The sequence below is a fragment of the Typopeltis vanoorti genome, chromosome 19, assembly GCF_054136105.1.
Source record: "Typopeltis vanoorti isolate ZY-2024b chromosome 19, IOZ_Tvanoo_1.0, whole genome shotgun sequence".
NCBI lineage: Eukaryota > Metazoa > Arthropoda > Arachnida > Uropygi > Thelyphonidae > Typopeltis > Typopeltis vanoorti.
Window position 1 is genome coordinate 595,348 of NC_143567.1, and position 288,358 is coordinate 883,705.

The 288,358-nt window shown below is 37.6% G+C and overlaps 2 protein-coding genes across 2 annotated transcripts; one reads left to right on the forward strand and one right to left on the reverse strand.

Annotated features, from left to right (window-relative positions):
• Nucleotides 1–1,615: 1,615 nt before the first annotated feature.
• On the forward strand, nucleotides 1,616–19,711 carry LOC150095809 (protein spaetzle 5-like). The gene is made up of 4 exons (XM_090409535.1): nucleotides 1,616–1,773; nucleotides 5,947–6,378; nucleotides 12,524–12,676; nucleotides 19,528–19,711. The coding sequence occupies exons 1-4, from the start codon at nucleotides 1,616–1,618 to the stop codon at nucleotides 19,709–19,711; spliced, it is 927 nt and encodes a 308-aa protein (XP_090265661.1).
• Nucleotides 19,712–58,065: 38,354 nt separating this feature from the next.
• LOC150095810 (synaptotagmin-15-like) lies at nucleotides 58,066–237,890 on the reverse strand. Its single transcript, XM_090409536.1, has 9 exons — nucleotides 237,576–237,890; nucleotides 110,638–110,821; nucleotides 100,482–100,624; nucleotides 89,842–90,055; nucleotides 79,142–79,235; nucleotides 69,108–69,278; nucleotides 67,858–67,978; nucleotides 63,975–64,157; nucleotides 58,066–58,190 (listed from the first exon to the last, which is right to left on the reverse strand). Exons 1-9 carry the CDS (start codon nucleotides 237,856–237,858, stop codon nucleotides 58,066–58,068), a joined length of 1,518 nt encoding a protein of 505 aa, XP_090265662.1. The 5' UTR covers nucleotides 237,859–237,890.
• Nucleotides 237,891–288,358: the final 50,468 nt, after the last annotated feature.

Below are 288,358 nucleotides of genomic sequence, written 5' to 3' on the forward strand. Positions count from 1 at the left end.
CTAGTACTGCAGCTCTCTTTCTTTCAATCCCTTTGAAAATATTTTATAATTACTTGGAAAGCCGCATATTTTGTTGTTGATGTTGTAGGGTTCTTGTATTAATGCTAGTCCTATATTTTTTCTATAGTTTAACCACGCTACTAATGGGACATGGAAAACTAAGATACTACTTACACAGATTCCATATCTTGGAATCGCCATCAAGCACGTGTAGGCATCGAGCGCTTTTCAACAAATTACTATCATTTGGACTGCCTTCATCTTTGTGTATATGGATGGCCAGTTTTCTCTCAGATAGATCCCTACATGTAATGGTGGATGATGGTCTCTGAGGATACACAGGACTCTGTCCTTTCACCTAACCTCTTCTAAATTTATATAAACGACCTGCTCTTACTGACTACGAACCCTATTCATAGTTTTTCTGATGATAGCACACTCCATCATCCTAGTCTTATGACAGGCCTTGCAGTGCCTAAACATCTCAAACTTCAAGATCATCTGTAATAAATACCCTGAACAATGATCTCCACAGTATTCTTGATTGGAGTAAAAGCAATGGTGAACATTGTTATCCCGAAAAAAGACCTCAGATCTTCTCCGCGTACTTTCGATACAGCTCAGCTCAACAGTCAAAACCAAATCTCTCTTCCTGGACTGACTCTTACTCCAAACCTTTCTTGTCACAGTCATATCATTTCTATAGCATCAACAGATTCCAAAACACTTAGCATCCTTTTCCGGTCAAGAAGGTATTTTTCTGCCGAACAGTCGCTTATAAATCCCAAATTCGACTAACATTGAAATATTCTTCTCATTTATAGGGTGGCGCACCTAAAACTTCCCTTAAAAATTCTTGATGCTATTCAGAAAAAGACAATCCGGTTGATAAATGATACTTACGGCCGTTCTTCAGCCGCTTTCCCATAAAAGATCAGTTTCTGCATTGTGTCTCTTATTTCTATTGCCATTGTTCATCAGAACTAGCATCCGTGTTATGCCTACTGTTTCTGCTAGATCTGCAGGAACTCATGCTGCGGCTTGCTCAACACTCTTTTACAGTCGAACTGCATGCTCACCGATTCTGCTACTGTCAGTCATCTTTCATTCCTTCTCTGTGGAACACTCTCCTTCATGAAGTATTTCCAAAAAACCACGTTCTTCAGCGGTTCAAGAAGAATATCAATAGATTACCTTATTCCTAACCCTGCCCTCATACGACATTCATTTGCTGTAGGCTCTTCTGCCTTTCTCGTGTGGGATAAACAGCATGCATGTTAGCATTTCTTTTTAACAGTAATTCATATATAAATATGAATACAGATAATGTGAATAAACATTAAATATGCAATATGTGCATTAAATATGTGAATATTTAATGCACATGTGTGTGTAAATATTCACATAAATATGTGAATTAGCATTAAATATTAATTAGGTATTAATAAGATGAATACATGCATAAATATCAGTATGTGTTTTTTAATAACTTTGAGTGTTCAATAAGCGTGAACAAAATATTCCCTTAACCAACTAAACGTTTTTCTGTAACTCTTTTCGGTAGGTTTGCTGCACACCGCTTTGGGTCCCAGCATTCCTGGTTTCCCTCTGTTGCATGGCTGTCCTGTCTGCTCCGTGGAGGGTATACCCGACCACCTATTACTATTCTGACTATTCTTACACACAACTGCCACCAAAGAGATTTCTTCCTGGACCTCAGTACTGTCCCGAAACTGGGAGGACAATTTGTAGGAATGTTGATTACTATCCGAGGTGAGTGTTTGTTACGGCGAAAAGAATGAAATTTCCATTTTACTTTGGGACATTTTTATTTCAGCAAGTAATCAACGTTGATTGTTAGTCGTATTATCAGCTTGTTATTAGCTCTCTTTGAGACTCATAGTTTGGAGACAGAGAGAGAGAGTCAGTCATCATTCGCTCGAAAATGCCCTTTATGTTGTTCATTCGGAAAGACCCTTGTCCAGACCTGTGCAAGAAAATTTCGTGAGAACATTTCAATGGCCGCTGGTGGTCTCTTATGGAGAGGGAAGGTAAAATACTTGAGTTTTCTTCCACAAAACAGAAAACAAGAACACTAGCAATCGACAGACACAGAATACACTGACTGTTGGTTTACATTCGTAATTCGTAGACCATAGACTGCTGCTAAGCTGGTGAGACTTGTTCGTCTGTTGCATTTGTTTAATTGCTACCAAGCAACACATTCATTTGTGTTGTTCAATAAAAAGCAGAGAACGGAATAAATCAGTAACAATCGGCTATGATTCACAATCAGTAACTACCAACTGCTCTGATTATGCATACCAATCTCCGTTAATGTTCATTAACTGGAGCAGATGTTTTGGTCCATTCCTCGTTTTGATCAAATAACAGCCACCGTTCTAAATACCTCATTTAGTTGAGATCAGTATTTCGATGCTTGATACTTATAAGTTCCTTTCTGTTCGGTGTGAATTGTTTGTGAATATTGCCAATTGGTACAAGCAGCCCTGTTATGTGTACGAATATTTCATCATTTTCTGTGATTGAATATCAAGCCGTTCAAGTTACTGATGATAAACGAGTGTTTATTCTGTTCAGAATTGAGTGCACGGTTTAATTCTCCTCGAACGTACTTTGTTACATCTACTGCAAGCCTTCTACGATGTTGGCCGAGGCATATATTTCCACCGGAATATACGGAATATTGATTTATAGAAGGAAGAACGCTTCTCAAATAAGGCACCTCTTGCCAACCTTCATCTCTTAATTCACTTTCATCACTCACATTCACTTAATAGAGGAAGAGAAGTAGATTGGTTTGAAAATGGCAAAGAGTAACGAAAAAAAGTTTCTTTGTTCGTCTTCTCCTTCGCGCACTTACTCCACGAAGTCGCATCGTTCAATTTATTTCGATCAAATGGAATTTAAATGTTTCTTTCGTTATTTGAAATGCTGTGAGGTAATCGGACTGAAATGAAGAGTTTGTTGCAAACACAGGCTATGGTTCGACCGCTTACAACCAAATTTAAGAAATAAGTAACATCTCAAACGTAAAGTCTCATTTGTTAAAAAAATAATTAAAATAATAAACGAAGTGGAATTTGGCTGCAATTCGAAGAGGCTACTCGTCAGGGTAAACGCTTTCTGCTATCGAACAATACCATAATTGCAACAATAGAGATATCACTAAGTGTTAAAAATAGTATTAAAAATAATAAACGTCTTGCTTCTTCAGCTATTATATTATATATATTATTCTTTATTTAATTTTGAGGCGCCACAAAGACATCTTACTTTCAGCTAGAAACAATATTCTAGAGTCAGTAGATATAACTGATTTGGTTCAAATATTAAGAGTTCAGACCACTGGAAACGTATCGAGAAAATATCATTGAACTCGAACATGGTGAACATGGAGACAATGGTCAGTTTCGTAGAAACGCCGCAAAGAAAAAAGCATTGCATTGTCCAGAATGCTCAGATACCTCTCAGAATTCAATGTTCGTGGCTCCACAAACAAAGGTCCTAAGCCAGACCAGAAATAAGCAGAACCACAACATCACATCACCACCTTCAAGTTTCATAGTTGGGGTCACGCATTCTGCTAAGACACGTTCACCAGATATCCTCCACCTCCTTCTGCATCCATTTGTCGAACATATATGTCTGCCCGGTTGAGGGTGTAGCGTGATTCATCGCTCCATACCACACGCTTCCACGACCCACCGTTACACACACACACACACACACACACACACACACACACTTTGCACCTAAAGACGACACTGTATGTTAGTTCGGGTAATGTGGGGCATGTATATTGATGCCCAACCATGGAAACCCATTTTGCGAGCGCCAGGGTTTTGAATGTTTTGTACAAGTTCATGTTCTGGTGGATGTGTGGAACTCTGCATTTAACGTGTCCGATATTATTCTTCGCAGCATCCTGCGGTCACGTTAGGTTAGTGTGGTAAGTCGTCCACTGTGACTGGCACTTGCAGTTGAATCCCTGTAGTTCCATCTCAGTATGGTATCACTGATTGTTGACCGGGATGGGTCTAATTTGTCAACAATTTGTCGAACACATGGGCCTGCAGCACACATCATACCACAACGTCTCTTTCGAACTCCGTCAGTTCCCTTCTCGGACACATCCATTTCATTCGGACACATTTGCACTGACTTGGGATCATCACTTTTTTTTTTAATTTATACCGGCTACAAACACGTCACTCGTGACATGTCATGATGCATCTTGCCCATGGTGTTGCCCGTTGACTTCTTTCGATGAGTGCACATCTTTTACAGCGAAGCGATCCTTTGGCGATTGTGGACAGTGAGGATCGAGAATCGCCATATGTATTCTATAACTATCCTGAAGTCGTGGATTAATCGTGATGATGGATGGATGAAGTCGTGATGGTGGATTAACCACATTACAAAAAAAAACGAAATGAATGGATTTTATTTTTCTCCACATTCGAAAATTTACCCGGCTTATTTTCACTTTTGACAGGCATGGTTCACTGAAAATTTAACTTGTTGAAAATCTGGAAGCTGTTTTCAGGAAAGCACAAAAATTTTTTTTTTAAAAATTGAAATGTGTAATATCATTTTCCAATGCTAAAAACGGTAAAACATACACACATTTCAACACGATCAAGCAAGTAACATGCAACATGAAACAAGCTCCAAGCTGCTTAACTACACTGCTCGGCAAATTTCACAGTACAAAATGTTTTTCATGAATATTTTATTTCTAACAGTATCTTCGAAGGCGAATATTTCACATAGTAATATTCTGGCATGTAAAATCCTAATATTCAAAAGAAATTGATCCACCACTCAACAGATTATTACACAATGCAATTACTCAAGCTTGTAAAAATACGAGTTACGACCACGCCACTTCTTTCCCTTTTTTGGTTGGCTCAGTGGATTAAACACATTCTAAGTTTATTCAAGATGACAAGTCATCAGCGTTTAAGCGCTTCATTCAGATGGCAGGCCGTTGCCGAACGTCGCGTTTCTTACTGCCAGTCGCAGGCGAAAGTAGCACATTGGCTTAATATGTCATGAAGTGTTTTCTCGGTATCCTATGGATGTACGTTCAGGAGAAGGAACCATTACAAGATGAGATAGCCATGATTGTCAACCAGAACAGACCAGATCTGGCACTGACATCAAAAGGGAACTCTACGCTGTCCTGTCACCAACTCTCTCTTGAGGTTGCTGCAGCCGCAGGGGAAAGTATTTCCAATCACTCTGCTAAGAAGGTTCAGTCATGTCCTCTACACAAGAAAGCCAGTGGTTTGTATCCTATTAAACAAAGACTTCCTTCTGTTAGCTAATTGATCGTTTTAGGCTTACATTCAGATTCTGGACGTTGTCTGATCCGAAAAGAACGAGAAATATGGTTCCCTCCAACATCCGAGAAAATACCACTTACGATGGAGTCAGTGTTCTCTTATGTGGAAAAATAATGATCAATGGCCGCGCTCCTTGCTTCATGTTTTTGATAAGTATACCGTAACTGCGCAGCGGTACCGAGAACAGATCTTTGAACTCTTTCAATAACTTTGTAGGGTTGTTATGCCACTGCAAATGGAACTTAAGTCTGCTCTGCAAGAATGGAATTTGTTTCCATAGAATCTTATAGACCTTATGACCTTATGGCCTGATCATGGAATCGAATCCGTGTTGATATAAACTTTCTTTTGCTTAAAATCACACGACGAATCAGTCCTAAGTGTGCAGATTACTCCTGAAGCATTGTACAGAGAGAGAGAGAAATAAAAGTTCATATTTGCATACGTCTTGTTTGTTAATTTGTTTCAAAGAAGTAGGTGTAACTAACATTGTGTTCCAAATGCTTCCCGAAATTTACTGTTGTTCAACTTGAGATTTTGAATACTGTACTAGGTGTTTCTTTTTTTTTTTCAGTGAACATATTCATTACGTTCTGAGGAGTTCCAAAGCTCATGGTTTCAATCTATCTTCTCTCTTTGTTGATGAGCGTCAGGGAGATGTAGAACCAAATATGGCAAAACTTCCTAACAGTCCTCCGCGACATCCTCACAATGGATATGGCCCACACGACATACCTTCGTCAAATATAGAATACTCCTCTCCATCCTACCGACCAGACTGGTATAAAGGTTCTGATGCCAACAACTGGGCCACCTGGTCATCAAATCACCAAAGCTGGCATCGAGTGACTGCATCATATGGACCTGTGGTGACTAAATCCACTGATCAAAACATGTGGAGAAATCTAAGAGGATCTTACAGGCAAAGAGATATTGGCAAAATTAATTACCAGACTCAACAAGACAGGTTCTCTCGTTATGATCCTGGCAATCATGAAAGAGGAAGGTAAGTGTTCAACGCATTTCATTTTCAATGCTCGAGTCTGGTGTACTGATGGTAATTGTACTCGGTAATTTTCTGCTCACTATGATTCTATATATTAATGTTACTCGGCTTTAAACACGTCACATTAGCATTCTTGTTTTGTTAATTTCAAAATTCTATGTAACACTTGTAACAATGTAACAAGCACCAAATCTGAAATGTATGATACACCAAATCTGAAAATTTTGATTCCGTTCACTTCGGTTGCTTGATGATTCCTCATGGACTCACTCCAATCTTTATCCTATGGATGTTCATCTGTGTTTTTGATCATTATGGTGAATAGTATCATGGATACTATTCTACTCAGTTGATATCCATTGTTCACCCAATTTCCCCTGTCTAACGCACGCTAGCTTTTAATATCAAATCCATCCACAAAAGATTGTACAGCTCTTGTACTAACGTTCTGCCGTGAGCAGAACAAAGGTTGAATAATCCAGGTAACCGTGCTCTAGAAAGCCATCATTTCTTAATCTCTTTAAGGCCTCCAGTAAGCAGGGTGATATTCTCAAAAAATATTTATCATTAAAATATTAAGCAGTGTTGTTATTATTATTATTATTATTGTTATTATTTTAAAAAACTCAGCTAACGCCTGTTAGGGAGTAGGTGAGAGCGTTTGGACGTTTAGAGCGTTTTAGCCCTGTCTAACTTTTGGAGACCGAGTGGACAGTTCGAACTCCACAACTACCCAATCAGAGATAGCTGGCCCAAGGCTATCACTAATTAAGTGGCACGCAGTGAAGAGACAGCTCACAAGTGCCGCCATCTCGTTGTACCTAACACTAACAGAATATTTTTCATGTCTGAAAATAGTGTGGGTTCTACGGTCGATATTCTTGAGTTTACGGGACGAAAATCCTGAGTTTCTGGGAGAAAAAAAAACGCTTGCCCGTGCCAGAGATCGACTAACTCGGGAACCGGTCGAGGAAAGGCTTAGAAAAAGTTCCACTAGTCGGCTACTAGAATCGAACTCGTGACGCTTTTCTTCTGGCGATTTAGTGCTGAGGAGTGTAAACACCACTTCCAAAGAGCTACACAGATATCTTCTTGGTGCTCTTCTTCTTCTTCTTCTTATTATTATTATTATTATTATTATTATTATTATTATTATTATTATTAAATATAGGGGGCGCTGTGTAGGCATACGAACGGTCGCACGGTGATATCGCTGCTCCAGTTTTTTATAGTTTTAAAGTGGTTCCAACTCCTGTTTTAAGTTGAAAGTGCTCCCAACTAACCCTACTTATCACGCCGAAGACAGTGATATAAAATTCAACGAGATCGGCTAAGAAGAAACCAAATTTTGAAGTGTTGAAAAGGGAACAGAGAGGACTGTGGTCAACAACCAGCGAAGAACAAAGGACGCCGCCATCTTTATAATCACGCCTCACTGCCTAAGGGAAGAAAGGTGAGTCATGAAGTGTATCAAATGCCTGGAGGAGTTATCGTCCAACGGAAATAATATAACTTGTACGAAATGCAGTAGGATTCTACACTTAAAATGTGCCAGCTTTTCAGAAACAACCGGGCAACATAAATATGAACCCGATGTAACACGTGAGGAATGGAACTGTGTAATCTGCATGAGGAACAAAGAAACGCACGTAAGTCAGCCACTTACGATGCAGCCGATTATACCGGAGGCAAAATCAGATGACGAACTGAACAGACAAAAAAACGCAGGTGAGTCCTATAATTTAAACTCTTTAAGTATACTAATAGAAAACGGTCTAGTGACTATAAAAGCCAGCTTAGTAGATCTTTGCAAGAACTCTTTAAGAAACAGAACGAACAAATAACAAAAAAATCTAGCGAATATGAAGATTTGGTAAAACATAATAATTTAGCAGTTATAGAAGTGTTGCAAACGGTAAAAGACATTAAAATGAACATTAATGCACTAAAAGACAGGCAACACAATTTGATGAAAGAGACATCCGAACTCCGTCAAGAACTTCATTCTCTAAAACTACAATACGAACGTTTAAATCAGCAACAACATAAAAAAGATCTTGTCATAAACGGTCTTCCTGAAACTGCACCTACAGAAAACCTCAGAGACGTGGTTTTAAAATTAGGCTATGTAATTGATATCCCTCTACAGCTTAACGACATTCAGACCGTAAATCGGATTCCTAGGAAGAGCAAAAACCAAGGCTTCCCACGACCTGCACCAGTCATAATTCGTCTTAAGAGCAAGTCCACAAGAGACAATCTCATAAAAGCCAGCAAGCAGAAAAAAACAGTTGCCAAGGACTTGAACGCACAGCAAGACAATATACCAATCTTCCTATCCGAATATTTAACACCATTCAACCAGAATCTGTTGTACCAAACAAGAAAAGCAAAAATGGAAAAAAATTACCAATTTTTGTGGACCAGAGATGCCAAGATATTCATAAGGAAGTCACAAACTTCAAAGCCGATACAAATTAAAAGCACAGAAGACATAGAAAGGCTGCCACTGTGAAGAAAAAAGCCTCCTAAATAGTTCAAAAAGAAGCCCATAATAAAAAAAGAACGTGAACCATCAAGACAGATGCAATAACACAGGATATATCGGCAATTTCACTTTGATCCGACCTTTCAGATCATTCATTTGACCTCCCAGAGATATGCCTATATCCAACATAGCAACCAAATCAATAACAAATATATGTATATATAACCATTATCACCCTCAGATGAGCTAATTACAAAGCTTCGAGGGCGCAATTGAGTTACATCCCAGTAGTATTATTTATCTAACATTATTCACTTAACATTCTGTAATGAATTGTGAACAGAAAATGTGATAGTAATACTTCAGTTATATATTTAAGTTTAAAATTATATATTTAATTTACAATTTAAATTTAAAAAATTATTATTATGTAAACTGCAACATAAGTAATATTGTTTAACTTGTGAGTCATTAATAATATACACGATTACTATGATTATTAATGGTAATAATACACACTTTTTACTCTTGTGTCAATGAGAAATCTGTAAATGATAATGATATTAAGAGTAATTATAATTCTTACTGAACCATTTTGCAAGAAAAAGATGCATTGTTGCCTAAATATTAGTATATTCATGTAATTATTTGAGAGATAATAAACTATAAAAAAAAAATTATTATTATTATTATTATTATCAACAGATCTCCACGGAGGAGACTCATCGTGGGAGGTCCCACTCTCGCATGCACAGATCATCGTAATTCGACTTAAATGCATTCACTCTCCCTGCACTCACTACACTCTCAGGCAATGCATTCCAATCACCCACCACTCTCCATGCATAAAATCTTTTCCTCACCCGCTTGCTCACAGCACCGTATATAGCTTCCGGAGATGTCATCTCGTTCTCCCCATCTCCAGATATTCGATGAAAAATCTCATCCATGATAATTTGGTAATTACCCCCCCCCCTCCCTTACCAACTTATACGTCTCGATCATTTGTCTTCCCTTCTTCCTTCTATCCACTAGGCTCTGTAACTCGCATTCTCTAAATCTATCCTCATATTATTCCACCTTGCAGAGACCAGAAACTAAGTCAATCTTCTCTGCGCCGTCTCCAACATCTCATCATCCTTGTGAAAACCTGGCGACCAAATCTGTGCATACATATTTGGTAGCCAGGTTTTCAGATGCATCCTGATCAAAGTCTTGTACAATGGAATCAAAACATCCTTACATGTTGGTCTCGGCATCATTCCCATAATCCGCCGTGTCGTCCTCGTAATTTTTGCAAAATGTCCAAGAAGTTTTCAAGTCTCTATCCACCACAACCCCCTAAATCCTCCACCTCCTCCAAAATATCCCCACCAATCCTATACTCTGCATCCCATCTTTGCTTTCCAAAATTTAAAACCTTACGCTTTGTAACATTAAACTGACATCTCCACACGTTGCCCATTCAAACAGTCTATTAATTCCTCAGCTACAACATCTGCTCTATTTCTCATAACTCTCCCTAACTTTGCATCGTTTGCATATCACCATTCAAGCCCTTCCAATGTTTGTTTACTTACCAGTTAAGCAACAATGGCACCGAAACAGACCCCTGGGTCATGTCACTGGTGACTTTTCTCTTCTGGGATATCACTCCCCCATACACAACCTGCTGATCCTCATTAGACAGCCAGTCTCCAATCCAACGCACTAATCTACTATCCAATCCCATCTATTCGAATTTAACTGCTACTTTGTCACGTGGTAATCTATCGAAAGCTTTTGCAAAATCTAAATATACTACTGTATATGCAGCAGCCTTGCCCAGTGTATTCATGTCAATGTTCATGTCATATAATACATGCCATTATTAGTAGTTCTATTAATAAAATTCATCCATCATTTAAAGGCTTAAATAATCGATGTCGGAGATGGAATTCTTATCCTCGACCTACTGATCGAACAGTGGAGGCGCTGTCCACTCGGCCAACCAAGTCAGAAAACATGGCATATTCTGTTATTTGAAGCCCAAAATCGCTGGTCAGCATCTCTTCATAGTCCGATTATTTTTCATTCTATCAACTTCTAGAACATCACTTTAATCTACTCCAAAACTAAAGCGTCCAGCTAATTAAAAAGACCATTAATATACTGCTCCCCCCCCTCTCTCTTTCTCTCTCTCTCTCTCTCTCTCTTTCTTTCTCTCTCCAACATGTAGATCTGTAGATTGCACACGGTGCCGATGTGCTATAAGTACTTCAACAAACACACAAAAAAAATAACAAAAAAAGTTTTGTAGAGTAGAATATCCGTAGATCAGTAGGCTTGCGCAAATCAAAATGATGACCATAAAAATAAGAAAAAAGTTTAATAGTGTAATTAAGATATTAGGCATCGTATTTCACTGTATATCGTTAATTTAAACAAAATTATCCGCCTTAGTAATATGATGTTACTGTTACACGATATAACAGTCTTGCTGATCAGAATATCATCCGATTTCAATAGCTGGAAAAAAATTAAAATTTTTCAATGGCTATTTAAAATGTGTGAATAGAGTGAAATCAAAAGTGAGAAGATACGTCTTGCGAATTTTATTTTCTAGACAAAAAAAAAAAAAATCAAATCGATTTCTATAGGTTATAGATTAAATTTCGTGAACAATCACAGAGAAACTTGAAAAGAAGGATGGAAAATATTTTTCGATTTCAAGTACAATCATTTTAACGGTAATATGAATATGCACTGATAATTCTGTGAAACTCGGAGATGCGAAAGCGGACGATGAGCAATGCTCGACGGCGTGCGCGCGTTTACTAAATTCTACACACGATATCATTTAAGATTGACAGTTGATATCCGAGGTGAAGAACAACATTACCTCGGATCATGATGAATTGCTTCCATCTATTAATATTGGGAGAATATTTTTTAAACGTAAAGATGATTTTTTATTATCATTCGCTTTTTCAAACCCTTGTTAATAAATCAGTCCACAAGTTTCAGCTAACTTCGGCTTCTTTGCCGTCGGGAAATTACTTTTAATCAATTTAAAAAAAGGAATCTCCGCTTCAATTTCTCAAATAGTGGGATGCATCTGAGCTGTAGGATCGGTAACGAGGGATTTGAAATTTAAGTTCTTGAGTTGTTTCGATAGTTTCATCTGCTGATAAGCTCCTCCTTTCCACGATGGAAAATATGGCAACAAACGACTGCGCTTACTGCAAAGTGGGTCTTGTGGAATTTCTTCTTTTCCACTTGCTGATTTCTCATTCTTCCAAATTTGAAATTGATTCTTCATCATAGCAAACAATATTTCCTTTATTTCATTCCTTTTTAAGTTTCCGGTTTTTGCATTTTCTTATTCCCGCACAGTTTTAATTTAAGATAAGATCTTGCACGTATGCTGATATGCTTGCATTACTTTTACACTCAAATTACCTTTCGTTTACTTTTTTTTTTTTGATTTTCTGTCGTGCCTCACTAGATCATTCTACTTATGTTTGTTAACAGTGTCATTCCTCGTGTACTCTTATTATTCTTACGGAATTTTTCTGTAACTTGGTGTATTTTTAAATGTTTTTATGCCCTAGATCACTGTATTGGCCTTGTAGGCGTACTTCAGGATATTACTAACCGATAAATAAATATGTGCAGGAGAAATGAGGACGAAGAACTTGCTTGTGCAGTCAGATCAACATTTGTCCTTCCAAAAGCTGGCCTCAGTGATAAGTCGCAGTGGAAGTTTATCGTGAACGTGCCAGAGAGAGACGAACGTTTTCACCAGGTCATTAGGGTCGACGTGTGTCGGTAAGTTTCTGAGAAATAACACTTCGTTATTTGTGTTTATTGATCATGATTTCATAGTTTTGTCGTTTCTATATTTTCATGCTAGTCATTTATTTATTTCTACGGCAGTCTTGAAAACGAACCGTTGCTCAGTCTGTAGTATACACGAGTGAACCATCTTGGATAGCGTTTTAGGAAATACACGCGAAGGGACAGATGGTTCAAACCACACCAGTTGAAAAAAAGGTTTAAATAGGGCGAAAATTATTCTTTGAGACTAAAGTTACGCCTTGATATTGGACTGCCTTATTGTCTTTAACCGTGTCACTGAATTGATGGAGTTTATTACTGCAAAGTTTTTTTTTTTCTTTTTTGGACTATCCCAGTCTTGAACGGCTATAAAGCTATGATACTTTTGGATCGTGAGTTAGCTAATGATCAGATAATGTCGTTCCCCCGCTCTCGAGATCAACCACAGTTACATTTACTTTCCAAGACTACTCCTATAATCCAGTAAACAGAAGGAACACTTCTGCATGGGTGTCGAGAATTTTAGAAAACTCTTATTTTAGAATGATGGTTGCATAGATTTAAGATTTGTTCTATGCTAATAGCTGTTAAGAAATAAATTAAACCCACCAACTAATGAAAATTTTTTGGCCGCAATGAAAAGGCGAAACATAATTTATCATCATCATTATTATTAAAATAATAATAATAATTTATTTCCTGAAGAGGGATTCGTCTTGACTCGAGATTTGAACTGAAGAAGTACTGTTTTTCGAGAAGCAAAGCAGAATTAACTTTTATTTTATAAAACACTCGATTTCCAATCCACTCAGATAGGAAGGTTATGCTATCAACAACGGATATTGCAGGATTTTTTTTTTTTATAGCGATGTATTGTTCAAATGTTGTTAGCAAAACTATGAGTTGGATCAATAAAGTGAAAAACGTTATTGCTCAGGGCATCCATATTCTTACACGAGCCATTTCAACTACAATGAATAAAATTATTTTCATGTGTGGATGGAGGAAGAGTGCAGACTCGGATTCGCACTTCATTCTTCATTCTATAAAAGAACTACGTTATGTGCGTCAACAACACTGACATGGACTAAATCTTTGTTTATTCAAGAACTATTCTGAAAACTAGACAATTAAAATGAAATAGGATTAGCTTGTATTATATTCTTAGATGCAAGAATAAAAGGACACTCCTGGCCTTGGTTAAACTGTATTCCATTCGAAGCACGAACTTAGCAATCACAGGTAAAATCCGTATAAAGTGCGTCCTCTTTAATACCATTGCAATGATTAACTCACCTTCCCGTGAAAAGCCCCCCCCCCCACAAAGAGGGGGGGGGGGCTTTTCACGGGAAGGTGAATTAACAAGTCTTATAACAAGAGAAGTTTTGTGGGTTTTTCCTGCTGGAAACTCTCGATTTTTGTCCTGCAAACAGGTAAATCAGCCAAAAAAAAAAAAAAACGACGCTGTTAACGGACCACTGGCCTGCCTCCATACTCTCAGTATGGAGATGATGAGATGATTGTGCTTGTAATTACAACCAACTCAAGCACAAATGAAGACAGCAGACTCTTACATACTGTTGAAAATAGTCGAAAATCCAATGCTGAGTGTTTTGAAGCTTCTGCCATTTACGTCACTTTTCTTTCTTTTTTCTTATGGTCCTTCTTTTTCTTTTCTAGAGCAAATGATTTTTTTGGGATTTTTTTTTATTTTCGCCATATTCCTTTTTCTTCTTTGATCAACTTGGGGATAAATCATGACTGCACTTATTTTTTTAGAATAAGAATTTAAATCACAAATTATCATTAATATTAACGTACTGAATGGAGAAGGAGTTCGCGCTGTCATCCTGATATTTTTATGACCCCCCCCCCCCCCAAAACCAGCCAATGACTGTAAATATATTGTACATGGGAACCGTGATTGGGTAAAAGGATTTGATAAACTGGAAATCCCGCTTTAGAGACCAAACGTGGAACTCTTTTCAAGCCATTTGATGCCTCCGTTGAATAAATTATCTCACAGCGCCGGGCATGAAAAGTGTCCACAAGCAAAAGCTATTTACAACCATACATGCATAGGATTCAAACGGCACGCTTTTAGGTGAAACACAGAAACGCTCTGCCAAACAGGCGGTTAATATGCCAGTTCTTTCGTTTGTCTGTTTTGCTATTATTTCAGTCTCTCCTTCGGCTTTCATGATTAATTACTTCTGGTGGTTTCTGTTTTCTCGACTGGAGAAAGGTCTTAATAAACCAATTTCATATACGTAATAGGTTCCTGGATATCAATCATATTTTTGTCTTATATAGCTGAAGCATCTCCAGAACAAAACAAAACAAATCTTCCAAAAACAGCTCTTCTTATCAGCTGTATGCATGCCAGTGTATATTTATTTATTCATTATTTCCAGACAGGTACCTTCTCAATGGGATTTAAGGATAATGTTATAGTACCAAATGACTGTTTACATTATTATTAGCTTCCTATCATCAGTTTTCTTCTAACTAATAAGTTATTTGTGATGAGATGATTTTCATCGTTCTGTGTGAGACCACCGTCCCGCCCACTGGAAGCTTCACGTGGCTTGAAAAGTGTCATCATATTCTATAGAGGATTTCGGGATTGTTACGCTACTCGCAGTCCTAACGGTCGATCAAGTGAACAGTCTATCCATTTTTCAACCAACAGGCTTTGGATGATTTGAATCTCATTGTAGACATGAACGTTAGTGAACGGCATTAGATTAACTGAATGTTATCGTCCGGCGTGAGACAGTGGAATACGACAGAACTCCTGAATCAAATCAAGTAAAAGAAAGAGTCCCTGGACCATTATAAACTAAAGAGAGATTTTAGAGGGTATAGCCTTATGGAAATGTCTATGGTTCCAGTGATGAAACCATAATTGGAACCATACACGTTAGTAAACCTCCAGAAGAAGACAGACAATTATATGATCAATTGTAGATCAACATTTTTAGGGGATGTTTTTTTTCATTCGTTTCTTTCCCGAGTTAGTCAAGCTTTGGCACAGGAAGCGGTTTTTTTTTATTCTCTCGAGGGAAACCCGAGGTAAAATCGACCTAAGCACTCACCCTATTTTTTTTTAGGAATATACGATTGATGCAGTTGTCTGGATGCCATCAAAAAATAAATACCGTTAGTCATGAACTCGACTATTGGTGGTAAGTAAAGGTAATGACTGGTACCTATCGATTTCCAAAAATTTAGTTTAGGCTAAAGAATTTAGTTAATCTGTTTGGCAATAAACAGAGACTTGATTGATGGATGTTGATAAATTATAAATGATCAACATCATTGTTGATAACTCAATGTTGATAAATTATAATTCATCAACATCAGTTGTTAGAAACATAAGAAATTTGCGCTGAAACTCCTTAACGCATAAGACTTATTAAAGCACGCTTTGAAAAAATTCTGTTTTCTTCTTTATTTTCGTGTTTTTTTGGGGGGTGGGGGAAATAGCCGTAGATACGCCGGAAACCATTTCAGAATCGTCTAACAAAGACAGTGATCGAATATGGAACTTGATCAAGTTACTTTGGGCCGATGATAAGTGAGTGGAGGAAGATGAAGCGTCAAAACAAGAAATGGGGACTTTCTGTATTTAACAGGAGACGTGGGATGAGCAAGAGCCAGTGAGGGGGAAACTATAATGAACGATATCAACAAAAATCGATGGATAATTCAGCGTTTATCTCCATAATTCAAGGTTACAAAAGACTTATGCGAAAAATGTATTTCATTGAAGCAACGAACTTTGATATTTTAATTTAAACAAATAATAAAAGCCCCTTGTGTCTGATGAATTATTCTGAACCCATAGTTAAGCGTCTTGATAGTCGCTCCACTGAAGAGGAAAAGTAAGCTATCAGGCCAGTGAAACCTTTATCCAATGCACTAATAAGAGTAGATAGAATATATAGACGCCCATGTGTTTTAAGTAGTGCAAGCTCGGGCAATTCGGGGATGCCGAGGATTGTATTCTCGTTAGCTCTCTAGTCAACTTATAATAATGTTGGATCCACTTTACCTATGTAACTTAATAAAGTATTCTGAAAATGTAACGTTCTAGTTCACTGGATAAAAGTAAATACTACCCCAATCCACAAAGTAAGGGCAAAAGGTTAATGAGGATATAGATGAGGAGATCTCAAGGCCGCACTGTAAAATTTTAGTAAAGTAGTACGTTATTGACGAATAGCCTACAGAGACAATGAGATGTCGTTAAAAAATGTGGAAATGATTTGCAACATGAATTTATCAATACATGTTGTTTGGCATACTTCGTTATTCGCTATGATTTTGTTATGAAGAAATTGAAAGCAGGAAGTAATTTGGACATCACATATTTGAACCTGAGAGAGAGAGTATTCAATATAATTGTATCACCTCGATTTCTAATTAGAGAAAGGTATTGATTGTGGGAATAAGAGGTAGAGTACAAAATTAGTAAAGAATATCTGATAGGATTTTTATAATTCGTGTGGTCCACTGGAATCGGTAATAGGTTCATTATCTGTCTTGATTTTTGTCAGAAATATTAATCACAGAATGACAGGTATAATGCCGAAATCTAATCCCACCTATACTTTTGGCATCAACCCGTACACGAAGCAACGGTTTGGTTTAAAAAAAGATGCCGGTCCAAGGATTCTTGCACGCCTTATGTCTTTTCTCCACTAAGGCTTTGCTATTTGACGAGAAGGTGTCGAATTAAGTGAAATACTGATTTCAAAATGACAGCGGGGGGAACAATGAGTATTCTTCGCAGCTCAAACGGGATTGGCTGAGCTGTCAGTAGTCAGGATGCACGGGCTTCTCATCGTTATGGTTCGTTCTTTAAATTTATTTTCTGATAATTAAAACGCAGGAAAAACGCGTAATTATTTTATAGCAAGCGGACGAAAAACGTTTGCTTTTGAAGCTGTACAAGCAAACTGCGTTGCTTCAAAAGCGATGGAGAGAACTTGCGAATGCCTTGATATTGCAAAATTTAAAAGAACCGAAATCGTTCTAATGTTCACCTTTTATTACTGATCTTGGTCGAACCGTTTACTGCACGTAAAACTCTTTTCTGTTGGGAAAACTCAAATACATGATTTAAGTTAAACTATTTGGTTTAAACTAAAAAATCTGCAAGTTCCACATCTCAGAAATTAAGACCTGGAATTCTTGCTTAAATACCATATAGTTGTGATACAAAGTTCTTATTTCTGTCGTTCTCTCGAAGTGACCTTTCCTTGGGCGATCTTTAGCTTCCAAAACTACCACCTTTCTGGTGAAACCCACAAGAGCCTTGTGTTTTCTCCGGTGATTCGGGCTGGAGTCATGTGCATACTAAACTTGCCCTTATATCCTGTGTACATTCTTGAGAGACACAACATTAAAAAGAAAATAGCGAGTCTCTATGCTTTCATGCATTTAAGAATGCGATAAACTTTGCCACGTCAAGATATGTTTGCAGTGCTGAGCGGCGTTTAATTTCTTGAATCAATAATCTTATATTAACTGGAAAATCTCGAGCGAAAGCAATGAACTGTAAATACAGAACTTCGTTAGCTGTTTACTGGACGATGCGGATGATAAATTTTCTTAACTACTTTGTCTCGCTCGAGTATTAATAAAAATAAATCTCCGAAAGATATGATTTCGAAAGTGAAGCAATATTCACAATATGTGTCATCCGATCGGCCATTGCATTTCATGTCGTTGACTTTTGCATTAATTATGTTTCAGGCTAAAAGTGTATTCCGGTCTGGTGTTCTTCCATAAGTTTTTAAAACAAAGAGATGCAAAAAGGCCTCTCCGTAAGGTCAGTTTAAAAAAGTTCATATCAATGACAAAAAAAATTTTTTTTCACTTATATCAATAAATATTTCTTCCGCTATTTATGATAAACAAAATAAGCATAAAATATCATTCTTACTGTAACCATACAGCTGTCAGTCTTGTGACGTTTGTAACCTTAAAATAATGTAAACATTAGCGTCTCAGACTTCTTTATTATTGTTGTTATTGTTCCAGTAATATTAGCCATCACTGTATTAAGAGCTTCTGGGGGAAAAGGGGGGTTTACAGGCATAGTTAATGTCCAACGGTTTGCACTGTGTAGGAAACGGTGAATATTTTGAGATTTTGCTTGTTTCTCATACTGATTCTTTGTCAAGCTTTTCGCCATAGACTAATCAATTATGCTATGAAATAAACTGATCTGTCGTAGTACTCATATTCTACTATTTTGTGTCCAACCAGTGAGAATCAGGATTCCTTTGATTTCGCCGCACCCCGGTACTCTTCTTAACAACGATTCTAAGGCTATTTAGAAGGGCAGCAGAAAGAAGAACGAACTTGTATGAACGCCTTTTTCCTATTAGAATTTCGTTTGAAGGTGTTTCGTGTTATTTACTTTGGCCCATGTTGCAGCTCTTTGAACAGGTGCTTGTAGTTTAGTCTATCAGAAAGATTATTTTGGATTTTTTGTAGAAGATGTTTTTTCCTCATCAGTTAGTTCTGTTTACTGTCTTAATGAAGAAATTTTATAGAATGAAAAATAAATTAAAAATAGAGTAGTCGAATAGAGGAATCGAATTTTGCCTATCTAGCCAAGCTTTATACACTCAGGCAGATTGTGTGTGTGTGTGTGTGTGTGTGTGTGTGTGTGTGTGTGTGTGTGTGTGTGTGTGTGTGTGTGTGTGTGTGTGTGTGTGTGTGTGTGTGTGTGTGTGTGTGTGCGCGCGCGCGCGCGCGCGCTTTAAAATATTAAATTTTCATATTCTGGGAGATTTCGAGTTCTCATTTGATGTTTTGTATTTCAGATCAGAAGGGCGACCATGTTCATCGCGACTGTCCCTGCCATTCGGTTTCGTTAGCAGCTGTCGTCAGAAGTATATAAAAAAGAAACTGGTATCCTTAAATTCGGACGGTCAAGGGACCGGAGAAGATAACTTCTTTGTACCTTCTTGCTGTGTTTGTGAAATCACTCGAACCTCCAACAAGTAATGAATCTCGCAAATCGTTCATCATTTCAGTGAGCTATACAGAACAATCATCTTGTATGTTTCAGTTTGTGTGAGCGCAATCTGTAAGTGTCTGGATATGTATATTCAGTTATGTGTAGACAAAGCATAACAACCTCTTCATAGAGAATGCAGCTGACCTATGCAGATGACCTGCCTAGATGGTGATGCCAAGATGTACCATCTAGACAGGATATGTATGTTTGGTAAAAACTGTATCCGAGGTCAGTACGTAAGATCAATTAACGTTTAACTGTAGGCGAAAGTATGTTATTGTGTTGCACAACTCATCTCGTCATTGTAATAGCGCCACCTCGTAGCATTTCGTGCAGAATGGAAAGCAAAGAAAGGGCAGACCTCAACTACGTCATGGTATTGAACTAAGTGCAATTGATAAGAAAATTTTTCGAAAATCATTTTAAAAGATTTATTTATTCCAGTGATTTTTATTCTAATGTTTACTTTTAATTGTTCCTGTTTTAATTCTTCTAGCTTCCTGATAATTATAATAATAAAGATAATTAATCACTCGATGAGTGATTAAATAGTGTCTATTATTTTAAAAACAGTGTTCGCTAGCTTCTGCTTTTAATGGTACTGTACGACCATAATCCCCTTAATAAGTAGCGGACTCGATAAAACATACAAAACCCTACACAGGTACCTAAATGCTCCCGGACTGTACGAAAGAGGGCGAACAAGATATTGCTTGCGGTTTGTTCTTCGACTGCAAATTTATACGCCCACTGCAGAAATATTTACTGCAGCTGGAAACTTAGTGTTGCCACTGAAAGTCTTCCTTGACGATAGCGTTCAGCACGAGCCGAAACATCTTCATATATCGGTCATCTGAGCTGAAGCTTTATGATGGAGGAAAAATTACGAATCATAGCGATCCAGGTCTGCCTTGTTCTTCGTCAAACATTCACGTGCTCTTTTCTGGTATGTTGGCGAACATCTTTCCGCAAAAGCCTAAAGATAAATCTTTAATATAATTTTTAACAGTTTAACTGAATGATTAATTCACAGTCAGAGAAAAGAGTCATCATGCTCTTCATGCTCCACAAAATATTGCCTGACTTACTTTCAATGCGATATTTGTGTACAGAAAAAAATGGCGGTTTGAAACATTTCAGTAGTGTCTGAAGGGAAAACGGAAACTTGATGTAAACAGCTCCATGTAACTTATCACCGTCTTTCCTTTCCTCGTACGTTCCTCTATCCATTTCCTCTATGCTGCTCTAAGAACACGAGCAGCAACTGGTGAGCATCCATGTATGGTTGGACTCCAAATGTATAGCACCAATTTCTCTTCTTTTCCCTCATTTCCTCTACCTTTGTTCTCTGAAACAGCTTTTCTCATTCACATTAATGCAGCTTTTCAAGAACTTTTTCAAGTCCTATATCTATCTCTATCTAGCCATCTATCTATTATATATATATATATATACGTGGGCTGTTCAATAAGTAATAAGACTAATTTTACTGTGGCGAAACCACTGATCACAATATTAATTTCTGTGGAATAAAGAAATATTGCTGTCTGTATTAACAAAAGAGGTTGATAGATGGCGTATACGGGCTGATGTGCCCGAGCGTCACGTGACTAAACGCAAGTGCTCATCGGCGCGCCTACGAGGTGCGACCAGTCTTCGAAATGGAAGCGTCCTTGGAACAGCGTTATGCGATTAAATTTTGTGTGCGTTTGCAAAAATCGGCATCGGGCACTTTTAACATGATACACGAAGCTTTCCACGATGAAGCAATGTCGAGGACAAGTGTTTTACGCTGGCATAAAACTTTTAAGGAAGGAAGGCAATATGTGGAAGATCTTGAACGTGAGGGAAGACCTTGAACGTCCATCACAGAGACAATGATCAACACAGCAGCGATTATCATCAAGCACGTCAAAAGGAAGCGGTCATTGCTGAAGAATGGCTTCTTATTGGCCAACGATAATGCAAGGCCACATATTGCTGGTTGTGTAGTGGACGTTTTGCAGAAGAACAACACAGATATCCTACCACACCCTCCATACAGTCCTGATCTCGCACCGTGCGATTTCTGGCTGTTTCCTCAGCTCAAGAAACCACTAAGAGGCCGCCATTTCGAAAGCAACAAAGCATGTGTAAAAGCTGCGGAGGCAGTTTTGAAAGAACTTTCAAAAAACGGACTCTCACATGTGTTTAATATATATATATATATATATATATATATATATATATATATATATATATATATATATATATTTATATATATATATATATATATATATATATATATATATTTATATATATATATATATTTATATATATATATATATTTATATATATATATATATTTATATATATATTCAAAAAACTTTAATGACTGTTACTGAGAGATAAAAAGTTGACATGGTTTATTTTAAAAGATACTACTAGTTAACAAGTTTCGTTGAATAGATCAACATCTTCATGTATCATAATCAAAGAAATATATAAAGAATTACAGAAACTTAAAGTTGTAATAACAGAACAAGTACAAAAAGACAGTAGCGTGTTTGAAAACAAGATGCGAGCTTGAGTTCCAAGCAAACTGGAATGTACAAGATTTTATTTGATTTTGGAAAGTCATACTATGGCCAGACTGCTAAATCTATCCTTCTACGTTTGGAAGAACATCGTAGAGATATCTCCTATAACAGGACTAGAGCCAGCGCTCTCTCTAGCCACGTTCTCTTTTTAGTTAACTCAGACGAAGGCCGCCAACACATTGTGAACTGGACTCAAACTTCTAACAACCACGTGTGCTATGATGAGCTCGAAAGAAAGATTGTCGAATCTAGAGAAATTTCTCTAGATTCGACAATCAATTCGGTGGAGACTAGGGTCCTATGGAGGCCACTCAAGTATGGTGACGTTCACGTTCATAAACCCGGAGTGGTTTGTGAACATGAACGTCACAGCAGCAGCCCTATGACATGGTGAAAGAGACAATGGTCAGTGTTTCGTAGAAGCGCTGCAAAGTTCAGTGCTTCTCTGCTATGTTATGTTAACCTCGTTTAATTTGGTGAAAATAACGGAAAAGATATGCGATGCCAAGCTTTTCCTTTTTTTTAGAACATTACACATGTTCTCATCACATGAATTAATACATTTCAAACAGTATCGTGGAGTTCATTAAAGCGTCGCAGACAACTTGAGAGGCATCTAACTTCAGTGCGAAGCAAAAGACGCTCAAATTCTTAATTTTCATGGCACAATTTCCAAAAAATACGGGTATTCAATGACTTGGCCTTTATTTTATTCACTGCTTTAATAATATTATCCAAAGCCTTATGTAGTCTACCGCTAAGACGTTTTGCAGCTAAGTGCTGCATTCCTCACAGAATGCAGCAAATTCTAAAGATATTTGGAACTGCTTCTTTTAAATGTGCTGTAAATCCTCGGTGACGACCAATCATAGCTGGTGCTCCATCACTTGCATACGCTTGATTGAATGCATCACTTGCATTCCTCTCACAAATATTATTGCATACGCAATAATATTTGTGAGAGGAATGGTTTTAGCATTAAAAAGTCTTTAACAACCTTAAAAACTGTAGAACTTTCATATCAATTTTCAGTTGTTAAACAAATAGACACTCTTCGACAATTTCTTCATTAGTATTTATATAACGCATGCAGGCCATTGACGAAGCTTCGTTCTCACGTGAAGTTGCCTCATTGAGGCGCAAAGAAAATTTTATGGTTTTTAATTCATTGCAAAGTTTTGTCAATGTCCTCTCTCATTTCGTCAATTCTTGTAGAGTAATTGACGATGTTATATTATTTTTACGTAAGATGAGCCAGTAAGATGAGAGTTTCGCACAGTATGTGGATTTCAACATTTGGCAATTAATTTTGAAAATTTATAAGACACAACAAGTCCCTTCTCTTGTTGGTTACTTTGGTTTGCAACCAACCGTTTAAGTCCAGGACGATATTTAAATTCAGTCTTTAATTCTCGAAAGTGCTCCACATCTTTTTTTTTTTTTTTGCTTTCTTTACTCATTTTAAATGGGCTATAGCACTACACAATATCGACGAAGTGCACCACACGATACGACAGGCTAGATGTAAACTGCAAACCAAGGTTGTCAGATAGACGTTAGGAAAAGTAGCAGATAAAGCTTATAAAAGTTGTGGATTCTGCTAAAAATAGCACAAATTAATTATTTTCTACGTAGAAAATTCAGAAGAAAAAGAAGCCTGGTTACTTAACTTTCAATGCAGAATTTCTAAAAAATAAGTAGCGAATAAATTTGAATAGTTTTGCCAGAGATACAATATTCTGAACAGTGTTGTCAAACATACAACGTAAATTGGGATGCTAGATTAAATACGGAATTTTTTGCTTTTATTATACTAGTAGTATTATAACGCTTACCTCCTCTTTCTCAGCGCCCCCTAATGCTTACCGCCCCCTCTCAGCGTTCACAGCACCCCAGGGAGGGGTGCTATTACCCAGGTTAAGAACCACTGCTCTAGGTCTTTTTATGGGCATAATATTGAGCATAATGCTTTAAGTTAGCTCTGATTCCTGAATGATAATATATTCATATCCTATATTTCATATGATATCATTTCGTTCATGTATGAAATTTCTAACCCAACTCCCAGATCCATAAGTTAAATTGGTTTGAATATTGCCATTTGAACATTAAGGGTAATTTTAAGTAATATTAACATAATGTTGAAAGGTTGTAAAACATAGCAGCGTGCGTTCCCTCAATATTGTTTCTTTATGCCACTCCGTCCTGTTTACAGCCCTGAACTACTTAAGGCCACAGGACTTGCTGACAACCTTAATAGTATCAAAAATCGCTTTCTTGTTGTACAAAAAAAAAAAAAAAAAAATGCCATCTTGAAACTATTTCCGATACTCCCTGGAATGAGTAGTTAATTTTGTATTTACTACCTCTTCTTCTTTCCCCCCATAAAAATCTAATGTCACGTGTTCTGATTCTTGGTAAATTTCTTCTCTCTCTCTCTCTCTCTCTCTCTCTCTCTCTCTCTCTCTCTCTCTCTCTCTCTCTCTCTCTCTCTCTCTCTCTGTCTGTCTTCTTCGAAGGTGGAGTAACGCTATTATATCTGCTGGATTTAGCTTTTCATACTGTTGTGTCATCTCTCTTTCTCTCACGTGTTTCGTGACTTTTGTGACACTGTAATCATTCTTGCAGAAAGCTGTCTCCCGGTGACACGCTGTCTTCTTCATCTCGGGTCGCATTTCATGGAGTCCTCTAATTGCGAGGACTAATGACCGTAAAACTCATTGGGCTACTTTCCAGTAGCCGAGTTCTCATCTGTCGATTTCTCGTTCCAAAGCTACAGCCGACTAGTGCAACGGAAAATTGCCTTCGCTGTGCCTCCAGCATGTAGCTTGCTAAAGAAGCTTCCGTTAATTCCTTCATTTTGGCAAATTTGTGGCAGTGCGATCTCCAATTTGTGCAGTCGTCGTAAAATATATTCAAACATATATGAAGCAGTTTTCTGAGAGGAACAGAAAAATGAGAAAATTTAATAATAAAAAAAAAACATAAACTAATGTAATTTTGATATTCGTATTTTATAATTAGTATTAATACATTAATAGACCTTAGTGTTATAAATATGTTGCTAACGAGCTGTTAATCTGAAGACAAGCTAGCCGGTCTAATACGATCGGATATTATCGTAGAAATGAAAAACCTTTTTCCTTAAAAAAAAGCAACCAAACCTCGTCGATAACATAACACAGTAGCTGATGATTTCCTTCCTTGTCTCAACATTATTTCGCTCAAGACAATATGTAAATGTACTTTTACATTGTCCAATGCGTAGCTTTATCGGGTATGCGATAGTCAAACTTTTAAGGTATTTTTTCCCTTGTTGTTGTTTTAGGGTATCCTACTCAATATAAACATTGCTACAAGTGGCGACCTCATGCAGAATTGCAGCTTCCTCTGCTGTAGCACCAACTTCCCCCATTCTTTAGACTTCGAATCGACAAGTTGTCTGATGTCATCTTGTAGAGGTGAGCATAAGGACGGGGGAGTGCTGTCGACTTTTCGTTGCAGTAGCGTGGAGAAGCAGTGTACGAAAATGGGGATTGAAATGAAATGCGAAAGTGGAAGGAAAGAAGGAAATAGCAACATAATACGATACTACATACATGAGGCTGTTGAAGCTACGCATCGGACAATGTATTCATCTACATATTGTACATCTACATATTGGCGTGGGTGAAATAATGCTGAAACAAGGAAGGAAATCATCAAGCTACTGGGTTATGTTATCCACGTGGTTTCCTTGCTTCTTTTTTTTTATCCGATCTCTAATCGCCATTAAAATATATGAGTTTCTGCATGGAATTGCATCTTCTTCTGCTATTACGCCAACGGCCCCTAGTCGGAAGAAAATGGCAACATAATACAGAATTATATTCGTAAAATAATTTTATGTATCTGAAATGATTTATACAATGACTTCATTGTATAAAATCATTTCAGATAGAAACGAATTAAACTGGAAACTCGGGTATTTTCGCGACACTGTTTGATGACACTTGTTACTGTGAGAAATCGTAGTCTTCCAGGACGAGATCGTTCCACTTTTGCATTTCATTTCAATCCCCATTTTCGTACACTCCTCGACGCTACTGCAACGAAAAGTTGACAGCAATCCCCAGTCCTTTTTATGCTCGCCTCTGCAAGATGACATCAGACAACTTGTCGATTCGAAGTCTAAAGACCTCGAATAACAGTTCTGCTCCTGCATGTGCCGGAGATGAGCTGCATTGGCGAATAATCTCTGCTTGGGATTTGTCTCAAGGGACATATTAAGTGGAGAGGAATTGTCTTGACATTTGCGATTCTAAATAGCGCATGAGGCGATTCTCTAATCACCATTAAAATTCATCTGTGAATGGAAACACTGCTAGTCTTTCTCTCTCTCTCTCTCTCTCTCCTCTTGCAGTACACGAAATATTGATTTGTTATTGGTGATAATTAAGTCAAAACACTCTATTCTAAAAAATTGATTATATTTAAGTTTAGTATCTCATGTATTGGCGATTTGCAATTGTGTTGATGCGGCCTTGACATCTTCCTTATTTTAAAATATCGATTGCATGTCTTTTAACTCCATGAATTGCATTATTAGCAGGATGGAGCTTAGCATATTCTATAACCCAATTTCATTTAAATGTGAAAGGTATATAAATGTGGTGCTATCTGAAGTATTTCAACTAAGACGAAATACATTCTTACCAGAATGCCAAGTGAAAGTGGAAGAAAAATGCACCCTTTTGTGTTAATAAGCAATTTTCTATAAGACGATGCTTCTCGTCTTCTACATGCGGAGTGGGCCTCTGACGAACCGAACCCAATTGAATTCCTGCAGAATAAACTAATTCTTTCTCCCAAGTTTCTTGTGTGGATCAGGAGTTGTTCTCTGATGAGTTTAACAATTTCGGCTATCTGACGTTCAGAGTGAGTTTGGTCTTTGACACCTCGGTATGAGGGTCATCAGTTTAAAAGCACTCATTCAAATCAAACTCTCTTTCAATCAACAATGAGTATCTAGAATTGTCATTCAACTAATGCACTTCGATCAAGTGTTGTTTTAATTATAACTAAAATATTGAATGTTTTAAGTTGATGATATTTAGAATATTTTTCTAAGTGTGTGTGTGTGCGCGCGCGCGCGCGCGCACGCACACACACAGACACACACACGAGTAGATTTATCGCTCTTTAAAGTAATTCTGGTGTTGTATCTAGGTCTTTCGTCTGTTCGTGATCGTTGCTCTGATTTTCTCTCACCACTTGTATCTTTGCAATTGCGCAAACTGAAATATCTCCTAGAGCTCGTAGATTAGCAAACGGATATCATCGATCGCCATCCCTTTGCTGCCGATCAAGTGGGAAACCTTCTAAAGAGCAAACTGGATGTGACTCAGGTGAGCTCATACGAAAGTACTACGCATGTCCTCCAGAGAACTCGTTTTTTTTAACCGCAAAACACGCCGACCGGCCAAAACATTCGTGCAGCAGACAAATACGAGGCCACATTGTGAAGATTGGATTAACCTTATTATCATTCAGTTCAATTCAAGGATGAAGGGAGCCCAAGTGAAGTCTTCTCAAATGATGACCTCGTGATTTCTCTGTGTACTATGGAAGCAATCTATAATTGTTAAAATCTATATCAATTTTAAAATGAACCCAAAGCAAAATCGTGGCACCAGGTGACAGCAGCAGTCCATCTCTCCGAACATTTGCTCGCGCGAATGATAGATACACCAAAAGCTCTGCTTGCTGTAACTTCCTTTGCTTACCTACTCGCGGTATGGTCTGCTCTAATATAGATTACATCGCAGTTTTAACAAACATATTTTCACTAGGATTAAGGGAACAAAAAACGCCAATTAGTTTTTCACACCGTTGTAGAAGAGTGGATAAAACGGTGAGCATTATATTTTCATTTCAGTTAACCATGGTGAAAGGTGATGATCACCTTTAGCGTGTAACGGACTTCTAAACATAATCCCCTTCTGAAGTCCTGTTAAGGGTAAAGTACTGAGAGTTCGTTTCTGTCGACATTGCTGTATTCTTTAATGACGAGTTCAGAAAGTCCAGCTTTAGCGAATTACGTTAGCACATTGATACCCTTCGTTTCCATGACAACGATTGTTGCATACCTCAGATGCTCTCGTTTAATTTGAGCAGCGTGAAGCTTCCTGTGATTGGACAATTTTAGTATGAAGTGACGAGTCATGGAAAACGCGTTCCAAATCCCACAGAAACGCCTGAACATTATTTAATATTTTCAGATCCCTTAAGTGCAACGTTGATGACGTTTTGGTGTTTTCTTCGTGCTTCTTCTGGATTCAAATGTGAATTCTTTCAGTAATGCCCGTAGCTGTGAGCATCAGACGTCACATTGACATTCTGTCCCTTCCCCTTATGCCCTAAGCTACGACTGTTCTACAGAAAGGACCGGATTGTTACCGTTCTACTTCAAGGTGGCATGCATTAAGGAAACGGGAGCACGAAGTTAACGTCTGCCAGCAGAGTTCAGCCATTGACCCTGTAGCCCACTTTTGATGACAGTTGGAAATAAATCAGCTGAGGCGACAGCATGTTTAGTCCAGTAGCTGCCATTTTGACAGAAGGAAAACGAAAATGCCTTTCTCTCTGTTTATCAACGTGTTGTGGAATGTATGTTCCGTAAAGCGGCTTCTGAAACGGAAGTAAAATATCGGCCATGATGTAATGAGTTTTTGCGAAACACTCACTCACGAATCCGAATAATTTTTGCAACATTGAATGAACTGGATGCATGAGCTGACGTGTGTTTCTTTCGCTGTCGAAACATAGCGTTTAGCAGGAGGTGACTTCATGCAAAAATAATCTCAATAGAATTCTGTTGAATTCTATTGAGATGCTGGGGATGGTTGATCATCAACCATAGGATGTTGGTCTAACCTGTGTCGATTGGATTTGCTTAAATCTGCTATGGTTGCTTTGCTCTTTTGGTGGACTTCGTAATGCGAAGACCTGTGGATGCGAAAATTCAGACAGGAAAAGAGAAGTTCCGCCGGTCTGTCTCATTGTTTAGACAGTCACCAATGGATAGCATGAGGTGACAACTATCAAAGACTGGATGGCATGAGTTCAGACCAATACAGTTTAAGAAAACGCCTTTGTGTGTGTGTGTGTGTGTGTGTGTGTGTGTGTGTGTGTGTGTGTGTGTGTGTGTGTGTGTGTGTGTGTGTGTGTGTGTGTGTGTGTGTGTGTGTGTGTGTGTGTGTGTGTGTGTGTGTGTGTGTGTGTGTGTGTGTGTGAAGTTAGTTTCTGTTAGACTGATGGAGGGAGTTTCTCCACTGTATGAAGAAATGTTTTTCCTGACTCTCTGCTTTCTTTTTTTTAATTTTTTTCTCCCTTACTATGAAGCCCTGATGCCTGGTGTAATGAACAGTGTTTAATATAATCCTTCACATATCCATCTGTTCAAAACAGCGAAAGAATATGGCTATTTATATATACCAGATAGAAATTTTTGAATTAAAACATTGGATTTTACATCGCAATCATTTATTTCTGTCGGATGTATTAAACGTTCACGATAGTGGAGAGGCTCGTTGACATTCAGCCATCATGAATCCTTTCCGATATCAGAGAAACAGTTCGGATCTCAGAATAGTTGAGTTAAGAATTAGAGCTGTTCTAGCAGTCGTCTAGCAGAGGAACCCTTTCAATTAACAATGTAATAACAGTCAATTTTTTCTCATTGTAACGACGCTGTCTCAACAGAACAGAATAAACCTTTTTGAAAGAGCGTATGCTGGAGTTCATATATGCTGGAGTTCATACATTAGGTAACTCAAAGGAATTATCTTAATAACAACTCAAAGGAGTTATTTTGTCCAAAGCTTGCTTAATAACAATTGAAAAGAAGTGAACTTTCTTTTACATACATCTCTTCTGAGAAGTTTGTTTAAGTAATGCTTTATTCTCAATAAGAAATATAATTACTTGTCCCTGCTTTCCAGTGCAGTCAGCTAGAACTTTTCTAGCTGAAAAGTTCTAGCTTAAAAGTTTCTAGCTTTTCTAGTGGGAAAAACACTGCTTCGAGGGACTCCCGATACACTCTCTGTCCACCGGCAGTAGAACAAGGTGTACCGTGACTCGTTTGACACAACTTTTTTCCAATCTTCCAACGTCCAGTGAGGATATTCCTCACACCACTGTAGACGAACGAATTTCCCGTTCTTCAAAGAAATCAGTGGTTTTCATATAAGCATGCGACTGTTAATACCGAACCTCTTGAATTTCCTGCAAAGAGTTCGGCGGGATTTGGGACAGCGTTCATTACATGCTTCGGTCAATTGCTACTTAGACGAGGTTGATCTCGTTCATGACAGACTGTGTTTTAGGACCATAGTTCGACAAGCAATTTATTCCCCCACTAATTAAACACCAAGGATATCTCACCCTGAGAAGCAAGTGAAATCTGCTGTTTTCGAAATCGTGGCTCCGGCCAGAGAGGCAAATCCGATGAGCTCTTCATCGAACTGCGAAAGATCTTTTGTTTTTCTCATTCTGATCACATGACCAAGTGTTTTGCATGTACGCTGCGTAAGTGACGGTCACGTACGTATAAAGGTTTCTAATTCAGTGGCCGGTATGCGTAATATTTAAAAGTTAAATAGCAAAATTGCAATAATTGTGATTTCGTGTTTTAATCAGGATTTTGAGAATTTTTTTCTTAATTTGAAGTTTTGCGCGATGGAAATCCATGATTTCATTTGATTCCGTTTTGCTGTAAATGAAAAGATTTCAAGGAATGCTGGGAAAATTTATCGATTAAAAGTGATTAAATTTCAAGGCGCATTGAAATAAGGTTATAATACTTTTATTATATGTGTAAATGTCGACGTCATCGATCCAATATGTGCATGATATCAATTCGTCTTCTTAGAGGAAAAACTCCTCTCCACGACTTTCTCCTTCAAAATAAGGAAAATTCCGCTGCGTTTAAAAAAAAAGCCATTTTGCAACAAACTTTTTAATGCGAATCCACTCCAGAATGGTTGAGTACCAAACGCAGACTATCGGGGTGAGATAATCCCCTTCTGTAGTAATCTCCCACTTCTAAGCTACAGAAGCGAGAGATTTTTTTATTTGCTTTTCTATGGCGCAAAGACATCGAGGATCACACTGCTCCGTGACCCAGGTCACATCAGTACATATGATAAGTGATTAGTGGGACAATCACAAACATCCATGCCCTTGGCGGAATTCGAACCCGCAGCTAATTGGCTGAGAGCGGATACGCTAACCACTCTGCCAACCAAGGCGGCAGAAATGAGAGAAGAGCGACGAGAGAGAGAGAGAGAGAGAGAGAACTGCATCAGTTACAGTGTCGCGGAATGTTTTCTGTAATTTTTTTTGCTCGAAAAAAATTAAAAGCTCTTCTATCGTAAGATGATCAACCCTTGATAGGAAAGGAGAAAGCCCGCATCATTTGAACTGATGAGACAAATTTTATCACCCTGTGTGAGGAAACTCCTCTGCTGCACTGGAGTCGTGTATAAAGAGTCACTAGAGTCATGAATAAATATTTTAGAGTGGAGATATTCTGAGGAGAATAATATTCCTGAATATGTCGAAAAGCTCAGACCCAGAACCCCTAATAACATTTGTAGTGACCAAGCCGTGTATTTTTAAACGTGGAAGTATTCATGAATTATCGTTAATTTTCACACATCGAAACCTTTCAACATTCGGGAAAGGGAATACCGCTGTTTATGACCGGTCATAAAGATTGCCTGCAAGCCGATTACAACAACGGGCGGCGTATCCTCTGTTCTCAAAACTGAAAGAAATAACGTCTGTGTTGCAAATGTTAGTGACCAATCAGCAAAGAAGTATGAAGAAAATTTTTCCAGTGAAATTGAAGATCAAGGTAGTCTGCATCCGGTTCTCAGATCTAGTAATACTGAATACTGTCTTCGCAAGTTCGTATTGTAGGGTGAAAGTTTCGAAACCGTAGTGTCGTGATTTTTTTAAAGTAATAGGCCTGCAGATTTAAATTTTAATATGAATAAGAGAAAAGGGACTTTGATTAATTTTGGTATTAAGAAATCTCTTATTTAATTTTGCTATTAAGAAATCTCAATCTTTTGAAGGTGTTTGTGACGCAACAGATAGTGAGTCATCCACCACCAGCCTATAAAGATCTCCAGGATGTACAAAAGGAGGGGAAAACTACCAGCACACAGGAGAAAATGTCTGCATTCACTCGTAAGTACTTATAGTATATATAAGTACTTACGATGACTATAAATTTTTGGTGATCAGAATGAGATATGTCAATGAAAATCAGCACAAATTAATTTGATATTTATGTTTAATTGAAGTTTAATTAATTACTAATTATTAATTAATTATTAATTATCAAGTGATTCTTAATTCTCAATTAATTATTAATTAATGATTAATGATAAATTATTAATTAATACTAAAAATCAGCTAAATTAACTATTAAAGATTTACAATTATGAAAAATAAATTTTAAAAAAATATGAACTGAATAAATGTTTTTTAAAAAATTGGGCCCGTCCATGATACTAATGTAATACGAGTTTACAACTTTTCGTGGGTTGTGAGTCATGAAATATTGTGAGCAAAAAACAGAACAGAACCATTAACGCTTTCCTAGTTAATACAAAACACTGAAGTACGTTAACTAACAGAATGCGTTTGCGGACATCCCAATCCCATCTGATCTTCGCTTGTGGCAACTGCCATAGTATTTTATGTTGCGCCCATACACAGGAGGTTGGTTAATCAATCTTCTTCTTCAGCTTCATTACCACTCAAGTAAGATCGCTGCAGCGGATCAACCTCTTCAACTTAGTTCTGTCCAACGCCATTTTCTCCTCTAGTCCGAGGTCTTGGAGGCCCCTCTCAAGCTGTCCAGCCGTCGTTGTTGAGGTGTGCCCTTATTTCTTTTGCCTGGTGGTTCATCTTCAGAACTTTCTTTCCCACATAGCTGGCCGCAAAATAACATGACCAAACCATGTCAGCCTTGATTCCTTAATCTTTCAAGATACTTGGGTTACCTTCTTTGTTCCCATGATCAGTGAGTTTTTGATCTTGTCCAATTACAATTGCAAGTTACACCACTTGCAAGTTTCAGCATTCTCATTTAAGCTACGACCATTCTGTTCTCCCATGTCTTAGTCATCTGACAGGTCTCACTGCTGTAGTTCTTACTACCATTTTGTAAATCTTTCCTTTTAACTTGCCAGACTCTTTCGAGAATTTTTCGTATCACACAAGATACCTGAAACCTTTTGCCAGTTTACCCACTCTGACTCTATCTTCCTATTGAGTTTTGAGTCCAGGTATCCAACACTTTGGACACATCCTAGATATGTGAACCTTGACACTCGTGGCATGCCTATACTTCACATTCCAGCTGCTTCATTGCAACATGTACTCTCTGTCTTATTTCTGATCGTTAAACCACTGTCTTCCAAAGCTTTCCTTCATTGTTCAAGTTCTGCTTCCTGCTCAGACTATTCAAATCACCACATCATCGGCAAACACCATGATTCAGACTGATTTAGTTATTGTCTCTGTGAACATATCCAAGCGCATTACAAATAAGAATGGGCTCAAAGCTGAGCCCATAATGTGACTCATGCGTTTAATTCCTCAGTAGTTGCTACAGGAACTGGATATCACCTTTTTTCTTATATATTCGAACCAGTATACTCTCTCTCTCTCTCTCTCTCTCTCTCTCTCTCTCTCTCTCTCTCTCTCTCTCCATTCCTCTGGCATTTTCTCAGTTTCAATAATTCTTTTAGAGGCATCCGTTAATAGAGTCACTCCCAGTTCACCTAGACATACTTTTATGGGGATGTTATCAGGTCCGACTGCCTTCTCGTTTTTCATCTTTCTCAGTGCTTTCCCCACTTCTGTTCTCGTTATGTTAAGAATTGGTCCCATGACCAGATCTCCTCCTTCCTTGTTTCATTCATTTATTTCTCAAAATACTCTCTCCGCCTATCTAACACATCGATGTACCGTTCATAAAGAACGGTACCATCTCTCCCTTAACGATCCTTTCTTGGTATTTCTTCCTTTCCACTCCTTTTGTCTAGATATCTGAGGGCCTTTTTGACACCTTTTTCATTATCCAGACTTTCGTACAGATTGGCTTCAGATCTTGCTACCTCTCTCTTTGCCTTTTTCTTTGCTTCTCGATATTCTATTCTGCTATTCTCGTCACCTACTCTGTCCCACTTCTGCTTGGCCATTTCTTTTCCCTAGTTCACTTTTGTACTCGTCGCTCCACCACCACGTTTCATTATCCGCCTTAAAATTTCGTGTTGTCTGGCCCAACATCTCTTTCCCAATATTACGGATGTTTTCCATTTTGTTTTTCCATTTTCCATCTCCAGTTGATTCATTTTCAACAGTCCTTTCTTGATGAACTGTTCTCTAAGATCGTTTTCTTCCAACTTCCACCATCTTGTTCTGATGATCTCTTACTTTCGTTTGACCCCCTACTGGATAAGATTGGCTACGGAATCCCGTAGTACGCTAGTACCGTGTATGGGAAGTGAGTACTTGAAATCGAATCTACATTAATTATGGGGATGCCACGGAAGATAAAATGAAAGTAAATGGAATCAGTAAATGGAAATGGATTTTTCTGGGCAAAATCATCGTAATGACTACACTTTTAACAGTTTGCATCACAAGTTACCATATTTTTCGGTAGATAACGCGCGCGTGATCTATACAAAAATGTCTAAATTCGTTAAAAATGAACATGCGCGGTATTAAAGTTATGAGAGGTAAATCAAAAGTAATAACAAAACTAAGGTATTACTTAACATTACTTAATATTTATTGAACATTACGCTATTCAAATCCAAAAAATTCTTCTTCAGACTCAATATTGAAAGAATCAATTGCGTTAAAAAGTTCGTTCGGTATTTCTTCAGCTTCATAATCATTGTCACCGGACACCACTGCATTCCCTTGTGCTTTAATGAAACCATTTCTAACACAGTTTCCACTTACAGCAGCCCAACTTTCTACAATCCACGTAACTATATCTTTATATGACATGCTTTTCATCTGCCCTGTTTTGCTATATTCATGGATGCCATTTATCATCCAGTCTTCCCACTTAACCCGCAAATTGTCTTTGAATGGTTTATTTACTGCAAGATCAAAGGGTTGGCGTTTTTTTGTTAAACCACCTGGAATGACGGACAATTTGGAATATTAAAACAATTATTTTAACTTCTGCTGTCTTGTGTGCCCTACACGAATCCAACATTAACAAAGATTTTGGGTTGAAAAATGCCATTTTTCCCTTTCGCCATACATTTTCCAGTTTGTTTCTGAGAGAAACACGTTTTCTCTCAGAAACAAACGAAATTTAGCTAATTTCGCTTCTCAGTCGCACGGGAAGTTTGTCCAACGCTAAACTTTTGTCCAACACTACTGGAGGAGTTCACACTTAAATTGTTTCTCTTCATAAATCCAAAAACCCAAGATGGGTAGGCCTTTAAATCCTTTATATTATCGTTTTGCGCAATTCTTTTCGATTCCTACAGCACACGGACAGTAGATATTCTCATACCTATAGCTCTTTCACTAACAACCCAATCAAGCATTTTTTTTTCTATGTTTGGCCACAAACACCCTCTAAACCTTATAGCACGTTTCATCGTATGTAAACATTTCAGGACTGTTTCAGCCTTTCGCCATTCACGAACACTACTTTCTCCAACAATGAGCAATCTACCAGCTTCACGATTCCCTTTTTCCTTTGCTACTTCTCTGAAGCTTGAACTGCGTTGTGTAGAATTTCTCTTCACTTGGTAACTTAGATCTACTGCAACTAATTACAAGAGAACGATTACTAGCAACGCACATGCGGAGGAATTCTTTTAAAGAATTCCTCCGTCCTCTGTCTGTGCTTCCTAACTCTACCGCTAGTTGACGCATGTGCGTTATCTATACATCAAAAGGAGTGATGAAAATGTTGGGGGGGGGGTGCGCGTTATACATTTGGTGCGCGTTATCTATTGAAAAATACGGTATTTTGCAGTTATCATGCGAATATTATTCTTTACAGTGGTTTTTATTATTCCATCAACTTTATTAGATGATCAACATTCAGAACAGTTCATTGTCTAACATGATCATGCTGTTGTACGTGTTCTATTATTCCCAGAAATTCTTTTAAATTTTCAAAATAAAAAAGCTGTTTTTTTTGTTTGTTTGTTCGTTTAGTTTTATGAATTTATATACAAAATTTTACACTTGATAATATGGATGAGCAACGACATGCGGATTACGTAAGCTGACATTAAAAATACCGTTTTTTTTCCCATTCACATCTTAAATAACAAAATAATTACCTTACAAGAGAATAACTAATTAGTTCTCACATGGACACTGACTATGACAAATAATGAGATATTTAATAAATAAAAAAATAACAAAAGACATTTGCATGGCATTCACAAGGTACGCAATATAGAGCGTACTTTGTATATAAATGTTGTGTACATGCAAGGCTGACCTTTCTACGTTGCAAAACGGGCAATTTCACCAAGATTTCTGAAAATTAACTTCCGTTTTTCTTAACACTAACTTCTTGAAAAGAAATATCTATGAACGTATTAAAATAAGTATTATAATACAATTGTATTATAATTATAATACAAATGTCTTCATAAATATTCTCAACGCCCTGACCAAAATATCCAAGGTTGGTCCTGTTATGTTACATACATAAAATACAATACATATTAAGCATGTACACACAGTGTGCCTATTAAGTGACGAGACAAAATTCGTATAAAAATAAAGGGCAACTACAGAAGTATTAGTCATTCATTTATTTTCAATACAATATCCCCTTAACAATCCCCTCAGTGCAACATTTATACATCGTTCGAACAAATTTTCAAAACGCCTCTGGCAGGCGTCTGAAGGTGGAGCATGGAACTCGGCGGCCACATTCTTCTGTATGACTTCCACTGAGTCAAACCGCCGTTCTCTGAATTTCGTATCTAATTTTGGGAAAAAAAGTGCACCGTAACAGATCCTTCGAATACTGAAGGTTTTCGAGCAAGATTCGGAAGCAGGAAGCTGTTTCACGTAAATTTAACACAAAATGAGCAAGAGCATTGCAGCACCAGCCAGCTGTTTCCTCCCCTCTCATTATTTTCATGAGCTGATTGGATTACACCAAGATAGTCTGTTAGCCGTTTGGCACTCCGGACCAAATTCCTTATGAAGAATTCACTGAATGTCGAAAGTGAGTTCTACAGTCGAACCTTTGGCTATATTGTTTTGTTTTCGGATTATATTTGAAGCACTCGATTCACCATTATTCACCGATTCTGTCTAAATTGGTACGATGTTGGTCAACCATTTCAAAGAAATTTTCCCAGCAAGCAACGCGAGCTCTCCCTGCTCATGAGTCATAGGCCGTTCTGATCGTGGAAAGTCCTTTACAGCAGTGCTTCCTAAACTTCTGGATGTCAGAAGTTTAGGAATGCCCCCTTTTGGAAAAATTAAAATATTTCATGGTCCCCCTCGAAAAAAATCGTAATATAGACATATATTATTATAATATTTATTGTATTTATATTCAATAAAAACATATGCAGCGAATATTGCAAAAATCAAATGCAAAAAATTTTTAGCATATTACATACACATTTGACATGGCACATTATCTCATATTTTTATATAGATGGATATATTGTTATTGTACATTTGCAGTACAAGCACATGAAACGTAAACCGATTAGTAATAAAGAAAGAATTAAAAACATAAAAGAAGTTTAATAACAATTTAATGTGATGGATGTGTTTCAATACTGCTACACAAAAAGTCAATATCAGGCGAAATATTTGAAGATGCAATTTCATTTCTGCTTTGAAATGAAACTTATATGAAGAAGCATATATTTACTAATATTCATTAAGCGCCGAGTACGCAGGAAGCAAAATTTGTGAACCCGTACCGATGTGTGATTTTTTTCCATTAAAATATAAAAAATAACAAAAAAGAAATAATAAATAATAAAAACTAAATGCATTTCTTTTATGATAAAAAAATCTACTTAGTCTTAAAACATGTTCAAATAATTTCAACGTTTGTTTTCATTATTTCACGGCCCCCCTCAACAAAACTTACGGCCCCCAAGGGAGCCGCGGCCCACAGTTTGGGAAGCGCTGCTTTATAGCGTCTCTATCATCTGGAAATTGTGAGAATGATTCAAAAACAAATTCCTGCATGTTATAGGCTGCCTTGCTCATATACCAGTTTAAGATTATTAAAGTTTTCTGAGGCGGATTTGCTCATTTTAAAATAAAATTTTATCACCATTCCATTTTTTTAGAATTTTTGGCAGGAGACATTAGCGCCGTCTCACTCGAACTGCGTCTACGCGAAGCTATCTCAAAGCACATGTACGCCCTGGAAATAGAACACTCTAACGGTTAAAACGATATACTACTCCCCTTACAGTACGCATAAAATGTCTGGTTGTTTAACTGGCACACTGCATATACTGTGTTTATATTTACAAATCATACAGCAGTTATTGATAAATACAAGATTTGTGTTCTCTGAAATCCTCTACGGGAATCGTGAAGTGATATTACAAAACCCTGTACTACTGAAATTAGTAATAACTTCACTGTGATGCTGCTAATTGCACTAAGATTGAAGCAGTTTTTTGATTAAAGCAGAATCCAGAATTGCGCCATTTCAGAAGGGAACTTTCTGAGAATGGTTGCGAGGCCTCTTTGTAATAGAAATGCTGCCTGAATGATTTTAATCAAAGATATCAGAAAAGATTAAAATCAGCGAAAGGAGATCAAAAAAATTATTTCGTACTCCTTGATTGCAATTTTCATAAATTATTACATCTGATTTGTTTTGCACTTGACACATCAAAATTCTGTACAGTTCTCATTACTGTTCATTGGTCGGGAATATTAGAGTATTTCTTAAAAATCTCGCTTTGAATGTGATCACAACTATTTTTTAGTTTTAAAAAGTTTTAAAATAAACTTCCATATTTTATTTTTTTCATACTCACCGTGACTGTGTTTTGTGCATTCGAATCTTATTTTAAAATCGCAATACAGTGGACAAATGAGGTCGCATCTCGATCCTGCAACCGCATGGTTCTTTATACTGTTATCGTTAATGAGTGAAGCCAGTTTTAAAATGTGGAACCCACAACTCTTCTGTGCATCGAGCTGCTTTTTCTCATTCACAAGAATAAAATGCATTATTTTAGACTAATATACAATATATATCTTTTATTTATTTTTATTTTGGTGTTTATGTATAATAATAATTTAAAATTATATCTTTTACAAAATTAAAATTTTGGTACATTAAATTGTTAAATGATTTTTATAAATATAATTTATAAATATAAATTATTTAAAAACTTTTAAACCATATGAATTAAAATGAAATAGCAGACTTCTAAGCAGGGAAAGAAACAATTTTGCCACCTTTCGTGAAACTCAGTTCTATCAAAGACAAATTTTCATAACCACGGAGATAAGAATGTCATAAACAGATAAGTATAGTCGATTGAAAATCAAAATATTCCCACTCACTTCTTTCAGCCATTGAAGGAAGAGGGAAAGTCATAAGACGAGAGAGAGAGAGAGAGAGAGAGAGAGAGACTGTCTTCAGAAGGCTTGAACTGATTTGCTATATTTCAGTAATCAGTGGTGCTTTTATTACATGATGCTCCACATTTTCGCCCTCATTAAGGGCGAAAATGTGGAGCATCATGTAAGAAAAATGTTCTGCAATATGTATTGTTATACTTATTGCAGAACATTTTACTGCTCCTGTTTTATTTTGTTTCGTTTAGTGAATTATTTTAAAGACATTTAATGCCTTTCGGAACATAATCTCAAGCGGTATACCTAGCAGGTGATGAAGCTCAGGAACTACTGAGAAGTTTTGATTCTTTGCGCCAGCTTCTCATTGTGTTGCAAGGTTTATTATTATTATTCGTTAGTCCTTGAAGAAAAAACACTCGAAAATACAAAATGCTTTTATTTTCACAATGAAGTTGTTAAATATAATAATATAAATATTTTACATAGCAATGACGAAACATTTGTAATCACCAAGTGCATTTGTTAGCAAGCAGCTAATAAGTGCAACTCGCAGTGCAATTCTATTTCAAGAGCATTTATGCAAATTACTTGCACAATGGTGTAAACTAACAATATGATTTTAATTAAATTTATGGAAAACAGTAAATAACAAACAGAAAACGGAATAAAAAATACAACCGAACTGATAAAATCCGGATGAGTTGCACTTGAAAGATTAAAATACGGGAAGAAATATTTATTTTATCGTAGTGAATTCTTCCGCCTTCTTTTTCTTAATCTAAGAAAAAAAAAAGGGGGGGGATAAAGCAGGTCCGGTCCATTTTAATTACATGAAAGGAATGATTTTTGCATAAGGGTATCACAGTAATTAAGATATTACCGATGACGATACCACCAGGAGTCCCGCTTATTAATTGTTATTAAAGTCAGTGAACGCCAACTCAGTTCACGAATCTTCGCTTGATTAATAATAAAAGATGCGCAGTAGAAGGCGGTTCCCAAGTTAACAGCATTTGAATCGAATGGTAAAGATTGCAAGCGCGTGCTTCGGAGTAATATCTCTGGAATTGCTGAAAAATCAATTCTCTTCTCAGGAATGAGATTTTATACAAAACGGACTGATAGGTTTTATTTTCGCTTTGATTAATTCCAAGTATAAAAATACCTGTAACCTCTTTGATAGGACATCTACACACATGGATGCAGCTTTCGGAAGAGATTTTAACTCATTTTCTCATTTTAACAATTCAACAGACTGTCTTTTCCATATCTTTGTTCAAAACTTTGCGATTAAGAATACTGTAAGCATTTTTAAATGAGTCCTTTGTAATAAATTGAAACCTCTTACTCTTTGCTTATTTATTACAATTTTAAACCGTTTTCTTCGGATGTGTGAGCAGTAGGCTTTCTTTTTGACAAACTGAGTTCGTCAAATTAGGCGACAGTTTCTTTGCAGAAAGCAAGCAATTTAAAAAAAAAAGGGTTATTTGAATAAGGAGGTACAAACAGAAAACAGGAAGTTTTCTGTTTGTACCTCCTTACATGAAGAGTTGTGAATGCGTGGAATGCATTACACGAGGAATAGAGAGTGTACCGATGCTGAATATGTTCGAAGAGTATGCGTTGTTGTCTGCAGAGAAAATGGCTTTTAGTAATAAGTCACGTGACGCCATGGCGCTTGATGACACTAATATAGAAATATCGTTATATTATACAGTTTGTCCATTTTTGTTAACAGAACACAAATTTTACTCTAAGTCTTCTGATTTCTGACCCTAATGAAAACCATCACAGGCCTTGCTGGTCGAGGACAGCGTCGAGGACAGCGTATTGGATTGTGGAGTAACAGGCTGACGATTCGAATTCCATCGAAACATAAATATCTTTAGGTGGAGATAAATTTCAATCTCCCGTGCCAACCTGCATTTTGGAGACAAAACAAAAAAAAATACTTTTAGGATAAGGAAATCGGATACACTAATCCTTAGGAAACCTACCACTAAGATTTAGATTTGCAACCTTCCAAGCTAACAAACAATAATCTGTAATTATAGCAAATCAGCTCCAAGTTCGCTTTCGGTTGAGTTCTATATGGCACTAACAATATCGAAAAAATAATGGAGAGAAGTCAATGGACGCTCCCCATAGGCCATGTAACGAGTCACGTGTTTGAAGCCAATATGAATTGGAGGATATGATGCTACCAAGTCAGTGCAACTGTATCCGGGTGAAATGGTTACGAGAAGGGAACTGGCCTGGCGGAGCTTGAAAGAGGCATTCTGATAAAATGCCATGTTCTGGACCTATCTTGTCAGCAAACTGTTGAAAAATTAGACCATTCCAGATCAACTGCAAGCCACTTGGACGACCCACCACACTCACTCACCAAACGTGACCGTAGGTGCTACGAACAATAATATGTGCAAACCGCCATTCGTCGGAGAATACGTTGAATGCGATGTTCCGGACATCGAGTGGAACATGAATCTACGCAAAAACATTCAGAACCGAAGCTCACAACATGGGGTTTCCATGGTAGGACATGCAGCGTCGTGTTCAGTGGTGCAAAGAGCGTATACCGTAGGACGTGGAAGCTTGGAAAGCTGTGTAATGGAGCGACGAATTACGCTGCACCTTCTACCGAGCAGAAGGACGGGTATGAGTGTGGCGGATGCCTGGTGAACATGTATTACCAGAATTACGTAATCCAAAGTATGAAATTCGAAGGTGACAGTGCGATGGTATGGTACTATTTCTCCTGGTATCCAGGAAATTCACCGAAAGCCATTCATCGAAAGACAGTTTATCGAACGACAATTTACCGAAAGGCATTTTATGAAAAAAAATAAATAATTATTTGAATAAACAATTAATCGAAAAAGCAATTAATCAAAAACCAACAATTCATCGAGAAATCAAAATTGATCGAAACTACAAATCATCGAATGAACAATTCGCAGAAAAATGAATTATAAAGCAGGTGAAGGGAATTATATTTATCAAAAAGAACTGCACTTTTTAATGGATTAACTTATGCAGTTAAAGCGTAGCATGATATCCCTTTTTGCAGGGTGGCCATAAAATAACTTTCCCTCTTTGGAGGCATCTGTAGCTAAAACCAATAAATGGAATGAGACCAAATTTTATCTTGAGACTTTTGAAGGCATGGGGAGATGATTTCGGCGAAAAAAAGATTTAGTACCAAAAGTCGCCGATAGGGGAAATTTTTGCGCAGGCGGAGCCGAAAACAAGCGGATAATTACATTAAAGGAAGATAAAATGGAATAATAACATTTTGACGGTGTAAGCGACAGCCGCGTCACTCATTCCATCTGGATGTGTAGTGGGTTACAATGATAATAATCATAATAATAATTAAACAAAAACAACAACTTGGGAGATACACAGAAATTAATGCAGTGATTCAACTCACGGGAAATAATGTTTAATTCATCAGAATCAAGGTCCCCTGGACATTGAATACACGATATTCAATGTATTGCTTTCCGTTCTCTGCCAGGTATAACTCCTAGTGATCCAGTTTCTTCAAACTTCTTAATCATAGCTCTCAGTGCTACAGCTGACATAGGACTTGTACGCAGGTTATGAAACCTTCTCAATTCCCGAAGGGCCGCTACGGCATTGCACTATTTAAGGTAAAATAACTTAACAAGTAAAACACGCTGAAGCAAGTTATTTCCGTTCTCTGCCAGGTATAACTCCTAGTGATCCAGTTTCTTCAAACTTCTTAATCATAGCTCTCAGTGCTACAGCTGACATAGGACTTGTACGCAGGTTATGAAACCTTCTCAATTCCCGAAGGGCCGCTACGGCATTGCACTATTTAAGGTAAAACAACTTAACAAATAAAGCACGCTGAAGCAAGAGTTAGGACGCATATTGAGCACAATTCGTCAGTCATTCAAATAACTGCCTGAACGTTCCCATTCCCTTTTTAAGTAGAATTGGTGGCGCTGCTGTCACGTACGCGCAGTAAAATTTCCATGATCCTTTTTACCTGCGTTTACTGCAAATAATATTTGACAATTTTCGGCTCCTCCAGCGTCAACATTTCCCCTATCGGAAACTTTTGGTACTAAATCGTTTTTTTCATGGAATTCATCTCCTTATGCCTTCGAAAGTCTCAATATAAAATGTGGTCTCGTTCCGTGTATTAGTTTTAGCTACAGATTCCTCCAAAGAAGTAAAGTTAAAATATGGCCACCCTGTATTTGGCATGTAGATGTGTGTGGCCATTTATATATATATATATGTGTGTGTGTGTGTGTGTGTGTGTGTGTGTGTGTGTGTGTGTGTGTGTGTGTGTGTGTGTGTGTGTGTGTGTGTGTGTGTGTGTACTGTATATATATATATATATATATATATATATATATATATATATATATATATATATATATATATATATATACATATTGCTTTCAATCTATATATGCGTTTCGTGTATTTTATGTGTTTTACACAATTTGGAAAAGATTATGTAAAAAAAGTCTTAATTATTATGATGAACATTCTCTTTATCCTCCTCTAACCTCAACCGAATGGTTGATGGGGTAGCAATACTGTTTTACTAGGGAATAATTAGAGAACAAGATGGTTTCCCAATGTTTTCCTTATTTCGATATCCGGTAAGTGTTTTATGTCTATGAGATATGTGTGTTCGTGGGGTCTGGTTTGAAATAGCAAAGTTTCTAGGAGTCAAAACTGTGCCATCTCCATATTAGACCGGATAAATCACATTCAGTTGAAGAGGACACAAAAATCTTTCGCTTCATGTACGAGATTCAAATTCAGGTGTTTCTAAATAAAGAGCTTCGTTTATAGCGACTGAACTACGGAGGCGCCATTTTTATTAGTAGTAATAGTAGTATTAGTATGTGACGTCCTCATGCACACAACAGTTATATGGTGTGTGTGTGTGTGTGTGTGTGTGTGTGCGCGTGCGCGCGCGCGCGGAAGTAAAATTCTTTTATTGTAGAAAAGGTTTTATAATAAAACCGTTCCAATTTTCAGTTGAACTATACGCAAAGAGACAACGTGTCGAAATTATGACTTCGTGGAATACGCGGAAATGTCAGAATTTGTAAAATGCACAAGGAGTCTGTGTGGTTCAGTTTTAGTTCCGACAGTATTAATTTTTATTAGAAATTTTGGTAAAGGAGTTTGGAAATGATATTAATAATTCTACTCTGGCAGAACGAAATTTAATGAACTTTTATAGTTATGATCTCTAATAAACGTTGTCGGTTTTGATTTCAATCTGATCATTGTTGTCGTGAAAAAATTAGCTTTTTTGTCTAGAGATAAATCACTATCTACACAGTGAAGTAACAGGTACGCTTACAGAATAACGTTGTAAAACACAACAAAATAATTATAACGTCTCCGTGACCACCTATATATGTTGTCTTTATCTTGGGTAACGTTAGGTATTCTTAAATTAATTTGTTTATTCGACGAATTGCTTTTTAGATGAACTGACATTCGGTAAACTATCTTTCGATTAGCGTTTTTCGATAAATTTTCATGGAACCATTTTTCCTGTTTTTTTGCCTCGGACCTCTGTTTGCGGTGCCACGAACATTGGCGTTTGTACGGAACTGACCACCGTCTCTTTCAACAAGACAATGCATCAAGTAATAAGGCTACTGCTGAACTGCATGGTTTGCTGAGCCCAGATCTCAACTCTATTGAACATCTGCGGGATAAACTGGAGCGTTAGGAAGTCAAGGGACGTCCAGGACCTCATTACGTGCCTACGTCCAATTTAGTTCAGGTCCTCATTGTGTCTACAGGAAGAATGGTCCAAAATTCCCATTAATCGTTATCTTATGCGTGTGGAAAGTATGCCCAGAGGGATTGCTGCAGTCATCGCAGCGAAAGGAGGTCTACAACTATTAAAGTGGGGCCCCATGGCTGTTTGTACGTCACACTGTGGTGACGTATGAATATAATACACACACATACACACACACACACACACACACATACATATATTTTAAAAAATAGATTTAATGACTAAAAACCTGTAATCTTTGTTTCTTTTTCTTTTCTATTCTAATAGGAGCTTCTTAAAGATTTTCATATCAAATCAAATCAAATCAAATGAATGAACCAGATGAACTACAAAAAGAAATAAATCACCTCACTCTTATCTTTAAACAAAATGAATACTCTGAAAAAACGATTAAGAAATTTCTTCTGGACCCTCCCAGGCAGTGCTCCACAGAAACTATTAATTTTAAAGGCAGCATCTCCATTCCATACATTAGCACAGTCTCTAAAAAATTAGCTAAAGTCCTTAAAAAATATAACATCAAGACGTTCTTCACCCCACTTCCTAAAATCTGTTCCCTAATCAGCCATCCAAAGCCTCCTCATCACAACCTAAAATATCCAGGTGTATATAAATTATGGTGCGATTGCAATATCCCTTATTTTGGACAAACTAACAAATCTATTGAACAACGTATAGAAGAGCATAAAAGAGACATCTCTTACAAAAGATCTCATGCAACTGCGTCCAGCCATGTTCTTTTTTCAAATAATCCTAATGATGATCAACAAAGCCACTCCGTTTGCTGGGATAGATCAGAAAATATCTTTCGCTGTGATGATGAGTTTGAGAGAAAAATTGTAGAATCAAGGGAAATCCTGCTGAACCCTGTCCACTTAAACAACAATTTGAGATATAACATCCCAGATAGCCATGCTGCAGTTATTCAATATTGGCTTTCACGTGAGCCTGCACGCACACTTGCAATAAACAATGGCACGCCTGTTAGAACAACTTGAAAATATACAACGTTTTTTATGTATCAATTATTATGTGTGGCAATTTTTACCTGTAATTTCCAGTTTGTTTTGATACTTCAATGTTTATTACTATTCTTGTCCTTTAAGAATACCTGAGGAAGGCTGTTATAAGCCGAAACTAGTCGTATTATTCTTATTAAAATCTTTATAAGTTATCTCGGTTTTTAGTCATTAAATCTATTTTTTAAAATGTATCACAACAACCGAGTAAAAGCCGATTATCATATATATATATATATATATATATATAAGAAAAATGGAATGTAGGTAGACCAACACACAGTGATGAAAATTCGAGTTATATCAATCACAATGTCTGTTTTCTAACCATGACCGTAGGAGGTTTTCCCCATCTGTTGGATTAGAGTATTAGTGTGGAGGGGGGGGGGGGTAGTTGTTGAAATAGATTTTTTTGTTTTTATTTCTTCAAAACAGAAACTGAAATAAGAATAAATTCATGTTGTCAAATGAAATTTCTGGGATTGGAAAAGAGAAGTTCCATACCAAGTAAGTATAATGAAATCGTTACGAAATTGGGAAGAGTGCGAGCATGTAATAAAATATAACTTACTTCAGAAGAAGCTCTCTTAGATAATCTCAACTAGAGAAAGCTTAATCAGGCTTTAAACCTAGAAGACGGCTTTTTTTTTTTTTTAGAAATTTCAGTTTTGCTTGCCACACAAAAGAGACCAACCAGCTTATGGATACACCCCTGTATAGATTTAGTAAATATATTTAGCACTGATGAAAACCCGGTTAGTTATTGGAAAAATAAAAGGAAATAGGCGTAGGTAGATAACCGTCAAATCACAGTGAAAAAAAACAGAGAGACCTCGGAGTCCTTCACGCTAACAGTAATTCAAGTCGTACTGTTAGAGCTGATTTTACAAACATTTAGAAAGAGAAAACCCCAACAAGACCGCTCACTTCTATGATCATAAGAAATTACAAATTTAAAGATCGTCATCTTGAAGTTGCCATCCTTGCCATAGCAACGCTCTGTTAGCGATGCCGTATTACGTATGCAATCTTAGCTATTGCACTGCGGATCAATCTTCAGCACTTGACAAGAAACGGAAGATCGATTTTTGCTTTCGCAGTTTTCAGCCTTTTGTAGAGAACACAGGGGGGAAATTAGAAAAAAAGATCACACAATTACATGTGTTCATTTCTCACAAGTTGAGGAGGTTATAACAGATCCTCATTCATGACTTTCGAGTATTAAGAGATACAGTGACAACTTGAAATGCACATCATGAGAATTACAAGTACAGTACGGAAAATAGATGGCGATTTTTCAGAGTTTTAGTATGTTAAACATGGAAAATTATTTTTGGAAAGTGACGATAGTCTATGGAAATCTTTAAGCAGCTCCTGTTAGAATAGAAAAGAAAAAGAAACGAAGATTACAGGTAAGAAATCACACTGTTTGCTGCACATTCTTTGAAGAGATATAACACTGAAACAAGAGCGGATTCAACCTTCCGTGCATAAGAAAATAAAATACGCATTTTCAAAAATGTATGTCAAATAAAACTTTCCAAGAATTGTGTAAGACAAAAATTATGTATAAACATTAATCAGTTCCTATCTGAATGTGCATCATCATAAGAGTTAAACTCTCTCTCTCTCTCTCTCTCTCTCTCTAATCACGGAAGGCTCATAACATGAATGAATGAGATTTTAAATCTTGTTTCCTTCAGAACAATCATCGGACTTTGGAAGCAGCAGGAATTCGCAGTCAGCTATCTCTGACTAGAATACGTTGCGCATGAAACGCTTTCACTGCCCCCAACAAGTAAATTAGATGGACAGACAGAAACGATGGAAATTGACTTTGTCGTTGACATTTCATATGCCGTGGTGCAATGTCGATTGGTTATCGAAAGGTATTCTACCACCCAGCTTGTTCTTGATGAAAACTGGTTTTCGAGCGTTCTCGTCATGCTGAACGCTATTTTATGCATTACGGTTACCACGAATGTCATCATGGTGAAAAAAGCATATCGAAAACTTGATTTAGAGTTTAGTATGAAAAGTCCAGCAAGCGGAAATAGATTACCTGCGTCACAAAATTTGCAGCTACACTGAAGATGAACTCAAATTTCAGCTTCCTCAAGGTACAAGCACTTTCCATTCCATCTCAAAGAGGTTTCTTACTTAGAATCTCTTTTTTGATCTTTGATAGCTAAAAATTTCTCCACATACTTACTTCGGATTAGCGACGTGTTTTTATTGAATTTTTTATGAAATTCCATTTTAATGGAAATCCAACAACGAGATATTGCCCATCTTATAGGACTGGCATCACGAATGGGCAGAAAGTTCGGGAGAGCGAAGAAACTCCGTAGCGTTGGATTTTGGAAACCTGTAAATCCACAAGAGGGACGATCATTCCTCAGAAGATTAGTAGAAAGAATTAATGAAGAGAAGAAAATTTTCATTTCTGAGTTTAGAGATGAACGGTGAAGGTGTGATGAATAACTGCCGCAAGTGGTTTAGATATTCAGAAGAGAATGGAGAATTACAGATGGCAAATCCGATGATCTGCAACCATGGAAATCTTTCAAGCAAGTGCAAACATCGGAAACTGAATGTCTGTGTGAAACAGAATGGAGCGAACTGGTGATGATGACTCGTTAACGAACCAAATTACTTTCTTCTGTAGCGAGTCAAGTATTTTAAGGGACGACTTTCCAAATGGGAGAAGAGTATTCAAACGCTGTACGGAATTTGTATTTGTAAATTAATAACTGTTCACAGGTAAAGTAACCAAGGCCTTCAGCAAAAGCGAAAAGTGATTTCTTGGAAATTACAAAGTGATACTTGTAATATAATCTAAAAAATATTAATGGTTAGAGTTATTCAAAGAAAAGAAACCTCATCTTATTCAGTGTTTTGAATGTTATCGAAAGCAAAGTTAAAAGTTGGATGAATGCACGAATAGTAACAAAACGGAGATAGAAAAATTAGGCAATGCCAAAATACAGTTCGGTTATTTCTTGAAAGTAGCAACTGAGTGGGAGCTTGACTCACGAAGTGTTAGTGTACAGTCTTCCAAATTGTAAACCCCTTTTCTCAGTTTAAAATTATAAAAGTAGAAACGTTTTTGTGTTTGGAAATAATCTTAGTGAGTCATTGGCCCTTGTTGTCGAAGCAGTGTCGATCTTAAATAAAGTAGACACCCACTTTAGTTGCGCTGCAGGACAAAAAGTATAAATAAAATAAAAAAGAAAAAAAAAGGTAAAAAAAAACCTTCACATGAATCTGCGAAACGGAAACTCTTGGACAGCCAATAAGACTATTCTGTGCGTGTTACCCTACACGCTGTACGGGACAGCGAATACATCAGTCAATGTGTGCGAATGGGCGGTTTAGCAGTGAAAAATATTTAGCATTTATAACAAAAAAAAAAAAAAAAAAAGAAAGAAAGAAATATGAAAATGCGGATCGGTCTAGTTCAGAGGCAAACAATCTTATATGTTACTTAATCTGCGAGCATGGATGTTTGGTGTTTTCTTTTAGGTGGGCGATGAATTTCATCGCTCGGCGTGATGCGACAATCGTTCCTCTATCTCGGAGTGTCCTGAAAAAGTTCCATGTTTTAGTGACCCGAACAGGGTTTCCAGATTATCTAATATTAGACTATATATATATTAGATTATTATATGGATGATAATATGGTAATGATAATATATATGGATAATGTTAACTTACATACAAAAAAAAAAAAATATATACAGGGTGTTCGGGATAAATTTGACAGTTTCGTAAGGAAAAAGAAAATCTTCTTTGTATCTATTAAATTTAATGAATTGACAAAAAAACATTACAGGCAGAGTTAATTACAATACTATCAACAAGATTTACTCAAAATAACCACCATTAGCATCGATCACAGCTTCAATTCTGCTTCGGAACCTCGAACAAGCTGATGCTACAGTCTCCCTGGGAAGGGCCGCAAAAACTGTTTTAATTTTATCCATTAACTGGGCTTTTGTATTACTGGAAGTGCGATTGGTGTCTTTTTCAACTTCGCCCCATACAAAATAATCCATGGGGTTAAGGTCTGGGGAGTTTGGAGGCCAAACATTTGGACTGGTGAAGTCGTAGAAATTTTCAGACAACCATTTTTGACTTTTCCCAGAGGTGTGGCAAGGGGCCGAATCCTGCTGCCATACATACGGCCTACCATTGGCTACCCTTGTTATCCAGGGCTTGACTACAGTTAGCAACTCCACGAACAAAGCCCGAATTCCAATGCCAGGGTTCTTCAACACCTGTTCCTGCAGATTTGCGAGGAATTCTGCTGTACGAACGCAATCAGATCGTCTGCTAGGGATCTTTCTTCTTGCTACATCCTCGTAGTCACCATTGCAAGTCTCTAGTTCATGCCTGATTGTTTTTACTGTATTCAGGGAGCATTGGGCAGCAGTCGTAATATCCTTATTTTGATGGCGGGCACGAATCATCATGATACAAGTTATTCTCTTCCATGATTCAGGTGGATTCCAGCTATCCATCCTTTCTGACATCTTGTAGATGAATGAAGAAGGGTCCAAACTTTTAAATGAAGAGAAGTGTGTGTTAATACATGTAACTTACGGGAAAATATAATTAATTATAAACATGTCAAATTTATCCCGAACACCCTGTATATATATATATATATTTGAAAAAAATAGATTTAATGACTCCAAGACCGAGATAACATATAAAGATTTTAATGATAAATACTACTAGTTTCGGCATATAGCAGCCTTCTTCAGGTATTTATAAAGGAAATTTATCCATAATTTCTTCAAAAACTTGAAGAAATTATGGATAATGTTAACTTACATGATTTTATCATTAACAGTGAAGCACAAGCCACACGAATACAAAACAAGAATAAATATACTCTTATCAAGTAATTCAATAATCTAATTAGTACACAAAACAGATCTGGTCATAGTGATGCCCGTATTAATCCTGAAAAGGTTGTAGTGAACAAATCTTCTCATATGTTAACTGATGCAGAAACGAATATTCTTAGCAAAGGTCTCAATTTTATTCCCTCATCAAAATTTATCCCTAAAGAATCTCTTCTTACAAAAATAGAAAAAGCAAGTTCACTCATTCCTAATCATTTGACGAAACTTCTTCGTATTGAATCGATTTTTATTATAAATAATGCCAAACCTCCAACAGATAATATTTCAGTGGCTGAAAGAAAAGCCCTAAAAAATCTAAAACAGAACAGTAACATTATTATTTTACCTGCAGATAAAGGCAACTCTACGGTCATCCTCAACTCTGAAGATTACCACAACAAAATGCTTCAATTACTTGGAGATTCAATTACTTGAAGATAGTTCAATATATTCAATTCTTCAGGAAGATCCTACAAGAGAATTACAAAACCGTACAAACAACTTGTTAAAGACTACGAGTGAACTTCCTCATAATATTCGCCTCTCATTACGCTCTCTACATCCTCTTATCCCACGCATCTATGGAGTTCCAAAAATTCATAAAGAAAACATCCCTCTTCGCCCAATTGTGGAAGGAATTGATTCACCTACATATAAACTTTCAAAATATTTAGCAAAGTACCTCAAGTGTTTCTCCAATAAATCTTCATCTTTCATCAAAAACACCACAGATTTTGTTTCTCATATTAAAGATATTCCCATCGATGAAAATGATATTCTAGCTAGTTTTGACATTATATCTTTATTTACTAACATTCCTACGGACGAGGTACTTACATTACTACAGGACAAATTATCCAAACAAATGTTCACTTTATTAAAGCATTGCATTCATTCTGGTTACTTCAGATATAAGGACTCCATTTACCAACAAAAACAAGGCCTGGCAATAGGCAACCCTTTGTCCCCAGTGCTAGCTAACATCTTCCTTGCAGACTTTGAAAAGAAAGCCATATCTTCCTTCTCATTTAAACCAAAAGTTTGGAAAAGATATGTTGATGATATATTCATTATTTGGAATCACGGGCACACATCTCTCACAGATTTTCATCGTCATCTAAACATCCAACATCCTAATATAAAATTTACTGCTGATATAGAAAATAATAACTCTTTACTTTTCTTGGATGTTATGCTTACACGATGCTCTGAAAGATTAAAAATCTCTGTGTACAGAAAACCTACGCATACCAATAGATATCTGCATAATCTTTCTCATCATTTTCCACCACAAAAACTTGGAATTATATCTACCTTAGGACACAGAGCAAGTTCTCTCTTAAATGAACAAGATGAACTACAAAAAGAAATGAATCACCTCACTCTTATTTTTAAACAAAATGGATACTCTGAAAAAACAATTAAGAAATTTCTTCTGAACCCTCCTAAGCAGTGCACAACAGAGACTATTAATTTTAAAGGTAGTATCTCCATTCCATACATTAGCACAGTCTCTAAGAAAATAGCTAAAGTCCTTAAAAAATATAATATCAGGACCTTCTTCACCACATTTCCAAAAATCCGCTCTCTAATCAGCCATCCAAAACCTACTCATCACAACCTTAAGTACCCTGGAGTATATAAATTGTGGTGTGATTGCAATATCTCATACTTTGGTCAAACTAACAAATCTATTGAACAACGCATAGAAGAGCATAAGAGAGACATCTCTTACAAAAGATCTCATGCAACTGCGTTATCCAGTCATGTTCTTTTTTCAAATAATCCTAATGATGACCAACAAAGCCACTCTGTATGCTGGAATAGATCAGAAAATATTTTTCGCTGTGAAGATGAGTTTGAAAGGAAAATCGTAGAATCAAGGGAAATCCTACTGAACCCGGTCCACTTAAACAACAATTTAAGTTATAACATCCCAGATAGCCATGCTGCAGTTATTCAATATTGGCGTTCACGTGAACCTGCACGCACAATTGCAACAAACAATGGCACGCCAGTTGGAACAACTTGAAAAAATACAACGTTTTTATGTATCGATTATGTGAGGCAATTTGTACCTGTAATTTCCAGTTTGTTTAAATAATTCAATGTTTATTAGTATTCCTTTCCTTTATAAATACCTGAAGAAGGCTGCTATATGCCGAAACTAGTAGTATTTATCATTACAATCTTTATATGTTATCTCGGTCTTGGAGTCATTAAATCTATTTTTTTCAAATGTATAACAACCGAGTAAAAGCTGATCTGATATATATATATATATATATATATATATATATATATATATATATATATATATATATATATATATATATATATATATATATATATATATATATACAGGGTGTTCGGGATAAATTTGACATATTTATAATTAATTATATTTTTCCGTAAGTTACATGTATTAACACACACTTCTCTTCATTTAAAAGTTTGGACCCTTCTTCATTCATATACAAGATGTCAGAAAGGATGGATAGCTGGAACCCACCTGAATCATGGAAGAGAATAACTTGTATCATGATGATTCGTGCCCGCCATCAAAATAAGGATATTACGACTGCTGCCCAATGCTCCCTGAATACAGTAAAAACAATCAGGCATGAACTAGAGACTTGCAATGGTGACTACGAGGATGTAGCAAGAAGAAAGATCCCTAGCAGACGATCTGATTGCGTTCGTACAGCAGAATTCCTCGCAAATCTGCAGGAACAGGTGTTGAAGAACCCTGGCATTGGAATTCGGGCTTTGTTCGTGGAGTTGCTAACTGTAGTCAAGCCCTGGATAACAAGGGTAGCCAATGGTAGGCCGTATGTATGGCAGCAGGATTCGGCCCCTTGCCACACCTCTGGGAAAAGTCAAAAATGTTTGTCTGAAAATTTCTACGACTTCACCAGTCCAAATGTTTGGCCTCCAAACTCCCCAGACCTTAACCCCATGGATTATTTTGTATGGGGCGCAGTTGAAAAAGACACCAATCGCACTTCCAGTAATACAAAAGCCCAGTTAATGGATAAAATTAAAACAGTTTTTGCGGCCCTTCCCAGGGAGACTGTAGCATCAGCTTGTTCGAGGTTCCGAAGCAGAATTGAAGCTGTGATCGATGCTAATGGTGGTTATTTTGAGTAAATCTTGTTGATAGTATTGTAATTAACTCTGCCTGTAATGTTTTTTTGTCAATTTAATAGATACAAAGAAGATTTTCTTTTTCCTTACGAAACTGTCAAATATATATATACACACTATATATATATATATATATATATATAGTGTGTGTGTGTGTGTGTGTGTGTGTGTGTGTGTGTGTGTGTGTGTGTGTGTGTGTGTGTGTGTGTGTGTGTGTGTGTGCGCGCGCGCGCGCGCGTACATAATAAGTTTAGTAGCGCTTGTTTGTAGGATTCCCATAAAAAAAGGAACTCTTGCTCATTGGATCAATGATTCGCCCTTGTAGTCAAAGCAATATTGATCTTAAATAAGTTAAATAAGAAAAAAAGGAAAAAAGCAATCAGATAAATCTACGAGAGGGAAACTTTTTAATTGGTCGGCACAATTTGCTTGGTGCACATCGTTTCATGGCTCATCCTCACCTCCATGCTGGAAGTGTCAGCTAGTGTCTGTTCGTAAAGTGGATTTCGTAACGAATCTTCCGGCATTAATGTTGAATTCTTCAGTTCTTGATCAGAAAACAAAAACGAGTCCGTTCCAAACGTAAAAAGTAAAATCATCCAATGGCAACAAGGGAAAACAAATGGAACTGTCAAGTGAATTGCTTACACATGTAATTCAACCTTTGAGCATTCAACCCTGCTCAAGCCCAAGTATCACTGAGATAAATCTTTCCTAAAACGTTCACATTGTAGTGGTAATGTCATCATTACGAAAGGGAGAGCATCATTTGACGTCCTTCCCCCCCCCCCCCTTGCTTGCTGGAAATATCGGCTAGTGTGCAGCATATACTTGGACTTCTGAAGTCATCATAAAATAGAGAAAGAGAGATCCTCTACTCCTGATCTCGCTTATGGATATTCTACTGATGAAATTTCCATATTAACACGTGAGTGAGAGAAAAAGATGTCGTTACTAGGGCTGTGAATGGACAAACGAAACCTTGTTGTGGTTACCGTGTCCACAACCCTTACATCATTAGTGCTGAATCAAAATTCACATCACCTCATTGAGGTTAAAACGCATAGCCGAGACAAGACAGCGACATAAAGATATTCTTGGCAGTTAAACTCCTATTTCTTTTTCACGCAATTTTTTCGCGATCCCGAATTATAACTTAGCACAGCAATTGCGAGCCTTATCATCCATACTTTTTTCTATTTTGAATAATTTCTCAAGGTGTTAATTCTACAGACCGGGTAGCTTCTCCAAAAAGTGAAGATGTGTTCATCTGACTTTTATAATCTGTTTTGTACCCTAATTTTAAAATAATTAACAGGTTTTCTTTTTGACATTTTTTATGGACAACCTTTTAATCCGAAAGGGATAAAGAAACAAAGTTAATCACAAAGGGATGTTTGGGCTTCGTGATTTTCATTAGGAGGTTTAATTTGATAATCCCCATAAGCATCTTTGCACGATAACATAAGGAACTCCGGCAACTTATCAAAGGCAGTTCTGAGTGAAGCAATATACTTGGACTTCTGAAGTCATCATAAAATAAATAAAGAGAGAGATCGTCTTCTCATGATCTCGCTTATGGATATTCCAGGTCGTTGACTTTGATTATTAGAACATTTATCGTCTTGCAGGATTTAGAAATAAATTTCAACGGAGGATACCGAGGAAGCCATATTTTTTGTCAAGTGTGAATGGATAAATTTAATTTTAAAAAAAATGTATCGTGTTGGATGTTAAAAAAGTGCACTGAGTGAATATTTCATTTCGTGGATATTTTATTGAGAATGGATTCTTCAGAGACGAATTTCTAGAATTATGTCATCTTGTCATTTCATTTAATTTCTCTTGGCTAATAATGCGTTTAAAGAACTTGTCGAAATGAATTAATAATACATTTTGATTCTTAAGACATTTTAATTTTTAAAACTCAACCGAACCGAATTTCATTTTAATTAAAATTGGTGAACGCGAACTTTATTGTGAAATTGCTAAATGCATTACGCGCAGATCGAGCTGTTAACACTTTTTCCGTCAGTCACGCCTTTAGATATTCAAAAGTTCAACTCTTGTGCTGATTGGAGGGCTTGCTTTTTTGTGGTCAAGTTCCATGCTGCTCTCCCGCGTTACATCTGGTATGCTGTGCTAATATTATGGGATTTCAGCTCCCAGGCTATTAATAAGTCAAACCTGTTATTTTAAACAACAAAAGGCTACTATTTGATAATGAAAATGCTCCGTTACTTTATTTTATTATTATTATTTTCCCCATCTCCTGGTTGTAGTGAATAGAACTCTGGACTTTCGTAGTCTCATTTCAGGCCGTTGCAGAGTGCGATAAGCGGAATTATTAGTTTAGGTGCATTTCACCGATGAATGATTTCGAAAAGTAAAATCGGTGGTAGTACTTGAAGTGTTTTATGGGGGTATTTGATTTATTTTTATCTGGGTCTATCTGGCTTACTTTAGTACTGTAGATGGTACTAAAAAGGTAGATAATCCGTAAACCCTGCTCTACAGACTTCACTCTTTCAAGCCACGTCAGGCCTGTAATAAGCGGATGATTGTCCTGCACCAGGAGAAGAAAACAGACCAAAGACGTCACACATGTCCACCAGGAGAGGATGAGAAAAGTTCGACACACACATCCTATTATTTAGATAGCAGAAACGCTTTACACTCAGCCAACCAGGCCAGTTACCGGTCACTTTACATCGAAATAGCACATCCTAACGGAGTATATTGTTTTATACCTAATCTTACTTATATTTTAGGTTCATGTTATATTTCCATTATAAATTTAGTCGAATCGATTAATGTATACCGGCCGTCCAAAATAATGAGTCGAGCATTCTTTTTTAAATTAGAAATGTTCTACAAAGAAATAACGTTTTTTTTTTTCTACTATTCTTGTTTTCCATCACTCGCGACTACTCACATTTCCGAAGAGGGAGAATTTCGGTGCAGTGTCTGCCGTTATTCGACAATTTGGGGATTAGAAAGGAAAGTAAACCACACGTTCACGTACTTACAAGACGCCACTAATATTTCATACCACCGGTACAGCTAAAAGAGTAAAACAGCGAGTTCTAGTTGCTATGTTAACAACTGCAGTGCTTTAACAGGAACTAGGGAACAAATAAATTACTTTCATTTGGTATGTATTGCGCAGAGTAAATATTTTCGTACAACAATCGCCGTCCACACCTTGTGAGCTACAGGGAAGTCGTGCAGTTACGTCAACTTGTGCCAGTGCCGTATCTGTTTATGACCAGCTGCCATGGATTCGTTCCAGTGATCAAGAGCCTTTCCTCGCACAAACATGTACGAACCCAAGACGATGCGGCCCAGAACTTTGTCTGCAATAAAAGAGAAAGACGATTATTTTTAAAAATCACCTCAAACATTATAATACAATTTATATAGTATAACAACACACGTTAGATGGCGTCGTTATAATATTTCTTTATTAGCAATAATATGTTATTTTTTATATCATTTGAATGTACTTGTAAAGTATTTTAAAAGTTCTTCTTACTAAAATAAGAATCTAGTCAGAGTCGTCTTCCCCCTTAATTTAAAAACGAAAGGCAGAGTGATTTTCTCTTTGCTTCGTTAGGTTTGAATGATGCATTTAGCTAATGTTTTTTTGTTTTTTTTTTGAAAAGTGAATGTTGAGAAGCCTCTCCCACAACAGGCTGAACCCCCACAGCGCACTGATACTGTGGCTGGGCTAATAGGGGGGCTTAGATGATCTGAAAACATTGCTCCTCAGACATGGACCCATTTCGAACCGCCAATAAGCAGAATGGTGATCGTATGCCGGGCGACATTCAATAAGCCTTCACGTCAAGATTCGCATCAACAGCCTGCTGTGTGGAGAGCGGAGACATTTCCACCAGACTGGCAAAGTTGCGAGTATTTCGAAAAAATTCCGCACAAATGACATGATTTGCCAGACATACATTTTGATTACGTACATGCATGAGACGATAAAGCAGCCTTATTTGTTTATTTATGGTTAATTTTTGAAACTCTGCTAGACACAAGTTGTGGGATGCTTGGCCCGTGATAGTATATAATACTTATATAATATAATATACTGTATATAATACGCGGTGTATATAATATACATAATATAATATGATATGCCGTGTGTAATACGCCGAAAGATGGATGACGTTTCCTTTCTAATCACAGCAGAGTCATTTAACAGCCAGAGTCATACTGCACATGTTAGTTAACATGTGCAGTATGACTCTGGCTGTTAAATTAATCTTCTTTTTTTATTTCTGTTTTCTTTAAGCAATTTTAAATACTTTGTAAGGACAATTTTGTCGAAATCGTGACCCCCAATAAGAAAAGATAATTGATGTGTTTGGATAATAAAATGCACCTTCGCATTTTAACACCAGGATAAACATCAGAATATTGAAAGCAGCTCTTCAAACGGCAGACCACTGGGCCAACTCTTTTCTTTCAAAGGGATTACTTAATGAAGAGCGTCACGGCGTTTAAGAGAGCCACTCAGGCTACAATAAAACCTTACAGGAAAGTTTATAAAGAATTTGAGGTGGGGAAAAGAAGAAACTAACGAAAGTTCCACTCTTCATTCTTCAAGAAAGTTCAATCCTCTTAGTCAGCAGCAGCACTTCGCCCGATAATCGGCTTAAATTCTTATATGGTACTTTACTATGTTAACACCGCACATTATACTTGGAAAAATAAGTGCACGAGAATCTCCGGTTGTAGGGAAGGGAGGACAGACGCACCTCTTAAATAAATGCACGATGGGCGACGCGCTCTGACGCATAAATAAAATGGCCGATGGAAAAATGCAATCTGCAAAACTGAGGAAAGTTCTTTTTTCCTTAGAGAGCGAAAATCTTTGTGTTTAAGAAGGTTTTGGTTTTAACTGCGAGTTGCCTTTAATGAAAAAATCATTTCCATTATTATTGTTAGTCTTAAAAAAGAAAACCATTTCGCTAGTATAAACGAGTGACTTTCTCGCAAACTGATTTATTTCGTTTATTAATGATGTCTTGTTCAAAACTCTCATTTTATTTTATAATATTGTAAAACCACACTTTAATTCCATGGGGATATTCCATCCTATATGAGAATAAAATACGATTTTCTTCATATTTTATTCCCATCTGTCTTATCGATGGTTACTCCTGTTCTTCCCACGTTCTTCAATAAGCTTCTTTTGCAAAGCAGAAATCTTGACGTGTCTTCACACTTCAAGCAACATCTCTATAAAGTTTAGTATTTATTATAAATTGAAAACTGAGCTTGGCGCGGTTGAAGATAGGGGAAAATTCATTAGATATACTAGGCAGCTGTCAATAAGGCTGAGTCACCAACCAAACGAGCAGCCGTGGAACAAGCGGCGACACTCCGACCAGAGTGAGGTGTTTGTGTGGCGACAACATTCCTATAAAATATCTCAAGCACCTTATAATGGCAACACAACATGGCGAATTGTGAGTCGCCATCAAAAAAAGCATCTGACCCTGACAGACGGCATCAGATTTATTAGCACCTACGGAACGTCTAGACCTAGTTAAGCAGAATGGCTTCCTGAATAGACGTACATGGACAAGGTGAAAATAGTAACCTCGTTGGCAATGCGACTGTGGTTGAAAAGGCAAACGGAAGATCCCAAATAGGATCACAGAAAATCACGTAGGATCCCAAATGTACGATGTCTTCCTAATATAGTAAAGTAGCCACCAGCCTGGCATGCCAAGGTGGCACCTTTGTGCACAGGGGAAAACGGAATGTGCATCCGCAATCAAGAAATTATTACGTGAACCACACCGACCTATGCCTCAACCTAACACCAGATCTGGAAACAATTTAATCAGTCTTAAGAAAATCTATAGTAAAAATATAGAATGTTCGTCGTCTCTTGTAGACGGAAAAATTAGATACATTCCAAAAGAAATGACCCTTCAAAGATTAAACATTTTAGACCTTGCAGAAAACTAGAGATGGTCATGACAGTTTGTGACCAAGATGAATAATACCATTTACATCCCTGGTCCGCAAGAATCTATCTATCTATCTATACTGGAATAGCCAAATGGCTGATTAGCCGCACTGCAAAAACTGTATTTGCTTTCCTTTTTATCAGTGACGCATTTATTACCTTAAGGATAAATGCAAGATGGCTACTGATCACATTTTGTCAGTTTTTTATGCCGCTACAGCTGTAAACGATGAGGACACCATTCACTCTACAATGAACTAAATATAACTTCAGATGAATACCAAATAAGAACATCATTACTCCAAGGAAACCTAAATGTCAAGATTGCATGTAGAAATGATGGCGAAAAAGTATGTTAGGTATGTGACTTAGTGTTAGAAATCAGAAAGGCAAAACGCTAATTGATTTTTCCATTGGGAATGAACCATCTATCACGAATACGTTTCCAACAACATAAGAGAAGGCCTGGAAGAGAGAGAGAAAGAGAGAGACATTTAGAAATCAAAGATGCTATATAATCATTAGAAACCGATGGAAGAGATGACCAAAAGCACAAAGACTTGTTCTGGAGTAGAACTGCGATCATATCAACAAAAGGTACAAACCTGTAAGCAGATATAATCTTACCAGAAGCTTATAAGAATAGAAGTGAAGAAAGATTCCATAAGATCTTACAATATATAGAAAATGCTATATCGCATGAATTATGGAACCAGGCCAAGATAATCCTGACTGAAACAGCAAATTGGTATATCCTGAAAGCGAGTAGAACAATGAATGACTTGATGCGATGCGACCAACCTCAAGAAAGAAATTAAATCCAATGAGATGATGACTATTAAAAACAGTAGAAATTATTTCAAAGAAATCAGTAAAGCAACAGAGAAATCTTGGAGGAAGAAGGATAAAGGAACCTACATCAATAAAAATGCGTGAAAAGATTGAGTCCCATGCAGGCAGTAATGAAACGAAGCTTCTCTTTTCAAAAATCATAGCAATTTCTAGGCAAAAAAACTACAAGAAAGATAAAGGTGATCACCTCCTAACCGAAAAAGAAAACTTTGGGAGAGATGTAAAGAATATGGTGAGGATTTCTACAAAAATGCAGAGATATTAGATAATGACTGTTTGACACAAACATGGGAAAAATAAAATCCTCCCTCAGAGAAGAGGTGGAACTGACTATCAAAAATATGAAAACCGGAAAGGGCAGGTAATGAACGAATTTTTACTGTAATGATAAAGTGCATGAACAGAGCAGCAATTGAAGCAATGCTGAGATTATGCAATCGAATTTGGGCGATTGGCCAATGAACTAGGTGAGGACAATTTTTATACCGATCCATAAAAAATGAAGCGCCAAGAAAGGTGAAATTGCTGAAGAATAGCACTGATCTCAAACTCAAATCACGCTCTATAGAAATAAAATCAAATCAAAGAAAGAATTAATAATCACTTAAAGGCTCATATCTCTTTAGAGACCAGATTTCAAATCTAAGACATTTCAGACATCAGAGAAACGAAGAGAATTCAATATCCCCTGCTAATTACGACTTAGCAAATTGGAAACTGATTTGAGAATAAATATCTAAGTTTAGCTCCCCCCCCCACACACACACACATCTTATCTAGTTAATGATTCAGCATTACAACGATAACTAAACTGCAGTAAGAAATGATAGCACGTCATCAGACTGGTTCTGTTTAGGGAAAGGAGTAAGGTAAGGTTATATAGTGGACCTTTCAATCTATGGTGAAGAGCTTATCAAGAGATCTCCGAATGACGGGAATAGAGGCATAATGATAGGCGGCTCAAGAATTAACAACTTAATATATGCTACGACATAGTACTAATACGAGAAAATGACATGAATGAACTCCTTGGAAGAGTAGAATAGCATAGCCATTCTGTAGCCTGGACATATATCAACAAGGAAGGACGAGCACATGGACCAACACTTCGTGCAGGGAAAGGTGCGAGGAGGGTAGAGAGGCGGGGCCCTTGGGAGATGGCTAGATCAAATTCCTGCTCTTACTGGACTGAGGTTGGAGGATGCACCGAGAATGATGAAAGGGAAACATGCCGAGAAGACTAAAATATTGGGTCATAAGACCTCGGCCATGGTGAGTTGGACTAAGAAGAAAATAGACAATTTGGAGATGAATGAGGTGAAAAATTAAGATTGTAGAAATGAAAAACAAAAGATAAAGGATGTTGATTTTCAATCTATTTTAGTAAATTTTAAATCAAAATCTTTCTAAAGATTTTGATTTCTACAAGAAGTTATACAACTTCTTGTCAGGTCCGAAAATTATTGTTGTAATGTGTGAGATCGTGGGATGTTCACGCATAGCAACAAGACAGCTGCAAAGATCTATTGTACACCAAAGTATGCGTTTTGCTTTCAAACCTATTATATCCTGTTTAATGATCTCACATCCTTTAGTTGTAGACCATTAATTCCACGATATTTCACTTCCTCATTCAAGGTATCAAATTGAAGAAAAGAAATGAAATAACTGGTTTTACAGCAAACAATTTTCAGTAAGATTTTTTATTTTTACGTAAATTTCATCAACGAAGGCGTTGTAAACCTATGGTACATTAGTATCAGTACAGCAGTGAGCTGTGGATTAGCTAATCTGGAAACCATGCTTTACAGACTAGGCGTGGAAATTTTTCTCAAGCCACTTCAAATCCTACAGTAATCACAGTGGCTACATCGCATCGGCCACTTAAAGATGTTCACAAACCTTCATGCCCATGGTGGAATTTGAACCTGCAGCCTGTTGGTTGGGACGCGAATATGCTAACCACTTAACCAAACAGGCCCATATGCGAGTTTATACTGCGATATTTTTCGTAAAGCCTTCATTCAGAAATATGTAAATATATTTTGCGGAGCAATGGTATGCATTAGCATTCCATTACATATTACTTTAATTTGGTATGTCCTCTGGTTCCTCATTTCCCTGTCTAACGAAGAAAAGCAAGTGTAGAAAATAAATATTATGTAATATCAGCACACAAAAATAGTTCATCTTTTTTTTGGGATGAAAAAATAAATTTTTTAACATTACTGATTTCAGGTTCTTTTAATCGCATTTGTTAAAACGTTGGAAGTCGTTGGAGAAATAAACTTTTTACCTTTCTGAACTCCTCCGGCTAAGGTCACCTGTAAAGTGACACTTGCAGAGTTCACTGACTTCTGCGGCAGACGGAAGTGGAAGGACTCGTTATACTTCGGTTCGGCAGCTTTTCTTGCGACCATCGTCTTCTTGGTCTTCACTACTTTGCTGTCCATCATGAAGGAAAGTTTAACGTAGGAATCTAAGCAAGTACGAAGAAGGGGAAAAAAACGAAATTATTTCGAAACACACAGTGGATCATTTTATACACGAAGGAAGCAAAAAAAAATCTCTTTGAGAAGCGTAACTTAGAAGACTTGCAGGTGGGGGAAGAAGTTTACTTTGATAAAGTTAAAAAACACTTTTCGACGGAAAATCAGTTTAAGTGTAGTAGGAAATGTTTCCTGGCAGAATATTTGCATCCACACTTCCCCATCCTTGATCAGGAATTCAGAGCTTTCTCATTTTAGGAGTTTAGGCCGGTCTCATGCAGTCGATAAGCCTTTGGTTCGAATTACGTCCAAAGACGTTAAAAAACTTCTGAAAAGTTCTTTAAGCTGAAAGACCGTTTCAGAACTGTTTCCCTCGCGGAAATTCTGATTTGCCTGTTCTGTAAACCGGTCAGAAGAACTCGCGATTTACGGCAGATGTCGGAGATAATTTTTATTGCCCTGTCATTTTTCAAATTAGTTTTATAAAAGTCACGCTGATTGGTTGTAACAGACCACAATTGTACGTAAAGGAGATTGCGATTTCTCCTGAAAAAACCGAGTTCTTAATTTTCAAGTATTTGGAAGAATCCTGCTGAAAAAACTCTGCCATAGTGAAAGTGGATTAGAAAAATCGTTTTTAATGCATTTTCGAAAGATGATTGAAATCAAGAGGATACCGTTTGCACTCATTCTTTTACATGTCAGAAATTTAGCGAGATTATACCCCACCTACGAATAAACCTTATTTTATTTACTCGGTCCATGGAACGCTTGCTGCAAAAACCAGAACACTTTGGTGAAGTACGTGCTTTGCAATCTAATTGTTTGAGACCATTTTCGCATTGAGAATTTCCGATAAGAATTGATTGTAATATTTCATTGCGCGCGATTCTCATTATGAGCACTTCTGCACGAGTCTCTCTCTCTCTCTCTCTCTCTCTCTCTCTCTCTCTCTCTCTCTCTCTCTCTCACTCTCTCTCGGCCTTCATTTTACGGCAAGTTTCGGTGCCTGTCAGTCGCGTTTCTCATACGAAGTGTGCCGTACAGGATCGATCCCAACTGCCCGAGATAACAGCAACACGACGTTGATTTGCTCTTTTGCTTGCATGATCCAAGACATAAAACTAAGTTCTTGGGTAACTTTTAGGGCTCGGCACGCCGAAGAGCTGAAGTGTTTCAGCTAATTGAGCGCTAACTTCGAAGTGCACCATTTTGTTTATGAAAGTTCTCTTACCGGGATTGCAGACCGAAAATGGCGTCAACCTCGCTGTAAATTACCGATGCCAACAATCTGTGCGTGGGGCACGTAGAAAGCACTAATGGAACGATCGAGAAACATACACGTCGACATTTCTGACGGCTTACGTATAAGCAGTAAATATAGGTTAGCTGTGCAGTGTTTGAGTAGAAGATATCACAGATTCTGTGCTTCTACTCCCCCCCCCTCCCAACACTGATGTATGAGATGTGCTCGACGAACTACGAAGAAACACACGAGTAACGCATTATCCCACTCAGAGGTTCGGAGACCTTAAATACAAGAATCAAGAGCAGTTAAAGGGATTCTGATCGTTTCTGAATCTAAACAGCAATAAGTAAGAAAGACTTCTTCGATCTACTCCTGAACAGACAGCAAAATTTTCACTTCTCCAGAACAAGCATTTCGATATTAATAAGTTGTCTGTGATGAATTTAATCGAGTAGGACCTCCTTCAGCTAGAATTATCACAGATCCCGGCAATATAACCAGTTCCTGGCAGTATTGCACGTGGTTGCAAGAGTAACGGGACATTTCCCTAGAGGTGGAGGGAAAGGTTCAAACCCTTCTTTCGAATTCCGTCTAGGACTAGAGAAACCTATAGAAATACCTTTCAATCTTAATTTATCCAGTACCACAGTAGTGGTAGGATTTTTGCTCTCCGGGCAAACAGAGAAACTGACCTAAACAGCACACAGTTAACCGGCGTGATGCACTTGACCTGTAAGTGTTTTGGCAGTTATTCTAGTAAAACAAAGTCGGATGCACAAACAGTGCTCAAGATGTCAGATTCAAAACATCTGGAATGCCATCTATCCAAAACAGTGGCAAAACCGCCATGGCGAGAAAATCATTCACAAAATTCCGGAATGATTAAGGCTATGACACCCGTATTACATGTGTTAAGCGCGTGCATTCCTCTAGAGGCTGTGTCTGTATCAAAAATCCAAGTTCCCGGCGGCAGAGTAAAAACTCTGTCCCCTCCATATGAGAAGTATAGTTTTAAAGACAAACTGTGAAGTTTGTTATGGTAATCCCATACGCGAGGAGGAGGTTGTTCAACCTTCTCGTGTGGAGGAATTGTCGATGCCAGTTCTTACGAACGGTGACCATGGAAATATTTGTTGCAAATGCAAATATTACAAACTAAAAGAGAGTGAATGTAAACGAGAGTGGACTGAATGAGTTAGAGTCGAGTCGTTAATAAATCTAATTACTCTATTTTGTACTTATTCAAGCACTTTTAGGGAGCTCTTCGGCATCTCCCCGGACCTCTTTTTTTTTTCAATGTGGCTCCCACCTACGAAAGATTTACTTATAAATTTATGGTACATTTAAGCATTTTGTTCTATTTTATTAAACTCTATTATATTTTTTGTATGTCTATTCATTTTTTCCTGTTCCATAAATCCTGCTCCAGAGACTAACCAGGGTACTTTCCAAGCCATTTCAGGTCTCTAATAAGCCTCCAATTTGATAGCTATTTAATGGGGTGGACCGAATTGCTATACATGGAGTTTTACATTGCAATATACTGCTTGTATGGGTGCAACTGCCCATGAAACCAAACTATCAAACTCCTGCCAATTCAAAGATAAACAGAGTAATCTACTCACAGGTGAAAACGAACTCCATAAACAATAATGCGTAACGCAAGACTCACCACCTTATCCTGTAATTATAGTTACGCTGATACTTGGATGATCACGAGCGCTTGAGGGCTGATTAGGACCGTTGATGTTGTTGATGATGAATACTTCCAAACCTCATCAGAAGAGCTAAATATATATATATATATATATATATTAAATTCAAACGCCCATGCTCGCATACTACAAGTATACATACTCTTTTAAACTTAATAAAACGGATTTCCCTCCTGCTTTCAATTTTCAGTCATTTGAGTTCTCTTATTGCTGCTTATTGCAATATTTGACCGACATTCTGAACCATCAGATCAGTCACAGTGATCCAGTAACTCAATTGGACTGTTCCAAATAAAATACTGCTCCTGAGGACAAACTAAGAGACAGGACAGAGTGTCGTGATTCAGAAACCCTCCAGTGTATAAATTATGAAGTAAAAGCCATCGAGTAGAATTCGCATTTTTCTTTTCAGAATCAACAATTTTTGAATATTTCTCACTTTTTAATGCTTTCAAAAGACAAAACCCGTTCCGAGTCTGTAAAACTTTCACTTTCTTATGAGCTCCAACCATGAGGAACTAGAGAAAGTCGTTTTATTCAAAGTGCAGAATTGTAATAATAATAATAATAATTTCTAAGCAACTTAAATCTGCTCAATTAGAAAATGTTTGATTTAATTTTCACGCTGATTCATTGCACGTGGGATAAAACTTTCTTTAACGTGCAACATATTTTCTGCTCGTAATAATTGTTAGTTTTTGTTGTTCTCTACAATATTACACTTACCAATAACGCTGCAACCTTCTGGAAGTCGTAAACCGCGAGCTTCGCAGACTGTTACTGTCAGTCGTTCCAGATTCTGGTTATAACACAGACTAATGAGCATCTCCCCAAGATTGGAAGGAATCTAGAAAGAAGATAATACACATCTGCTGTCAGACAGCTATTAAATCAATACACGCTTCATTAAACATAAAAATGCAGCGAAAGTACTAATTTCTTTTTTTATTCCTGGCGTGATTGCTTTTAATATTTTCGTACGAAATGCAACGCGTGCATCATCGTGTGTGTGTGTGTGTGTGTGTGTGTGTGTGTGTGTGTGTGTGTGTGTGTGTGTGTGTGTGTGTGTGTGAGAGAGAGAGAGAGAGAGAGAGAGAAAGCTGATATGAAGGGGTATCAGGAGCAGTTTTTATGGAGTCCAACAAATCAGTTAATACTGTTGAAACATCAAACACTGTTGGTATTCATATTCAGCGAGCAGCAGTTTGTGCTCTAAAGATCACTTTTCTTTTGTTTTTGCATTATGCAGCTGTTGAAATAAAATACCGGGCATGTGTGTGTGTGTGTGTGTGTGTGTGTGTGTGTGTGTGTGTGTGTGTGTGTGTGTGTGTGTGTGTGTGTGTGTGTGTGTGTGTGTGTGTGTGTGTGTGTGTGTGCGTACGTGTGTGCGTTCGTGTGTGTGTACTTGCGTGCTAGATTTTCACATCGGTGTCGTCCGTGGACAAATATTAAGAGAGCAAAACGTGTTGAATAGCTGGAGAGTCGTTGAAGCAGACTTGATGAGGAAGGCTACTTATTCTCTTTCATCACACAGAATAGCCATCCTCATCAAATCTGCTTGAACAGAATGAAAGAAAAAAAAAGATAGAGAAAGAAAGAGATTTGATAAGTTCGCGGATGGCGCGTGAATGGGCGTTGAATATCTACTGAATGTCCTATTACAGACGTAGAAGAAAGCGGAGGAATTCCCAAAGTTATCCCTGAATTTTAGGAGTTCCGCAATTGTCCAGTGATTCGCTTAAACATTGAGCCTCTTTCTTAATCGAGAGTTCTTCCCAAAAATTCTATTCCGTTTCCGACATCTATTATTGAAACAGACGCTTTTATGTGTTACATTTGCACGTTTTCAATGTTGGTTTGGTCAACGATGCAGTTATGTATTGCCTCTCTCAAAGCATTAACAGGATCTGTTTAATTATGTAAATTAAAGAAAAAGGAGACTGTAAAAATAATAAATTGAAATTGCATGAATTTACCTCGTCGCCATCCTTTTCCAAGTCTCTCCATAGGAGAACCGTTTCGTTGGATGTCGTGTCGAGTTCCTTGAGAGGGTACGTCACGTGTCCGATGATATTGTGCCTCTTTCCGCGATCGTTATCGTACATTGTGAACCTGAGGATTCTTTCTTCTAGAGTTCGGCTTGGAATCTAATTGGATGAAAAAGAACGATGAATGAATTTCATATCTGTAAACGATGCAAAATATGCCCAAGTTGACGCTCTAGTTCAAATTCCTGGTCCGGGTGTCGAGAAGAGGCGTTGGCACACGATTGATCACGAGATGCAAAGTTGCAAGAAAAATCAGTTTTTAAAGAAAATTAATTTAGATTGTTTGTTGTTATATTTTGAAAAAGGCAAAGTGAACGTAATAATCTATTACCAAAGCGATGATTGTTCCAACACACTGATGGCACTGGAAAGTGTTTTGCATATCCCCTATCCTCTGCAATCTATTAATTCCAGGTTTTTTTTTTTTTTTTTTTTGAGACATGAACCTAAGAACAAACTTTTACAGAGCTCGATTTGGAAACGAAAGTTTCTCGTTATTTCAGCCATGGTGTCTGTGATAATGGAAAACGCAATTTATAATTAATTTTAATTATTTAGACCAAGTAAAGTTTCATTTCGATACGATATCAGCTCTGTGTGCTAGAACGATATTTTTTTTTCACTTCTAAAAACACAATAAAATCATCACCAAGAGAAAGAATTTTTGAAAGTCACAAAAGCTTACAAAATCCTGCTCTTTAAAGTCCAAATTAAGGAGAACCGTCATCATAAAAAAGGAGTGCGGTGGAAGAATATTTCGTCACAAAATGGTACGTCTGTCCGGTCCGTGCAAACAGTGAAAGGAAGGCGTTTAAACTGCTGCAACGAAAAAAGAAAAAAAGGTAAAACTGTAAAAAAGGTAAAAGGTTTGGCTATCTCAATAGGGAAAAAAATTGTGGTAATATCCCTCGAGAGTCAGCTTAAACTACATTTTTGCATGGTGTCTCTTTAAAAAGAGAGACGTTTCTCTCTATAAAAAGGATTTTATTACCTAACAGAAAATAAAAAGATAAAAATATGAGTACTTTTCATTTCCATTTATTCTAACATGCGAATGTATTTCTGTTTCTGTATTTCTTTTATTACTTGGTTTTAATCTTTGAATATGCCTTCGTTTCCTTTATGATCAAATAGGGTGTGCTTTCCCTCATCAGTTTCTTTTATTAATTTTTGCGCATCATTTTGTTCCATTTCACTTGCTCACAGTGTGTTGTTAGCGAACGAAACTTTTAATTGATCCCGACTTTGTACCACTTTGGTTTTAGCACAGAATTTCTTACACCGTAATAAATTACACTGTAAAAAATTACAGTGTAATTTTAGGTTGTTTTTTTTTTTTTTTCAATTTCGTGTCTATTTTATATTTAGATGAACTCCTTCATCCTAAATAAAATAATTTCAAAATATTATTTATTGCTGTTTTACTTCTAGTTGCAGCTTGATTTTTCAAGCATTTGGTTTTGATTTTTTTATTGAGATTATCATTCCGAAATCTTTTGCTGTTTCCTTTATCTTTATAATAGCTTTCTGAAGTATGTGTTGAGGATCAGTAATTACCACCTGAAAAAGGAGTGTGTTTTAAACCACATTGAACTATCATTATATGAGAGTTCATAATTCAATCGCATCTGTCATTCTTTGTCCTCGTATGTGCATATACGAGGGACGACCAGAATGTAAGTTCTGATTTTAAATATCTTCACCGCAGCGCTGCGATCGCAATGGTGCGCATGCTTGCTGAGTCTGTTCATTCGTTAACAAGACGTTGGTGCCATTTTCAGAAATTTTCGCAGTGCGTACGCGAAAGAAAATCGAATCGCTCGCCATATGTGAAATTATGACAGTTATCCGTTTCTTGAATGCGAGGAACGTTAAAGCAGCTGGAATTCATCGGCAAATTATTGAGGTTTATGAAGAACACGCAATGAGTGATTCAATGGTGCGAAGATGGGTAAGACTTTTTAATGAAGGAAGGACAGGTGTGCACGATGACGAACGGAGCGGGCGACCATCTTTAGTGACTGACGATTTGGCGCGTTCAGTTGAAGAGAAGATTCGACAGAATAGAGGAGTCACTATGACTTTGAGTTATGATAACGCCCGCCCACACACGGCAGGTGTAACACAACAACTTCTCGCCACCTTCGGCTAGGAATAATTCCATCATCCCCATACAGTCCTGACCTCGCACCAAGTCCTGACCTCGCACCTGTTCAACATCTGAAATCTTTCCTTGGTGGCAGGCGGTTTCAAGATGTCGACGAGGTCAAAGAAGCAGTCTATACGTGGTTTGCGTCACAGGCGGCAACCTTCTACGCAGTGCTTCCCAAACTTGTGGATGCCAAGGCCTCCTTTGGAAAAATTAAAATATTTCACGGCCCCCATCGAAAAAAGAAATCGTAATACAGACATATATTATTGTAATGTTTATTGTATTTATATTCAATGCAATTTATATTCACGATTTTGCGTTTCTAATCTTTTTTGTGCTTCTTATTAATACCTCTGAAATGAAACTTATATGAATAAGCATATATTTATTAATATTCATTAAGTGCCGAAATACGCAGGAAGCAAAATCTGTGAACGAACACCAATGCGTGAGTTTTTCCATTAAAATATAAGAACAGAAAAGAAATAATAAATAATACAAATTAAATACGTATCTTTTAAGATGAAAAAAATCTACTTAGTCATAAAACATTTTAAATTTGTTTTCATTATTTCACGGCCCCCTTAACAAAGCTTACGGCCCACAGTTTGGGAAGCGCTGTTCCACGACGAAGGTATACAAGTCTTGGTGCCCCATTACGATAAGTGCCTGAACAACGGCGAAAAGTAGTGAAAGATGTCTACTTTAATTTCCAATAAAGTTTTTTTGTAAGTATATTTTTGTTTCTCTGACAGCCCATCGGAACTTACTTTCTGGATGTCCCTCGTAGATTTATATACTCTTCGACTGCTGATTGGTATGAGTGTTTCTTGTAGTATGTTAAATAAAAGGTTTTTACTTTATACTGAATGAATTTTTTCCAAGTCAGTAAATGCAGTACATGTTTCTAGGCTTTACTCTCTTATTTTTTACTATTATTAATTTTTGACGGGAAGCTGGACGCCCTTTTCAAAAGCCATTTTGTACTTCAAAACAAATCTGAATCTGAATGAAAATCTGAAGTCTTCTGAATATTTGTAATTTTGTATTTATGATTCTTCTGAATATTTTGTAATTTAGGAATTTAGAATTCAGGGAGAATCTCCTTCTTCGCCCTCTGCTGCTCCAATAAAAATGGAAAGTCCAGATCAGTTGATTCAAAGTCTAGAAATTGAGAGTGAATTATGCGTCTATATTTAGGGTCATTTTTTTTATTTTTAGGGTCAGTCATCTTTATTATCTTTCTTGGGGAAACGTTATTATCTTTCTTGGGGGAAACGCATCCCTATTCCTTAGGGATGCGTTTCCTATTGAATACACTTTACTCAAAAATAATAAACGATAATTTCTAAATCATTTTAGAGCAGCTTAAAAGTATCTTTAATATCTTTTCAGGTGTCTCGAATAATTTGAAATGAGAAGACTCGGAATGTGCAATACTTGAAACTCACTTCTTGCTAACGGCATTGAATTTCATTTCTGCTTTATCTGATATTGGTTGGAATTACGGCTTCTGTTAATTATGCTGGTTTGAAATATATTATGTATGTTAAATCAGTGTGATCATCTGACTGATTATCCCGATTTGCAGGAGGAAGAACTTTTGGATTGCTCACCTTTATTTAAAAAACCATTATAAAGGCTTTTCGAGTCGGAGCCTGGATTCGAACCTAGGCCTTTCAAACGAAAATTCCGGTTTCTTCGTTATAAATTGGATTCATCTGAAGAGCACACTGTTTTTGTCGGACGAAGTATCAAAACGACTATCAGAATACTTATTTCTGCCACTTCAATTACTAATAAAAGCAGAATTTGCATAATATAGTTTGCAAAAAATGACATTTAAATAGATGCACATATAGGCATTGCTCTTTCAAGAACTAAAATGTGTTTCATTTGTTAATTGTGTTGTTCATCGTCAGGTTGTCCAATCAATCACATTCTGGTTTGCTTTGCTTTCAAAGTACTTTTCTTCGCAGTTGCTAAGTAGACATGTGATACTATTCGCCGACTGGTGAAGAAACAAACACACACAAAACGGAATACCTAGTGAGATAAATTTCTAAAAACAGCTACACTTGGTGACTACTGTATTCATGAGTATTTTGGTATGTTTCACCACCAAACAAATATTTCTTCAAGTTTTGCTACTTTTAAATAAAGTAGCCTCATCTACCTAGTGTTCTATAATCTAAGATGTTAAATTGTTAGTTAAAATAAAAAGCCAAATGGTTAGTTTTCTGGCACCTTAATATAGAAAATAAGGGGATAAACTGTCACTTCACTTACTAATGCTTATCCCCTTATTTTCTATGTTAAATTGTTCTCAAATATTATGTTCCAGAGTTAACAACCGTAACTTCTGTCCAACACTATTCCCCCCCCCATCACACCCTGATGGCTCTACTGCATCATCACCAACAGAAAAAGCCAATCTTGCATGCATAACTGACAATAGTAAATGTCCCCCAACCATTCCAGACACCCAACGTACAATGTCCCCTATATCCTTTTGCCAGGATGAGATCAGAAAAATACTGTCCAAATTAGACACAAAAATGTCTCCTGGCCCTGATGGCATTCTCCCAATTGTTCTGAAGGTTTGTACTCCAGAACTGACCCCTGTCCTATATCACCTGTATATACTCTCCTACTCCACTGGAATCTACCCCACAAACTGGAAATTGGCCTCTATTCAGCTCATTCCCAAGAAGGGTGATAAGTCACTGCCATCCAATTACCGCCCTATCTCGCTTACCTCAGTCTTCTCAAAGGTAATGGAACAAATCATCAATTCCCAACTCCTACACCATCTTGAAGACACTCACCAAATAAATGACCGCCAGTATGGATTCCCTCACTGCCGATCAACAAGAGATCTACTCACATACGTCATCTCCGTACAAATGCTATGGAGAAGTTTGGCGAATTTCAAGTGGTTGCACTAGATATCTCCAAAGCCTTTGATCGGGTCTGGCGCAAAGGCCTACTAGGCAGACTAACATCATTCGGTCTGACCCAGGACTTCTGTAGGTGGATTGCCAGTTTTCTGTCTGGACGCACACTGTGTGTGATGGTGGACGGCTCCCTATCCTTTCACCACTCAATTAATGCTGGGTCCCACAAGGTTCTGTCCTCTCACCAACCTTCTTCCTGCTATATATATCAATGACTTACTGCAATTGATCTCCAACCCAATACACAGGTTTGCAGATGACAGCACACTACACTCCTCGCTTGCATTTGATAAGCTTTACCCTACACAACTCACCTCAACCTACAGAACATCAACCACCACCACCCTCAACTCCTTTCTCCAAGCCTTCCTACAATGGGGTTCGGATAACCTCATAAATTTCAACGCCAATAAAATCCAGTTCTGTACTATTTGCAATAAAAAAGAACAATTTTTTTCACAGGATCCTTTTTGACGATACCCAAATTTCCAAACAGTTTGAGATCTCGCCCTTGGGAATCACCCTCACATCAAACCTCTCCTGCCATAAAAATATCTCAAACATTGCATCCTCGGCCTCAAAAAAACTAGGATTTCTCTTTCGCTCAAGACGTTACTTCACCCCGAACAGCTATTAACATTATACAAGTCATAAATCCGCCCACCTATTGAATACTGCTCCCACATATGGGGGTGGGGCCCCTAAAAGCTCTCTCAAAATGCTCGACTCAATACAGAGGAGAGCAATTAGACTTATAAATGATCCATCCTTTACCAACTACCTTCCCCCACTTTCACACAAACGTATGGTCTCTGCAGTATGTATATTCTACAAATATTTCCATGGGAAATGCTCATCTGAAATAACATCAATAATTCAGTCGCTCAGTACTGAGCTCATTGGAACACGTGCAGCTTCTGCACAACATCCCTTCACAGCACACCTAGAAACAAACAGAACAATTTTATTTTCCTCTTCCTTTATCCCTGCAACTGCTGCACTGTGGAATAGTCTCCCACCTGCTGTGTTTCCCAAGGAATACAATTTAAAGTCATTCAAATCAAATGTAAAGAAATCCTTCCTTTCCCAGCCCACTGCCCATACACGGTACTAATGTACTATATGTTGACCAACCAACCTCCTGTGTATGATCCCAACATAAAAAAAATAATAAAATAAAATAAAATAAAACTCCTGTCCTGCATCTTCTCTACAATCTACTATACATATATTTGGTACTTTACCCAATGCATGGAAGCAATCTTTTAACCCTCTTATGCCAACTTCAAACTATCGACCAACTGCCATCACCTCTGCCCTCTGCAAAATAATGGAGAAAGTCACGAAACGAATAGCCAACTCCTCCACTACTTAGAGGAAAATCAATTAATCAGCGACCACCGTGCTGGTGGTCGCTGATTAATTGATTTTCTCTAAGTAAAAATTCCTCCATTCAAGATCCAGAGCTGACCTTTAACTTACATCACTCCCCACCAGACATGAGCCATGGAATTGCTGGGAGAAATTTGTACTGTCCCCTTCGACATTTCCAAAACTTGCGACCGTGCATACAAATTTCTATCCTTTGATCTCCCTGCTACCCTCTGTAATTGAGTAGCCAGTTTTGTCTCTGGTCGTTCTCTGCGAGGCATGGTAGATGGCTCCTTCTCTTCGAGCTTCGCCATCAATGGTGGAGTGCCTCAAGTCTGTGTTACATATTCTCTTTCTCCTGTTCATATTCACAATCACTCCTATTCCTTGCAGACGACAATACTCTGCACTCATCCTATTCATTTGACAAACTTTGCAGTACTCTGACATCCCAGGCTACAAGGTCATCGACAACCAGTGCCTTAAACATTGATCTTCATGTTATCATCCTCCAATGGATCTAGGAAAACCTTGTCATGTTCAATGCCACCAAAATAGCCTTGCCTTTTCTCTCACTAAAGAGATCTCGGATCAGTAATATACAAATCACCAGACAAGGTCGGATCTTCGCTTTCACTAACGTATACTTCCAGTCTCTGCTGACATAAACACATAACACCAATAGCCTCCTCGGCATCCAACAAACTAGGCATTCTCTTTCGTTCAAGAGGCTAGTTTGCACCCATATAACTCTTAGCTATATATAAATCCCAAATCTGCCAATACTTAGACCTAAAACGTCTCTAAAAATTCTTGACGCTGTCCAGAGGAGAGCAATTCGGCTCGTAACACGATATCTCTCTTACAGATGTATTGTCTATCTCAGAGACAGTGTTTCAGCCACGGGTCTTCCATGGTCTCCAGTGAATTGGCAAACATCTTTCCTGCACTTTCTGTTTCACTTGTTAATATAAAAGTAGCAGGCCGTTTATCCGTTTATTGTGCAACTGCAAAGACACCGAACCCGCTTCTGCTCTTCCTCTTTTATTTTGTCTACTTCTGTCTCCTGGAAGAGCCTTCCTCGTGAAGTGTTCCCAAACAATTAAAACCCGCAACTCTTCAAAAAATATAAACTTCTATTTGAGAATAGTATCTTAAAGATAGTATCCTGTCATAATTCCAACAAAAATGCAGCAACTAAAAAGGATGAATTTTTATACAGGGTGTTCGGGATAAATTTGACATATTTATAATTAATTATATTTTTCCGTAAGTTACATGTATTAACACACACTTCTCTTCATTTAAAAGTTTGGACCCTTCTTCATTCATATACAAGATGTCAGAAAGGATGGATAGCTGGAACCCACCTGAATCATGGAAGAGAATAACTTGTATCATGAAGATTCGTGCCCGCCATCAAAATAAGGATATTACGACTGCTGCCCAATGCTCCCTGAATACAGTAAAAACAATCAGGCATGAACTAGAGACTTGCAATGGTGACTACGAGGATGTAGCAAGAAGAAAGATCCCTAGCAGACGATCTGATTGTTCGTACAGCAGAATTCCTCGCAAATCTGCAGGAACAGGTGTTGAAGAACCCTGGCATTGGAATTCGGGCTTTGTTCGTGGAGTTGCTAACTGTAGTCAAGCCCTGGATAACAAGGGTAGCCAATGGTAGGCCGTATGTATGGCAGCAGGATTCGGCCCCTTGCCACACCTCTGGGAAAAGTCAAAAATGGTTGTCTGAAAATTTCTACGACTTCACCAGTCCAAATGTTTGGCCTCCAAACTCCCCAGACCTTAACCCCATGGATTATTTTGTATGGGGCGCAGTTGAAAAAGACATCAATCGCACTTCCAGTAATACAAAAGCCCAGTTAATGGATAAAATTAAAACAGTTTTTGCGGCCCTTCCCAGGGAGACTGTAGCATCAGCTTGTTCGAGGTTCCGAAGCAGAATTGAAGCTGTGATCGATGCTAATGGTGGTTATTTTGAGTAAATCTTGTTGATAGTATTGTAATTAACTCTGCCTGTAATGTTTTTTTGTCAATTCATTAAATTTAATAGATACAAAGAAGATTTTCTTTTTCCTTACGAAACTGTCAAATTTATCCCGAACACCCTGTATTTCTATGAGAGAAAAATTGTGAGAAATTGGACTATTTTCGTGCGCAAGAAAGCAAAATAGCGTTAAAATACAGACTGAGTCTGAAAGAAAAAGAACTTTGGGAAACTCGAGCAACAAAGGTGAAACAATTTAAGTTTTTCGTTGCAAACCTTTGGTGGTGCTTTCGAACCAAAATTATGGAAACGCAGTTGCACCTAAGAATGGTTTCATTTTTTTTTCTCTTATAGGAATCGTATCACATTCAGATCATGAGAATATATTTATCGATTAATATAATTAACGGCTATTTTAGCCTGTTTTTGTTTAGGAGTGTCCCTTATATCATGGACACTCCTAAACAAAAACAGGCTAAAATAGCCGTTAATTTATTAATAGTGTTTTAGAGGAGTAGCATGGGAATTTCCCAGAAATTATACTTAATATTTATTGGATATTTAAGCAAATTCCAAAGAAAAATTACGAATATTAATGTGAAGGGTTATTTTCAGATATTTAATGCCGCAGAATAAAGATGTTTCTTCTTCGCTCTTCATTTTATCTTAACTCACGCGAGGGCTTATTAGAAATAAAAGACGTGCTTGTAGAAATTCCCAGCTGGTTAACAACTGAAATTACGTAGTAAAGAACTAATTTGCTGCCCGTCATTTTTCTTCTGGTTTTGTTTTGTTTTAAATTTTGTTTCGGCTTATTTGCTGCGTTTAATGAATTTAAGAATTTAATGTCTTTACGGTTCTTTCGGTGTGCTTAAATGAGGCAGCAACTGTTGCTTTGAAAACTTAATGTATACAGTATATTTTTATTTTCCATTGCAGGCTGTTCAGTTTAGCGGCATTTCAATATTCTCGTATAAATCTAATTACTGGATAACTGGGAACCATCGTTTTCTTTAAAAATTGCGCACTTTAATTAAAATAATCCCAATCAGCTTAACAATTCGCAGGATCTCAACTCGAGATCTTGCCATATGATTTCAGATATAAATGGATAAGATTTCAGCTTATCCATTTATATCTCTTCCAGTTTTTACTTTTCCTGTCAAATGACGTATATTTGTGTTCTCTGAAAATAATGTTATTTTGACAGCGCACAAAATAGTTTGTGTGCTCATTAATACACGAATGAGCTGTTAATACGAAGAAACACTTTTCCAGCTTTTATTTGTTATCATAAACGTTTAAATTGGATTGCTTTCGCTCAAAGAGCATGCATGCTCCCCACGTGAGAACGCTGCGCTTTAAACTGCTCGTGCGAAAAACCTAGGAACGTTTTCAGTGTGCGACCAAAATTACTTGTTCGATATTTACAGCGGCTTCACTCGCAGCGGAAATTAACGAGAGAAATATTTACCTGAAAAACAAAAGTTTCGTCGAATTTCGGATTGGATGTTTTCTTCTTCAGCTTCGACTGCAAATATCGCCTCTCATCCGGAATGATGTGGATTCTGCAAGTAAAGAACTTACCGTTATTACATTCATCTCTGAAAGGAAATCATTTGAAACGATTTCACGGTTTAAATGCCTCTAGGAAAATAAAATAAATAAATAAGTCTGCATTTCCTGCGAAACTGAGTAAAGTCGCGTATGTTTGAATATTAAGTTTCAAAATGAAAGCTTTAAACATTTCATTTCAGTTCCTCTGGGAATCTTCAGCATAAAGTCAGTGAAGCCACAACACACTCTGTAGATAATTCTTAATCTTTGCACTAAAACGTTTGGTATTTGTAAGAAATTTTAATATGAAGATGCAATTGAATATCATTGCCGAGTGATCGAGAAGCTTCTGATTTCATATTTTTATTACTAAATTGTATTTTGGCTAAGTTTATAAATTAGCATGCCAGCCACATGAAGACATATAACGAGTGATTTTTAAATAGAAGACAGTGAAGCACTATTTTTCATTCACTTCACTGGCCTATTTAATGTTGTTAACACGAATTCCGACTAAATATGAGGGTGATTAGCACAGTGAGTTACTGCATTTGTAGCGCAGTTGGGTTGAGATTCGTTGGAATAATTTAAATCAACTTTTTGGTCTCCCTCTTGATTAACTTCCTCCAATGATTCCTGTCGAGGCGACGTTTGGTAATCTTTGAAAGGACATTCTCTGAAGGTATCCAAACCATCTTCATTATTGCTTAAGAATTATATCTGTGAAATTTTCTCTGTTGTTTAACTGGTTTTTGACTTGCTCATTTCTTTTGGGCTCTCATCAGTCAAGCATTTCAAACCCTAAAACACTGAAGAAAAGGTCGCTGTTATCCAGCTTCGGAGAGTTTACAAAAGTGGTCAGGATAGAACCAGATGGCGACGATTTGTCCATAGGGGAATCAACCGGTCATCTGACGAAGATGAGAAGGAAGGAGAATGGTACTTCAATAGAAATCTGCCTGAGTGATCGTACAGGTTTCGTAAGCTGAGATCACCTCAACATTGAGATCTCATTTATAACGTGGTCAATCTTCTACTGGAAGAATTTTCTCAGAATGCTTTCCCAATCCATTGCCTGATTTCAGTTACTGTGCTTTTGAAAGGAAAACTTCTCTAGCCGCATGTCAATGCATTTCTAAAGAAATAATTTCTCTTCAAAAGGGAGCAGAGCATTCCATCGACCAGATTCGCCCTTATGATTTATTGGTAACGTAACTCTACCGGTATAATGTGCTTTATTGACCAAATGCATGAAAGTTCAACATAATAAGTATTCATTCAATTTTAAAATAACAGATAAAAAAATCAGCTAACGCCTTTTTATTCCCGTATAGGGAGTTGGCGAGGCAGTTTAGCCCTATCTAACTTTTGAAGACTGAGTGGGCAGTTCAATCTCCACTGGAAGCCAATCAGAGATAGCTGGCCCAAGGCTATCACTAATTAAGTGGTACGCAGTGAAGAGAGACGGTTCAACAAGTGCCGCCATCTCGTGATACCTAACCCTAACACAATATATTAAATGTCTGAAATAATGTGGGTTCTACGGTCAATTTTCTTGAGTTTACGGGACGAAAAACACGAGTTTCTGGGAGACAAAACCTGCTTGCCCGTGCCAGAGATCGACTAACTCAGGAACCGGCCGAAAAAAAAAGCTTAGAAAAATTTTCTCTAGTGGACGACTAGATTCAAAACAAAATCTTACTTCATGCGGTCAAGCGCCATGGTGTGCAAACTCCACATCCACTGAATGGCTCTAAACACAGGCTCTAAAATAATAGCAGATATTCGACTTTTAATTTATATTAATTAACGGGCCTCAAACCTTGCAAGCTCGCTTCGAAGCAAACCCAATAGGACGCATCCCTTTCTACCTTATACAAACGCAGTATCCGTGAATATCAACGGGAAAGAAGCTTGTCTTATTGCGCTTATCTGTGAATCTTATCTGTGAATTAAATTCGAAGAAATGTCAGTGTGCTCACTGCCTTTTATCTATTCAGAATTGCATTCTTATTGGACGATTCTGAGCTTAGAAGAAAAAAAAAGTATTTTACATTTCTCATAGAAAAAGAGTTATCAAAATAATAAGAAAACTGTAAAACGTATAAAACAAAATGGAAACGGATTCAGCTAAGAGGGAGAAAGTTAAATCACAGATATTGAGCTTCAAGATTTCCTTCTCGCATTTCGTCCGTAATAAAGGTGTCCGCGTTTTGCGAAGTAAACATGCCTTCAATTATTACAGAGAACTGCAACCCGCGCTCAGTTTGGTGTCTAATGCTGATCCCTGGCATTTTATTTCCGATCAGAAATAAAATGGCAAATCATGCTTCGAGTTTTATTTTCTTTGTTTTATTTTCGCATATAATAATAATAATAATAATAATAATAATAATAATAATAATAATAATAATAATAAAGCTTACATGATTAGCAATTTTCCAAGCATCATTTCGAGCGTGCATACAGATGCTGTTAAGAATATTATTTATGGACAGAATTTTATTTTTGGATCCTCTGCTGCAGTTGGGATCGACGATACGGGTTCGTTTGAAAGATCCCGGATCGAATCCCGTTTCCGAGACGAAGAACCTGTTATTGTAACGGCTTTACTGCTGAAAGTGAGTTAGTGCCAATCTCAGACTGTGATGGCAGAGGTTGTCCGTAAACTGACAAACCAGCCAGAAAAATCTACGCAGTTGATACCCATAACCTCACAGAGTATAAAGCAGTATCAACTTTCTAAAAAGGCAAACTATTTGGTCCTGAGCCTAATAAGAAAGGGAAGATGAAAAGAAAACAGTGATAATCAAAATCTTTCATTCGTAATACGTTTTCGATCAGATCTCAAATTTCCAGAGAAAACCTATCGAAACGTAGAACAGTGGTGGCGAACTTATGGCACGCCCGAGAATTTTGCTGGCACGTCAACGATTTACATGTGACATCCTTTTATACGCTTATAAATTATTCAGCCTTTTTTCTAATTGTTACAATACGTACAAGTTAAATTTTGTTTTACAGGAGAGAGCAGCTATGAAGACATGAATTTGATTGGTGCGGTATTAACAAAAGATCACGCGACCCTTGAAAGACAAATGGAACCGAAAATTTTTGAGTTGAAATGCTAATTCTCTTCAACCGAATTCCATAACATCTGTCATAACAACATTCACTATATATTTCTTAGTATTAAGACATTCACGACGGGGTGGCGTTTATCGTTCCGACAGAACTTCTCATTACGGGCGGGCTCAACTCACACAAAGTTTCAACCCTTCGTTGATTTTTATTGCCTTGTTTGCGTTTGAGCTGGAAGGGGAACTCACGCAAGCATTATATGGCATGCTTCAATTCGTGGTAGAATTTTATTAGAAGTTAGCCTCTGATCTGTCAAAATGTCAGCAATCAAACAAACACTTATTTCATGTAATTGAAAAAATAGACAATAGTTTTAGTTAGATACTGTGTTTCCGGTGCAACATATGGTTTTGCTTGCCTATACAGCGCAGTTTCTGTGAGAGGGGTACATGTGATTCATTAGTTAGCGCCGTTTTTATTCCCGCTGTCTCTAATTGCACTATTTGTTGAGAAATATATTACACAGACTGCATAAGCCTCTGTACCTTATTCAGGGATACAATAAAACTATTTTTTTTCTTGCATCTACAGTATATAATGGCTGTTGCGGAGGGCGTGTTGTTTTTTGTGTGGGAGGTATATATGCAAAATCTTTTTTAATTTTTTTTTTTTTTCGTAAAGTGAAATCAGCGGTGCCAGTTATACGCGAGGGAAGTCGACATCCTTCTGCTGCTTCCCCTGCTCCGCTGACTTTTATGGTGAGTTACAATGAATAAATATTTTTCTCACCGTTTTTTTTTTTCAAACCAGCATCATTAAAATCAATTTAATAATGCAATAATCTATTTTAATACTGAATAATATTATAAATGTTTGGTGATCAGAATAGGATATGTCAGTGAAGCTTACCAGAAGTTAATTTAATGATGTTGGCCTGAGGAAACTACAATATTGTAGCATTAGTCTTGTGATTGATAACTAATTTAAATGCGTACTTTTATATTTGTCGACACGCTACACCGTATACATTAAGTGTATTAATACTCTTTATGGGTATGCCATAATTAATTATTAATACTTATTTACTAAAATAAATAGCCGAAAGGCTTCACATCGGCGATACAAAATTATATAAATTAAGTGGATATTAAATCCAGCATTATTTCAAAGCCGACTACAGAAACTATAGACGTTTCTTGCGAAATTTGACCGGCGATCTTACGGGAATACACTCGCTAAATTTCCCACGAAAATTCTATAGTTACTGTAGTCGGCTTTGAAATAATGTTGGATTTAATATCCACTTAATTTATATAATATTAATACTTATGTTAGTTTAATGTATGAACTTTAAAAAAATGGGAACGGTATTTACGAGTAAGTCTGTTAGGACTGAGCCCTCTAATACAGTAAGAATAAATAAAAATTACAGTCTATAGAAAAAGAATTGAGAACGACTGATCCTTGGGATTCCCTGACTTTTCCCTTTTCTAATCGCACGTGCGTTCATTGTGCATTTCGCACCGCGCATCCGCCACTAGGCAGAAATAAGCAGCGGCAAGTGCATTATTGTTGCGTATGTGCACTGTTTTGTTTTTCCTACTGTAAATGGGAATTATAAAGATAATTTAATTTAGGCTATATAATTATAAAAAATGCATTTGATTTAAGTTGTGAATTATTTTGTTACAGTTCTACCGAACATGGCTGGGGAAAATAGAAAACGAAAATTATCACAGTCAAGCAGCAGAGAGTTCCAAAGCTGGTGGACTGAAGAGTATTGCATGATTAATAAAGACAATAAAGCAATATGCGTTTTATGTTCCGGGACAGTGTGTGCAGAGCGTCGTCAGTAAAACTGCATTATGAGACAAACCATAAATCGCTCCTTGAGAAAAGCAGGACGAACAGAAAGAATTTATTGCTCGGGCAATTAAAAATAGAAATATCCAGTCAACAACAACCTTAATGAAATTTATCGGCAGTCGTTCAAATATAACTGCTGCTAGTTTTTTTGCCTCAAATGCAATTGCTAAACACTTTTAGTGATGAGGAATACATAAAAGAAGCATGGTTAAAATGAGTCATAAAAGAAGCATGGTCAATGAGTGCGCATGCGCTTTGTCATTGAGAGGAATTTATTTGTCACACGTCTTTTTCCCGATTTTTGTTGTTTTCCCTCTGTTTCGGGAATAGTGCACTAATTGCACATGGATGACGAACGTTCAGTGATCATTCACATACAGAGACGGTTTTCTGAGGATCAGGGAGAATGGTTTATGTACTCCACATGTCATTCCTATCCAGCAGTGATTCCAGAATACTTGCCACTGTCGACGAATGTGTTTACATTTCTGCGGTGCAAAATATCGTTACGAGAAACTCTTGCACATTTCAGAGATCGCCATCATCACAATTCCTCAATTTATGCGATTTTGATGTCTCGCTTGCATCACAGAATGAACAGTATGGAGGGTGACTAAGAACAACCGAAACGGTGAGTGATCATGTCGATACAAGCAATGACGTTGACATCCCGCGAATCTCCTTGTCCCACGTCATACAGGAGTATACTTTATTCAAAAGCACAGTTGGTCTAGAGAGTTTGTAAAAGTTTCTCTAGTTCCCATTAAGTGAACAAAATCATCTAAATTCAATAGTTAAACTTGAAATCAAATTTTATTTACGTTCTCAGCAAGAATAAACAACCAAAATCAAAAATCTTTCATAATATCAACTATCTTGGCAATCGATAATTTCTAATATTAATTTAGAAATAAGATTTCTAAATTAATATTAGAATACGAGGGTTGTCGGAAAAGTTCTCGGCTAAACATGATGATAAAAATGATAAAAAATGAATTTATAATTTCAAAATTATTTTTATTTTTCAACTTAAGACTAATACGTTTATTCCAGCAATGCTCCAGCGCCATTATCCCGTCCCTGTAGTGGTTCTTAGTAAGATCTGCAAAATACCCCTCCACAGCTGCAATCACCTCTTGACTCGAAGAAAACGCTGACCAGCGAGGAAGAGTTTTAGTTTTGGGAAGAGATAGAAGACAGAGGGAGCCAAATCTGGGAAATAGGGTGGATGTTACAACAATGCATAGTGCAGATCCATTGATTTTCCCTTTGCCAAAACACCTGGTCTTTTCTCACGAATGTTTTCGTCTAGTCTGGTTAACAGATCCGAATAATATTCCCCGGTTATTGTTTTATCCTTTTCAAGATAATTAATAAACAAAATACCTTTAGCATCCCAAAACACCGATGGCATGCCCTTTCCTGCTGATGGAACCGGCTTTGTTTTCTTTGGCGCTGAAAAACCGGCTTCTGGCCACTGTTTTGACTGATGTTTGGATTCTGGTGTGTAATGGGAATCGAAGTCTCATCCATAGCAATAAATCGAAGCACAAAATCAGTTTTATTCTTGTTAAAACGCTCCAAGCACTGTTCAGAGATTTTCATGCGAGTGCGTTTTTGATCTGCTGTGAGCAAGCGTGGCACCCATCTTGCGCAAAGCTTTTTCATTTGCAATTCTTCATGCAAAATATATCTTACACATTCTTTTGATTTGCCTGTAGGTTTCAGAAATTTCACGCACTTTGACTCTCCGGTCATTTAATACCATATCGTAGCACTTGATCAAAGATTTCTGGTGTTGTTACACTTTTTGGACGTCCTTCACGTGGATCATCTTCAAGGCTGGTACGGCCATGTTTAAACTCGGCAGCCCATTTCTTAATTTTCGAAAACGAAGGAGAAGAGTGCCCATAAACTTTTATGAATTTCTTTTGGCATTAAACGTTCTTTTACAAAGAATTTTATAATACTCAAACGATACTCAATTTTATCCATTTCAAGGGATACAGACAAACTTTTGCTTCAGACAGCTGTATAAAACAAACTACTTGATAGAATAATTTATTTAGAAATTAAATTGATGCTTATGATAGATGTACCAAGTTAGAAAAAAAAAAATCTTGCCGGTAGTGTTGCCATCTATGGTCGAGGCCGAGAACCTTTCAGACCACCCTCGTATTAGCATTCATTTTTTATATTTTATTCCTTTTTTAAGTTGATTGACGAATATCTTTTAAATATCATTGTAATGATTGCCTACTATACCACTGCGATGTGTGCTAGTAAATACACGAATATATTTGAGGACCATTTCTGAAGTTAGTGGTGGAGGCGGGCGGTAGATGGCGTTGATGGAGATGATTCGTAGTAGAGGTTCGGTGTAGTAGTTGAGACAGTTGTAAGTGTCCTCCCGCGATGAGTCTTCGGACTCCTTGGAAGTGTCACGAATAATAATAATATTATTATTATTATTATTATTATTATTATTATTATTATTATTATTATTATTATTATTATTTCAAACACATCCATCACCGGCCTGCAATTTTAAATTTCAACGACAGAAATTCATCTGACCAAATTAAATATTAATTCACTTCTCTCTTCAAAATGTAATCATATTTATTTTACTCTAAACAAGACAGCATTTCACATTACATTTCTAAGCAACTCCATGGACCATTGGCTAAAGTAGCAGCAAACAAAGCATTTATATTACATCAAAATGCGTATAATCCAGTGTATGGAGAACCAGCAAGATAAAAATCCGATTACTCCTGAAAAAGATTTACGCCCTGTTGCTTGTTCCGTTCCATGTTTTCTTTGATCGTCTCTATTTGGCTGATATATGTTTTGGGCAGTCTTGAGTTTCCCATTCTTTCAATGTCTTTGATCCATTTAGTTTTGTATTGGTAGATTTTTCCTATTTCTGAATACGTCAGTTCTATTGTAATCTTATAAAAAAAATTAATTCTTAACAGCACTTGATTATTTCTTAAAAATTAATTCTTAACAACGCATGAACTACGAATTTCAGAGAATGAAAAATAAAGTTCTTTTATAAATCACTTTTCTAAAGATATTCCTATCATTATTAACTGACTGATTCTTTACAAATAATAAAGTCAATAAAAAATAATCAGTTATGATTATTTATTATTGACTTTATTATTTGTAAAGAGCTCTTCTGTTCTGCAGCGAAATCCTACTGGGATTAGATGATTGTGAATATTTATGTGTGTGTGTGGGGGGGGGGGGGGGGGGAATGGAGAGATGAAGTGCTGATACGTTATTCTATCATCGTCGACCGATGTGAGACTATCGCCACCATTCTGCGTTTTTTTCAGGTGGTTTGAAGAAGTTTCTTGTTTAAGACTCTAGAGCTCTTTTTCCGCATTATATAACTTTTAGGATTCCAGAGATTTACAACCGTTTCTGATTGATTTATCACGTGGTTCCATGGAAATGGTCCGCATTTTCGTATACTAAGCATCAGGTAAGGTTGAAAAAGGAACTAAATAAGTTTGACTGGCAGAAAGCAGTCCGGTCTCGAAGGCGAATATCGAAAAGATAGAAAGTGTGATTGTGGAAGAGTCCTCTGTAATGATGATATCATATTACAGACATTCGCTGCTGTGGAAGGGGGAAAGAGCAACGATGCGCATTAATTATATATTACGTCATACGTGCAAAAAAGAAAAAAAATCTCTACTCCTCGTTTCCCGTCATAAGACCTTCCTAGTTTCTAATAAACAGATTAAAACGAATGCACTGCTACGATCATGGCGAGAGCTAACTGTTTCTAACAGAGGCTGATTAGGAAGCCCAATTTAGTCCAATTTTTAACAGATTCAAATTTTTACTGAAGTACTTGAACTACTCATTTCCTATAAAATGGAAACCATAAAAATAAAATAAAATTTTTGAAAATAAAATAAAATTTCCTATAAAATGGAACTGCCGAGTTACCATATTAAAAAAACTCTATTAAAAGAATACAATCAAAATAATATCTAGAGATTAATGATATACCGAAATGGATTATCCATATTTTACTCCAATATATTAAACTTTTAAAATACAGGCATACCTCGGTTAACGTTAATTCTGGTAACGAAGCCTCGATATAACGAAATCCGCAATTTCAAGCCCCATTTTACGTAAAAATATTAAAATTTTAAGGTCAACGTCCGGCAATCATCCAAATGGCGAACGACGGCGACTCGTCACGCACTCCCAAGCTGTGCGTGTGTCTGTTTTAACAGTTTCGCGCGTCATCCGCGTAATGTAGTCGTTGCTTACACTTCGCAGGGTGTGTTTCAGCATTGCAATGAATGCCGTATGTTCTCTGATAGCATTATTGTAGATTTTGTAAATATCAATATTTAGTTAAAATGTCAGAATCAAGGAAACGAAAAGTAATTTCTTTAGAAATTAAATTAAATTTTGTACAACGTGTTGAAAGGGGCGAAAAGAAAATCCGATGTGGCACATTCTTTAGGATTAGCGCAGTCAACTTTAACCACCATATTTAGTCAATCAGAAAAAAAATAAAACAGTCTGCTCAGAATTGTACGAATGTTACAGCAGCAAAATGAACTCGCTTAAGGAGTCCAATTTTAGAAAGGAAAAAAAATGGAGAAAATGTTAAGTTTGTGGATAGATGGCAACGTCATATGCCTTTAACTCAAATGGTGATTCAAGAAAAAGCATTACTTTTGTCTAATCGTCTGAAATCTAAACAAACTGAAGAAATTGTGGAAAATTTTGCGGCTTCTCGTGGGTGGTTTAAGAAATTAAAAAAACGGGCCAAAATTCACAGTGTAAAATTATCAGGAGAAGCTGCAAGTGCAGATGTTGAAGCTGCGAATGAGTTTTCATTAAAGACGCAATTGAAAACATTAAGAGCACTTGGAAAGAAGTCACTCAGAAATGCTTAAATGTAGTTTGGCACAAATTATGGCCATACGTTGTACTAGAAGAGAAAAATAACATTCAGGAGATTAGAAATAATGTTATCCAGATAGCTCAATCAATAGGTTTCGAAAATGTCTACGAACAGGATGTAAGAAATTTATTAAATGCAAAAGATGATAGTTTTACGGTGGAAGATTTAGAAAAACTTGTTAGCAACGAAGCCAAAGAAAATGGAGACGAAATTAAAGAAGTTCCTACCGAAAAAGTGTTAGCAATCAAAGATTTAAAAAGTTACTTGAATGACAATGAAAACGTTTTGAATTTTTTCAGTGAAAATGATCCTGATTTAGGAAGAAGGTTAAACAATCAGTGTTAAGTGCCATAAATCCGTATAGGAAATTGCTAAATGAACAAGAAAAAAAGCATAAATCAACTTTAGATACGTATTTTAAAATGTGATTTTATCTTTGTTAGGTATGTAATATTGACTTTTTATTTAATAAAGCTTTTCTTTTTTCAAAAAATAACAAAAAAAGTCTTTCATTTTCTTTACGAGAACGTATCCCTATTATGGCCGTAGTATTTTTACCTATGAGAATGAAGTTTTGCTTAACAAAGTAATTTCGTGGAGCGCATCCTCTTCGTTAATCGAGGTATCACTGTAGTCAAAAATGACAGGTTTTTAGTTATAAACCACGTTTTAGATGATTTTTCTGAACATTGTCGGGGAAATTATTTCATAAGTTGCTCTACCTGACAAAAGGATCACAACAGTTAATCTGTCCACACACTCTTGATGGTAAATTTTTGGCTTTCACGAGGGTCACCAAAAGTCTTTCGGAAGTTGAATCGTATTCCAGACCAAACCATAAACGACCCACGTGGCCATCAGGAAAATAGTTCTCCTCTTCAGGTTCACTTCCGATCTTGTAGAGCTCTGGATTCAATCCTCCCAGAAGAGTGGGACCTGAAAAGAGAAGAAAAGTGGCCAACAAGAAATGTGCTGCTCTCACTTAATATCTAAATACAGAATCAAGTCGACCATATAATCGGACAAGTCTACATTTATACTTAACACTAAATATCTCCACACCGTTCCTCCGAATCACAGACTCTTAATGAGTTTGGCTCCGTTTTATCGAAACAGGCATATTTCAATTAATCGTTTTTATGAAGAAATCTTTGACTGAAACGGTGTCTCAAAACTCTCGGCGACCCCATTTTAGTACACTTGTGTCACATGTCACATGCTAAGTTATTAATGTGCACAGCATTAAATAATATTCAGACTGAGTAGTCCTTAATTACATGCTTGAATTATGTTGTATTGCCGTATTCTGAACGAGTAACTAAACATGAGAAATATCTTCAATACAGTTTGGACGGACCTCTGCTAGCTGGAATTATTACTGATCAGTTGCAATTTCTAAAATTATGTTATAAAATGAATGGCTGGATATTAAATATCTTAAAGAATGTTGGAATATTTGCTAGTAATAATCTTGATCCTTTGTCAAGAATATTAAATATTTCGCATTTCTAAAGTCTTTAATTAATGACTTTCCATAGCAGTACTCATAGTTGAACTTTTTAGGCATTTATATATATATATATATATATATATATATATATATATATATATATATATATATATATATATATATATATATATATATATATATATATATATATATATATATATATATATATACAGTGACCTCTGTTTTCAATTTTTTAAATCGCCGATGAAGTTCAGGCAATAACAAAAGAAGACTACCTCCGGCGAACAGATCTGTGGGACATTGCACAAGTAATGACTTTTGTGAATCTCTTCATCGAAAGCAATTACATTGTAAAGCTGGATTTCTCCCCGCTCATCTGGGGTAGCAACATCGCTATTTAACGGAAGATTAAGAGACTCATTAGTGGTCTTTCCCTTTGTATGCCCGTTCCTACAACGACGGAAAATTTCTAAAGACAGATTCTTGTTATTATTCGGAGTGTATTTAGAGACAAGTGGAAAAGTTTCAGAAAAGAAATATCTAAGAACCCTAATTAAGAGTACTGGAGCATAAGACATCTAGGGAGGAGGGGTGTCTTTACATAGCGCAAGTAGAATCAATCCATATTGCACCCGGAATCATAAGAAAGCTTTTGGTCTGTTTGTGGCCTTCCAGGTTGGCTTGCATAATTCAAACGATGTGTTGAACTTTCTTGAGAATAAATAAAAAATGTCAGTGAAATTTCCAGCGAAACATCCAGAAAGAGAAAGAAAGAAAGAAAGCGAGTTAGTGTGGCTCACATTTTGTCCTTACCGTTACAGAAGTTGATACGGGGCAGGTTTTCACTCACCATTGAATGTACTTTTTAGGCAATCCTCCAGGTGAGAACTGCCATCATTTTGAATTCCCAGTCAGTAATTAACAATAGGTGTCAGTACAGAATGTACAAAATATATGTTCACTACTAGATTTTTATGAATTGCACTATTAAAATTCACTGTCTTCTTTGAAGACAAAAAATTAATAAAAAAAATTAACTTATAATTTGTTAAAGATCGAGTAACTCAATCTGTAGTTTGGAAAAAGTCGAAAAGGTCCTCTAATCGACGGACCGAGTCGAGTTGGGATGATGCAGGCATCTTTCTCTCTCTCTCTCTCTCTCTCTCTCTCTCTCTCCATGCATCTATCTCAATCACAACTGGGTACACAAATGAGCTCATTACATGAAAAGAAAAACTAAACTGCACGCTATAATCCACATTAGCTATGGCAGATAAATCCCTTACATACACGATAAATCTTTCAAAAGTGTCGTTCCAGTGCTCGTAATGTTTGAATTACAGTTTGCACGAAAATGCCAGAACCGCACGTCTTGAGTTTATATCTCGTCTCTTGATGGCTCTCGTGGTAGCCTTAAAACCATTATTTTTAAGGAAGGACGGATAATGATGGCCGATCGTGATGCACGCACACCTGGGTGGATCTACTGTAGAGAGAGAAAGAGAGAGATAGAAGAAAATGTGTCCATTAGGCATTTTGTTTTACTTTGAAGCTATGCGCCTGCAAAATAGCACTGCTAATCTACTAATGTTCTGCTATTATTAAATATGCAGAATTGAGGACATCGATTATACATTGGACAAACAGTATCAACTTAGTTTGTCCGTTCAGCAGTGTGATTGATGAACCAAATGGTTCGATAATCCGGATATTCAGCGGTGAAATCAAACATGGAACTGTTTCAGTCCACTGCTAGTTTCCAATAAACGGGGCCAAGTCCTCGCACATTTCAATTTTAAGCACTTTTACTTTTCTTTTAAGTCATTACCATCGAAGCGTCTACTGCATGGATAATCCCCTGCAGTAGACGCTTCGATGGTAATGACGATGGTAAGCGTGTGTCAGATCTACGTACTGAAACATTTTATTTCACTCTGGCAGAAATGATCTGCCAGAGTGAAATTTTAAAAAAAAATTATTTTGTAGAAGAAATTGTCATCGAAAATTATAATCTTCAAGTATAATAATGCAAATCTCAATACTTTTATAATAACTGTAATGATGTGCTCATCTTGTTGATAACGAGCAGAATGAATTCACGGTTAATTCTACTAAGGAATAAAGCGTAGTTTAGTAATAAAATACAATCTACAAGAATGTTCCCATCAGTGGAAATGACTGTCACTACCTGGTAAATATTCGATACTGAGCAAGACAATGAAGTACAGTAAAATATAAAGAACGAAAAAGTATGCTTTTGCTGCTATTCCTAAATAAACTATCCTACTGGGATGGTGTATTATTCCGATGCAAATAACCTTATCAAATTGAGCATTAAAAGCATTTAAGATGCTCAAGTGCGACTGTTGCACGAAGAACCAGAGAACCTGAAGTGTTCCAAAATCCTCTCCTCTCTTCCACACATGGACCGAGCTACAATGTTGCTCCAGACACTAACAGTCCGTTGATTCATTTTATTGTGGTTGTTGCCTTGCTGGCTGTTAGAATGATTTCGTTGGGCTAAGCAACCTATTCCTCTCATGTGTCTCGTGGTCATGCAAACTGATTATGAGGAGTGATAGAAGTGCACTTTGTGAGTCATGCTGCGAACCGTGAACGGATGCAATACATTATGAGTTCTGATACACTGCCTTGAAGACCACTGTCGCATCGCGCTGCCATTTGTCATGCTGTTGCTCGTTTTTTTTAGACTGCATGATTCTCATAATAATCCACCATGGATATTTTTATTTGTCGGACAGTTCTGGAAATTCTCTAGTCAATGTTTTGTCTGACTACCATATTAAGGGAGCAGGAATTTTATTGCTGTTATACCCACAAATCTGGTGCTGAGTGTTCTTAAATCGCATTGCTGGTCTATTATTGCACTGAACTCTCGCTACATACAATTCTTCGGTATACACCGCGATCTTTGCATAGAGGGACACAACTGTGTACAGAAAGTCGCGCGAAATTTGTTTTTGTTCTTTTGATAAATTTTTATTTCAATCCAATGGAGTTTATTCTCTATGGATATTTGAAATCTCAGGTATATTCAGTGAAAATCACAACTTTCGGATATTTTAAAAAACGCGTACTAAATAAATTTAACACCATCATCCAGTATACTGCTAAATTTATGTTTTGAAATTGGTTTCACACGTTGTGTAAAATTGTAGAAATATGAACATTTGAGAACATTAAGCACTAGACTTGCTAATATATGTCTGTCTGCTTAATATCCTATAAATAAATTATTACTGTTATTATTTTGCTCTTTTTTTCTGATTACATAATAATGCGGAGTTCCCAAAATGAATAACATCCTATGAGTTGTAGCATTATTAAATACTATAGATAAATAAGAAACAGTGCAGTGCTACACAGAAAATACGAAGTTTATTATAAAGTCTCTTTCTCTCTTCCGATATTTTCGTAAATATTATTTATTTAACACTTTCATTGCCAAGCTGAAAATTGGAATTTCGTGTGGTGGCCAGATTTTTTTGATTTTTTTATTTAGTTAGCGACGTCCACGCGATAACGCGTGATCGGCCGTTTGGTGAGAACTCGCATCGCGTGATCGCGCGATATCGTTCATTGCCAAGTTGAAAATTGGAAATTCGTGTGGTGGCCAAATTTTTTTATTTAGTTAACGACGTCCACGCGATAACGCGTGATCGGTCGTTTGGTGAGAACTCGCATCGCGTGATATCGCGTGTTTGGCAATGAACATGTTAACGAACATCTTACAGTTGAAGAAATGTCCAATCCATAAACAACTTGCCAATCAAATTTTGAAAACTTGTGCAGCATTGGTTGAAACTCCTTATGAACTTATGAACTCATTATGAACTTCACAGAATCGATTTTAATGTTCTGTTCATGTTCGTTTCCCTGCGACTCGAGAGGAAAGCATAATTTCATGAAATAAATATGTATGTTAACACTTATAATAGCCAACTGCTGCACATCGGAAGCGAAAGTGTGAGTCAGCATCAAGGAAGCTGGAGAAACCTTAAGCTATTACTCCCCAATAGAAGATCTTCTTCTTCTTCTTCTTCTTCTTCTTATTATTATTATTATTATTATTATTATTATTATTATTATTATTATTATTATTTTAAGAGAGATCTCCAGGTAGTCAAGAACGCATCGAGGGAGGCCACATACTATACGCACCAGCTATCATAGTTATTCTTGAATTTATTCACCCTGCTTTCACTCTCAACAATCAATGTCAATCCATGCTAATCACGCACCACCCTATAAAGAGAAAAATCTAGCCCTCACATCCTTCTTAGCGGCATTCATTCTCAGCTTCCAAGGATGCGCTCATGTTCTTTCCCTACCCTCCATAAATTGAAAAATTCCATCAATTGAAATCCTGCATGACCCTTTCAGAAGTTTGTACATCTCAATCACATCATCCCACTTTCTCCTATTTGCTAGTGTCTGCATTCTACAAATTCTCAATCTGTCTTCATAATCGGTATTCCATAATATCATTTTAACACTCTCAATTGTATTCTCTGCAATATATCAGAATCACAACGAAAACCAGCAGACCAGACCTGCAGGCAATAGTCCAAGTGAGGTCTTATCAGTGCCTTGTAAAGAAGCAAAATGACATCATTATCTTTACATGTGAACGTTCGTTTCAGCATTGCAATTATCTTTTGAGTTGTATTTGCAATCTTTGCTATATGGCCCCTGAACTTCAACTTCCTATTTACTAACACTCCAAGAACCCTAGCCTCATCAGTTTCTTCTAGCATAATCCCACCAATATAATACGACATCGGATAAAGTGAATGACTTCACTTTACTGACATTGAACTGACATCCATTTTCCCAAGCCCACAATTCCATGCTATTTAAATCATTCTGCAAGCACTCCAATTATTTGCATAATCAGCAAATATCTGTATGTCGCTTGTCAAATCCATTCCAATATCATTAATGTACAAATTGAATAACAGTGGACCGAGCAATAATCCTTGTGGTACACCACTGGTTCCTTAAAATCTTGCAGAATCGCATCGAATCTTGCAGAATCCCCCATATACCATTTTTGATATCTGTCAGTCAGCCATCCTCTTATCCGTGCTAATATTCTATAACCCAAACCCATTTTCTCCAATTTATGCAACAGTCTACCATGCTGTATTCTGTCAAACGCCTTAGCAAAATCCAAAGGTATCATGGTGCATCTCTTCCCCTTGTCTAGTGGTAATATTTTTATAGTATGTGAGCAGCTTACGAAAATATGACCTTCCCTTAATAAACCCATGTTGCTCATTGCAAAGTAGAGATTCACTATCAACCCATTTCTGAATGCCTTAACCAATTTTTCCAAAATCTTCACCACTGCTCCTGGAATACTAATTGGTGGATAGTTGGATACATCTCTCTCTTTGCACCACCCTTGCGCAATGGAATCACCATACATTCTTTCTATTCCTGCGGAATCATCCCTGTTCTGAGACATATTAAACAGCATGGTCAGAGAATAGCCAGTTCAGCTGAATATTCTTTTAGCGCATGTGCTGATATTCCATCATCCCCCATTGCTGAAGTCTTATTCAGTTCGTGCAACAGCTCTAATACCTCGTCCTCATACACCTGCGTTTCTTCATTCAGTGAAGAGTGAATTAAATGTCGCGTACACCAGGATGATAGCTTTTAACAAAATGGACACTCATTAGTTGAACAACCTCTTGTGCATCTGTAACCCTCACGGCATCTGCATTTAGAAGAGTTAGTCTTTCATATTCATTCTTCCTTTTACTTGCAGCATATCGCTCATAAGACCATCACGCTCGCAGCACATTCCGTGTGCGAGCGTTTGTATTGATCCTATACTGAAATCGTGAAGATATTTCAAAGGCAAATATTTGTTTGCTCACACTCGGGAATTGCGGAGTTATACGCAAAGAGAATGGTACGACGCACCTTTAACTGAAGATGTTTGAAAGTAAGTATGTCAAGATTTCCTAATTACTGTCAATTTTGAATTTTGTGAATGAGTTTCCTTTGCTCAATAATATGAAAACAAGAAGATGATTTCTTCCCTGGTGTAATTTCCTTATATATATATATATATATATATAAGTGTGAACCAACAAAGTTTGCGCCTGAAAGTATCTTCAGGACTGGGGTAAGGTGGTACAACACCAGGACACTCCTTGCAAAGGTGGAGCAAGCTACCAACACTCCTATCTCAGTTTCTCCCATAATGCAAAATACATCTCCTTGCGGATATGTCTAATGTTATGCATTAAGGGAAGGGCCACAACACAGACTAGTTTCGACCTTTATTGAGGTCTCTTCAGTGGGAGCCAGGCCCAAGTGAAGATACCAGGCAGAAGCATTAGCAGGTCATCTCTACCTATAGGAGTTGCCAAATCTTCTGCCAAACCTATAGGAGTTGCCAAATCTGGTATCTCCACTTGAGCCCGGCTCCCACTTAAGAGACCTCAATAAAGGTCGAAACTAGTCTGGGTAGTGGCCCTTCCCTTAATGCATAACATTAGACATATCCGCAAGGAGATGTGTTTGGCATTATGGGAGATACTGAGATAGGAGTGTTGGTAGCTTGCTCCACCTTTGCAAGGAGTGCCTGGTGTTGTACTACCTTACCCCAGTCCTGAAGATACTTTCAGGTGCAAACTTTGTTTGTTCACACTTGGATAAAGGATTAAACTAAATTTATTATACTCTAACCAAGTGAAAAATAAACTTTCTATATGGCAACTTTTGTTTGCTCACGCTTGGTAAAATAAGGAAGAAATCAAAAGAATAATTTTTGATTGCCAATATATGATATATATACGTATATAGAAGAGAATTCTAGGATATTCTAAGTTGCAGTGTATATATTATAATCTGATACAAACTACATAATTAGATTGAAATACGTTATATATATGTAATTTAGAAAGTTTATAAACTTATAGAACATAGAATATTAGATAATATTATATATCCCATTGATCGCTGTCATACACTTGTGGAAAATATGTCCAGTAGGATTGCTGCAGTCATCGCAACGAAAGGAGGTCCTACACCTTATTAAGCCGTTCCTCACACTGTGGAATCCGTTGTCTTTTTTCCAAGCACTGTGCATATGAAATCGTGCAATGGGACATAAAATTAAACTCATAAAGTAAAAAAAATCTTTGCCCACCATTGTACTAAGGCAGTACTAAGATTTACAGCCTTTCGTCGCTGGAATTCACATAAAATTGCAATAAGTATTACAGATGAAAGCTATTTTGGTGCTCAGCTTCAGAGGCACCTCGAATACAGAGCAGACAATAGAGTTAATAATGCGTTCACACGTACGATAGGGATTGCATATTATTTGTTTCCATTATGATTTTCATTCCATCAACTGATTTGAAAAAAAAATAATGATCATATATATAATACGTATATGATCATTTTTTTTTTTTCAAATATTTGTGCTCTTAACATTCTGTGTTATTTGAAGAGGTAACTGTGAAATAGATTTTAATTACTCTGTGGTGAAAGGATGGAGAAACGATTGCAAACGCTCGGGACAACATTCTTTCCGAATTGATTCACATATGGAAAGGGGTGAAAAAAAAATAATACAACTCTTCAAATGTTCGGGCAAAATTAAATTTTTGCTCACATCACACAAATTGCTTTAAGCTTCAACAAATAAAAAATCCTTCGTTCGTGTCGTTCTTCCCGGCAAAAATGTAAACTTTTTGTTGATTTGGAATAATACGATTTGAATTTTAAAAAATGTACATCAGTGACTTCTAATCGAAAAGTCAGCTCGTCTGCAAGTTATCTAATCTACCTACCGCGATAAAAACCTAAAGAACCTATCGCGCGTGTGTAGTACTCATTACACTTCAAAATGCGTAGACTCAAATATATTATGAACAATTCAAAAGAAAAATGCAAAAACTTTTATGTTTCAAGTATGTAGATTTTAAACATGTTAAAGAACATATTAAAAAAATTGGAGTTGCAAGAGACAGAGGAAACTACTTCTGTGTGGTAGTATTACACTTCTAAAGCCTCCCTAGATGAGAGATGGTTTCGACAAAGTGCTCTAGTTACAAAGACCTGGATTCGAATCTCTTCTAGAACACGAAGAACCTCCATGAGGGCTTTTCGGTTGAAAGTGAGTTAGCCAACCTCATACGGAAATGGTAAGAATTTCCCTCTTGGAAACTGGGGACTTTTTATTCCCTCAAACCGGCAAATAGAACGCACGTACTTTACTCGCAAGAATAGATATTTAAACTTGATATCTTATTGTACAATTATGGTTTCTAAAACCAATGTGGGCCCTTCAGTGCCTGTAAGTATATCTCAAATTATTGTCATTGGAAATAAAATACTTCTCGCCACTTGGTTAACAGCGCAGAGATTTTTAGCCATGAGGTACAGAGAATGTTATGCCTTAGTTCTTTATCTGATATAAATACTGCTTCTCAGAGCTAATTCGCACTTGGTGTCCCATCCCCTCTCCAAGAGTTGACGAAACAGACACTTTCATTTCACATTTTTCCCTGAATTATTTTCTTCGATGTACTGTGTTTTTAAGAATTTCGTTTTTCTGTTCCTGTGGTTAAATTAATTATTTTCCGGTATATTGTCTATCTTCGAATTTTCTCTCTGTTAATTGTCGGGCAAGGCAGCGGAAGCATGTGAGGAATCCCAAAACAAGCGAATTCATCAGCTCCGGCAACGAACGATTGCAGTCATGGAATGACACAGGATATACATTCCTGCATCAGAAAAAAATGAATAAACACACTTTCCCTAATAAACAATGACTAATAGAAGATTCTACTCGAGTTTTACCTGAAATTGATTCCGAAAGCATGACCATCATTCAAAACATGTCTCTTGATTAGTTGAATATCCTCTGACCCGCAGCAAATATCCTTCTGATACAGGATAATACACGTAAAGCGAATAAAACAAGAGGATATTCATCAGATTCAGTCTCTCGCTTTCCATCTGTGATATTCGACGGGAGCTTGAAATAATGACTGACGATCATTCTCCAGTCCAGTTTATTTCTCTAATAGAAATTAATCTGAAACATTATCTGCATCCATATTGCAAGCATATGGAAGAAAAGTGCAATATTATAATATATACAGTATATGTATTATTTCATTTAGTACCCTCATATCGAGTTTTCTATGTTTTATAGTTTTTCGCACGTGAAAAGTTAACTTAAAAAGTTAACTTTTCACGTGCAACACTCTGTATAAAACATAAAACACTCGATATGAGACCAGAATATTAGATGGTTTCTTTTGGCTAGTGGTGTTCAACATATGGTCTGTAAAAGTCAGAAAAATCCTTTTTAAAATCTGTAAAATCTGAAAATTCCTTTTCACAGACGATTGCCAAGAACGATACATAGCACTCTTTGTGGCAATCGGCATAAAATAAAACACTCCTTATGTAGTAATCTGCTACTAATGTGAGACTAGACATACTGGGAAATTTCTTAACATTGTACCAGGTAACTAAGTAAGGATTCTCATCTGTGAGAAATATTCCCGACGCGACGATGTGAGGTAGTAGAGATAAATAAACAGGCGAGAAGGAAAAAAAAGCGGTAAGTTCAAAATTAGACTGGAATGGTGATTAGTTTATGTTTCGACAGAAATAGCAACGAAACGTATCTCATAGGAACAATTGTCATACAAACACCTAATAGGAATGGGGCAGAAAGCGTGTGTGCTCTATAACAAGGAGACGGCTAACTAATTATGGGTACTTCAGTATGAAAATAATTTATGTTATTCATTTCTTACTCAGGCACTGCACTACTCACCTCCTCTGGATTTATTCAAGACACACTTGAAGTATGGGTTTAATACTTACCAGAATCCAAAAGAGCGAGGCGTGTCCAGAGAGGCACATCAGACGAAGAACTAGAAGACAAAGAGGCGCTGTCTCCAGGACTTGGGAGTGGGGCTAACGTCGATGGTATGTTTGGCACCACAAAATCAATCGGTTTGTTTTGGCTGCAAAAACAAGGAAAAAACGCTAAAGTAATAACAAATTTGGGTTCATAACTTTGATGCCCAAAAGTAGCAAACAAAAATGATCAATTTTTAACTTCTGTAAAGCCTAAATGTTTGACTTCAATTTTCAGTATCCTGAAGAATCTTCCACAGTGATATTAAAATAACACTTTTTAATGAAAATAAGAATTTACTCTGGTTAAGATAGTGCTGTTGTTGTGTCTTTACTGGGAGAGGATAACCAAGAATAGTGGCTTCTTCCTTTAACTTTGCAAGGAAAAGTCGCGATAACTTAAGTTGAATCAAATCTCTATCACAAGTATGTGTAATTTAAGCTAACACCAACAATAAAACAACGTATTGACGTTAAAATTTAATTTATATAACAGGTGGTTATTTTGTTAGAAAACATATATTAAGGAATGTTTTACTAAAAAATAAATAAACAAATGAAAGTATGATGATCGGTAAACTGAGAAAAAGTTATTGAATCAGTTTGGATTGGAAACATGAATGACTGGCACATGATATGATTTTTTATGTATTTTACTAGCACTACAAAAAGCTGACGTTTTCAGTGAGTAATGTGTGGAAATATCGAAATTCCGGTAAGAAATAAAATCGTACATAAAAAAAAGAATGCCTGTGTGAGAAACAAGCAAAAAGAAGATTCATTCCTTATTCTGTAGCTTTCGTCTAAAGCAAGCACAAGAGACACAGCACAGCACAAGAGACATAGTCCACGATGAAGAAAATCATGCAAGAATTCAACCCCAAACTACTGTTGTTTTGAGTTGCGTGTGAAACAGATGCGAAAAATGTGGACTTCCAGTTAGGCTGAAGGTGGTCCCATTCGTTTCGGAGAAGGCGTAAAAATCATTTCGTCATAGACATCCCACTTTCATGAGTGAGGTGACTACGAAGTATCAGAAAATGTTACTTTTTATGGCGCAGTGGGTTTGTTCGGCGCTAAATATTTTCGATACATAATGGAAAGTAACCTTGGATTGAAACCTAAAAAAAAACAACTTTTTAAAAAAATCTCGGCGGAAGAAAGATAGGAAAAGAATGTGATAAGAAACGTTATCGGCTAATGTTATTTGGAAATTATATTCCAGTCTTAAATAATTTCTAATTTCAACGCAGAGTTGCAGAGTGGACAGAGTATCTGCTCTTCAGCCAACAGAATGCGAGTTCCAATTCGCTTCAACTCCTGCACGTCTCCATTAAGCATGGTAGCGACTTCACACCACCGGATGACAAAACTCATCTCCCACCTAAAAGGAACGAGCTAAAGTGGATAGAGAAAGTTTCATCTCTAGAACAGGCTTTTCGGTTTACTTAAAGAATTAAATGAAAAGTATATCTTAGCCCACTTACAGTGCTGATGCACTATAGGTTTAGAATTTTTTGTGGGGTGCAATCGCATAAAAAAAAGAAGGTTGTCGAACCTTAAAATATTGTCGCCGTATTGCAGTTACAGTTGTTCATAAAAAAAAAAAGAGATTGCAATGTAACACACTGTCGAGTACTCGCTGCCTGAAATAATACGCAGCAAAACGAATTAGCTAACAGATGAAAAAAAGGAAACACTGCATACATATTTGGATTTTTTTGTACTTTTGCAGCGTTAAAATTTTAAAAATGGCAGTAGCATTTGTAAGGATCTTTCTGGTAAGTGAATACTGCATTTGCTAATAGTTGTTCTGTGGCAAATTCTCCCACTGGATTTTAGAAAATATTCTTGAGAGATAGCTCTAAAATTATCGAAACAAAATTGGACATTTCGTTGAGAAAAAATTTCAGATTTGTTGTTTTGATTGTAAAATAGCCAACTTTGGGGTGGGGTGTCAAACAGTGTCTCCGTTTTGGGCCGGAATCGGAGTTGAATGGGTAAGTAACAGTACTAGTGCAGCGCACTCTTTACCTTGCGTCATGCAGTATTGCAAGCTATCAAAGTGCTGTATGCAAACCTCTCAAGTTTTCTTTCTCGTAAGAGTTTTTTCTTTCATTCAGATGATCGATGGGCACAACCACTGCTTTAACATTTCAATTTCGGGTTCTAGATACACACACGTAAGATCGCGTAAGGTACACAGTTAAGATTACGGCATTACGACTAGTTATATACGAGTATTTCAGAATTTTTAATTTATATTTTAAATCTGTTTATACAGGGAAATATCTCCATTCAATATGACTAAATGCCATAACATTGGTACCATATACACGCCAAATGTACGCTTCGAGTTGTAAGCAGTAGTGTTTTCAGCTCATAATATTAAGATCGAATCGCTTTACTTGTAATGTTAACATAAAGCTGAGACAACAATCTCTTTAATCCAGAAGTTTGTTTTGTAATTTGTAGCGAATAAGAAGTGAAGAAAACGCACTTGATGCAATTGCAGATTGCCGTTGCATGACCTTCCTAAAAATGCAGTAAATAAGGATCTTTGTGACATCTTTTGATGTACGAGCATCTTGTGCAACCCTAGATCGAGAAAGAGATTTCCTCTTTATCCTTCTACAGGCAGCGCAAGTCAAAAGACATTACAGAATGCTTCGTCCAAAGGCGGAAATAGAAATTCAATACTCGCCATGTCTCAAATCCCAGAGTTATTTCTAAGAAATATCTTCTTCTCCCGTGAGTCACATCCGTCCTAAGAAGGTAATAGCATTAAACAGATCTTGTAAAGATGCTCTCTCTCTCTCTCTCTCTCTCTCTGAGATTATAGAGCGTCTGAATTTCCTGTAGAAATCTATAGTTTGTGCAATATTTTAGGACATTTGTTTTGCTCTCAGCAAAATTTACTTTTCAATTCCCGAATGGCTATCCTTGCATTATTTTCTACAGATTTTGTTCAAAATAAACATTAAAAAGATAAATATTTTGAAAAAAAAAGAAACCAAAAATTTAATTTGATTTCAAATCACTTAAATCATTTAAGGTGTCATTTCTATTAAACAAATATAAGTACTTCATTATTATTATTATTATTATTATTATTATTATTATTATTATTATTATTATTAAAACAAATAAATAAATAAAAAAATATTAAAAAAATTTTTAAAAAAATAAAAAATTATTGATTTGCTTTTATTATTATTTTTATTATTATATTTTTATTATTATTTTTAATTATTATTGATTGTTCAGCACGACGTATTATAGTGAGTGAAAGCGGTATTACAATATTGTCGATCAGGTTGAACAAGAAACAACAAAATAAAGAAACACTGGATAAATAGTAAAAACAAAGTTAGCATTCTTCTGTATCATAGAATTTCTGTTAATAATTTTAGATGGTTAAGTAACAATATATGAAAGGCGAAGATAAACTCCAAAAATCTGTTTTGAAATCACGGTGGTGGCATGGTCAAATGTATAACACGAAATTTCCAAATCCCAAAACGAAATTTATTATTATGTTTATTATTACTTATTATTACTACTACTACTACTACTACTACTACTACTACTATTAGGGCACCTCTATGGAGTCCGAAGACTCATCGCAAGAAACTCACTCTATCCACACAGCTGTCATACCTCTCATTGAACCATTAACAGAAAAAGCACTCACAACTGACTCCGGCGACCCATTCCACTCATCCATAACTTTCCCAGCAAAAATTCTAGTCTTCACACCCCTACTACGCACACCGTCATTCCATTTCGAGGGATGACCGCTTTCTGGACCCTCTGGCCAAATCGTGAAGCATCAATCCTATAAAATCCTTTAAGGAACTTAATTGTTTCTATCACATCTCCTCTTTTTCTCCTATTAACCAACTTCTGCAATCCACACACTCTCAATCTCTCCTCATAGGAAACATTCCACAGGCCATACACACCATTTGGTCACTCGCCTCTGAAACGTTCACTGTTTTCTCATCCTAAAGAAACCCAGGGGAACCAGACTCGGGCAAAATAATCCAGATGTGGACGTATCGAGTCTTCCTTATCTCTACTTGGGTGTGTTCTTCAATAGCCAAGTAATCTTATGGGTACCTTATCAACCTTAGCAATATGTCCTCTGAACTTTAACTTTCTGGAGTACAGTGCCATCAATATGATATACAGCTAGTAATCTATTTTCCCCAAAATGTGTCACTTTGCATTTCTCCACATTAAACTGATATCCATTATCTTTCGCCGATACTGTCAGCCTATTTAGATCGTCCTGCAACTCTCCATATCGCCTTGATTAACTATTGCTCTACCTAATTTAGAATCATCATAAGCAACTGAGTATTTCCTTTCAGGTTATTTCCTATATCATTTATGTGTACAAATTAAACAGCAATGGTCCCAGCACTGAACCTTGCGGCACGAAATTCCCAGTTGGGATTAAAACAGAAGTTGATAATTACACGCATTCGAACAAGCCACAGTTCACCTGCTGAATGAAAAAAGTAACAATATTTAGAATAATGAATGCAAAATAAATGCAAACGTTTGTTATTATTTTTGTATTAAATTTAGTAAACAAAATATGATGCAGAAAACAAACTAAGTTGATTTCAGAATATATACAAGATAACATAAAGAAGAACACAAAGATAACATATAAAACCGTACATATATCATCAAAACATTGACTATGCAAGAAATATGTTTAAAAAGTATGAAAGATCCTAACTATGGGAATAAATTAAATGTCTCTGAAATCAGTAGGATGATCAAGATCGGATCACATCAGATACAATGAAGATATTTCAGAAGAGTTGAGTGTATATAGCCTAAATGAAACGGTGGAGTACAGAGAAAAATGGAAGATCATGGTGAGAATAGCGGTAGGAAAGAAAGTTGCCGACAAAACTCCTATGCTGCCGTAATACAGGAATAACAAGACTTCGAAAACTGTTCGGATACAGAGCAGCATATTGCTTATTCATGAGGGAAGGACAAGGAAATGCTGTTCTAATATCTCATAATCCTTAAGTACATCTGACTGATGTGAGCTTCATAACTGAACCGATGATTTTGGCAAAAGCATGTCTTCTTGCAGTCTTTAATATGTGTCAAGAAGGTCACGGTAGGATGCAAGAGATTTCTGCGGTTAACAAACTATCATTTATAATGATGAAGACAGTCTTTCGAACACTTACTGAAGATCGTTCTTCGGAATTGTGAGCAAATTTTATGGGAACCAAGTGAGCGCGGATGGATGTCCATGGTGTTAATGTAATAATAATGATATTCCTTTTTTTTTTTTTATTTCACTGTTCCTTAGCTTCATTCCATTTGCTACCTGTAGTCTTTGGTAAACGTTTTTGACGTCAAACAATTCTCATCTTCCACACGGATCACTAATTACAAAAAATGGAAGTAACGTTTACTGTTAATTCCTTAACAAGATCCATCATTATGAATATATAATCCTGATGCGACTTTTCCCCTGTAATAATACAGTGGCGGCAGACTTTTTAATCCAAATAAAGATTCAGACCAGCCAGAAAAACATGAGCGATTAAAAAAAAAAAAAAAAAAAGGTTTGCGAAAAACCATATGTTTCATATCTTTCATGGTGTGAAATCTTCACTTCATATTGTCAAATCTTCAAATCAGGATGTCAAGTATTTAATAATCAGGATGATGGAATCCTGGTAAGCAATACTAACAAGTCAAAACTACTTCTAGAAAGCACAAATAAGAATACGTAACATAGATTAAATGTACATCTATATGAAAACTACGCTCATAATTTAGAACGATATGAGAACTACATTAAATTAATATATCAAGGTTCATCTACTAAAAAGTAGGTTTGTCAATTTTTCCGTCTTGGAGCACCAAACAGATAAACACATTAATAAAGCCGGAATTTGCCGAAATGAAATCAGGAAAAATGTAAATGAGAAAGAATGTATCGAGTTGATTTATGCAAAATTTGGAAAACAACTTCTTTACGAAAAATATAAAAAAGAAACCTATTAACATTGATTCATTCCATCTAAAATAAATGAAATGAGACCTTATAAAAGTATCATTTATGTCGCAAAACGACCTGTTGATAAGTTACAGTCATATATCCGAGAAAAGGTTGGGATAATCTATAGAAAATGGCACCGCAAGGCAAAATATGGGCACTAGAAGGGGGGGGGGGGTATTTCTGATTCCTCCACCGGTAATTTCATCGAATGAAATTACCGGTGGAGGAATTTGGGAAACACACATGGAGAGGTTCAAGTATGAACTAGCAATGGAACTTTTAAGGAAATTCTTCATTAAATATGTCACGGACACTGACAGAAACGAAGTCCGCTTGGTGGGCTTTTCACCTGGTGGCAACAAATATCCCAAAAACATTAATCCCTACTAGCACAGCGGCAGTTTCTCTGAATCTGTTCATGGATCCAGTTGTGTATAAAGACAGTGTGCAGCTCGCATATGCAATTCGAGAATATTCAAGAGGAGCCACTACGTATGCAAGAAATTGATTAATGTTGGAAATCAGAGCAATTTTATTGAGCTTACTCCGGTGAAAAACAGATCGGCGAATGAAAATGCTCAAGAATGCTTTTCCTCGGGTGTTCCCATTGCATTATGTGCCAGTGCAGAACAGAGGTGCGGGCCCCTATAAATCATGCGTGTTGGATTGCCGAAGAAATGGATAATTGACACATAAAGAATGGATAGTTCACTTTTTCTTGTTATCCTGCCAGATCTGAAGTTTAAAAATTAAGTGTTAACCATCGCTTATTAGGTTCAGTACTGTCAAGTTTAAAAAAAAAAAATCGAGATGTCGAGCGTAAATTCATAGCAAGCAATGATGAATGTGCGACTGTTTCCGCTGCAGTATATTAAGCATCGTGTTACTAACCAACTTATCGATCTCTTTCGAAGAATATCTAGCAGTGATTCGAAGGATCAGAGGACACGAATTTCCTTTTGCACAGATTTTTAGCTCTTGTTGTAAGGAATTATGGTCGAAGCAACTAAAACGAGTCAGGTGTATTATGTTTGTTAATTGCGTGTGTTCTTAAGGCCGGTTTGTCTGCATTGCGAATGAGAAACCCGAGTGAAAATGCAAATTCACACTGAACATACAATCCTCTTCTATGCTCTTTTACTCTTCTGTTTAATTGAACATAAAAGCATAGAAAAAATAAGATTACAGCAACTTCTCTTTCTTTCAGCGTATTTGATCCTCGGAAGTCAAAGGAAAGCAGCTGTTTGTCATTTATTCTGGAAATCCGATTTTCTTAATTACTCCTTCTCTTTCTGATCGTCTACCAAGAAAATTACTTTTCTTCAAGCAATTAATAACTGAAGTTTGAGAAATCGTTTTCGAAAAATGAGCCTCCAATGAACCCACAAGCACACACCAACAAGAACAGCGCTGCTTAGCAAAGATAAATAGTCGTAAATTCTTCGCTAGTTTCTTAGTGATCTTTCTCGAGATGAATATCATGATGCAATAATGCAAACAATGAAGACAAACACAGTACGAAACTTATGAAACGTGTTCTTTCTTTTACATAGACGAAAACAATACGAAAAATAAAATGTAAAATATGCACATTGTGTGGCTTTGTCGAGCCGAAAGGGATCTGGAAAAGACGTCTGTGGTAACCATTGAGAAGTAATGCATCATAAAAACTATCGAAGTTTATTTACAATCGTAGGTCATTATGGCTTTCGCTCTTCATATCGAAGAGCAAGAAGTCGCATTTTTCTGTATTGCGGCGGGTCTCTTTATAAGTGTCGGTTGGGTTTCTTGTAAACGGAGAAATCCATGGTGTCATTCTGCTTAAACGTTTAGACATCGACGAATTAGACTAGCGACGAGGGAAGGACTCAGTCGTTAAAATCATAGGAGTAGTCGAGTGCAGATGCCCGTCATAACTAAACTTCGTTTAGCATCGTGCAACACACACAGACGGCCACGATCGTGTAGGAGGGAATTGTCAAAGTGTAGAAGGATGTGTAATCGACTTTCTACCATTTAGTGTAGTAAAGAGATTCCCTAGCAGTCGGCCTCATCATTACCTACTCAGCTGAGATTCCTTAACTAGTCGGTAATCATGAGGCCCTTCGCTTGAACAGGCCAGGTTCGAATCCCGACTAGGATGCAAAACTCCTGATGAAGGTGTTTCAACTGAAAGTAAGTAAGTCTGTCTCATAAGGCAGTAGCAAGTTCTTTTCCAGAAACTCACGTTTTTCATCCCTTAAAGTGTTCCAAAGAATATTTGCAATTGACAAACAGACTACGCAGATTCAATTAACTGCCCTATCATTTCATATTTTTAAGATACCAAGGTCATGGCACAACATAATAGGTTTAGGTGAATGTGAGAGAAGGTAAAAATTTGCATGTTTAACTACGGAATTAAATGCAAGAGAATTTGTTTGTACAAAGGTCTCTAAAATGCGCTACCAGCCTACGATTTGTCTTAACTTCTGCAACTCGGAAGCTTCCTGCTTTGGAGGCGCATTGCGTGTGAGAGTGGATGGATTTTGTTCTCAAATTTTACACCTCATGCTGGGACTCCGCAGGAAGACCATTCTTTCATCGACTCTTTTCCTTCCATATATCGATGGCGTTTTCAATGCTATTACCTTGTAATTTATCTTGACAAACCTTACACTATCACAAACATTTGCAGCATATCAACTTCTACCACTTTAAATTCTGAACTCTGAGTCATTCTTCAATGGTTCCGATAACCTTGTTATTTCAATGCCAATGACCAACTCAACTTGTTTTCATTCAGGCAAAATGAAACCCTTTCTTCTACTTATTTCTGACAACTGTGAAATCTTTGGACAAAATGATATTTCTCATCGTTTTGAGATAACTCAAATCTTTAAATCTCAATAACTCTTTCTTGAGATAAGCATATTATAAATATCACCACTTCTTCAGCTTCCGAGAAGTTAGATTTTCTCTTTCGCTCAAGGCGAAAGAGAAAATTATTAAGAGAAATAAAAAACTATTAACTCTAGTTCCTTCCGAACACTGAATACTGTTCTCATATTTCGAAGGAAAAGACTCCGCTTGAAATGTTCAGTACAGAAAGGGTACTTAGGCAGATTAACGATCCATCTCGCACCAGTTCATTTCACTCTCTTCCATGGACGCACAGTTTCTATTGTTTGCATTTGCTCGAAATATAAAATCTGTTAAAGCATGCACAGAAGTTATTAATACTCGTTTACAGCTACAAACTCACTGAAGTTCTTTCTCTTCGTTTCTTCTTTCTACTGCTGTGTTTCAAAAACATTTTCCCTTTTATGTATTTTCTACAGGCCTTCAAATCCGATGTTAAGAAGTGTCTCCTTCTTCCCCATCTTTCTGCCAATCTCCGGCCCCTAATGTACTATCTCACGAACAACAACGACCACCTCTCTTGTATGGGATTACCATAACAACGGGGTTTGTGTCGGCATTTGCGCTGTGCATTGTGAGTGTTCTGAAAGTCGATATTTTGTTTTGCTCGAATTTTAAACAAGTCTCCCTCTTAAACCGAATCTTTGCTCTACACATTTGGAAAATTCTTATCATCTAAGAAATAAAATTTCTTTCGCCGAGGTGAAGGAAGACGTGCCTTCAAATAGCTGAGATCTCTCCAACTGCTGTATTGAACATGTTCGAAAGTGAATTTCGAATATGAAGAGATCTCCATCGCAATAGTTGAAAGAATATCTAAAATGAACAGAAAGAATAATCTGCTATTCATTTCGGGTTCGTTTACTTTCTGCTGTGATATCAGTGAAGCCCTGAAAAGAACGTCTTTTTCGTTTCCTGGGTGAGTTTGTTTGACATACGAATTCATTTTAAATCATCCTCATGGGCGAGACGTTAAGAGTGCTTTAATTATGAGATATGCAATCAGAATTAGTGGGTGGTAGACGGCGGTCAGTTTCACATCAGAGCTTTCTGGTAGCGTCTTAAATATTTCACTGCAGCGTATTCTTCCATGCCATAACTTACATTCGGATATTTCAGGATGGATATCGTAAACACTTTTAATGGAAATGCGTGCTTGTAAACCAAACTTACGTTACGCAGCCGTAGATCGATGCCTGAGAACAGCGCGAGTTCCTTTTTCTTAGTATTGCACTCTCTGGAATGTCTTCGTAGTTGCGTTGTGTCCTGCTGCGCCGTTGGTAGAAGGTGTAAACAATCGCCGCAAACACTACGAGAACCAAACTTCCGACTATCAGAGTCAGGTGCACGGGATTTCCTGCAAGAAGAAATTGGAATAAATACCATTAAGGAAGGAATAGACAAAATGACTCGTTTTCTTTCGTTTGACGAAAGGGTTTATTTGCGACCTTTCGTAAGTGGAAGTCACATATTAATGATATTAAGAGCGCTACTGATATAAATGATTTCAAGAATGCATCGCACATTCGATGGAGGGGATGTTTTGATGTTTCTCAAAATATATCAAAGTAGAAATAGAACTGACACGAGAGTTGTTGCAGTTTGACATGTTTGAGGTTTCATTTGATTTCTGGATCTATCCAGAAATCAAATGAATGGGAAATTTAAATAGAGTGTGGTTATTGAGAATTCTTGGGCAACTAACAGGATGCACTGTGGTCATTTTAAAGAACCTTCATTTTTTGGCTCGTTTCCATGCGGTCTGCTATCGTGATGTGCTGGATGCAAAATTGTGTCCTGCACTCTTTTCGATGTGCTTGAATGCGTAGCGGTCGAAACTCACACGGAAATCAAACTTCAAAACTTTTTAAAAACAAATTTAATTTGCCGATTCAAAATTCAAAGGGTGGCAAATGTAACTGGCTGCTGCATGATGAGCGATATTCTCTCTGTCGTGCAGTTTTAAATCAAATATATCCGAAAGGAAGAGCGGAATATATTTATGAAAATTAATACGAAGGATGAATCGAAACTCATCTTATTATTCGCCCACCGAAACATGCCACCGTTTGTTCGTAGAAAGGAATAAAGGCGGAAGAAAACAAGCTTTGCAAATTGCAAAATAAATGAAATGCGTCAAGATTATGCGGAGGATGAGAGTTAAGATGCGCTGTCTTTTCGAGCTGTTTTGAACGAGAGGAAAATTCATCCGTATTTAACTAATCCACAAGACTACTCCAATGGACGTCGCGTAGATATTTGACCACAGGCGACGGTTTAACACGAAAGAATATCTGAAAATCACTCCTTGCGAGCTACATGTCCTGAATTTTGCCGATAAACAGGTATGAACTCGGATATCCTGAAACGGGTAAAAGAAATATTTCATTCCCATTTCTGAGTTTCATACGTCGTTCAATACAACAGTGCTTTCGGTCTATTAAAAGTTGAGCAGCATGCTAGAAGTCACCAAAGGAGCTTAACCGAACATAATACAGGACTCCGAACCCCAATACTTGCATCTTCTTATAGGAAAGGCAACGACTGATGAGTCCTGGGCAATGGCACTGGATTGCAAATGATTTTTGTACTCAAGTATAAAAACGCCACCACCAAGTAACTTATTTAGAACTTAAATGGATTCAACCGTTTTGGAACCTTCTAGAGCAGGAATGCAACTTTCTTTCTCTTATTTTTATGTTTTTTGCCACGAATCTTAAATTATGTCTAAACGATGTGATGATCATCGCGAAGAGTTTCGTTTAAAGACTCTTTAGGCATTTCTGTCAGAAACTTCTTCCACTTCAATTCGAAAAAAACAGAACAGACATTTAAAATAAGCGATTTGTGTCTTTAAAAATAGTGTGAAAGGAAAATCAGTGAAATATCTTCCTTTAATTTAAATTCCTTCCTTTCTAATTATGTTGAAATCCTTGGGTAAAAATGAGAGTTTTTTTTTTCTTTTCGCTCTTTCTGGAGAATTAATTAAGAAAGTTGCATAAAAAGCAAATTGTACCTTTTAGAAAAATGCAGCGAGATTGTGAAGTGCAAAAGCCTTGCGAAGTGTTACATTAGAAAATTTTGAGGTTGCAAAACAACTGGACAAATGAAAACCTGCAGATGAGACGATCGTTGATTTATTTATTGGATTAAGAGATAAATCGAAGGCTTAAAGTATCAAATCTTTCTACAGCCACATCTCAGACCATCTTGAATATAAGTTACAAAACGCATGTGGCTGACTGTTTTCTCTGCAAGATGCAAAATGGTTGGAATAACAACCAACCGGGCTAACTAAGGTAATGAAAGCGGCATATTGTGTATGTTATCTGCATATATACTTCGACCAGGTCTTTTTCGACAGGAAAACCTTGCCACATGACGAATTACTCATCTATGGCTAATTCGTCTTCAAAGAAAAGTATCCAGAAGTGCGAGGATCCTACTGATAAACCTAATGTAAGTTTAGTGGTGCTTTTCCTGTGCTTGTGCCTACCAAAATTTGCTGTCGGGTTCAAAACCACCATCAGTCATTCCACAACGTTATCGTTTTATCTGATTGAAAGTCTTATTCTAAAGAGTAATTTAAATTCACTCTGTTCCAAAAGTTTTATTGCTGTAGATTTTGTGTATTTTAATATTTTTGTGCATTTTAATATGCAAAATTTTATTGCATATTAACATGTGCTATTGGTCGGGAACCAATAGCAAACGTTAATATGCTCAGTTATGTCACTTTAAGTCACCAGCATTAAAAGATTATTAAATGCGATTATTAAAAACCAGCTGCTCTGTTAGGCTTTACAAGTAAGTATTTATCCGATTCTTCATATTTAACGAAAATAATTCTTTCTAAAATAAGAAACCTCTCCTTTCAATTTCTATACTGCACGGAAACCTTGCATCCGATTACCGACTGCCAGAATGTTTCCTGCTGCTGTCAGTCTGCCTTTCTCACGTTGGGCCGACTTTCAGCAATTGCTGATGAAAGGCTATTTGGAAAGCATCTTTCTTATTTTGAGGTCATCTGATCGGATTTCGTATAAAGAGATTCTCGATCAACTTCTACCCTATTGTCCTAGAGCCTTCGGCTGTCTTTTATTTATTTATTTTATTATTATTATTTTTTGTATCTATGATCGAATTGGAGTAACTTGATCTCCTTTCTAGCCCCTCGTTGAATCTAATGGTGCGTCATGAACTTCATTAATTCCAGATTATTGCACGTTCTCCATGATCACTCGTTCCTTTCTTATATAAAGATCTTCCTGTGACTGTAGCGATGTCATGCAAAGTTCTGCTGACGAAAATAAACGGGATTCTTTCATTTCACAAAAGTTGCATGGAATGAATAAAGAAATTTTTCAACACGTGAGACTAAACAAAACCCATGTAAGAATATTTCTCTTTGAACTGAGCAATTTCTAACTTGGGGCTTAAAAATCTTTTAACGAGTTACTTGCACAATGTTTAGCAGTGCTCAGAGCACGTTGACGCGCTGTACGATTCAGGAAAGGATGAGACGTCCTCTCCTAGTCCACCTAAAGGTGAAAAGCGAGTTCCTGATTTCCAGTGTTCGCTTTTCCTTACCAACATTTTCCTTTACCAGAAACCGGGACATGAAAGCGAATGGACTTGGAAAACATTTCACTAAAAGAAGATAAAACAAATCCGTAGAAGGAACTCAGTACAATAATCTCCAAGGAGAAATACCGGAGTCTGTGTAGCGAGAGTTCACAACGACGTGCGGTGAGGGGAGGAGGGGGAAGACATGTTCTTATAATGTCGTCATTATAATGGCATTTTTCTATCTACGCAATTAAATGCGTAGATAGAAAAATGCAGAGAGATAAAATTGCTCCACCAATCAAACAACAAAGAGAGTACATAATTAAATTTATCTCTTAATACCAAAGCTGCAATTCACTTTGCACACATTCCCTTCTTTTGCAGTGGAGGTATTTAACTTTACTAACCATTCATAAGGAAAAGAAAGAAAGAGTTTAGTATCTTTGGGAATTCGCCCTTGGAAAGGATTTAGAACGAAGTGATGAAAAAAAGAAAAAATTATCAGTGAAATCAATGAGGAGTTCGTGTCGCATTTTTGTAACTCCCTTCCAGGAAATGTCTCGTAAACTTACTGTCATCACAAATCTATCCCACCCAGTACGACGGGCAGGATAATTCTTTTTTATCAATTATAGGGCGGCCTCTTCCATTGGGGGAGGATTGAGTGTACTTCATCCATGATGACCCAATCCATTTAGGAGGTGTGGGAATTAATGAGAGACAGTTACAACAACCATGTGTGTGTATGTGTGTGTATGTGGCGGAGTACAGTAGAGTGCCCTCCGGCGATGAGTCCTTCAACTCCTTGGAGATGTCACGTGATAATAATAATAATTACTACAGTTAATATTATTACAAAAGAATTCTTGACTGAGTAATATTACTATTCAGTAGCAGGTAATTAAATCCCATTTGAATCTTTCTAGCTAAGTCACCGCACTTGCCTTCTTTGCGCTACATTTTAAATCCTCTCAGCGTTCTTAAGCGCTTTTCTCATCATTCAAATCACGTTGCCCTTTGATATTAAGTTATTGCCACGAATTTTGATTCTTAATTTGAGAAAAAAAATCAAATCATAATTAAGTGCTGTCCGTATCAAAATGTTGGCCAACGAGAGACGTGATGGAAGCGCGTAAGTAGAAAAATTCATGCCTATGAATGAAAAATGCTTTTGTGAGAAATCATAACACTGGAATTCTGAAGGATGTGCGGAAACAATTTTGCATCCGGTTGGAAATTAGCAAACTTCAAACTGAATAATGTCCGCTAGAAGGCAGTCAAGAAGACAAAGGTATTCATTTGTTGATAGATGCGGTTGGAATGCAGTTAATACGGCGTGTAAAATGTAGCTAAATTGGCGTAAAGCTTTGCGAAAATTGCCTTACAGGTTACTTACTTTGCTACCGCCAAGGAGGGCATCAAACACAGCGGAGTAACGAGAAGGATCAAAAGGTTTATGCGGAGGTGCGACAGAAGCACGTTTCCGACTGCTGGCTGCCTAAATGAATTACAAATGCAGCCTTTATTGACAAGCGCTCATATGAGAATGAATGCCTCATTTTATGCGGAATTCACAGAAACCACGAAAGAATGTGTCCTTAATGAGGCACTAATCCTTATTTTCATTCAGTTTACTCTGCTGTCACTTACGGAATCGATCTTTCGGAAGTTAGCAAATGCAATTCGCGTACTTTTGACCATTACTGAATTACGCTGCTAACGGACAGATAAGCAGCTTTCTTTTAATTAACCCAAGCAGTTAAACCGTTCAGCAACGGCTATAAAAAAAGTATTTGGCATATTAATAGCCAAATGTCGGTTGGATCAGATCTTCAACAATTCCATTGTCTCAAATTCTTCACTCAGTTCTACTGAGTGACAAAAATCTTTCTGCATAAACTTTCGTTTATTTGGCACTATTTGTTGTGAGGAAACTCACAAAAACAGTGCTAATATTCAAATGTGGCTGCTTAAAAAAGAAATGGGTCGAAGAAAGATTTCTTTATTGTCTTTTCAGAAGCCTTTGAAAAATGAATGCATAGCAGAATGCAATAAATATATGAAAAAAAAATAGATAAAGTGACTGCTATTGAATAGTGCAGATTTGGACAACAAGTACATAACTAGACGATACTCGAGATTGCTTAAATGCAAGTCTGTGCGGTGATTTCCCTGTGAAAAGTTATCTATCTTTCCATTTAAAATCTTGTGCTTGGAATGGAAAGATAATAACTGGATGAAAAGCTATCTGGCCAGAAGAAAAGCAGTGGTTTATAAAGGAAATACAATAAAGGCAATGTCAAGAAAATAGAATCAAAACCTTAAAGAAAAACGTATTTGAAAGTTCTTGGTACGACATCAATATAAAACCTATAGTACATTATTACCATGGATGGATGGATAAGGATTTTGGTTTTATTAATTATATATATAAAATTAATTTTTACATAATTCTGAAACCTTGCTCTAGTGACCAAACATGGAACTGTTTCAAGCCACTTCAAGCCTTCCATAAGAGGGACATTATCTCACGCTTGGAGATGTCATCGCCCGGTATGAGAAAATAAACATCCAATCCATGCTCACGACGGATGGTGAATGCTAATCTTTTTAGCAGTCACCATCCGTCTGTGAATGTCTGTGAAAAATTAAATATGTAAATTTTAATTTGAGAAATACAGCTTGCAAAACTAACTTTTTCTTATCATTAATCTTACATTATTAGAACTGTAGAGCAGCGCTTCCCAAACTGTGGGCCGCGGCCCCCTTGGGGCCGTAGGTTTTGTTGAGGGAGGGCGGTAAATAATGAAAACAAATTTAAAATATTTTACGACTAAGTAGATTTTTTTTATCTTAAAAGAAACGTATTTAATTTTTATTATTTTTTATATTTTAATGGAAAACATTCACCCATGGGTGCAGGTTCAGAAACTTTTCTTCCTGCGTATTTCGGCGTTTAATGAATATTAGTAAATACGCTTATTCATATAAGTTTCATTTCAAAGCAGAAATCTAAGAATTGCTGTTTCAAATATTTCACCTGATATTGGTGTAGCAGTATTGAAACACATCCATGACATTAAAATGTTATTAAACTTCTTTTATGTTTTTAATTCTTTCTTTATTACTAACCGATTTATGTTTCATGTGCTTGTACTGCAAATGTACAATGACAATATATCCATCTATATAAAAATATGAGATAATGTGCCATGTCAAATGTTATTACACGCTAAAAATGTAATATTTGCATTTGATTTTTGCAATATTCGCTGCGTATGTTTTGTATTGAATATAAATACAATAAATATTATAATAATATATGTCTGTATTACGATTTTTTTGAGGTGGGGCCGTGAAATATTTTAATTTTCCAAAAGGGGGCCTTGATATCCAGAAACTTGGGAAGCACTACTGTAGAGAAAATTCAAATTGTAATTGCATTAATGTAATAACTTATTTAAGATTAAAAACTGACAGCAATTTAAGTTGAAAATCATATCACTGATATTGTGAACAGAATAATATCTATATTAAACAGACTTTACTATTTAAAGAGATTTGTAAATTTAAATATGTTAAAAATATGATATCTTGCCTGGATTCAAAGCACACTCGAATATGGTATTTTAAGTTGGGGAGGAGTCTATCGTACTACACTGCAATGTCCAGTTTCGATTCATAATAAAATACTAAACAGCATGCTAAACTTATTATTCCTTAGATATTTATACGTTTATAGGACGTATCGTTCAAAAAAACGATAATGACTGCCTGAATATCAAACAAGACGTTTCTTTCAGTAAACATAATGACATAATATATATATATATATATATATATATATATATATATATATATATATATATATATATATATATATATATATAAAGTTCCTAAATCAAAGAAAGAAGCAATGCGTAAACATCTACAGAAATAATGAAACTGTTCTCAGAATAATTGTACAAATTGTTAGATTTAGGAAACGGTTTCTAGAGCCAAGATCCAGTCTCATGTGTAAAATGTATATCACTGCTCTCGGCGAATTGCATCCGTAGCTTTTTGGTTGGAGCGAATAAACTAACCACTCGGACAAAAAAGCCGGAGATGTCCAGGAAAGGACTGTTTATGAGAAAATGACTATACATATGGACACTTACTAAATAAATATTTTTAAAGATAAGGAAAAAATCTTTATCTGTTAATTGGAAAGAGAAACGAGCAATTGGGGTGCTTAAGGGTCAAAGCTGTATAACTGAGAGGAGACCTCCACATAGCCTTTAAAGGAATGCGGAGAACCAACCAGGGCTTCTGACCTAATGTCCAATCCTCACCTTCTCGTGGTGCACCTTGTTAGGTATCTACTTGGATACTGAACGGACGAGGATGGGCTGTCAATTTGGGATTTAGCCGACCAAATTGTATTCTTATTGGTTAAACCAAAATAAAAAATGACGGTACAACATGACAAAATTTCATGCCGGCTGGGGCGTCGCCCGGTTAAACAAGGCCCCCGTAGTTTTCGCCAGGGAACCAGGGCGAACAGCGAAAAGTCAGCTATTGGAACAAATCTGAAAATAAACCCCAACTCGACATCACCTGAGTTAAAGATCGGTACTATCAACCTAAGAAGCCTGAATGGCAAAGAAATGGAGCTAGCTGAGGAATTAGATAAGTACCAGATCGGCATAATAGGGGTGACTGAAATAAAAAAGACCAAAACTGGAGAGATCTTTCTGAGCAATAAATACAAAATGTTATATTCAGGCAATGACAATCAAGGAAAAGAAGGAGTAGCCATAGTATTCAACACAAAATACGAGGCTAATCTTCTTGGATGGCAGTCAGTCTCAAGTGACTGACTATGTGGGCTAAAGTAATGTGGGCAAATATGAGAATGGGGAACTGGACAATGAGACTTATTTGTGCCTATGGTCCCACAGAAGATTCTACTAAGGTAGAAGCGGAGGAATGTATTGAGGCTTTAGAAAAAGCAACTGACATAATGAAAAATGAAAAGTTGGTCCTTGTTGGGGATCTAAATAGCAGAGTAGGAAATGATTGTGAGACATACAAAAATATTTTGGGAAAATTTGGAGAAAAGAGCAAAGCTAATAATAATGGCAAATATCTGTTGGATTTCTGCTCGGGAAATGGGCTGGTTATTACTAACACCATGTTCAAACATAAAAATGTGGAATAAGAAAAGTCTCATTGACTATGTTATTGTTGATAATGATGTTTTCTCCCTGGTGCAGGACACCACAGTGTACAGAGGATTTGAAATTGGAAGCGATCACTATTTAGTCTTGAGCAGGATAAAATTGAATTTCATATTCTTTTCAATAACATGTAAGAAAGTTTTAAAGTGAATAAAAGTTGAGCAGCTCTCAGATGTGAACTGTAGACTAAAATACACAAAGATTATTGAAGAAAAAATGAAAGAGTTTGAGAACAGAAACCAAACCTTGGAGATTCAATCACAAGCCTTGAAGAAAACCCTGATTGATTCAGCCAGAGAGGCATGTGGTGAGATTGTCTGCAATGATAGAAAAATCAGAACTCCCTGGTGGACACAGGAAGTTAAAGAGGCAGTGAAGGAAAAGAAGAAAGCATACCAAAAGTTCCTGTCAAATAAGTCAGCTTGTGCTCTTAGAGAATATAGAGACAAATGCAAGAATGCTAAACACTGTGTAAAACTAGCTAAACAAAAGTCATGGGAGGACTTTGGCAAGAATATAGAAAATAAATATCAAGAAGGTGGCAAAATATTCTGGAGGTTGTTGAAGAAGCTTAAGAATGGAGGAAAGAGTACTGTAAAAGGAATTAGAGATGATAAAGGTGACATGAAAACGGGAGAAAAATATATCCTTGAAGTATGGAGTAATTACTTCGAAAAACTGCTAAATGAAACAAGCAGTGATGACAGCACAGTGGTAAAAAAACACTGACCAGGCATGCAGTCAGGAATACATATCCATATGTATTCCTGACTGATAGTAGAAAAAGCCATCAAAGGCTTGAAAGGCAGCAGGAGTAGATGATATTCGACCTGAAATGCTGAAGTATGGTGGTATAAGAGTCTTACAGTGGCTGTACTGCATAGTTCAGAAAGCCTGGACAGAGGGACGAATTCCCGATGATTGAAGTAGGGCTCTCATAGTACCCATATATAAAAAGGGAAATGCAACTGCATGTGAGAATTACAGAGGTATTTCCCTACTGAGTATTTCTGGCAAGATCTATGCAAGTATACTTGAGAAACGGTTGAGAAGAATTGTGGAAGAAAAGCTTGGTGAAGAACAAGCTGGATTCAGGCCAAATAGAGGCTGTCAAGATCAGATCTTCACTTTAAGACAAATAGTCGGGAAAGCATGGGAACATAACAAAGATCTGTATTTAAGTTTTGTCGATTTGGAAAAGGCATATGACAAGGTGCCAAGAGAGAAGCTATTCAATACGCTGCAGTTATATGGTGTCAATGGGGCATTATATCAAGCTATACTTAGTCTTTATTTGAGTTGTAAGTCAGCAGTTAGAATTGAAGGAAGTACAGGAAGATGGTTTAATATTAAATCTGGTGTGAGACAAGGATGTACATTATCCCCTCTGTTATTCATTATCTATATGGATCACATTATGAAGGAATGTGGTATTAAACATGATATCAAAATTGGAGATGTTAATGTCAGCTCTTTGCTTTATGCGGATGATGTTATACTTCTAAATAAATCTGTATAAGTCTGCAAGATTCTCAGACTAAATTGAAAAGCTGTTGTAATAGATATGGTATGAAGGTCAGCAATAAAATGACAAAGACTATGAAAATAGGCAGAATCATTGAAAATGTCAACTGTGTTGTGAATGGAGAACCTGTGGAACAAGTAAAACATTTCAGCTATTTAGGCACGATTTTTACTGAAGATGGTAAATTAAATATGGAAATAGACAACAGAATCAGCAAAGCTGGTATGGTGGGAAGTCAATTGAATAACTTCATATGGAATAAGAGAGAAATTAGTCGGAACACTAAATTAGCTGTATACAAAACAGTGTTCAAACCAATTTTAACTTATGGATCTGAGAGCTGGGTCAAAAGTAAAACACTTGCCTAAAGACTAGAGACCACAGATATGAGAGTCCTGAGAAAGATTAGAGGCGTGAACAGATGGCATCAATGGCAATATCATATTAAAAACGAGGATATTAGGAAAGAACTTGACATTGTCACCATCCAGAAATGCGTTAGCAGAGCTAATCTCAGGTGGTATGGTCACTTAAACAGAATGGGCGAGGAAAGATTAGCAAAACAAGTGTTCTCTGCCAGGTTGGCAGCAAAACGACCCAGAGGAAGACTAAGATATAGGCGGATTGATACAGACAGTACAAAGTACTTTAGACAATAGAAATATAAGATCTGATAATGATAATATTGGAGTCTTGACAAGTAACAGACTGATTTGGAGGAAAATTGTAGATAGGAAATTAATAATGATGTAATTTTTTTTCATGTAGTACTATCATATCCTGTACACCCCTTGAGGGTACATTGCAGGAATTTGATAATGATGATGAAGAACGAGCAATTGATATGCAATGTAACGACATTTCTAATCGACTTTGCGTTGATAATATACTGATTACCTATCATTGCTTAGTTTAAATCAAAACCTGCGGGCTACATTGGAAAATAAATAATAAATAAATAAATATAAAACAGTACATTTTACGACCTTTCTAGACGCCTACTATACTTTGGTCAACTCTGTTTTAGCTTCGCAATCGTACAGCAAAACTCTGTCTTCCGTTTTTTTCTTTAAGAACAGGAATTACATTGATTCCTTCCGATATCTGATGGCATCCATCAGCATGCTCAACAAACAAGATGGGGAAATAAATTACTACAAAGCATAACTCGGCAGTTTAGTCTGTACTTAGTAAGTTTCTAAATATACAACCAATACGCAGGTAACATAATGGATAAAATAGTCAAAGTGAATCCCAAATTATAACAGCTTTAAATGATGTAACAAAATCTATTAGCTACCATGATGACGATGTATGCTGTTACTTAAGTTATACATGTTATGGTTGCGTGTGTACGTAGAAGAACGCTGTTAAGAAGCATCTGCTTTTAATAACTCCCCTTTACGCTTACATACAGATTAATACACCAATTACTGCAACCAACAGCCGCAGCCAATGTGAGTGGAATAAATTCTTGTTCGATGAGTTCAAGGATGTTCGGTTTTACTTATTTTTGGTGTGCGGTGTAACGAGTGCGAAGTACTAAACAGAAGAAAACTACGAGTAAAGGAAACGAGAGAAACACGACGGAGGGCTCTTTAACACGTACAGTACACACAAAAATATTCTAAGGTTAAAACTTCGGTGCTTTTGTCTCAAGTAAGCAAAGCTACAGAGAAACGAAAGCTTCGATTGAAGCCTCACGAGCATCAGCAATGCCAACATTTTTCGCATATTGCGAACACTGCTCTCGGAATGCATCGTGAATGATGAATTGCTTTTATTAAAAAAGTTCTGGCAGATGAAATTTTCACTTCTAATGTTGAAAATGAATAACACATGGCTCATTCGTAATCAGCTTTTATCCTTCGGATTGGTCTTGTTTATTTAAACGCTAAGACTCGCCCTTTTAAAGCAGCCCATATCGTTGCGACATTAGACATTTGTGTGTTGTGCTCATAAAGTATTGATTATTCACTTTACCCTCATGTTTTTGTAGAAATACATCCTCGCATTTCGTAACAGCATAAAATGACAGATATTTTTTAGGTATTTTAGGCCACGATGCACGAAATTGTATCAGAATACAGATGGAATGTTCCTGAGAAGATCTGTTGTATTAAGCTGCTCTTCCGATAAATTCCTGCATTTTTAATACATGCAACAAAGTTTTCAATAAAATTATTTTAGTGTGTTTTCTTTTTGTTATTTTGATGCCGTGCACCCGAGAAAACAAACCACTTCTGCTTCCTCTACAGTTTTCTCAATCCTAAAGAAAATTTGCTTTACTTCGATCTGATTCTGTTGGTACTAACAAAAACTTCGATTTATCGTCTTCGGCGAATATTGACAACTAGCAGTATTTCATCTCTCTCTCTCTCTCTCTCTCTCTCTCTCGCTCGCTCGCTCGCTCGCTCTCATGTGCGTTTCCTGAGAAAGGATTCTTCCATAAATCTCATTTAAGCACGCTCGGGAAGAATGCACTATGTTTGATATGGGAATGCGGGGCAGGCAACCACGTCCCGATTGATATTTATGATGTCTGCAAGGACGAAGATAAGCGCACGCTCCCTAATATATCTGCTGCGGAAAGGGTGAGTTAAGGGACGATGTTTATGATTATCCAATAAAATCACCCATAAGTGACAAACTCCAAAACAGAAATTTATATGTGCAGTCTTATTCTTTTAATTTTCAATTTAAATCCGACTTAATTCCTTCTCCTTCGGCTTCAAGACCGAAAGATATTCAATTCAAGTGCAACTCGGAATTGCATTCATGTGGGCTGCACTCTTTCAGAATAAGGAATAAAATGTTTCAGTGTGGATTGTAACCGCATTCTCATTCTAGATGTGTGTGTTATACTCGAAGAATTTTAATTAGACAAAACTAATTAAAATATTTTAATTTTAAAAATGTCTTAAGTCGTCATTCCGGTGATTTGGTAGCCTTCAAAACGATTCTCTTTGACAATTCAAGTTAACAATCCAGTCGAAAGACACTGTTTATTCACTTGCACATTCTTTCAACACCCTTGCAAATCCATCACCTCTGCTGTGTTCCAATCCAGCTCTTGCAATAACTTTAACACCTCCAACTTATGCACTTCCCTTCCTTCACCTAGTTCCCCGCCTCGACATCCTGACAGCTAATGGGCCTGCTTGAGATGTACTTTACTAAAGCAATCGCTTAACATCTATGCTATTTCTAAGCATCTGACACTTTTCTGTCTTCCACATTCGCTACAATTCTTCTTCCCTAGTAATTCTCCCTTTTACTTACCACAAAACGTAAACGTGCTCTTGCATTCCCCTTTTCCAGTAGCTAACTGCTTTTCATAATCAGATAATTCTCTATCCCTTTGTAACCAAATCTCTTGTATGATTTGCTACCTCCCAATATAAATCTGCATGATCTCTATCTTTCTAGTTGAAGGCAAAGCGGCTACATATTCTCAAATACTATTAGTATATTCCCATATTGCTACAATCCGAGTCCCTCCCATCACGTGTTATTTAAGGTAGTTTTTCTCAGCAACTTTCAGAACTTCCTTCCTAGTTCCACTCACCCATAATGGTAGTCCCACTTGTATCCTTCAGGTTAATCTAATTATGCAGTTCACTATATATTCTTCACAGGTCTCTAGCCTTTAGCAGCATGCAACTATGTATTTTGTCATGTAGAAATGATGAAAGAATTAAATAAATTATCAAATAAAGTAGATTATAATGACAACCATCGAAGGAAACCAGATAACAGAGCAAATAACACTATACAGTAACAAAGTACAAGAATGCATGTACCTTGAATGAATGTTTGCATTAGGAAAAAGAAGCATTGATGAAGAAATAAAGAGATTCAGCTAGGATTCAGAAGAAATTCAGCTAGGCTGGGTGGCTTTTCGCAAACTGAAAAGATTCCTGCGCAGTAAAATAAAAGAAAATAGAGCCAAGCTTTTCAACCAGTGTGTCATTCCGGTTATGGCCAATGGATCGAAGACACGGCCAATAACCAAACTAATATCCACAGAATGAGGAAAACTGAGAGTAGAATGGAGAGAGTCATGCTAGACATCAGACTGCAAGACAAAATAAGGAATGAAGATATAAGAAAAGAAAGCAAAGTGTTGGATACAGCAGATGTTTTAAAATTGAAATGGAGATGGGCAGCACATATTGCACGGATGAAAAGTGACTGATAGACAAAGACAATCACCCCAGTGACATATATCTTATGTAATCTCTTATACTCTTCAGTCCCTGTGTCTCTTTGGTTTTCCAACCGCCTTCTTTCGATTAGTTCTCATGTTGAATCTGATAGCCATAGGTCTCTTGGTCTTCTTATTGGGCCGAGATACATGTTGGGTATAGCCTGCATTATCACCTTGACTCCTTCGCAAAGAATTTCTGGAGAGTTCTCATTGTTCTCCAAACAATCATATTATTATTATCATCATTATTATTAAGAGAACTCCAGGGAGTCAGAAACTCATCGAGGGAGGCCACGTCCTACACGCACCAGCTATCATACTTATTTTTCAGTTCATTCACACTGCTTGCATTCACAACATCCAATGGCAATCCATTCCAATTACGGAATGGATTGCCATTGGATGTTGAAATCCTGTATGACTCTTTCAGAAGTTTGTAAATCTCAATCATATCACTCCTATTTCTCCTGTTTGCTAGTGTCTACAGTCTACAGATCCTCAATCTGTCTTCATAATCAGTATTCCATAACCCTGATGTCATTTTTAACACTCTCCTTTGTACTTTCTCCAATATATCACAATGGAAAGCAGGAGACCAGACCTGCACACAATAGTCCAAGTAAAGTCTCATCAAGGTCTTGTAAAGAGGCAAAATGATATCCTTAATTTTTACATTTAAACGTTCGTTTCAACATTTCAATTGTCTTTTGAGTTGTGTTTGCAACATGCAAAGAACTTCAAGTTCCTATCTACCTTATCAGTTTCTTCTAGCATAATCTCACCAATATAATACGATATTGGATATCTAATCAAGTCAAAGTGAATGACTTTACATTTACTGACATTGAACTGATACCCATTTTCTCATGCCACAATTCCATCCTATTCAAATCATTTTTTGATATCTGCCAGTTAGCCATCCTCTGATTTACATTAATATTCTATAACCCAGACCCATATTCTCCAATTAATGCAACAGTTTATCATGCTGTATTCTGTCAAAAGCCTTAGCAAAATCCGAAGGTATCATGGTGTATCCTTTCTCTTGTCTAGTTCAATGGTAACATTGTTATAGAATGTGAGCAAGTTATTAAAACCTGACCTTCCCTTAGTAAACTCATGTTGTTCATTGTAAATTAGAGATTCACTGTCAACCCACTTATGAATGAGAGCCCTAACCAATTTTTCCGAAATCTTCATCACCACTCCTGATCGATAGTTGAATACATCGCTCTTTGCACCATCCTTGTGCAATGGAATTACCATTCATTCCTTACATTCCTGCGGAATCTTCCCTGTTCTGAGAATCATTAAACATCCTGGTCAAAGGAATTGCCAGTTCAGCTGAACACTCTTTTAGCACCCGTGCTGATATCCCATCAGTCGGTATTGCTGAATTCTTATTCAGTTTGTGCGACAGAGCTCTAATACCTCGTCCTCATATACCTTAGCTTCTTCATCCAGTGAAGAGTGAGTTAAATGCTTTGTACACCATGTTGATAGCTTTAACAAAATGAGCACTCATTAGTTGAACAACCTCTTCTGCATCTTTAACCCTCACGCCATCTGCATCTTTAACCATCACGCAGAGTCAGTTTCTTTTCATACTTTGCATTCCGTACAACAGTTGTGACTATTCTGGTCTGCCGCTTATAATTTTCATAACGGACATCATCATCATGCACACGGCACTCCTTCCACATCATCCTTTTCTTACAAATCGCTTAATTGATAAATTAAACATTCATTTGACTCCTTCCCTATTTATTCTTCGCACATTCCGGACACATTCTGATATCGCATCATTTAAGTATTGTTTAAATGCTTCCCATCCAGCAACCGATCCCATTCCATTGAACTCAGTATACTCCTCAGTTGGTCATAATTTCCTGCTTTGTAATTCTGCATGTAACCTTTTCTGAGTGGAACATTTATAAACTTAGTCACTTCTCAAGTGAGTACCGCATTATCAGTCACCAACCGGAGGGAGAATAGTTGCGTCTTTAACTGAAACGCCCTCTGTCACTTTAATCAAATCTAACACTCTTTGACCTCGAGTTCCTTCTGTCACACGCTGCTTGAGGAAGTTGTCCCACAACAGCTCAATAAATTCATTTTCACTCTTCTCATGAGATTCCACTGCTACCCAATCAGTATTTGGATAATTAAATTCTCCCATTACGATGACACTTTTCGCGCGCATCATCTTTATTTGTTGATGCATATTTTCATCACTAGCAACCGATCCACCGGGTCTGTAACAATACCCCGCTACGTAATTGATCTTGTTAGATTCCAACTCACACCAGATGGCTTCAAAGTCACTGACACATGAAATACTGTTGGTAGTAGTACTACAATCATGGGTCTCAACTCTAACTGGATTCAAGTCATCCGATATCATTAGCAGCACATACCCCTCTTCTATTATCCTCTCTATCCTTCCTAAAAATTGTATCCTTTATACTCGATATCAGTTAGTCTGTCAGATACTGATAGCCAGGTCTCACTAATGCCTACAATCTGAGGTCCCAACATATTGACTAAGGCAACAAACGCTACTCCTTTGTTTCTGATACTCCTAGCATTCATGTACAGAAATAATAATCTACCTACATATTCTTTTGTATCCGACGAGTTTATGTTTCTTCTGTGAACCCACTAGAAATTACTCTAACATCCAGCCTAGTGGGGTGTACCTGACTTGGAAGTTTTCTGTGTGTTAGCCTCTCTTTGACTCTTACTAGCCGATGGTCTGTAACAGTCTGCTCCAGGACTAGTAGGTTCATCAGAGATGCTTGTCTTCCAACGCTGGAAAGCCAGGATATAATCAATCTGGTGTTTGACCTATCAGTATTAGATGCCCTAAGTGTAGGTCCGTCCTAGAAGCAGACATTGGTAACACAGCTAATCTGTTAACATGGACAACCAACAGTCTTTCACCACAGGTCTTACTTTCACCCAAACCAAACATGCCACACTCAGGTCTAACTCTCATAATCTTTCCCACTTTTGTATTAAAGTCCCCCCCCCCTCTAAGGTGAAAAGTATGTTTCTCCTCGGTAGGCAGTCCAAAACATTCTGTAAGTTTTCATAGATTTTCTCACTCTCTTTATCACGCCTATCCGTGTGGGGTGCATAATCTACCACGATTGATACATTGGCAGGATGAGCCTATTATCTAATACAAAGTATTCTGTCATTAACTGGGTTATAATCAAGACGAGTTCTTCCCTGAACTGTCTTCAATATCCCAGCAACCCCATGATCATTCGAGTCACCTCCTAGTTAAACAACCATCTTATAATCCTCTCTTTTGAAGTGATCCTCTCCATTTCATCTCTAATTCCCAAGATGTCAAATTTATACCTTCCATCAATTTACAGTCTTAAGAGACAATCTTAAGGGTACCGATCTGTAGACCCCGAACATTCCACATGCCTATGTAAAAGTCCCTTCTAAGATTAATCCTATACTTCCGGCGTTCCTCATTCACAATATCACTGACTTTTGTTGGAGACTGTGATATACTTCTCGAACAGGACCCTCTGCCTAAGCCCTGAACGTGGCTCTGATTATTCTGCGCGACAACCGCTGCAGCATGTATTATAAGACACTACCATATTAGCATTTTGGAGTGAAGTCACTGCATGAATAAAGTGGTAGGGCTGCAGAGGCCCTTTACACATGTCTGTACCCCAGTTCATCCGACGTTCGCCAGGTGAATTGGGACTTCCGCCTACCAAGTGAAGGAGACTCCCACTGCATAAGACGAAATGAAATAGCCGTGGAATACTCTAATAGCATTGGGGGAATGAGCAAGAAGAAAAGAAAGAAGGAAATAAAAATGGGAGGGACCAGTCTACATATAATATAACAGATGCATATTACATGGAGTAAAGCATGGTCCAGCATCTGGTACCTCGGGTTTGCCACGTGCTCACTAAAGTGAGCACTTGAGGCGGATTTAAATAACCAGCTTGAAATTTATTCATTAACAAAATTCTTATTCCACTGCTGAAATGATTGATTTTGGTCTCATAAAACTTGTTCCACTTTCTCTCTCTCGTGTACATACGCGCTCAACAGTCCTGACATCTTACTTTCTTTTTGCACGTGTTCAAGGTGTGATGCAGTCACATATTCCTGGTTCCCCATCTATCCACCACATACAGTCTTCTTTCGCTCAACAACCGTTTTACCAATCACTTAAACCAGATGCATTTAAGCGTATTCCATCCTGCAAGAACAAATTCTTTCTGTCATCAGAAACACTAACTTCATTTCATCTGCTCACGAGCTTTGCCTCGCTCGCAGCTCTTTAGTAATCGCCTTTGAAATCACCTACTCTCTTTAATAGCATAATAATATATATATTCCACTTGTTCTATCTGCTTTCCTAAAGCCTCCATGAATCTACTATCCTGGAAAACATTCTTTCGTTATTCGTTACATTCCTAATTATAGAATCACCCTCGCTCTTTTCTTTTCTTCTCTTTCGTCTCTATTTTAGCTTTTCTCATACTTAATAAGACGTTTTCCTCCAGTTCCTTCCACTCTTGTTTTGTATTATGGTTTTTACTCGTCGAAGCCTTGAAATTTCAATCATTGTACCGCACTTATTCTCGCATTCCCATCTAGAAAAAAAAGCATCTCAACGGCAATCACTGACATGCATTTTCGAGCGTCTTATCTTTAGTCGCTCTTTCGCTTTTCACACTCACTTTTGAAATATTTCCTGCACTTCCGAATACTCTCTCGCTCGCTGTTGAGCCAGGAACCATTCTTCCTGAGTAACGAGTATACACACATACGTGGGAGATACACACTCCCACGCGCGCTCGCGCACAGACGACTACAACTTCCCGAATCTCAAAATAAAGAGAACCGACATGCTATTCTTTCGCGTATTGGAGCCCCACTAACGCTTAAATATTTCTAAATCTACTAAATATGTACTAACCTAATTAAACTAAACTGAGCATTACAAAAAACAGAAAGCAGTATGAGTAACGTTTAACGAAATGGGCTTATCTTTACGGAGCACTCCACATACCTTTCAGCATGGGGATTAATTATTCCCTTTCATTCCCGTAAAGCATGGTCTCATGGTCACCCAAAAATGCTTCCACTCATTTGACATATCTGTGACAAAAACTTTGCTGAGCAGCGAATCTGTTACTGAGCAGGATAAATTGGCTGTTTATGCCCGCTCTTCATTTTATAGACGTTAATGATGTCCTGGAAGTAAAACAAATCGGATACTGAAATGCAAGGCGAAGGGAAATAGGATTTTGATTTTTGTTCTAAAAAAAAACTAATCCTCTGATAAATAACGAACAATATGCAACACATATTTCTAGAAGTTCATTCCACAGACGACGTGCTCTGCGTGCTATTGCGACCATGAACAATTTGAGTGATGAGTAATGTCTTCGCTCTTCTTGCTTCACTTGTGACGTAGCAAAGTAGGAAATTATCAGGCTATCTTTGTTTTGTAATAAGCATAAAGCATTTGTTGTCAAACTGGAAAGAGCACGAGACAACCAGAAATGACGCGAAAGTTTATGAATTATTCCTTAAATGTGCAATAAGGAAACCAAATTAATGCGAGGAAAGCACAGAAGTTAGTCTAATTCACCGTAAAACATTGGGAATAAATCTGCTTACACCTTAAATGTAAGATCTGATTAAACATAGATAATTAAGCAGATGTCTGCGCAGTTAGCCTAGTGGCTTTGCGCTTCGCAACCATATGCCTGGGGAAGGAGTGTCCTAGGGGCTATTCCCGTCAACGACGTGAGGAGCTTAAGGATCTTCCTCAGCCATAGCCAAGTTAGCCGGTCTTGGGTGTGGGCAGCAGGGTTTTTCCCGCCAGTTTATCTGGTGGTTTTCATCCCGCAAGCAGGCAAACCGGTCTGAGGACAAACGGATTACAGTCAGGAATACTGGCCCAGCCATAGGCTGACGAATTAATAAATTCGTCATTTGACGAATGATAAAATTTGGGGACTACTGTGAACTCCCGTAAAAAGGGGGAACGCAGTATCATCACGCGAAATTTATTTATTAAGCAGATTAAATTTTCGCCAATAGAAATAATGAATTGACAGGTTATTTCGTATCTCGTTTTGTTTTTCTCCAAGAATGAGGAAAATGTAAGCTAGTAGAATCGATCTATTAAAAATGACACATCCAACTGTACAGTTTATAGCAAAAATAAATTTGAGACGTATCTTACACAACCAAGACTAGTGTCAGTAATAAAGAGAGCCTTCTGCAAAAACTCGTACTGGATTAATGAGGTTAATGAAACTACCGCTGCAGAATTCATGAATTGTAAGGAATGAGGAGAGCGACAGTTTCTTGGGCATTTTTTACATTAATCGGATTTACGTTGTAATAGCCGAATTGGTGTCAATACCAACTAAGAAAGCAAAGCGAGAGAGAGTACGATTGGGCGACGTATTGCGTCTGAGGGAGCTTCGAAAAAAAAAAATCCGCCCTTTTTCGATGAAAATATTATTATTATTATTATTATTATTATTATTATTATTATTATTATTATTATTCCTGATAATACCTCCAAAGAGTCTGAAGACTCATCGCGGGAGGATACCTACAACTGTCTCAACCACTACACCGAACCTCTACTACGAATCATCTCCTACAACGCCATCTACCGCCCACCACAACTAGTATTTTTTGTCTGTAAATTGCGTGTGTTCTGAAGGGCCGATTTGTCTGTATATGAGGTAAATCTACCAAGCGATGGATTCTTGGAATAAGTCAATGAAGTCTTCTATTTGGAAAAAAGCAAGCAATAAGATCCCTCGTCGATGAATAATTTTATTCCAAGCTTTTCTAATGAATTAGCAAGCATAAAGCAACAAACTAGACTTTCTGCTATTTCATACAAACAAGTACGAAATTCTAGACGGTCAGCTTCTTCAGTTTCCGTTTTGGTTCTTTCTCAGAATTGTATTATCATTTCTCCACGTTCTTTCAAACCAGTGCAGCAATCAGACATCAACCCCCCCCCCCCCCATTCACAGTTCCACTTCAAATTCAACGAATTCACTTCTTTAAAAAAAGAAAGAAAAAAATCACCGATCTGCTCTTTGTCATTATTCCAAATTCATTGTTCACGTTCGTCTTGTCGAGATTAGCAACACAGCATTTATTCGCCAGCCTTTCATCTTTTATATTCACGGAGTCATTGTGTTAGAGGATGAAATACAAATGGATCGAGGAAATTGTGTATGACTCCGGAGCTTATGGCAGTCTCTTCATATGAAGATCGATCTAATGTCGACTAGTGCTGAAATGTGTTATTTAATTTTTAAAAAATAACTCTGTAGATTTCAGTGGAAGTCTCAATAGATTTTTAAGAAAAATGTATAAGCATCAAGTACCTAATAACGTTCCTATTCAAGAATTTATTTAAATTTATGTTTGAGTTCTTAAAGTACCGCTCCAGCCTTAGAACACAATGAAAGTGCATTATTCCGCAGTGCGTGCATCTCGAAGCCCTGAAACAAACTAAAAGGACGTTTGCTTACCAGCTTGCTTTAAACCACTTGAAAAAACTCGATGTCTCCAAAGCAGGCTTTCCTGTTATTTGATAATGTGGTGCGTACGCACCACATTATCAATAGGTTTACAACCGCGGTTCACAGGCAGTTTATTGTTGCGTCTCACAATGTGCAGTTGATGTTTAGCGTGCTAAATTCAGTCAAATCTCAACATTTTGTAATATTAAATATGTTTGTATTTTGCGATGGAAACTGCATTAATGCCCGTTGTAAATATCAGCGATTATTTCAAATTGAAGAAGCTCGATGTCTCTAAAGCAGGCTTCCCTGATATTTGATAATGTGGTGCGTATGCGCCCAGGGCCGCAGCCAGATTAGATCGCGCCCTGAGGCAAATAATTAAATATCGCCCTGATGGATTATAAGACAAAACTATAAGAAAATCTCCAATTGCTATTTTGTTTTTATTACAAGAGAAAGATTAATGCAAAACGATTACATAATAATATTAATTAAATGTTTGATCTTATTGTGCGATATGCACAATAAAATTATTTTTAAGCTCTCCTAAATTTAAATTATAAGCTATGTCCGCCTTTATCGATATAGTTGCTAGATTCTTGGGTCACTGGTGTTCGCAAATAATCTTTAATCAGAAAATGTTAATTCTTGACCACAAAGATTATTAACTATTATTTAGATATTGGTCAAGTGTAGGTGAACAACTAATTTAATTACCAACTAGTTTCGCCGGCTTGTGCTGTCGGTTTCATCAGGGTACAATCAAGAGTTAACGTTTAGCTTGTAATTTTCGTTTCTTTGCTTTCCTGATTGTACTCTGATGAAGCCGACAGCACAAGCCGGCGAAACTAGTTGGTAATTAAATTAGTTATTTTCATTAATCTTTAATCAGTTTAAGTTTGAAAAAACTTCTTTCCGCACTTGCTAAGCTAACAGGAATTGTTCGGCGCTCCCGCAATATGGCTGAACGAGCGCCCTTATTAACCCGCGCCGTGAGGCAGGCTGCCTCTATGCTACACTCTGTCGAGGGTACTATATGCATTATCAAATATCAGGGAAGAGAAGTTGTGAGAAAGAGCAGAACAGTCGCAAAAAAAAAAAAAAAAATTTTTTTTTTTTTTTTTTTTTTTTTTTTTTTTTTGCATTCCGCAAACAAGAGCGGGCCCATCACCTGCAATTTCATAATTGATGCAATGCTAATTGAGAAACCGCGCGGTTAGCCTGGTGGCTTTGTGCTTCGCAGCCATATACCTGGGGAAGGAGTGTCCCAGGTTCGATTCCCGTTGTAGACGTGAGGAATTTGAGGATCTTCCTCAGGCATAGCCAAGTTAGCCGGTCTTGGGCGCGGTCAGTAGGGTTTTTTTCCGCCAGTTTATCTGGCGTTTTTCATCCCGCAAAACAGGCAAACCTGCCCCATGAACATACGCCTCTACAGTCAAAAATATATCTCCCACCCACAGCGGCAGACAGGCGACGGGTCGGTTGGGAGTAGTACTAACAAGAAGTCGCATCTAAAGTAACACGCGGACCCTGCATGGGAAGCGGGAATAACGCGTAGTAGAAGAAGAAGAAGATGCAATGCTAATTGAGAGGACACGTCTTCTTCATTAATGAAGGCCAATTTCAGCAGCGCTTGCAGTCCACGTGAATATTGAGAAAGTGTAACGTTTTCAAGTGCCAGCGAGTGTGGTTGCAACATCCTCCAGGATCAGTTCACTGAACTGTTTGTTTTCCAGTGTCATCATAATATCTCACACGTACGATTTCTCCAAGATAAATTGCAGTCCATGGATGATTTACTTTGGCTATAACAGTTGGATGCATTTCCAACAATGTTTTATGCGAGATTTTTATGGCATTTCATGGAAAATAAATGAGCTTCAAAAACGCACATCTCGGTTATCATTTTCATGGCCTGTGAAGCGATGTGATGGTCAACATAATATCTACCCGAGAATCTGAACCGAAATCCCTTGAGTTTTTTTATCATGTCATGGACTTCCTGAATTATTGTTTGAGTGGATTTGACATCCAAATCGATAGAAGCGCACCATCCATTTCATTACACCATTGGATATTTCAGGAGTTCTGATCCGCTAGTGGAGGCCAATATACAGGCCTTTCTAGTCAATTATCAACCATAATCTTCATACGGTGTCGTTTGTTTCTTCCAAAAGGGGCCCATGCGCATTCAATGACTGCGTGTAACTAGGGCAATCCTAAATTTTTGTAAAAAAAAAAAAAAAAAGCAGCATACTCAAATGTGTTTTTGAAACAAAAACGCCAGCTTCATTCCACTTCCTACACGAAGTGGAAGCCTATTATAGTTGCAAAACATTACTAACAAATCTAAATCATACTTCGTTTGAGCTAAATTTAGAACATTGCCTCGTAAAAATAACAACGATGCCTTTTGATCTGGTGTAAAAGGCGTTGAAAGGTATTAGGTCCATCTATGCAGCTGCTACTTCTCTCTCTCAGTAGCAGATGCATAGGTGTTACTGTCACAACACCTAAAAAGAAAGCAGATCTCGTGGCATCGTTCTTTCTATATTCTATTTTGCTCAGCTGCTAGCCTCAATTCCATTGAATAGACGCAAGCCCATATTCATCTAATTACAAAAAGGAGCTAAATGTTTGCTGTCGATTTAACGATACTGGCTCTTTTAAACAATACCACCAGGATGCCACCAGAAATCAACTCATCATCTGGAGAACTGCTAGTTATTCTATGACCACTAACTTGCATTCCACCGATGAAGGTCAACAGCTGATCTTCTCGTCGACGTAATCAACTTTACGACAAGAGCCGTGGAAAGGTTTGGAGAATCATTTTATTGCTCTCGACATTTCAAAGCATCTGATAGCGTTAGACATCGAGGACATTTCAGCCAACTGCCGTTTTGTAATCTTCCTTCCATTGTAATTGGATTGCAAGTTTTCTCCTGGGAGTTCGCTGAATGTTATTTTTGGGAATGTTCTTTCTCAACTTCATTACTAACTCAGGCGTTCCTAAGGATTATACTATGTCACTACCGCCTTCATTATACGTATAAACGACTTTCTCGCACTATTCTTAGATCCTGTACATGGTTTTTGTTGGTGATATAATTCTCCATTCTTTTTAATATAAAAAACTTTGCAGTGCTCAACATACAACAGCTTCTGCCCTAAACATATTCAAAACATCATAACCCAATATATAACATCAACACCATAACCCTAAGTATTGTCCCCATACTCCTTCAATGGGGTGATGATGAACCAAATACCTTTACTGCTACAACAACGCAGATCTGTTATTCCGCCAAAAAAGGTCATAATTCACTTCACTTTACCTTTGAATATACTCAACTCAAAAAGTCAAGAAAAAGATTCTGCTTCTAAATGGGATGTGTTTGTGTCAGGAAAACGGCATAGAGATAAATTTTCGTCCATGAAATAAGATTCGGTCTCAGATTAGTGAGACCATAGAATGCAGCATCTGCAAAATTTTTCGATGTTGTCCAGAGGACACCGCCACAGAAATCTTTTTCTCTCACACACACACACATATACATCATATATATATATATATATATATATATATACACACAGAATTTGCATCAGTTATGTTGTGATCTGTTAACCCTTTCGTGTGTGAGACAGTAATATATTTATAACTCTCCTCCCCTTTATTATTATTTCTTGCTCGCTACTACATTGATATGCTTTTTATATCAATTTCACACACACGTAGGATTATAAAACCCTCCTTGTTTTGGTAAGTTCTGATATAAAAATGTAGTCTCTCTGTTGTTTTTGGGTTCCTTTCACCTGTCATATTTTCGATATGTTTATGATGTGTAGCTGCAGCTGATCTGTGATGTTGTGCTTCAGTTGCACAAACACGTTTATTGGTTGTTTCATTATCAGTGACTTATATGTAGCTATTAGCTACCCCTAAAGCGTGTTAACTGAGGTTGAATTTCAATCATCAGCGTGTATGAGAGTTTCTTTAAATATCCGGTTTAAAATCCTTATCTTGATTAGAGTTACGGTTGTTAGAGTCATTTGGTTATTCGACTGATGCAAGGAATGAGTCGAACGTTGAAAATATTTAACTGTAAAAGTTTTGATTCCCTTTGAAAGATATTGAACCTTTCTTCGAAATAGAATAAAGTTGAAAACAGTGCAGCGAAACAGAATTTCTATTTTCCTCCACAACGTTGATTCAATCAATGTTGAAGGAGCACCTCTGCCATATAAATTTTAAGAAAGATTTATTTAATTAAGCTGATGTTTTGCTTTGATCGGCAAGTTATTTTCACAGGTATACTATGCAAGCGGGTACACAAATAGCTAACTCGTTACCCTACGTTTGCCTAGAAAAGTTGTCATTCCACAACTTCACAAAGCTTTCCAAACACGACTTGCACCGTCACTTTCAATAAAATATCACTGCTTACTTAGAACTTTCAAAGTAGAGACTGTCCCACTGCGTGAGCCAAAAAGATAAAATAATAATAAAGATCGACGCACAACACCATATAAAATCATATATAGAGAGTGAAGCCACACAACGCGTCAATAAACTTAAAATGATGATTTGTTTCAAGAAATTGTAGCATCTCCTAAACATGTAATAATAACAACAACAACGGAATCTTCATTTTCGGTAACACTGGAGGATCCGTTGTCTTCACACATCGATACCGCGGAGTAAGTAAGCCTCAACCCCGCCTTGATGGGAATTCATGCTTGCTAATGCAATACCCTAAAAGTTGTCAGGAAGCCTGAAATGCTATGCAAACTCAAAGGACATTCCACTTCTTTACATGTCTGTCCTTCCACCCACGTTATTCCAAATATCAAAAAAAAAATGCGTAGCCCTCAGCGCATGCAATCGAAACAATAATAAACATGTCAAAAAGTGATACGCCCTGTGGACAATTCCTGGCTAAAAAGTTTCATCGGATCTCAAGCAATATAAGAATAGAGATTCATAAGTTCAGTTCAGTTCTTCATATCTCATCGCCCATCTGTTTCCGACCCATTTGCAAAAAACCAGAGCAGTAAGTCACTGTTGTTTTGAAAACATCCTTTTTCTTTACATGAAACTCGCAACTAATCCCATTCTTCCACTCATCTGAAGTCTGACGAGGCTAAAGCGAAAGGATGTAGTTTCCATAGTAACGTTTATCCGTCCCTCATTCTTGCGTAACTCTAACGCATATTCGCTCCTTCTTCCCCATCCTATTTTGGTCTGCACCTATCCCTTATTTCTTTCCGATGAACCGGTCTTTCCTGAAGCGGTGTATGAACGGTCTAATCAAATATTCCTGGAAGTAAAGTTCCCACCAAATTAAACGAACCGTTTAGCAAGTTTGGTTTCGATGGATTTGTTTAATTCGTAACCAAACTGAAGTTTTCTTCAATTTGCATTTGATTTCCGCTCTTAACGTTTTTTTTTTAAGAATTTCTCGTTCTGTAAAAGGTCTCGTGTTGTTTCTTGTGAACTTCCAAAGCGAATTGTTTGGCATGTGATATCTTGATGACGTCGCATTCCTGTTTTTGCTTCATTACGTTGGTAACTCCAGAAATAGCAATGCACGGCAAAATGACGATGCTGTCTGCTGTTACGATTTCGACATTATGCAATATCGATAGAAAATTCGATTCCCTGACGTATTTTGAATACCTCTTTGAGTAATGACCTCGCGTCACTGCAGACGAATCTTTTGTTGTCTGCGGGGAAAATAAAAAGGAAAGGAAAATAAATAAAAGAAAACAAAAGAAAATTGGAGACGGAGGAAAATAAGTCGGAAGTCCTAATTTTGTGTGTATCGGAGAAGGAATCTCCTGCGTTTCCTGAGAAGGAATTTCGAAACAAATTACAGGAGAAGAACAGCTGAGAAGAGGTGAACACGATTATAACTGAACCAGAATGGGTGATCGCAGAAATATCATGAAAGACTTTTTTGAGAGAGCAATTTTCTCAAAGAAAATAAATCTGAAACACTCTTCAGATTTATTTTCTTTATTTCTTTTCAGTTCTGTTCTTTTCCGCAAGCAGGAAACATTCGAGAAGAGAGATGCGAATAAGTCTTCAACCATCAAACTACGCGATTAATTGAGAGGGAAAAAATATGTTAAAACAAAAAGAAAAGGAAGTAACCCTATGGGACGGACAGAATGTCTTTTATTCAATGCTGTGCAGAGAAAAATGCTCCGACATTATTTGTATTTCCATTCCCATGAAAATCAGATAAAGAAAGTAAGAAGAAATGGAGGGAAAGAGAGAGAGATAAGAAATACTTCACGATATGTTCATGAACAAGCTGAATAACTAAGTCAAAATAGTGATTTTTCATTCGAAGGATTGTGCAAACTGTTGTTCGCAGGCTCTTTTACTTGTGGCCCTACTGAAGATATAAATGGTTTTAAATTAATCACGTGGCACGACTTTCTCATCGTTTGGTTCCAGAAGATTATGGTCGTAGTATTTGAAGCTACGGGGCCAAATGGGTTATGAAAGCCCGGCCTGAGACCCGCTAACTCACTTTCACTTGAAAATCCTACGGAATAGCACTGACACCGGTCTGACTTTCCGTACACCACCCAATTGAGACTGCAGAGAATCGATTACTCAGGCCAGCAAATGACCTGAAATGTTAGCATCTTTTCAATAAGCGCACCACAGCTGCAGTTAACACCTTCACAACACGCATGTGCGCACCCGCAAAAAAATATTGCAGGATGGATTGAAGATGCATTATTTTGAAGTAATTCAGATGCCAGTCGATGCTATATTGCGATGCTATTTGCTTAGGGGCTTGTTCATATTCTGCAGATCGTTTTTCATTCATAAAAAGTACTCGTTTTAGGTGGGATTCCAAAATGTTTTAAGTGACCATAAGTGCGTATCGTCTGCCTGTCTGTCCATCTATTCATACGTAGGTAACGGATGGATGGACGGTAATTTCAATAATAAGGGATATTATTGAAATTACGTTTGGATTTCGTTTCAGTTTACAGAGACAAATGTGTTGCAATAACTCCACTCCAAGGAAACAGAATTCAGTAAGATTTTGGATTTGGAATGCGTAGTACAACAATTGAGCTACGTGCGTGGACATTATTTGGTATCAGTCGGTGCATTTTTATTCGCAAAACGATTTCAGGTGGTCTTAATAATTCTCTACAGGCTGCGTGGAATCTAATGAATTTTGCTATTTATAATGATTCGAGTTATGAATTTTGGTTTTTTGAAATTAAGTCTACTTCATACAGCCACTACTTCATTTCAATAACGTAACTTTGTTGCGGATATCCTGATGGTTCTCGCGAAACGAACGGAAATATAGACCTCGCGGAGTCCACACGGTAAAATTCCAACCCGTCTGTAGACAGTTATAACAGCATTAACGTCATGAGGTTTGGGCGGCCGGGAGATGTCGAAAAACTTTAATTTTGTGTTCGGCTAAGTCGTTGAATTTCATGACAGACTTGTTAAAAAAATCCCTTTTTATTGAGAAAATAATATCATCGTTGAGTATCAGGAGCTGTAATATTCGAAAAGAAATCAATCAGATCGGAACGAATAAACAGCAAGATAACATTCGGCTATCTACCATTGCACGACAGCGCAATTTAAGAAGGGGATATCTCCCACAAAGAAAACAGAATAAGTAGAATTGTCTTTTGAATGAAACCTTGTAATCGCAACAAAAGCCAGACTTCAGCAGCCGCTGGCCTCATAGGAATCTCTAAGTTGTATCAGTAGAATACACAACTGTGTTCTTTGATTTGTTACAAGCAAAACTGTTAAAAAGTAACAACTAATGAGAGCAGAATAACAATGAAGGAGTGATTTATTTTGCGAGTTGTGCCGCATTGCGTAATTGTTTTAAGGAACCTAACCGAACTATTGTTCGGTTAGGTTCCTTAAGTACGCTTAGAGCCAATCGTTGGTTTTGTGTTCAGTTGGATAGTCATTAAAAAAATGGTATTCAATTTTTTGCATATGCTTTTTCTCTTCCATTCTTCTTTTAATTAACTATATTGATAAAACCACAAACTCTTTTGATGTTTAAAAGACGTGTTCAGTTTTTCATTAATCACAAACATATGAAGTAACCAGAAAAGAATGTAAATTTTGAACTATTTAATTTTAAAAAAATCACACCTTCTTTAAAATTGCTTCAAACTATGAAAAATAGCATGAAAATATAAAATAAAAAACTTTTCTAGTTTCTGTTTAAACAAATGGTTACAGGAAAATTCATCGAAAAGCGAATTCATCGAAAGATAATTCATCGAAAAGGCAATTCATTGAATGAACAATTCATCGAAAGACAATTCGTCGAAAATGCAATTCATCGAAAAACAATTGATCGAAAATTTTAAATTTTCGATAATGTTATGGTAAAAGTAATCCATTTAGAACAAAAACTGAACCATGCAGACAGCTTCTTGTACCGACAACTTCTACTAAGTCATTTAAGTCAGAGAGTTTTTGTAATACAGTACGTAACTTGGACACATTATTTCATTGTCTTCCCGAATATAGCTGAACTGAAAACTGGAATGGTTCGACATTTTCTTGTAAAAGTTTCAAATAGCGAATCCGAGTAAAATTCATCCCATAATAATTGCTGTATTGAAGTCGCATATTACTACTAGCAACAATAATAATAATGAAGCCCTCATAGTTCAGTCGGTAAAAACGAAGCCATTCAGTTAGAAAGACCTGGGTAGTTGGGCCCATTTACGCATAATTTTTTATCAGTCCTGTTCTGCTAAAGATAAGTTAGCAGGCATAATATAGATACAGCTGTGCTTTTCTTTCGGAAACAGGCAAATCAGTCCCATGAACAGACATGAAACAGTTATCAGAACCATATTGTTCTATAATTTTTCCCTATGAAAGTAGCATTGTAATCTCCTTATTCACGGTTCAAGGTTTGTTCAAAATGGATCAATTTTCTCATAACATTTTCGAAAATTTTAAATTTTTGGTGAACTGTTTTTTCGATGAATTGCATTTACGATGAATTATCGTTCGATGAATTGTTCATTCGATGAATTGCTTTTCGATGAATTGTCTTTCGATGAACTCTCCGGATACCAAACAAATACATAAAGTTGCCTTACTTGAAATAACAGGCATGCTGATTTGGCGTTGGAGATTTCCTTCAGAAAACTCTCGCAAACACTAAAACTTCTACTTCAGTGCTTTGATTGGCAAAGATGGTCGTAGAAACTCTTAGCTTATTACAAAAGGCCTTTTCAATGCTAAAGTCTGAGGTACATCCTCGTATGGGGGAATGTTTGTTGTCAGGATAATTAAAAGCTTCGTTTTTAACGGCGAACTGTAATTCCGTCCAATTTTTCTCCTTTTGTGATGCGCTGCGTTGAGTGGCACTCCACTCTTCGCTTTCCTAATACCCTCTAATTATTTATCGCCGGAGACGTATACGAAAAGAAGAAAAGGAAGCATCGGTAGTCTACTTCGGCCAAGCTATCGATTTATTGCAAGAAAATCTTTCCTGAAATCGACTTTCTTTAAAAAAAAAGTAATAAAATAAAGCAGGCTATTTAAATAAATGATGAATCTCGTCGGCACGAAATAATTGGCGCCTTTTCTATTACTCTTTTGAAGGCAGCAGTAATTCGTCTTAAAATGGCCAATCGCTTTATCGATTAAATATTACATGAGTTTCCAAAACTGCATAAAACATGCCGGGACAATGCATCGATATCGTAAAGCAAATACACGCTTTCGCCCGTTCTCACAATCACGAATCCCCGGTTTTTATGAGAAATGTTGTTCTCTCTCGAAATGTCTATACTTTATCTCAGTACAAGCAGATCACGCATTATTCGTCCAGTTCGACATACTAAAATCTGAAGGTTTTATCTTTCAATTTGGGGTTATTAATTCCTTGCAAATTCAAAGTCAGTCTGACTTTTGAATGTTGTGCTGTTATCGAGGGATACTGTGAAACAAAATAAATAGCTGGATTGATTAATAAACTTTTTCTTAATCCTTCACTAACTCCCTGGTCACGGAAATCAATCATTTTTTGTTCATTTTTCATCCTCTGTTTTTGTTGTTGTTTTCATAGGATGGGAGGTACCATCCGATATGCAGTTTCCTGTTTATGTCAAGAGAAAGTGCACCATTTGCTCTTTTACCGTATTTTGACATCAGAGCATCTAGATATGGTCGATAAATACAGAGCTCGAATACAAAGTCAAAAATATTTTTGGATGCTGTTGGTTTAAGTATGAAATAATATTTGTCGACTGCTCTATACAGTGAAACCAACTTACGAAGATATCACGCAAATCAAACTTCACCAAAACTGTTAGTGTTCAGGTGGCATCCAAGGTTAACGCATCGAACTATTGCTCCAAGTCTAACTCAGACTGTTTCTTAAAATGAAAATAAACATAAATCTGCAATAAAGTAGTTTTTACAAGAACTATATATAAATACTTACTGAGAAAAACACCTCAGAAATGTTTCAAGACATCAGAACCTCATTCACAGAAAGGAGCTGCTGTAACCTACGAAATCTAATAGTACTGCTGAAATACATAACATGTGACATACAATTTTGGATAAATGGATAAAAATTAGAATTCAGGACTGGGTGGACAGCAATATGATACTTTATAAGGGGCAACATGGTTTTGTGAAGGGTAGATGCTGCCTTAGTAATTTGCTCACTTTCTATAATGAAGTAACAGTGGAGTTGGATAAAGGAAATTTTTACTCAGTGATCTTGCTGGACTTTGCAAAGGCATTTGACAAGATTCCGCATGGAACTCTGTTGCATAAATTGGAGCTAATGGGTATCAATCCCAGGCTAATGATTTGGATTAGAGGGTGGCTAGTGGATAGATATCAAAGAGTGGTTTATGGTGGAGCGGAGCCCAGTGGAAGGCATGTGACTAGTTCTGTGCCTCAGGTTTCAGTGCTTGGTCCTCTATTATTTAATTTGCATATCACCGATATTGGGAATACTATGAAAGGAAATATCCACTTGTTTGCTGATGATGCAAAACTGGGAAGAGCGATAGTCAGTTCAGATGATGTGGATATCTTGCAGAATGACTTAAATAGGCTGACAGTTTGGGCTAAACCAAATGGTTGCCAGTTTAATGTGGCCAAATGTAAGGTGATGCACTTCGGAAGGATGAGATCACATACTGTTTATTATATTAATGGAACTGAACTGCAAGAAGTTGATGTGGCTGGGGACTTGGGTGTTATTGTTGACAGAGAACTTAACTTTCGAGGGCATATTGCAAAGGTTGCCAAAACTTCACATCAAATTACATGGTTATTGAAGAACACACTGACACGCAGGGATAAGGAAGTGATTGTCTCACTTTATAAGCCATTAATAAGACCTTATTTGGACTGTTGTGCACAGATCTGGTCACCTGGAATTCTTGGTGATGAGGAAATGGTGGAGAGGATTCAGAGGCAGGTTACGAAAATTGTTGCAGTCCTGTGGGATGTTTTCTACGAGGATAGGTTGAAGGTCTTTGGGCCTCAAAAACTAATTGATAGACGTAGGACAGGAGATATGATAGAGATATATAAATTATTAAAAGGGTTTTATAGGATTGATACCGATAACATTTTTAAGACCAGTTCAGGAAGGGAGAGAACGAGAAACCATCCCTGGAAATTGTGTAAGAGTGTGGTTAACAAAAGTGTTAGGACTAGATTTTTTGCTTGGAGGGTTGTAAATGGGTGAAATGCGTAGCCAGAGGTGGTTGGGAATGCTTCACATGTGAATGAGTTTAAGGGGGAAGTATGACAGGTATTGTGTGAATCATGGTTAGTATGTCAGTGTTGGGTTCCCGCGATGAGTCTTTTGACTCCATGGAGGCACCTTATAATAATAACCTTTAAACTGCTCGTGAAATTAGAGTCGTTACTTCGATCTCCTAACTAGACATCCAAGTGTAAAGCATCCACAGTATTATCTCCCAAAGTTTAGCACTCGTTCACTCAATATCAATCATATTTTATTTTAAAATCTGGAGCATTAATCACTGCATATTTTGTTTTCCATCGAATGAATTTAGTTTTTATTTAATTCTTAATTTTATTTATGAACTCGTTCCTCGTTGTTTGATTGTCTGTGGTGCTTCATAATTAGTAATTTGCATCGCAGTCATTTTTATGAACAGTGTTGACCATAACTGCGCAATCAGATGGCATCAGTCCGATTGTTATCTGACATCGCTTTAAACAACGCAAGATGCTGCTGCTGGGTTATCAGTTCGAGCAGAGTAAAGTGTGTTTCACTTTTGCTTGTTTATTTCTCTGCACTGTGTTAATTAACTCTTCGCTCTGTGTGACGTCACTATCGCCCTACTTATGGACGACCTGCAGAAGCACCTTTTTTGATTAACATTAAGCCTAGATTCATCCACGGTACTCAATGCGCTATTCATTCCCCACTTGGATGGGGCTGAAAGGGGGGGGGAGTTTTAAAGTAACATCCAAATATAAATCCCTTCTCACAAAGCAATATTTCGAGTTTATTTTAATCCTTTGCGTGCAAGTAAAATGTAAAAACTTATTTCAAGGAGGCGCCTATGAAATTATAAGGTTTTAATTCATGCCGAGCATTTGAAACCGCGGAAATACTCCGCGGACACATTGGAGAAATTTCCGTGCAATTCGATCGCTGCAACCGACGGTGTTTCTTTCTCCTGAAGTTCGGTTTGCTCTTCGACGAACGTTCGAGATGCTAAGTGGGAGGCTGCAGGTGCCGTTTTTCTACCAGGAAAACCACAGGTGTCCGAGAAAGGGCGTGCGGTCGAAGGCAATTCAGAATGAGAGGAAATTCTTCGTTAAGAAACCGCACGCATGCATGCGCTTCTTCCATCGATTAAGTGAACTGCATTTTGAAATGAGGGTTTGTTAAATGTGATACAAAAATGCGCATTAAGTTCCTTTTGTTCATTATTGTAACTCTCTATTACTCCATAAAACTCCCTAATGAATAAAACGCTTTCGACTTAAGTGTAGCTTCCCTTTTAAACAGTTCTCTTATTTTTCGTGAAATATGCAAGAAAAGTTCTATTTTGGTTAGTGTTCCCCGCGATACTAAACGAGAACAGTCACGTGACCATACGCGAGACGACGCTCGCAGGAAGTGACATAAGGCAACGATCACGTGAAATGAATAACTAGAAGGGAAAAGAACCTCTTGAATCAGACGAACAGAAGAAAATACGCTGACCTAGCAGTTCATATCGTGCGCCTAAAGGGTCAGGTTCGCTTTATGTCTCAGTACATCAATAGGTATCGACCCTTTTTTCTTTCTTTTTGAAGACCTGGGTTCAAATCCCTTCTAGGATGCAAAAAACTTCCGTAAGGTGGATTTAGCCGGTCTCATAAGAAGGTGGGGCGATTTCATCACAAAAAATAGGAAAGCTAGCCAAACAAGCATACTTGTTTGGCTAGCTTTCCTCTGCCTTTCCTAGCTTTCACACTGCCCTCTGATAACCTCCGTTGCTTCGGCCGTAATTCCAAAATAACCCCACCTTGCTACAGAAAGTTTCTTGCCATGCACACACACTTGATGCTGTTATGAGCTTGCGCTTCATGAGCCTGCAGAGAGACATCCTGTTCTCCTGGCCAGCATTATTCTGTACCTTCTAGTTCAATACTCGTACAGAAATAGCAGAAGCCAGTTTTCCGAATCACCAGTACCTCGGTCATCTCAGAGAAAAGTGTACCGTACCGCCATTGCAATAAGAGTCCTTCTGGCGCCACGTGTACTTTCGCTGAAAGAAGGTTCGATGTGGCCAAGGAGAAGGAGTCTGACAACACAGGGAAACAATATGAAATGAACCTCAAATATCCAAGCATTGCGATTACCAGATTTTTATAAGAATAAGCCAAACTGAAATTTACACTTGATTTAGGAGAATCCTCCGAGTTGTGTAAGTTACAGATTCATTTCTGCTTGTATGATTTCACTTTCTTTTTTCTTTTTGTTCTAATTGCTTAGAACACCTTAGTTGTTCACTGTTACGCACGTCACGCGGTTATATTCAAGACGCGTCCATCGGAAAAGCAGAATCTCATCTGCATGCAGCTTTATCATTTTATTAAATAATTTAAAATATAATTCAGACTGATGTGCATTTCCTTTAACGGTTTCATGAGGTATGTTTAACGATGAATCTCTCTCTCTCTCTCTCTCTCTCTGCGGAATCGTCAGACACGTTTCTTCGATACTAAATATAATAAGCGACAGACAGAAATAAATTAGGCAAAGATGATGAAAATGTAGAGACCTACCTGGAGCAAGAGAAAGAGAGGTTGAAAGAGAGAGACGTTCCTCCTCTTCGGCTACCAATTGCTGCTTAACTTCGTGATAACTCGCAGGAACGTTTCTTAAACTATGAAAGGATTCTGCACTTCAAGCGCTACAGCGAAAGTTGAATTATTTCTGCAGTTCAGCAGACAATGTTGGTCTAATTCATTCACATTACCAAAATCACTAATATATGACCTTTCATGGGGGGGGGGGGGGAAATCAACTGATTTAGCACACTCTCTTAAGCGCCCTCAGCACTGGAATTTACTTGGTGGCATATTTGTACAAACGAAATTAGTTCTTTTGTGCAGCAAATCTATCTAGAAATGAGTTCAGTATCCCATGCTGCTCTTTCGTCCTAAACGAGCAGCATAGGATGCTGCTCTTTTAGGACGAAACGTGTGTGCGGATCTCCTTCATCCCCAGTTTATCCAATTCAAGAGAGACTTTCACAGAAACTGTATTGGCTGAAATCTTATGTCTTAAACACTAACTCTTTTTTAAAAAAAAGTGCTGCGCAATTTTATGATATAATACTACTAGTAAAATAGAGCGTGAAGTAATTATAATAATAAATCAATTCGCGTGCTCTCAAATGAACTCTATAGACTGATACACGAGCAAAGTTTTTTTTCACATAATGCAGTTGACTGACAATATCAAGCATGAACCAAACCGAAGGAACATTTTGTAAGGAAAAAGCTTCTCAAGATAAGAATATTTCTTCAATTTTATATTTAACATAACACCTTAGCTGTTCAGTGATTTAGAAACCTACTAATCCTTTTATAAGACAGAAAGTGCAATCGGTAATCGATTTGTTTGATGTATTAGTCTATATTTAAATTAGGGAAGGGGCTGCGATCGCATAGTGCTGCAAAGGTGATTGTTAGCAATCGATGCTCATCTGCAGTTCAATATCACGCAAAATCATGAACCGTTAATGCCGCACTTTGGTTTATCTCATCCGGTGTTGTGTCTCTTCTCAGGCATACCACAATCAAGTAAAAACATGGATTCGCAGAAATGTAATCGGTGCTGTGATGAGGTAGTTAATCCTCTCCGCATAGCCTTCAACTGCGCTTGTTAGGGGGAACTTCCAAATATCTCACAGGATGAATCTTGCTACCTCCGTGTTAGAGCAGCTAACTAATCTTAGATTAGTTAGCTGCTAATCTAAGATTAGTTAGCTGCTTTTTTAACTGACGAATCAGGCCTATGGCTGGGTCGTAAGTATTCATAGCTGTAAATCCGTGTTGTTCATGGGGCCAGTTTGCCTGTTCTAAGGGACGAAAAAAACAGAGTTTCCGGGTGGGAAAAAAACCTCTACATCCGTATGAGGTCAGATAACTCACCTGAAAAAGACTAGATAAAGGTTCCTCACATCAGGGACGGGATAATCGAACCCAGGTCTTTCCGACCAAAGTGCTTCGTCTATACCGACTTTGCTACGGAGACTATCTGGATAATTAACTGATCTTATTTATATGGTAGGTGGGAAAAGGATCCCTCCATCCTACGACGTTACTCCTTCATCTGCTGTCGAAAACACAAAACATCTCCTAAAATTATTCGCATTCTAGACGTTTGGTAGTTTTTTCTTTTAAGATGCGAGGACTTCTTTCTTTCCACAAAACAGCCAAAGAACACACGTTATGAAAACAGCCTAAACACAACTGTGAGATAGATTATTACGCAGCCACCCTACCAAGTGGATTAGTGTTGTATGGAGTAACGTTGGACTGTCCTGTGGGCACTATGGAGAAACCATTATAACTTATACCGTACGCGGTGTGATTATGATGAAATATTTGCATTCGTTAAATTTGCTTAAAAGTTAAGTTTGCCAAACTATTGCTGTCTAACATTCAGAACAATTTTTATGTATATTTGAGCGATAATCGTTCATTCAAAATATTTCAAACCACCATGCAAACCCCAAATTTCCGTAAATATATCTCATGAGTCTGCAATTTATTTAACCTTTGAATGCACCTTCATGATTAAAATCATTAGTATTAGATTTAAACAAGAACAGTTTTGTTGAATTAAAAACGCACTTTCATTAAACTATAAGCACCGATCATTGGCCACTTTATGAGAGATGCTGAGCGGATAAAAATCTATTTTTAATTCACTTATTTCTTATTATACTAACTTAAACTGTGAACAAAGCAAGCCAAATAACCAAATTTGAAAGATTTAGATTAACAGTTTGAGCGTCAACAAAGGGTTCCTTGGCCATTTTCAAACGTGGCTTATTATCGAGCTCGAAGACCAACATGACGGCTGGAGCTATCAGAAACTCGTCACTTGCGTCAATATGAAAAAAAAAAAAAAAACGCGAATATTAATAAAGCTGACTTATTTCATTCTTCCGGCAATAATCAGCAGTAATAAATTCTCAAAGAGTGATCTGAGGCCTCTCAAATGCGAAGGCGATACCTTATAAGGTGATATTTCGGCCAACTTGAAGGCGCGTGCTTCGTGAATAATAGGTTAGTCCAAATACTTTTCTATTTGCTAATGAGTTCGTCAGTACGCCAAGAAAATAAAAGAATCGAACAAAAAATACTCTAAAATTCGGGAGAAAGACATTTCAACTTCATTCCTTTTCTGAATTCTTTCATATAACACACACACACACACACACACACACACACACACACACACACACACACACACACACACAGAGAGAGAGAGAGAGAGATTATCAAGTTACTGGCATTTCTAGTCTGTGATTAATTACAAGAGGCCACATTCGTTTTATTACGCTTTTTTTTTTGTATTTTCACAATCTCATATTTTAGGAGTCAGTACTGCAGTTTATAAAACTTTAGTGTGAATTCTGCGTTTACCAAGGAACAGTTTGGAAGAGATAGTGTATCTGTAACATATGCAGAGGAGAGGATACAAGAGGACCGATATCATGGAGTAATAGATACTAATTTCTCACAGTTCGATCATCACTACTTTTTTTATGTGACATACGTAAACAATTTCACGCTCTTTCACAAGATTCACCCTCTAAAACAGGATAGAAATTTACGAAGGAAAAATTAAACTACACCCACACTCTAATATTTTCTAGCTTCTCTTTATCTTAGGCAACTTCTCTTTTAGTGCGCATGTCCGCCTTCGAAACGCTGAAATGCCACTGCATACAAGAACTGCATGTGGACAGAAGAGATTGGGAAATGTTACACTGCCGATTTACAATAACGACAAATGGCCTAAATGGAAAGGAAGGAAGAAAAGTAATACAATACTTTCTTCACTGCATCCGAAGAAAGCACCGATATTTGTCTTTCTGCCTTAAAAAGACCGACAAGAACTTCGAGTCTGTTATGTTGAGTGTAACGTTACCGTCTGCTTTCTCTTATTGGTTGCATTTTTCTCCGTGCATTCCGTTTACTGATTTCTTTTAGAACCATGTCGTCAAACCGAATACGTTCTCTTCTCAGATGAAGATTTACTTGAGAGGCAGTTGCTATGATACTCCTAAAGCACTCCACGCGCGCGCGCAGTTCGCTTTTTAATCTAATGATGTGGGCGATCGATAATTACTCGAATTTGAATTCACGCAAACAAGCAGGAACGAAACGAAAACTTTAAAATTAACGAAATGGGTTATTCCGTCTCCTCTTCGGTGAGCTGATTTGCTCGAGCTTATAACTGCCCTTAATTAGTCTCCCCTCAACAGGAGTTGGTTGCTCATTGTGACTGCTTGCAATTAAAACGATTGCGTGTCTGCTTTACTTCGCTCAGCTTACAGGTTTCGACTTGTATCCTCAGGCAGTGAATTTCCTTAAGAATGGATTTTTTTTTCTCCTTTTCTGCGTTGGAATATGCGAAATTCCAAAACTGCTTGAAATATTCAAATAATATCATTCAATCAAGTCCACTACGACGGATAACCTTTTAATATTCATTCAAAATCTATCCCGAACGAACTCAGTGTGAAACATCGGAAAGCATTTGTTCCGAAAATCCATTGAGTTAGAGACGAGTACAGAAAACCAGTACATTCGTAAATATTTCCTTTACGAGTTGCCCTAGAGAACCTAATAGGAAAGGCATGAACTCTAAAAGCACCGTATATTGCCTTCTTTGGTCCATTTTGATTAGGTTTTACTAGTCTGACAGCTGTTTCACATTGGTTGGTTTTCGTCACAGACACTGTTTAAGTAAAGAGCCACTCTAAAAATTAGGCGATCCCCCGGACCACTCCCAACGAGCGACCGAAAGATCGTCCAACTCAGCGTTGGTTCCACTCAGTGAGAGGCAAGCTCTCTGGTCAATTTTCGCTCGAAACTTTTATAGTTTCTGTATTCAACTTTGAAATGATGTTGGATTTAATATCCACTTAATTTATATAATTTTGCATCGCCGAACTGAAACCTTCGGCTTTTTATTTTAGTAAATATTTCCTTTATTTTTTTATCTTCTTTCTTTCTGCGTGATATCTTTTGTGATCCCATTTTTTCAACAAATGAAAACTATTCGAATTCACATTGGATTAAAGCGATAAGACTTCCCTTCCAAACAAAAAGAAAGAGCAGGAGAGGGGGGGGATCTGTTTCATATTTTAAACAGATATTTTTAGAGAAAGTCTCGGAATTCTTCATTCAGAGAGGAACCGAAATGGAAGGTGAAACCGATGCTTCAGTGAAATGAAAGATGAACCTTGGATTTTAAATTTGTCAGAACTAGAAATGTACGGTATTTATTAACTTGGCATTTCAGTTTTAAAATCACAAATAAACCTCTCTCTCTCTCTCTCTCTCTCTCTCTCTCATCATAATTAAGCTTTCGACTTCGTTTCATGATAGTGACATAAAGATGGAGTGTTTACTCTAACGCAGAATATCCCTGCGATTTGCCAATTTTATGCGATTCCATCCAAAAGAAGGTTCTAAGCATATCATATCTTAGCGAGTATCATGACTAGGCTAAGGTTTATATTTTTTTAAACTAGTCCAGAAACCTGCGTAGAAACCAAACATGGAGATTTTTCAAGCCACTTCATGCCTCCAGTAACAGGGATAGTAGTCTCACACCGGGCGATAGGGTTCATCTCCCACTGAAACACGATCACAAACATCCATTCCCCACGATGGGATTCGAACTCACAGCTTGTTGAACATCGGTGAACCAGATCAGCAGAGATAACTCCAGTCTCAAGAATTTGAGCTCACCAATTAAGACAATAAGGTGCGTCTATGCTTGCACAAAGAACGCCTAGAAAACGTGAATGTGACATCGAAAGAAGCCGTGTTTGCTAGTCGTGAGCAACGACATATGCCAAAGATTTTTAAGAGACAACTAGTCGAGTAGACATCACTGCCGATGCTAAAACACTAAATTAGTAAAGATAAGCATCTTAATAGATTGGTTGTGCGAGCTGTGGAATGAAGTTTCCTTAAAATAATAATATCAATAAATTAATTCTGAAACTAAACATATAAATACGAAAGCGTAGAATAATTAACAGTGAGGCGAGATTGTCAGCAAAAGAAGCAAAGTTTGTATCTGTCGAAAAATGCAATCTAACATACACCACGTTAAAATCGGAATTGCGACTGCATTGCATTTCATAAAAACCTAATTTACCCAACCTCAATTAACATGTGAGCTTTCATTCGGCTTCGACTACTCCAACAATTGATAAGTCAGTTAATTTGGACCATTCTCCCCATTCGACATTGGTCTGGTCTACTCCTGACTCCCAGATTGTCTCAAAGAATCGTCATATGTTCGCCCATTTTTAATTGACTCGGCACTCCCACATCTCTATCAGCTGATAATGTTACTTTCAGATGATTCTGAGTGATGCAGTCTTATCAGTAGGACGTCCAATCATACTGGCATTCTCTGATAATGCCCCTGAGAAAAGTCTGCCCTTGTATTGTATTATACACAGCATCAATTGTACATCTTGGCTGAAATATGGCTGACGCAGTAATGCTATGAGGACAGGGTGTTGTTGCGTGTGTTTTCAAGCTGGTTTTCTGTTTTAAATGATGAAAATGCTTTTCGCTACGTACGAGAATGACTAAAATCACTTGCAGTTCAGATGCTCATAAAGATTAGAATCAAAATATGGAAACAACAAGAATATGTATATCAGTATATTTTATTCTAAAATAACAGATAGAATAGGCGTATCAACAAGAATATGCATATCAGTATATTTTATTCTAAAATAACAGATAGATTGTTAGCTACTTCGAAAATACAGCGCTATAAAATGATATAAATAACAGTACCAAGACACTGCCAAGGAGTACCAGGTAATTTTTTCATTCTTTTTTAAAAGCATTCTTGTGAAGAGAAGGACCGTGGCTTAAGACTCTTCTAGTGTACATATTATTAATCTACTGATGTTTTGGAATCTTCCGTTTGATGTGTTTATTTGCTATATAAGGAAAGATCATGAATGGTATTGTTTTGTATAATTATATTCAATCTATTTCATCAGCAAATTCCTCACATGTTCCTTACATGATTACGCTTAATCGTGCATTACTGGCTTCTTATCAACAAGTTTTCCTCCAAATATTCTTTCATCTCTCAAGGATCTCTCTTGTGAGATCGTATATTACGGTCGTCCATGGCACTGCTAACTCGATGTTCTTCCACTGGTTATTTTTCCCCGACATCAAAGAAATGTTTTGCCAATCTTTCTTCGTCCATTCTGTTTGAGTGACCATTCGGCCTTTGATTAGCTCTGATCACGCATTCCCATTGCTAACAATGTCAAGTAACTTCCTAATATTCTCATTTTTAACATGATACTGCCATTGATACCATCTGTCGATTGATACCTCTTTCTCAGAACTCATATCTGTTGTCTCTAGTCTTTGATGAAGTGTTTTATTTCTAATCCAGCTTTCATATCCGTAAGTAAAAATTTGTTTGCACATTGCCTTGTATTAATCCTTAATCCATCCATAGAAATATATTCAGTTTACTTCCCCCTTCAATACCAGATCTGCTAATTCTGTTGTTGATTTCCATAATTAATTTGCCACCTTCACTAAAAGTTGTGTCGAAATGGCTAAAATATTTTACTTGTTCCATAGGTTCTCCATTCAGAATGCAGTTGATGTTTCTGCCTATTTTCCTTGTCTTTTTATTGCTGACTTTGATACCAAATTTGGTGTAGCAGTTAAGGAATTTTAACTGTTGCGTAGTATTGACAATTCTACTCTTGTAATCAGGAATTTGACTTTCCGACTATGCTTTCTGAATTATGCAGTGCAGCTATTCTAAAAAAAAGTTTATACTTTAGTTCCACATTAGTATGGTGGATGGACAAAGGATTTTTTTTTTAAATTATTTTTACATAATTCGGAAACACCACCTGTAGAACAGCCTTTCTCAAAGTGTGGTTCGGGAGAGATTTTTATTAGTTGATTATATAATTATGTTTCCATACATGATGAGAGATCAAAGTACCTATAAGCACATTAGTGCGTGTGTGGAGTTGGCTTGGGTGCAGGTGAAGACTGAGATAGAAGTTTACTGGCACACACACACTCTCTCTCTCTCATTTGAAGAGTTGCAGTTTGCTGTTGTTTGGGAATACTTCATGAGGAAGGCTGTTCCAGAGGAAAGAGGTGGTTGAAATAGCAGAAGGAGGAGGAGAAACAGGTTCGGTATGTTTGCAGTTGCACGGTAAAGTGATGCTAGTCACCCGCTGATTTGTATGAAAGGTGCAACAGAAAGTGGAGAATAAGGGTTGCCAGAAATACCTGTAGAATGAAGCCGAAACATTGCATCTGTGAGATAGCAGTTAGTGATTCTGTAAGCGAAGGCTCATCTGTGAGCCAAATTTCACTCTTCTGGATATTTGCAAGAATTTTTAGAGAAGTTTTAGGTGCTCTACATCAAACATGTGGGAAGAACTGTAAGGATTGCAGATTTGGGGGTTTGTAATTAGTGAATTGTCGGTTGGGTGTAAAATGGTATCTTAAACGAAAGAGAAAGCCCAGTTTTTAGGATACATCTGCAATATTATTTTTATTCCTTCAATTTTATATTACCTTTGGGATTTGGGATATTTTTACAGTATTCTTTCCTAAACTTTTACACTTTCTCAGAATATTTCTTTTCGCTGAGTTCTTCTGTATTCTTACCTAAGTTGTCTCATGCGTTTTTTTCGCTTAAGTATTTTTACACACTGCTTCGTTTCATGCATTTTTCTCTGGATTCTCTCAGAGAATATGCCTTTGCTAAGAACTTTTGATAAACTTTATTATTTTCTATTAGTTCATATTTTCACCATGCAGGTCTGATATTTCTATCATTGCAAACAATTTTACCGTGTGTTCCTTGGCAGAATTGATCGATATTTTCTTTATAGCCACTGCGTTTTCAAGGTTGATTCTTCTTTCCAAATTCTTCTTTTTTTTGCTGAATAATATTGTGCATTTGAATGTAAACTTCATCTCCAAAGGCTTCTCGACTTCTCTTTTTAAAACTTTTGTACATTTTTGTTTGCAGTATCACATTTATTTTTATCCTGCTTCAAATCCCCCATGTATACTGTTGTGTTGAACCAGCGGGAAGATATCGCTATCAACGATACCATCATCAATGAGACTTTTCTTATTTCTTGTATTCTCTCTCTCTCTCCATGTGAATTTGGGCGCAATTTTATGTAGGAACTACATTAAGTGTTAGTAGTGACAAGTGCATATGCCGAAAAGAGATCCAGCAAGCATTATCCATGATTTGCTTCTGCTCTTTTCTTCAAATTTTTCCAAACGTCTCCGCATTTAATTTAAAAGATTATCCTCGTGTTTAATGCTGAATGCTGCAGTTACTCTTTTTTCCCATGGTTATTATTTCCACTAATATGACCGCTTTTTGAATGATGCTGCTTTGAATTTTTATTTTCCTGTATTCTTAAAGACACTCGGCGAATTCAATCAAAGGTGAGAAAACATTTTGTACTCATTATTGGTATAGTCTACAAATGTTTTTGTTAATTCTGAAAACAGGATTATGAAGTTCTGTGAAACATTCTGTCTGTTTGATTGGCAGAGCGGAGATCTGAAATTGAGTGAAAACGTTTTTATATTAGTTTTCAGAGAATCCTAGGACTTCCAGGAATATAGCTAACCGTCAACTTACAATGCAATATATGAATGTCAGCCACGAAAAGTTCTAATTTATTATTTTTTTTCTACCTTCGCAGTGAAATCGGTTCTACGGATTATGACTTCACACGTGCGACCAAAGCCCAAACAATATCTGCTACTATTCATCTGGAAAATTAAGAAGACATTCTCTGGTGAGCTGTCCATGCTGCCAGAGTGCCTTGCAAGACACGCAAAGAAATTATCTTGAAATTAGCTAGAGCGATCCATGCGACTTTGCTGACCATACTGCTCTGATGGATCAAGTCTTATGAAGATAGATTTTGATACGAAGTGCTGTTCGTACTTAAGTTAACGCACTTGGTTTTAGACATAATAACCGGTTTCTCATAATGAAGGGTAACGCCCAGCACTCAACTGATTCCTTGATAACGAATAATTCATCTCCTCTTTTTACAAGATCGGACATCCTCAATCCGACGTCAGTCCAATAGTCGGTTTTATTACTGCTATTCAACCTTTGGTCTTTAACCTGTTCTCTGTTTCCTTCACTATTGTACTGTGGTATTCTAACACCTGCTCCGTATGTGCGATAGGAACACTTCGCAACATGAGCCAACGTTTCTACGCTGGTGCGGCTTTCTCTGCGGTTCCTGATATATAGCAAACGGGCATCACTGATGTAAAGTAAATAGGCTAAGGGCAGGATAATCAGGAAATCCTGCTACTCTGGTCGCCGAACATGGAATTCTTTCAAGCTACTTCATGGAAGTGGGATTCTTCAATACGCATGGTGGTGGTTTCATACAGTGGAAGAAGAAATTTATCTGTCCCCTAAACACATCCACAAGCATCTTGTTTTCGCACACTGAAATCCAGTCTAAGCTACAGGTTACCAATCTTTGGTTGGTGATTGCAAAAAACACTTCGAAAAACTTGCATTTATAATTCTTAATATTGTAGTGCAGTTGAATTCCTAAATTAGGGATTTCTGCTGATTAGGATTAGGTCAGCACGTTCGTAAAAGCGATTTTTCCGATGAATCGCCTTGCTTTCTATAAACAGAGATAATCAGCTCAGGAGAGGATTGCCTAACTTACAGCCGATATTAAGTGTAATGTAAACATCATTCCGGCAGTAAAACAACCGAGGATTTTGGACGTGTTCAAAGGGCTACTTTATCTAATAGTTCGACAATGACGTGTTCCTTGTATTACGCAGGCACCCAGCTGAGCTTTTCTCTGCTACAGAATAGCCAGAACAACCTTCTGTTTATTTTTGGAAAGATAATTAACACGTTGTCGAGCGGGAAGCTCTAATCCTTATCTCAAACTGCGCAGACACTTTCCTAACCTTGTCAAGAGCTTTACGGGCATTATCTAGCTGATGCTCAAAGTGTGCATTTCTAGATTAAAGGAAGTCACGGCCGAATTACTAAAGCAGCCTACCGCGATAACTAAGGTAATCTTCTTCGTTCTCAATGACAATCAGTAGCCTGAATATTAGTTAGAACTGCTACCCGAATTTGCCTTCGTTTGCGATTTCGAAGCTTTCTGACCGACACCACCGTTACTGCACTCTACTCAGAGTTTCGTCGGTCCACCTCGTTAGTTTCGGCAGTGAAAATGCTAAATTATGTTTATGAGATATCGTGAAGTCTACTTGAAAATTTCGTCTATACTCACTCGAAATTGAACTGTTTATAATATCGAACTATTCAATATCCAGAATAGATCGATATCTAGTATTCAACATTTCAGTAGAAAGTATCACGTGGCGTTCAAAAAGATTTTGATTTTTTTTTCTTTCATGCGAGCTACTGTAAAACTGCAATTCTGCCCATTTTTGTAATCATCCAAGAAAAGGTTCGTTCTCGTTATAGTTTCCGCATCTGAAGGTGTTATAATTTCCTTTTGGGACGGCTATAATTAGTTACTTTTCAGCTAGTTTCGGTACGTTTATTTACTGTACTTCGCATCTTCTGTTCGCGAGATGTATGTTATTTTCATAGGACGTCCCGTTATTACATCAATTAAGGTAATTTTTCTCTTCACATCTCGCCACCAAGGCAGAGTTTCCCGAGTCTTACTAGTTTCGTCCATCCTCTTTTGTCTATACATTAATGAGCTTCTCATTAACCTTAAATCTCATCCACAGTTTTACTGATGAAGACACCCCCATTCTTCTTCTACATTTCATAGATCTCGTGGCGCCTGAGATATCTGGCTACTGATTCTTTACGTCCGATTTTACGCAGGGTATAAATTCTGTTATGTTTATGAAATGCTTAGCCGCAGAAACGAGGCGATCTGGATGCGTATCCTACTACAGTAGGTTGCCGAGCGACTGTGACCATATTGTACAACGGACAATAAAGCTTAATTTGCTTAAATGAACTACTAAACTAAAAAAACTAAACGATCGAAGCAACTAATACATGTGGATAGTGTGTAAGTGGGTGGGTTAAACGCTTGTGCTTTCTGTAACGTTTTGCGTTACAGACTAATATGCTGTGTGCATATTTGCTTTAAATGAGTCGCTTTATGAGTCGTTGTGCACAGACCACTTTATAGTCGCAGGGGGGAATTAAGTTTTTCTATAGCCTGAAATTGTAGCGAATAATTTGACTCGCTCTTCATTTATGGTATTTTGTAGTAGAATTTAAAATAATTCCAGTACAGTGCATACTTTTTCCCTCATCAAGGTCTGTACAGAGGAGGAAAAGTGAATTTGAAAATACGCAATAAAGTATGAAGTACCGAATTCTTACCCTTAAGTTTACATCAAAAAGACTTACAGAAGATTTTGAAAAAATCGACTACTTAAAATTTTGTTTCCAGGAACGAAGCCTCAATTGTTAACAAAGAGGAAATTCAGATCCGGTTTACGACGGCTTGTGTAATGAAGACTTTGTTGACTTTAATGGAAGTAACATTAAAAAAAGCGTGTATATGACCCTGCCAACAACGTTTCTTTAAGCACCTCCGTGCCTTATCGCAGAAGTGTTTCTGTTTAGAGTGACGATCGAAGCAACTAATACCATGTGGATAGTGTGTAAGTGGGTGGGTTAAACGCTCGTGCTTTCTGGTTTGCAGCATGAATCGCGATGACTTCTCCGTAGAGACTATGAACAGAGCAAACACTGTTGCTCTTATAGGGTATCGATTACAGTTAATTTATTTTTCAATTAACTGTAATTTCAAAGCCAACACAAATCAGGAATCCTTCCGATTAATTTTCTCGTGTTCTGTATTACAAGAAAATGAAAACAATTCGGTGCAGTTACTGATCCCTCAGTAGTCGACAATTAAACCCTAAATTGGAATTTCGTGCTGGCACATATTTCCTTTTGTGGTGAACTCTTAATATGTAAAACCACAATACCCAAATCCAAGATTGGAACAGCAAAATGTACACTGTGATGAGAAAATTAAGTGGTGCAGCAATGTTTTCAAAAAGATGAGAACAAATTAACATTTGTAGCAAATTTCGAATTTTCTAATTAGCATCTTTTTCAAGAACTGCATTCTTTGTAAGATGTAAGACTCAAAATGTGTGAAAAAAAGGCTGGCTTGCTAAGCGTGCAAACCGAATGTTTTAAATCATCATTCGTAAAATTAGACTTTCAAAAATACAAATGATTATACAAAAATTCTTTGAATTGAAGCGGCTGAAATCAAAGGATCACCAAAATGGTAATAAATAAATGAATAAAATCGTGGCTGAAATCAGAAAATTTCCAAAACCTTTGGAGTTCAAAACTCTTATGGAAGATCCTAACATGCACAAGAAAGAAAACGGAAACATTAGATTCTGGAAGGCTTTCATCCACAAAATGCCGTGCCGTTTTGGATGCGTTAACCAATGATTAGTTAACGTATGAATTCTGAAACAAACCATGGAACGTTTATTCCAATCTGCTTCGGGTCTCTAAATAAGTAAAATGGTCATTTCAGAGTAGGCTATTAAATTCATGTCCCACCTAAAGGCTTTCGCAAGCGTCTCGAACTGCTTGAATAACCTAAGATTACTCTCTTTCTTCCTCTCAAATAACTCGTTTTGCTGCTTCCCTTCAAAAGAGAAGATGAAAATGAGGCATATGAGTGAAACTTGTGAGGAAAAAATCTTCGGAGAAGCTATTAGTGTCGTTGCATTCTGGAAAGTTTTAAATTACGGGTAAGCAAAATATCATTAGGAAGAAAGGCAGGCTGTAAGTGGATATTTCGCAACACCGCAACAATCTCTATAAGATTTTGAAAACACTTCTCCTCAGCTGCTAATGTTTTGGGGTTCATGATATAAATAGGGACTCGAGGGACTGTAAGTTGATAGCGAAGGTTTGTCGCTCTTCTTACAGCTGTAAAATCAAACTGACTTTAATATCTACATAAGGTTGTTTATTTTCAGGCAAAAGAAATTCTTACCAAACCGTACCCACTTTCGTTATTCTAGAAGAAGAATATTTGTAATCTCCGGTTTAAAGATTACTGGCCTACCGAATTTGTATCAAATTCGGATCACACTCTTGCCGAAGTGAAAGTCAAACCATAAAATATAATTCGGTTATTTAAATTGTGCGTAAAACATGAAAATTAATTGATGTCCTGTATAAATGTTTAAACATATATTCTCTCTCTTCTCTCTCTCTCTCTCTCTCTCTCTCTCTCTCTCTCTCTCTCTCTCTCTCTCTCTCTCTCTCTCTCAGATTCATAAATGCACTGAAATTACATGAAATCTGGAGCATTAGGTATACGTGCAGTCACTTGCTGAAATGCAAAATTCAGTTGGCTGTGGAAAAGCGAAAACATTTTCTCGGTTGCGGACGGATGCTAAGGAGTTCGTTTTATATCAACTGAGAAAAATAAGTTTTTAAAAGTAGCGATGTCATGTTCTCCAGAATTCTCATCTCGTATGAGAAAATTTGTTTGGAAGAAGAAAACAGTCACTGAAAAATATCATTTTTAATTAATTCGGTTTCATATTTATTTCACATTCAATTCAGTCGAAAAATTACTTATGCATCAACACGAAAGAAGATGAGTGTTATTCATCTTGAAATATACTTCAAAATTTTCTGAAGAATGGAAAATCTTCAACAAAATATGATTCGTCTATAAAAAAATGTAACAAAATTGTCGATATGTACATGAAGGGTGTAGATAGAGCAGAAGCAATTCTGAATCTCTCTCTCTATCAATAAATAAATATTACTCAGTACTCGTCAATACTTTCTTCCTCTCAATTTTCGGCCCATCCAAGGTACTCACACGTTGCAAGCAAAACTGACGGCTAAGTGACCATGATGGTCGCAGTACTGATGCGCATCAGGGCACGAAATCGAGAAGAGGATTGAACTGACTGTCTTCCTTGCTTTTTACAAGGATTGACATCAATAAAATAAGCTGATAATCAATTGGATGTTTATAAATGTGAATAAAAGTATGGGTATAGCCCCAATATACAGTACATTTCTATTATAATTTGTATTATTACTAAGTCTAAATAACGTTAATTTCATTCGGTTTGGCTAAACAATAAGGCCATTATAATAAGAGTGTAAAATGTCAGAAAAATAAGAGTAATACTTCATAGAATAATACTTCGCTGCGATCACATACTTTTCAGTTACTTTTTTTTTTTTTGGTCGAGTGGAAGCGTGCATGACTTTTAACCGTTGTCTTTAACTGTTTCTCTCAGCCACTCATTTCCAAATATGATTTCAGCGTAGAATTTCGCACCGACTCTTTTCAGTGGAACTCACACGAACTTCTTTGGGATACGTAAGAAACTTCTCTTGCTTCTACTTATAAAATCTTCCATTATTAGTAGCAGCGAGCTTTTTCCTGGGCGATGATGTCCCATCGAAAACTAGCAATACCGAATAATGAACGTGTCTCAATGGAAACGCGGAAGTCTTGTTCTGAAGCGGTCAGCAGACTGATCGAAAAGTTCCCTCTTGTCACTTCAAGCCGCGTCATTTCTTTCGTTTCGTGATTGCTATCTGAGGCAAATGATGGCGATCAGGCTGCGTCGCATAAACAAGAAAGAAGCGGCAACAAGATAGCAAGCAAAAGCACACGTGATTATCTGGAAAGATTATCTCGAATCAGACAAGCGAACGGCTGCTGTCAAAATAATCAAATACATCTTCTCAAGACGTGCAGCCACGTGAACTGCTTAATGGAACGGATTCACGCAACATTTGCAACTCGGCGCTGTTCTCCTACCATGCTAACAAGAAGACACCCCGGCACGAAATGATCAAAATTAGCTGAAATTTTCCTGTTTCGTTTAATCAACAACGCGAATAATAAATATTGTGTGAAATATAATATCGGCCTGCTAAAGTATTACTCTTGCAAATGTAGGAGACTCCATATTAATTTTATTAACTTCTTTCACTGTTTAAACGAAAAATATTCCCATAATAAACAATAAAATCGAGATGAAAACTTGCTCAATTAAGTTTCGTAATCTTAATTACGATTTTTGCAACTGAGTTCCGTAAAATGAAAGATGGGTTTGTGCTACACGCTATTCATGGTTGGGGAGCTTAGGGCTGAGAGAGCAAACCTCCTTCATTTTATTTCTTCGAGGGGGGGGGGGGGGGGAAGAGAGAGAGAGAAAAAAATTCCGCTTAAGATAATTAAAATCAAATTTATATTCATAACTTGATGTTAATTACTTCGGCTGTTCCTAATAGCTAACTTTCTTTTTTTTTTAATTGCTTCCAGAGAGTTAGATGCGCTAATCGGAAGCAAAACAAGTAAAAACAAGAAACTGGAAACAAGTCTTCGAAGCAGATTATTACTCACACACACACACACACACACACACAGTACGTCTTGTCTGCGCTCCGCGAGTCCTTAGAATTAATCACGACTTCTTCAGATTACGTTTGGAGAAAATAAAATGAAATCAGTTAAGTACGACGATATTCTGCTTTCATGTTTTCGTCAAGAATAAGAAAACATTCAAGGATATTAAATATCTTGGAATTAATCTGGTGGGAGTTTAATTGGTGTCATTAAAGGCATGACAGGCCGTTAAAGATCGCTAAAAATGTTTCTTAAAGAAAACAAAAATGCACGCGCGGAGACTTATGACAAGATCGCATTTCGTGGTTGCTAGGGGCAACCGATTAAAAAAATTAAATTTTTTGATTAAGAAGAAAGTGGAGAAAGAAAAAAGAACTAACCATTTCCAGTGTAATCGTAAAGAACGTCGAAATAGCTCGCCTTACCGTGGGTCGACCGTTGTTGTTTCCAATTACTACTCATATGTGTGTTCAGGCCAGTTTGTCTCTTTTTCCTGGAAATAAACCTTCCTTCCAATTCCACCGAGACCGGCTAACTCATCCTGAAATCAAAAGCCTGCATGAATATTCCTCTCGCACTCCGGTGGGAAATCGGGTTTCCCCAACCAAAGGGCGATGTCCCCACAGACTGCATCGTTAGACAGTAAACCAAATAATCACGTGGCTGCTTTATGGAAAAGGAAAAATAATCGCAAGTTAAATAACACCTCGCTAAAAGATGAATTCTGTGATAGGAGGTCGGCAGTCGTGCTCTCTCTCTCTCTCACACACACACACACAGAAGCCAAAACATTATGACCACCTACAGAAACCATGCTATGCCTCCTTTGGGCGAGATAACCGTTTGCATCTGCCTTGTATTGACTCCACTAGACCAGGCAAGGTATTCTCTGTCGCAAGGTATTCTGGACCAAATAAACAGAATAACGTCTCGGATGTCAAGGACCGAGCGAAGCATCGACCGACAGATGCTGCATTCCACAAATGTTCGATGGGATTCAAATCAGGACAATTAATCGTCTAGGAAAGCACATGGAATGCTGCTATATGCTCTTGAAACCACGCTTGCACAATCGCGACACTGGGCATTGCGCATCTTTCAGCACGATAGGACATTGCGACACTGGGCCCTGTCGTGCTGAAAGAGTCCAGATCTGCTTTGCCGCATTGTCATCCTCTAGGATAATACCATCCAGATAAGAATTAGCAGTTCAAGATGTGTTTGTCCAATGCGAACGAGAAGACCCAGTGACTCCCCCTCCCCCCCCCCTCTCAGAACTGATGCTTTTGAAGATATACAAATGGCTGCATTTGAAAAAATAATATTTTTATAAATACAAATAAGCCGTTAAGTAGCAAATTCAATTAAATAAAAGTAAAAAATAAAAAACTGCTCTTTGTGTACTTTTAACAAAGCCAAGCCTTATAACTTAATTTACCATACAAAATGGTGCTGAGCAGTTATTTGCATTTATCTGTGCTTCAAGTGGGATTGGAATGAATTGAAAGCAGTAAACTGAGCAGTGGTTGTATGAACTGGGATACTGAAGAACTAAGAGTGGAAGTGGTGTGTTGCCGTTTTATGAATCATTCCTCGACGATTTCATAAATGCTGTTTCTGTTTTGCAATGAGTCAGCGCCCTGAGTTTTAAACGAATACCCATTTAATAGGGGAATGAGAATGCACATCCATAAACAATCTTTCAAAAATAAATAATATTCAATACATTAAGAATACGAATATCGGCAATCCTAGAAAAAAAATTCAAAAAAAAATTAAAGACGCGCAATATCCACTGCCAGGATCATTGCAGAAAGTTTACTGTGGGTTAAAAAGTATATTATATTCTTAAGCATGTACAGTTTGCACGTAAAGTATCTTCACGATCAGTTATGGTTGAAGAAAGCCAGAATGTGAGTGAAAATAGTGGCTTGATAGGAAATTGCTATGCACAAGATGGCAATGAGAACGGTGATCAAAGAAAGAGTGAAAGCAACTATACAGAGAGAGAAAATGGTTTGAATGATAAACAAAATGAGAAATTATTTGTAGGAAGTGAGATCGCTAGGTTGCGCGCAGTGATACAAAATGCGCAGCGGAAATTAGAGCATCTGCAAAACTCTTTCCAGAGTGATTCGGCTAACGTAAATAAACAGCGTAAGAGTGGGAGAGTTTCTGAAATGAAGGAAATAGTGTTGTATGGTGATTCGTTATTAAGAGGGGTGATAGATGGCAGTGTAACTAAATCGTACTTAACGGGTACGAAATTTAAGGATGTAAGTGAGAGTATTAGAGTGCAAAAACAGAGGGTGAAAGAATTAATAGTTGTGGCGGGTACGAATGAATTGAAAGGAGATAAATTTTTTATGAGAGAGGACTTGAAAATATTGTTAAAGGTAGCGAAAGAAAAGAGTGACAGAGTTAGAAAGGTGAGTCTGTTGCCGCGGTATGACAGAGAGGAGTTTAGAAGGAGGGCTATAATCGCAAATGACATTATGCGCAGGTTATGCAGACGGGGGTGGTGGTGTGGAATTCGTGGACGTGTGAAATGAGTTTGATGGGCGAAAGGACTTATACAAGATGGATGGCCTGCATTTAAATGGGCTTGGTGTGCGGAGACTGGAAAAAGTGTTGCTGAATGAAGTGAAAATGGATGTGCAGAACCAGGGAAACTAGAGCTAGCAAGGATGGGGGAGTGGATATGCAGACATCACTGAGACAGTTGAGTGTAAGAATGTATATAATGTACCCGAGCCAGCACTAAGGACAAAAAATGGGAATGGGACATTTAGAATAACCATCAAGATAGGGGTGGGACAAAGGGATCGCTGCATTTCATGTCTACTAATGCCAGGAGTATTAGGAACAAGAAGGAAGAATTTTTGACCTTGATTAGCTCTTCCTGGCCACAGGTTATTGGCATTAGTGAAACATGGCTGACGGAAGATGATATAGTTAGTGGGATAGAATGTGTAGGTTATAATGTGTTTAGGAGGGACAGAGAGAATAAAATGGGGGAGGGGTGTTATTGATGATAGCTGATGAACTGCAGCCAATGAGAATTGAAGTTGTATCGCAGGATAGTGATAGGAGCTCATTTGAGGCTATTTGGTGTGAGATTGAGACTGGCAGAATAAAATATACAGTTGGGTGCTGCTATAGACCAGGTGATGGAATAGATGGTGGAGATAGTATGCATAGGGAAATTGATGAAATGAGTGGAAGGAGGGTAATTATTATGGGGGATTTCAACTATGGTAACATTGATTGGAAGGAGCAGAGGACACATGTGAGGAAGGAAATGGATTTTATTCAATTATTAAGGGATAACTATCTGAGACAGCATGTAATTGAAAATACTAGGGGTGTGAGAATGCTTGACCTGGTAATAGCATCTCAGAATTTGACTGTAATGAATATGACCATGTTGCCACCTATTGGTGAGAGTGATCATAAGGTCTTGACCTGGGAGGTGGCTAAAGGCATGGAATTTTCGATTAAGACAGGGTATATGTGAAATTACCGTGCTGGCAGGTATTACAAGCTTAGGGGATTGCTTGGATCAGTGCCATGGCATGTAAAACTGCAAGGGCTGGACGTCGATAGAGCATGGGAAGTGGTCAAGGAGCATTTACAGGAGGTTATGGCTGATTGTATACCTAGGGTCAGAATAATAAAACAAGTAGGGGTTAAATGGATGAATAATACCATTAACCTTGAGCTGCAAAAAACGAAACAACTGTGGAGGGAATTTAAAGAGAAAACCTGCAGGCACACGAACGGTATAAAGTGCAGGGTAACGAGTGTGGTAAAAAAAGCAAAAGCGTATTATGAAAGGAAACTAGCTATGCAAGCAAAAGAGAATCCCAAACAGTTCTTTCAATATGCTGCAAGCAAGAAAAATGTACACGGCAAAATGATTTTAAGGAATGACGATGGTAAGGAGGTCACTGAATCAGTCGATATAGTGAAGTTACTGAGCGCTCATTTTGCAAAAGTATATCATCCAGGTGGTGACATTGAAGAAATTAAGGAACCATTAGTTTATACGGGAATTGGGATTGGATGGTATACCGGCACGGGTCTTGTGTGAAGCGGCTAAGGATTTATCAGTGCCCTTGACCATGTTGTTCTGAGTCTCGGGTCTGGTTTAGTCCCGAAGGTGTCGAAAGAGGGAAAAATAGTTTCACTGCATAAAGGAGGATCCAAGACTACGGTTCAAATTACCGACCGATCAGCATCTCAGGAGTCGTTGTCAAGGTCTTGGAGAAAGTAGTCAAGGGAAAAATACAGGAATGGATTGATGAAAATGAGATACTGTACAGGGGACAGCATGGCTTTGTGAAGAGTAGATCATGCTTCAGTAACTTGCTCAAGTTTTATAACAAGGTGACGGCTGAACTGGATAGGGGTAATGGGTTTACAGTGATACTGCTGGACCTGGAAAAGGCGTTTGACAGGATACAACATGGAATTCTAATCCGTAAACTACAACATATGGGAATGGATATAGGGTTGGTGAGATGGATAGGTGGTTGGTTGATGGAGAGATATCAAAGAGTAGTTTATTCAGGAGTAGAGTCCAAAAGACGGCCTGTGACTAGTGGTGTGCCGCAGGGTTCTGTTCTTGGACCACTGCTGTTTAATCTGTTCATTAACGATATAGGAAAGAATCTATGTGGAACAGTTCATTTGTTCGCTGATGATGCAAAGTTGGGTAGGGCGATAGTGAATGACTTGTCCAAGTCAATCTATCCAAATCATCTTGCAGGATGACTTGGATAGATTGGAATTCTGGGCTAAGGAGAATGGATGTCAATTTAATGTGACAAAATGTAAGGTTATGCATTTTGGGGTGAAAAGATTAGCAGCAGTATATGACATTGGTGGAACTGTACTCCAGGAGATTGATGAGGCCAGGGACTTGGGAGTGTTGGTGGATAGGGAGATGAAGTTTAGGGCATACATTGCAAAAGTAGCTAAATCAGCTAATCAACTCGCTTGGTTGTTGAAAAATACCTTGACGAGCAGAGACAAGCAAGTTATCGTACCTCTGTACCGAGCCGTGATAAGACCTCATCTCGACTACTGTGCCCAGATTTAGTCACCTCGTTTCCTTCTTGATGGGAAGGAGGTGGAGAGGATCCAGAGGCGAGTGACCAAGATGATAGCAGGTCTATGGAATGAACCTTATGAGAACAGGTTGAAGATTTGTGGGTTGCAGAAATTGGTTGATAGGGAGATAAGGGGTGATATGATTGAGACATTCAAATTGCTAAAGGGATTCTATAGGATTAATTCAGAGGATATTTTTGGGATCAAGACTGGTGGTGGGAGAACTAGGGGACACCTATGGAAGCTGGGCAAGAGTGTGGTTAGCAGGGGTGTTAGAGCTGGGTTCTTTACTTTTAGAGTGGTAAATGAGTGGAATAAGCTGCCAGAGTCTGTTGTGGGTGCTATGACGGTGAACGAGTTCAAGGCAAGGTATGATAGATACTGTAAGAATGTCGTATAGTTGTGTGGACATGATGTTTAGGGCCTCCTTCGATGAGTCTAAGGACTCCCTGGAGTCGCCCGAAATAATAATAATAATAATAATAATCAGGCCACTTGTATATAGAGGCTGATGACTTGACAACCACTGCCTTATTATGCCATAATGCAAAGCACACTTCCCTTCAGAAGCGAATATTCCTATGCATTATGGAAAGGGTCACCGAATATCCAGGCCAGTTTTGACCTTTACTGAAGTCTCATCAGTGGGAGCCAGACTCAAGAAGATACGACGCTTAAATCACAGAGGTCATATTTTCTGTAAGCAAGTGGTAAATCCTGGGTCTCTCACTGATGGGGCCTTAACAAATGTCAGAAACCGGTCTTAGCAGTGGTCCCTCCCGTAATGTTTTTGCATTATGGGATACTGAGACAAATGACGTGAAGTCAACAACCTCTACATATACAAATAACAGTCGTGAAGGTATCACTTCAACGCTAACTTTCTTTACTTACGCTTGGATAAAAGTTTAAAACAAGAATATCGTTTCTTGTCAAGGAAAGCGTGCTATGTGTAATAAATAAACAAAAAATATTGATTGGTATCATATGAAGAAATGAATTCACTAAGGATATTTTGCAAATGAGGATATGAGAGAGACGAGGGGAAAAAATATCTCATTCAGCCAAATTTACGTCAAATAATATTTGACGCAAATTGCTTTCGTTCGTATTTAATTCTGGTATAAACAAATGCGAATGAAAGCAATTTCTTATTGGGCCCAACAGAACCAAACCGGCATAATATTAAATAATAAAAATTGTCCAAAACGAGAAAATATATATTTCACGTATTTCTTATTAGTTAGTTTTAGAGCGGTGTTTATTGACCTTGCGACCAACTAAGATTTCTTAATGGCTTCCTTTCTTTCCCGAGTGGAAGTTTATAAGCGTAGTGAAGACGTGCGAGATCCGCATAAATCAGGCAGGAAGCCTGATTTAGGTTGTTTAACGACGAAACACATCAGCGGTCATGAACCGCGGGTTATGACCAATTAATTACACTTGTGCTGAGGTTTATGAGAGGGAAAAACTTGAGTCGGGGAGGACTGGATATTTTTCTTCTGCGTAATGAATACATGAATGCCTTTCTTGTCTTTTAACTAATTTCAAATTTATGCGCCTTTCTTATCCCACTTTATGCCAAGTTAAAAGCGAGTTCTAGTACAAATGGCACAGAGAAAGAAAGACTGAATTTTATTTGAAACATTTTGAATGAATTTCAGCGGTTGCAGCTTTTAATTGTCTAATTGTAAATGCATAACGTTTTTATACATAATAAATTTAGTTTAATCCTTTATCCAAGTGTAAGTAAACAAATTTGCGCCTGAAAACATCTTCACGACTGCGGTAAGGTGGTACACCCGTTGGCAACTCGCAGCAAAGGTGGATTTAGCTCTCATCACTCCTTGTCTCGGTATCTCTCATAATGCAAAGCACATCTCCTTGGAGACATGTATAATGCTATGCATTAAAGGTAAGGACCACTACCCAGACCGGTTTCGAGCTTTATTGAGGTCTCGCCAGTGAGAGGCAGACCCAGAGGTGATGATACCAAGGCAGAAGCAATGGAGAGGTCATATTTACCTATACGAGTTGCCAACAGGTGTGCTGGTGTTGTCAAAAAGGATTAAACAAAATTTATTACAGTCTAACCAAGTGCAAAATAAACTTCCAACATCTTTCTCTAAATCCAGAGTAATTTAATAAAAAGGTAGTGCACCTGTTGGCAACTCGTATAGGTAAATATGACCTCTTCATTGCTTCTGCCTTGGTATCACCACCTCTGGGTCTGCCTCCCACTGACGAGACCTCAATAAAGGTCGAAACCGATCTGGATAGCGGCCCTTCCCTTAATGCATAGCATTATACATGTCTGCAAGGAGATGTGCTTTGCATTATGGGAGATACTGAGACAAGGGGTGATGAAAGCATGGTCCACCTTTGGTGCGAGTTGCCAACGGGTGTACCACCTTACCTCAGTCGTGAGGTAAGGTGGTACACCTTAATTTATTGACCTTGCGACCAACTAAGATATTTTCAGGCGCAAATTTTGTTTACTTACACTTGGATAAAAGTGTAAGTAAACAAACTTGGTTAGACTATAATAAATTAAATTTATTATAGTCTAACCAAGCGCAAAATATAAACTTCCAACATCTTTATATATATATATCATTTATAGAAGGAAAAAAAACTGAAATTTAGCGTGGTTAAAGTAATCTTTTTTTCTTATTTTGCTGTAATATTTGAGGTCCTGGAAAAATCCATCGCTGAATAAAGCTGCTGTTTTGTTTAGTGACGTTTTGAGAAACAACCAAGACTGAAACTAGTGGATTTTGTCAGAAAACTGCGAGCATTGTTCTGCCCAACTTGCCTGCTTAACGTAATAAAAACCGGAGTTCCGTGAGGAAATTTCTTGCCGCCCTTCATTCGAGATTGGCTAACTTATATTAACTTGAAAAGACTTTTAACGTTCTTCTTATCCTAGACAGGATTCGAAACGAGGTCTTTCCAACAAAAGGGCATCGTCAACACTGACTGAGTTACTGAAGACTGCTTCTTGTACATGTGCACTCCTTGCTTGCGCATGCACTCACTCAAAAAGAGACTGCTTCTGAATTCTGATTATGAAGTGATGATTACCAAAGCACTAATTCTGAAATGTAAAAGCCATTCATGTAATGAGTATGCGAATGGAATTTTAAATCACCTTTCGCGTAAACGATGAACCTGAAAATACGCAACAATCACTTTTCTGAATTGCTTCGAGATGATAATGGCGGTTGTCATTCTCAACAAACGAAATATTTCCATTAGCAGATTATTCAAAGCTATTCAGATATGGCTCAACTGTAAAATAAAAAAACGAATTTCGAATTGAATGTAATGCAAAGAGCAATCATCGGTGGCGATTGCTCCGTAAATAGGTCATTTACATTCATAAAGTTTTCGGTATTGAGTTAGTCGTTCTTGTACTGTAAGGTTGGTGTTGGGTCGTCTTGGTTTTCTGCTTACAAATATAAAACCAACTTCTAAAGAAGCTGGTGGTAACGTTACGTTTCGTGTACTTTAAACTTATAAATTGGGATGTCATTGTCATAGTAGATGGACTTAAGACTCTTGGAAATAATAATTTTATTTTTCTCAAATTAAGGGAGAAAATCTTTATATTAATAAGACAGTAGTTGTTGTGCAGGGACCAGCTACGTTAGGCCTCATCGGCCCCAGTGATGAGATGCCGTTTGGTACAGTTCTTACGCAACTGTAGTCGTCTTCTTCTTTTCGAGCTTTCTGAACCTCTAGAGTTCTTTGCTACGAGCACCAACTTCTTCTACTCTTTGGTTTCGTTACCCCTTCCAGTCCGGCATAATTCTTTCAATCTCAGGTAAGTCCTTTCGGTTGTCATCCTCCAAAGATAGCCGCAATCTTCGTCGAGGTTCACCTTGAATGCTTGTTTAACCATTCTCTCCTCACTCATTCTTTCCACAGTCCAAGTCATACCAATCTGCAAGTTCTGGTTTCATCAGCTAGAAGTGGGGACTTAAAGAATAGGAGTTCATATAGCTCTTGATCACGTCTTCTTCTTCATTCCCTGTTGCGTTCTCTCTTACAGGTCCAAAGACTTTTCTAAGGATTTTACTTTCAGAGATCTACCTTTGTATCTTGATCTGTTATGATCCAGTTAGCTTCTTCTCCATAAAACAGGCGGTCTAATGATTGTCTTGTATATTTCTATTTTACCTCTGCTTTGGGGAATTTTGGAAGAAACACAATGCACAGTAATGCAATCTATTGGGAATATTATCAAGCTTTCACGTCAATGATAATTTTATTACTTCAAGTAATCAAATGTTCCAAGATACGTTTAAATATTTGGTTTTATCTTAATTAATTAGTCTTAGTTTTTTTTTCAGCAAAATTTTTGAGTTTTTTTGAAAGTTATTCTATGTCTTCAGCATTTTCTTCAACTATCCAGATATCACTGCATAGGTTCAGATCTAATTCCATTAGTCAAAACCATGCTCCTCAGTGGTGCTTTCGAAATTCATTTAATACACCTCTAAAGCCTTCTCTAAAAATGCTATCATATTTTCTTTTCTAAAATATATATAAATAAAATATCAACCTGCTGATTAACATTCCCATTTTTTCTAGTATCTGTTTTAGTGTAAACATCTCGGATGTAAACCTATTTCTTGAAAATTCTATTTCGTATTCCCCTATATTTTCTTTTCTTCAGCATATGGTAAGATTCTTTTTAGTAAAATATTAGATAAAATTTGTATCCTGCTAAACAGGAGCGATGCAATTGTAAATATATATTTTTGTTTCGTGATGATTAGTTTTCTATTCAAAAGTCTCAGCAGATTCATCACAGTTTAGGAGTTCGTTAAAGTGGCAGTTAACTACTGTTGTAGCAATAGTTAATTGCTGTTCTTGTTGATTATTGTCGTATTCATTCAATGATAACCTGTTTTTGGTTTCAAAGAAGAGAGAATTTACTATTGAGAGAATTTTCATAGAAGAATATCTCTAATATGTTCGTGTTAAAAGATTCTTTTCTATCGTTTGATTACTTTATTGGCCTCTTTGCTGCCTCTTTATATCTCTAAGTAGCGCGAACATTACGTGGATTATCAAGACAGCTATTTCCATCTTCTTCTTTCTTGTCACTTCACATTCTTCATTAAACCATTATTTCTCTGTAGTTCACTTTTAATTACAATTGAGTTTGATGCCGATGCTTTTTATACTATCCTTGATATATTTCCAGATGCTTAGTATTTTTTAATTCTCCTTCAGTTTTTTTTTCTTTTTTTTAAACAAATTCAGTGTTACATATTCTTCTCTCCTCTATTTTATCTACTTTGTTAATATTGCGCCTCAGTTGCACAATGTGAATTATGCTGAAAAATATTTCCTGCTTATTTTGAAATTCATAACAGCAGCAATGAGACAATGATCGCAATCCCTCTCGGCTTCTCTATAACTCTGAATACCAATTCCGATATCTGCTGTTTGATTGTGATATGCTCTGTTTGGTTAACGGTGCATTAATCAGAAGATTCGCAGTCCTAGTGCTGCTTGGTGTTACATTTCTGGACGCAGTCAAATTAATCGAGCTTTTTCCATTTGTTTCTTCATGAAGGCTTTAGCTTCCAATAATCTTTTTATATATTTCTTCCTTCCAAATGTTTGAAATTCTGACGCCAAGGATTTGTGGAACTTTCTGTCCTTTTTTCTGCTCATTTTAATGGAACGAAAGAAGGACATATTAAAATGATCTTCTGTTCGTTAATAGGGAGTAGAGAGGTTATATTTCGAGTATTACTTAAAAATTCTTCAGGTCAAGGTGTCCAAAGAATTCTCATGCAGAAGCATTTCAAGTGATACTCAGACTGTGACGCTTTCCTCACCCAACTGCCGAACTGAAGATGATTTGTCATTTCTTCTTTTCTTGTTGATTATTGTATTCTAATACGACAAACTCAACACGTAGTGAGCAACTCGTAAAAGTTTCTCTTAACAATTTTTAGCTTTTCTATGAGCAGTTCTTTAATTTACTCTTTCAAGGGATACGACTTTGAATCTTTCCTTATACCGATGTTGTCTAAATAAGCTCTTAGAAAATAGCAGCGACTCGTTGAAGTTCTGATAAACTCAAAATTCAATACTTGTTTTTCATTAGTTTCAATCTAGGGAATAGTCCCCCCCCCCTTTCCTGTCTTCCCTGTACTTGCGCTGTAATAATTCGCCCTGCGCTTGCATGATCCGCCCTCGTTCTCTGTTGTAATATAAAGAAGGTCTGGTTTGGTGCAAATCTTTGGCGACCATTCACTCTAGCAGTGATGACGTCGAGGTAATCCGTCTCCTTCTGACGTGGATACGTGTGTAATAACGGCGTTGCGTGTTTCATCGTCTCCTCCATCGATTCATTGTAGCTATATTTAATCTTCTATAAAACACGAGATGTACTGACAGGCCCCATTCTCAATGGATCAAACAGCAAAAAGAGAAAATCATTACGTGTTTGCAGACAGCTCTACAGTGGCTGACTCAAATTTCTTTAATGCCCAGTAGGATAAGAGAAAATTAATCTCACAAGAAGCTCTCTGAACAGCACAACCAACATCTGGTACACAAAGAGAAGCGTTTATAATATAATGCGAAAGTGGCGTAGTTGTGTATCTAAGAAGCTTAGATTAGAAGCATAAGTAAGGCACCATTTTGAGGTACATTATTTTGAAGTGGCGATCTTCGGTATACTATTAGGTTATTGCATTAAATGACTTCAAAAATCTCACGTTGTTTTCTAATGTTCTGTACAAAATACTTTAAATATAAATCAACAAAGCCAATCGGTTTCTTCAAATGAAGAGATTCTCTCAACTATTGTAAGTTCAAGTTTTAATTACTCCACAATTTAAAAAAATATGAAATAGTCGACGCTCACGAATAAGTTCATCAGAAAGCAGTCCTAAGTGAATTAGAAAATAAATCTAAACAACCCGATTAGAGTTTATAAAAAACCGCATTAAACCAATATTCAGCGCTGCAAACCTCTCTAGCATAGAATTACTTCAAACTCACCTCTTAAGGTGTAAAAAAAAAGATTCTTCTTTACGAAAATACTGACATGACATTCCTTCGTTTATATAAGCACTGGTACCAAAACAGAACCACCTGTCATTTGAAAAGGGAAAGTAGCTCGCTCAGTATGTGTGCACTACCATGTAATATTAATTTTAAACATGATTTGGCGTACTTCACTCCCAATCTATGCAACGATCTTAACTCCAACATAAAAGAACCTTACATCGTCAACAATGGCTAACTTAGAATTATTTAGGTCAGTACTTACTCGTTTCGTAGGTTAGAGTAATGAAAAACGTTACATCGAGGGAGGTGATGCCTCCGAATATTAAACGGACTTTGAAACTTGGGTCGGTACTGTTTCAAGTAGAAATAAAAAAACGAAGGCATCTGTGTTTTCACTCGAAACCAGTAGTTAATCATCATAAATAAAGATGAAATTGACAGAAAATCTTTTTCTTGCAAGAGTCTCTTACATTTTCTTGGCTGGATTCTATTGTACTTCTGAAGAGACTTACATGCATATCTATTTTGAAGGAGTTTTCAATTTGCCATTTGAAAACCATGTTTTGTAAGAAGGAAATATCTGAGAAACAACTATACGCGTATTTTGCAGTTGATGACGTATGGAGGCGTCATATTTACGCAAAATGAACTGACGCTTGAAGTTCGCTTACGTGCGGCAGCTTATTCAATTAGAAAAACACGCTTCAGTTCATGTTCGCAACGTATGCGGCAGCAACAAGGACACAGTTTAAAAATTCAAAACGGATGTTAGAGACCGAATGGATACTGCTGGTGTGGTGATTCTTATCGTTTTTCGGTAAGAAATAATATTAAAATCAGGTCGCATGACGTTGTCGCACATCATTGAGATAATGCTACGCAATGAAGGACACGTTGCTGCAGACACGTTACTTACTGACGCAGGTCGGAAAGAAAATAAGCTGCAAAAATTGCACTCCGTTGATTGGTTTAATTCGTTGCGTTGATTGAGAAGTAACTTCAAAGGGATGCACTTTTCGCAAATTCTTCCTGGAGATAGGAAGAATTTGCGAAAAGTGCATCCTTCGAAAAATATGAAGAAAATTTCTTCATATTTTTCGAATTACAACAAACAAAATCCTACGATGTAACTTTAGCGACTGTCAAGAACCAGCTATAGAAATAGCAATCTATGTAATCTTTACAAAGAAAAAAAAAATGTAGAATTTTTTTTAACGTCCGCACTATCCTGGTTCACTGCGAAATTATAGAATTTCGCAATAACTTGAGCGCCAGCAACAATAAAAGCCTGCTCACTCGCAGTATGAACGTGCTATCAATTATTATTATTACGTAACACCTCCAGGGAGTCCCAAGACTCATCGAGGGAGGGCATTTACTCTACAACTCTTCGTCTCCACCGCTCCAACAATCACAACTACCTTCATCATCTACACCAACGCCATCTACCGCCGACCACCACTAGTATTTTCATAGACAATCACAAACATCCATGCCCACGGCGAGATTTGAACCCGCAGCCTTTTGGCTGGAGAGCAGATAAGCTAACCATTCGGCCAACCAGACCGACAATTTCCAACGTTTTGTGGGCCGGACTCACATAACACAAAACGCGGTCACAAAACAAAATCAACTGCCGTTGTGGAGTCCTTCAACTCTGTTCATGGAGTTTAAGAATGAATTTTCTTTTTCATACTCATTTTTCAAATTTACGACATTATATCTACATCAGACATCTCAAAACTATTTTCAGCATCTCCTGTCTGTCTAGTTTAGAAAGTCATTTCAAAGAATTTGTTCCAAAGTGATCCACAAATAATGTTTTCAGAGGATATTTTGAAGACCAAAAAATACAGCAAGAAACACTCAATTGACATCACAGAACACGACCGGAGAACTACAAAAATGAAACAGAAGCACGGCATATTGAATATCAACTGCCCGCGCAACGGAGATTAGGGACTGTGGTAGAGAAACGGGATCTTCCTCCCTGGCAATTTTCACGTGTTGGCTACGACCACGATCGCACACACGACATCAGCATGTGTTATTAACTCATAAGTTGTTCCACATTTATTACGAGGAAGTGCACCACTGAAAGAGTGGTGCACTTCAATGTCGTTCTGTTAATTGGAGAAGCGCCTATTGCAGGGGATGATCAACAATATCAGCGGATTAAATACGTATTATAAGAGGGAATTAAAAGTTAGCCCACGGGGGTTTCAGAAAGGTGCATCAAATTACAAAGAAATATTCTTTGTTTGTTTGTTTTGCCAACAACGATTGCAGAATTTCACGGAATTTCTACAACTTAAAAGAAAGCAAATCAATAAATTCCTCCGATTGTTGTTTGTTGCGATTTCAGCTACGTATGAATAAATACTGTGTTTGGTGTAGGATATACATATCACATACGTCGTTTTTTAATTATAACGCTTGAGTTCTTGGAATAATAATTTCGGTGATATTTACTTAAAGCGAGTCTACTATACGCTTGCATTTCCGAAGGCTAATTATCGCAGCAGAAAAGCTCTGGCTAAATAATCACTGGAGAATTTTGTTTCAATACGAGGACTCGAAGAGTTAGAATCGTAATGCTCTCAGTTGAAAGAGTTCCACAGGAAAGACTGCATTTTGAGCCACAAAATAGCTTCCTATCTTTACTTACTTTTTGCTTTATCGGGAAAAAGTCTGAGCACACAACGATATTGCTTTTCCCCTCAACGAATACACCAGAGAACTCGCATCCCAGTTTATTTCCACTAAATCCCAAAAGGCAGAATAGTGTGTGTTTTCTTTCCAACATCTCAGACAGGTGCACCGAGTAATCAGCGCAAAGGCAAACACGGCTTCATTTCTGTGCGAAAGCATTCAACGGTAGTACTGGCGTTTTTCCTTCTTCCACGAAAAGTCGCTGACGGCATTAGATGACTTAACAGTACAATAAACAACATATTTACAGACGGGGATGTTTTCCAGTTGTTTCCCAAATGCCTCGAAGTTGGACCGAGAGAACGTCTAAACGAGAGCATGAAAACTTGGGAAATCAATACACTGCAATGGAGTCGATGTGTTTGCCAAGATAAATGTGTCTCCGTCGCCGCTTATTTAATCCCTTTCGATGGCAGACTCAAAAGTTCAAAGTGTTCCCAGTCAGGGTTTAAAGAATTTCCTTTGCATTTTAGCCAATTTCAAACTTATGGAAGAAGATGCAGAAGGGAAATGTCTCGGGACATTTGTCTTGATGTATTTCTAAGATGGCAACTAAACCCAGTGTATTCTCACTGCGGGCGGGGGGGGAATAGCTCGGCTATCGGTACAGCGATAACTTCCAGCATCCCATAGTAGTCTCCTGAATGAGCTAAACACTATCGGAGTCGTCGATAGTGTTTATAGACTCGCGTCATTCTTCTGTCTATTGACAGAACACAAACTCGTATTCCAATTAAACATTTGTGGAAATTCGTAGGAAAGCAATACGGAGATCGTTGGCTCGCATTACTTAAAACATTCCATTTCATGGCTTTTGGATTTTGTGCTATTAGATTGGGGGGGGGTTACATGTGTTATGTTCATATCAGAAGGAGACGATTGGTAAATGACTAACCAAATTAATTCACAGAATTTTCTGAATCACGCTTATAACTGCTAAGGCTTCAAGGAAATGTATCACGTCTGTAAACTGCGTGTATTCTTTTGAAGATTTCGTGTTTTGCAAGAGTTAAAGTGCTGCCTTCTCCATATCGAACCGGCTAACTTGGATATTCCTCCTCTAGTTACATGCGGCCGTACTTGATTCCTGGGTACAAACTGCAAATCCTTTGGGTTTCGACACATTAAATCCTGCATGTACCGTATAATTTGCTAGTAAGGTGGTTCAATAAACACCTGAGGTGGGATTGTTAGACGAATTAAATACGAAGCAACAAAAGGCTGAGCTGTTCTTTCGCTGACCTCAAATGCCAAACCGCAACTGTTCCTTTCCTTTGTGAGGTGCTCTCACACCTGTCATATACACAATTAGTAGTTGGGCACCTGACGAATTGTGCCATCAAAGCGAAGGAATATCAAATGTAGAATTCTCTCTTTTTCATCCTCTATTGCTCAAACTTTCCTTCCCCTATTCTGCCGCATTGGTCTATTGTTTTTATTCCTCTCGATATTCGACGTAAAAATCTAGCCTGTGTGAATATTTATCTTCTGTAATAAATATTCACACAAGCTGTATTTGTACGTTGAATTTTTACAATTCTCCTACATAAACTTTACGGCCAGTCTGTTTTACTTCGTTTTCCAGTTCTCAAGTTCGAAAAAGCATACTGAGATATTTGCTGTTAGCAATAACCTAACCCAAATTGTCCACCTGATGAACAAAATACAGAATTCTCATCGTCTTTTTTCCAATCCCCACAAATTTAGAATTTCATGGGTTCAAATAAGGAGAGTTAGGTGGTCAAGAGAGTACACGGAATGCTTGGATATGTCTTCGAACTATTCTTGGAGCATGTGTACTTTGTTGGACGGGGAACGTGACCTTTAGTTCAAGTCCGGATCCTACAGACCACATTGACCACCACGTTAGATAATATGCAGTCGAAACAATCCGCAGGTAATAACTGAAGTTAAAAATGGGTTTAATTTCGATGAGAGGATCCAGTAATATCTATGCGAACAATCCCCAGAATACTGCCAACACTCAGCCAGATTTATCACAATGTTTTGGTTAATGAGTGTTTCCCAAGCTACAAATTTTATTAGTATAACAAGAAAAAATTAAATATGAAAGGGGCTATCATGGAAATGTTAAGGCGGAGGACACAAGGAGGGTCGGAGGAGAATTAGCTGTAGAAAACTGATCTTTCTGTTCAGTTTCGGACGTCCAACATGATACTGTGGAGCTTTTAAATTATCGCTTTAGCGAGATGTTTCATTTCTAAGGGAGGAGTAATGTTGATGGATTGGATATTAATGAAACAGACAGCTTAGTGGGTTGAGATTTCATTACGGGTGTGTTTTGAAGGAAGATATTAAGGAACTAACCTGTCATAACATTATTAAGTGAAAAGTCACCCATTTCTCAGAGTGAAAAGAGAGTATTAGGTGATAGAAAATGAAAGAATCAATATATACAACAACAGTTGGCTATTCTTCAGTGATAGTTAATTTTTGGAGGAATTGGTGGATGTCAACCAGGTGGTTATTTAAGATGGGTGTAAAAGTTAGGTTACAAGTAATTACGGCTAAACAGTGCTAAGGCCAGGCTAGAGAGTTATGTTGTGTTGATTGCGTGTATTCTTCGACTGGTCTGCCTTACTTTGGCATAAAATTCTCTGCTACTGCGTAACTAACTCACTTTCAGCGGATTCGGGGCCACGTCGTTGAAAACGAATAGCAGATGTTTGCATGGTGATAGCGACTGTGCAATGGAGAAGCTCTGTGCAAGGAATGTTTTTTTTGATAATGCATGAAATGGTGGATGCATGAAATGCATTATTTCATGCATCCACCACTGCGCTTATTGGAGGCCTGCAATGGCTTGAAAAATCTAGAGCAAATTTTCTGGACCTTGTAAAGTATACAAACATATATCGAAAAATTAATTTAAAAAAAGGGAAAAATTATTTCTTAGCCCATCCACAGTACAAATGTATACTATAGGTTTAAAAATAAACGTTTCGCGAGTGGGAGCTGCATAAAAGAAAAAAAAACTGAGAGGACGATGAGTGAGCAGTTTGACAGACTTCCAGCAGTCAACATCTGTTTTCTGATTCCACGGAATTTCTGTAATAATAATATATACCGCACAATATTTTAAATTTTGTTTTAAAACCAACTCGAGTGTTCAGTCTGTAATTAAACTCGCAATATCCAACGAACTAAATATCTGAATTTAACAATCTTACACGGTAAAGAAATATCATCCGATTAGTTCGATGGCAACATAATTCCGATATTTTTTCTCATTTCTTACGACATTTAGAAATTTTTCGTTTAGAAAACAGGCTTTTCGCATGTCTTCTAAATGAATTTTAATGTTAAAGAAGCAATTATGAGAGTTGCTTGTTTTTGCAAAAATTACGCGTTTTATCAATCTATCTCGACTCAAAAAGATGAAATTGGAGTTCATATATATACAGAAATTAATATACAGAAATATAAATATATATATATATATATATATACAGAAATATAAATATATATATATATATATATATATATACAGAAATATAAATATATATATATATATATATATACAGAAATATAAATATATATATATATATATATATATATATATATATATATACATACACAGAAACTACAGTCCGGACTAAAGTTCTATTGTTAGGCATCTACGAGCATGTGACTTCACAAGTGCTCCAGTATCTGATACCAGAGCTATGCGAGTCTGGCAAACTATAACTAAGGTTACTATTTATGTGAGAAGAGTCTAGAATAATTTCTTTGGATTCAACTATGCAACGTTCTACTTCATCGTGGCATATATGAATGTTTGATGTGGTATTCCAGTCTAATTCGTATTGGCGGCCTTCATTATTTGTGTTCACTGAGAACAGGACATGGCTTGAGAGGGTGCTTGCTCTGGTTCCACTATAAGCGGTGTCTCTCTGATGTTCTTCGAGACGCAGGAGGATGGACTTCTCAGTTTGGCCATAATAATGGCCAAACTGAGAAGGTTCTATTGTACCATATATATGTCTCTCGCCATGGCAGTTTGTCCCATATATAGTGAGATAATTAGCCTTCTGTCTTTCCAATCTATACCAATCTTTTCCATTACTTCCACCATCTTATCCCATTTTACAAAGTCAAAAGCTTTTTCAAAATCTATATAACAGATATTAACTTCTTTATTCACTTCCAGACTTAACATTCCAATCGCATCATTTGTTCCTCTACCCTTCCTGAAACCAAACTGATATTCTCCAAGAAATTCTTCCACTTTAGATGCAATTCTTCGTGTTAAGATTCTCGTAAGTATTTTTCATGCATGGGAAATGAGGATTATTGTTGTTCTAAAATCCTTGCAGTTCACTGCATTACTTTTCTTCGGTATAAATATTAAGGTCATAAAATATTTGGTAGTTTTCCTTTGTTATAAATCAAATTTATTATCTTGGTTATTTCTTCAGTTCCTTTCTTCTGAAGTTGTTTCAGGAATTCTGCAGGTATTTCATCTATTCCTTCTGCCTTTCCACATTTCTACTTCGCTGTCTTAAAAACATTTGGGCCTAGATCATCTTCATTTACCTTCTTTATATCTTCTAATGGCTACTCATTTGGTCTATTTTCCTTGTCATATAGATCTTCAATGATTTTATATACACCTGGAAACTGAATATGGTTGTGAGCCTGATTTGGTTGGCTTAGAATTGATCTAAGTTTAGGAAAAGTGGAAAAGCACTTTTTTATATTAAATTTGTTCCATATTCTTCTTCGTTTCCGGGAGAGCGAGCTGATATACAGTAAAGAGATAACCCTTGGGGTTGTCCTGTGTCTCTGTGTTGTTTTGAGGACGGGTATAGTTGTTTATTGATAGTTTGTGAAGAGTAGCCATGATTTGCGAAGATTCTCTACATCCACTCATCCCCAAATTATACGGCCTTCCAAAGATACATAAAGAAAATTGTCCACTAAGATCAATTATTGATAGTATTTACTCAGCTACATATAAGTTATCAAAATATCTAGCATCCTCCTTAAAAGGTTTAGCAGGAAAATCTCCTTCATACATTAAAAATTCAAAAGACTTCGTCTCTAATATTAAAAATATAAAGCTCAAGAATTCAGATATTATGGCGAGCGTTGATGTGGTGGCACTCTTTACAAATGTTCCAACTCAAGAGGTTTTCAATATTTTAAGTAACAAGATCTCAACAAAAATGTTTCCTCTGCTGTCACATTGTGTTAATTCAGGCTACATTAAGTTTGAATAAAAAATTTATAAACAAAATAAGGGATTAGCAATGGGCAGCCCCCTGTCTTCAATACCAGCCAACATTTTTTCGAGGATTTCGATGAAAAGTCCATCTCTACCGCTACACTTAAACCTAAAATCTGGTTCCGTTATGTGGATAACATATTCCTTATTTGGGAATACGGTATAGATAATCTTCACATTTTTTTAAATCACTTAAACAACTTCCACCCAGACATCAAATTTACTATTGAAATTGAAGAAAATGGATCTCTGCTGTTTTTAGACATCAAATTTACTAAGAAGATCGACATTTCTCCTTAAAAATCTCGATCTTCAGAAAATCAACACAGCTACCTGCATGCGTCCTCACCACTATCCAGCACAGATTTTGCTGGATAGTGATGAGGATAGTGGTGAGTTTGTATTGTCAGATGAGGAGGAGCTGAAAAATGAACTACAACATCTCAAAAGAACCTTCACAATAATGGCTACTGTTCAAAAACTATCAATAAACAACTAGACCGGCGTCCGTCCTCAAAACAAGACAGAGACACAGGAGAACTCCAAAGGTTATCTCTTTTCCGTATATCAGCTCGCTCTCCCGGAAACTAAGAAGACATTTGAAAATATTTAATATAAAAAAGTGATTTTCAACTCTTCCTAAACTCAGATCAATTCTAAGCCAACTAAAACAGGCTCACAACCATCTTCAGTTTCCAGGTGTATATAAAATCACATGTGACTGTGGGAAGCCATATTATGGCCGAACCTCCTGCGTCTCGAAGAACATCAGAGAGACATCGCTTATAGTGGAACCAGAGCAAGCGCCCTCTCAAGCCATGTCCTGTTCTCAGTGAAAACAAATAAGTAAGACCGCCAACACGAAATAGACTGGAATACCACATCAAACATTCATTTATTCCACGATGAAGTAGAACGCTGCATAGTTGAATCTAAAGAAATAATTCTAGACTCTTCTCATATAAACCTTAGCTGTAGTTTGCCAGACTCACATAGCTCTGCTATTAGATACTGGCGCACTCGTGAAGTCATACGATTGGAGATACCTAAGAATAGAACTTTAGCCCGGACTGTAGCTTCAGTTCAAACTTAATTCCAGTTCATAGTCTGTTATTGTAGTGGTACAATGTTTCTTAACGGTGTTTTTTTATGTTTGCTTTTAATATTCTTACGCCTGAAGAAGTCGGCATTCGGACGAATTGTGTGTAAATTAAATTAATTTGTTTTTCTAATTCTCGGAATTCAGTCAGGTAAATAATATGAACATATAACACACACACACACGTGTGTGTGTGTGTGTGTGTGTGTGTGTGTGTGTGTGTGTGTGTGTGTGTGTGTGTGTGTGTGTGTGTGTGTGTGTGTGATCCTCCATACTAGTAATATGTTTTAGGGTTTTATGTTGCTCCTACTTACGAAAGTTTATTTGCAAACCTGTAGTACATTTTGTAGCGTCGGTGAGTTCATTTGTTTATAAGTTTTGTTTATTTTTATTTTTTACAAAGTCCAGATACCCTGCTCAAGAGATCAAACACGGAACTTTTTGATGCCATTTCAGGCCTCCAACAAGCTGGGCAGTGGTTTCACACCGGGTAATGAAATTCATCTCCAACCTAAAGACAATCACAAGCATTCACGGCTGAAATCGAATGCGCAGCCTCTTGGTTGGAAGGCTGCAAGATAAATATTCAGCTAACCAGACCAGCAAGCTGTAGTGAATTTGATTATCGTAAACAAATTTTCTTTGTGTATTTTGTTCATCACAAAACACGGACGGTGAAGGGAAATTCTGTTGAGAGTGCACGGCAACTACCGCGCATAGTTTCGACAAAAACGAAAGAATCGTTTACTGAATGATCTCTTGTTAATAAGACAAAATCTCTTTGTATAATAGGTAATATGAAAATATTCTGGAATTTTTCGGAAATAGTTTGAATTTCATTCATAAAGAAGCACTAAATGAAGTGTTAATGATACGAAAATGTTCATGAGATGACATGGCATTTGATGACTTTCATATCTACTGGTAAAAAATATTGCAATTTCCAGTTGCTTTCTACTCAGTAGTCCTTCATTTCACTCATGGAAACACACGTTGGATGAGAACATCGTAATATCCTCGCTCGCTCCCTAGGCATTATGGCGCTGCCTTTTAGAAATGTAAGCATCGCTGCATTTAGTTCCTTTTAAGGTACATTTGACTCACATTATGCATCTCAGAAATTACCTTTATTTTTGAGTTATTATAAGCGCGTGCACAAGTCCTAGCGAGTCCCTGTATATTTGGACTCCATGTGCAGTCGATTATTTGTTTTGTTAATAAAACATGAAAACAGTTACCACTGACTTCTTTTTTTAGCAAAATAAAAAAATGCACTAGATAGTTTCATACACAAATGATTGTAGAATTCGTATAGCCGAAAAGCACAGGTTTGGGTTTCAAGAGGTCAAGCTGCAATTTGCAAACAAACCTGACAAAGGGCAGCATTCTGAAGAAGAGAACAGGAAGAAAAAGGTACTTGGGTGAGTTTGAAGCCTACACTCGAACGATTAGCGACGACTGATTTCCATTCAAATTTTGAATACAATGGCTGAATCGTAGATTCAGATTAGATTTAGATTTAGATTAACAGAAAATCCTCAACTTTAAAGCAAAACTGGCTACGATTAGTGGCAAGTTTCAGAAACTGGAAGCACTGAAAATATGACCCAGAAACACCATTTAATTCTGTGATGTCATCATCACATGATTATCTGTAAATTACCTACAAATGTCATTACGTCACATGGACATTATCCAATTGTGACCCCTCAAGATCGGATTTAATGCGAAAAGTTATGTTTAGCTTATAGAGTTGGATCCCGGAATTATCTGATCGCTAGCTCAAACACAACATAAATTTATAAAAATTGAAATAAGATTAATACTAAAAAATGTCTGAAGAATCATGATAAATAATGATACTCCTCAATATACCTTTTGGCGGTAAAGATGATAAAAAAACTTGTCTCAGGAAATGATCAGAGATGAGATGGTATGCAATTAAAAGTGACGAGCACAAGATACCGACCAATGAACCTAGATTTTACAAGGAGTGCTCCATTGGGCAAAATATCTTACTTTTTTTTCAACTTTAAAATAATGTTTTAATATGTTGTTTGGAGTACGTCTATACGTACAGTACTCTGAAACAATTCTTTTGTTTCAATCAGTGAAATTTAATAAAGATTCCAATCATCAGACTTGATTGGCTTTGGACTTGATTGGCATCAGACTTGTTATGGCCAAGCTAGCAAGGCTGTGAGTCAGTGTATTTTGTCTGTAAATTGCGCGTTTTTTTCTGTGTTTCGGCTTGACTTTCAGAGGAATGGTGGTGTTGGTTTCTTTCCGCTTCGCTAATCCACTGCTCGTTTATCACTAAAGGTGTGGGTTCGAATCAGAAGTAAAGTTTGTAAATTCTTATTTCCTCGGACAAGCTCCTCGAAAAGATCTTGGAAAGAAACAGAAAAGAAATATTGAAAATGACGCGTTATGTACGAAATTTCGTTTTTAATCCATTTTTGTCCAAAACCTTTGCTAAAAATTCATTCAAAAGCTCATTACGAAAGTTAAAATTTGACGTTTTTTAAAAAAAAAAAAAACTTTGAACATACAATTAATACTTTTAGCTATCTAAATATTGAATGGTTTAATCGATGTGTTGTTTTAAATAAACAGAAGCGTCTTTTGCTCGTTTATAAAAGGAAACAGCTTAACTGTCCCTTCCTTTTTTCCCAAGTATAAAAGCGCGCGTTTTCCCACTCTAAAAAATTAAAAAAAGAAAGAAAATGAAAACAATTTTTGTCCTAGTGGTTAGCGAATCCGTTCTCCAACCAACAGGCTGCGAGGTCGAATCCTGCCGTGAGTATGGATATTTGTGATTGGCTTTAGGTTGTGAGATGCGTTCATCGTCTGGTGTGATGTCACGCCCACTTATTTGATGGCTGAAGTGGCTTGAAAAAGTTGCATGTTTGGTCTCTGGAGCAGCTTCGGGAAGATGTAAAAAATAAACTAAAAATACAAAAAATATATAAAATTGATAGAAACAGAAAAGCATCATTAACTCACCCACCCACGATGATGAGTGTATTATAGGTTTGCAGTTTACCTTTCGTGGGAAGGAGCAACATAAAAAAAAATCAAAAAATCAATAAATAAAAAAAAACCTTTCTATTTATTCTTGCACAAGAAGTTTTTTTTTAATTGGGGAAGGTTGTTTTTCTATGGAATAACTCAATAGGTTAATAAAAACTGAATATTTAGGCATTTTCCTTCCTCCCTCATTAAAAACTGAATATTTAGGCATTTTCCTTCCTCCCTCATTCAGATCGTGAAATGGAAGGGGAAACTTTTGTGTATCAAAGGTGTGTCGTAAAAGTTTGGTAAGCGGGTCACAGAAATGTATGGAATGTAGCAAAAATAATTCAACTAAGCAACCTGGAGTCACCTTCAGTAGATCCAGTCAAGCCAATGTTGATGCGTTTCCTTGAAGCGAAAGATTGAGTACTTGAATAAATGTCTTTCTCGTGAATTAAATGGTTAGCGAAACATTCTCCAAAGCCTTCACGATTCAACTCTTTACAAACTGCCTAACGAATAGCTTGCTTTCTGATATCTGGTTTCTGCATGCGACAATGCACCAAGTTGCGCAGTCCTGACTGCAAGCTTCATCTAGCACAACATAACCTATCTGACCTTGTTATTTCTTCCCTAAATTGAAAACTATCCCCTCAAGAAAATATTATTATTAAGAAATCGCACATCTCCGACTGAATACGAGACTGCAGTTATTTCCAAAGAAACTTCTCAGAGATATATTGAAAAAAGGAACAAGAAATCCGCTGCATGCAATCAGAAAGATCGTATACTCTGTCCAAGATATCCATTGGTGTGATATTCTGAAAACAAGTTCAGAATACAAAACTGAAAGTAAATGGACCTTTTACTTCTAAAACATTTAAAAATTTACTTCTAGCGATCCACTTATTTGTCTGTTATATATAATTAAAGTAACATCAAATTAGGGAATGCATGGTATTGTATACAGCAATACTCGGTTTGTCATTGGTATTTCTGTCGGATTTAAAGCGGCAAAGGGCTTCGAATAATAAATCGATAACTGCCGCTAAGTTTCTGCATGAAACGCTTAAAAGACACTACTTTATTTTCTCCTTTGGGGATTGAGTTATTCTGCACGAAAAGATGAAATCTTTTCATTAGGTGCACTTAGGGTAGAATTGCGTTAAAGATCGAGGTAATGAGATGGCAAAGAATAAATTTCTAAGACGTTGCGTCTCAGACTTGCGAGCTAAATGGCTTCGTTAGCGAAGTTCATTGCAAGAAATTGCTTCCCTTTTCTAAATACACGAGCCTCGGAATGTGACGTAGAGGTTAAACCAAAAGGACTGCTGGCATCGGTGCAAGGAGATTATTTAAACATCGCCGCTCGGTTATATAGCGAATTACATAAAGTAACTGGAATCACGATGCGTCTATCAATGAATTCGCCAACTGATTTTCAGATGGCATTTCGCTATGCACCGTTCGTGTAAAGGAATAGACTTCTGATATTCCAAAAACAGCGACACCAGTTAAAGAATGTTACTCGAGCAAGCTTGTTATGTGAGGGATTGGCAATAAATGTGGAACAGAAATAATAAAGCCGATTTCATTAAAACGTACTTGAAATGGAAGATCGCCGCGGCTGAGAAGGGAGACTTGGAATCTAAACGTACTGCTGTCTGTTGAAATTTTGGCGACAAGGAATTGATCGTAAGTTGAATGGGAAAGTCTTGATGACTAAAAAGTGCATCTCTCAGTCGATGGTTCAGTAGCCCTTCTGTAGAGAATAGTAATCCATAACAGATCCACGAACGGATGAAAACGTTTTTAATCGCGAACTGGCAATGATGTTTATGCCTGCGACGGTTCTTAGTACCGAAGTGAGGACACCATTCAAGTGCGTACGATGCCTTCACTCGCCAGTCGACCATTCGTTCGAATCCCCCTGCGGCAAGAATGTTTGTGAAATCATTCAGGTGAAATCATACTAGGTGACAAAATCAGTGGAGATGATTTTGTCACCTAGTATGAGACCGTCCTATTGATTAGAGGTCCGGAGTGAATTGGGAAAAAAGTCCATGCTTGCTCTTTCTATCCATCTATATTTCAAGCCAAAGGCGAATACTGCTATGCGGAAGACAGCGCAATCTTCTAAACCCTGCCAATCCAGTGAGTCTTAACTGGGTAAGTTGCATAATAAATTATATCGGGCAATTTGCATCTAGAGGCAATCCGGCAATGAAAGCGGGGTACATTACAAGACGGTGCATTAATATTGCGCTATTCTCACTGAAAAAGCGTGCAATATTTCAAATTGCATTAGCTGTGATATCTCCGAAATAGTCCCGGAGAAGATCGTGATGCAATTCTGCTTAGTTGTCCGGGATTCAGTCAAGTATGGGCATGCAGAAGGGTAAACATCCGATATGTCATGTCATCAGCAGATATAATTACGCTGTAAAAAATATCTGAATGTGTTGAAACACCACAAACACGTATACAGGCAGAAAACATTCTACTGATATCTTTATAAGTGTACTGCATTATGGTATACATTTATAGAAATCCAACAGCAATCAATCAATTCCTTGGGAATTTCTCATGAGTGATATGCGAAACATGATCCATAAGGTCAATATTGTTAGCTACACAAGAGATCACCCAGCACACTCCAAGTACCACGCTCCAAATATTTTCCACATTCCAAAAGAGTCTTGTCTTTAAGGGGGGGGGGATCACATCTGATTCTTTGGCAAAATTCTCATTTGTATCTCTTTCACCTTATTGTATTATTTTCTTCTGTCATTTTCTCTAAAGTGTCCATCACAAGAAATTAACAGACCAATAATAAGATTAGCTCAAAGCACTTATCTTAAATTATAAAGGCATTTATCTAACCGTTTGTATGACTCAGGTTTAGTGCTCCATCATCTTTAATTGTTTTAAAAAATTCGTTGCTACTTTTATTGCATATTTATCGTGTATCCTTCTGAATACTTGTCATTCTTCTACACTTGTCCATTCCTCTGTATCGTCTTTCTCATACATTTTCTGTTAAGTATTTATTATTATTGTATTATTATTATAAGGGAGACCTCCCTGGAAAACAGTGACACTCTTCGTCATCCTGTGAGATCATCTAATCTATCTTCGTATGAATATCACTTACGAATGTCCTTCTCATCTCTGTTACGATTAGAACCTAGCTTTTGTTTTTAATTATCAAAGTGGATGTTTTTCGACTGCTCTACTTGGCGATTGCGGAAGAAGAAGAACAGGACAGACAAATTCATGTAAGGACTGCAAAAAATAACAGACCAAAATTGAAACTGGAGAAATTTTCAGGTATTCCTTATTCGGTAAAATCTGTCAGAAGAAAACGCAGTGTGACGCAGCACGATGATAAACATGTTTACTCCGTAAGGGCTGGTTTACTACTTCCACACTCCGCGGGTAAAATTGCGTAACAGTGTCATAAAAAGTTAATTAAATGAAAATTTTCTGTTCTATTCTTGGGCAAGCAGTTTTCACGGCGTCAAAAATAATCATATTCTTCCTCCTGAAACTGGATTCACAGAACTCAGATTAAAGCACTGCTTCGAACTTTTATGCCTTCCTTCCCTTCAGTTCATAACATTTCCTTCCCAGTAAAGATAACGCCAAATCTGCTTCACCTTCGTTCGGCCATAAATTTTTGTTTTATGCGACAGATTTCAATTATTGGATGTTATCTAAGTAAATTTGGATGCAGAACAGCAATTCTGAACGCGCATCAACTCTACTGGAACTATTTTGATTCAGTTATATTTAATTTCCCTTAAAATGCCATTTATTTTGGTTGTAATCCAACCGCGTCATCTCGCATCCCTCTAAAGAATATAAAAATGCTTTAAATGTTACTGGTCGTCACCAGCGTTGCGGCCAAAAGCGCACATTGCAGCAGGCACCACACGGAGGTCACCGGGAAGGTGAATTTGGAATCGATGAAAATAATCGACCTACACCAAAGACGTATTAGGGAGTGTTTGCAGCAGTTAAAAACTAAAATAATAAAGTAGTACGTGCCACTCCACTCAGCACAATGTCTGCCCTGCATACAGCTTGTGTTTTCCGACTAAAACCGTCTTTTTCACAGACAGCATGAAGGGTAAGAGGCAGGTGTACCAGTTAGTTTAGAAATAGTAAAGAATGACTCCTTTGGAATGTTAAAAATTTGAGCACGCACACACATACATCGATCATATTTTATGGTTTATCATCCTTGGTTTTGATACGAAACTGGCAACGGTTTCGACAGAGTAGTTCGCTATTGCGGTACTGCCCTCTGTTGGCTTTATTTACTTTTATGCATTTTTCAGTACTTCTGTTTGTGCACTTTTCTTATTATTACTATTAACGTATGTCGTTTGGAATTTCATGTTGTATCAAGTGAACGGAAATCAGTCCTGGACTGTTGATATTTTCATTTGCAATTGTTCATTTCATTTGTTTTTAACAGCGTTCGTACGGTTACCTCAAAGACTTGAGGAATCCCACAGCTTGTCGGCTCTTTTAAAAGTTGTTTTTGCAGCATATTCCTATTTATAAATATCAGCCACCAAGTGCAACTGGCAGCGGACATTCATGGCCCGGTGTGACAGCACTTTGCTGAATCGAAGCCTAAAATGACGGAAGGTGTGTGTGTGGGGGGGGATTACTCTTGTCTCCGTGGTCGGCTCCTCATCTAAACAGTCTTCTGTTCTCTCGTTATTTAATGTTAATGTCAATCGATGTTTGCCGATTGAAACTAACTTTAAATGTTTCGAACGTGGCCGAGAATTTTTGAAAAATTTCAAACTTTTCTTCTGCTCCCAAAATCATTTTCTCCTTCGGATGAGGTTCGTGGCAGGTGATTAGAGAAGCTGCTGATCCTGAGAGCAGCAGCTTCTCTCTAATCAACAAATTACTCAAGCAACAAGATGGACACCGATAGTCGCTGTCTTCTACGAAAAGAAGAACGGCTGTTTCTGTTTTTATAATTAAGAGGTCTTCTTCTCCCTTCTACGTGTTAGGCCTACTGGCCTGTTACAGAGCTATCTTAAGCCCTTCTAAGTCGTACCTGACCCTAGGATAAGGTGAGTAACCCTATGCCTCCCGGTATATTCTATGGCTGTAGCTGAGTGTGTTCACAGGACCGGTTCGCCTGCTTGCGGGAGGAAAAACCTCAGATAAACTGGGGAGATAAACCCTGCAGTCCATGCCGAAGACCGGCTAACTTGGCTGTGTCTGAGAAAGATCCTTAAGCTCCTCACGTCGTCGACGGAAATCGAACCTAGGATACTCCTTTCCCAGGCATATGGTTGCGAAGCGCAGAGCCACTCGGCTAACTGCGCTGACACAATTAATAAGTTTAGTAGATAAGCTAACGGAATTGCCGTTGCTGTTTCTTACAAAGTCAATTCCAGGAAAACAAGTCTCACAAAAAGTTGAGAAACGTCAAGAAAAAATTCAGAGAAACAAAAACAAGATTAGCAAATAAAATAAAATAAAATAAGAAACAGTAGAGTACGGAGGTTAGTAAGATGTCAATGAGAAATAATACGGGCAATGAATGGAACGAGAAGAGTACAACATGATATGGAGATTAGCTCAAATTTACGATTCATGACGGAATCACTCTTTCGAATTTGCCACAAGCCAATATGAAGGATGTAGCAAACGAGGTTAAGAATTGAAAAGAGCTGATAGAAACGAACAATGTAAGTAGTGATAAATATAGAAATACAAAGAATTGCTTGAAGAAGAGGGAAAGAATGAAAGTCTTCCTAAAATATGATGCTACTCACTTAAGCAGAGTTTCGATAGAAAATGATTCGAAACGTAGACTGGGTCAAAGAAATGAGTTAAGTTTCGGATATAAGGAGCGACTTTGATTTTAGGAAAAAAAAAACTTCCATTAGAGAATTACTTGCGCATACGTGGATGCGGCATCAGAGGCCTGGGGAAGATATTTATATTAGAGTGAGAGTTAGTAAACTGCATCGAGGTCAAAGGGTGTAGTGTTTTCAGGAAGGACAAACGAGATAGCATAGGAAAGGGGGGGGAGACTATTAATGACATCATATGATTTGAGTTTAGTTACAGCAGAAACTCATTAAAGCAATAATAGCAATACGATTTCATGCATTAGTGAGTCTAAGGCTGTCCGGTGTGAATGGACTAACATCAGGAAACATGTGGGATGAGTGCGTAACAGACCTAGTGGTTCGTTTGCTGGGGAAGATGAAAATCATCGACAAATTACCCTGTGGGTGCTAAGCGAGTAATCACCATGGGTGAATTGAATTAATCAAATATTGATTGGATAACGGAGAAATTTCATAACAATGAAGGCGAAATTGTACGCTGTGTCCAGACAACTTTCTCAAGCATCATGGGAAAGAAGAAACCCGAGGCCAAAGAGTGTTTGATTGGATCACAGCGTGAGAAGGTGTCTCAGTTAAGAATGTGTCTGTTTTGTCCCAAGTTGGTGACAATGATCATGCCATACTCACGTGGGAAGTATCCGACTAGATGGATATTCCCATCAGCAGATGTTACATGGTAAACTACAAAGCTGGAAATTATGACAAACTCAGAGAATATTATGTTCGAATCCATGAATATAAATCAGTTCCTGAATGGGAAGGATACCAGCTGGAAATGGGAAGAAGTAAAAAGATGCTTCCATGATGCATTATCTGAAGTCGTCCCTGGAGAACGAATAACAAATAGAGTGAGAGTTAAATGGATGCGAATCTTATTAAAACAGAGATCCACAAGAAGCGAATGTTCAAGGAATATCGTGAGAATAAGAACGAGATGAATTGTGAAATATAGAAAGACCAGTTCAGAAAAGCTACGAGTGTTTAGGGAAGGAGAGAAAGGAAATTCTCCGAGCAGGTTAAAGAATTTTAACGAGTAAAAGAAGGAACTACAGCAAAGTAAAAACTTTAGCGAATGCAGACGGGATTTTTAAATAATGAGCGCTCGATGAGCAAATATATATCGACCTGGTATGATCGTGTAGAACAGTACTATCATTGCTCTGGATGTAGAGATAGAGGTGAATGAGAAGGAGGTTCTAAAGTTGTTGCATAACCTGGATAAGAATTCGACAATAGAGACAAATGGGATATCAGCACATCTGCCAAAGGAATGCTCAGCTGAACGAAATGAGTTTCGATCTGGTTGTATAATTTGAGTTATAGCTCAAGAAGGATTCGACAAGGATAGGAATAAATCTAAAATAATCCCATTGCACAAGAATGGTGCAAAGACTGATGTATCCAGCAATGGATTTATCAGTATTTCTAGAATATAACTCGCGCACATTCAGAAGTAGTTTAAATGACAAGCCATACTTTTCGGGGAATAGCATGGATTAACTAAAGGGAATCGTGTCATAGCAATTTGCTTATATTTTATAACAATGTTCTGGCTGGGTTGGATAAAACAAATGGATACACTATAATACTGTTGGACTTTGCTGAGGCATTTGAGAATGCACCACATAAAAGGATGTTGCATAAATTAGAAGATATAGGGAATGTATTGCTGAACTGGATAAGAGGATGGCTGACGAACAGGTATCAGTATATGAAGCGGGACGAGTCTGCCCGATTTAAGGTTACTAGGAATCAGTCCGTGGGCAATAGTTTTTCAGTCTATGCATCAATAATATTAGAAAATATTTGACAAGAAATGTTCAGGTATCTGCTGATGATGCAAAAGTAAGCAAGGAAACAAGACAAATCAGATATGCTGTTTTTATGCAGCACTTATATCCAATGACTCGAATAGGCTGAAACTGTGCTTTTCTGACCTTTTTCTATAATAATTGGCAGCCATCTTGTGTAAACGTAAGTATTTTCTTGATAGTCGTCTTAAAGAATGCGAAGCGCAGAAACAAATGACAAAGGGTGACTCACTTTATTACCTGTTGACAGACGTTCGCAACTCCACATGAGAAACTAATCTTCACTGAGCGACAGAGAGAATATTTTGCAAATTTTCATACCAGTACTTTTATTTATTTGCAATCCGCTTACCCTAGCGAAGAATGCGCATATCTTCTAGTTGATAAATATATTCATCAATTAATTCGTGCATATTCATAATTGAAACCGGCTTATTTCACTCGTGCAGGAAATTAGGAAATCAGAGCTCTTCAATTATCCTGCTTTCCATTTAAAACATCATCGTTGTAGTCTCGGACTCGCTTTCATGAGTGGCACGCAATTTAGTTTTTAATTAAGCCGCTTTTGTGTGCTTTCCTGCTTGGCACGAAAATTTCTCCTTTTCAACAAGATGGTAATTTTCCAATTCATCTTAGGCAATTAAAAATAAAATTTCGATCCACCTCGTGGCATCAACAATACTCACCCTGTTCAAGAGAGCGGAATGTCAATTATGCAGTTGCGCCATTTCTTCACCAATCCAGTCTACCTCGAGGACAATGCGGATTTGGGAACTATTTATTTCCGCGTTGAATTGTCACTCCCTAGCAAAATCTGATTCATATTAATTGTAATTATTAGTTAATGAATTATTAAAATGAATACTATTTATGCCAATGTTTAAAGGGAGAGTCATAAACAATAAATATACCCAGCGAAAATTAGTGTCATGATACAAATATTCATGCGGTACAAAAACACTCCTTACGAAAACCAAGGATGGCTTGTATATCAGCAGAGAATGAAATGCTTTTAAGTGTTTACGAATTTACATTCATGTATCTGATATAAAATATTAGATGCAAGAGAGGCCGACCTGACGCCTCTCTTACAACCTTACAGGCTTCTACCGAGAATAATAAATTTCTCATAGAATGAACAATTGGTTACCATCGTTAGTGACGTTAGGATTCACATAAGTGTCAAAAACTAAAAGCTTAGCAATAATTGGAAAAAAACTCATAGCAAGTTATTCACAGCAGATGGGGACGCTGAGTATTCAACAGTGTTAGAATGAGATTGTGTCATTCTTTATTGGTTAGTGAGCAACTCGACATATGTGAAGAGATTGCAGTGATCGAATTGAGTGATTCATGTAAATTATGCTCAAAGCTACTATGGCTAAGGCGCAAGCGTATTGTGTCTGTTAGTCACCTGTATGACTGGCTTGTCTGTTTCGCGGAGAGAAAATCGCGAGTTTTCAGGAGCAGAAACCGTTGGATATCTTAATGAGACCAACTGACTCATCTTCAGCGGAAAATGCTTCTCATCCTAAACCGGATTCTATTCGCGTCTCTTTTTATCAAATCACAACTTTCAAGGTCTTGCCATTAAATTTAGCGAAAATGTGGTGCATTCATCCCTCTTGAAATTCCTATAGAAAAGGTGTTCATTAGTGAACCACAATTAAGTCGCGTGACTCTGCGATCCGCTTGGTTTTTTTTCAGTTGTTTTTTTCTTGAAACATTAAAGTACCAAGAAAATATCCTCTTACGCAAGAAACAAAATCTGTACTGAATATTTATTGGATTGCCGGGCGTGTCACTGAAATTATTTTATGCTCTTTGAAGAGACTTAAGTCAGTCGCATAGACGAAAGTTGTAGAATCTGTGACACACCAGTGCCACATATGCAAGATTTAGAAATATTGCATTATGTGGCACTGGTGTGTTACAAGTTCCACAACTTTCGTCTATGCGACTGACTTAATTCTCTTCAAAGAGCATAAAATAATTTCAGTGACACGACCGGCAATCCAATAAATATTCAGTTCCATATCACGTAAAAAAGTAAAAGAAATTCATAGTAATTTCGAATTGGGCTTCAAAAATGACCGTTTTATTCCAAGGTATTTTCTTTATATCATTATAATTTAGGGCAGTTAATTGTTTTATAAAAAACAATTTAATTTTCAAGAGAAGCGAGGCCCTTGCAAATGTTTCAGAAGATGAAACGACAAAACAGAAACTAGGGAAGAAGTGAAAATGGGCATAATTCAAAGTAGAAATATACCATATACAATGTGTGTGTGCGAGTGAGAGAGAGAGAGAAAATCAGGGAGCCTATGTATCATATCAGACAAAACTGTTCGCATTTTTCTACTGAAGGCCACTCTTAGTTTCATAATGGGTTGCTATGTGAGAAAGTTGGAAAAGGCATGAATATAATTTTTATGAAGCACGTGAAAGACGTTATCCCTCCTTTCATCAGACGATCGGATCAGCATTACTTCAAATTACGCTTCATAAATTCCTCCCAGACATTAGCTTAATCCAATTTTCTTACTATCTGGTGCCCTCACGTAAAACAGCTTTGCGATACTACTTTGAATGGTGTATTTTGCACAAGGAAGCATTAAAGGGCTCCTTCACACCAACCATCATGCAAAGCCATCATCGCATAAGAGAGACGAATACTCCGTTAAAGAGTAGCTGCAAAACAAAGAAATGATGTGCATCGTATCAATCTTTAGCAGAGGGTTTAGCTGTGGAATCCTGTAAATTAAATTCCTCCATTCATGTGCTGGTTTGCCTGTTTTGAGGGACGAAAAACCAGAGTTTCGGGGTGAAAAAGTCCTCTACCTCACCATCAGTAGAAAGAGACCAGATAAAGATTCCTCACTTCATGGACGGAATCGAACTCTGGTCTTTCCGACCAAAGGGCTTCGTCTATACCTACTGAGCTACGGAAGCTCTCAAATTAAACTAGAGCAGTCAGGAGCAGTTCGCTTCCAAGTATGCTTAGCATTTACATGCATGTACGAAACTGCTTCCATTAAGAAATTACAGTATTTCAATATGGATATGGCACTGTCACTACGTACGTGTTATGCGGGATGAAAAATCAAATCTGGAAGTGTGCCCACTTACGAAGCAGGCAGAAAGTTAGCACCCCTTGTCCGCTCTCCTGAAAACCTGCTGCAACCTCTGGATTTACCTTTGAATCTACCAGGTGCCCTGCTGCTGCAACCTTGCCTGCTTATGGCCAAACAGGCAAGGCAGCCAAAATTATGGTAACTATGTAAATACTACACCTGTTTCCACCACTATGGTCGCTGAGGTTTAGCAGACCGTGCTCTGAATACCCACCGCAGGACCAAATGGGAGAAAAAAAGCCACCTTACTCCACCGAAGCATATTTAAATTTGAGAGGTTTAAATTCCTCGAACTGCTTCTGCCCTCACTAACCATCTTAAAGAACTCTCATCTTGGAAACAAAACGGCCAAGAACTCTCACCCAAAATTGATAGACGGCGTAATTTTAGGACTATAAGCCTCGCTGTATTTCTCATGTTCTTTCTCGGTTATTGAAGTAGTGCCTACGGGCACGTGTAATGAAAGTGTCTTATACTCCTAGAGATTCCGCTTTAACTTTGGCGAAATATTGCACATAATAATTAAACATTTTCGCTATGACATCGCATACGTTATTAATTTCCTTAAAACATTGTGCGTAATAATCAGCGTGGAAGCCCAAGCAGTAGAATAACTCTTCTCCAATTTGAAAGCTCTTATGTTTCTCTCATTCGAAGGGAACACCTTTTTTCACCAGTTTCTCCGTTTAAAATTAACAGCTACGACGGATAAAGCCCTTTTTTTTCGAATGCGCTATATGTGATCAATTAAATTTGAAAATGTAAATCTTCCTGTCCATGGAGAACTGAAAGAAACTGTTCCCAATAAACAACTAAAGTAGAACACTGAACATAACATTATTCATAACTTATTTGTGCGCGCACATTTTTTTTTACATTAGGATGTATACAGGCTCCCACAAAGAGATAGACGTAATCAGATATGTGATCTACATATACACTGCGTGAAAACTAATAAGCAGTATTCGTCAGGTATTCTTAACAAATCTTAGGAAACTTCCATGCCCCTCCACCGAAGATAGCTGGTGTGAAAACACCACAGATATGCGATGTTTGCAACAGGACTTGCAGCGACTCGAGCAGAAATGTTGCAGTGTGCAAGCATCCATAATTAGCACAGTTTCTTGAAATCGCTGCTTTTAAACTGAGAATTCTTCCTTGGTGATTTCGCTCAGACGGAAACTTGACACCCATTTCGCGATGCCACAAGATCGGTAAAGATGTCGTTTCACATTAAAAAAAGTAACTCTAGGATTTTCATTGATCTCTATTGGTGAAGCCTTTTTCCACGTAGGCACAATTAGATGGCGAGAAACATAACTTTTTCCTCGGGGGATTGTGGATAAGTAGATTTGCTACTGGGAGCTCACCGCCATAATCCCTTGTTTGTCGATGGCTCGCTCTTCAGAAAGAGGCAAGCACAAAACCGGTTACATTACACTACATCGATCGGCCATTGTAACAACGCCCGTCTAACTGAATATAATGTCCTTAATTCTTTCCATTGCTTCGAACCCTCTAACCAGAAGCGCCACCAGGGCCAGAAAAGCAATTTTCTGTCGTTGTTAGTTTAACTGCTACTCTGTCTAGAGTGCGTTTTACTACAAGACGAGCAAAAATATACTACGCTCAGAGGCTTCTTCGTTCTAGTTTTTCCGCTGCGTGTAGGTGGGAAGGAAGAAAGAAAAAAACACATTTACTCGTGGCACTTGCAGTGAATGGTGGCGCCCTCTTCTTAAATTGGAACATCAGATTTAATCTTCTTTCGTCTCGGGAGATAATGAAGTATCAATTACACTTGACAAAAGTTAAACAACTTTTAATCACTCAGTTATCGGGAGACTCTCGCAATGAATTAGATCACTAGTTCTGTAAGAAATATCCAGGTTTCTTCATGAAAGGACAACGAAAACGTTTTAATCCCTCTTTGTAATCTTAGTTAAATTTTGTCACTGAAATATGACAGACAATCTTTCCCTTGTGCAAAAGATTATGATAAGGGAGGAACGTTTTCTTCAGTAAGCAATGCAGGTGACGGTAATGCTGATATGCATGTTAAGTCGAAAAAAGTAACTATAATGAGAAGGAGAAGCTTTCTGTTGATTCTAGTTTCAACATCAGCATGTTGAATCTGTTTAAAACTATTGAAATCGTGCTTTCACAGTCAAATTTTCGGCATAAACTATAATTTCATTTCCAGCAAAAAAAAATCGCTACTGCACTCCTCAAACAATTTATTTCAATCTCGCTTGAAGAAGACTGAAAAGTTGTCCAATCGTACATCGGATCTGCCATCAAAACACAGATTTACAATAACAGCGAAACGGTTCTAACAATGTACCATCATACGAAGTATTTTCAAAATGGGCATCAAAGGAGAATCAATTCCACATTAGTTCCGAGGTCATTTTCTCATTAGACTTTGCAAGATTCATCTTGCGTGTGTATAATCCTCTGACAAGACAGCGACTAATCGTATCTCCAGATCTATGTGTGTCAATTGAGTCTGTTCTTCGGAGAACCCGTGGATGAAATAAAGCTCCAAATCTCCAGGAGAAACTCCTGGAGATTTGGAGCAACCTCCAACCTTCATATAATCGGATGACTGGCAACTTCAGTTGAAAATATCTTCTGTTCTTCGGGATTCGAATCTGGTTCTTTTCAAGCAAGCAAACGGTGGCAGCAGTTATTGACCCTAGCAAAGAGGATTCCTTGACTTACATTTTTTTTTATTAGAAGCCTCTAGGTTATTGCAATTGTTAGACTATTAAAAGTTCTCTCTTGCAATGCGGGGTTGAAATGAGCAGCCAGTGCTCTTTGAATATTGTACAATCACTTGGGTCGCTAAAAGATGGCTTCACTGACATTCGACGCCAACTCGGATAACCGAGTTGGCGTCGAATGTCAGTGAAGAATAAATCAAACGATTATTCGAGAAAGCGCAGAAAACAAAATGACCTTCAAAACTGCTTCAATTGCTTTGGAAAAATCTAAGAAAGTATTGAAGGGAAGCACTTCATGGACAACCAAGCTTATTCTGGACGACGAAGGCCAACAACACGTGTTTTTAGTAAACGCTTTCCGTTGCGCTTAGAAACCGAAGCATATGAGAGCTGGCCAGAGGATGTCGAAAATACTTCAATATTTTTAAGATACAAACTTATAATCAGTTATTTACTAATTTATATTCTTGTCAAAAGACAATGATGACTATCTTAGATTGTAATTTAAATAGGAAAAAATTAATCAAAATTCTTTTTATGACTAAATGGAAAATGCACTATACACAATCCGCGGGAACAGTCAGCTTCAAACCTCCAAATGCAACTTGACGGTTAAAATAAAGTGTTTGGTACGTTGAAAACTGACAGAGATTCAAAAACATCTACTTTGACAGAATCCGTTATTTGATTACGCAAATTTATTACCTGACGCGTGCTCTCCGACTAGCCTGCAAATTATGTCGGGTGGAATTATGAAAAATATTGTTGAATAACGTAAGTGGGCTTGCCATGTCTGGTTCAGTCGATGCTCAGATTTTATGAGATTTCTCATCGGAGCTTCGTCAACTTTCTTGCGCTAACGAATCTGCAGTGTTTTTTTTTTTTTTAATGCGATGCGATGCTAATCATGAAAACCTCTTGAAATAGTTGTCGCAATTTAAGAAATTGTAATTTATTTTATCTCGTTGCAATTAAAATGATAATCATAAAACTGTGGGGGGGGGTAAAGATATCGCAGACTTAGTTTATGACATCGAAGTCTTCTGTCATAGAAGTCATTCGAATAAACAGGAATATAAAAAGGTCCTACGAAAAAGAGCCGTTAAGTAATAGTGCGAATAGTGAGAAGTGTAATAAGTATTAATTGTAACTTAATATTTTATCTGATAGTTTAATATTTTTAATATTTCGGTAATTTTCCAAGTTCTCTATCCTTCAAGCGGTTTTCAATGAACAAAAACTCTAATTCATAGAAAATATAAGCGATGTTTGCTCATTTAATAAGGTTCGTTGCAGTTATCTTTACAATTGCTGAGTAGTCCAGTAATGGCTAACGTAACAAAATTCCAAGCGAATCTTTTTCTAGCTCGGTTTCGTGTATGAGATCAGAGCCGAAATGGACAAAAATCTACTTGAAATTAGCTCATTACGAATAGCTTTTATCTTTTCCTTTATAGGCTGCACTGTGGTCTTCATAAGCACCACTGCAGGTACTTTCATTGATGTAGTGCGAGAGCCCAGAAGCATAATGGGTCTCCTGACATCGAAACAGGTAGTGCTATCCTTCACATACAATAATCAGTTGATTACTGCGAGTGAGTTGATAATCGAAATGAGATCGATCTGAACACAATCATTTTTTTAAAAAAGTTTGAAGTGATCGTAAACGATCACAGGAAGGCGCATTCCGTAACACCACTGTTGTATGTCATTCGTTATCATTGTAATAGTGGAGCAATGGATTTTAGCTCCCAAGCTCTTCACGGACTTCGTCGCAACAATTTTTCATCTCGCTGATGAAAAAACTTCCACCATCAAAAACGTTCCTCGTTGAAATAATCCATAGGATTCAGAAGAAATCTTCGATCATAAAAGATTCCAATCCAAAGCAACCACTTCGCTTGTGGAACTGAAGGTTGCTGACGAAAGCGTCCTTTTCTTTCATTATGAAACCAGACCTCAAGTCATTTCTGACTTTTTCAAAAAGGCGTATGAACTAATAACATAAATATCCAAAACGCAAAAGTGCCTCACGAAATGCTTACTTAGACCAAGCACCTCTCATTCAATCAGCTGGATAGAGATAATCTGGTAAACGTGTAATCATATCCCTTGCTGAGAGATGACTACTAAGAAGCTGTCATCTCTCAGCATCGGTAACTATGAAGCAATCAAATCCTTGGTTTATAGGCTAGGCCGCTGTTATTTCGTCTGTGCTGGATGGTTATGACACGTGTGCCACACTCATCAGACACCAGAAAAATCCAAAAAAACAGCACTCTTAAGTTTCAGCGGAAGTAAAAACAATGGCCTTAGTGTTTCACTGTTCGCTGGCTAAAACAAGTATGATTACGAGTATGTTGTGGCCATGATAACGAACTTCGTTGAATTAGTCAAGGTATGTGACAAGTCACATACTCCAATCTTAAACGTTTTGCGAAATTAATAAATGGCAAAGGAGGATAACCTCAAGACGAATATTAAGGAACGCAATACTAACAAACAACTGCATGCTTAGCTTCAGACACCATCAAAAAACTGCTTGCAAAGATGTTAACCACCATAGTGTGAGGAACAAACAATCATGGCGCCCACCTTAATAAGATGTAGGTAAGAATGAAGAAATGCAATGTCTACAGGGGTAGGATAGTTCTCTGCCGCACTGAGTCCGTAATGAGAGTGAAAAGAGGAGAATAAGAAAAGAGGGTCAGATTGCAAGGGCACATGCCCCATCATTGCCTCCTGGAAGCACACACATCTGGAAGATGTTACGATGACGACTTGACCTAATCAGCCATATCTCCACTCTCCAAGAAGCTGGTCGGAACGAAGATCGAATCACACTCGTCTGTCAGTGAGACAGCTTGTCTTTTGTCGCAGCGATTTGAATCTTTTGGAAAATCTCGTCAAACGTAAAATACTACATTTAAACTGAACTTTCTCTCCATAAACGTTTGCCCATGTCATATGCGCACCTTAACAGTACTCCGGAATACTCACTCTACACACACACAAAATGGCTTCACAGCTTTATTTGCCTCTGTATCATTTCGGCCATACCAACTCATCTCTGAAAATTGGGAGTTTCCTTTGCTAATAGAGGACAGTTGAGATTCGCATATGTTTATTTTTTCTATCTGACGGGTAGCACATCAGTGCTGTAAAATAAACTTAATCGGATCGCGCTTGCTCTTCGTAATTAATTGCGCAACCTTGAGAAGTACATTTACAAACGCAGTTGCCAGATAGGTGAATGAGATTGCCTGAATGCGAGCATGCTAACCCACGTTTAAGAGTAATGAGTATGATTAAGTAATGAGTATGATTAAGGCAATGATAATTAAGTCTCTCTCTCTCATATGCAGGGCGATCAAAATTAAAGTATCTCTGTTTAAGGCTTCATGAACTCCTTCCAGTGATCCAAATGCTGCAAAACTTTGCAGGATGCATCGTACGTCATACCGAAGCGATATCTGAGAAACAAAAAGTATTCAAAAATTCAACACCAGGGGTAAACAGCACAAAGTGCATGGAATTTGCGTCTCATGCAACTCGCCAGGTGCCAAGAGGGGTTAAAAACATGGACAGGGGATTTTTACCTTCACTTTCGTTGTTAATACCGCCCACAATGATGGTCCTAACCTTGCCCGAACGTGCTTTGCTCGTGAAGCTGTACAACCTAAACAATTGCAATGCTGTTGCTGCATTCCGCAGAAACCGCATTGCCATTTCGTCGCCTGAACAAATATCGATGAGGTCTACTATCTACATGTGCTCCGCCATAAATGATTAGACGCTTTGAAGAAACGGGATCGTTAGGAGCTATACCTGGTAGAAGGCCGCAAACCAATCAGTTCAGAACAAGTGAATGTAGTTGCTACTGCTATTGTGGAGCAGGGCATGAATAATGGCGTTGGTTCCTGTAATGCACGTGCTGTATCAAGATATATGGATGTGCCTTACACAACTGTCTAGATAATTCTACGGACGATTTGGCACTTCTACCCAATCAAGATAACTCTGACAGAGGATTTGTTCCCGCAGAAGTTTGAAAGTCGACTGACATTCGCTTTAACATTCCTTGCTCGAGTGGAGTTGGACGCTGCGTTCAACTCCACTCGATGATGAATTTGTGGGGAGATGAGGCTCACTTCCACCTGAATGGGCTAGGAAAAACCGACATGCAATCCAACATATTCCTTCGCATTCAAAGTTACCGTCTTGCGCAGGTTTAAAGATTCGTTTATCATTGGACCATTCTTCTTTGAGGACATTCGCCAGTTGATCCTGTGACCTGCTCAGTTACTGCCGAGATGTATCGCGATATGATAAACAGTTTTATTGTGGCACAGCCGAGCAGCGCCTGTGCATGGATTCAGTCGTTTTCATGCACGATAGGATCTGTCAATCCGTGTAGGAGCCTCTTCGAGAATATTTCATGGAAGCAACAGTGATCATCCGTGCGTTTTCCATTGCATGGCGAATTTCTCAAAGACAGGCTTCATCAGAATCATCCTGATAACTTGTCAGTGCTGAAAGACAGCATGACGTAGCACGTACACAATATTAGTCCTGACCAGCTGCAGATAAACACACTGTGCAAAGGATGCAGTTTGTGGCATACCGGGAAGGGTATGCCACAGCCCTTGGATGCATAATGGCCGTGAATAAAATATATCATTTATGCTTGTGTCGCTTTTCTCCTTCTTATACACACAGAAAAATTACTACATCTACATTCGGTACACACGCATCACCCCCTAATGATGAATTTTGGAACTAGTTTTTTTTTTTTTTTTTTTTTTCAGATATCGTTTCCGCACAGTGCGTTCCTGCAAAGTTTCGCAGCATTTGGATCACTGGATTATGCTCCACAAGGCCTTAAACTGAGATACTTTAATTTTGATCACCCTGATATATAACAATTCCTTAAAATCGGGATTTCCAAATAATGTATGATCTGGATGCGATCTCGAAATAAAAAAAAATATATCACATTGATCCACAAATAGCAGAAAGAAACTCGTCGTAACGAAGGGAGGATGCCCGCATTGGTTTAAAACGAAACTTGAAATATTACGCAAAATTCCAGGAATGTTTCTTTCCTGTCAATGAAGTGGACAGAAATAATGAAAAATAAATAAATAAATACAATAACAGATAAGAAATACTTTTATGTATTTTTTGTAACTAAGAAATGTTTTCGGGAATATCTTTAGACTGATAAATTACAGAAGAGATAAATTTCGCGCGAGACCACACCACCCTGCCGTTAGAGAACGGATGGCGGATCCTGCGAATTTGCTAATTCTTATTCTACCTACTTAGGCACTCATATCCAACCCTTCGTGGGAGGGAATCATAAAAATAGGTGAAGGAAGTTGCTCTTACATGTTAAGAAATGCGTTCCTATTTCTTTCAAAAAATTAATTAAAATAAAATGCGTTGGATCCAATGATTCATGTGAAAATATCAAATTTCACTACATGACAACTATTTAATGCAGTTGCGTTATATAAATTCCACATCTATGGGATATGCGCGATTGCACATTTGCCGATTTTTTTTTTTTTTTTTTATTGTACGGTTCAAAAGTCACTGTACCAGTTTGGACAATAAACAGTGAGAATGGTCATCTGATATCCTGTTTGTCTTTTAATGTTTCCCCACGTTCAAACAAAGAGTCTCATCGCAAAGACTGTGCGACAAAATTAGAAAGTTAAAAAAAAAAAATAGCGAAAGGAATTAGGAAAGACACGCGTGCCCTTTGACAGCATCGTGTTAGAGTTAAACAGATACGCAATTCAAAACGGATAGCGGTGTGTTTAAACGCATGTATGAGCACGTCTTTCGTGGTTTGACTTTGTATTAACGTCTTAAAACTGATTTCTCGCTACATTCTCGGGATTGAAAATCGTTATCAGGTCATAGGACACGATATTATATACTACCTTGAATCCTACATCTCGTCAGATGACAATCGACTTCTTTTTAGGCAAACCGTATTCCTACGAGCTGCTCTGACTTTTATAAATTTCTTTCAGTTGACCGACTACAGAAGAGTAGTCTGTCATTTCCTCTGCGCATTGATACATGCATAGCTTAGTGAATATTACACTTTACCAGCAATTTTTAATAACTTTCTTCAGCGTACTGTTTGTCGTACAAGTGCATCAGCATTACAATGCGAGTACATTCTACAAAGAAACGACTTCATTTTGGGGGAAATGGCGGCGCACTGCAAAGTATGAGGACACGGCCATTGACGCAAAATTTAAAAGCACTTAAAGAAACCAAATTGAAACTCGTCCCACATAAACTGGCTACAAATGAAGCTCTGGTCGGTGCATAGTTTTGAGGTAAGGCGCATTCCAGTGCTGATTAGCGCCAGCGGCATCTTCGTCCAGGCTGCCTACGAGGTCACGCACTTCGAAGATCACCAATGCGAAGGAATTAAAAACAGACGTCGGTGACGTGAAGAGTTGGGCAGAGTACACATCACGCAAAACGGATGGTTTTCTGTCTGTCATTGCTGACATGACCTGAAATCAGGTAGCGAGGTCAGCAAAAAACTCGATGACTTGCAACGACAAGCAATAAATGCAAACGCCGAAGTCGTTGGTGAAATATTCCCCGTGATTTACATAAATATGCGTGTGAAAAATAAAAGAACTCTTCAAACAACACTTGAGACAAATATCCGAAAGAAATGACCGTTCAATAAGTGCTTAAAGTATTACGAAATAAAGATTTCTGCGAACATTCCAAACACAGCAAAATATGTCAGAACATCTGAGTGGGAATCTGAAGCACCTCCTGTTTGCAGCTAAGAAAATTAAGCACACTACAAACCTTTTCTCGTGACAAAAGACGATACTTCCATTTGCTTTAACTAGGAGGAAGAAGCGAGAAATGCGACTTACAATGACGGCTGATGAATGAGAATAGCAATATTTGCATCTCTTCGTAAAGGTTCAGTATTTCAAGTACAGAATAAAGCGCATAATTAGTTTTCAATAAACAAAATGCAATTGAATAGTTTCATATTAAGGGAAATACGAGTTAAAATGAAGAAGTTGATTGGTCTCATTTGGGCGATTTTAATATGTATGAAATCATAAATCTCTTTACATAATCGTGAAGAGATTTATGATTTCGGTCAGTGAAAATCTACGAGAGAATATCAAACCTTCCCCGTTCAATTGCATTGCTGAAAGCGCCCTAATTCCTCGTATTGTTCCTTCCCCCAACCTATAAACACTCTTCTGTGAAAACGCAGGCAGAAAGTTTCTAACCAGCCGAAACTACTAAAACTTGAGATTGGTAGAAAGGCCAAAATTGGCAAAGAATACCAGGTGTGTACCCTTTTATCTTACCATGTCGCTTATTAGCAGCAGGCTTCCATTGGATGTTAAGGAGGCTGTTGCAATTACAAGTGAAGTCAAAATTATTTTTTAAAAAAAGTGTATATACTAGACGCTTCCTATATTTCGAAAATATTACAGAAATCTGAAAAATTATACAGTGTGAGACAAAAAAAAATCACCGAATAACTTCAACAATATATGTAATGAAGTAAACGGATTTATTAATAAAAGATATATGTTTACACCTGATGATTTTACATCCACTGTTATCGGTGGAATCTTGGTCGAATGAAGCATTAACGACGGTAGATTACGTGCTGCAAATGGGCACCTTGTCTTTCAAGACAGGTTTCGGAGCGCATGCGAAGGTTCTCTGTCATCTTGAAGAACAGGGCTTGGGACATCTGCTGGACAAGAGGTTATGAGTATGGTGGAATACCCATTCCTTCAACGTACCCCAAACGAAGCATCAAGCGATGTGAAATCAGGAGAACATGAAGGGTACCGGAATTCTGTGAACCCTGAAGGGGAATATCGAAGTTCAGTATTGTTTTTTTTCTCCATGCCCTACAAAACGAAGATTTTGGTGAAACCAATGTTTCAAATGAAGAAAAGTGTGAATAAATAATAGCTAGAACAGTCTTCTTACCGCAGGAATCTGTCCTGGATAGGACTACTCTTGTCTGTTATTACCTCAATGGCTTTTGTAAAATAAATCGTCTTCTTGTTCTCTCCCTCCTCTTTTACCTTGCGGTGTCGAGGATTTTCTATTCACCTAACCTCTACCGTCTCGAGGATAAGATGGTTGGCCCTATGGCTTCCGGTGTGTTTGTAGATGCGTGTGTTCACGGAGCCGATTTGCCTTCTCTGGGAGACGGAAACCTCGAGTATCCGGGTGAAAAAAAATCCCTACCACCGCATGAGACTGACTAACTCACCTTTGTTAGAAAGAGACCAGATAAAGGTTCCCGTCAGTGACGGGAATCGAACCCAGGTCTTTCCGACCAAAGCCTTTTTACTAACTGAGCTACGGAGGGAGGCTCAGTGAACTAAATCTAAACAGTAGAATTACCGATGAGCGGCTTTAATTTTCTATTCAGACAGGTGAAATGCAGACCGGGGAATTCTGAAAGTAACGAAATGATCCACTAACTAAACTCAGGTTAAATGCCACATAAACGAATGCGTAATTTTTAACTTGAGTGCAAAAAAAAAAAAAAAAAAAAAATCCAATTCGAATATTTTTATACATGATTGGAATTGTAAACCAAATTCAGTTGGTATGGAAATTCAATGAGTTACTGTCTCCACTCATTTAAGGTCCAAAGAACGTGTAGGTTAATAAATGGATACGTTAATTGTAAAGTCCGCCTACGTGATTCAAAAAGAATTTATCCGATATATCAACAGTATCGGGTCAAAATGGAGTAACTCTGGTTGTGAGTAGAAATACATGTAGCGGGTGGTCTACAACGAGCGATAAACCTATCATATTACCGCAGATATTAAGTCTGTTTCACAGGACGGCTCAAAGTTGCTGAATCGTTTTCAGAAAGAAAAAAGAAAAACACCAATGACAACGATAAATAAACAATAACACTTACGCGCACATGTCCACGTATGATTCCACGCGCAACGAAATGGTCCCAGTAGCCCTTGGCAGTGACACGAGGAGGAGCGGACACTCAGCGAGTGAGCTCTTCTATGTGGCGGTGAACTATCGGGTTTGTGTGTCTTTAAAGTTCCGATTCGATACAATCTCCACACATTGAAAACGGTCATCATGAAATGTTGGATTGTTTCCAACTTGCGCCTATTTGGGGAAAAAACTGGACTATTAAGTTCAAAATGTTTCGAGCTTTTGGAGACCTCCGCGAGATTTCTTCTCCGTTGACTTAGGAAAAGGTTTTTAGAAAGGCTGTTTCTGCTTGTTTGTCGTTTTAATAATAAATTAAAAAAGCATCCTGTAGAGCTTCTGTAGAGTCCATGGGAAAGATTTAATTAAAAAAGGCCACAGTGCAGTTCATTTCTCCTTCGGTAAATGTAGTGCAGGGTACTCCTCCCCTCGATGAGAGTGGGAAGAAGAAGCATGTGATAACAGCAATCTTACAGACTACAGCGAACATCTTTGAGGTTACCATTTACGGTCCTGAGAGAACACAAACTGTTTTCTTTACTACAGAAAGACTGAAGGGGCAAGCATTTATAAATAAAAGTAGAGCATCGCTGAGTTGAGTTCGCTCCTCTTTATATCGTTTGTGATGACCGCCGAAAGGAACGTTAGAATCACCGACGCTATCCACAACACCGCCGTAAGGTACTTTAGCAAGGCGACGAAGAAAAACGAGTTATCCGAACTTTCGCAGAGAAATTCTTCGTTGTGTTTTTTTTTTTCCGAAATTTGTTTTTCTTTGAACAACAAACAGCGTCTGCTAAGTTTCAAACTCCTGCACGTGAGTGCTCACTGCCTTCGCGGTAAATTTTCATTGCCATGTAGGCACATCTGTCAAACGCCGAACAATTATTTCACGTTGGATGTCATTAAATTTGATGCGTTCTACGACGGCCAATGGCAAAGCTGCGATGGCTTAAAAACCGTTAATGCAACCGATGGTCATTAGAAAAGTGGCCCACGCGATGCGATCGGGCAAGCATGACAAGTTTAATTATCGTGATGGACTCGCACATCGTTTTTAATATCTTACATGTTTTCTTTAAAAAAAAAAAAATTCTGCAGCCTGGATTTTAATGACAACTCATTTTCAGGGCAATTTCGAAGTAAACTGAATCACGTGCTTAATTATTAGCAAATCAGTAAAATCTGTGGATTAAAAATTTAAAGTGTTTTTTTTTTTTTTTTGCTGTTTTTGTCTTGTCTGAAACATGCATTTCACCAGGGAAATTCAGTTCTTGAATCTTTAGCTTTATTTCATTCCATTCCAGGAATCTGGAATGGGATGAAATAAAGCTTCCTTCCCTTCCGGATATAAGGAGATACCTACGCCCATCTTTTAGAAACACGAGGTCAAAATAAGCGATAAACAGTCATGTGCGGAGTTATTTAGTATTTGATAACGTTATTTCAACTTAATTATTAACCAGTCTCTTAAAGTGAAAACGTTGAGTTTCTTACGGACTGTATTTCCACCGAGCGAATCCGAATTCTCAAGTGACCTTGGCCGTGACCGAATTTACATTCAATTTGGAGAAGAAAAAAACCAACTACTCACTTAAATACCAACTTAAAAAACCAACTTTGAGAAACACTGAGAAACAAGTGGGGTACGCGTCCCTCGGGGATATGCGAAAGGTCGTTAGGGGGTAAGTGGCAATTTTCGGCTATGCTTAATTAAAGGAGTCATTATATTTTTCAACAAACAGTGCAATTAGAGACAACCGGATAAAACGGCACTAACTAATGAATCGCATCTCCTCTCCAACAGAAACTGCTGTATAGACCAAGCAAAACCACATGTTGCCGGTGGAACATATGGTTTTGCTTGACACCACCCCCGTCGTGAACTTGTTAAAACTAAGAAATATATAGTGAATGTGTTTCAGATATTATGGAAATCGGTTGAAGGGAATTAGCATTTCAACTCAACTGTTGAAATGCTAATTTGTCTTTGGTTCGCGCGATCTTCTGTTAATACCGCACCAATCATGTGCAGTTCTTCGCTGCTCTACCTATCTCAAGTCTTGTAAATTACTGGTAATTTTTGTTTGAAATAATGGGAAAGAAGATGACGCTATTTGGGTAGATGACTTTGACGATGCACACAAAGAAACTGTTCTCGATGCCAAAAGTAGGGATAGCGAGTAGGAGCTTCTTGGTAAGTCGCACCATTTTCAGTTTTTTTCTGAAAACTTTAGTTTCCGAAAATCCCCGCACATCTCGCAACACGATTTTTTAGCTTTAATTTTGGGGAAAAAGTTAGTTATATTCGAGTAAATACAGTAATTTTTTAGCTTTCAAATTCTTACGTATGGATCATTGGTTAAAGACTGGATTTATAAAATTCACAAAAGAGGGCAATATAGCAAACACAAGTAGCTGTAAGCCACAAGAAAACGTTGATATTGCATCTGGATCAAATGAAATTGTGTCGTCTGACATCTCTAGAGAACTAACTAGGAAGAGGATGAAAACTGTTCGTAAGTATGATATGAATTACTTAAAATTTGGATTTTCATGGATGGATTTTGTTCTATTCCAAATTTTGTTCTATTAAAAATGAATAATATTTTTTGTTTACATGAACATATAAATTCAGATAAAATAGATATTAAATTTTAATTAATATTTTAAATTAAGCTTAATTAATATTTTAAATTAATTTTAATTAATTTATTTATTTATTAATTAATTTTAATTAATTTATTTATTTTTTAATTAATTTTAATTAATGTATTTATTTTTTTTATTAATTAATTTTTTTAAATTTATTTTAATAAAATAATTAGGGGTACTTGGTAATGATGAAAATTTAAGAAGAGGTACGCGGATATCTGTAGTTTGAGACCTAAGGTAATATAAAGGGAGAGAGAGAGCGAGAAAATTCAGCACTTGGACGAGTTTAAATTGGCTTGTTTCTTTCTCACACCCAACTTGACCACACTAACTGATGGAAACAAGTGTACATAGAAAACTGAAATTTTAGAAATCTCTCTAGCAAGAATGGTAAACTTAATAAATTAATTTAATTCGTTTAAAACAGCTGAGAGCTGCCAGTTATTACTTCCCGAATAGGAAAATATCGGGATTGTTTTTATATTTTGCATACTCAAACGTGCAGTGCATTTTTATGTTGCATAATTGTAATCCGAATAGTCTCCACAGCGTTGGGATGAACTTCTGTTTGCTAACCAAATTGCCTTCACGTTGCCACATAAAGGCGACAAGAGGATTTCCATTACGTAGGGTGAAACCATCGTCATTGTTACCGGCATCCCGAAGTAACAAAGCAAACTATGTTCGGATTTTAGAAGCGGAACCCTGGGCAGCCTACTGCAGCAGTATAGCATCCAAAGAAAGTCTTATGCACGGATTGAACACACACCTTTTAAACTGTTTATCTAAAAGCGCCTGTGGGCATTTCTTTCGAGTACTATCAGTTTTATTTAGAAACATTATTTTTGCTAGTTAACTTACCGGTTTAAATTGAAAAACGTAACTGCAAAAGTTACTTTAAAATAGAACAGAGCGTTTAAATACATCCACGAATCTAAAATCATTTTCTCACTGTGATATAATCTCGATTATTCCTAGGAACTCGTAATATTGAAAGTGCGAAGGTCCAGAGTCAACTGTAAACCACAGAGGATGACAAGAATCTTGGTTCCTTACTAGGTGGCAGCCATAACTTGGAGTGGTGTTTTCTGAAATATCGATTGTGGATTCTCATCGTTTTTCTTGGTTAGACGAGTTGCAAGAAAATTTCGTTAACTGTCAATGGTCCGAAAGTCATCGAAATGATCGCAGTAAAATATGAAGAGAAGAAAGTCGGATCTTGCAAAAATTCGCATTATTACAAAATGTGTTTGCGAGTATCCTCAATATCCAAACGCTCTAACGTTAAGGCTGACAGCAGTCAGTCGTCTTGGCCACGTGCTTAAAGTTTGCAAAAACCCACAAGTTGAAAAGTGCGGAGATATTATTCGATTTGCCAGAATAGTCAGGATTGTTAAGCATAAGGGCATCCCTGGAAGATATCAGGACTTTTTTTTACTCTTTGTCTGCATGTTTTAAAATTAAAAAGACAAAGAAAAAAATCATTCATTCTTTCAGTTCAGATTCTGTATATATATATTAAAGATACCAAGCTATTTTAAACCTGGTTTTTACTCCATTTCCCAAGTAAGCAAACAGACAGACAAGTCAAGTTTGCGCCTTCACGTATTGCGAGTCTAGCTGACCCTGCACGTAGTGCAAGACAAGGTAACTCGTAGTAAACGTAGAATAAGCTCTGTTCACTAATCTTAATATTTACCCTTAATGCAAAGCACATCTCCTGGAGGAGGTGTATGATGCTATGTATTAAAGGTAAGTGGCCACAACCCAGACCGGTTTCGACCTTTATTGAGGTCTTGTCAGTGGGATACTAAGTTTTAAGTAATACAGAGCTTGTGAGTATTTTATCAGAAGAATACCATAAGGTGTTTTAACTTTATTAAATAAAAATCTCAGGATGAGAGATAGATGTAGAAAGTTTTCTACACACACACACACACACACACGTGTGTGTGTGTGTATATATATATATATATATATATATATATACATACACACACACACACATATGTTAAAGATGCCAAGCTATTTTAAACCTGGTTTAACTCCATTTCCCAAGTAAGCAAACAGACAAATAAGTCAATTTTGCGCCTGCTCGTAGTGCAAGTCTAGGCAACTCGTGGTAAAGGTGGAATAAGCTCTGATCACTAATCTTAATATTTACCCTTAATGCAAAGCCCATCTCCTTGAGGAGATGTATGATGCTATGCATTAAAGGCAAGGGGCCACTACCCAGACCGGTTTCGACGTTTATTGAGGTCTCATCAGTGGGAGCCAGGCTTAGAAATACCAAGGTTAAGTTAAACGCACATCTCAAGGAGATGGGCTTTGCATTAAGGGTAAATATTAAGAATAGTGATCAGAGCTTATTCCACCTTTACCACGAGTTGCCTAGACTTGCACTACTTTGCGGGTCACCTAGACTTGTACTACGTGCACGCGCAAAATTGACTTATTTGTCTGTTTGCTTACTTGGGAAATGAGTAAAACCAGGTTTAAAATAGCTTGGCATCATTAACATATATTATACCCAAGGTAAAAAACTTTCTAAAAAACCGCATATATACATATATGTAATTCATTTTTTAACTTGGAGATACTGTATATGATATATTAGGGTTACCAAGTAATTTTATAACCTTGGTTATTTAACTCCTAATCCCAAGTATGCAAACAATTAAGTTTGCGCCTCAAACATAGTTCAAGTCTGAAGATGGTACAACATCAGGGCAACTCATTGTAAAGGTGGGTAAAGCTCTGATCACTATTCTTAGTATTTCCCATAATGTAAAGCACATCTCACTAAAGGATGTATATTGCAATGCATTATGGGTGGGGTCACTACACAGACTGGTTTCAATCTTTTTTGAGGTTTCCTCAGTGAGTAGCTAGACCTTAAATACCAAGGTTTTAGTAATACAGAGCCTTATCAACTTTACCTATAGAAGTTGCTGCAAGGTGTTTTTATTTTTAATAAGAATCTCTGGAGGAGATATAGATGTAATTCATTTTATGCAAACTTAATTGTTTACATACTTGGGATTAGGAGTTAAATAACCAACGTTATAAAATTACTTGGTAACTCTAATATACAGTATCCCCAAGTTAAAAAATGAATTACATCTATATCTCCTCCAGAGATTCTTATTAAAAATAAAAACACCTTGCAGCAACTTCTATAGGTAAAGTTCATAAGTTCTGTTTCTCCACCAGGAGTTCTCCTGAAGGAGGAGAGACAGAACTCCTGGTGGAGCTCTGTCATCTTCGCTTTACTCTTCCTGCCTGAGGGTATCCTCCAAGGTCTCTGAAAGATGGATTAGTAGAAGTGGACCAAATAAATGGCCTCCTCGGTCCTCAAATAAAATGTGGATCATGGAGGAGGTCACCTTAATCCTGTAGATTTTTACTGCGAAAGGTGTTGAACATGCATGGCACCAGATACAAAAGCGAGGGATTTTTAAACTCTTGCCAAACGGCGAGAACATTTCGAAGGAGACCTGGTGTCTAGGCTAGGTTTTTGAATATTTGCTTGTGAGGTACGTTCGTCTTTCACTGTTTCTTTCGCCAGTTACCAAAGAATTTATGCTTATTTCTTGATGCTTTGTTTTCTGTATGCACTGCAGCTTGTCGGCATCCGTGCTGTGGCTCTGAGCATTCCACATCCATATTTATCGGTACATTTCATTAGTTTTGAGGTGTAAAAAACACTCCTTTTAAAGTTTATGACAAGAATGGGGATTCACTCTCTCTCTTTCTCCACACGTGCATATACAGTATTAACCCGTTCGTGGAAGATAGACTGTAGTATCAGCGATCCAAAAGAGAGGACTCGTTTTCCTTAGGGAAAAACAAAGTAAGGCTTTCCTACTTGAAAATTCAAATATGCATTAAAATGTAGATTAAGTTTCTTCAATTTTAAGCAAAAGATGGAAAGATTCCGAAGTAAATGAGACAGTGCTGATTTTTATTTTTACATAATCAGAGCAAATAGTAACATTTAGTTAAACAAAAACAACTACGCTTTGTACGTTTTATGATCAGCAATTATCACAACTTTCGGACTTTCAAAAAAAAAAAAAAAAGAAAAAAAAAAGAAAAAGAAAGAAAGAAAGAAAAAATATAAAATTATAAACACAAAATTCGCAGAATTAAAAGAAAATTTATTGAAATTCACCGATTTTTTTTTTTTTGTTTGTTTTGTTGTTCCTGGGGTTTTTTGCATTGGACTATCTTTTTTTCATGAAACTTTTTTTTGTTATTACCACTCTTCTGAAGACTTTTGTTTACCTACTTTTACATGCACTTTTGATTTTTTTTTTCTGTTCTCCCAATCACGTGCTGATTTACTTCCCAGAAACTTTCGATGTGCTTTCTTTTTTCCACGACTCTTCACTTCCTTAGCCATGGAATTCTGACTTTTCTGATAGAAAAATCAAATCTCCGTGGCTTGCAAACAACTCGACCAGATGCCTTTCTCGCTAAATCCGGGGCTTTCATCAGCAGGCGAGATAGCCGATCTCATCTGAGAGTGGCAGGGTTTTTCCTTCCGGTAACGCTACTTTTTTTCATCCAGCAAAACAAACACACGCAACGTTTGACAGCAGTAATACACTATGCAAATGGGATTAATTACCCTGACTAATCGGGTTTCAAAGAAGACAGGTTGCTTGTTCACGACAAGTCGTTTAACATAACATGCAAGAGAAAATGAGAAGCAGCTTGAAAACTATTTAGACGAGAAGAATCGAAGTATCCAAATCCTGAGCCCATCCAAATTGCTGCGTACAATAAATCTAAAACATATCGTGGGTGGAATTCATAATGGCTGGGAGGAGGAAGTTTGTACTACGAACAAAAACTCATAAAGAAACAACTCAAAAAAAAATTGCTATAAAACTCTTTGTACATTCATTTCTCTGCCAATAGATCTATTTTGAACCATTTACTTTTTACCATAAAAACTCGTGCATATAAAGATAAAATGGTAAACGAAATCGATTTGTAACTCTCTGCAATACAGTTGATGCATCGATGGGGCCCCAAAATGTCTCGAGCCATCTAGAGGAATGAATAGAATTCTTATCACATTGAAACACAAAAAACAAACTGCAATAAATGCAGCTGCAATTGTTTCTTTCTCTGTTTATTTCTCTTCAGCTTTCTACCATTGCAGTATAGAATAAAGTAAGCTTTCATTCCCTGGGATGACAGAAGAAATAAATAAAAAAGATTCGCTCTTTCATATTACATTTTTATATTAAAACTTAAACTTTCGTGTTAAAGTAAGAATTTTCCAATGCAATAAAATACCATCTCTCTCTCTCTCTCTCTCTCTCTCCAGAACCACTTTCACGTTTCAGTTAAAATTTTAATTACACAACTACGAAAAGTTTTATTGAACACCCCCTTGTAACTGTCATAAAGAAATATTATAAGAGGAATGTTAGTTTTTGCGTACCGATAGAACATCAAATGGAATACTTTATTGCTCATGTTCAAGAAATTAAAGCAGTCATCCACCTTACGGGTTCAAATGAGATATTAAAGTGCTGTCCATCAAAACGGCTTTTAGCGCCGCCTAATATCATTCAGTTGCATTTGCAAAACTCAGGCGGTTGCATTTTAGGAAAACTTCCCTGAAAATTGCAACACATCTGTGATATGAAGGTCTAAATGAATGACTTCTTAGAAATTGTTTTTGTCATTGAACAGAACGTGCAATCTTAACATAAAAAGACTACTTCCAAACAGAAATCATTGTTCGTACTTTCTTAATGCAAATGAAGAAAACTCGACAAACGTGTAAACCATTAACTTGTTATTTTTCTCGTTTTCATTTCATCAATCTTGATTTTTACATTGCTAAGTTTTTTCTCGTGTTTAAAGTGAGATAGATATTAAGAACACGGTTGTCACTTATTAGGAACATCCCGCTAAAATTCTGGGCCTAGTGTTGCCTCCCAAAATAACAAACAGAATTCAGTCATTTTGGGGAATTCTTTAACGCATGGTTTTAGGAGGATGTCCTATAAGCCAGGAAACATCGAATATGATGAGGAACTGCTAGTAAGTTGGACTTGTCTTATTTGGTAAGCTTTTCACGAATCATTGAGGTTCTTAGTTGTAGACTTCACAATCGCGACTGCCTCGAGGATATGATTAGCGCTATGCCTCCCGGTGTGTCCTGTGTCTGTAGATGCGTGTGTTCACTGGGCCGGTTTGCCTGTTTTGGGGAACGAAAATCCCGAATTTCTGGGTGAAAAAACCTCACCTCCGTATGAGACCGGCTAACTCACCTTTAGTCGAAAGAGACCAGATAAGATTCCTCACGTCACGGACGGGAATCGAACCAGGTGTCTCCGGCCAAAGGGCTTCGTCTATACCGACTGAGCTACGGAGGCTCTGGTAAATGGAGAGAGTTTCATTAATGGGGATTTCAACTATGATAAACTAGACTGAATAGAAAAAGCATATCTTTGAGAATATCCGGGAATTCAATTGTAATTCTTGAAGGATAGATGTCAGAGACTATGCTGGGAGACCACAAGTATCAAGGATTTGGGATTTGTTTTTAAAACTGAAGGCGAGATTTTTAGTTATACGTCTTGCTTGCCTTCAATTTGGAAGAGCAATTGTCTGTTGGTCTTGGGATTGCATAAGCATGCGAAAGTTTTTGAGGAGAAAGGTCCTTTATAAGGAGGTGATTAGAGTTTCGAAGCAGCTCCATGAGTGGAAGAATTTAAAGTGTGGTGTAAGGCAAAGGTCACTAGTACGTGGCAACCAGTTAAGGGTTATTTCTTGAAAGTAATGAAAAATGTGGACCGAGTGAGAAAATAAAGAAATTTGGAGTAAACTGCATGAATTAAAGAGATCTGTTGATCTCTTTGATCGCATCGCACATGAAAAGTAGAGTAGTAGTAGAGCAAAGAACTGTTGCATGAGGAATATAAGTCAAGCAATGAAGGCAATATTAGGATTTGAGAGACGACTGGCGCTGCAGTGTGGGGTAATTGTGAGGAAATTTTGGGTAACAGGAGGAAGCGTTATTTTATGCGAATGACCTTTGTAGACAAAAGTGGTTGTTCGAGTGACTGATACAGACGGCATCCCAGAACTACAGATGTAGCAGTACATATGTCGTTTTCGTGAATATTTTATTTCACTCCGGAAAAACAGGGGAGGGGAACGGGAGGCTATGGATTAAAGTGATTGTATTTAGAGCACTATAGATGTCGGAAAGGCGACGGGAGTGGGTGAGTGTGTTAAGAAACTAAGAGTGCCACTGACTTGTTTCAATTAAAACACTTGCAGGTGGGAATGTCCTTGGAGAGCGAATGGGGATAAGACAGCGTAATTTGATATTTAAGTTTCAACGAATGAGTACAAATATCGGGTTAATAGAGAAATGGTGCTTCAGATCGATATCGAAATGCTTTACGTATGGGAGAGCAGTAAGAGGGTGACGGAAATTTACTGGTGTGATTCTACTGGGCTCGCTACTGAGCCCACAACTGTTCAGCCTTTATGTTAAGTGAAACAGTTGTTTGCGGATGATATGAAGCTGGGGGGTGTTATTAAGTGTTGTGCCGATGTATGGCTCTTGAGAACGATTTGAATAAGCTGGAAAGGTAAAGAAATCAACAGGGATACTAATCGGGGTCGCCTCCCTACATGTATGGTTCTGCAATTTGGGATCCGCGAAAGCTCAGATCTAGTCATCTGGATTTGAAGGATACTTAGAAACTTTAGCAGAGGTTCAGAAGGGCAGTTGATAATAAAAGATTATTTGGGACCGCGGGATGCTAACTATGAAAAAACATCAAAACCCTGGGCAGAAGACGAAGAGGTGACGATTTAAGTTGTTTAGAGATTTATTGGATGGATAGGAGAGAGATTTTGGAGATAGCAGAACTGGAAAAGAGGGCAAGGGAGCGGCGAATAAGAGTTGGAAAGAATTCTTTTACGTGGTAAGTGGAATTCATTGCCCTCGATGTGTTGGGAATTAATTTAAGATTCCGTATGATCGACGTATTGCAGCAGTGTCGATCCTTCATAAAGTGTGTTTCGGGATGCGATGTAAAAATTTCTTTCTCGATGAGTTATTCCAGACGATAACGTCTGTTTCAAAATAAATAAACTTCCTATAAAATAAAAGGAACAAAAAACACAAATAAATGTACGCACTCGAATGTTCAGAAATTTATGGACTCAGGGAAAGTGATGGATTGAGTCCTCGCTGCGTTGGACACGGCCTTTTAGAGTCTAATAACTAGTGGTTCATTGATATTGTGAGATGGCACACGAGAGTCATGTTTCAGAGATTGGGACGACGAAGTTTCACGAGGCGTGTTCGAAAAAACACCGAACTTTTTAAATAGCGCGCCAACCCGCATCGAGAGAGCGCACCTAGTGGCAGGTTTTGACAGCAAACTGCCATTTGCCTTATTCTGCTATGAGCATTAGTCGTCGAGTTACATCCGCCGAAGGAGCACGTGCACAAGCTGTTCGTCGGATTAGCGACAAAGTGAAAATGAAAGAGCTTGAAGAACAACGTGTGTGTGTGTGTGTGTGTGTGAGAGAGAGAGAGAGAGAGAGAGATTGGTGCACACTTGGCAAAAAGTTTACAGAGACATTTCAATTACCTAACCAAGCCAAGTGTCTCCAAGGGAAATGGTGTCCTCAACCAAAAAAAGCACGGATGAGCCGGTCAAAAAGCAAGGTAAACAAAAGCTTCAGATGGTAAACAAAAGAGTTGTACCATGAAGTTTTAGCATCTTTGAGGGATGCTGTGCGCAGTAAGTGGCCTGAATTATGGGTAAACCAGACTTGGATGTTGCACCACGAAAATGCGCCTGACAAAACATATCAAAACGTTAGGCATCCGTTGTATCCTATCCACCACTCTATTCTCGGACTTAGCTCCAGCAGACTATTTCTGTTTTCCAAACTTAAAACCACTTTGAAAGGACGTCGTTTCCAAACAGCCGTAGAGGAGATTCAGGAAAATGCGATAAGAGAACTGCGCGCCATCACAAGAAAGTGCGTTTTTAGGAAGCATTTCTACAATGGAAAAAACGTTGGGAACGGGTGTATCGCCTGTAGAGGGGAATACTTTGAAGAGGACGCTGCTTAAAATGTTGTAAAATGAGCAATAAAATCTTTGTAGCAAACGTTCGGTCTTCCTTTTTTGAACACGCCTTGTATATCTAAATTGTGAGCACTTTAAAGACTAGTGATGAAACAGGTGTTTTACAACCGTGTGTTTTTATTTGGACATTTTCAGTCTGCTTGAAATGTGTACATAATTGTTGCCAAGTGATGTGCTTTTTAGAGTCAGAATAAGACCGGTTTAAGATTGCAGATCGCACGATTAATTGGCTGTTTATAAAAAGTACGTTTGCTGATTGTGGGAAAAATAGTTCTGTTAAGTTGATGAAAAGACGTCATAACATCTTAAATATCGAAACCCAAGTAAATATAACAACATGGCAAAGTAGTAGAATGGGTCCTATTACTCAACTGGCATCAAGTAAGCCAGCTAAATTGGTTTTCCCTTATTTAGGAAAAACAAAAAACTGCTGCAGTCACGAATTTTAGTATAAATACACGCAGAACAAAAACTTTTATTATAAAATCTTTACCAATCACGGTTTCCAGAAATAAAACAAAAAAATGTGATAAATCTAAATACCACAGGTTCACAAAAGTTAGGCACAGAAATCCCCAAAACATTAATTCGTTGCTAGAAATAATTCATATGAATACATCGTAATTCAAGTGTTTACACTTGAATTGCTGGACTTCGCTGTTTTAACAGAGTAGAAGTATTTAAGTAGTAGATTTAAGACAGAAATCAAGGCTAACAGAATCTTAAATTTAAAATAACGAAATTCACACTCAGGAAATATTTTCCTTGTAGCTTCTCTTATTTTCCCGAACACTGACAGGTTAAATACTCGCTCAGCATGCTTGAACTATAATTTAATTGCGTTCATAAGTGATTTTTGTTTCATTAAAATAGACTGAAACAGCTGAAGAAAGTCATCTGCATATAAAAAGTCAGAAAAAAAAGTTCTCTTAAAGCAATACTCTGTGGCAAGCAAAGACTTTCGATTATATTTTCCTGCCACAATATCGTTGTATATGCGAATCACATCATCCAAACATTCTTCCAGATAAACACTTTTAATATTCTCTTACAACGACCAACATTGAAGCTCGCACTGCTTGAGTCCGCGTCTTGCAGGAAATGCGGTGCGCCACCACCACCACCACCTTCTCAATGCGTCCAATTCAGTTTTACTTCGTTATGATCTCCCACGTTCAAATAACTTAAAATCGCTTTTCCCTTAAAAGTTTCAAGTGTTTCTATACGTTGTTAGAGGAATACAAAGTTGATTTTGCGTATCATTAGGTTTCAATTCAAATGCAGTTGCCGCGGAGAAGTGAATTCGAGAGAAGGCTCGAATGCAGTCGTCCTTACTCATTTAACTGAATGCGCGTATTGATTGCAGAATTGTGTCACGTTGTTAGCAAGTTCTCGTGCCTCGTTAGGCTGCATCAGTAGCCGCGGTAGTAGTTTATCAACTGTGTTATCCATCTCTCTTCAGCGATGTGTTTGGGGGATTAAAATACTTTATCGTATCAGCGACACTCATTGCTGGTGGATGAAATATACTGATTAATTTACGCAGCGTGTTATTTCAACAGCATCCAAATGTTATTTTCATGGGTTTCGCATCTATTTAATTAGTGACATGCAAACACATCAAGGCCTTAAGAAGGATTTTATCCAGCTAGGGTCACGCCTCCCTCTTACACCTGTTCTCTCTATAGAAGAGAAAAAATCCTATAATTATTTCAGATGCTTTCTTAGCTCGTCATAACTTCTGTAACGGTAAATGTTCAGAAGAATATTAGACATTCGATTCTATTCGCCAACTAGAATCGAATTTATAACAATCTTTAATAGTTCCCGAGTTAGGTCGAACTTCAGTGCACGAAAGCAGGGTTTATTTATTTTGAAATTCGGGTTTTTAACCCTACAACTCAAAAAAGCTATGTAAACTCTCTCCTTTTCAGACAGCAATACCAGTAGGGATTAGGAACATGTTATGGCGCGATATTTGTCTTTCTTACTCTCATAATCCATAAGCATACAAATCAGAGAAACTCTACCACCGACCATGACTGAGAGTGGAAACCGGCTACTTGTCAATTTCGACAAGTGAAGACAGAATCCTTCTGTTTGGGGAAGAAAAGGGTTCAAGTGTTCACGTTTTGTAATTCAGCAATGACTCTACCTTCTTGACAAGAAAAACTGACAATCTGATTTTTCCGATGGACTTTCCTTCGTTTAAGTCTGCAGCCGTTTCACGCAAGGAGTTTTAAAGCTAGTTCGACACCTTGGTGATAAATCGCTTTTCCATTTGGTGATGGTTGACACTGAAAGGACTCTGGTATTTAACTCTGGGAAACCATTCTAATTAATGGACGAAATCAGTAACAAATTACAACATGGGCCACTCAATTTATAGATTATTCCTCTCCCCTCCTGTTTGCGTTAGGATTCTTTAAAATATTTTCGCTCCTTGAAATTCTTTTTCTCACCTTATTGCTCAAATTCCGGATCATTTTGAAATACTTTTGCTATTAAAGCAATCTGTTTTTCGAACGTTTTTTTTTTCTTTTCAGAAATTCACACTCTGCGAAAATTTCCCCCTTGGGATTTTATGACAAAAAAGGTATTTTCAAGTAGTAAGTTTCCAACAGCAAAGAGAAGCAGTTTGCTACTAAAACAGGATTATCCAATCCTCAGCCTGCCCACAGTAAGTAATGAAACAAGACTTACAACTGTGAGTCGAGCTGATCTGAACAGGAAGGGAAACAAAAATCACTCGCATAAATGGTTCCACGTGCATTCCAGAAGTAATCAGCACGTACGCAAATCCACAATATACAACGGCTTTGCTTTAAAGTGTCGAGATAAATATTGGGATAGCATTATATTTCAGAGAAAGCTAAAATGCACGTACCGCAATACAGTGTGGTTCCACATTGACCCTTTCCGCTAGAAAGCAATGAAATCATTCTATTATTTTGGACGATTCCTTCTTCAACACGCTCTGATCTGGCCTCCGCTTGGTGCTAAAAGGTGAACTAGGGATAAGATTGGAATCCGTGCACGTTAGCCAGTTTTTACACATTTCATATCAGTCCCACCTAAGAGGGATCGTACAGCACATTAGTGTTATGCGTGGACAACCATTTCTCTCAAATCGTAATGCACTGACACCTGCTTTGCTGTAGTGCAATAGCTTTGAAATTAAGACTGGTCCTTTCCACGAAGCTAAACACCCTGCAGAAAGCATTACATTGCGCAAGTCTCGATTATTCATCTGCGTTCAACTACCCAGATGGTACAATGAAAAAATCCGCAGCCATCCCACGAGAAACAGTGCGAACCATTATACCGCATCCGCTAAAGTACACAGTGGTGATGACGCCACACCCATATCACGTCTCATTGCTCTTCGTGAGAGTGTAGTCTTCACTGTTTATTGTCATGGTTGATACGTGGTCCTTACGCGATGTCTTACTATTATATTCCTGCACAAAAGTTGTCAGTCGTTTCCTAATTAGACTGCTCAGATTGCCGTTATCATCCTTTGTTGTTAGCTCCCTCAGTTTTCCGGCACGTTTCTTGGCTAAAGTAAACTTCACCCTTCCACAGACCGACAATGTTTCTTCTTGCAGTTGGCTTTGGCTGATGCAGCCAATGTACCGAAAGAGTAGACGACAATCTGACACCTGTGATAAATCCTTTTCGAAATCCGCTGATTTCGATCTACGTGCCATTGACAGGAGGACAGCCCGCGCGTTAGAACACAAATATGAATGTTTCGTTCTAAAAGGAGCCCACAGTGATTTCAAAATAGCACATGTTCCATTTCATTTTGAAAATACTATTTATTATATAAATAGTATTTTCCCATTCCTTAGCATGATCTCCTACGCCAACGTTTCTCAGAATCCATCAAGATATCACCATATTTGCTAATATTTAAAGGAAAAAAGTAAAGTATACCTCTACAGTAAAATGACTCTCTTGATAATGGTCAAAAATCGTGAATACGTAGTCATGAAGCATTCGGTTAGCATTAGTTTCTCTGATAAGAGATCACCTTCAAACGGGAGTAACCTAATCGCTTCATAAAGGGGCCCTCAGAAATTTTCCCAACACTTCAAATGATGTCGTAATCGCGACATCGTATTGTTGACAATACGTCTAGAAATTTGTGATGATGAAAAAAATAATTAAAAGAGCGAAACAGATAACCAGAAAAGAGCGCTGGATAAGAAACAGCGAGGCTAAAAATTCAATCGCAATAATAAATAGCAAACATAGAAATGTTTGTGTGTTATTAACTACCTCCGATTCTGTTTGAAGTTTCCTCAGTGGAGACCGAATTCAGCAAGAAAGGAGATCTCGGATGGAAAACGGCATTCGCAGCACACCGATGCCTCCTTGCAGCCTAATTATGATCGAATTGCAATTAGATTATAACTAATCAGTCTAATTATAATCCGCAATGCTTGTTACGAAATGTCATAGCGTTCTTGTCTACTGAACTGGTGACAGCGCTCGATGGAAATGCAGCAGCAGCAGCAGCAGGAAGTGCTCGTTGAGCTTACGAAACGACTTCGTCAGTGTTTGCCAGAAGTTTTATTTTATGGAGAATGTCACATTTGAGGCGAATGCTTAAATCCGATTAAGAGAGAATTCAACAGGATTGTCTCCAACGATGAAGCAATACTTCCTGCGCGCATTGATTTTCAGCGGGTGAAAAAAGAAAAAAAAACTACATCGCATCAAAACTTCCGTTTGCTTTGGGCAGAAACTGCAAAGTTTCTACGCGTGCAGATTCCTTTCAATATCTTTCTTTCTCGAATGTGATAATGAATGGGAGGGGGTGCTTTCATTTTGTTTCATTGCTTTTTCACTGAAAAGCGAATTGAGTGAATTCGGTTTTAATACCGAATAAGTTAGAAGTATTTAAATAAAATTGGCCTATCTGCATAGATTAACTGCAGATCCGGGGACTGCTTCGCTTGTGCACGTGTGAATACACGAGACTGAAGTTTCACAGATTTAATTTCTGTACGGGTTGGTAAACAAAAATAAATTATACTTTCAATATTCTCGCGCTGAATTAGCTTGCGTTAATTAAGATGACACTGAAATGTTTTGTTTTGTTTTTTAAATAAAATTTTCGATGTCTTAATTATGCAGTTGACTAGCTGGGAGATGACTTTCGTATGTTTTGGGCCTGAGAGAATGTTGTGGAGCGAGTTTAGTAGAACAGCGCCCGTGATAAGTAAAACGCGATAACAGCATGCGACAGTGACCGGAGCGAGTCTTTGAGAGAAGGGGGATCGGATAAAAGTATCGCCCTCTTCCGAACAGCGTATAAAGGCGTTTACATTACATTACATTAGATCCTTCTTTAAGGATGTATTGCTGTTGATCTCCTCGTCCCTCTCCTATTCTAAAGAAAGAATTGTATGAACTTGCTCCAAAATCACATTTTTTAAAATTGATACAGTCACGAGCAATCCTATTTTATATTATTTACGACAATCAATAAATAAATAGATTAAATAGACATGAAGACTTGTAAAAATATCACTATGAAACTTTCTTACTTCAGTCTACGCCGTTTGAGAGCCCATCAGGAGACATTTCAGATCCATGAACGCCAGGCAGTGCATTATGATCCAGGCACACAGAAGTAGTACCCTCCGCACAGTAAATGTAATCGTGGATCGGTAAAGATTTTTAACGTATGCACTTGTGCCATTGCAACGAACATGAAAATAGTTCGAAGCATTTGTGTGAAACTCTAATTTGATCCAATCCCGTCTAGCCAGCAAGTTGCGTCTAACAATCGGATCCGTTCGGATGGGGCAGACCCGGCAACCCGAATGTCTTACGCATTTTTCAAAACTCTCCGAAAACGGTTACTTAAATTGCAATTATTATTGCTTTATGTTCGACTAAAGTTTTTTCTTGCAAGAGCAAAGCTTTAGTCCAAGACGCCGAATTATTTCAATCGTAATTGATCGAGCAATGCCAAAACGTCTTGTTCTAACGAGGTTCCATTAATATTATGGAGGAGCCTCTCGAGAAAGTAGACGAACTGTAACAAAATTTGTTTCTCTGTGAGAAACAAATTTTGTTACAGTTCGTTTACAAAGTTAGACTTTGCAACCGCAACTCGAGGATAAGGTGGTTAGCCCTATGCCTCCCGGAGTGTCCTACAGACACCGGATTGCCTGCCCCAAAAAAGGGTCCCCACCTTTTTGATGGGGATGGTTTGCCTGTTCTGTGAGACGAAAAACCCGAGTTTCCAGGCGAAAAAATCCCCTACCTCCGTACGAGTCCGGTTAACTCACCTTACGTCGAGAGAGACCAGATAAAGGTTCCTCGCGACACTGACGGGAATCGAACCCAGGTCTTTCCAACCAAAGGGCTTCGTCTATACCGACTGAGCTGTGGAGGCTCAACAGTGAAACCAACAGTATATTATTAACCCAACTGATTTTTTTTGACTCTGCATCGTCACGTGTCGAGACTTCAGCAAAATTAAATGTTTGTCCGTGCGCGTAAACCCAGCAGCGTATTTCAATTAGCAGTCAGCATATCAATTCCATCGACGTCCAAATAGCAATGTCCACTGTGAGCAGACAGCCACACAAGGACGTTTAAATTTTAGTTTGCTCGGATTTATTCTATTTGGTGACTTGTTTTTTAAATGTTCTCATAAATCGGAAGTTTCTTTTAAAACTAAAGTTTTAAAATTTAAAAATACTGTTTAAAGTTGCAACCAGCTAATTTAAACTAACAAAATTATATTAACGATTGCTTAAAAGCTGCTTCAATATTTTGGACCTTTTCAGTTACAACTGAATTTCGACTGACTGACAGAATTGGAACATGTCCCAACTCGTGAATCTTGTACTTCTATTGCGCAAATACGTAAACATCGTGCAGAGCACGAGATGCTACGTAATTAAAGCGGCATAAGCATAAAAGGAGATGCCTGTAATTGCAAAGTGGAGTGAGGTGCTTGAAAGTAGCAACAGAGCAGCTCCCTTGGATTTTCTGTCTAGACAAAATCAATACGCGGGAAATAAAGGTCGACTGGAGAAGACGGATCCGGGAAAGTAATCACAAAGAGACCCGACAGCGAGACGACGACACGAAGAAGATTTCCAAAATGGATGAAATCGAATGGCCACTACTGAGAGATATCGCTGTTGCAAGACCGAAAGCTAAGATGCTCGAGACTTAAAAAAGCCCCTGATTTCAAATGAGGCATTCGCTCCCCGTAGCGATACTTAAAGCGCTGCCAGCAGCACTTCCCTGTGTGAACAAGTATTGTCCAACGATTTTAGATATTCAAAAATTTGTAAAAAGAAAAAACGACGCTCCCGCTGACATCAGAAATATCGTGTAAGGACTGTTCGATACGATCGTGCATTCAAAAGAAGTCCTCACCTTCGTCTAAACGACGACAACGGTACTGCCCCGACAGTGTTTTTTTTTTTTTTAATCCTCTTTCCAGCGAGGCATTAATCGCTGTTGATGCAGTGACGCAACGGTGCACGTAAACAGCCATAAATGCAAAGCAGCAATCAGTGCTGTACGCTCTGTACTGTTGTTACCCGGGGCAGATTATCATGGAGGCGAACGGATGCAGCTGCGAAGTGATCTTTGAAGTCACTTCAGAGTTTAATGGGATGAACGAGATTACATCGACGCAGCACTAGGAGATTTCGGCATTTTACCCGCAACAATATGCGAAATATTAGCGAAAGTTGAAAACGGTTGAAGGAAACTGGGCGGAGATCTCTCAGCATTTTTTGTACGAGACCGTTTTAGCAAGTGGGCTCATCCGTTTCTTCATTCTATAATTGCTTAGCTTGTTTTTACAAGACACGTTTATTTCTTTCTATCCTAAACATTAGAAAAAAATTCGCCACCCGTCATACACATAAATATTTGTTCATTTGGACGGCGACTTAAAATCCGTTCTGAACGTGGAAATCAGAAGTAGCGATTTAATTAATTGAAATATATATTGATCTTTAATTGACCATGATTTATAAACATATAATACCGACACGTTTCGCCGACGGGGCTGTCCAGCTTCTTCAGGGCTTATAACGGTAAGAGAAAAAAAAACTTTTTAAAACTTTCAACATCGTATTTGCGTTCAAACCGGTCAAGACTGTCCATCGCGTTTTAAGATCGCCAAAAGACATTAATCCTTTGTTTCCAAACACGCTGGAGTGTAGAACATCCCATGTCTTGTGGTCTAAACTGTATAGGACAGACGTCCTATACAGTTTAGACCACAGAGAAACCTCGAAATCCGAAAAAAAGAACATATAGGAGATGTTAACAACAACAGAACAGACCAATTGGGGGTCAAGCCCATCATTTCGCGATTACAAACCATCCCATTGGTTGGGATAGCAGCTGCATACTTTACCTAGAAGAAGATTTCCGTTGTAGAAATTTCAAGGAAGCCGTAGTAGTCCTCCGTTCTGGAGAAAATCTTAACAGAAACCAGGGAATGATAATAGCTGACATATGGAAAACCTTAATAAGATCAGTCAGTCTGCCAGAATTTAATTTCGCTTAAAACTACAGAACGTGCTCTCGTCACAGTGACTAACACAACACGCTCCATGCGTGTAATGTTACGCGTTCTGTTTTAATTTTTAATTTATACGACAGTGTTACTCCATTTTCTCTGTACTAGCCACTTTGAGTTTTTTCTCTTACCGTTATAAGCTCTGAAGAAGCCGGACAGCCCCGTCGGCGAAACGTGTTGGCATTGGATGTTTATAAATTATGGTCAATTAAAGATCAATACAATATATATTTCAATTTAATTATGTTTGAATGGCCAAACATAATCTAAACAATGAGAAGTAGCGATTGTTTAAACAATGAAACTGCTCTGCAGGATGCATCGCGAAATTTCTAAAAGCGGATTTGCTCTCGCGTGTGCACGAAAATTCATTGGATGAAACATTTCAGCGGCCTGAAATATCTCTGTGGTATTAGCATGGAAACTAAAGCAACCAGCAGACCTGCTATAAGTTATGTTTTAGTTGTTTTAAATTCGAGAGAAATCCATGTTATTCACTTTCTATGAGGATTTTGGAACAGGATAATCTCTTCCTAGAGACCGAAGTCCGGCCACATGAAGAAATCGGTTGAAGGATTCCAACTGCGTAGGATTCCTCTTAGAATCACAGGATCCTGCATATCCTGAAAGTTGCGAATAGCTGTAAGTAGGAATCCCTCCGGATTCCGTCTGAGTCTTTTAACTGCACTGTTCATTGGATGAAATTTACGTTTACTTTACGTTGGAATTACAGAAGTGACACCTACTGGAGGCCTGCAAAACAAAGTATCATAAATTATAATATATCAAAAGGTAAAGATCACGTATGGTCTCCAGAGCAGGTTTTCGGGATTAATTCTTTTCTCACACACGGGACTAAATGCAATTTTATCTTTCTTGGGAGGGATTCATACAAAATAATAATAAGTAAATAAAAAGTAAAAAAAAAAAAAGAATCAAATGTCTGTTTTGTGGGATGAAAAACTCGATTTTCTGGAAGGACAAATCTACCGCTCCCATGCGAGAGACCAGGTCATAGGTTCGAACTCGGTTCTTTCCACTCAAAGAGCAGTAAATTGTTTCCTTTTCCTCTGGTGGCTCTCCGTCTTCAACTGTTAGAGGTCCTCCACTCAGTCGGACAGGTGCTCAATAGGATGGCCACATTTCTCTGAATCTTACGATTCTCTCCAGGTACACATTGTTCCCGACAGATCCTGAAATAATATGGAATTTTGGGATCGGACATATCTTTGTTTTGACGGATGGAATTTGGCTGAATCCCCCGCGATTCAAACGAAGCGGCATTCTCTATCAAAACGAATTATTTCGATGGTGACTGAGAAATTTGATCTACGAAATCTGTCGAGAGGACACATCGTGATAACATTCGGAATGCAAAGAAGCATTTATCGTGTGAGGTTCCTCGATTCGCGCTTCCACTTCGGTGTCCGTAAGCTGGGTATGTTTTTCAAGTAAAAATAGTTACGAAAAAGAGTTACTGGCACCAACTTTTTATTGTTATTTCTTTTTACCGGAGTAGTTTCCATTTCTGTTAGCAGCTGCGTAGTAAAATGGAATTGTCTGCATGATGCTCAATAAGCAATTACTCCGGCTAATCTCCTTAAAGAAAGCAAATCATGCAATCCGAATCTCCGTGTAATTTCTTCTTAACAGGCGACATTTGCCTAATGCAAACCATCGAGAGAAGAAAAACTCTTTTATCAACTCGTTAAGTAAGGTGCTCCGTAAAAAAGACGATCTCTTTTCGTGCGGGTAACTGAAGGATGAAAGTCGCTCAGAACCCGATGCTTCCTTTGAAATTGAATTCAAATACGCTACAGAAATGCTTTCAGTAATGCTGAATAAAAATCATTTGACGGCCAAAAAAGCACACCTTATTTTAATCCTTAATCGGTAGATAAGGAATTATCTGTATGCGTTTATATCACGTGAATGAATTGTGGAATGATCTAATCGCCTTATAAAATCTAAAAGGTATATTAAATAAAATGGTAGACGAGGTCCAATTTGCCTTGAAACGTGACAGGACGTGGGTAAAGCACAAAAATAATCGATACCCATCAGATTTTGAAAATCACTAAATAAATAAAAACAGAAAAAATATAACCAAAAGGGATAATGATGAGAGTGCTAAATGGAATTGTTACGGTTAAAAACTTCATTTTATGGATGATAAAAAGTACAGAAAGAGGAAAAACACAAAAATTTTTAACAATGTTGCCAATCCCTAATACCGACTGTGGTTATTCCGATTCGAATTATGCAGGTATCTTGAGAAAAATGAGCTACTGCGAATAAGCAATTAGTAAAACGCGGACTGTTTTCAGTTGACTGTGTAATGTAATCAACTGAAAACAGTCCGCGCGGTTAGCCTAGTGGCTTTGCGAAGCGCAAAGCTACTAAATGCCTGTGGAATGGAGTGTCCTAGTTCGATTCCCGTCGACGACGTGAGGAGCTTAAGGATCTTCCTCAGCCATAGCCAAGTTAGCCGGTCTTGGGCGTGGGCAGCAGGGTTTTTTCCGCCAGTTTATCTGGGGTTTTTCATCCCGCAAGCAGGCAAACCGGCCCCGTGAACGCACGGATTAAAGCCAGGAATATTGACCCAGCCATAGACCTGATTTTTCAGCTATGACGATTTCGGAGCCCGGATAAAATTTGTGGGACTCAGATGGTGCCGTACATTCCCGTAAAGGGAACTCACGGGCGCTGTATCATCATACGATAATTAATAAATTAATTAAAAACAAGCGAAAAGTTTGAGTATAAAATAAATTTAAAAAATGGAGTATGTTGTATTTCCAGAAAAAGATTAAAGAAATCATTATTCCCACTATGGTGCTGAAGTATGCACTTATGGAAATATAAACTAAATAAAAAAAAAAAAATAGACCAGCAACCCATAATCGATTTAATCGTTGTCTCATTAACCAAACATATTGAGAAACTGAAATGATGGTGTTACACATAACATCGATGGTTTTGTTTTTTAAACTCATTGAAAACAAACCAGCATCCAAGAAAACCTTCTGCAGTTGATTCTCTAAAATATCAGTCTATCGATGGATTATGTTTTACTTATTTTATAAAATAAACCAACATAAGGAGATGTTTTTATTTATTTTCTCAGGACTGGAAAGAATTGGGTTTTTTTTTTTAAGTTGTTTATGGGACGGGGACTCCGAATAAAAATTTCTTAGCGTCACCTAAAGAGACAGTGCGGTTTGTTGTTGTTTTTTTATGACGTTTAATGATTACTCACAGAAAACAAAAAGCGTAGTCTGTCAGCCGATTAGAATAGAAACAAAATACCCCTCGGGGAACTTCAGGCGAAGTGTCGAAGCAAACAAATTCCTTAAATGAAGACTTGCCACAGCAGTCCTCATGTTAAGAATGACTTAACCGGTCACTGTCGCCCGGCTCTTTCGGCAGAATGTTTTTGCTGGTATCGGGTTAAGAACGAATGAGTTGGTCCAAACAATAAAACACGTGTCCGCATTAACGACGACAATTCTTCCAACCAGCGAGTAACTTCATATAAGAAGTCTGTTTACGTTTCAAATCTTCCACACGGTTGACTTTTTCCGTATTTAATTCTCGGAAATGAAATGACGGGCCTTAAGATAAATAATCAGAGAAATAGTAAAACAAATTGTTAACGCCTAAAAATAAATGTACATATTTTCCCCGTTTTTTTCTTTCTTTCGTTTCCTACCTTCCGTTTTCCGAGCACTACAGGAGTTCAAATGAAATGAAATTATTTCTACTGAACCTATTTAAAATATTTTATCAGTAAATTGGATACGTTGATGATCAGATTCTTAAATGGTTTAAGTTGTGAATTCACCGATCATCTTTCGCATGCACTTGTGCTCGGCTGTGGTTCAATTATTGCCTGCGAATGCTTCTGAAAGCGATTTAAATCCACGCCCAGAATTTCTCTTCTTCAATTCTAAACATTAACTCGAGATGGCATATCTGCATGGCACACCGGTGTCAACTACAGCTTCAGAAATTTTCAAATGATCTAGCGCGACTGCACACACACACACACACACACCAGGAAAGTGATGGTGCCAAAAGAATGGAATCCAAGCCTCTTGTCTGAATTCCGTTTGATGGAGGACTGGCCTTCATTGGTATCTGAACGAGCATTAACAAACAGCAGCCTCCGCTGTCCCTTGCAACGCTTACTACAACGCTTTGTTTAGGCGCAGAACGGGACTTGGCGGTTAATTTCCACTGCTTATAAAACTTGCAAACTTTAAATGCAACAGACGACTCTGCTCTGTAAAAGCAACTCTTCGCATTCGAGTATCAAGAAATTATACTCGGCAAATGATAAACTCAATTTTAACAACTCGGCAAATAAGACTTCAAACCGGAACCAAAGAGAACCATTTCGAATAGAAATGAAAAATGCATTTCTATTCGTGTCAAAGGTCGCAAAAAGCCCGAGGGGTTTCTAACAGACGAAGGGTCAAAACAAAAACTTAAAACGAACTGAACGGAACTTTCAAAAATTATATCGGTGTACGCAGAGTATGACACGTGTCTAACTTACTGATTACTTCGTCCGCCTCACCGGTATAAAGCGCAGAGACGAAAGTGCTAGGAATCGGGCGTTTGAGATGCAGTGAGAATACTCCAGTTGCCGTTAGCGACAATCTGTAGTCAGGAGAGTGTCCGAACACGCGAGTGAGGATTTCTGTCTCGGCAAAACTTGATCACCGCAGGATGTAAAAGAATCTCATTACACCCTCTCCCTGCTGCAGACATTTTCACGCACCTGTTTTTTTTTTTTTTGTTTTTTTTGTTTAGGTTTTTTTTTGCATTCTGCACTGGATCTATTGTTCTTTAACGCCATTGTCGGCTGTTGTTCGTGAATATTTCAAAGCGGGTTAATGTGATCAGTCTGATCACTTATATCTTCATCGATTTATCGATAGGAGGTGACTTAACTAACAGGCTAAAGCTAGATAATGGAAGGGGCCTCCACATAAACTATAAGAAATGCAAAGAACAGACCGGCGCCTCTGACCTTAGATCGCTTTCTCGTGCTGCACTCAGTTGGTATCCAGCAGGTATCTACTCGGTACTGAACGAAGATGGGCTAGAATTTCGGACACAATCCACGTTATTTCGTCCTGTATTGGCTCAAACTACAAACACGGCATGATGGCACAACGCAATCAAATGTGGTGTTGTCTATTGCATTCCGGATAATCTAGAAAATCGGGATGAATGGCAAGTATTGGAGTGAATCAGCGAAATAAACAATGTAGAAAGAATCTGAGAAAGAAGTGACGAATAGCAGAAGATTTGCAAGAAGCTCACACAGTTGTTAGTGAAATGAACGGAAACACTCTTTTACCCAAAACAAGTGAAATGTTTCTAAATAATCAGATGTCTTATTCGGGATACTTAATCAGAAAAATGAGTCGCTGTGTTATTCAACGGCAATGATGAAGGTAAAATTCTTGAATGGCAGTAATTTCAAGTGCGGTGATGAGCGAAAATTTCCAAAGGAAATTGGATAGTGAGTGCTATAGTGCGTCACGCTGGGTTCGGATAGTGAATAAACAGAAAATGAGTTATTAGAGGGCAATTTGCAAAAAGAAAAAGTAAATTTAAATTATTGTTGAACTGCGGTGGAGAAATGTTTAGGAAAAACGCAGTGAAAAGGGCAAAAATGCTGCATTTCTGTTCAAGATGTGGACTGCTCACTATTAACATCAACGTTCCCACATAGAGATACGCATAAATTCACGTGCACATAAAAGACTAGAATTTTTATATGCTTTTTTTTTTCATCTGGTTCCCAGCTCTGTCGATCTCTAGCATCGGCGAATTGGAATTTCTTCTTACGGAAACTTAGGTTCAGTGAACCCCCATTTATAAAACTCGTTCGTAGAACTGTTTCAGACCAAAATACACGAAATGGGTTAGAAATAGTTGATTAGAGACCACAATTAAGGGATCTGCGGGAAATTATGGGGGAAAATAGATTACGGCATCAATGGCAGAGTTATCTTAAAAGTGATTATTAAAAAGGAACTTGCATTTAAGAATGTGTGAGCAGAGCAATCTAAGGTGGTACATTCATTTAAACGACGGGAGAGAAGAAAGGTTAAGAAATGGGTACTTGACGCCGGATAAAAGCCCACCCAGAAGACCGAAATGCAGGATCCGACAGTGCTATAGATCTCACAGATAAGACTCGAGATATAAGAGATAAGTAATAACGCAGAGTTAATTAATCAGTGCTATGCAACCCTTGAGGGTACATTTCAAGAAGAGACGGAGAAATTATGAAATTTATCCACTTCACCTGTCGTCGGATCTCTTTGCGGGTCATCAGAACTTTCCAGTGGATTTGGTCCAGTTTATCTCACGAGCGAGCATTTTGGTAGGCAAAGAAGTTTTTCATCTTTAATCCTATTACTTTCAACCTAAAATAATTCATTTAAGATCTTCCGCTTGAACATTCAGCTTCTTACTTTAGACGCAAAAAGTTCAAAAAATAAAATAAAATAGCTGCGTCAACTTACGCTCAGGCACAAAAGTATGCCTCGAAGTGCAAGGTCGTAATTCCGAAGCAATAGAAGGCAGGTTCTCGAAACATCCCCTACGATCGCTTTTATTCTTTCATTTTTGAGGCTTCAATACCGGATTGAAACGATGCAAAATATTTGTAGAATTTTTTATCCCTTGTATTTAATTCAAGTAAGCTTGGTGTTCTCAGAGAATCTCAAATAAAATATTTTGCTTTTTAATCAACATGATTTGTTGGTCTAGGATGGAAAAAGGTTTTTTGTTGTTGTTGTTTTGTCTCGAATATAAAGCAATACTTGGATAATAAAACTAGTTCATTCGGTCTTCCTACAGTTAGAAACCCCACCACTCCGTCCAAGTGATACCCAACAAATTCCCTTCATCTTATAGAGTGATTTTGATGTGTCAAGCTTGAAAACGAAACAGGACAACGCATTCTACAATAGACAGGCAATCTTACTTGTCTGTCTATTGTATTACATATATTACAAAAATAAATTAGGATTTATTCCTTTTAATCAAAGAAAGTTCGTTTTGAACTTTAAGTACGTCTTACTAAGTATTTCATATTGATCTTTACGTAGAAAAGGCACCTAATATACGGAAAGTGAACACTGGAATCTGTTTAGTTGAATTCATTAAAGGTCATGCATTCTGTTCATTTAACATACACGCTTTACAGACACCCCTCAGTCCTGACATACGCACACACACACGCGCGCATTCGACAGGTATCCGCAATTACATTAACAAATGACACATTCATAAATGAGGAAGGAGAAGGATTAGATGTCTGACATCAGGAAAAAATGTGCACATCTTGCTCCAGTTGAGCAGTCCCCTCACTACGAGATGGGACAAAAATAAAAGGGCCTGAACTTGAGCAGCGATGGACTTGCAAATAATGCAAAATCTATCAATGGTACGTTTCGACCGCACCGACAATTAGAACTACCTCATAAAGAGAAGTCAAGCAATCACTTTTTTTCGCATAACTAGACGTTCAATAGCAACCTGAAAAGTATGAAGAAAATGCTTACCATAAAAAGACGAAGTCCTCCCGCCGCCGTGATGTTCGCCTGAAGACTGAAACAGTTGCTGAGGGTTAAGCACGTTTATTTTCGGGAGTTCGCTCGAAGTTTCAATCGCTTTCAGGATGTCGTGAATCACCACGGGCAGCGATGTCGGTTCACTTGTCGAGTGCGCCATCAGTGCGCTATCCTCGTTGGCACCGTAGACAGGGTCGGAAGACCGAGACGAGTCGGCCATGGTAGCAGAGGAGTGGATGCGAGGATGCTGTTCAACGAACAACCTCGCCGGCATCCTAGCATTCGAGTCGAACGGCGGCAGGTACAGGAAGAGTGCACATTTTCTCCGGAGAGCGAAGCTGTTCGGATGTATTGCCAGCAGCAAACGGAAACAGCCGATCACCAGCTACGGCTCCACTTGATTATAGCCGCACCTGCGCAAGAGACGCGTGTGTGATATCCCGAAAGGGGAACCGTCGAATATCCTTCTCCTCGAAACAGGTATACTCAGCGACCTCGTGTGGTCGAGAAAGAACCAGAAAGAACGGCTTCGCGCTAGCGTTGCTTGAAGAACGAAAGAAGGCCAAGCAGAAAATGCACGCTCTTCATCTACTTAGGCATTCCTGTTCTGTTGGGGGGGGGGGGGGGACTCTCTCTCACACACTTCTGTGAGCTCAGCGTGATTCTGATTAATCAATGCTACTGCCGCGTTACACGACGTTAAATGTACGAGGATCGCGAGATCTCTCCGGTTAAAATGCACTCACGGCTTTCCTATGATGAAACCAAAAGCATCTCAAAATTCGTTTCCAATACGCCGGTCCTTAAATCATTTTTGCATAAAATTAATGCCTTAATGTCCTTGGTTTAATATTGACACGAAGTTCTCGGTAGAGGGTGATAACTTTCTACTAAGCCGCGGAACACCCCCCCCCCTAAATTAGGGATTCTTGTTGGCTGATCTGCTTTTTCCAGATACTTTTATTATAACTTTCGTACTTCAACATATGAAGCACATAAAGTGATAAGTTAAAACACGCACGATCTTTTAAACAGATTATAAAAATTAACAATAACAAGTGATTACTTGATGTCATTTTTATATTGAAAACAGCAAATCGCCCGACATTCAAATAATTCGACAGTTTTTTTGCAGCTGCTAACGGCTGAACCCTGTGGAAAGAACAGTGTTTTCGGAGTGCACTCTGGGATGATCAAGGGGATCAAATTTTCCTCCAATACCTCTCAAAAATGTCACTTTCTCAATTTTTCCTTCGTCCAAATCGAAGATGATCCAGTCAGAATTAAGGAGTACACAGTAATGTGTGTATTCTCTTAATATCGAGCTGTAGCTAATACATCAAGTATTCGATCGATATATTAGCTAAAAATGAACGCAATCCATCAGTGACCAAACACTTTCTGACTGTCAGTTCTCACCACTCAAAATGTGGAATGACGTAGGGGATTAATTTGGTGAGTCGGCAACTCTTCGTACTGCTTTAGGCGTATTGAATCCCACAACGAGCTTTCTATTTTCCATTTATCAAGAAATTCTTTGGTATATTTCTTGACATAGACTGGGGAGAACAAAGTATTATTTGTATTAGCTTGAAAAATCCTCCAAAAGCACCCCGTTAAAAAAGAATGTCTATAAAAACATCTGAGAAAGGTGTAGCAGGTCTGAAGAATCACAATATTAGAAAGACTTGCGTTCGAATCAATTACAGAACGCTATATGTAAGAATCTTTGAATAAGGGTGGAGTGTTGACCGAACGAAGATGAAGGCATTTTGTCCCTGGAAAACAGACAAACCACCTAAAGAACACACCCAATTAACAGGAAATGCACTGTCAACATGGCTTTAGCATCTGAGCAGCAACACTAAAAATTATTGGTGGGAAGTGAAGTGAGAAAGGGGTTTCGCGCCTTTAGGTTTCGTGTAGGGAGCCTGTGAGGTTAGGTTAGGTTAGGTCAGATCGCTTTTTTCAAAAGTCGCTCCCCTCAGTTATCTGGCGATTATTTCAGCAACTCACTCAAAATGTTGCACAAATTTTGCTGAAATTTTGGATGTAACCGAGGCCCGAATTCTTAACGTTAATGTAAAAGAAATGTAACAGGTTTTCTGAAAATCACTGACTTTCGTTAATAATAATTAATTTTCATAATACAATCTTTGCGTGGTGTTTCTTTCTCTCTTTTTTTTTCTATATTTTTGGTTCACAGTTTGTTTTTAATAGTAATCACCAACTAGACTAGTCGTGCGTCTTACGACTTGAAGATATGTCTTTAGCGGGAAGTCTGGAATGGATGGAGCAAAAACGCCCTCAGATTACCAGGTCAAAATGTGTTGAAAAATTTGACATTTTTTATATATAAAAAGCAGCTAACATTTAAAGAAATCGAAGACTTGGAGCAAGATTGTTATTGATAGTTCTGTGATTTCACAATATTATTGCGAATTTTGTGAAAATTTCATATTCAATATTATTGTGTACTAGTAGATATTATTGTCGAAAATAAGCAGTCTGTGACTGCGAACGATGCATTTATTTACACTTCCATTCTTTATGAAAAAAAAAAATGACTTTGCTACCGAGAAGGCTGCAAAGTCCCGAGAGAAAGGAGCAATTCAAGGACGTTTGTGCTTACATTTCCTCACTTTTCAGCGAGACCAACCAATGAAGTGGAGCGTTGAATTAATAAATATTTAAGTGATTCGGCGAATAAGTGATACAAAGCCGCTTCTGACCCTGACCAAAGAAAATACACGCAGTACAGACACAAAACGTTGACTTCGATGGCTTCGGCGATTCTAAACAACCGCAATCCAACTCGATCTCTGTTTCCATATAAAAATGGCACCTCCCTGACACTCGGTGGAATTTCATTTCTCCGTGAATACACTCAGCAACATGTTTGGAGACGTATTGCCGAGATTAATGTGTCCTGTACAAATTATGGCTTGCTAAGTAACCACTGGTCTGTTCGACGAGCTAGGATCGCTAAGAATTGCAGCTGTAGTTCAGTCTGGTGCAGCAATCAAACGAGTGTAATCGACACCGACGAAGTAACAAACATGGCAAAGGAATTCTTTGCCGAGTGTGCAGACGTTCTTTCGAGTGAGAAAATTTGCGAAGCAAGCAAATCCATAAAATAGTTTACGTTGAACGAATATTAAGATTCGATTTTCGCGAAGATACTCGTAAGTGGTAGCAACACTTCTGAAAAATATCAGAAAATAAATGCATTTTTCCGATTTATAACTAAGTGGGTTTGTCGCACTAATCTGTAGTTCGGCCACTTATTTCGCACACTTCAACTTCCTCCCAAATCATATTAGGACTGGGATGCCATTTTATATCTTTAACTAATCTTCCAAACAAACATCCTGTCGCTAGTTTTCTAAATTGCTTAATATGGATCTTGGGTGGAGGGGGTATCAAACAAATCAAAGCCACGAGGAATATTCGAGCTTTGCTATTTGATTAACGACTCGTGTCTATTCAACACACTTCCAGAGTGAAAGAAGCAGTCAAGTGAAAAAAAAAAAAAAAAAAAAAACGGAGAACAGAGAATCAAGACTTGTTGAAATTTTCTTGAAAAATGCTTTGGCGTAAGAATGGTGAACAGTTTTCTGTGCATATTTGCTCGCAAAGAAGCTGAAATTGAACGCTGATCCATCTGAAGTTTGTATGATGGAGGAGAGACGTTGATTGATTCTTCGATAATTAAAATTCTAGCCGATAACTTCCTCTGCAGAATTCAGCACTCGCGAGCTTCAAAGATATCGAGGCGAGGGCGCATTTACCCTCTCCATTCGTGTGCAGCAATGGAGAAGGCAATTCTTATGGCTGAATGAAACAACGGAGAACTCTTCCCACCCCCCCACCCCTCTCCATTTCCTTTTATTATTCTTCCAGCTTGCATTTCGTTGATGCGCTTGTAGAAAACTCCGCATTTCCCCAGATTTGGAAGTCGGGACGGACGTAGAACATTATATTGAGGGTGTTTGGGTTGCTAATAAAATTCCACACCCTCAATAATAATATTGAGGGTGCTGCACTTTGAGTTGCTAATAACACTTGGAAATGTTTGGATCCAAATAGCAGCATATGAATTTTTGACAGCTGCAATTACAATACAGACTGAAAGAATTCTTACGAATATTTTAAATCACGTTTTATTTTCATCATTCAAACTTGCTGCAATATGAATATTACACAAATTGGGATACTTTACCGAGATAGGATTTTGTTGAGAAAGCTGGGTTTTTGATTGATGACGTATTTTCCATTCTCTTCGTCTTGGAAGAGCGAGTACGAAACGTGTCGGTGCGGCATCCACATAGTAATGAATTTTTACGAGAGCGGAATTTTGCTCGGTGGGGTTTAACTGTACTAAACAGAGGCCGTGCGTTCAGCTCAGCAACTTGCGGCTGAGTAGACCGAATCTCGCTCTGCGATTAACAGTGAACTTGATGTTATGCAATGTTTTAGCGGCTAATGAAAGAATGTTGGCGGCGCTGTCAGCGGCGCTGCTATTGATAGCACTATTCGAATAATCCAGCAAAGAAATCTACACTTGCGCCAAGTTGTTTTTTATTAAATGCAGATAAACAACAACCGACATAAATAATTGCCTTCACTCGACACTTTGACTCGAGAGCTCCTGCAGAAGAGTTCTTGCCTGTTAGTGGAGAACGTAGAACTTCTTTTAGACGCAATTTGTCGTTTGCTGACAGTTTTCCAGCACGCACTCAGGAAGGGTTCCACATAAAATTTAAAGATGTTTTCCGAGTCAAAGTGAAACGATTATTTACCGCTTCACTTTGCTGTGACGTTTTAATTATGAAGAAACAGCATTTCTGCAAGCACTTAGCGTGGAAATTGTGAACTCTGAGGAGTCTTCAAATTTAAATGTTTCGTGTGTGTGTGTTTATATAATGCACGCGTTCATTTCTGCAATGAACCGAACCGCGCTAATCCAAGGTAATATCATGAAAACTTAGGACATTGGTGTGTGTGACGACTATTCGTTTATGACCTTATGCAAACGTACGTGGGAAGAACAATCTCCACCTTCGTCTGAGACCTGTCAACTAGGCTTATGTTGAAAAGCGCAATCTGCACGGAGATTCTTTCATCGGAAGAATGTTCAGCAACCCACTCCGGTCGTCGTTTACATCTCATAATAAAGCGCGTGCATTCCGTTTGCTGCTTAGACTTTCATGATGGGTGTATTTACAGTTTGCATCATTAGATGTACTTTTTTTTTATTCATAAAGGGACGATTCAGGGGGAAATTAATTTTAAATACCGTCGTTTGGAAATCTTCATTAAATTGATGTTACTTCTCTACTAGTATTATCGCCAGAAAGCATAATGATGACGCTAGTTTTTAATTAAACCAAAATGTTCATTTATGAAAGCTGTGCCGCTTGTATAACAGAATATTACCTCGAAGGAAATGGGCTGAAAATATTTAGAGACTCGGAACTTAATGTAAGCGAGTAAAGTTGGTTTACTTATGTGGTACTGATAACGGATGTAATTAATTGCTCATCTAGTTGAGAGAGAATGAAATAGCCACTTTATATTTTAAGCGTGTTAAATTGGTTACTTACTTCCTCTTCCCTTGCAAAATGGCTTTTTCACACGAACGAATTCCACAAAGGCATTTAAGTAACGTACATTCGCAAAGTAGAGAATCGTGATGTTCACTATACTAACAGAGTGCACTCGCAAAGCAAAAGGACATTTCCGCCTAAGTGGCGTGTTGTGGGATATCAGATTTCTGTTAGACGCAGTGCCCGCAGTAAAGTTGGGCTGACGCAGTTTACCGCAAAGCGAATATTGTCGAAATAATTTAAAAAGAACCAAGCATGTCTTTCTGAACAATAATAATATTAATTCAAATTCTTATGAATTACGTTCTTCTGCGTTAAAGTATGAACTGCGCCAGAGTTGGAGTAATTTACCACAGCTGAAGTCCCTTCAAAACCTGAACAGGTGCTTTAAAATCCCCCAACGCTGATGTCAGTCCAAAGAAACCATTATAGTCCGATGCTGAGCGATGGAAAATGCCGATGCCTAACCCAAATATTTCTTAGTATCAAAAGTCTTAAAACAATTGAAATAAAAGGGACGTCGGTGATTCTAAAACTGAGTGTTAAGTGGGAAAGCAAAGGAGACAAAATAACGTTTGCTTGATTCTCAATGCAGAACCGAACAGTTCTGACAGAGTGGGCCTCTGGGGAAATTCCGAGTGAAATAGAAACCTTTAAAAGAAAACAAAGGTGGAATTAGATCCCAAGACGTAGTCTCCCTCTCGACCCCAAACATCTGAAAGACGTGACACGTCCTCAAACTAATTTTCTTGATTTATTATTTTATGAACTAATATTTAATGAACTAATATAAGAGAAATAAAGCAACTTTCATACCTTACGAAAAATTGTCAGGAATTAAACGCGTACAATTTCATGTCAGCGGACGGAAACATCGTGAGGAAGTAGAATTGACGAAGGCGTGTCGCAGAAGGGACTATTTCTCTCGGTCCACTGAGAGCGAGCCACGACTAACTGTTCTGACGTCCACCAGTGAGCGCACTTTTTTGTACTTTCACCACAAATGTTTGCAGAAATTCGTCTTTATGGAGTTCCTTAGATCACGTGGCAAACTTAACAAACTCTCTAAAATGTTTAAAGGAGAAAAATTAAAAAGAAGGAAGGCGAGAAATTAAAGAGAAATAAAAAAAAATCGGCAATTTGTCTTGGTGGTTATGACCGATATTTCAATTTTACGTCTATCCGAGTGGTGAACGGAGCAAAGACATACGCGACCTCCCAGAAGTATTCTGAAATGGGGAAAAACGGAGTGTAGAGAGGCTAAGAGTAGGAACAGAGTTTCACGTTACAAAAGATGAAGGTTGATTATTATGGCGTAACATTATTTAAAGGAAGTCATCGCGAATGAAGCTGGCCGAATCTTAAGTGTTCGCAGTCTCAAAATCAGAGTCGCTTTATCCAGCATTTAAATTAATCCGCAGAAATAATGCTTTCCTGTCGATCTTTTTTTTTATTTCTAATAAAAAAAGACCGTAGAGATTGCAGTGCTGAGAATGATACCAGAAAAATCAGATTCCAAGGTGGTTTCTGAAAACTGATTGCGTTGAATTCATTCAATATTAGAACACTAAATCGCCATCACTGATTGAAACTGCCATCCTAACAGATCGCGGATATTTTAATCCTCTCCCGATAAGATTTTAATTAAATCTTGAAAAATATCAACTCTGACAGCAACTAGAAGTTGCTGTCACACTTGACATATTTCATGTGTGTCAATTCGGCACTTTTGTGGCGATTTCAACCATCGATGTAAAATGCTGTCGCTTTGCTTGATTGGTTGCGAGGGATTAAAACACGCGCCTGTTCTCACTGCTTTGAACATATGCGCGTATTTAAGTAAGTGCCGTATAACAGCAGGTTATTAAGAGAGTCGGAAATAGCGGCGATGGATTCGATGAGCTTTGAACTGAACAGATAAATTATGCACGAATTCTAAGGAGGTTGGAGAAAGAAAAAAATTATAAATGGAATTATAGAAACCAAAGTAATCGAATCCAAAAACGCGTCTATAAGGAGCAGCGAAGTTGCTTTTCACTTTATACCACCCACGAAAGGGTCGAAACTGGCATCAAGTTAGACCCATGAGTAGGCTAAGGGTTACGTAATCCGGGAGACTGCTGGAGAGACGTTTAGCCCTCTCAAGCCCGGTGTTTTCAACTGGCCGATGACAATACATACCTATACTCCCACTACACGAAGGATTTTTAAGGGTTCGAGAATTTTAATAGCTTGAAATGGGGGAGGAAGGATATCTGACATTGAAACTTATTTCGCGCATTAAAGGAGGAAATTCGTTTTACTCCAAGAAACGGACGGCGTGAGTTTTGAGTTAAATAACAAAAACGAAACCTGTGTACATGTTCAGTTAAATTAAAGTTTGAAATAAATATTATCAGGAAACAAAATTGAAGTAAATTTTATTAAAGTAAATCAATAAAAATGAATTTAAAAAAAAAAAGATTTCTGATTTGCTCGTTAATCTCCCCGATTTGATGTGAAGAAAGGTTGAACTTCTTGCGAATAGGGTGAGTTGATACAAACCAACGCATCAGTTATGTGGTTGTAGACGGTCGAATATCTTCGAACATACGCATTCGTGAAATCAGTGCGAGGGTTCGTACCGTTACCGTCAACTAAATTATCGTCGGGGATACACTAACGCAATGGGTCGTAGCTTTGTGCGAAGATTATCAGAATAAATGCTTGTGTGTCACATTTCTCTTCCTTATTTATTCCGTCATAAGGTGTCGCTGATTAGTTGCTATCATAAGCAAAACTGCGAAAGAAAGTTTTGCTGTCCGTGCACTAAAGTTCGCTCCTGATGTGGAGGTGTGCCCTGGTGAGGAACTCCGGCATTAGTCAAAAACTGACGGTAGCGAGTCATCCATCACCTGCTGAGCATCCAGAGGCGAAAGTGGTGAATGATAGCTCGCAATGATCCTGTATGGGGGAGGGGGGGGCGTGTAATCGGAAACGAAAGACTGATGATCATTCGCGTAATGATGTCTCTCAACAAGAGCGGCAGAACTGAAGGTAACAGAGTTTTGAAACAGACGTCTTTGTCTCTCTTCCCTTAAATAAAAAGACGCACATTCCTCAGAGGTTGTTTAGTAACAAGAAAAGATTATTTCCGTTGATATTTTCACCATCGGCTGCATTTGGTAACAGTTCTACAATCCTTTCTGTAGGGGTGAAAGTTCGTGTGCAACATCGGGTCTACCAAGCCACCGAATATTCATTTCATCTCCCGACTCAAAGATGCGCGTCGGGTTAACGAAGTCCATTCTGAACATAGCGGCTCAGCGAACGTATAATAAGATTATTTCAATATATTTGCGTGTTTTATCGAATGGTGAGAGTCGTACGCATCAATCGATTGACCCTCGAAGCTTCAGAGCTAATTATTACAATTTTAAAATAACAGCTTCATTTTAGAAAAAAGCGAAGGAAAGTTATTATTTTTATTCTTTTAACGTTTAAAGTCCGAGTCGCGATGCAGTTTCACCTTAACAGAACAGCATTCGTATGTGCAACGTGATTGACAGAGCGACTCTTCTACTAATGCCATTTGCGGAACCACAATGAACCAACGTCGTCAGTGAGTTTCTGCTTGCCAACTGGAAGGATTATTGCCACGTCGCTAGAAATGAAAGTCATCACCCAGTAAAATATCGTTGTCAACATGAAGATATACACTGTAACGCTTAATTCACAGCGGGATCATATGCGAGAGTTGCCGTGGCACCAAACTTGCACTCGCTGACATTTCGAGTATCTTCTAGATGCACATCTACTTAGCGATCTCTTCGTGTAATGATATATTTACCGCATAAATAAAGAAAATGCTCTCATTTTTCCATGTCTGGAACAAAAAACAACGAATACGATACAGTGATTAGGGCATGATTAAACCCATTCGCGACAATTTTTTTTTTTTTTTTGCTATTCCATACTTTACTGTTCCATTTCGCAAGCGTTTACTGCCTTTAGCTGCAATGGTTTATGTCTTAACATATTAAAAACATTTTATGGATATTAAGCATATAAATAAAAGATTCTTTAATTACGAACATTAATTATTTGATGTTATTAAGCGTAAACTACTGAAACTGATTTACAACACAAGGAACGACCATACAAGATGCCCTGTCGTCACTGGGAATATATAAAATATAAAAAATATATAACTGGGAATACATTCACGTTGTGCCGCATCTTCGCTGCATGTGCAGTGAGTGTAAAGCATCTTCAATAACTAGTCAACTGAAAACTTTTTGAGGTCCACTTTCTGAAATAAAAAGAGGAAAAATATATGGGGGGGGCATTAATTAACATGTGTTAGAAAATGCAAAATTCGACTCTGCTTTGGTATGCAGAAAAAAGCGTCTTCTTAAGTGCTTGGATTTAACCGATGATATCGGCAATGACAAGGTGACATTTTGTGGGTTTTACTTTTTAAAACAAATACGCATTTTGCAATTCAAATTCGTGAAAATCACGTGACGAAGCGACCACCTTAGCGATACACGACATTTGGATCAATTGGATAACTCGTTGACCTTTCCACGGACAACTATTACGAAAAGGATAGCATTACGTACCTGTGTGCGTTGTCTGTCACTGTCTATTTGTCTTCTTGTATGCAAGACAGAACTTGCCACCTCCGTTATGAAGGTCATTTTACTCTCCTCCACTTGAAACTCCATGAAGACTTTTTGCACGGGAGTCAAACCCATGTCGTTCCAAATAAAGACCACGTTGGTTCTTTCGCCCACCCTATCGAGGCGACCTTTCACAGAACTAAATGAAATTAAATACGTCATTTTTCACTCATCGATCGAAGGTTTCTGTCCTGCGGTAAGCATGAAGAGGAAAGGTACGACGACAGGAGAAGCTTGTCTTAAACAGGCTTCGCTCTTCTAGGAGAAAACGAGTAGTAAGCCAGAATCTTAAAAACAAAATTAGCCCAAGGCACTGCCAAGGAGAGATTTCCAACAGAAGTGATCCGTTTTTCTAGGGTGCTCGTACGGCGATCCAATTACGACTCTGATGAAGACATTGCATTGAGTCTGAATGGCATTCGCCTTATAAACATTTTTCTTTGATTTTGTTTCTAAAGGGAAACACGAGCAGACGCATTTGTTCTCCGATCTCATTATTTCTTGTAGAGCGGCATCGTTTCTTTAATAGCTGTCACGAACAGACCAGTCAGTCCACAATCTAAAACTAATTTCCTACGCATTATTTGTCTTTCATGGAGATTTTGTATGTAATAAATCTTCTTTAGTCCTAACTTGCCGATATTCGCTGTGCGAATACAAACAGATTATGAATAACAAAATGCGCGGCGCACACATCAAGGACTGCCTGCATTTTTGCTTTAATTTTCATCCTTTTTCCACTGACCTCGTTGATTTTCACGATATTCGAATTATAAAAATTAAACTAAGAACTTTACTGTGGAAGTATAGCTGAATTCAGCTGAATTGACTGTGGAATTATACGCATTCCATCTCGATCCTCTGCAATCACTGCTTTAAAAAGCAGCAGCCTTAACTAAGTAGAGATTTCGTAGCCTACTTTAAATTAGAAGCGTCCTCGAACATGATCTTATATTATTAGTGTGTGTGTGTGTGTGTGTGTGTGTGTGTGTGTGTGTGTGTGTGTGTGTGTGTGTGTGTGTGTGTGTGTGTGTGTGTGTGTGTGTGGTTTAATGTATTTCCTGATGTTTGTGATACGGAGATAAATCAAAAAATATTTTACAATGAAAAATGTGAAGCACTCTGATTTAATAGTTTTAAATGAGCAAAATTATTGCAAACAGCAACACATTTGGTATTCTGAATGAGTGCTGTTCAGCGTGCTAGGAATGGTGGAGACACTGAAAAGAGTTCTTGTGTGAGGACAGTGAGGGAAAGTAAAAAACATGTGCGCACGCAAAGAGACGCGCCACGGTTGAACAAATTGCTGTCAGTCACATGGCGTCCCACTATATGCTGCAGTTATTCGTTTAGGTTATATCAGCTGACACTAGTGCTATGCGTCACTTCTGTTAGCGAAACTTTTCACCTACAGTGGACAAAGGAAAAGCTCCTTATAGTAGTTCCATCCACGAGAAGACATTAGTGCCGTGGGTGGGTGACCTAACTATTAGCTAATCCAGCAACGAAAACTCCGGAGACCAAACACAGAACTGTTTGAAAATAGTTCAGGCTTCCACTAAGTAAGTTGTATTCTCAAACCGAGCGATGAAAGTCATCCCCTATCTAAAGATATTGACAAACGTCCATGCCCACCGTGGGATGATTCGAACCCACAACGAACAGGTAATGAGCTTGAATCTGTTCCACCTTTGGCATGGGCGTCACTTTATCTGACAGTTTATTCAACCCACTTCTACCAAACTTCTTTTTATGTGATTAGTAGGAATTTAAATGGAATCGTAAGCGCCATGGATTATTCTGAATGTGAACTTTGTATTCCCTCCCCCCCAAAAAAAAACAAGTGCAGTCCGTTAATATTGAAAGATCAGCATTGACGTAACACTGGGACAAAGAAATTCTGTAATTCCCTCCCCCAAAATATAATTAAGTGTGGGAGTGCTACACATTCAACAACTGGCAAGCAGTTCCTGCTGCAGGTCCGAGCGAATGTTTCTGGCTTGCAGTTTTTTCCTACATACAACAAACTTCCAACTCTCTCTCTCTCTCTCTCTCTCTCTCTCTCTCTCTCTCTCTCTCTCTCTCTCTCTCTCTCTCTCTCTCTCACTACACACACACACACACACACACACACACACACACATTCACGCAACGCATTACTTTCATTTCACTTCGAGGCGTTATGAACATCCGTTCTGCTTCAGGGATTTTTGCCGAAGAAGAGAGAGAGAGAGTTATTTTTCTCTTTATTTCCCGTTTTGCTCTCATTCCTCACGCCGCTGAACACAAACCATCCGCTAGGGAAGAGAGCATTAACAATGATTTCCTCGCGGTCTGTTGTGGCTCCTGCATAACATCCATTATGTTTGGTGAGTTTCTCGCGATTTGTTTTCCGTTGCCTGCAACTAATGTTCTATAAAAATGTTGACCTCATCTGGAACGATAAAATGACGCGCAAAGCGAGGAATCTGCTCAGAAATATTCCTATTCCAGCAGAAAGAGAGAGAGAGAAAGAGAGAGAGAGAGAATCTGCTGGAGTAGAAAAATGTTTGAGTTAGAGTAGAACCTAAATATGATGTGCATTTAGAAATAATTTTACTTTCACTTCGTAATTGGATTTTTACGAAATATTTGAGAAAAAAATCATAAAAAAATTCTTCTTGAAAACTTTCAGACCATTTCGTCTTGATCCCACTCATTTCTGATGAATGCAATTAACGTTTCGACGTGCGATTTTATTTTTATTTTTAGTTTTAGTTGAGGCAGAAGCCGCCCCTTTCCCATCTCATTATCAGCCAGAACTTCAACGCAAAAAATAAAAGTGAAAAAAAAAAAGTGCGTAGATTTAGCAGGCACGTTAGAGCGATCCGGCACTAATTCTTTTAAGTGTTGGGAGGTGAAGTTCGAACATGAAGAGTACGATGGAATTTTTGCTACAGATCAGGAAGTTTCGCTTAGAGAAAAATCATTTCATTCCGATTAACTCAGTTTTACATTTCCTCCTTCCTTCCTCTCTCTCTCTCTCTCTCTCTCTCTCTGTGTGTGTGTGTGCAGCAATCATCATGCTGTTCTATTGCAATTATTCTCCACGCCCTTCAGTTCCTGTACTCCTATGATCTAATTGCCATTCCAGAATAGTTGGGTGATGGAAGTGCCAAATTTGGTCGAAATCGTCCAATAGAGTTCGAACAAGTGCGCATTACAATCGTTTCTTGAGTCGATGAAATACCTCCATAGAAATTCTGAGTATTCACTGAAGCGAAAGGTAAGCCGCTTCCTTCTTCACGAGCACCTCTGCGGGTCTCATGATGTAGTGCGATTTCGATTAGTTATTCCCCTAGCGCGTTACCCACTTCGTCTGAAAGTGATACCTCATTAAAATAGCAATGTAAGAAAAAAGTCAATCAAATATTAAGAAAGCGCGAATCAGGTGCGTTGGATGCAGTTTAAAAGGTGCTGTTTGTTAGACGGGAATGTTTTAATTATGAATGTAAATCTTTTTTAGAAATTCGAGAACAGGAGCAACAACAATCCCACTAATTAATAAAAATAACTATTTAAAAAAATCTGAAGACTTGAACAAGTTCTTAGATTTAGCTAGAATTGGCTCTTCAGTCAAGGCGTAAAGGAGTTGCAAAATAAATAATTAAATCAATATCGTTAAATTTTGAAAGGACGGCTTTTATCCTTCACTTCTTAAGTTATTATATAATCTCTGAGGTGTATTTCAAATTGTGTACTTGAAAAATACCGCAAGAAAAAAAATTGTAAAAAAAAAAATAATATATATATATATATATGCCTTGACTGAAGAACCAATTCTAGCTAAATCTAAGAACTTGTTCAAGTCTTCAGAGTTTTTTAAATAGTTATTTTTATTTTTATTTTAGGAGTAAAATAATTAAGTTTATAAAATTACTTGGTAATCCTAATCTACATTATTCCCAATGTAAAAAAATCTTATTTACATCTATATCTCCTCCAGAGATTATTCAAAATATAAACACCTTTTAGCAACTTGGATAAGTAAAGTTGATAAGGCTCTGTATTACTAAAACAGGTTGAAACCGGTATGGTTTCAACCTTTACGCCTTGCCACGAAGAACCAGTTCTAGCTAAATCTATCAAGAACTTGTTCAAGTCTTCAGATTTTTTTAAATAGTTATTTTTATTTTAGGAGTAAAATAACCACGTTTATAAAATTACTTGGTAACCCTAATAATATAATATACTTTATTCCAAAGGTAAAAAAGTCTTATATACATCTATATCTCCTCCATAGATTATTCAAAATAAAAACACCTTTTAGCAACTTGCATAAGTTAAGTTCATAAGGCTCCGTATTACTATAACCTTGGTATTTAGGATCTAGCTACTCACTGAGGAGACCTCAAAAAAGGTTGAAACCGGTCTGGGTAGTGACCTCACCCATAATGTATTGCAGTATACATCAATGAATTGCCCTGGTGTTGCATCACCTTTAGACTTGAACTGCGTTTCAGGCGCAAACTTAACTGTTTGCTTACTTGGGATTAGGAGTTAAATAACCAAGTTTATAAAATTACTTGGTAACCCTAATATTGATTCTTATAAACTATGAAGAACCCAAGAAATGTGGGTACGGAAATGCTTCATTTCCCAGATTCAGTTCCTTGTATTATAGCTGCAGTATAAACGCAGACAACATGAAAAAAAAAAAAAAAAAAGGCATAACTGCAATAGCAAGACTGTAGGACCTGCGTTGAGTCTAAAATGTTTACTCTGTTTTCCAATGGGATTCAGACTAACTGAATTCGCTGATGTCTGTACATTCTTTTATTACGGACTTGCTGCTAGTCCGGATCCTTTTTCTAGTCGTCAAATGCTCGACTTTCATTCATCCGCATCACCGCCTTTTTCGAGCCTGGCACAATTCTCTACACGGCCTGCGTAGCGAATTTATGTCAGGTTCTACACGGCGAATTAAAGGAAGGAACAGAGAACGGTGAGGAAACCGGAAACTAAGCATATCACACTCGTCTCGTCTAACAGAATCTGCGACTAGCTTTTCAAATGAAAGTGAGTTGACCGGTCTCACACGGAGGTAGCGCGATTTTAATCCTGGAAACTCGAGTTTTCATCCGACTGGAATAAGGGCTTTCACTCCCGCACCTAGAGGGGGATGCAGAATGGGATGTAAAGGCCTTCATTCCAGTAGGGAATGTTCTATTATTAGGTCAGAGCAAATGTTTTGAATCAGCAGGACAGAAACAAATCTTAATCGGAACGGTCGTAGCAGAACAAGAGCGATGATATTCGCTGCGAAACGGTCGATCTGTAGAAACAATGTGGAGAAAGTTATGGCCAAGAGGGGAGTTAACATCTGTAGTGTATTTTGTTCTAGAAGAACTCGTTAAGAAAAGGTCCGTAATGTTGGGAGGATGATGAGAACAGTCTACTATTCTGACTGATAGGTGAACAATTTGTGTCAGATAAATTTATGTCAGATATCGTTGAGTCAAAGAAAGATAATCTCGCCATTTGGACAACTGTAAAGTATCAAAATCAGAATAATAAAAATATTTACATTATTTATTAGAGATGTTATTTCTGGAACAATTTCCATGTTACTCCTCTAAATGAATATTAATTTTTATGGCTATTTAGCTTATGTCTCTTTAGGAAAATCCCTTTCATGGTGTTATTGGTTTTTTTTTACTCAACTTTTGGATATTACGACGTTTAAAACATCAGTAAAGAAAAATAAGCTAAATAGCCATAAAAATTAATAGATTATTATATCTCATTATTTTGATTATTCTGATTTTTTTCAAAAAGGTCAGTGGAAAAGCTGCAAACGCAGCATATGAATACAATAAAGCGAGCCAAAGAAGCCTTGAGCCAGAGTAGCTCATGTTCAAGGATCAGTAATCTCCAGCATGGAATATCAGATCCGAAAAATGCTCGTGTTTCACCCTTTTACGGAGAACATCATGCACAACATAGTTAAGATAGTTAGCGTGAAGTGTGGTTGCAGAAAAAACCAGATGCGGTTTATTAAAGAATAACAGATCAGGTTTCATGCATGCATGCAGATGCTGGTGTACGTCATTAATGTTCACGCTGAAGCGCAGGATGTTGGGGATGTGAATATGGGAGGAGGTTAGTTATATTTTTGCCTGAGATTTTGTTGTTTTTCAGGTTTTTGAAAAGTGCTGTCGTGCAGTTTATATTAGGTTTTTTTGTTGTTGTTGTTACTAATTTTTGACTTTCTGTTGAGTTTTGTGGGAGATCTTTAACCACGGTGTCGTTATTATTTGTTGTGACATATTTCATGGTCAGTAACATCAGAAACTTACAGAACACAGCCATGCAGCAGTAGCGAATGTCTTGGAGAGACTTACTCTCTTCGTGGCCTTGCTTGGACTCCAATCTAGTGGAGTTTCCTTGCTCGTTACCATCATGTTCTGTTCCGTATAGTGTCTAGCTACAGGCCTGCAAAACCGCTTTACTGCTGTAACCTCCGATTGAGAGGGTGCTGACTCCTAGTTAATCACGGTGTGATGAGCATAGCGATCACCCAACAGAACCCGGATATGCTACGCGGGAAAAGAAACATGACGTTAGCCATTTGAAGCCACCGGTAAGCAGAGCTGTGATATATCACTCGGCGATAAGTAATCTACCACGCAGAGGTCAAGTGTTAACATTTCCTCCACTTAGAGAAAATGTGCTTATGCATGGTTATGGTGACGCGTGCGTCATGCTAAGCTTATTTTCTTCTTTTTTTTTTTTTTTCAGGGGGAGCTCCTTATGACCTTAGTTTCCACTGCAAGCTAAGAAATATGCAAATGTCTTCTTTCCCATATGCCCGTCAACACCTTTTCGATATTCTTTCAGTTTGCTATTAAATTATCTGAATTGCCTAGTTCAGGCGTTCCCAACCCTATGTCCGCGGGCACTATGGCGCCCGTTGCTCAATTTGTGTGTGCCCGCCGCTGTTCAACTGTGTGCCGTATAGTTTGAAATAATCACGTGCACATCATGCAACAATTCATGGCATGCTATATGACGCATGCGTTAATGACACATGACGATTATTAAACGCATACAATGTAGAGTAGACGTGCATTCGAAGTTGCATTCATTTAACAAGCGAATTCAAAAAATTTGCTTGAAAAAATAGATGGTGCCCGTCGCCCTATCGGTATTTTAGAATGTGCTCTAGGAAACAAAAAGGTTGGGAACCCCTGGCCTAGTTGTTTGCCAAGAATGTGGCGTTCTAATTAAATTTTAAAAACAATTATCGCTTAGGGTAGCAAAGGAGCATACTTACCGGACCATACCTATGACTAAAGAATCCATCTTGTTGCAGAAATATAAATGACATTCGAGTTGTTAGTTTCCCGTCCTTTTATCTCCGGCGCAACTATGCGAAGAACCTTTTTTGTTTCTCCGAGTCCATCCACATACACCCATATTAACAGTCTCGCGTTGTCCACCTCGTCACGTAGCGATGTCACTTTTGTGGCTTGCCAAAGACAGCTACGAGGGAGTGCGATCATGTTTGATGCGCTAGCTTATCACACCTCTATTGTCGAAGTGAAGGTCTGGAGACATCTCCGCGTTCTGTCCTTGCAAAAAAAAGAAAGCGCACGCCGTGCTTCTGTCATTTCTATGGCGACTTGGCTTGGACCATCACGTCCGCACAAATGACATTCGCAGTTAACATTCTGGGGTGCCTTTCTGAGCTCTGAACAAAAAATCATGGAAGAAAAAGAGCGGATTGTCACGCAATTTTTCTTCAAAAAATCTAAAAAGCAAACTGACATTTGAATTTTGCTGCTGCGATTATAATCGCATGAAGAGTGCGATTCGTTGTTAAAATAGTTCTGCGGGAATATTTCGAATTAGAGTTAATTACAAATTTTTTTTTGAAAAATATCTAGATTTAAGAATTCATTTCACAACGCGCGATGAAATGGCGTCTTCAGCTTAGTTAAACTCATTGGGCAATTTCTTAAAAAACTAAAAAAAAAGACTTCTGAACGGACGCCATTTACGATAGGAACTTTCTAAGCCATTTTACTGTGTATTTAACACTTGATTTAAATAAATATATCAAATCCTTTGAACACATTTTGTTCACCAAAGTAAAGCCCTACCTGTTTGGAAACTGTACACTTATTTAAATTAAAGGTTTAAATCTCGTTAAATTCACTTAAATTTGAAAACAAAAAACCTAATGTTTTCGCAGCGGTTTCACATCTAACCATTTTCACTTCATATTATGAATGGAACGGCGATAAATCAAAAAAAAATAATAATAATAAATCAGCTAACGCCTTTTTATTCTCGTATACGGGGAGTAGGCGAGGCCATTTAGCCCTATCTAACTTTTGGAGACAGTTCAATCTCCACTGGTACCAATCAGAGATAGATGGCCCAAGACTATCACTAATTAAGCGGTACACAGTGAAGAGAGACGGCTCAAATGTGCCGCCATCTCGTGGTCCCTAACCCTAACACAATATATTTAATGTTTGAAATAATGTGGATTCTACGGTCGATTTTCTTGAGTTTACAGGAGAAAAACCCGAGTTTCCGGGAGGAAACACCTGCTTGCCCGTGCCAGAGATCGACTAACTCAGGAACCGGTAGAAAAAAGGCTTAGAAAATTTCCTCTAGTAGCCGACTAGACTCGAAACCAAGTCTTCCTTCGTGCGGCCAAGCGCCGTGGTGTGCAAATGCTACATCCACTGAGCTACACAGGCTCTCGGCGATAAATGTTAATTAAAATGTTTATATCCCTCTAGTACTCATTGCTAGAGGGGGAGGGGCCTAGCAACGCCTTATTGCTTGAAAAGTAAAGCTTTTGAATAATCGAATGCAATGCCATAAGAAAAATGAATCCACATACCAGTGAGGAGCCGACCAGAGCTTCTGATCCCACGTCCAATCCTCGTGACCGTTTATCAGACATTCACCTGAAACAATGAGGAAGAGTTGCCACCTTGGAACTTAGCCCACCCAAACTGCATCGGCTTGAACTTAAAATTACAACATACAAGAAATGTCGCGCCTTCTGGGGGGATCGTCGCCCAGTGAAACAAGGCACTGCTATTTGTCAGGGAAGAGGGGGGAGGGGACTGTTAAGCCACCTGTCGCTGTTGAGATTGTTTTTGATTTATGGCCAGCGCAACGAAGGCTACAATGAGGAAGTGGTCGACACCACAACGTAAGAAATATCAATTAACGCAAAAAATAAAAAAAATAAGAAGACTTCTTGGGCCGAGAGGTTAGCGTATCCGCTCTCCAGCCAGCAGGCTTCGGGTTCGAATCCTGCAGCGAGCAGGGATGATTGTAATTGTCTTTAAGTGGGACATGAATTGCATCGCCCGGTGAGAGGTCATCCCTCCTCGCTTATTGGAGGCGTGAAGGGTTTGAAGAAGTTCCGCGTTTAGCATCTAAAACAGAGTTTCCGAAATATGTAAAAAATAAACAAAGATGCAAAAATATAGAATTAATAAAATAATCCTTAGCCCACCCAAGGTATTGGACAAAAGGTTTACAAATAACCTTTCGCTTGTGGGAAACACTTAAAAAAAAGTGGAAGTAAAAAGGAATTGGAGGAGCATCGTGTCTACATAATTTGTTTACTCAGACGAAGAAGACTAAAGCAAGTGAGATAGTACTGAATAATAACTAGAAGAAACATAAACTTCTGGAGCTGCAAGACATTTCAGAAAGAATTTGTCATCAAATTTCCAAATGGAGGAACCGAATAATGAGATTTATTTTATTCTCAGTCTTATGTGAGTACGCATTGCTGAAGTGCTTTTGATGATGCGAGTGTGAGCTAGCGAAACATCGTCTTGTACGGCTCGTAACCAATGAATTGAGTTAGTAAATGATGCATTTGCATTTCAGTTTCTACGTAGTTGAACCACTCTTTCGTGCAGGGTATGTAAAGCAGGTGTGTACAGGGGGAGTTCTCTTTAGGGGGTTTAGAGAAAGCACTTTTTTTCTGCTGAATCCGTTTTATTCAAATGATGCAGGAAGAGCATGCTGTTCCAGATGCAGTGGTGTCTTCAGGACTGGAGCTGCATCTCGAATTCGCTGTGCCCTAGAGGCTGAAATTTTGAAATTTCCAAGTTTTTAGGGAGGATGGTGATGTGAAGTCGCATGTTGGTATCTGCCTGTGTGTGCGTGCGTGCGTGCGTGCGCGCGCGCACGTTTAGGGTAGACTGAACACAAGCAGAACCTACTCAATTGTAACGGAAGTATCCGAGAAGGTTCAGAGTTCTTTCTTTTTTTACTCTCCATCGGTAATGTTAATTGAATGGGTAGATATTACCAACAAAGAAAATGTCACGGTGATCCTAAATACATATTAATATGATAATCAATTAAAATAATTGTTATCATACCTTTCATAATGGATCCTTTCATTACATGACAATTGGGTGAGTCTTTCTTCTATTCAGTCTGCTGTAAGCACGCACAGCAGATACTGGCATACCACTTCACATCGCTTGGAATTTTCAGAATTTTAGCATCCAAGGGACAGTGAATTTCTCCCCCAGGACCAGCACTGCATCTGGAAAAACAAGAAACTCCGCTTACATCATTCGGACAAAATGAATACAACAGAAAAACCTGAGCTCCTTTAAATAATAAAAAAACTCCCAGGTGTCTACAGTATCCTATTTCAATGTAGGAACCAGTATTTCGGTCCATCCTGTTTGGCTAGAACGACAGAGAGGGTGAATCTCATTGGTCACGTGGGAAGGGAGGGTGTACACCTGCTACGGGCTATCACAAAATGGACGAAAAATCTTTCATGAGTCGGAAAAAAAGCCACGCGACTACAAAAGCACTAATTTAAATCACAGAAACTACTTCTTGCATTGGCTCAAATTCTACAGAACGTGATTAACTGCAACAGAATTGATGGTGCGATCCCTCACACATTTGGGCACAACACACTGTCCCTTCAGCATTAATCAGAGAAAATAACCACGAAGAGTGCGACTTTCATCATCAATGCACGTTACTCTCCTTATCTGAAAGTCATTGCATTCTCGGTATTCTCTGAGTGCTTGTCTTGAAGTGCTTTGATAATGCTACAGTGAGCTAGCGAAACATCGGCTCTTTTCATTCTAGTTTCACGTGGTTCTCCTTCTAGAAATTTCAACGTGAATGTCAGGCATATAGGAATGGTTTGGAAAAATTTTCAGAGAAAATTCAGGATACAAGTGTATGCAGGTAACAGAAGTAATTAAAGTTTTGAGCAAGATCAAAATAAATATAATTTTACCGGATTAAATCAGATCATTTCTGATTGGGTATATAATCAAGAACCAAACCTTGGAGACTCAATGAAAAATATTAAGAAAAAAGTTAGTTCATTTAGGAATGTGTTTACAAAGATAGGAAAATCAAAGCTTTCTGCTGGATTTAATAAATCTGGGAGTTTAAGAAGTAGTCATGGGGGGGGGGATATATGACGTTCTTGGTCAAGTCATTGAGGACGTGCCTTAAAAGAATACAGAAAAAAAAAAACCAAGAAAATCAAGCTTTGTAAAAGTAGCTAAACGAAAGACATGAAGAAGCTTCGCTAATAGATAGAAGATAAATACGACGAAGTTGGCTAAATATTCTGGAAGGTAGTGAAAAAGATCAGAAATGAATGCAAGTGTGCTGAAAACAAATCAGAATAGATAAAGGCGGTATAAACGGAGGACATTCTGGTTCTGTAGAAAAATTAAAGATGCTTTGAAAGATAGATTGCCGAAGTAAACATAAAACGATAAGGTGATAGAAAATATTCAATAGAAACGCAGTCAGGAGTACACATCAATACTCGATGTAGAAGCCATAAAGAAGCAAAGTTGAAATGTGGAAAATCAGATGGAAAAGACGATATTCAACCAGAAATGCTCAAATTTAGAAGTAGTTTTAGTAGTTTTAGAGTGGCTGCACTGCACGATTCAGAAGGCCTGATCAGAAAGTCAAATTCTGGATCATTGAAGTAAACCTCATAGCATTCATCTTTAAAAATGGAAGCAAATTTATGCAAAGGAAATTGCACATAAAATCAAGGTTAACTATAATGAAGTGATATTGAGGGTATGCATCGTGTCCCCAGTGGGCAGAGAAACAAATCAATATCTCTGATTTTGATTTATATTTTAAATTATAAAATTTAAATCAAAACCGATCAGTGGCAAGTGGCTGGACGGACACAAAAATATCAAGTATAGACTACGCACAACTGATATATAAACGACAATTTTAAAAATAGCAAAATATATCTAAATGGGCACCTGACTCGAAATTTAAAGCATCTGCTGTTTATTGCCAAGAAATGTAAAGAAGTACACCAAATATCTCTGGGTCAAAGAGGGAAAACTCTTCCTAAGAGACGATACATCAGAAATATGGCGGATTAGATGCAATGAAGCCCTCGGTAAACTCCGAGAAAACAGCGAGAGTAAAAAAGGACTTACAAACAATAACTCGGATGTCACTTTTCATTTAAATGTATAGTATGCCGTGATTCCGTAGAATTAAGGAGCTTTTTATCCTCAGACACTTACGTACTGTAAATATTTTGCATATAAATACAAGAATTCGAAATAAATTAGAACATAAGAGTTATTTCTAGATAATTTAAACTATCGGATAGATGTCTTAATATTGATAGAAATTTGGCTTTAAGATGAAGAAGTGGATTTTAAGCGGATTTAAAAATTATTATCAATGTAGAAATCATAACAAATCTGGAGGTGTAATTATCTTTATTCGAAATTCCATATCTGTTAATAACATTACTAACATTAAAATGAAAACAGCTGAAAATGTCAATTTATATTTAGAACATCATAATGTTTATATAATGCCTATTTATCTGTTGCACTATTATTCAGAGTCAAACTTTATATAGAAACTCTGGTATAATTCTAGATGAGATCAGAATTGTCGTAATTTGGGATATGAATACTGATTGCTGAGGAATAGTGGCTCCTTTCAAGATTATCTGGATTAGCTTACCATGCATGGACTCGAACAATATATTAATGTCCCCACAAGAGAATTCAATGGTTGTAGAACGTGCCTAGATCATGTATTTGGGAGAACTTTAAGTAGAAACAAAATTTAAATCAAACAGCAGTTCTGCGTCAACATCTTCCGGATCGCTTTCCAATCAGCATTCAAGTACAGCACAAAGACACTCAACCGAAAATATCCCTTACTCAACAGCTGACTACAGAGTATTGAAACATAACTTGAGCTCTGTCTCTTGAAATAACGACGGAAGCAAATATTGATACTCACATAATAAAGTTGTTGATATATCAAACAGTGAAATACAACACTCAATCAAATCAAAGTTTAAAAAATAGATAAAATGAAAGAAATTAAGCCCTGGATTACGCAGGAAATCAAATTACATAAAAATTAGAGATAAAGTGTATTAAAAGTTTAAAAAATACCCACACAATGAATATTATGAACACAATTTCAAGTACTATAGAAATTTAATATACTATAAATTATTATTATTATTTAAAAATCTCCATGAGTCAAAGACTCATCGCGAGAGGTCACACTATTACACACACAGTTTATCATACAGCGCCTTAAATATATTCACTATCTCTGCGCTCACCACACTCTAGCGCAATGCATTCCAATCACTCACCACTCCCCGTGCCAAAAACTGCTCCTCCAGCTTCCAGGGATGAGCTCTTATTCCCTTCCTCTCTTCACTCATTCTATGCAAAACAGCCGCAACAGTAATCTTCTAATGACCTCTTAACAGCTTATATATCTCGATCATATTCCCTCTCCTCCTTCTATCCAAAAATTTTTTGCAAATTGCATTTTGTCAATCTGTCTTCATACTCAACATTCCAGAAACCACCTTTTAGTCAATCGTCTCTGAACCTTTTCCAATACATCTTCATCTTTTTGAAAACCAGGTGACTAAATCTGCGCACAGTAATCCATATGTGGCCTGATCAAAGCCTTATACAAGGGACTCATAACAACCTTACTTCTACAAGTCAGTGCCCTCCGCATCATTCCCATTATCCGCTGTGCTGTCCTCACAATTTTAGCAACATGTCCCCGAAAGTTGAGGTGTTTGTCTACAATCACTTCCAGATCTCTCATCTGAAATACCTCTCCCAAGATATTTCCACCGATTGTGAACTCTACATCCCATCTCTGCTTTCCAAATTTCACACTTTACACTTCGCAACATTCAATTAACATTCCCTACTCATTTACCTATTCAGCCAGTGTTCAAGTCCTCTTTCAAAGCCACAGCATCCGCTCTACTCCTGACAGCTCTCCCCCAACATTGCATCATCTGTAAACAACTGCATATCACCATTCAGACCTCTCCCAATATCATGTACACACACATTTACACACAAATTAAACAGCAATGGACCCAAAACAGACGCTTGGGGTACATCATTAGCAACGTTCCTCTTCAGGGATATCGCTCCTCCATAGAACAACTCGCTGATACCTATCAGGCAGCCAATTTCCAATCCGGCGAACTGATCTACAGTTCAGCCCTATTCATTCCAATTTAATTAACCAGCTTTTCATGTGGTAAGCTGGTTAATTAAATCAAAGACCTTTGCAAACGCTAAAGTCAAAATCTAAAATCCAAAATCAAACCCCAATGCATTTGTCGCTTTATTATAAAACGTAAGCAGATTGTTAAAACACGATATTCCATTAACAAACCCATGCTGGCCACTAAACTGAATATTGGTCCTAACTAACCTGTTTAACACTTTATCCACAACTCCAGACCCACACAGACTGGCCTATAATTCAAAGCCCTAATTTTATCACTTCCCTTATGAATCGGAACAATTTTACCCTCTTTCCACTCTTTTGGAACTTGACCCAGTGAGAGACTAGTGTTGAAAAGATATGTAAAAGCTGTTGTTAACGCCCCAGAACATTCCCTCAAAACACGTGGTGAAATAGCATCAAGTCCTACAGCCTTATTTACATGAAGTCTATTCAATTCCTCATATACCTCCTGTTCACTTATTAACAGTTCCTCCCCCTTCTTTCCCGCTGTTTTCAAGTTCTGCACGATGTCACATTCACAAGAATGAAATACCTTTAGAAATTGCTCATTGAATATCTCAACTATATCCTCCGCAGCGGTTATCATTCCTCCGTTTTCACCAATCAATCCCATCCTACCACAATCATTCTTTCTTCTACTGGCCACATATCGGAAAAATTCCTCAGGATTTTTTTCCCGCATTAGCTTCTGCTGCACATACTACACTTTTGCTACCCTTATCAGCCGAGTCACCTCCCTCGCCTGCTCGTTGTACTTCTCATGCAACTGGTTGTTATAACTACTCATCTTGTGCTTCTTCCATAATTAAATTTACTTCCATAAGTAAATTAAAACAAAGTAAAAACGAATACTACAGAAAGGTAGTCTTCAAATGCCAAAGAAACTCCACAAAATAATGGAAATTTGTGAATAAATTAATCAGCAAAGATATACATGAACAAATTCTTCAACTAATCCTGTCTCCGTTTTATGGAGTTTCTTTGGCATTTGAAGACTACCTTTCTGTAGTATTCGTTTTTACTTTGTTTTAATTACGGAGACAGGATTAGTTGAAGAATTCAATATCACTTTTTTTATAGTCATCAAAAGCATTCTAAGGAAAGTTAAATCCACCCTTCTGAATTACACCATTAAAAGAATTGATTAACTCCACATACCTTTTCTCCACTTATGAAAACGAAATCAAAAGTGTTATAGCTGGCCTAAAAAACAATAAAATTGTTAACTGATGACAGCCACGTTTCCATCGGATTTTAAGAAGGTCGTAATAGATTTATAAAATGGAAACAAACATGAGTTTGAAAGTTACAGACCAATCTCTCTTCTACCAGTCCTTTTGAAAATATGTGAGAAATTGGTAGCGATTAGACTCGTGAAATTTTTGGACAAAAAATCACTTCTTTTCAAAGAATCAATTTGAGTTCAAACAAACGTTTAGCGCAGAACATGCTTTGCTAAACTTTACGTTTACCTAAGGAGGCTTTACACCTCCCTAGATGACCATAAACTAACATTAGCAGTGTTTTAGTCCACACAAAATTTCTTACACTTATCACATGAAATTTTAATTCAAAAAAAATTAGAGGTTATGGGAATATGAGATGCTGTATTATATAAATTATCGGTTTTACGTAATAGTTTCTAACATATTTATATTCAGAGATCCAGTTTCGTGTGTAAAATATGAAATTTAAATGCTATTTAAATTTCATATTTTACTTCGTTTTATTTTGTTCCAAAACCCAATTAATGCCGTATGCAATTTTCTTTGTGTATATATCAGCATGTTACCCTCTCTCTCTCTCTCTCTCTCTCTCTCTCTCTCTCTGTGTGTGTGTGTGTGTGTGTGTGTGTGTGTGTGTGTGTGTGTGTGTGTGTGTGTGTGTGTGTGTGTGTGTGTGTGTGTGTGTGTGTGTGTGTGTGTGTGTGTGTGTGTGTGTGTGTGTGTGAGAGAGAGAGAGAGAGAGAGAGAGAGAGAGATTTTCACTGTGAATAGTTTGAGAAATCATGAGAATATAACAGAGGTGTGTATTTAGGTGTTGTAAATCGAAAAGGTATATAATAAAAGTGTATGTATGTATGGTTGATATGTATGTATGTATAGGATAAATCTGTTCAGTTATGGGGATATTATACAAATACAGATTAGCAACATGGAACTGAAGGATGTCAGAGAAAGATGGTTTGATGTAAAACCAGGCTTCGGATAAGGTGTACTTTATCTCCATTCTTGTTCATCATCTATTATTGAGCACTTGAGGAATGAAGTTGTCACGACGTGGTTTGAAAATCGAAATTATGCAGAGGACTCCTCAATACAAGTATTAAGAACTCGTTAACTAAAACTCAGTAACCGCCCACTCTAAGAAATTTGGCATTAAAATCAACTTTTAATTAAAGATGAAACTATGAAAAGGCCAGAAAAACCATGGAAATGATTAACTGCATCGTGAATTGCGAATTTTTTGAATAGGGAAAATTTCAGCTGTTTAGGCACAATTTTAGTGAAAATGACAAATTAAATATGTAAAAGACAACAGACTTAGTAAAGATAATATGGGTATGAGAAATTTGAATAGATGTATGTACGAAAAGAGAAATGAACCAAAACACTAAACTGTCAATTTACAAACCAACTTATCGATTGAGAGTGGGTTAGAAAAATAAAAGGATCCAAGTCTAGAGAGAGAGGGAGACCACCGATATGAGAGTTCGGAGAAAAATTAACCATAACAGAATCACATGAAAAATGAAGATAGCAGGAAGGAACTTGAAGTTGTTAACATTTAAAAATGAAAAACATCTAATTTCAGGTAGTATGGTCACTTAAATGGAATGCGAGATGAAAAATTATCTAAACTTATTTGATTACTGGGAGGGACCAAAAATTGTAAAAAAACAAAACAGAGGAAGACTGCAATCTAGGTGGATTCGTGCAGTTAATTGTATAGCTTAGAAGACCAGAATGTAAGATTCGCTATTAAGTTTCTGAGAAATCGCGCAGATTAATTTGGATGACAGTTATTGACAGGAAGGCAGTGAGAATGTAAAATTAATGTAGTACCATCACAGTATCCCGTACACCCCGGAGGATGCATATCGGGAATTCGATAATGGTGAACTGTCAAATCAACTCTGGCATGTTAATCTTGGAGCTCTAGAAATAGCGATGTTTATTACGCCATCGGTTTCTTTCTGCTTAGCCGTTTATACTTCCGATTCAATACGAGTGATGCGAAATCATTCAAACAGATATTTCAACAATAACACTGAGGAAGAATGTATTGAAAAGTTTCCTGCTCTGAAAGAGAAGACGTCCACAATTTAGACAATTTAGATGATAAAACAAGAACGTCAATTCATTGTTTGTTTTCTTGAGGATGTTGTATGTTATTCAACAAACCAGACCGATACTGATGATTGAAATAGCTTCCATCGAAGACTCGCTATTAATGAAAACACTGGCAAGTTTGTTAGCTTTTAATTTGATGGACTTTTAGAGCATTTTGCAAAATACGAAATAAACACCTTCCTGTTGGATTCTCCTTTGACGCTTTTTCCTGGGCTCTGGCTAGACTCGGGGTGGATTTTGCTGAAATCCAACATTTAGATTCCGTATTAAAATATGTTGACTTTCGTTTCAATCTGGACATTGGTGGGAACAATGGCTTTTGAGAATGCTGTGCTGTAAATAAAGAGGGATGACCGAGGATGCAGCAAAATTGCAGGCTGAACAATTTATGCAAAATACGGTAAAATAAGTAAATAAATAAAGTTTTCGTACAGATATTTTCTGAAACTTTGTTTCATGTCGTTCCTAATTATAAACAATAGCAAAACTTATTGGGTGAAACAGTAGCTCCCTCATCCAATAATAGTTTTGCTATTTTTTTTTAAATTTTATGTGTATTTTTATGTGGTACTTGTTTAAAAATGTATTATTTTTGAAGAAAATTATATGAAAACAACCGTTTAAAACCAATAGGAATTATTCAATTTGGATGTGAAGCATTTGGATCCGCAATTTTACTTTAAGGCACAGAAATACCACAAGTTTGCGATGTTTGCTGAAAACATTTGATTTCCGACTTTGCGCTGAATTTTAAGTCGGCCTCAGAATATCTTTCGTTAGACTTTTGATGAAATCCCGCTATTTTTGACAAAAATAACGAGCAGGTTTCAAATTTGCTTTAAGCTAAACGAATTAATTCGGATTAAATAAAAATGGAATTGGTTTTTTTGGGGGGGGGGGGGTGAGAGGTAGAGAGATCCTCCGCGATTATTATCGCCCTTGCGCTACTAACAGGAACGAAACGAGTTAAATCTGAAACCAGCAATTCCTTGAGGTTCTTGCTCTTTATTTCGTGATCATAAAAAAAAAAAAAAAAACAGTGCACATTTATGCATTCCCGTAGGTTTTAAAATTAACAGAGGGCTAACCTCTCAAAAAAGAAGAAAACTTTGCCTAACACGAGTGGAATTTTACCTGCTAATGAAATAAACAGAATAACGAAATCTTTCCTTAGCGTGAGACATCAGAAAGCGCGTCTGAATTTTAGCAAAAATGGGGGGGGGGGGGGGGGTAGTTTAATCACAGCGTTGATGCAATAATGAAAGTAACGCTTGAAATATGTCGCCGTTCTCAGTCACTTGAAACTACCTTCCGACTCCGTCAACTCCTACTTTAGTAACGCTGCATCTGTCAGATTACGAAGACTGCACGCCAACAAACAAACAAACAAAAATCAGATATCTTCTCCGTTCTGAAACGATCGCGTTCTCAAAATCCACCCACGAGGAACGCGCTTATTTTTAAAAGAAACGCGTTCCTTCCTCTCTCTCGTGGAATGCACTCCTAACAGAATCGCATCTCGGAAGTTGCTTTCGTTATTATTCTTGCAGATAACAAACATCCGCGCAGGTCGCGCAGTCTAGATAAAAGAAAGAAAGAATGGAAGAAAATGTTATTACATAGCGTTTTGAATTCACACACACACACACACACACACACACACACACACACACACACACACACACACACACACACACACACACACACACACTTCACGGAAATTTTTTCGTTGTTTGGAATTGGGTCTTCAATTTCCGTCTGGTCTCTCATTAATCGCCCCAGGGCAGCGGCGATTCCGTCGCTTCACTGAAGATGCTTTTTTTTTTTATCAGGAGAAGAATTCTTTCTTCTATGTTTCAGTTCTTCCCTTATATACACGTTAACTCGCCTCGTGTTTTACATATATTAGAAGGGGAAGTTCCTCCTCATCCAGAAATCTTTTTTTTGGTAAAATGTAGCACCCCAAGAGAGAATTAAGTACAAGGATAGAAATACTAATGGGGAGATGGGAGGGATTCAGTAGAAAAGCGGTCTAATACGATCTGGCGAAAGAAGTCTTTTCCTTCTAGCTTCCCCCCCCACCGCATATTTCATATTTTCTAATGAATTGACTCGGAGTGATAATAATAATAATAATAATAATAATAATAATAATAATAATAATAATAATAATAATTTTTAATAGATTCTGAATTAATATAGACATTTTACTTCTCTCCAAAAATTCATTATAAAATTTACTGAGTACATTCTGTTTGATATACTCGTTGGTTTGTATGTTTTGGTCGCATTTCTGCTTTCTTCCTCGAAGCTTCTGCAGAGCTTATCTGAGGAAAATAATAGATGGCACTGGTTTTGAGGTTTTATAGTACCCGTAGCGAGCCAGGTGTAGATTTAACTGTTTATATGTAGGTGATTGGAAATATATATATACAGAGGAATTCGTTGTGTGTGTGTGTGTGTGTGTGTGTGTGTGTGTGTGTGTGTGTGTGTGTGTGTGTGTGTGTGTGTGTGTGTGTGTGTGTGTGTGTGTGTGTGTGTGTGTGTGTGTGTGTGTGTGTGTGTGTGTGTGTGTGTGTGTGTGTGTGTGTGTGTGTGTGTGTGTGTGTGTGTGTGTGTGTGTGATCAGCCAAGGATGTGAAACATGCAGCCGACCTGGAAAATTATAATTAGTCCAGGAAAATTTAAAAAGACTGAAATGGAGTATTTTAGGCTTATCAGAGACACATTGGTGCGGAGATGGATTCATGGATTTACCAGAAGGAAGACTGTACTTCTCAGGAAGAAAAGATAACATATACAGAGAAAGAGTTGCATTACTAATTGAAAAGAAACTTATACACTCAGTAATTGAAATAAACCCAATGTCTCCTAGAATAATAACAGCCAAACTTCAAGCAAAAGGAAAAGGTCAAACAATTAAAATAATCCAAATATATGCACCAGACAGTAACCATTCAGAGGAAGAAATAGAAAATTTCTATGAAGAACTACAACAGGAAATAGATAATCCCAAAAATAGAGAACTCATGATAGTAATGGGAGATTTTAATGCTAAAATAGGACAGTTCACAGCAGACAAAAAAGATGTGATGGGGAAATTCGGATACGGAGAGCTTAACGACAGAGGAGAACAATTACTCCACTTCTGTAAAGCAAACGATCTAATGATTACAAACGCATTGTTCTATCAACGCCCTAATAATAAACATACATGGACATCCCCAGATGGTAATATAAAGAACTGCATAGACTATATCATCATAAACAAACAATGGAAAAGATCAGTAAATAATCTACGAACATTAAGAAGTTTTGATTTTGACACTGACCACGAAATATTAACTGCCAAAGTGAAGATAAAATTCAACAGGAAAAACAATATCAGAAAAGAAGAAAACATCAACCTAACAAAACTAAAAGATAGCTCAAGCAGAAGTCGATTTTTAGAACAGATGTGCTTGAAATTAAAACCTTCCATCTTACAGAACAGCGGAAAATTCTGGGAAGAAGGAAAAGAAACAGTGTGATCAATTGCAAAAGACACTCTAGGTTCCAAACCCAAAATAAACAAACAGCGAATAACCCAAGAAATCATAGCTACCATAGAAGAGAAAAGAGAGGCCAAGATACTTGTAAACCAACAAAACAATGAAGAGAATAGAGAAAAATGCAGAGCACTAAAAAATAAAGTTGATAACCTATGCAAAAAAGCCAAAGAAAAATGGTTAGAAGAAAAAGCTAAGAAATGCCAGGAAGCATACCAACAAAACAACCTAAAAGTCTTCCATGATACTGTAAGAGAAATTGCAAAGGAATTCTCAGCAAAAGCAGTAACAATGATAAACAACAAGATGACTGAAACCGGGAATATTGAATATATAAGAAAAATCTGGTCAAACCATTTTAAGACTATCTTCCACCAAGGAAACAAAACTACAATGCCAACAATAGAAGAAAATAATGATCACCCACAAATTTTACAAGAAGAAGTTAGATACGCAATAAAACAGATGAAAAACAATAAAGCACCAGGCATTGATACTATCCCTACTGAACTGTGGTCATATGGAGGCAGCATATCAATAGAATATTTAACAACCCTATTCAATAAAATACTACAAACAGGAGAGATCCCAGATGACTGGAGAACTGGAAAGATCATCCCAATATACAAGAAAGGAGACAAAAGAGACTACAGAAATTACAGACCAATCAATTTACTCCCTAACACCTATAAAATATTCATAAGAATTATACAAAATAGATTAAAAAACACCTACGAAGAAATGATAGGCATAGAACAAGCTTTTTTCCGAGGAAACTATTCAACAATAGACCAAATTTTCACATTTCACCAACTAGCAGAGCTCAACTGGTATATTGTTGTTTTGTGGACTTTAAACAAGCTTTCGATAACATCAACAGAGAAATCCTTCTTAAAATTCTACTAGAAAAAGCAATAGACAAATATATAATACAGTTTCTGATAAAATATTACTCTAAGACAAATGCAATAATTAAAAAGGACACACTCACAACAGAACCCATAGAGATCCAAAAAGGAGTAATGCAAGGATGCCCATTATCCCCATGCCTATTCAACATATATCTAGAAGTTGTAAAGAAAGCAATAAACAATGAGCCCGGAATCAATGTCAACGGTTTAAACATAAATAATATCAAATATGCAGATGATCTCGTCCTTCTTGCAAGAACCCCAAATGAACTACAAAAGTTGATCAACAAGCTAAATGAAACCTGTTAAACATATGACATGACAATAAATATACAAAAGACAAAAGTGATGAAAATAGGGAGGAACAGAACTACCATCTCAGCCACCCTAAACGGAGAACAATTAGAACAAGTAGACAACTTCATATACCTTGGATCAAAACTAACAGAAACAATAGATGAACTCAAAACAATCAAACACAGAATAGCGATAGGATGGACCACCATGGGAAAATTACAGAAAATCTGGAAAACAAACAAGATATCTAAACAAGCCAAAATCAAATTATATGAAGCAATAATTATACCAACAGTCATCTATGGAGCAGAAGCGTGGACAGTTAAAAAAAGAGAGGAGAAAAAACTGCTGGCATTTGAAATGAAATGCTTAAGAAAAATAAATAGAACAAGTTGAATAGAAAAGAAAACAAACATCACAGTCAGATAAGAACTATTGTATAAAAAGACAATAATAGAAAAAATTAGAAAACAACAACTGAGATGGTTTGGACACACTGTACGCATGGATGCAGACAGACTTCCTAACGTCCTACTCAATACTTTTCCAACACTGAAAAAAGAAGACCTGGAAGACCACGAATTACCTGGCTGAAATTCATAAATAACATCTCGGGATGCAGAACATATAAGGAACTTTTACGAACAGCAAGGAATACAGAAGACTGGAAAATCCTGCTCAAGAGAAGACTCAACCCATCTTAGACGGAAGAGAAGAAGAAGAAGTATAATAATAATAATAATAATAATAATAATAATAATAATAATAATAATAATAATAATAATAATTTTTTTATTATTATTTTATTATTATTATGGCTTTCACGCCAAGAAATATACTCATCCGAATACCTAATGATAATTGGCGACATAAACATACAGGGTGTTCGGGATAAATTTGACAGTTTCGTAAGGAAAAAGAAAATCTTCTTTGTATCTATTAAATTTAATGAATTGACAAAAAAACATTACAGGCAGAGTTAATTACAATACTATCAACAAGATTTACTCAAAATAACCACCATTAGCATCGATCACAGCTTCAATTCTGCTTCGGAACCTCGAACAAGCTGATGCTACAGTCTCCCTGGGAAGGGCCGCAAAAACTGTTTTAATTTTATCCATTAACTGGGCTTTTGTATTACTGGAAGTGCGATTGGTGTCTTTTTCAACTGCGCCCCATACAAAATAATCCATGGGGTTAAGGTCTGGGGAGTTTGGAGGCCAAACATTTGGACTGGTGAAGTCGTAGAAATTTTCAGACAACCATTTTTGACTTTTCCCAGAGGTGTGGCAAGGGGCCGAATCCTGCTGCCATACATACGGCCTACCATTGGCTACCCTTGTTATCCAGGGCTTGACTACAGTTAGCAACTCCACGAACAAAGCCCGAATTCCAATGCCAGGGTTCTTCAACACCTGTTCCTGCAGATTTGTGAGGAATTCTGCTGTACGAACGCAATCAGATCGTCTGCTAGGGATCTTTCTTCTTGCTACATCCTCGTAGTCACCATTGCAAGTCTCTAGTTCATGCCTGATTGTTTTTACTGTATTCAGGGAGCATTGGGCAGCAGTCGTAATATCCTTATTTTGATGGCGGGCACGAATCATCATGATACAAGTTATTCTCTTCCATGATTCAGGTGGGTTCCAGCTATCCATCCTTTCTGACATTTTGTATATGAATGAAGAAGGGTCCAAACTTTTAAATGAAGAGAAGTGTGTGTTAATACATGTAACTTACGGAAAAATATAATTAATTATAAATATGTCAAATTTATCCCGAACACCCTGTAAATATTGCAAACGAAAACCAGAACAACACTATACAATACCTAGACACGCTATCCATGTATAATCTAATACCAACAATAACATCATGTACTAGAGAATAAATATTAGGAAATACTATCACTGCCTCCTGTCGAAATCATATAAACGCCCGAGCACCACCAAACTGTTACACTGCATCAGTCATAAAGTGCAGAGTAGCAGACCATTACTTCACCGCTCTAAACCTGAACACCAATACAATATCCATGCAATGTCCCACAGAAGAAAAGCTACAGAAAACAATAATAGACGAAGAAATAGTCAACCACGAAATAAGAAAAACAGACTAGGAACACCTGGCATCAGATTCAGCAGATATCTTATACAACAACATTAAACTCACACTGGATGAAATAAAGCTACAAAGAAAGTCAGAATTCGTTCAAAAATAACACAAAATCCTTGGATAACACAAAATGTAATCCTAGAAATACACAGAAAGGACGCTTTATGGAAATAATTAAAGTGATATCCAAATAACACAGCTTTAAAAACTGAATATAAGATAACAAGGAATTGCATTACAACACAAATCAGAAAAAAAAAAGAAGCTGCTACAGAGGCAAACTAACCTCTGCACAAAACAACATGAAACAAACCTGGCATCTGATCAATGAGATGGTAGATTGTGTTCCCAACACCACCCCCTCTGAAACCATAAAACACAGCTTCATGAAAGACGCAAAGCCTATCCAACAACTAGCAAATGACTTTAACCAATACTTTGCAGACTCCATCCAAGAACTACACAGAAATATTCCCCCAAGCGCAAAACGTGACCCTCCACTTGGACCATAATCAAAACAGACATTATGGTTCCCAACCATAAAAGAAGCAGAACTTCTCTCTGCAATACATCAAATCAAACCAAACAAAGGCCCAGGAATTGATGGTATAAGACCTAAAGATATAAAGCAACATGCAACTAGTTTAAGTTCTATCCTACTAAAATTAATAAATAAAATATTTAAAACAGGACAGATACCAAGTATGCTAAAGACCGCCATAATCACACCCATATACAAACATGGAAAAAGAAATTTAATCAGCAATTACAGACCTATAGCAACGTTACCAATTATGAATCAAATTATAGAGCGGATCATACTGAAGAAACTCACAGCATACACTGCGAACTTTCATATTATCCCCTTTCAGAAAAATAAGGGAACAACATCTATCTTGAAAGACTTTACAGACGCATTAATACCGCCTTAGACAAAAACAAAATTGCCATGGTAGTCTTTATAGATCTAACTAAAGCATTCGATACGCTCACACATCAAACCTCGTTTGAAAAGCTGAGGCATGTTGGAATAGATGGGCCTCTTCACAGGTGGTTTACAAACTACCTTCAAAATAGGAAGCATATCACACGTATCGGGTTAAACCGAAGCAGAGAGCTACCAGTAACCTGTGGAGTACTACAGGGAGCTGTACTCTCCCCAACTCTATTCAACATTTACACGCACGATATGAATCAGTTACTATTCAAAGGTAAGATATTCCAATACGCAGACGATACAGCAATAATATCCATCCATAATAACGCAAGCATAGCCCAAACAAAGATGCAACATGACATAAATCTGATCTGGCTCACGAAAGATAGACTGGCTCACGAAATACTCCAGACACCTAAACTCAGAAAAGACAAAATTAATGATATTCAGAAATCCACTGACTCGACCAGTTGATAACAAATATATAACCATCCAACATCCACTTTCAAACATAAAAAACACACAGAACAGCAAAACCACTACAATCACTCAGGTTGAAACAATACGATACCTTGGAATTTACTTCGATGCAGATATGAACTGGAATAGCCACATAAACCATCTACACAAAAAAACTCCGAACAATAAGTGGCAAACTCTACAGGTTAAAAGACATAGTTCCCATACGCCTAAAAACACTAATATACAAAGCACTATGCCAAAATATACTAAGATACGCTATAACAACGTATGCTTTCTGTGCACCCTACAAATTAAATAGATTAATGTCGCTACTGACCTTATATACATTGCAATGTCAGAACACAAAATAATGACGGCAAAACATCGATTTTATTATGCAGCTTTGCTAAAACATTATTTCGATGCCAACTGCAGGACAGTCAGAAATACATACCGTATAACAAGACCTCAGACAACTAATTATATCACATATAAATACAATAATCACTACGGAAAGGCCACGCGAAACTTCTACATCCCAGACATGATAAACAAATTACCTTTTGAACACAGAAACCATACAAACTATAATAGCCTGAAAAGAGCTCTGAGGACATACTATGAACAAGAAACACTCACCCAAAATACCATACAAACGACGCATCAATACATTCCAAGTTATTGTGTGTGTGTGTGTGTGTGTGTGTGTGTGTGTGTGTGTGTGTGTGTGTGTGTGTGTGTGTGTGTGTGTGTGTGTGTGTGTGTGTGTGTGTGTGTGTGTGTGTGTGTGTGTGTGTGTGTGTGTGTGTGTGTGTGTGTGTGTGTGTGTGTGTGTGTGTGTGTGTGTGTGTGTGTGTGTGTGTGTGTGTGTGTGCGTGCGTGCGTGCGTGCGTGCGTGCGTGCGTGCGTGCGTGCGTGCGTGCGTGCGTGCGTGCGCGCGCGAATTTCTCAATCATAGATTTCGTAGCTTCCCAACACAACAAAATAACCAATAAATAATGATAACCAACTGGTGTCATCCTCAGATAAGCTTACATATAAGCTTCGAGGATGAAAGCAGAGAAATTAGTTCTCATCCAATGTAACCAAATGCATGTAATGTACGTATCACATGTAAACAAATGTATGTAATGTAAGTATCAAACGTAAACAAATGTAAGTAATGTATCATATGTAATCAAATATATGTAATTTATGTAATAATTGTAACAAAAGTATGCAATATAGATGATTATATCCATTGATATTGTATATATAGAGTGCAAAATTGCAAAGAAACATCTAATAGTCATCATTATGAATATTATAATAATATACGTTGTAAATAGTTATTGTTATTATTATTATTTAAAAAACTTTATGTACGAGAAAGTATTTCTTATGCATAATTCTGTTCATATAATGTATGTAATTTATCTGAGAAATAATAAAATGTTAAAAAAAATTAATGATAAGTAATTTCATCATTATTGAATAGAATTGTCTATTCACCATTCAGAAAACATTGAATATTTTAATGTTCACTATTTATAAGTAAATTCACGCATTAACTTAACTTAATCTTAAGTAAATGAAGTGGCAAGGCTAACTCAATTCCGGTAAAACTTTAATTTTCTGGCTAATTAAAAGTTTTCGGGGTACGGCAATTAATTATTGCTAGCCTATGATTGTGGGTGTTTCGAATTTCGGCCAAAGCAACTAAAGAACTGCGCACGCACCAATTTAATACGTGCGTAACTGTGCGTGTCTTTTTGGCTGGTATTGAGGGAGGAATACGTGTGAAAACTAACTCGCCTTTAGCCTATAAAAATATCTGAATTAAGTCTTATTAGAGTAAGAAAGTATGCAAATATTTAATTCAAGATGACAGCTTTAAAAAAAAAATTATCAGCTCTTTTCAACACACGAAAGATTTCCGAACTTATTGCACATCATGTGCCATGTGTGTGTGTGTGCGTGTAGGCAACAGATTGGGGAAAGATCAGAACTCTGCTTCTTGAATAGCTACAAGTTGCAGTCGTTGCAAAGAAAGCGAGGGGCGCTCTTCTACAGAATGGCGGCAAATGGAATAAAAGAGAACGAAGAAGTTGATGGGGTTGATTCGAAGCTGGAAAAACAGTGAATGAGTGTTGGCCATCTGATACTCTGCTCTTGCTATCATCGAAAAAGCAGAAATAGAACTTCTGTGAGAAAGTGACGAAAGGAAATCTGTAGAACATGGGGAGACAGAGAGAGAGAGAGAGGGGGAGTCATTCATTATGCTAATTGGCCCTCATCTGGATACCATCGGAGAGCAGAGGACATTAATTTTCACACTGACCTTTGAAAGGGACAATTTTTCGATTTTCGGTTTCATTCGCAACACTCCGGAATTGGGAAAAAAGGAATCAGGATCTTCAGGAGTCATTAATGATTCTGCTCACTTATTGATTCATTATTTAAGATCGCTTGCACCCACTTAATTCAATCTAATCAACTGCCTTAAATTCGGAGAAATTATCAGAATTTATTATCAGCGATTCATTTGGATGTGAAAGACTTTTTACTTCCCAACATGAACCGCTGCAGGGTTTAACGCGTGGCTTCAGATCCGAACTACGATAGTAAGGTACAGCTGGGCCTACGAAACCCTTGAATAAAAGCACTACTAAAAGGCAAATATACATCTCTTAGCCAGAAACCGTATATTCGCCTCAACATTTTCTCTTTTAAGTACCACTGCGACTGGGAGCGAAGGTTTGTGTTTTAGTAAGATATTGTCCAGAGACAGAAATACTGGTTTTGTTTGGCTGAAAGTAAGAATTGGTATTTATTAGCCTTCCACTCGTTAATTTTTCTTGTCAAGACAAAAAAAATATTTTCAACTCTTATGCTCAATATTTTTAGTCTAAAGTGCTTTTCTCTGCGAATCTTTATTATAGTGAAACTTCCTTTTCTATTTAGCATTTCTAGAACTACGCCACTATTTCATAAGAAAGGGGAGTTCTTGTACTGCTTCTTATTAGATTTCTTTTTCTCTCTACTTTTTCCCATTTATAGCTGATATTATTTAACATTTCGAGAATGATCTAAGGCAACGAGTCCAGAGCACGATGTCTCTGAACGGTTGGTGCTTTCCACACAGTTTACCAGTCGTGTAGGTGAAAACCACTATTTTCTTCTTGAAGAAAAATCCTTACCACCTGCGTCTTAAGCTGGCTAACTCACCCTTAAAATATCCCTCGAATCTCAGAAGGGATTTGTATCACAGCCTCTTCGAAACGTAAGTATGATTCTCTCGATTAACGTGCACTATAAAGATGCATTTTGTTCGGAACTCCGTCACTATTTATAAGGCAATTTCAACATATCCGCTAATTCACTAGTATAGCATTAATTCATTTCTAAATTTATCCATGCATTCTAATTAAAATGTTGGTATTCTTAGAGAAATGCAAGTACTTCCTCCTGTGAGGATTTCTCTGTTCATTTTTATTTACGTTGTCTTCGTTGTTTCTTTTGGCACTTTTTAGGATTACGTGTTTCCTACCCGTCTTTCTGCAATGATGAGCTCCCTCGATTACCAAATTTTAAGAACAGCATCGTATCCTGCAGATAAGTGACAAGACACTTAATACGATGTATTTGGCGTGCGTTGTGAAGTCACTACACTCACTGTTGTTTTGTTTCCGTATTAATTTATTTTGTAAATAAATTACGGGTATCATAACTTACAGCTATGGTGTAACAAGCACCTTACAGTAGGACAATTTATATTCACGCAAAATAAGAACGTTCTTCGTATTGTCACAGTTAAGAATGTTTTCAAAAAAGAAAACCTTGAAAAGTAATAAATCTCACCTGTTCTATACTGCTTCTAACAGGGCAGTTTATCTGTTATTAGTAGCGTTGTTTACAAAACTGTGATTGATTACTACGAAGAAATTATCAAGTAAGTCTAATAATCTCCCAAAGTTCTTTCGCTGTTCAAATCTAAATAATTGGTCATCACTGCGCAATTCTTTGGTTTTCCGGATATTTTTGCTGAAGATATTATTGCTTGCAAATTTTTCTTCTTTTTTTTTTTGTTTCATTACCTTCACATTTTAAAAATTCTTTACGGTAATATTTTTTTATTTCTTTCAATTTATATTTTTACCTGATTCCTATAATGTCTGAAGCTATGCTCGTAATACTGTAGGGATATTTTTGTGCTTTTATACATCTTTATCTTTTGGCTTTATGCTGTGTCTTGAAGTTATCGATGGCTTCGTTGATCTCATTTCTGTCTTCTTCTAGAAGTACAGTCGAGTGTTCTATAGCAGCATTAAGTCTCATCAAGAATGGTTTCGCATTTTGTCTGCTTCCAGGAAATGGTACTCAGTTATGTTTTAATACTCTCTGTAGTTTATTCTAGGGTGTTGGACTCTCATCTTTAATGACTTTGGTGCTAGTTTCAAATCGATGTGCATTCTATTGAAAAGTAATCTCTGATTGGCTGATTTAACACTGGATTTCATTGCATTCTAGATTCAATTACAGCCATTGAGTTCTCTCATTGGATATTTACGAAGCGCTCAAGACTACACATGGCTAATAGGTGTATGTTATCCAGAGAATGTCTCCTAGAAAATCGATGTTTATTTGCCCAGTCAAATAACACTATCATAACTGAAGTGATGCAGAATGCTTTCCATTTCTTGTGTGAGGCCTGTTAAGATGGAGGTCTAAAAATAGCCATTATGTATTCATTGTAATTATCTAAGTAAATATTCTTGTTTGCTTTCGTTATTAAACAACCAATATGCTTAACTATTAAAGGTCTTCGAACAAACATCTTTAATCTCCCAGATCTGTTATAATCCCTACACTTATATTTTTATAACTTTCAAGTGGTGTAGGATCAGCTTTTTTCGTTTTAATTAATATTTGTATAAGGATTAAGATATGTCCATTGTAATCAAGTTACTATTAGCTCTAAACGCTCCAGTTTTGCACTTCTTATGTTTAAATGCAAAATATTGATAGTAGGCGCATTATCCTATCCTCCTCATCCGTCTAGGACGGGTTGAATCCCCTCCTAATGAAGGGTTACTCGCGTATTAATACAACCGGTTCGCCACTCCTCTGCTGTATCCCCGAAGGGCGATATTCATGCCTGTATATGTTCCGTGTGTGTTCACGGAGCCGGTTTGCCTGCTTGTGGGATGAAAAACCCTAGCTAAATTGGGGGTGGGGGAACCCTACTGCCCGCGCCCAAGACCGGCTAACTTGTCTATGGCTGAGGAAAATCCTTAAGCTCCTCACATCGTCGACGGGAATCGAGCCCAGGACACTCCTTCCCCAGGCATGTGGTTGCGAAGCGAAAAGCCAATAGGCTAACCGCGCGGACAGGCTCATTATAGGAAAAGAAAAGCTTTTTCAAAAGAATTCTATTTGCTAAACATTTATTGAAAGTATCTTAACAAAATATCCATCATTCATTAATTAAGTATTTCATCAGTTTTTGGTCTTTTTCACTGAAATTTAATCACCGAAATCTAAAATTGCTTTAGGTTCGTTTACTGTTTAATTGCAATTTTCTTCGTATTTGGAATTTGGTTCTTTCATTTCTTTTAGTCAAGTTATGTCGATGAAATCATTTATTCTGGCAGATGTGTGTTCTGCAGAAATTTTTAGTTCGCTTCACCACACTAAGTTGCAGATCACACCAGCTAAGTTGACGATAGAAATAGTAGTAATAGCATACAAAGTAAACGGAGTGACTCGTGTGCGCGCCATGTGCTGGCCGGCACAGTAATGTCAGCCGTGTGAGTCAAAGGATTTTCAGGCTATATCATACTTTCTTGACCATTAAATCAACGTGCACTGCATCCCCATTTCTACCTTTCTTTTCGATTATATTTGAACTGGCTTTCACTTAGCCTAAGCAGTATAAATAATCGTTGCTCTCATCTTAACTGATATGGTACTTCCTTCCTGCTATTTCCTACCATGCCTTGCAGTGAACCATCGCTTGCTTAGTATAGCGCTAGATAATCCTCAGTCTTTTTTTCTGGTGTGCTCACCTCACACGTAGGTAAGTCGACTATGGTAACTGCTGTTAACATTACATGGATCTGAAGAGATGTTTTAGTACACTGCATGAAAAATATAAAAGGTACGCGATTATGAGACACGTCACTCTGTAGGATAGTTGATGAAGCGCATCGCAGCTACAATTGACACTTTCAATATCAAGTGACTTGTAAAAAAAAAAAAAAAAGAAAGAAAGAAAGTTTAAAGCGGCAGCTATTTCCTCGCCGCTTACTGATTGATACAGCCTTTCGTATTTCCTACTTCTCCATCACACCTAATGGTTACCCCCCCCCCTCCCAAAAGCACAGGGGGAAGAGTGGAGGCAGGGGGCATTCTTGCAGAGATTCTCCCTTCACCACACTAACAGACGTAATATACTGTCTTGATAGCCTGAGTTCTTTCGGTCGTAACTGAAGCCAATTCCCCTCCCTCTAATTAAAGTATCTTGACAAATAAATACTTCTCAAGATGCTTTAATGTTTTAATTTTTAGATAATCATATATAAAAATGAACTAATAAATTAATTCGGTTTGGGAATAAGATTCAATTAAGATATACAAAGAAGATAACGCTTAAAACGTAATACACTGCGTATTAATACGACCGCGGACCAGTTCAGTTCGAGATTGTCTGCGAAAACATGCCCTGAGTCTTACTCCATTGCAAGACATCTTGCGGTGTTTTTCCCACTCTACGAATTTTGTAACTTCTCGTAGTCTGAACTCTGTTAACTCTGACGCAAGAGCAATAAATTTTATGGACGCCAGAATACTTCTAGAAAGGAATGCCGTGTGCGAGGTTTCAGAAGGCTTTGAAGTTGTATTTTATAAGCGGCTTTGACGATCACGTGTTGCAGTAAAGAAGCAATGTGGGTCGAATACTCTGCCCTGTGGCAGAGAATATTAATCGTTTTCTCTTAAAAGCGAAAGAAGATGCGAAATTTCGAAGGGCTTTAAAAGAGAAGAAACTGAAACGTAGCATTACACAAATCAAGGTGTTTACTAACCTCCAGCAACGCGCTAAGTGAGCTTTAGGATGCTGATTACAACATATCTTCTATTTGAAATAAAATAAAAAATAAACTCGTAGAAATTCTTTCGAGCGTACGATGAAGATCATCGCCTTATTTATTTGTCCTTAATTTATTATTATTTCAAAGATATTTTTTGAATGTTTCACATTTGCCTCCCCCCCCTACACACACACACACACACACACACACACACACAGCTGGATCCTGTCGTGACCATTGGTGTGTAGAGTAGATACAGGTGACTATATCAAACTGCACGCACTTTCACTTTTGCTAAGCAGAACGTTCATAACATATAAATGAGCCTCCTTTCTTGCTTTCGTTTAGTAAAGCTTCAATTCTTCTCGCGAGTTTAAATTTTCATTTCTCCTTTGCGTTCGCCAAGAAACTGGTCGTAGAAATGACGTGGATGCTATTTTTGGTAAGTCTCGTTTCAACGGTAATGCCAAATGGTGCTTACAGTTCTTGAAGCCTCTTAATGAGTTTCCATCGAAGCTCCGGTGCGTCTTCACTTTCACACTCGTCGGCCACTTGCACCATCGGTTAGACTGGATGCACACCCGTCGACTGCTCCATAAAATTCTGTACGTTCCAAGCACCTCTTACACGCACGATTCGTGTTAATCTAGCTCCACAAATCAATGTAATTAAAAGCAGCCAGGAAAAATTTTGAATTTTACAAACAGAGCATCAAAAATAACTGTCATCATTTCTTTTCCCGAGTATATTCAAGCAAGCAAGCGTAATAAACGTTTTCCGATAATGGAACATTATGAGGCCACATAATGTGACTGATTTCGTTCCAAACACCGAAACTTCCAATCAATCTCTCCTTAAATATCTTCAGAAATAAACCAAATCAACTAACTACATCCTAACGACTATGACAGCACTGTTGAAAGGCTCACGTTAGGCCCTAATGATATCCTACCAAGTAGGATATCATTAGGGCTTCCTTAATGATATTAAAAGATTAAAAAAAAATTCAAACAAAGTCACATTGAAATACGTTTTCGTTCAACAGAAGTTATTTTGTTCTCATTTTAATATACGCGGCAAAAAACAGCGAATAAGAACTCTCAATGACTGCAGACAAAAACATTGCAAATATAGATCACTGCTCTCAGATCAATCAACATTGTCTTCTTCCATAGAAGAATAACAAAAAATAATAAAATAAAATAAAATAAGAAACGTGATTATGAAGAATATTTCTAGATATCCAGAACACAGAGAAAAGGCCGAATAAAGTTGGTCAGCATATCGAAGCGGAACAGATAATGGACGCAGACCAGCAGCTCTTCCGGTCCGCAGATTCAGTTCAGGAACGGCGCTTAAATCTATTTGAAATAAAATAAGAACATACAAAAGAGGCCAAAAGCAGAAAGAGGACTTCTGTAAGAAAGTGACTGGCGTGAGTCTGCGAGAAAGAGATCACAGTTACCTCCCTGCCCTATTCGGGACAGTATCGAGCAATTTACGGGAGGTTTGTGGTGCACTGCCCTATAACCGAATAATGTGGCCTATTCAGTTGTAAACACCGAAACTTCCAATTAATCGCGCCTGGAATATCTTCAGAAATAAACTACAATACCTGTAGTTTATTTCTGAAATATGCAAAGAGATGAGTGTTTAAAACGTCGATTCTAGAAGATTTCACGTAGGAATATTTGAACGATGGATAGAATTGGAGGTTGGTGATATCACTCACGAACAGAAAAGGCGGTTGGAAGAAAGTAGAGTGCCCTTCGGATTCTGAGGACTGGCGGAAAAATCTGAAGAAACGAACCTATGACACGTGATGGACAGACAAAGAAGAAATTTACAAGCCAGTTATAAAGCATTTGATCATTAGATTGCAATATTTCGCATTTTTTGTGCCGAACCCGAACAAATGCTGTGGAAATGTGAAGAGCGATCGCACGATTTTTTTCAAGCATTTCCATGGCAAAAAGGATGATGCTGGAAAACAGATCCTCTGTGGATTTGAGTGACAGAACCATATTAGAAGCGCTGATCAATCCTAGGCTTCAAGGTAGTGAAGAAGTTAACTGTGGATGAGTTCATCTGTTTTATTTGATAAAGATGCGGTGAATGGGGAGATGGGATGGTAGCCAGAATTTTGTCTCCTTTAAAATGGATTGATCGAGTTTGATTCTGTACTATAATAAATGAGAGAAGTGGGAATATATCATTTCTATAAAACATATCAATAATATAAGAAAAGCAAAGAATATGAGAGATCTTAAAGCACAATTGAAGAAGACTTTCATTGAGCTCGTCTTGGCAAAGTGGGTTATTCTGCCTTGGTCATCAACAAGAATTTAGAAGAGAGAAATATCAGCTTTGTCTTTATATGATGTTGCAATTGCAATTCTCTCACATCCATTTGGATGTGAAAGAATCCGATGGCCTTATCCAAGGGCAAGGAAGTTCAATCGCCATCTGATTTGGATTGAAGTGAAGTTTAATTTATTTCATTTAATTTATTAAACAAAATGTAGAAAAGCGGCCAATACAGATTTCTCAAATCTCCTTTTAATTTCAAAGTTTCCCAGTCGAAAAATATCTTGATCCACTACTAAAAGTGATTGCTATAACTCTAAATGAAGCTCCAGTTTCTGGACCTTCGCCTTGCAGCTTTTAGAATTTCTAAGTCGGTTCAACTAATCCAGTTCATAAAGAGCTTTCTACGATGTGCACAAGTGAAATTATTCCCAGTCGTATAACAAGAGCCGTTAACCAGGTACAGAAGTTTAGCGTATTCTCGCGAAACCTTCATGAAAAACTTCTGGGATACGTGCCTGTTTCAAACTCGATAAGAACAAGCTCTCTCTCTCTCTCTCTCTCTCTCTCTCTCTCTCATAAATGGTTTTATAATGCTAGATGGCATTTCAACTTAGAATCATGCATTAAGTGTCAGTCTAGCAGCAATGTAGTTTCATGTTTCTGAGTTTAAAAAAAGCAAATTACAATAAATAGATAATAATTTATTTTTTATTGGTTTATTTTCATTACGATCTTACGCAGATGTGGTTGTAAGACCATGTAATATTACGCCTTTGAGGAGGGAAGAGTTAGAGATAGGAAAGGGGGAAAGGCATTAATACGTTCCTTCTGTATCGTGGAGAAATACTGAAAAATGAAGAAGGTGCAAAACAGAGAGTAGGATATATATAAAAAAAACAAGAAAATCTGGTTCTGTAAGTTACAAGTTGAACTAGTCGAAGAAAAATATTGGGTGCTGCTGCAATTCCATACACGTGGCGAAACGCAACAAGAATTCTGGAATCGTCCTGCGTCCATGGGAGTATGAAACATACTGGCAAGAAGCGAAATGAATTGCCGAATTGTTCTCTGAGCAGAAGCAAATAAATTGCTCTACCCAGATATGGAAACCTTTCTCCTTTCTGAAGAAGAAAGATCGGGAGGGGGGGGGGGTTGGATAGACACTGTTAGTCAGTTGTGAAAATCCTCGCAGAAGTAAAGTCTGTTTCAAGCAGTTTAATTTCTACTTGTTTACAGTTTCGTCTGCAGGCGCGAAAGTGTGGGTGATGGACAGAAAGCGAAAACGCTCGTTAATATCGGTGATGTGTGAAATTTCATCCTCGAACAAACTTTCCATAGAATTCTCGTAATCGCACTATCACTGGGAAGAGCCGCCTTAAATGGTGCGCCAAATAGAAGCAATTATTTCCACGAACGTTGTCCTCCTAAAGACTTGCGCTGCTCCCGCTCGATTTCCAGTGTCTCAGATCGATATGTCATTAGCAAACTGATTAAATAAAGTGACGAAGAAGAGCCTATTTTCCATAATAAACAGCAGCTTTAGTCCAGTGAAGAGAGAGAGAGAGAGAGAGAGAGAGAAAGAGTAACATTACCGCCTTCGTCAAAGTAGAAAATTACAGGCGGATGATGAGTTTGTCAAAACACTTGGCACCAATCATGGTCTCCAAATGAACTTACACGAACTTACTTTACTCTCTGCTAAGCTGAACCAACAGTACAAGGTTACGTTTCCAATTGTTCGATCAATGAGTACATAATAACAAATTCTTGGGAAGTATTCTTGTATTAATTGTCGTTCATTAAAAGTACTGGCGCTTTTGAAAACACAAATTCTATGGCTAAGCGCCGTCGTTTTAGGAGACAGATATTGTGCCCGATAATTCATAGAGAGCGATTTTGCAAAGCACGTGAGCATAAAAGTTGTTTACGCTCACCTGCTTTGTCGTGCATGTAACAGCGCGGTTCTGCCCAGGGAAGGTTGATGAAATTTTGAATTTTGGTTCTTTGCCATTTGTGAAACTGTTATCATCGTAGTGCAATCAATTTTGACAAGTTTTAAGACGTGTATTATGCAAAATTAAACGAAATTATCATTCGGCGATCTTCAGCTTCTCACCCACCTTCTCGTGTATGAAATTGAAGGGCTTATCCGATACGTGTCACGCAATACAATCAGTATACTGCTCAGAACATTAATTTGAGCAGCAGAATTAGGTATTTCATATAAAATTGAAAAGCAATTTAAACCTATATATATATTGTGTGCAATCTTATCATGACGTATTGTTTCAACAAAAAATGAATTGTTTTTTATTGTTATTCTTGGGTGAAACTGAATGAAGTCTCTGTTCTGAACAGCTACGCATAACAAATATATGGAAGTGGGGTGCACATAGATTCAGTAAGGTCCCGGATCTTTACTTGGCTGCAGCTAAAAGTTTCAGTTATGTAATGATGAAAACTCTACGAGGAACTTCCCCTTCATTGTAACAACTTTTGTGTTAAAACCACCTTACCGGCCATTATGGATCAAATACGCATCCTCATACGCTTCGTATCCATCATATATTTCAATGTAATATCAACGGTATTACAATTTTAATATGCACTTCGCATCCACGGTAACTTGGACGTCTATAGACGTCTTGGCCGGTAGCGTGGTTAAAGCCATGAGGTATCCTTCTGAATAAAGAAGGGGAAAATGACTTCAGCGGTTCTTTTTTATTAGTCCACACTTCGGTATTTTAATAATAACAGCGAGGGGCGCTACTTCCTTTAGCAAAGTGATTACCACACAAGTCCTAATGCTGAAGCAGTAAACCAGGGAAAGGACCCCAGAAACGAGTTCAGAGTTAAATACGAAGTGCGCTGTCTTGATTCTCTTTCATGCTTTCCAGACCCGCTAAGTTTTTTGCTGCTTGAGATTTGCTTGCGAGATTATTAACAGCTGAATTTCAGGTTGAACTTAATTGAGCAATATAGTCGCCAGGAGTTGCTAATACACACGCAGCCATCTTGTTCTAAAATACAGAACATTTCCCTTCCCAATCTTCACGATTCCGATAATTTGATGGATTTCAGCTAGCTTCGATTTCAAATATTCGGCTTGATTTCAAATGTCTATCTATCTATATGTTCACTGGGCATCTACGGATGCCGTATAGTCACTCCGATGCTCGGTGATGTGCCACACCAGGCCTCGCCATGTAGTCCTGTTGTTTGCTTTTCTGGAGGCCTCAACTCTCTGAAGATCAGTCACTTCACACACCATCGATCCATCTCATTAATGGTCTACCCCTTCCTCTTTTTCCAGGAACTTTCCCTTCTATTACTGTTCTGAGAAGTCCCCCCCCTTTCATCCTCTGTATGTGTCCAAAACATTTTAACTTTCTTCTGTCAATATCCTTAAGGAGCCTTAAAGTTCTACTGACCTTCTCTAACACCTATTCATTTGTACGCCTTTCATACATGATGTCCTCAGCAGTCTTCTGTAACACCACATCTCAAACGTTGTGTCGTGCCTCTATTTCTATACCACTTATGAATTAGCGATCATTGCAGATGCTCAGTCATTGGTCGTATGCGATGCGTAGTGTGTATTCTCAAATCGTCTACTCAACTTGGGCCTCCCCCGCAAGATTAAACCCTGAGTGCGCTACTGTAGTTAAGTAGCACTGTTTGTATTTTATATGCACGAAAAGATCCTTTAATACTTACACAATCTATCGAAATCTTTACCCAAATTGATTAATTTATGCAGATAGTTTCAAAAAATTTTTCTCACTTCGTAGAAGAATAATAAAATATTCTTTGATCGCATTTTTGTATCTGTTTCAGTAAATTTCATTCCTTCTCTGTAAAGGTAGGCTTTCGAATATTTTCGACGCCAAATACCTACTTATAGTTTCTTCTTCATTACTTCTACTTAGGAACTTTTTTATGCCTTCTTATCTACTAAAGAGAACACGTATCTTGATTCGGACGTATTCGTTGTCCTTTTTAGGAATAATCAATTATGTTTGACGAGAAATTATATTCTCGTTTAATCGAATAATGCGAAGCATTATCCGTTTTAAATAGGAATTGCGGGAAGTGTCGCTACACAGATCGGTTTCGACTTTGTTGAGGTCTCGTTAGTGGGAGCTAGACTCAGGAAGACGTTGACGTTGAATCAACGCAGTTAGTTCTATATTTCCACATACAAGAAGTAAAGTGGTGTATCGCCTTATTATTAATTACTCTGAATGAGTGATAGCTGTAGAAAGTTACAAAATAAAATGTACTAAAAGCAAACTTTGCTGAAACTTAGATAAATGATTAAACAAAATTATAGTTTTTTTGCCAAGTATAATTTACTTTTGTAAACAAGTGAAAAAACTTAGTAATAATAGTACATTCCTGTAAACGTGCAAATGTCTAAGATGCACATCCAGGTTTGTTTCTGGTTAAAATCTGATTTATTTTGAGTAGAAGCTTGACGCTTGAAAATTTTTATGATTGGTCTCTAGAGCAGAGTTTCTAGATTATGGAAAAGTAAGTGAAAATAGAAAAATAAAATAAATGTAGAAGCTATGGAAGTTACGTAAAGTAAGTTGACCAGAGAGCTTACGGGAATACACTCCCCAGCATTCACGACTTGCCTTAGCGCGAACTACTTAAAAGACTCGCCGCCCAAGATTCTATATATTGGCCTTTTATTAGTCCATTTTGATAAGGTTTCACTGGCCTAACAGCTGTTTCGAACTGGTTGGTTCTCCTCAGAGACCAGGCAGAAACCTTAAGAGCAAAAACTCTCGTTCAATACTAAGGAACTTGAAATGTTGGAGAAAAGTGCCGCCAGAAATGTATTTTTCGCTTACGAAAAATGCATTTCTGGGCAGCACCTATGTCT

Coding starts and splice junctions, on each gene's coding strand:
- LOC150095809 (XM_090409535.1), top strand. CDS start 1,616: ATGGCTGTCCTGTCTGCTCCGTGGAGGGTATACCCGACCACCTATTAC. Junction 6,379..12,523: donor GGCAATCATGAAAGAGGAAG/GTAAGTGTTCAA, acceptor AAATATGTGCAG/GAGAAATGAGGACGAAGAAC. Junction 12,677..19,527: donor ATTAGGGTCGACGTGTGTCG/GTAAGTTTCTGA, acceptor TTTGTATTTCAG/ATCAGAAGGGCGACCATGTT.
- LOC150095810 (XM_090409536.1), bottom strand. CDS start 237,858: ATGCCGGCGAGGTTGTTCGTTGAACAGCATCCTCGCATCCACTCCTCT. Junction 110,822..237,575: donor GAGGACTTCGTCTTTTTATG/GTAAGCATTTTC, acceptor TTCTTCTTGCAG/GAAATCCCGTGCACCTGACT. Junction 64,158..67,857: donor AGAAGGTTGCAGCGTTATTG/GTAAGTGTAATA, acceptor GTACTTGCTTAG/ATTCCTACGTTAAACTTTCC.